Source organism: Lemur catta, chromosome 16 (genome assembly GCF_020740605.2).
Source record: "Lemur catta isolate mLemCat1 chromosome 16, mLemCat1.pri, whole genome shotgun sequence".
In the NCBI taxonomy this organism is placed as follows: domain Eukaryota; kingdom Metazoa; phylum Chordata; class Mammalia; order Primates; family Lemuridae; genus Lemur; species Lemur catta.
Window position 1 is genome coordinate 8,378,879 of NC_059143.1, and position 255,265 is coordinate 8,634,143.

Sequence of the window (255,265 nt, forward strand, 5' to 3'; positions counted from 1 at the left end):
AAGGTGCGAGAGCGCAGCTTCACCCACAGCAAGGACGGCGGACAGGCCACGCGGAAGACGGCCAATCCCACGGCCACCTCTGGGTGCGCGAGGGCTGTGCTTCACCTGCACGGGGCGGGCCTGCTCCCTTTCCTGCTGATCCCGTCCTCTAAGCCACACTGGGCCGCAGTCAGCTCTTCCCAGGGGCAAACACGCTTCTCCAGGGTGCAAGAAATTCAGGGCAGGTTCCCAGGGAGATTTGAATTGAACTGCTTTTCTCTGTCAGTCAAGATTCTCCTCTGAAATCGTTCATCCTCAGTGGTTTGCTGTCTCGCTGTTCATGCAGCTCCCATGTGCTGCTGGCCCAATTAGATTTCAAGCTCCTTGTCTCCCCCAGAGCCCTGGAGTGAGCCTGAGGACACAGTAGGTGATCAATAAATGCTCACTGAAATGAACTAACGTTTGGGCCCATCCAGTTTGATGTGAGAAAGAAACAATGCGAAAGGCACTTGGATATCCTGTTTGCTTTTAATTGCTTCTTTGTTCCTGGGTTTTGATATTTGTCTGCTCGTGCGTCCCTCAGGAGGACTTTACCCACAGCCCGTGCCTGGGCGGGTCGCAGAATCCCTGATTGTACCTCCACCACGCGGCTCACTGAACAGACGCTTTGTCAGACAAGCCACATCCGTGTCATCTTTAACAGGAGGCCTCGGCACCTCTCAGGGCAGCCCCAGCTTCTGGCCAGACAGGGGTGCTCAGCCCGCGACGTCCTCCTCTGCAAACGGGGGCAACCGTGCTTCCTCCGCCCAGGCCCCTTGTGAGGGTTACATGGAATGACAAGCAGAGCAAGGAGCCCGGCACCTCACACACTGGAATCCTCCGTCCCCCTGTGGCCAGAGTGTTCTAGAAGTCTGTTCTCCATCAACCCATTGCTTAGTGGCCCTACCATGACACACCTGTGCCCACAGACTGTCTGTGCAGACTGTGGTTACACATGTGCTAGCCCAGCAGCACTGAGGGAACAGCTGGCTCCCCTACATACTCCTTGGGGTCCCTTTGTTCATTGCAACCGCTTGCTCCATATGGCTCACACTGCACATGCTTCCACACAAGACACAGTGCCACCTCTTCCAGGAAGCCTTCCCTGACCACCTACCTTCCTCTAGGGCTATCTAGGCATCCTTCCTCTATTCCCAGAGCATCCTTGACTTACCTTTGTCACAGCACTCGCCAGCCCCTATCTATGCTGGGCCAATTTTGCTCCTCACAGGACATTTGGCAACATCTGGAGATATGTTTGGTCATCAACTGTGAGGGAGGTGCCACTGACACCCAGTAGGTGAAGACCAGGGATGCTGCTAACACCCTGCAATGCTCAGGACAGTCTCCACGACAAAGAGTTATCCTGCCCAAATTCTCAGTATTGCAGGTTGAGAAACTCTGCCCTGCAGGAATCATTGTCTTTTGTGTCAGTCTCCTCCATTAGACTATAAATACATTTTTTAGGGCTGGAGCTAAATCTTATTCTTCATTATTTGTTTCCCTTGAGCCTAGGATATCGCCTCAGGTATAGGAAGTACCTGGTCAGTGAGTCCTGGCTCCTCCCCTGCTGTCTCCTCTTATTTATGAATCAAGGCCACTCTATTTTGAGAGGATTACTGTCTCTTCATCACATGGGCACACGTGCACATGTACACGCACGCACGCGCACACACACACACACGCGCGCGCACACACATAGTATATCTATCACATGTGACCCATATGACCAGAAATGTAAATAAAACTTGCCTGGCTTGTCAACTGGTATCGAACTTCCATTTGCCCAGAATTACACGGCTGGCATTACCCATTCAGGCAAACAGACCCTACAAGCAAGACCATTTCATCTCTTCAAAGTCTGAACGTCAACAGCTCTAGCCTGTCACTGAACAAGACACAGAAATTATAGGACTGGTGCAACTCTAAGAAAGCATTGAATCTACCTTTTGCTGGCCAGCTGCATTTTATTAAATCATTTCAGCAAATTCAAATTTAGCTTCTAAAAAGTTGCTTCTAGAAAGAGATTCATTCTGTTACTCTGCACATTTTCCTCTGGGCTAACCCTGGTCCTCTAGGCATCAGTCGTCCCTGTGTCTTCCTGTTTGTCCCCAGTGGAGCTGAGTCACCAGTGAGGGCTCTCAGAGTCCATTTGTCCTGATCCGTCATAGTACATGTCGTGCTTAATAGCACTAAAGGAAGGTGAAATAAAAAGACGCGTTGATTAAAAGTTGAGAGAGTAATTAAATACCAAACCATCATTCTGCATATTAAGTTTATATCAGAAAGTAAGGTCATGAATTTAAGAGAAATTAGAGTCTACATCATATCCTCACACCAAAGTAGTAGAGCTTTATTAAACATCAAATCTCCTTTTAAGAAGTTTTAAATTATTGTGACATTTTAGGATAATAAATTGATAGATGGCTGGGGGAAAAAAGAAGCAGAGAAACTAAGTTCTGTCAAGTAAACTGTACAGTTCCAATCTCAGATTTAGGCCTCTTGGATAGGAAGATTAACATATGCATAATGTGCATGTAACTTATGTGTTTGATAAATTATAACTTGGAATCTCATTTAAAAACTCCCCAAACTACTTATTAATTATTATAATTTTAGTTTTTTTCTGGACTGTGTTAGTTAAAAAAAAAAAAAAATCTCTCCATGGAGATGGTGAGGAAGAGTGAAAAAGAGCAAAGCCCCTAGAGTTAGAGGGGTTCCAAATCCAGTTTCAAATCCTTGGTTAAGAGTTGGGCTTTGTCTGCACATGTCTGGGCCCCTGGGGCAAGTTCACCAGCTTCCATCCCACAGCAGATTCTGAGGGGGCTCAGTATCAGCTCCAGTCCCTCTCACTACAGTCAGGGAACTCCCCTGCCTGTGCAAAACACTGTTGGGAAGTGCACGCATCTGCACCTGTGGGATGGGCTTGCCCACCACCATCCAACAGTAAACTCTGAGGGGGTTCAGTCTTGACTCCAGCTCCTCTTGCTGCAGTTGTGGAATTATCCCACCTATGCAGGGATCTGCCAGGACATGTGCACCTGTCTGGGCCAGCAAGACAGGCTTCTGGACTTGGGTCCCTGGTCAGCTTTCCCACACAGTCTGAGTACCATCATTGGGTCTTAGGACCATTTGACTTGGGGCACAGAACTAACCTTGGAGCCCTCATGGTAAACCTGGGCTTAGGGCTCCCTCTTGTGCTGAAATGGCTGCAGTAGTCATAGGCTCTGGTAACAGTAAGTCTGCTTAGATTCCTGAACAAACCCACTGAAGGATGGGCACAAACAAAGCCAGACTGGGAAGACTGGAATGAATACCTAACTATTCAATGCACAGACATTTATGTACATTCACAGCATCAAGAACAATCAGGGAATTATAACATCACCTAACAGATAAAACAAGGCACCAGTGATGGAACCAAAAGAGGTGAAGATGTGTGATCTATCAGAAAAGGAATTAAAAATTCCTGCATTAACAAAATTCATTGAACTTTAAGGAAACACAGAAAAACATTTCATATATTTATCAGAGAAATTTAACAGAAAAATTAAAATAATTAAAAAAACCTGAAATTCTGGAGCTGAAAAATACAATCAACAAAATTAAAAAATGCAATGGAGATCATCAATAGCAGAAGTGATCAAGCCAAGAAAGAATTAGTAAGCTCAAAGACAGGCTATTTGAAAATACAGTCAGGAGAGAATAAAGAAAAAGGAATGAAAAGGAACAACAAAAGCTTAAGGATCTATGGAATTGCATCAAAAAAAGCAAATATTTGGGTCTTTGGAGTTCAAGAGGGAACAGAGAAAGATAAAAGGGTAGGAGGCTTATTCAAAGAAATAATAACAGAAAACTTTCCAAACTTGAAGAAAGATATAAGTATCTGCATAGGGGAAAGTCAAAGGTCACCAATCAAATTCAACCCAAATAAGACTACCCCAACACATATTATAGTCAAATTATGAAAGGTCAGAAAAAGAGGATTCTGAAAGCAGCAAGAGAAAAGAAGCAAATAACATATAAAGGAATTCCATTATGCTTGGAAATAGACTTCTCAGCAGACACTTTTCAGGCCAAGAGGGAGTGAGATAATATTTTTGGAGTGCTGAAGGGGAATAAAAGAAAATCTGACAATCAGGAATACTGTACCCGGCAAAGCTATCCTTTAGAGTTGAAGGAGAGATAAAGACTTTCTCAAACAAACAAAAACCAAGGGAACTTGTCTCCACCAGACATGTCTTACAAGAAATGCTATAGAGAGTTCTTCAAGCTTAAATAAAAGGATGAGAACACATTTAAAGGTATAAAACTCACTGGTAAAAGTAAATATGCAGACAAATTCAGAATATTCTTATAACGATAGTGTATAAACCACTTATATGTTTAGTACAAAGACTAAAAAACAAAACTATTAAAAATATTAATAACCATAGTAACTTCTTAAGAGATAGGCAATATAAAAAGACATAAATTGTGACATCAAAAATTCAAAATGTAGAGGGATAACGGAATTAAAGTGCACAGTTTTTTGTTTGTTTCTTTTATTTGAGATCAAAGTTAAGGTGCTATCAGTTTAAAATAACCTGTTATAACTATGGGATGTTTATTGTAGGCCTTATAGTAACCACAAAGCAAAAACCTATAACAGATACACAAAAAAATATTAAAGTTCGTGCAAAAGTAATTACGGTTTTGGACCATGAATTTTAAATCATTATAATTAGGCTCAAACACATCTTTATTAATCAAAATCAGAACCATTACAATCAACACATTGTTGCCAATGAGAAATAAGTTTTTTTATTCCTGTAGCATAAAAATCCATGCTTTGGAATTCCACGAACTCTTGGAAAGCATTTTCTGCATCCTGCTGGTTGTAAAAGCATTTTCCCTCCAAAAAGTTGTTGAGATGCTTGAAGAAGAGGTATTCAGTTGGCAACAGGTCAGGTGAATATGGTGGATGAGGCAAAACTTCATAGCCCAATTTGTTCAACTTTGGAAGCATTGGTTGTGTGATGTGCAGTGGAGCATTGCCATGGAGAAGAATTGGGCCCTTTCTGTTGACCAATGCCAACTGCAGGCATTGCAGTTTTCAGTGCATCTCATCAATTTGCTGAGCAGACTTCTCAGCTGTAACGGTTTTTTTTTTTTTTTTTGAGACAGAGTCTCACTTTGTTGCCCAGGCTAGAGTGAGTGCCGTGGTGTCAGCCTAGCTCACAGCAACCTCAAACTCCTGGGCTCAAAGGATCCTACTGCCTCAGTCTCCCGAGTAGCTGGGACTACAGGCATGCGCCACCATGCCCGGCTAATTTTTTTCTATATATATTTTTAGTTGGCCAGATAATTTCTTTCTATTTTTAGTAGAGACGGGGTCTCCCTCAGGCTGGTCTTGAACTTCTGACCTTGAGCGATCCACCCGCCTCGGCCTCCCAGAGGGCTAGGATTACAGGTGTGAGCCACCGCACCCAGCCAGCTGTAATGGTTTTATTGGGATTCAGAAAGCTGTAGTGGATCAGACCAGCAGCAGACCACCAAACAGTGACTATGACCTTTTTCTGATGCAAGTTTGGCCTTGGGAAGTGCTTTCGAGCTTCTTCTCAGTCCAGCCACTGAGCTGATTGTCACAGGTTGTCATGTAAAATCCACTTTTTGTTGCACGTCACAATCTGATTGAGAAATTGTTTGTTGTTTTTGTGTACAATAAGAGTATATGATGCTTCAAAACGATGATTTTTTTGATTTTCTGTCAGCTCATGGGGCACCCACTTATTGAGCTTTTTCACCTTTCCAATTTGCTTCAAATGCCAAATGACCATAGAATGGTTGACCTTGAGTTCTTTGGCAACTTCTCCTGTAGTTGTAAAAGGATCAGCTTTGATGATTGCTCTCACTCGGTCGTTGTCAACTTCCCATGGCCGGCCACTGCACTCCTCATCTTCAAGGTTCTCATCTCCTTTGCAAAACTTCTTGAACCACCACTGCACAGTACCTGTGTTAGCAATTCCTGGGCCAAATGTGTTGTTGATGTTGTGAGTTGTCTCCGCTGCTTTACGACCCATTTTGAATTCAAATAAGAAAATTGCTCAAATTTGCTTTTTGCCTAACATCATTTCCATAGACTAACATAAATATAAAATAAACAGCAAGTAATAAGTCATTAGCAAAAAAGCGTAAAGCAAGAAATGCACATTAAAATGATATATAACATAATCACATTTAAGAATGTATTCCAATATCAAATGGGAAATTTCAACAATGCTAAAACCACAATCACTTTTGCACCAACCTGTAAAAAATAAGCATCAAAACAAAAAAAAATACTATAGAAAAAAAATCACTTAACCACAAAAGACAGTAAGAGTGAAAGAAAGAACCTACAAGACAGCTAGGAAACAAGTAACAAAGTGGCAGTAATCAGCCCTTACCTATCAGTAATTACCTTGAATGTAAATGGATTAGATTTTCCAATTAAAAGACATAGAGTGATTGAATGGATTTACAACAACAACAAAAGACCCAACTAGGCCGCGTGCGGTGGCTCACTCCTGTAATCCTAGCACTCTGGGAGGCCGAGGTGGGTGGATCACTCGAGGTCAGGAGTTTGAGACCAGCCTGAACAAGAGTGAGACCCCGTCTCTACTAAAAATAGAAAGAAATTATCTGGCCAACTAAAAATATATATAGAAAAAATTAGCCGGGCATGGTGGCACATGCCTGTAGTCCCAGCTACTTGGGAGGCTGAGGCAGAAGGATTGCTTGAGCCCGGGAGTTTGAGGTTGCTATGAACTAGGCTGACGCCACGGCACTCACTCTAGCCCAGGCAACAGAGCGAGACTCTGTCTCAAAAAAAAAAAAAAAAAAAAAAAAGACCCAACCAAATGCTGCCTAGAGAAATGTACCTCACAAGTAAGGACACACATGTGAAGTGAAGGGATGGAAAAAGATATTTCATGCAAATGGGAACCAAAAGAGAGCAGGAGTAGCTGTACTTATATCAGGTAAAATAGACTTTAAACCAAAACCTGTAAAACGAAAGGGTAATGGGGATGGTAGGATAGAGAGAGTTCTAGTTGAGTAGGAGAAATAAGTTCTGGTGTTTACTGCACAATAGGGTGACCAGAGTTAACAATAATGTAGTGTATATTTCAAAATAGTTACAAGATTCTGAATGTCCTCATCACAAAGCTATGATATATGCTACCCTGATTTGATCATTACACAATGCATACATGTATCAAAACATCATACTGTGCCCATGAACATGTACAATTATGTGTCATTTAAAAAGAGTTGGGCTTTGTCAAGTCTTATCTCTGCCAAGCTATGTGACCTTAGGCCAATTATTTATCCTCTTAGATCTAAACCTCAGTTTTTTCATCTGTGAGGTGGAATAATAATAATTGCCTTGCAGTTTCAGTGAGATAAAGCCTGGAAAATGCTTAGCATGGGTCCTGGCACATAGTAAAGTAACTGGTCAGTATTAATGGTGATGTTACTATCCTACTAGCTTTGTGACTTCAGGCAAATTTTCAGGCTTGTTGAACCTCAGTTTGTTCTGAGGATTATAAATACACTGTGTACCACACTGGCCCAGAGTTGGAACTCCATAAGTAATGGTCATCGTCATCATCATCATCATGGACATCATTGTCTTGGTGGTTACTTGACTTTTCAGTGATTGCAACTTAGCTAGAGGAAAGGGAGTTGAGATGCCTCTATGGGCTGGGCCCGGTGGCTCACGCCTGCAGTGATCTTAGCACTCTGGGAGGCGAGGAGGGCGGATCGTTTGAGCTCACGAGTTCAAAACCAGCCTGAGCAAGACTGAGACCCTGTCTCTAGTAAAAAAATAAAAAGAAATTAGCTGGACAACTAAAAATATATAGAAAAAATTAGCTGGGTATGGTGGCGCATGCCTGTAGTCCCAGCTACTTGGGAGGCTGAGGCAGGAGGATTGCTCGAGCCCAGGAGTTTGAGGTTGCTGTGAGCTAGGCTGATGCCACGGCACTCTAGCCAGGGTGACAGAGCAGGACTCTGCCTCAAAAAAAAAAAAAAAAAAAAAATGCCTCTATGCTTAAAAACACCTACATAAATACATAGGCAAGGACTAGAAGAAAATAGAGAAGAATAGAAACGGATTTGAATAGATATGCAGTGGATGAAGTTTTAAATTTTTCTTTGATTTCTATTAATGTTATAACTTTGTGTCATAATAATGTTTTAAATATTTTATTATATAAACAGTATAATGAATCCCCATATACCTATCAGTTACCTTCAACAATTAACAATGGTTTTATAATCATAAAGGAAAATTCAAGTTAGCACTGTTGCCAATTATAGTAGTGTTCATGAATGAATGGGGCAATGAAATTGACCTGGACTAAAGAGTTATGGAATAAGAAACAGAGAATAAAAGGATCTGGCTCAACTGGAAACTTCCAGCTGGCTCAGAGCAGCAGGAAGCAAACCCTGGTGTGTTCATGCCACATGGATCCGTGCATCCATTCAACAAGCATTTACGAAGCCCTTGCCACGTAGCAGGCTGGGTGTGAGGTCCTAGGAATGCAAAACTGGGAAGGCCACTGGGCGAAACATGGCGAAATGAAGACCAAGTCCGTGTCCTTAAAGAAATTTTACTCGAAATCTAAGCACATTATTTTAGTACAAAGTTATAAATGCTGTAATAGAAACAAGTCCAAATTGTGACAGAACAGCCATAAGGAGGAAGAGGCTGTGCTGCGCCTGGGGACAGGACAAGATTCAGAGGAGGTGTGAACTGGGGTTAGGCGGCCAAGCACAAGCTGGGGGCAGAGGCTGGCGGGGAGAGTGGCCTGCAGGAGCAGAGACATTGGAGAGAGTGTTGTGCACAGCTGAAGGGCAAGAACCGCAGGGAGCCTGGAGGGTAGGACACTGACTAGTTTCATGCTTTTAGAGGTCCCTGCCGGTCTAATGACTATGCATTTAAGCATTTTCAAGATTTAATGATTTAATACTGTAGTGGATTTTAAATATCTCCTTAAAAATATTTAAAAAGTAATAGAAAGAATTCATGATTCAGTACTGAAAATGCTTTCGAATTTTTGCAGTTAGGTATTATGTCCAATTAAGTAAACTCTATTTCCACGTTAACATATTTTTTTGTAGCACGCTGGCGTCGTTCTCACACACACCACACTGGCCCCTACATCAGGGCCACATTCCGCTGCTTGGAGCACTCATCTTTGAAAGTCAGAGAAAGGGACCCTGTGCACTGCCTGCCAGCCCCACTATGTTCCTGAGAGTGCAACCTGCATGGAGGGCTGGGAGTTGATGGGATCTCGACCACCTGGTTTGGAGGCTGAAGGTACAGGGGTGGTTTGTTACTCTATGAAGTGGTAAATTCAATAGTAGAGAGCTGGGAGCCAACCAAGGGGTGAAGATAGAGAAATTTTTTGAATTTGATTGAATCTAAACCAGAAATTACTGCAAATTCACTGAATTTAACTATACTTTTAAGGATGTTTTTGTGTTAAGTTTTTAGTTCTCAAGCAGCTATGAAAGCTTGAGGTAGATTTAAGTTTAGTTGTAAGTAAACAAGACACTTGTTTTTTGCATAGTTTAGTTTGACTGAAAATCACCCATGCTACATCTACAGAGCTTTCTGAAACTCAAAAACAAAATTAATGAAAACATTATGGGAAAGGAAGCAAAACACACTTTTTTGAGAGGGAATAAAAATCAACCTTTGCCATGGTTCGTGGCTCTATAAAAATTTGTATGTTTGGATTCAATTTGTTTTGCAATTCAGTAAATTGGAGCAGTTTGTGTTGGTGTTGGCGTTGGTTTAGTTCACATCCCTGTAAATACGTTTGCCCTTCAGGAAGGAAATATGCGCCAACCAGAGGAAGTCTACAAGGTCCCCTCATGCCCTCCAAAATCTTTTCTCTCAGTTCATAAGCATGTGAAATACCCAGGCATAGAGTTGAACTTTCTTCCAGAGGCTTCTGTTTCTGTGCGGATGGACTTTCAGTCAGAGAAGAGCCCAAACTTCGCTCTCACCATGAGGCATTCTGATGAATTTCCATTTCAGGCAGAGGTGGAATTTCCATTCCAAGGCACTAGATGAGATCCTGATGATGTGTTCACATTGGTGAATTTTTGAACATAAAATGTTTGCAAGTAAGGCATTTTAGCTACAATCCACTAGGACTTTCTCTCTGCACATTTCCCCTTGGTTAAGGTGGCATCAGAATGGCCAAGCATTTCTGGAATCTAGCTGAGGGGAATTTGGATAAGAAATGCAACTTGTTTGGGGTTAGTGGAATGTATTTATGTGATTTTCTGTCACTTCCATAAATAATTAAGCTATCTCTAGCCATTCTGGTGTTAGAATAGATTCCAGGGTAATTATTACTGTTCACCATGTATTTCAACTGGTGTCATGAAATCAAGGTGTAAAGTCAGAGGTCATGCTGAGATACAAATGAGTCTTACGGAAAAAAAAACAAAAACAAATGAGTCTTACGGCTCTCAGTCACAAAAGCTAATTTGTGGGAAACTCTTCCAGTTGTGAGACGTTGCAGTGCAGTGTTTGCAAAGTGGCTGCAAGAACTACTCCCACACCGCACATTCATCCTTTTGCAATGTCTTTGCTGTACCACCCACCAAGAGGGGGAGTCCATTTTCACTACATCTGGAATCTGGGCTAGACTTGGGGTTTGGGTTGGCCAATAGAATGTTGTGAAAGTAATAGATTCAATTTTCTCCCGTTAAGTAATTTGCCTAGGGCTTAAAAGGACAGACAGCTTTTACTTTTTACCCTATTTCTGCCATGTGAAGAAGCCCAGGCTAGCTCCCTCAAGGATGAGAGTCCACAAGAAAAAAGATGCCCAGCTGACAGCCAGTACTAGCTACCAGACATGTGACTGAGCCCATCTTAGCCCATCCAGCCCAGTTGAGTCACCAAGTGGCTGCAGCTTCATAAGTAATCTCAGATGAAACCAGCAGAACCACCTAGCTGAGCCCAGTCCAACTTGCTGATCCACAGAATCATGAGAAAATAAAATAGTTTAAAGCACTAAATGCAGGGTATTTTTTTTTTTGCCTGGGTGAGTGCTGTGGAGTCAGCCTAGCTCACTGCAACCTCAAACTCCTGGGTTCAAGCGATCCTCCTGCCTCAGCCTCCCAAGTAGCTGGGATTACAGGTGCCCACCACCATGCCTGGCTAATTTTTTTTATTTTTAATAGAGACAGGGTCTTGCTCTTGCTCAGGTTGGTCTCAACTCCTGAGCTCAAGCTGTCCTCCCACCTCAGCCTCACAGAGTGCTAGGATTACAGGCATGAGCCACTGTGCCCAGCCTGGGGTAGTTTGTTATGCAGCAATAGATAACTAATACATACAGACATGTAAAGTTGTAAGCAGTGGATTAAGTTCTTAACCATGCTTAGTCAAATAGAAGTTCTCTTCTGTCAGGAATGTACTCAATAATGCAATGTATTAAATTATAAATGGAAGATACATTTTCTTTTGTTATCTTCCTTCCTTCCTTATCTCTTTTTTTCCCATAGGAAAGACATATTTGATAAAACTCTAATAAGTATTTTAAAATGCCATGTGGAAAGATGTTTTGGAAAGTTTCAGTATAATAAGTAATGAATTATACACTCCTGATTTGAATGTATATAAAGAGTACCTTCTTTTGTCACCTTTAACTTTATTTGCTAAAGAACATGATGAAAATTCAGGTTAAAAATTAATGGAATAGCAAACCCCAATTGAGCATCATTCTATGATGTAGATGGTCTGTACTTTACAAAAATGTCAAGATTATTACAGTTTAAAAATGACTAAGGAATTGTTCTAGATAAAAGGAGCCTAAAGACAAATTACAACTAAATTCAATGTGTGATCCTTGATTGAATCTTGGACAAGAAAAAATATATTGTTGTATTTTACTACGAGGACATCAGTGAGATAATTCTGATATTGGGGTAATGTCTGCCCATTAGTGATACAATCGCATCAATGTTAATTTTGTATGTTGAAAATTTTCTCATGGTTATATAAGAGAATGTCATTTTTTTCAAAAAGAAATGCACATTGAAATATTTGGGGGCAAAGTGGTATTAGATCTGACTCTCAAACACAAAAGTATATATTTATTATACATCATATATCTATATAACAGAATAATAAAGCAAATGAGGTAAAATGTTATCATTTGGAGCTTCTGAATTAAGGATATATGGGACTCTACCATTCTGCAGTTCTTTTCTTTCTTTCTTTTTTTTTTTTTTTTTGAGACAGAGTCTCACTCTGTTTTCCGAGCTACAGTGCCATGACATCACCCTAGCTCACAGCAACCTCAAACTCCTGGGCTTAAGTGATCCTACTGCCTCAGCCTCCCGAGTAACTGGGGCTACAGGCATGCACCATCGTGCCTGGCTAATTTTATGTATATATATATGTTTTTAGCTGTCCATATAATTTCTTTCTATTTTTAGTAGAGATGGGGTCTCGCTCTTGCTCAGGCTGGTCTCGAACTCCTGAGCTCAAACAATCCTCCCGCCTCGGCCTCCCAGAGTGCTAGGATTATAGGCGTGAGCCACTGAGCCCGGCCTGCAGTTCTTTTCTAAGTCTAAAATTATTTCAAACTAAAATGTTCAAATTTTTTTTTTAAAGTAATGGTATACGAAACAAAAGTGATAAGATGAACAATTAAATAAGTTGAAATGATTCAGTCAATGAGAAGCAAGTTGTCAGACTCACGAAGGGGTGGGGAGGCAAGAGGATAGGAAATCGAAGTTTTAAATTGGAATGGGCATTTTTTAATACTTAAAATGAATACAAGAGCTGGGGCATTTACCCAAGGTGTGTTTGAGCAGTGGGAATGGGAGAGTGTAGCTGAAGGAAGCAGGTGGAGAAAACCAAGCCTCTCAACCCTTGGCAAGGAAACACCCCATTTGCCTTTACTGACAGGCTTGAATCAAACACCCCAGGAGAGGAGACTTTTTGTGCTGGCAGAACTCTGAGGACCATCCATCCACCCCCTCCATTTTACAGCTCAGGGGCCTGGGCCTTAGAGGAACTAAGTGAATCGCTCAAGGTCAGACGGGCCATTGGAGGTAAAGCCAGGCCAGGTCTCAGGACTCCTCATCCTGTGCATTTTGCACCTGAGCACACCTGGTCTTCAAGCTCTCAGAGCCGCTACCTGTCCCCGTGGGGGAGGAGGGAGGCTTGGAAGGCAACGTGTGGGGTCGGGGAGAGGACGGTGAGGCAGACCCTGTTTCCAAGTGCAGCAGCACCCTGGTGCCGGGCCACCCTGCCATGCGCTGGCACCACTCACTGTCTTGCGGCAGCTGGGGTGCAATTCAAGTCAAACACACGTGTGAAAAAGGACTTTTATCAATTTGTTTCTTCTGTTTTATTTTATCATGCTCTTTAAGCAATATAGCATTTTAGCGTTAAAATGTAGGATCTTTTTAAAAAAAAAATAACATAAGAGGTGGGGGAGGAAAGATAAAACTTAGAGAAAAGATTTCAAAGTGACTCAGCAGAGCCCAGGAGAAAAGGAGGAGGAGGAGGAGGTTTCCTTGTTAGCTTCAAAATGTCAGCCACACCTTTTCCTCTGTAATTAGGAAGGATTGATTTGCTTGGTGGGGGAACTGCTTTGTTGAGAAGAAAAGTTCACTGGTAAAATCTCGGGAAGGCCGGCAAGTTCAGCAGCAGCCCCACGACTGGCCACAAGGGAGGGCTGCCAGTCGGACACCGCGGGGATTCTGTTCCCTGAGACGACTGGTACTGTTTTATCACTGAGGTCCAGACGAATTCCCACACGTACTCGTAGGAAACCAGGGGGTGGCAGATGCCTCTTTTGCGAACAGCTGCTCATGGGCAGCGCCTCATTCACCACCTCCCTCTGAGCCGGTCTGTCCCCAGAGGAACCGCATTGACTCGGCGAAAAGACTGCAGGAGAGGAGGAAATGGGGGTGTTAAGGTTGACAGGTGGGGGAATGTATTTCACATATAAATGGGAAACGTTTCCTCTGTAAAGTGGAATATCTTGGACATCACATTTCACTTTCTTTTATCCCCATTTTTCTTTTTACTGACCATGATTCTTTTTGATAAGCTAACAAGTGCTCACATTTTCTACTCTCATCTTTGAGAATTATTTTCCTATAAATTGATTTCCTAATTCAAAAAGTTTACTCCTTTTCAAACGCCGTGGGAGAGAGGCAGCCTCACTGTTAAGGCTGGCCCTGCATTCCTCGGGCCTCGATTTTCTCTCTGCGAACTGGAAAATTGTTGCAAGTGTTCCAGGCACTTTTAGCACCGAGTGTGGCACGTGGAGTGTGCTCAGTAATTGAAAGCTGCTGTCATTTTCATTGTCTACCTCTCCCTTCCCATATAAAAATGCAGAGGTGACTTAGCACCTCTTTTTTATCTAATTAAATGAAATTAGGGCAGGAGCAATGGAAATCAGGAAGTACATACATTAGGAAAATCAGACAGCCACCAGCAAAGGAATTGAATCTGCTTTGCCTTCTCTTACTTTCCCCTTTCTGATCAGTTTGTGGGCATTTATTACACTAAATATCCAAGCTAGCGTTACCACTATGTGTAAGACACTATGGCATTTGCTGTGGGGCGAGGTGGGGGGGCACCAAGATCTAGACGCTGCCCTGAAGCAGCAGCAGCCAGGAGGAAGAGTGGGAGATGGGGACGGTAGGTGGAAAATTGAGGGTGCAATTTGAATTTAGGAGGGCTGAAAACACTTTTTGCAGTGTAAAGATTTTTATTAACTAATTGCAAGGCTTAGCATAATCCCAGGAATGACATTTTGCAGGTTTGACACATTCAGCAAGCAGTTTTATCAGCTAGCTAGATTAGCCCTAATGACACAATAAAACTCTTATGTTTACTGAAAGTCTGTAAAACATTGAGGCCTGGGCATTTTTCCAAAGAGTAGAATAGACAGTGAAAGGAAATGGAAAAGAAAATAGTTGGAGGAAGAGAGAAATAGAGTCAGAGACAGAGAGTCAGAAACAGAGATGGAGAGACAGAGAGAACAGAGATACAAAGAAGGAAAGAAGGGAAGGGAGGGGAGCCCACCGGAAGGCAGGGGAGGGGAGGGGAGGGAAGGGGAGGGGAGGGGAGGGGAGGGAAGGGGAGGGGAGGGGAGGGGAGGGGAGGGAAGGGGAGGAGAGGGGAGGGGAGGGGAGGGGAGGGAAGGGAAGGGGAGGGGAGGGGAGGGGAGGGGAGGGGAGGGGAGGGGAGGGGAGGGAAGGGAAGGGAAGGGAAAAGGAAAGAAAGGAAATAGAAAAAGAACATAGAGTTTGTTGACTGAGGGTCAGAGCTGGGAGGGAGTCGGGAAGCTAAACATCTTTGAAAGCCCTTGAAGGAGTATGGCAACATTCAGAATGAAGTTGACACAGCATCATATTTTTTTTGAAAAGTATTCAGGAAAGATTTTGCTTTTAGCAACTTAACAAGCATCGTTTGAAATGGGCTAACCACAGTCAAGTCTTCACACACAAAGTCCTGCCAAAGTGTTTCACAACTGTCTGTTTGGAGCCAACTAAATTATTTTTAACCAGTAGACGCTAAAGACTCTCTGAAGTAAGTCACCAAACAGAAGTCTGTGTTTTTCCACTGTTGATTCTAATCTCATAATTCGGAACAGTTGAAATGTCTAAACATCAGCAAAGAACATACAATGAAGCTTCATAAAAATCCAGCCTGCTAAGCTGGAGGGAATCTCGGCTCTCTGGTTTACAGCCTCTGAACGCACAGATGGTGGAAGTGACACCCCAGGCTGCTGAGTGCACCCCAGATAAGCACAGCCTGGCAAAGCCAGCGCTGAACTGAACCAACACGTCCGACACCTGATTCAGCCACGTTTCACTCCCCTCCATGGCTCTTTCCTGAAAACACCTTTAAGTACCTCCTTCTCAGGGGTATTTTATTTTAAGCAGAATCAAATATTCAAAATAAAAGGGATGAGGCTTCAAATGGTCGACTTGCAGGCTTTAGTCAGCAGGTAGAAATTTTCTGGCCGTCAATGTGGCCCCGCTGTGCCTCTGAGATCATCCCAGGAAGGAAGATGGCTGCCTGCTCTCCCTACAAGTAGCACTGACTTTGGGGAAGGACAAGGAGCACTGGGGTGGCATGCAGAATACTGGGTGTCGTGCAAAGCCTCCTAGCCTCCCTTCTCCTCCCAGGAATAGGAAGGAGGCCCATGAGGAAGTGCGTCATCACAACATTGGGTACGGGATGAACTCCATCTGCAGGGAGGACTCCGTCTGAGGCCAGCTCTTCCAGATCTTCCAGCAAGTTCCTGGGCAACTTGCCTCTCCCTCAGCCTCTCTGAGCCTCTGGTTCCTCATTATAAAACAGCGAGTCCATCTGTATCAGTAGGTCGGCGGGATGACAGATGTGGTCACCCATTGTAAATCATAATTCACCATACGGGCTTACGTTATTATTAATTGGTGCACTTTTTCAAAAATTGATCACTCCTCTATCTCTTGCCACTTAGCAAGTCAGCAGACTCCTAGATAGAACTATTCAGTGTGACCAAGTCAGCATAAAGTAAGAGTTAAGACAAAGGACTTTGGCATTTGACAAATCTGGGTTTTAATACTCACCCTACAACTCTCTTCCCTGTAGTACATCGGGCACGTTACTGACTCCCTCTGAGCCCTGGTTTCCTCGGGTGTGAAATGGAGACGGCAAAACCACCTCAGATGTCTCAGGTCAGCGGGAGGACGGAGTGAGTTAGAGCACGCACCGTGTTCCGTTCAAGTCTGGACATACTTAACTGCCCTAAAATTGTTTAGTAAATGAAATTTAAATTTTTCTTCTTCATGGAGCTAACAGACAGAATCTGGTCCTGAAGGCTGAAACTGAGGCAGAGGCCAAGCAGACATGACAGGAGATGCTTGCAAGCCATGGGCTGAGCTAATTCCAAGTCATTTAACAGAACGCTGTTGCTGTATGCGTTGTGAACATTGCAAGACTGGAGACCCAGCCCTCCAAGTCCAGGGCCCAATCTAGACTTCCCCATTCAATCTCACTGCTCAACACCGAGCAGGGTTTTGTGGGCCCCATACAGCATAATTGGGGAATTCATAAAATAAAATTAGGAATATATATTAAGTTGGTTTCATATCATTTATTTGGATATATTCTTTAGCTTAGATATTTATTATTGGATTATTTTAATTTAAATGGAAAGACATACTTATGTTTTTAGATTGATTATGTTGTAGATTTTAAGATGAAGTGTTATTCAATGATTTACTATAAATTAGTGTGACCCTTATAGGGGAAAATGGGTATGCAGATATGGACTGTTCAATCTTTGCTTGTAATCTGAATATTTTGCACCAGGGGACAAATGGAATTTTTAAGAAATGTTAATAGATTAGCACATTGTAATTTTCTGGGGCGTGTGTGTGTGTGTGTGTGTGTTTGCATACACATGCTTTTGCGTCATACAGAAAAGATGCTGGTATTTTGCGGCAGGAGCCTAGGAGCAATGATTAACAGTACTGTGTGACAGCTGGAATGAAATGTGAATGTGCAACTGCAGCTCGGATATGCTCATCAGAAAGCTGCTCGGCCTCCAGAGTGAAGACAAAGTCCTTTGGCAGGCCCTGCGGCAGATGGTCCTCCTGTCCCCCGTCTCTGCTCTTGCGCTCTCCACTGGCTTCAGCCCCTTCTCCAGAGAGCTCCCTTCCTCAGCCCCAGCCACACCTCCACCTCCCCCTCCGCCTGGGGGACTCTAGGAACCCTGGACACAGGTCTCCCCTTAGGCGCAGATGTTTGGGTTTTCAGTGGGATTTCTCTGATTTTGTGATCTTTTTAGAGCCCCAAGAAGCCAAGTAGACCGGGCGCGGTGGCTCACATCTGTAATCCTAGCACTCTGGGAGGCTGAGGCAGGTGGATTGCTGGAGGTCAGGAGTTTGAGACCAGCCTGAGCAAGAGAGAGACCAGCCTGAGCAAGAGCGAGACCCTGTCTTTACTAAAAATAGAAAGAAATTAGCTGGACAACTAAAAATATATATAGAAAAAATTAGCTGGGCATGGTGGCACATGCCTGTAGTCCCAGCTACTCGGGAAGCTGAGGCAGTAGGATTGCTTGAGCCCAGGAGTCTGAGGTTGCTGTGAGCGAGGCTGACGCCATGGCACTCACTCTAGCCCAGGCAACAGAGTGAGACTCTGTCTCAAAAAAAAAAAAAGAAACCAAATAAAGGCAATATGTAGTTTAGAAGTTACACACATGATCATTTTGGGTTTGGATGAAAAGTTGTAATGTTTTGAATAGTTTACCTGATTATTTTTGGTATTTGATTTTTATTTTACATCATTGCTTGGAAAGGTAGTTTTAATATTCTTCATTCACTTTTTTTTTTTAAACCAGTTAAGGGCTTGCGGTAGGAAACAGAGGTCAGAAATCAAAAGCCAGTATTCTTAAAATTTATGAAGTGGAAATTCAGAAGAAAAGGCATAAATATGTAGTGGCAGATGGCGTGAGGCTAGCAATTAGAATGATGGTGAAGAGGCAAAGCAGAACTGAACAAAGAAGTCCTGTGTCTCCCACCCAAGTGCTAACCAGGCCCCACCCTGCTTAGCCTCCAAGACAAGGAACATTATGTAGGTGATAGGTGCACTTATGGCCCTGACTCAGATATCACAAAAGCAATTCTTGTAACAAAAAAATATTTGTACCCCATGAGACTCTGAAATAAAAAAGGAAGTTCTGTGCATACTTAAGCATTCTTCAGCTGGGCAGATTTCAGTGGCGAATAGGCTGTAAATGAAGCTGGCTACACCTTTGCACAATGGTTTGATCTCTGCTGTTGGATTCCGGGTGAGATCAGTGGTTGCTTGAGATCTGTGTGGCCTAAGCTGTTCCCCATCTTTGACCTCTGGTGCCCTAAGAACCCCTGAGATGCAAACACTTTTTGTGAATTAGTGGGAGGCTACTTGAGGTAAAAGGAATGAAAGCGAAGGGCAGAGCCGGGTACAGGAGACATGACAGGTTACCTGTGTCACTACAGATAGGCAGCAAGGACAGCAGTCTTTTCTTTCATGGCTCCTATGTTTTGGGTCACACTTTTTGTGTGATTTCCATCTCTTTGTGGAGACTATAAAAATTTTTCCCACGTGTTTTCTTCTAATATATTAGTACATTTGAGTTTCAGTTTTCATCTTTTAAACCTTTACATTTTCTGCCCAACTGAAATCTGATTATTTTTTATTAAGTGTGAGATAAGAATTTAACTTAGTATTTTGATTTTTCCAAATAGCTATCTTTTTATCCCAACACAATTTATTAGGTAGAAAACATTTTCCTCCTGACTCAAAATGACCTGGGCTTTTTAAATTTCTTAGTGTTCCCCCCCTGGGAAAAGTCCATGCAAACAAAATTTCTAGACCACCTTGCCTCCTATGTCTGGTTGATGTTTTTAGTTGGGGTGGGGTGGGAGATGTTTGCCTTAACTATTCTAGAATGTTCTGGCGTAGATTTCAGGATGCTATGCCAAAGGAAAGGAGAGTAGAGCATGGTAAGTTGATGGCCTCTTGTTTTGGATTCACCACGTGTCTGATTGTTTTATATTCTGCATTGTTGTTCCAATGCTGAAGGGAAACGTAGCTGTGTTAGATATATTGATAGTACTTTATTAAAGTGTGTGTGAGTTTACATATTTTTATATATATGTGTAATTTTTGCTTATGGGCTAACTTTAGAATTTGATTTCCATATAAAATGTGATTCTACAATGCTATGGTAGTATTCTACAGTACTATTTGTATCCCTCCAAAATGCATATGCTGAAATTCTAACCCCCGAAGTGATGGTATTAGGAAGTAATGGGGTTTTTTGGGAAGTGATGAGGTTATGAGGGTGGAGTCCTTATGAATGGCATTAGTGCCCTTGTAAAAGAGGCTCAGGGAAGCTCATCTGCCCCTTCTTCCACCTGAGGTCACCTAGACAGCACCATCAGTGAGGACCAGGCCCTCACCAGACGCCCAGTCTGCCAGCACCTTACACTTCCCAGCCTCCAGAGCTGCAAGAAATAAATGTCTGTTGTTTATAAGTTACCCAGTCTAAAGTATTTTGTTATAACAGCCCAAATGGACAAAGACATACAGTATAATAGAAGTAACAGGTACGTTTGACACAGTTTGGCAGGACTGGGGAGGCTCCTGTTGGAAATGGAAGTTAGGCTGATGTGGAGACGCAGCCAGGTGGGAGCGGAGACAGCACCCTCCTGGCAACAGTATCTGGGCAGAAATTGACAGGAGAGAACACAGCAATTCATCCTCAGTGAGCTGCCAAATCAGCATATGTACGTCTCAAAAGCATTATGTTAAGTGAAAGGAGATAGACACAAAAGATTATATATAACTATATAATTTCATTGATCCTACAAAAGGCAAGGCTGAAATGATAGAAAGCAGATTAGTGGTTGCTATTGCCCAGGGTGTGGAGGAAGAAGATTGATTGTAAAGGGGCTCAAAGGGACATTTTGGGTGATAAAAATATTTTCTATCATGATTGTAATGATGACTACATGATTGTATACATTTGTCAAAACTCATCGACCAAAAAAAAAACCTCATTGGCAATTGGTGACTTTTTATTTTATGAAATTTATGCCTGATTCATATATATTATATATAATATATATTAATATTGTATATTTACATATATGTATCAACTTGGGACTCTATGCCTTATACCCTTACATCCCCAGGAGATATAATTCACTTTTTTTTTTTTTTTGAGACAGAGTCTCACTCTGGTGCCCGAGCTAGAGTGCCGTGGCGTCAGCCTAGCTCACAGCAACCTCAAACGCCTGGGCTCAAGTGATCCTCCTGCCTCAGCCTCCCAAGTAGCTGGGACTACAGGCATGCGCCACCATGCCCGGCTAATTTTTCTATATATATTTTAGCTGTCCATATAATTTCTTTCTATTTTTAGTAGAGACAGGGTCTCGCTCTTGCTCAGGCTAGTCTCGAACTCCTGAGCTCAAACAATCTGCCCGCCTCAGCCTCCCAGAGTGCTAGGATTACAGGCGTGAGCCACCGCGCCCGGCCCATTAATTCACTTTTGCCTATGTTGCATGTTCTTTAGTACAACTGCTTTTTCTGCAGTGACCACAGTTGCACAATAGGTCCCCTCTGGAGTTCGGGATTTTTCATCTTCCTGAGAAACTTTGCAATCATCACAGCCAGCCCTTCTGGGGAATAGATAAGATTATCTGGCTCTTTCTGTGGTGCCTCTGTTTAGGAAGAGTTAACATATGAATAGCTTCAAAGTTTAGAAAATAGCTTGAAAATACTCTCTCTTCCTTCCCACCCATGAAGCTTACTCATGGGTCAAGCTCCAACTCCATTCCTACCTGTCTCGAAAGGCTTCTCTGGACATCCCATCTCACTGTGTTCTGTCCTTGCATTCCGGACTTTGATATAAGGTGATGGAGATTTACTCCATCAGAATTGCCTTTTAAAAAAGCAATGTGTATGTTTGAAAAGAATACTTTGAGAATCTTGGATTGACAGTGAGACTCAGAATGAATGAATAAGTAATGAAAGACAGCCACCAAATTGCTTTCTAAGGAAGCTCAGAGTTCTGCTGAGCAACAGTGATAAGTTTGGGAGTGCAGGTTTTGGGGGAGGGGGGCAGCTGCTGGTACAATGCAGAATTTCCACCCATAATAGAAGGGAAAGGCATTTGAAGGTCCTCCGAGAAGAAATCTCAGAGTGAGGGGAAAAGCCAGAGAGCTGATAGGGGTAGCGGAAAGATGAGAGAACACAGCCAGCCAGTTCCGTAGGTGAGCAAGTGACTGGAGAATGACGACGTCTGGGTAGGACTTTCGAGTTGTCCACCAGGAGTGTGTGATACGGTCCCCCTTGTATAGCTCCGCTACCTGATGCTCACTAAAGCTGACATTGCCCACTGCTGCTTTTGCCAGGACTCAAAGGTGTCTGGGCTTGCTTGAGAGACAGAGACAGCGTATAGACGGACATTTGGAAGATGAGGGAGGGGTCCTCTAGGCTACCCTTGAGTGATGCTCTGGCACCTCCCCAGTCATAGAAGGCTACATATATTAAGTCTAAGCTCTGTCTCAGCCTCAAAGGTACTTAAACACAAGGGACACAGTTAAAGATCCAGGTCCTAACTGTAGCACAGTGTGAATAGATGAAGGGAAGAGTTTCCTTCTTTGCACCTTAGTAGGTTCTCACTAACTCCAGACTGCTAAGTGGTGACTCTAACAACATTCCAGGTTTCCCTTCCACACGGAAGTGCACGAGTGGGAATGTATAGCCTCTTCTGCTGCTAGACTTCTATTCAGAAGTTGCTATTTGATTTGGTCGGCAGTTTGAAAAATAATCAGAAGTCTAAAACTTAACTTAGATCAGATTTGGAGTCTGCAGACATTACCAGGATCCCAGTAAAAGCTGGTAGCACCTTGTAATGAAACATGTATTAGGATTGTGGTTTTGCAAATGACAAATCAGTTTAGAATCCTGTTTCTTCTGGTGGATGGAGCAGCGCAGCTGGGCTTCACACCCATCACAGGCTGACATTTCCTTGAACCTCCTAGCTCCAGCCTTTCACTGTGTAGCAAGCATGTGACACAAATGTAGCAGAACGGAATGCTCCTGCAAGGGCACAAGCCACGCTAACAAGGCCAGTGCAGCAGCCCGTGAGCCCAACATAAATAAAGCATCAGCAGATTCAGGAAAACAGAACGCGTAATTGAACTGGGATGAGGACAAGAGTCAGGTTTTGTAAGATCATCCCAAAGTGGATGCAGCTAATGGCTTTATCATTTCTTCTCAAATACAGGCTGAATGGTTGAGTAGGCAGCCTTGGGAAGCCGGTAGCAAGGAGGGAACGACCACAGGCACTCAGAACTGCCAAGCAGTGATCGCAGGTGGGCTTGCTGGGGAAATAACGTTTTAAGAAGCTTTGGGAAATAAATAGAGAGAGAAGTAAAGGAAAGAAGAAATGGAGTGGAGGAATATTCTGTTTCACAGAGAAATCCTAAAGCCCTGGAAAAGCTGTTTTGCACGATGGCATTAGACTGTAAGTCCCTGCAGGGGACTGTGGTTTGTGCAAATGTGTAACACCTGCTTGGTACGATGCTTCACACATAGAAGGTACTCGGGGAAGGTGTGTTAAATTGTTTTTATCTTTCACTTTATTAATTCTCTGTTCCTTCTTTCCTCCAAATCCTCGATTCCCATGTAATATGGCCTTGGTTTAATGAAATCCTAACACCTGATTAAAAGTCGATGGGCAAGCAGAAAAGACAGAACCATGTAAAACAAAATCAGTATAAACAGAAAATTTGAGACTCTCACTTCTAGACAAGATGGGGTCTAAAAGATAGGACAAGGCTGGGCACCGGGGCTCATACTTGTAACCCCAGCACTTTGGGAGGCTGAGGTGGGAGGATAGCTTGAGGCCAGGAGCTCAAGAGCAGCCTGGTCAACATAGTGAAACCCCATATGTACAAAAAATAAAATAAAATTAGCCAGGTACATTGGTGTGCACCAGTAGTCCTAGCTACTTGAGAGGCTGAGGCAGGAGGATTACTTGAGCCTGGGAGTTGGAGGTTACAGTGAGCTATGATCGTGCCACTGCACTCCAGCCTGGGTGACAGAGCAAGACCCTGTCTCAAAAAATAAAAAATAAAAAATTAAAATTAAAAAAATAAAAACAGGACAAAATATATGAAACAATGGTTTTCAGATATTTCAGACATTGGACATCAGACAATGCAGGACAGTGACCCCTGAGATTGAAGACACAAACAAGGAGAGCCCTAAAATGGCCCAGCTTACTGCCTGGGCAGGAGGGGACCAGGAACAGTTGGGCAGTCTCCCTGGTTCAGGTGGTGGTCCTGGGAGGATGGGGAGGCCAAAGTGGCTGGAGTTTGCAGGGCAGAGAACCCGAGCGGTGAGAGCTACATAGAGAGAGAGCTCCAGAGATCTGTAAAGGGGCCTCCAGTCTGCAGCAGAGCATCATCATATGCATGTGATGAGACTACCCAAGGCCGGGAAAAGAACCACCCAAAAGGATTCCAGAGAACAATCGCTTCAACCCACACAGGCCCAGCAGTCGTCTGTGATCCAGAGTGGAAAATCTCATCATTCACACTACATCAGGCAGAGTACTTATATGGTATTTCCTCAGCAGTGGGAAAACTTTAAAATGAAGTCGACTTTGACCCAGCCAACAAAGCTTAAAAGCAAGCTGCAAAAGGATCAAACTCTTTTCAAGTAACTATTATAAATGGCATTCCAGAAGGAAGCTCAAAAACATTCACAGGAACACAAAATATCCAGCACCTAACAAGGTAAAATTCATAGAACATTAATTTGTAATAGCCAAAACCTGGAAAGAAGCCAAATGTCCATCATTTGGTGGAAGTGTAAACAAATTGTAGTATAGCCACACAATGGAATACTACACAGCAAGAAAAAGGAACAAACTACTGATGCATGCAACATAAATGAATCTCAAAACAATTATGTTGAATGAGAGAAGCCAGACCAAAAACAAGTGGCAATTGTTGTGAATTACCAAAACATGTAATTCCTAATAAAAGGAAGAGTCCATCAGAGGAAGTTTTCTTTTGGAACAACATACTGTCCTTGAAACCGACAAATTCCTGGTCATTATCTTGTTACTAGATTAAAACATATGGATATGTTTTCACTACATATATGCCTTTGAGTTTCTCCTTTATCTAAAACCAAAAAAGTACATACTTCATTATCCCATTTATACAAAATTCTTGAATATCTAAACTAATTGATAGTAACAGAAAGCAGAACGTTGGTTACTTGGTGGTGGTGGGGGGGGTGCTGTGGCCAGAGGGGATTACTAAGGCCATGAGGAAACTTTGGGGGATTTGGGGTATGTTCGTTATTTAACTGTGGTGATAGTTTCATATCACATACACATAACATGTCAAATCTTATCAAATTGTATAGTTTACACACAGTTTATTTTATGTCGATTATACCTCAATAAAGCTTTTGTAAAAAGTAAATTCATCTCCTAAGTTGTATAATTGGGAAAAAATAATATTTACTTTTTTATGGGACCTCAAGTTTTCAAACAAATGCTGCTTTTATTTTCTGATTTTAACACAAACCCTGTTGATTCAAGAGGTTGGGGGTGCTGTTTCTATATTCAGAGAATGATACTGATCTCACGGGGTGAGTGGTTTATTTACGTTCACACGGCCCAGTGGTGGTAGAATCAAAGTTACAGTTCAGGTTTTCTGACTCCTGGAACAGTCACAATAGCTGCTCTGTTTCGTTACAAGTCTCGTGGGAAACATGGTAATCGGCCTGTCGGAGATTCTGTTTTCACCAGCCCAAATTCAGCCAATAAATCCCCAAGATCATCGTACTTTAACGGGTTACTAGATTTGGAATAAAACCAAAGTTACAAGTGACAGTTTGAGGGAAGTTTCAATCACAGAACGCAAAGTGCCTTGCACTCTGGCCACGCAGGAGTTACCAGCGAGTTTATTGATCATGTTGGATAATCACTGTCAATCCCTAGGGCTCCCTGAATGAGCACCTGTGTAATGAAGCACATGCGATTCCCAATAAATGGAGGAGTCGTGCAAGGCTGTTTCTTTGTGAATAACACACTCTCCTTAGAAACTCGCAAATTTCTAGTCATTATCTTATTACTAGTAATAGATCAAAACATATGGATATGTTTTCTCCCCGTATATATCTTTGAGTTTTTCCTTTATCTGAAATATGTCTAGCAACCAGTGAAGCACATGGATTGCTCCCACGGTTCCAAGCTCTACACGGTAAGGTTTGAGCACATGATAAAACAAAATTCCATTTCCTGCTTGTACACCTCACTGGCCAGGTACCTTACACAAGACTTTCACCTGAGTGCACATCTTCACCTTCTACCTAAGGGCAGACTATTTGCTACCTAGGGATGAAGCAAATCCAAGTTTTTCTAAGAAATGAAGAAATGTGTATAGATTATCTCTCAAATTGTTGCTTTTATTTTCAGTTTCCTACCCTATACTGTTATTCTCAAATTTTCTGAGCTAGACAAAATGTTTGTTCTTTCTACGTGCTCTCAGCTGGGATTCTGTCTGCAATAACGTTTTCTCTGGACTGGACCACTCACCCCTCTCTGCTCACTGCACCTGTTTCTGGCCTCAGCCCCAACTCACCCAGGTGCTCTCCTCACCTGGACTTTCCCGAAAGATCAGATCCCATTTCCTGAGTTCTTCCTTCTCCGTTTCAAATCTTTTACAAATGTCCCCTGATCATTTAACGAGCCTCAGTTAGCTCTCTGTCCTCTACCTTCTCACGTTATTTGATATGCAGGTTTCCTATGTGCTAATCAATTTCTACCTTGAACTATCATTTAAGCACATGTCTGTTTCCTTCACTTGACAATTGTCACCTTGAAGGCAGTATTAGACCGTATTCAAGCTTGTGGATCATATAAAACCTCCCATCTGGGCAATTCAACAATACGGGCACTTACAGAGAGGTGCTCACAGCCGTGTGCTCACACTTCAGATTAAGAAGCAGCACATGATCATGACCTTGGAAGTCACAGGTGTGCCCCTCACCAATCCCATCCCCTCCCTCTTCACTTAGCTGTAACCGTTATCCTATGTTGTTGGTTGATAATTCCCATGCTTTTCTACATATGTTCACTATATACGTTCACATCCCTACGTGTTGTATCATTAAGTTCTGCCTGCTTTTAAACTCCATGTGAAACTGGAATCACACTGCATATATTGTGTTGACTTGTTTTCTTGTTGTTGTTGTTCCAAATCAGTCCTTGAGACTTATGCACATTCTGCTTGTGGCACACTCGGGCCAGGGGACGAGCACAGGTCTCGTTGAACTGTAAGTCACAGTTGCTACCAGGACACTTCGGACGAGCAGGCAGGTAGAGGAATCACCTGATTGCTGAGAGGAGCTACTCAATGGGGCAGGAACAATACTGTGGAACTCAGGGACCCACATGGGCACCTGCCACCCCCTCCTGCCATTGGAACGGTGGGCAGATGCATGAGGCAACCCTGGACTGAGGAGGGGTGACTGCCAAGGGTGCCGTACTGTCAGGAGTGATGTTTGGGCCACACCACCAGGTAAGCCAGCAGGTAACCTGAGGGGACAGTTGAGTGGGAGAGGAATGCAGAATGGATGGTAAAAGGAGAACTGCAGCGCTGGGGGCTACATGGTGGCCTTAAATTTCCCCCAAGGAGAAGAGACCCCCCAGCGGCCATGAGGCAGCTGCCTCTGAACCCGTGTGGCCAGGTGTCTTTGCAGTGTGAGGAGTAAGCCAAGGAGCCTGCGGAAGATGCCCTCCGAGCTATAACCGTCCAGCACCCTGCTGATGGCTCTGAACCCTGTTGCTGTGATCACCCCAGACCACACTTCCTGGGACTCCTCTTGCCAATGACCAAGCTTTGCAGGGATACTATGGCAGGTACACTTTTGGGAGAAGGGGGCCACCTCAAATGCTGGCTCTGGCTTGGGGACTCCTCAGTGAGATTCTCAGACTTTCATTAGAACTGCCCTGCAGTTTTCCACTCAGATCCCTCCCTTCCCTCCATCCTTGAGTTGCAGTCAGACCCATGCCTTGGTCTGCCGGCTCCCAGCCGCTCCCGGCCTCTCCCAGCTGCCGTCCCTTTTCTCTTCCAGGTGTTTCCCCTGATAATGTTCCTGCACAGCCAACCCCATCTCGGCATCTGATTCCTGAAGGACTCAGACAAATACAAGTCCCTTTTTACATGACTGGTGGACATTTTCTGTCTTCTCATTTTCATCTGTTTCATCATTAGTCTTTTCAAAGAGTCAACTTTTGGCTTTGTTAATCCTCTCAGTGATATATTTGTTTCTATTTTATAATTTCTGCTCTTTTTAGTTCCTTTCTTCTTCTGGGCTTTATTTTGCTGTTCTCTTTCTATCTTCCTGACATGGATGCCTAGTTCATTAAATTTCATGCTTCCTTCGTAATGTATCTGTTTGAAGCTATAAATTTCCCTTTCAGCGTTGCCTTCACTGTATTCCACGAATATTAATGTGCATGACTCCCTTTTGTGTAGTTCAAAATATTTTCTTATTTTTGTTATGGTTTTTTCTTTGACCTGGGTTGTTTAAAAGCAGAGGGACACTTTTGTTATCCTTTTATAATTGCTTCTTAACATAATTACATTGTAGTCGTAGGAAATGCTTTGGGTGGTTTCAATCCTTTCCAAATATGGGGCTTGCTTTATGGCTCGGAATATGGCCAATGTTTGTAAATGTCCTATGTACTTGAAAATAATTTATCTTCCACAACTGTCGATTCAGTGTTACATATGTACACATGTGGTCAGGTTATTAATTGTGCCATGTTCAAGTCTTCTACATTATTATCAATTTTTTTTCTGCTTGTCATCTCCTGAGAGAGGTATGCATTCTTAGTTATGTCAACTTTAAAAAACATATTTACAGTTATGGTATAAAAGTTGTAAAATATACATAAAAGTTTAAAATTGTTATATCTTCCTAGTTAACTGAAACTTTCATCAATAAGAAGCCCCTCCAAGTTCATCCATGTTGTCACAAACGACAGAATTTCCTTCGCTTTTAAGGCTGAGTGGTTTTCCACTGTGCATATTCACCACATTTTCTTTATTTATTCATCCGTTAGTGGGCGAGGCTGATACCATCACCTGGCTGTTGTGAGCAGTGCTGCCATGAACCTGGGAGTGCAGACATCTCTTCAACACACTGGTTTCAAACCTTTTGAACAACTACCCAGAAATGGATTGCTGGATCATAGTTATTCTAGTTTTATTGTTTTGAAGAACCTCCAATAAGCCAGATACAGAAAGACAAATCCTACATGTTCTCATTTATATATGGAATCTAAATCAATTGAACTTACAGAAGCAGAGAATAGAATGGTGGCTACCAGAGCCTGGGAGGGAGGGATGGGAAATGTTGGTCAAAGGGTACAGAGTCCCAGTTAGACATGAGGAATGGAGGGGTTTTCTTCAGCTTGGGTTGTTCTATTGTGCAGTATGGTCAATATGGTTAATACTAATAATGTGGTGTACATTTCAAAATCGGTAAGACAATAAATTTCAAATGTTCTCACCACAAAAAATAAATATCTGAAGTGATGGATATGTTAATTAGACTGATTTAATCATTGTGTTTTGAGTACATTGTGTCCATACATCATGACGTCACTTTGTACTACATAAACATGTACAATTATAATTTGTCAATTCACAATAAAATAAAATTTTTAAAAGAAAACATTTTAAAAAAGAAGCCCCTTACCCTTTTTAGGCTTTTTCTTTTTCTTTTCTTTTCTTTCCTTTTTTTTTTGCCATAAGACCTATTTTTTCTACTATTAACAGGTCCCAAGATTTCTTCTGGGTAGCGTTTTCTGCATATGTCTTTCTTCATCTTTTTACTTTCAACCTTTCTGGATCCTTCTGTTTCCTGAATGTTTTAGATACCTTTAAAAAATAAACAGCTTATAATTCTTTTATTTTAATAATTTTTCTCTAAAATCGTTGTCCTTCCGCTGGAACTTTTAGCACATTAATATGAATTGTAATTGATGTTTTATTTGGATTTTATTTCTACCACATTATTTGTGCTTTCTATTTCTCCATCCCATTTTCTTTTTGTTGTTGTTTATTTTTCTCTCATTTCTTGCCTTCTTCGCATTGATTGAATATTTTTTCCATTCTGTTTCTCTTTCAACTATTGTGGAAGTTATACATGTTATTTCTTTTGTATTTTTTTCATTTATTTTAAAAAATATTAAGAACCAACTAAATGCCAGGCACTGTCATAGGTACTTGGAATAAGATTGATGTGCAAGGTAGAAAATATTCCTATTCTTGTGAATGTCATATTTTAGAGTGTGTGTGTGTGAAAGAGAAAAAACTAATAAACAATAGATGCAATAAATAAGTAAATTAAATTGCATGCTAGAAAGTGATAAGTGCTAGGAAAAAGAAAAAACACATCAGAGCAATGAGGTTGGGAGAGCAGGACAGCAGGGGTAGGGATTTAATATCTTAGTATTAACTAGGGGTGGCTTTGCAGAGACGGTCACATGGGAGCAGCTATTAAGGGCAGTGGGAGTTCAGCCTTGCAGATGTCTGGGAACGGAGCATTTAGAGCAGCAGAAACTTCCAGTTTTTGTTTTTATTTTGCTTTGTTTTGTTTGTTGTTGCTTGTTTTCCAAAGGGGAAGGGTAGACGAGGAGTTAAGTTTAGGACTTGATAAGTTTGAATTGTCTAATGGAATCCAAATGGAGATATCAAGTAAGTAGTTCGAAACATGAGTCTAGACCGAAGATAGAAATTTTGGAGCCTGTGGCATATAGGTAGCATATAGTGGTCACCCCAGAAATTTTAACAGAGTACTCAACCAAGTCTAAATTAATATTTCTACGGTTTTCCTATGTACAAGAAATTTGAAACACTATAACTTTATTCTTTTTGTAGTGAATTTTTGTTGTTCCTTGCTTTTGTTTAATCCTACAGGGTTTACTGGTATTATTTTATATAGTCAGTGCTTGCATAGATTTCTCCTACCTCAGCATTCATTCTTGCATCTGAGATCTACATTTTTGAGTCACTTTTCTTTTCATGAAATACATCTTTCACAATTTCCTTAACAAAGGTTAGTGGCTGGAAAAACTCTTGTTTTTATTAATTTAAACATGATTTTATTTTGCATTCATTTCTGATACATATTTTTTGCTAAGAAAATAGTTCTAGGTTGACATCTATTATCTCTAAGGACATTAAAAATACTATTTCACTATCCTGGGCCTCCCACTGTTCCCAGTGAGAAATCTAAGACTAAATGTCATTCAATTGTAGTTAATTTGTGTTTTCTCACTAGCTTTTTAAAAATCTCTCTGTCTTTGTCTCATTACGATATAACTACATGTGGATTTATTTTGCTTTCAAATGTGCTTGGAAATTCTAGTGTTTAGTTAATCCGTGAACTGAAGTCTTTTTCAGTTCTGAAAAATCCACAGCTTTTGCCTTTTCTAATATTGCCTTTGGTCCATTCATATATTAGACCTTTTCCCTCTAGCCTCGACATCCCTTACCCTCTCTGCTCTATTTTCCCACAGCTGATCTTAGGTGCTGAGCTCTGGATAATTTCTTCAGAACTAACATTCATTTTGCTAATTCTCTTTAGGTGTCTATAAACTGCTACTGGAAACCTTTCAACTGTTTTAATGTCAGTCATTACACCTATCTTGTCTATAAATTTTATTTTTACTTTTAAACTTCCTTTTTATTTTTTATTATTTTAAGCTTCTCCTTTTATTTCTTTAAAACATATTAAATGTTCTTATTTTATATTCTGTACCTGATATTCCAGTACCTGCAATCCCTCTGGGTCTTATTCTGCCGTCTTTATTTTTGCTGGCTCTTGATGATGGTGACTTGATTCCTTGTGCATTTTGTGATTTTTAATGTTCAGTTCATATTTCTTGGAACTTTATATGAGGGAATTCTTTGAGGCCCCAGTTGAAAGTAAATGCCTGCAGAGATAACACTAGTCTGGTTTTGCCAGTCATCTCAGAACACCACCAACCCTGGACTACTACAAACTAAATTATGGTTTGGAAAAGTGCTGGACCACCAAAATTGAGTGAATTCAAGGTACAAATCTGCATGAGATCACCTGATAGTGATAAATTTTCAAGGAATATTTATTCTCCTTTCCATCCCAAGGATTTAAGCTAGGCAATTAGCCCTTGCAGTCCCCTGGGCTAGGGGATCAGTGTCCTTACTCCACCCTGACACCAAGTAGGTAACTGTTTGAGATTCAAGCTTAATTAATATAAAGAGCCTCCTATAAGATTTTACTCTTGAAGCAGCCATGAAAACCAAGACCAAAGCACTGAGTTTGGCAAATGCACTCAGGGTTATACTTCCCTCCTATTTACTTTCTATTTCAGGTTCTACTTTCACTTAGCTTTTGGCCTCTATGTATAATTTAATTTCTTTTTCTTGGAGACAGAGTCTGGTGGCCGGGCTAGAGTGCCATGGCGTTAGCCTAACTCACAGCAACCTCAAACTCCCAGGCTCAAACAATCCTTCTGCCTCAGCCTCCCAAGTAGCTGGGACTATAGGCATGCACCACCATGCCTGGCTAATTTTTCTATATATTTTTAGTTGTCCAGCTAATTTCTTTCTATTTTTTAGTAGAGACGAGGTCTCGCTCTTGCTCAGGCTGGTCTCGAACTCCTGACCTCGAGCAATCCTCCCACCTCAGCCTCCCAGAGTGCTAGGATTACAGGCCTGAGCCACCACACCAGGCCTTAATTTCTTATTGGTTATCAATACATTATAATTTTTTGTAGTCCAGCATATTTAGTTTACATAAATGGAAGAATTTGACAAGGTATCTTGCACCCAGACTGCTAGAATCATGAGTCCTTTACTGTCTTTTAATTTTAATCTTAACCATTGTCATATTATGTTGACATAGACACATTTACATTTACAATGATTGAAAAGGTGTTACTTTTGGAAAATGTGCTTCCTTTCCTTGTCCACATAGCTAAGTTTTTAAAAAGCATATGTAGGAAGAAAAAAAAAACCCAAAATCAAAGAACCAAGGTCATCCATGAGGCACAAAGAGGGCAAGTGGGAGATGAGCTGAATTCACTCTCTAGCCAGAGACAGTGAGCTTCTCCCATGGCCACACATCTCTGTGGCCAGGACAGGTGTCTTTAAAGGGGCTTGGGTAGCACAGATTGCCCCAGATAATCACGGCTGAATTCGGGACTCCAAATGTCGATCCCATGCCAGAAATTACACACATTAAGATGTATTTTTTGACCCATGAGATTCTGTTAAAAACCAACTGCCTTGAAACTCATTTTTCCAGGTGTTAATATCAGAAACTCTGTAGCTGACCCTGGATTATTGGATTTGTATTTCTGCCTGCAAATTCAAACAACTTTGAATGTTTCATTCTCTAGTTCAAAGCTTGATCTTTTTCTTTGATCATTTTGTCAAATGCAAAAAGTAGCGAGTTAATGTTAAATGTTAGCCAACTCTCTGTGGCTTACATTTAAAAATTTACTGTGGTGGTAGCTTGCCTCTAATATGTTAAGTGAACGTAATTAGATTGTGAATGAATAGCATTAACACATGTTCATATTCAATACTGGTAGAGTATGAAGATGTGATTTCTCTGTCAAGTCTTTTTCAGCACATTATGAAATCTTTATTGATTTGATTTCTCTATGCAATTTGTGGCTCTAAGTAATTTCAGCCTTTTGGTCTCTTTCAGTTTAATTTTCAAAGTCTTCTGGGAATCTTTTTTTCTCTTGCCTTCTATTACCTTGGAATTATGCGGAATAATTTTCCATTTAGATGAATGAAGCAACTAGGAAAGGCAGTAATTGATGTCGCAAATCTCTTCAAAGCCTGATTCAGACTCGGAGAAAGTTTTGAAAGAAAAATTGGATAAGTCTTTCTTTCTTGGCATTTTATTACTTTTCCTAAATGTTATTAATGGCAGTTACTCAACCGTATTTATTAAGTTCTCAAGAAAATCCACTCAAATTATTTTGGTCTTGCAGCGGTAGATCAACATCTTCTATTCTTTTAATAAACCCCGGTGATCACATTTTAATAAGTTTAGTGAGTGTTCTAAGATAATTAAATCCACTTTTATCTGTGTTTTTTTCAGATTTGACTATTTAAATACATGCATGATTTTATAAAGTCTTTCAGTTACAAAAAAGAATAATGGATATATGTTACTTACTGATATATGGTTATGTGACTTCTTCTTAATTAACAATTTGGATTTTCACTTACAATTTTTGATTCTACTTGTGAAAACCTGCAATAAAATAAGATTTAAACCCGAATCTGCGCTGACTTCCCAGGGCTCCTATGAGCTACTGTGAGCAGCTAGTACCCCCATTATGTCACTAGGGGGCGCTGTCGGTCCTTCACTGCCGGGTAAACCAGCGCGCGCCTCTGCGGCGCCCGGCAGCTCCTTCCTGACGAGGAGCGAGCGGTTCATTATCTTTTCTCGCTTGGCACAATTATGAAAGCGCCGTAATCATTCAAAGAGGCGGCAAGGAAGCTCTGAAAAAGCAGCTGATAAACTCAATCAGATACCTTGAAAACTTCTAAAGAACGTTCAGCTGGCTTGAGCTCATCACCAAATCTCAACAACTTCTCTAATATAGAAAGTGAAATTATAAAAACCCCACACAAGAAACGCATTTCATTAAAGTTGAAAGGGATAGAGGGTTAAGAGTTACGTGATGAATGGCCACAAACTGCTTATTAAAGAACAAACGGCCGTGAAAATATTGTCAATCAATCAGGCCTATTTTTTTTTTTAATTTTTTTTTTCTTCTTCAGTCCGATCCAAAGAACCCGGTTACCCGCAGCCCCCACCCGCCGGAGGGTACAAAGCAAGTCACTGCAACACAGAGATGAATTTGTGTTAGCTCGAGAAAACCGTTCTGTCACTGCAGAACCACAGCCTCATTTGAAGTCTCCTCCCTGTTCTAGAAGCTCTGAGAGCCCAGAAGTCTCTCCGGTCGGGGCAAGGCCTCCCTGTCCGGGGGTCTGTCTTCCTCCGGGGCCCAGTCGGTTGGGGGCCCAGGAGCAGACTCTCCGAGGGGGTCCAAAGCCGCTTCCCAGGGTGTGGGTCTGCTGCGGGGACCTGGGTCAGAGGCTGAGGAAGCCGTCCCATGCCCGGGCTTATCCGGAGGTGTCCTCAACGCCACACAAAGGTTAGAAGGCTGGCACTTGGAAACACTGAACCAATGGATTCCTCCATGCAACTCCCGGGAGCCCTGTGGTGGCCATCTTGCCACTTTGGAAGGGAAGAAGTTAGACAGAGGAAGTGGGAAGAAAACGCCCATCTGGAGAGGAAAAGGAAGGAGACAGTCAGAGCTGCTGGCTTGTGCAGGGGATAGGATGGAGCATGCGAGAAACAGTAGAGAAAGGGTGTGTTACGGGCGAACTGTGTCCCCCCAAATGCATACACTGACGTCCTAATCTCCAGCTCCTCAGAACGTGACTGTGTCTGGAAGGGTTTTTAAAGAGGCAATTAAGGTCATCATGGTGGGCTCGAGTCCAATCTGACCGGTGTCCTTGCAAGAAGAGGAAATTGGATGCAGACACACGGAGGGGAGAGGCTGTGAGGACACAGGGAGAACGTGGCCTCACCGGGAACTGATCCTGGCAACACCTTGCCCTCAGTCTCCAGCCTCCAGGACCGGGAGGAAACCGGTTCCTGTCGTTAAGCCTGTGCTGCTTTGCGGTGGCAGCTGCCGCAGACTGGACGGGCCTGGCCCGGCTCTCGGGGCGGCGTGTTGGCGGGCTGGCTGCGACCAGGGCGGAGGAGCACCGGGGGAACAGTCCTCGATCCGACCGGGGCAGCCGGTTTGTGTGCAGTCAGTAGCGCAGTAGGGCAGGGAAGCACACACATTCAGCTCCCCAGGTCTCCCTCAGCTCCTGGGAGGCCTGGAAGGCTCCTAGCCCTGGTGTAGGTTGCTGGAGGCCGTGAAAGGCAGCTCAGTGAGGACGAGCTGGAGTGGGCAGTAGCTGCTGTGCGGGAAAAGCCTGGGATCCACAGGCCCAGACGGCAGAGTGACGGCCCGGCTGGGGAGCACGTGGAGGCACAGCCAGACTGTCCCTTGGGGAGCAGGTGGGGCCAGGCCAGCGAGGAGAGGCACAGGCTGCCGGCCTGGGAGGGTGGTCCGTTGGCAGCAGGTGGCAGCAGTGCTGAGGGGCCATCCCGGGCCTCAGAGCAGCACAGGGGCCCCGGCTGCAGAGCTGAGGGGTCCCTGCGCCACTTCCACGAGGGCACAGTAAGCTCTCCTGGCCCAGCGCCCTCTGGGGGAGAGAAGGGGGACAGATGTGGTGTGGAATGCTGACAAGGGGGCGTTTTCCCATCAAAGACAATCCTTCAGCAAATGCTACTTTCCCTCTACCCAAGGGTTGGGAAACCGAGTTTGCAACTTTCCTACACAAGTAGCTTTTGGGCAGCACATGCACCCCTGGAATCCCGTGTTGCCGACTGCCATTTCTCCTGCTGCACGTGCCAGGAAGTCCCAGGTACTGTGTGGGCACCATGCCCTGGAACGTCACTGCTGGGGCATGATGTGTCCCCCTTGTCCTCCTCCTCCTCCTCCTTTTTTTTTTTTTTGCCTTTTTCTCTTTTGTTTCTGTGTTATCAAATGCTAGTTCTCCTCATCTGTTGATAAGCCCACAGGCTGTGTTTACTCTGACTGTAAGGGGAGGAGTCGGGGGGAGGAGGACAAAGTTGGGATCTTTATGCAGATGTTGAGGTCTGATCCAAGGTGGACTTTTCCATGGAAGGGCCCTTGATCAGGACTAAGGACAATGGTGTTAAAGTTTAGGATTGTTGGACACAGCAAGGCAATGACATTGAGGCAAGGTTGAAAGAGTCTTGGGAGTGTATAGCTTCAAGGCTTTCTATTGAAAAGCTGATGGTTGTTTCAGGAAGATTCTGGGGAAACAAAGTTATTTGCAGCTTTCTGGGCAAGAGTTTCCTGGAATAGTAAACTGTTATTAATGAAGACAGTGCATTAGTAAAGTCACGTTAATGTAGACGGTGAGCTGTGTGGTGTAGATGGTTCTGGTTCTCAGTCTGGGATGGAGAAAGTTCTGGTTCAGATGCAGGTGAGGCGTGCGGCTGGGAGGAGCCAGCCTGCCTGGGCTCTCAGGGCTCTGTCACTTACTGTAAGTGGGATTTGGGGATGGTTGCCTAACCTAAATTCCTGGAAGATTTCAAGTTCTTGCTATTCATCTTATCAGAATCTATTCTCAGCCCTCAACTTCCACATTCATGGAGGACTCAGATATGCAGACATTCAGATAGGAGAAGCCAGGGCGGGAGCGGGTGAGGGGGTGATTCTTGGCTTAGATTTCTAGAAGAAGCTCTAGGAAGCAACAGGCCATGGGCTGAACTTCAAAGAAGGTGCTGAGAGTGACAGATGGAGTGGGGGACCCGGGAGGGGTGTCTTCCAACTCCGGGCTCCTTCCCAATGTGGTTAACTTGATAGCAAGCACAGCAGGCATGGCCTGAACAACCTGGCTCACCTCCCAGCGGGTCTTGGCATCACAGCTGGCAACCGTGTGACCTTGGGCAAGCAAGTCACTGTACGTCCAGCCTCAGGGCCCTCCCCTGTGCAGCCTGTGTGCTCCACGGGGGTGTCCCGGAGATCAGGTGCAAAATCACATGGTCAATTCTTAAGAGCCCTGCTGTTGAAGGCACCCTGAGGGGCTTTCCCGTTCACTCCCCCATCTCTCCCGGACCCCCCACCACCCCGTCTCATTCCTCTGCCAGCTCCTTCCCTCCCACCCCTCCCCCATCCCTGCCTGTGCCTCTGTTTACCCCTTCTGTGTATCTGTGGTCCCTTTTCAAGGTAAAACCCTGTTCTAGGCCTACATCTGTCTAGTTTCAGCTGCCTCAACTAGAGAGGTTCACCAGGTAGTACAAAAACTCTGAAGGGCGAAGGCCGTGGAAGCAGAGTCCTAGACTCAGACCCTGGTCTGTGCACTTGCAGCTGCGTAGACTGAGACAATTGCTTATGCTGCACCACCTGTTTCCCGTGTTAAACAAGAGACTGTGCCGGCTGTGGGGAGACGTGCTCTCAGGTCAGCCGGCCGGGGCGGGTGAAGGCTCCTTTCCTCACCTCCCGAGGTCTCCTGGGACAGTGGGAGCTACCCGGGGATGGCTTGGGGGTCTCTCGGACCCAGCGGGCCAGGCCGTCTGTGTTCACAGCCTGACTCCCCTCAGGGACAGGTCTGGGTGAGGTGGGAGAGGAGCTCCACTTGGTACACAACTTGAAGGGGCACCAAAAAACTTTGTAATCAAGATAGATAATATTTTAATGCAATAGTTAAAAATCATATTGACAAACTACAGCTCACAGGCTGGCCTCCTGTTTTTGTAAATAATCTTTTATTTCAGAGCTGAGGGTGGGGTGAGGCAGACGAGGCAAGGTTGTGCCAGTGCAAGATTGAATCCTGTCTTCTTTTTTATTTATTTATTTATTTTTGAGACAGAGTCTCGCTCTGTTGCCCGGGCTAGAGTGCCGTGGCGTCAGCCTAGCTCACAGCAACCTCAAACTCCTGGGTTTAAGCAATCCTCCTGCCTCAGCCTCCTGAGTAGCTGGGACTACAGGCATGTGCCACTATACCCGGCTAATTTTTTCTATATATTTTTAGTTGTCCAGCCAATTTCTTTCTATTTTTAGTAGAGACGGAGTCTTGCTGTTGCTCAGGCTGGTCTCGAACTCCTGAGCTCAAACGATCCACCCGCCTCGGCCTCCCAGAGTGCTAGGATTACAGGCGTGAGCCACCGTGCCCGGCCTGAATCCTATCTTAATTTAAAGTTTTGATACTTTGTTGTTCATGAATTTTGGGGTTAATTTTGACTTTTTAAAATATTGTATTACAGGATTATTTATCCTGATGACTAAGGTTTTTGGGGAGTCCCTACCACTCCATGAACAAACTACACACATGCTACACGTAGCACAGGATTACACGCAGTGCAGGATTTAAAAATGCATAAGACAGTTCTCCAACTTTATAATCCAGTTCAGAGCTATGTCAGGCTGATTTCAGCTGCAAATAGCAGATTATATGACTAAGAATTTACTTAGGAAATAGAGCTTTATTCTCTCACTGACTGGGACCACTGAGGCAGGTGCCACCAGAGTTGTCTCATCCGGTCTGCAGCGCCAGGCTGTGGGGCAGCATCTCTGTGCTGTCCTGGGCTGGCCCCTCCGGGTTGCAACACAGCAGCCAAGTCTCCAAACATAGCCTCGCCTGACAACATCCAAAGGCAGGAGGAAGGGGTGTGTGTGTGTGTGTGTGTGTGTGTGTGTGTGTGTGTGTGTGTGCTGTGATTGTGTATGCCATGCATGCGTGTGGTGTGTGTAGTATGTACATGTGTTCATGGTGTGTTGTGCATGTTTTATGTTGTATGCATTGTGTGTATGTGTGGTGTGTATATGTGTCATGTGTGTTGTACATGTGCATCGTGTGTAGTGTGGTGGTGTGTGAGCTGTGTGTCGTGTATATGAGCTGTGTTTTGCATGTGGTACATGTATATTTGTGTGGTGTGTGTACATGTGTGACATGTGTGTTGTGTGTGGTGTTGTGTGTGTGCTTTCTGTGTGTGGTGTTGTGTGTTTGTGTATGGTGTATGTGTTACGTGCATGTGTGTGTCACATATGTTGTGTGTGTGTTGTATGTGCTTTGAGTATGATGTGATGTATATGTTGTGCATTTTGTGTGTGGTGTGTGCATGTGGGTGTACGCGCGTGTGTTGGGAGGCCGGGGCAGGCTGCCTTCTCTGAGTCTCCGTATCGGGGAACACTGTGTCCCCACAGAGCTGCCCCTCCCGTGCAGGGGCCACCGTGCTGGCGGGGCTGGGTGGGGCCGCCTTCCAGGCTCGGCCCAGGCCAAGGGAGGCTTCTGCTCCGCGGGGGCTTCCGCTCGGGGCAGGCAGCCGGCAGTTCCTCCCACGGCAGGACAAGGCCCCCCGGGTGGATGTTCCCAAAGGGTGTCCGTGGCTGCATTTTAAGGACGGCAGGAGGCTGGGAGAAGACCCCTCCTTCAGTGTCCTCGGCGTGACTCGGGGACGCAGCCGCCCCTTCCCAGACCCGGCCCGGCCGCGGGAAACTCCCAGGCCCGCCCCGCCTCCTTCCACCGGGACGCAGGGTCCGGCCGGGCCGAGACCAGGTTCGGAGCTCAGAAAACGTCCGTCTGTCCCGCGATCGGCCTTGCTCTTAACTCGCTGCCCTTGGTCAAGGCAGCAGCGGTGACCCACGAACGCGGCACCGGGGCGAGCTCTGCGCGCAGAGGGCAGAAGGGACGGGGACCCCCAGCAGGAGGGGCTGTGGCTGAGGTGGCCTGAGAGAGGGAGGGTGAGACTTGCAGACAGGGAGGAGGGGACACTGGGGAGCAAGGAGGTGCCCAGAGAGCCGCAGGTCGCCCGGAGCCCTGGGGAGCAGTGGTGGGGGCCGGGGTGTGCTCGCTGTGCTACTGGATGACTCTCGATTGGGCTGTAGAAAATAAGAGAAACAAGCAAAGATGATGGATTAAATATAGAAACAAGCGGCTCAGGAGCCACTGGCTGGACAGAGTAAGCGGCACACACTAGCTGAGCAGAACCGGGAGCCCCGTGTCGGGTGGGTAGGTGCTAGGTATCCACGAGGCTGAAGTGGGCGCCTATTCGGGAGACCCATTCTGCCTCCGCCCCTTGGGAAAGCAGCGAGGCGGTGAGGGGACTCAGGAATGTGGCTGTCCCCAGGGCTCCATGGCCTACCTCATCCCTTCTTCCTTGCTTTGGGTGTGTGTTCCAAACATCTTAGTTTGTCCTGTGAGCCTCTCTGTTCTTGGTCTCTGTGATGGCTGCCCTGGTAATGAACCTGGAGGCTCCCATTGCGTCCAAGGACTGTCCCACAGGAGAGGGGCTTTGGCTTTCCTCAGCAGTGGTCAGTGATGCAGGACTTGCCTTGTTTGGGCTGAGCCTGGATAAACAGGCCAAACGCAACACCAGGGGAAAGGCCAAAGAGTGCAGCGAGCAAATTAAAAAAAAAAAAAAAAAAGGCAACAAATGATAAACAGGTATTTAAAAGAAGAAAGAAAATCCTAATCCAGGCCGGGTGTGGTGGCTCACGCCTGTAATCCTAGCACTCTGGGAGGCCGAGGCAGGAGGATCGCTCTAGGTCAGGAGTTCGAGACCAGCCTGAGCAAGAGCGAAACTCAGTCTCTACTAAAAATAGAAACAAATCATCTGGACAACTAAAAATATATATATAGAAAAAACATTAGCGGGGCATGGTGGCGCATGCCTGTAGTCCCAGCTACTCGGGAGACTGAGGCAGAAGGATTGCTTAAGCCCAGGAGTTTGAGGTTGCTGTGAGCTAGGCTGATGCCACGGCACTCTAGCCCAGGCAACAGAGTGAGACTCTGTCTCAAAAAAAAAAAAAAAAAAAAAAAAAAAAACCAGTCTGGGTTCCAAAAGATCTGTCAATTTAAAACAATGCCATATTCCAAAATGCAGCCTAGATTTATCTTTTCCCCAATACTTTCAGTACCAAGGAAATATAAGGCTGACGCGTGCTCATTTCCCCCCAAAGCATAGCTACATCCTCCCTTCCCACCCTCAAGGGGCTCATCCCAGAGGTTGAGTCATGTTCCCTTCAGCAGAACTGCAGGCTTGAAGGCCAGCCAGACTGGGCTTGCGAGACAAGGTCCCCGATCCCCCAGCCTGTCTCAGTGCAGCAGCCAGAAAGGGGTCTGCGCTACTCAGAGCAAATCCCCGGGCTTGCCCAGCTCCCAGGTGGGCCAGAGAGCCGCCTGGGTGTGGCCCCAGCCACTTAGGTCCTGTGCCTTGGTTTCTTCACCCTTGGAGAGGGGAGGATAGCAGCGAAGACATGTGTGAAGGCTGAATGGCTTAATGCATGTCCAGTGCCTTTAAGAGCGCCTTTCCCACCTGGGCACGGAGTAAGCACTTAATAAACGTCAGCTGTCATGGCACGAGGCCAAGGGAGGTCTACTCTTTGTCCACAGGGGAGAGGGTAGGAGAGACATCTAGAAGAAAGTAAATAGCAGGCAGACTCCCAATTCCTCTCTCAGGGAAGCTCTGAAAGCAAAAAAAGAATATTGCTCTGCCCCCCCACCCCCCCCAGCCACCATCAAGGCACCACTACGCCCAGGGGAGCAGTTCCAGAAAAGCACATACAGGAAAGCATTTCCAGTGCTAATTTCTGGATTGGTGTCACTGTGGGGGCTGCTCCAGACAAGAATCCAGGGCAGCTGGGCCCCGGAGTCCCCGGCAGGGGGGTGCTGAGTGCCTGCCGTGGCCTGGTGCCGGGCAAGGAGACCCCACAAGGGTTTGGAGGAGAAGGTGCCTGAGCCAGGCAGGTGGAGGGAGGCTCAGGTGCATGGGAGTACTGGGGGGTGGCAGAAGAGGCCAGGACACCCCCATCCTCACCCCCAGCTCAACCAGCCGAGGGACACACCCCAGGGACAGCACCTGAGGAGCAGCGCCCACCAAGGCCCTGCCGGGTCAGGGACTCCCCCACCAACACCTCAGAACTATGTCTCCTGAACCCAGGGGAGCTCAACTTTGCCTTAGCCCACGGACACCCCAGTGCCACCAAACCAGAAGAAAGTTCCAGAAAGGACAAGTTAGCACAGAAAGATAGGATACTCTTGATCCATTACAGTTAAAGTATCTTAATTTTGTCCATTTGATAAATATGTGACCATGTGAAGTTATTACTGGGGCCTTGCAACAGACCCTGAGTGAGTGAAAAGCCTGAAGATTCCTTAGTTTCTAGCTAGGTCCTCCCCTGAAGGAACTAAAATCTAAAAGGAAACTGGGGGAAAGATGAATTTTCCTCCCAATGACATCTCTGCTCAAATCTGTTTATTAAACCCAAGATATATACGGTCTCTGTTTAGAGGAAGGGTTAACTACTTTCTTTGAAAGACAAAGTAGACACAGTAGTAAAGAGCCGCAAGTTAATGAGTTAAAGCTTGCTTATAAAACCTCCTCATCAGAATTTAGATTAGAGGCAGGTTAAAAAAATACAATTTATCCTTAAACATTCCCTTAGAAATGATGTCTGCACAACGTGAACATTAATCTCTGAAACCTTGGACTTTAAATTCTTAATCTAGTTGTTGCCTATTTTCTTAGACTTTCTGACCTTTCATAGCTGAGCAGTTTATTGATATGGGTTTTTTACTTTATGATGTCGTTTTTTACATTTTTCGCTACTCTGGGGTAGCACACAGAGACTCTCTCATAATGGCTTCAGAGCACAATCTTTGGCACAATAAAGTCACTGCAGGTTAATTAAGAGATTTAGAAAATTGTTCCACATACAACTCTGTGCCCTGAGAGGAAAGGTTATAATTAAGATAGATTCAGTGTCATTAGGATCATTTAAAATGCCAACTCTTCAAAAAAATGAAGATAATAAAGCCAGCAGGGAGAAAACGTACTCTGCACTCGACGGGTTTATGGGATGAGCTGACCTTGCGAGGAACAAGGAAAAAGGAACTTTTTTCCTCCCACTGATGTCTTCACACTCACACCACCTACTCTGCAGTCCCCAGGCCCGAAACATGTTTTCCTGGTGACTTTCCAAGATTAGAACAGTCTCACTGCAGACGTGAGAACGTCCAGACACTGTGGCTCACAACGTGTCACTGGACAGAAAGCTCCCGGGCTGAGGCCTGGCCCGGGTGGCAGCACCAGGTCTGGGTGTGTTGGCGAGGGTGGGGCAGAGACGAACAGGGGACGGGGGCTTCCTGCGTGAGGCTGTGGCCCCCTGTGGCAGTGGTCCCACGATGATGGTCTTGAGGGCTGCCCTTGTGGGCTCTTCAGACCCAAATTCGGCTGGGGACATCAGACATGGCCCCTCCCTGGAGGGGCAAAGCACCCTTCGGGTGACTTCTCAGGACTGGCCCTCAGGTCCCGCCTTCACGCCACGGAGCCCCTTTCTGTAGGTCCTCTCTCTGGAGGGTGATCTTGTGCCGAGGTGTCTGATGTCGGCTCCAGCTTGGCTCAAGCTCTTCTGCCCTCCCCTCCAGCAGTGGAAGTGCACCCCTGCACCGTCTTCTCTGCTCTTGGGGACAGCTCTCCCCATCTCTTGCCTTCAGACTTCCCCAGGTGAGAAGCAGGCAGCGGTCCCTGGAGGCACTTGATCCAGGGCTCACCTCGGCTGCCAGGAGGCCTTTCTTGTGGCTTTGCTCCTTCCTCGTGGCCCAGGGCACAGAGACTTCTCCACGAACATCCCAGCAGTGGCCCCTGCCCTGTGGCAGTGGGAGCTGGGACTGTGGTCTATTCTCTTACACTGACTACTGTTTTCAAAGAAATCCCCTTTTATTGCCATTTTTTCCCTGTTATTCTCATCTCTTTCAGAGTAAAAGTGGATAAAAAGTGGACAGGCAAAGCTGCGGATTAGCGTGGGGCTGCCCTCAGCAAGTGCTGCCCAGAGGGCCTTGCACCGTCTTCTAGAACATGGGGCCATGGTGACCCACTGTTCCCAGCTTTAGGGCCTCACTTGAAATTCTTAGACAGCAAAGGAAGTGCTTTACTTATAAAATTCATGCTTGATGGCGATCTGAGGGCAATTCTTCACAGTGCAGAGTCACAGAATGCAAATTCCTTTCGTTCTGTTATCGTGGCCTGCACCAGGGCCGGGGAAGTACAGTGAGCTCCGGTTTCAGCCATCAGGACCATGTAGGGTGCTGAGCCCCTACCGTGGGAAAGGCTCTTCCTGACGCCTGACCCTCTGCGTACATTCAGTTCTCACAACCTGGAGTGACAGACGGTACCTTCCAGGTGAGGAAACAGATGCAGAGACACACGTGACTGCCCAAGGTCAGCCAGCTTCTGAGTGGCAGAGCTGGGGTCAGAGCTCAGAGCCACTAGGCCCCAAACCCTATTCTATCACACTGGCTCTGCCGTAATGAATTATTATAAAAATAGCACTTACGCTAGTGCTTGAGGCTGCTATCACCTCTGTCTCCTGCTTCTTCCTCCAAATCCCTGAAATAGTCGACTCAACACCATCAGCGTGTTCTTGATGGCCTAGGTGAGCCTGATGTTAAGTGTGGCTCCTAAGCCTGGGGATGGCATTCAGGGTCGCTAGGGGACCTCACTGGGGACACAGCCTAAATCTGCAAGGCTGTCAGAGAACAGGGGAGGCCGTGCAAACAGAAGGGACAAGAGCACAGTGGAGTCTGTAAGTGACAGGAGGGAAGCCGGGGGGCTGAGGGTAGTGTTGAGTTAAGGAGTAGGTGGGCTTTGAGGCACCAGTGGAAGCACAGATGGCGGGGCAGGGAGTGAGGGCAGGGTCTCCCGGTCCGGCTCCCTGGAGAGCAGGGCACAGCCAGGGCCTGGGAAGGGCCTGCAGTACTCCCCTGGGGCTGCCATGACAAAGCACCAGCCTGGGGAGCTTCCACCACAGACGCTGCCTGCCTCACAGTTCTAGAGGCTGGAAGTCCAAGGTCAAGGGGCCAGCAGGGCCGTGTTCCCGCTGGAGCCCACAGGGGGATCCTGCCATGCCTCTTCCAGTTCCCAGTGGCTGACGCAGTCTTTGGCATCCCTTGGCTTGCAGCTGCGTCTCCCCAAATCTCCACCTCTGTCCTCACATGGCCGGCTTCCCTCTCCCCTCCTGTGTCTGTCTTTCCTCCTCCTACAGGGACACAAGTCATCTTGAATCGGGACCCACATACTCCAGTGAGGCCTCATCTTACCTTAACTGATTACATCAGCAACAACCCTTTTCCCAAATAAGGTCGCATTCTGAGGTGCTGGGGTTAGGACCTCGTATCTTTTGCGGGGGACATACAGACCTGAACCCTCTGCTGGTCCTCATGGTTTAGTGTTCAAGCCTGTCCTCGGCTCCCCTTCCAGTCTTCACAGCAAGCTCTGTGGGCTTCTTCCCAGCCCGGAGTTACCTTGTGGTCCCAAGTTCTTGCTTCCTCTTCCCTGTGCACCCCACCCCCTCCACTGGGTGGGCTCCTGCATTTCAAGCCGGATCCCACCTCCTGCGCTGCGCACCCCCAGCCCTTGCTCAGGAATAACGAGCCCCCAGCGCATTTTCCTGAGAGCCCGGTGCGCGTGGTGTGCAACGCTGCCGGCCGGCTGTGTCCCATTAAAACTCCACCAGTCACCTTTAGCTTTGGGGGTCCTTAAACGGTGAGGTGGTTAGGATTGGTGGCCATGCTCCCAGCCAGCTGCCCGAACGGTTCCCCTCGGGATGAAGTGAAATGCTGCATTTGACACCTGGTGGCCAAAGTCCTCTGGAAGGAGGCTCTGTAGCTCCGCCCCGGGGAGCGAACGGGCCAGGTGTCAGCAGGCGAGGACTGGCTGGCAGCGCACCTGGGAGGACATGGTGTGCAAGTCAAGGGCTCTGGCTGCTTGGGGACAGCAGCAGGGTTGTGAGGAAGGGGAGGTGGACGGGAAGACGGAGAGGAAGGGAATTCCAGCTGTGAAATCAGAAAGGAAACGGCGCTCTTCTGGCTCCTGCTGTTCTGCTGGGACCCTCAGAAGGACCGTGCGCCGAGTGTGGTAAGTTACTCTCAGAGGATAGCGCTTCGTGGCGAGGAGCGGTCAGTGACCGCCCAGGTCAGACGAAATGCTGGCAGCGCTGCCTGACTCCCGCGAGCCGGCTCGCCGGTCTCCCCGCTGTGCGGGTCGGCGGCGCCATCTAGTGGGCGCGGGGCGAACTGTCGTGTCTGGAACCGTGAAAATCCGGGTTCGCACCCAAAACTGTCACTACTGCATTCGTGTGTGTTGGAGGTGGTTTATTCCAGATTAGGACAAAACTTTAACGAGAAGAAACTTTCTGCGTGGTTATAAAGTTCTTTTTTTTTGAGACAGAGTCTCACTTTGTTGCCCAGGCTAGAGTGCCGTGGTGTCAGCCTGGCTCACAGCAACCTCAAACTCCTGGGCTCAAGCGATCCTCCTGCCTCAGCCTCCCGAGTAGCTGGGACTACAGGCATGCGCCACCATGCCCGGCTAATTTTTTGTGTATATTTTTAGCTGTCCAGATCATTTCTTTCTATTTTTAGTAGAGACGGGGTCTCGCTCTTGCTCAGGCTGGTCTCGAACTCCTGACCTCGAGCGATCCTCCCGCCTTGGCCTCCCAGAGTGCTAGGATTACAGGTGTGAGCCACCGCGCCCGGCCTATAACGTTTTTCATTTAATCCTACTGGGAGGGGTGAAGGGAGGAAACCATGGTCTTCGGCCCTAACAACATTTTGACCCTTCAGCAAACGGAATGATGCGCCTCCCAGACCCTGGGCTCACGGTGGGCTCAGCACAGCGCAACCCCGCCATTGCGGGACACAGGGGGAAGTTCGTAACAATTCGTGCACGCTGCCATGCCTTAGAGACTCTGCTTTCCACAGAATGCATTCTAAGAAATTATAGGGAGAGAACTTTGAGCTTGTGCAATTTTCCAGAACACCCAAAGTCTCTGTTCTTGATGTTATTTTGAGGTAATAGTAAATATTATCCCTCCTGTCTCAGTGGCAGGCTTATTTCTGTCCCTCCCACCTCTCCTTGCTTGTAGGTGCTCCCCCAGGGAGCTGTCACCAGCCCTACTTCTGGAGTCCCCCGACTTTAACTGCCGCTTATGTGTTGCTGACTCACATGTCTGCATCCGCTCCCCGACCTCTCGCCTTCCAAATCCACCTGTCCAAATGCCCACCGTCATCTCTACCTTGATGACCTGCAGGCACCTAAAACTCAACATGTCCAAACTCAGTTCAGTCTCTTCTCCTTAAATCCGTTCCTCTTCTTATTTTCTCTTCCTTGGCTAATGGCATAATTAGGTGCCCCAGCTGGGAATCCTGGTTCTGTTCATCCTTGACTCTTCTCTCCTGCATCCGTGCATGAGGCGCAGCACTGGGACTATGCCGAGTTCAAAGACTCGCACAGATAATCCAGAATTCCAATCCATGTATTTGCTGAAAAAAATCAAAGTTATTTCAAAATAGACATTAATAAACATGTACATGATTAACAAACCTAGATCATGTAAACTTCAGTAATTGTTATCTTTAGTATTCATACATACTTGATTATATTAAAATTTTAAGTTAGTTCCTCTTAATATTTTCTTTGTAAGAATGCGTAAGTATGCATGATGATTTGTTCAGGATTATAGACAGAAATTAAATGAATGAATTGTTGCCAAATAATTTCAAATAATTGTGATTTAACTACTATTCAAATGTACTGGTTCATTTAATTCAATCAAATTCTGACTACAACTCTAAGCTAAACACTATTATTATTCCTGTTTTACAGATGAGGAAACGGAGGCACAGTTATATTAAGAAACTTGCTTAAAACTGCATTTGATGGTCAGATAAAAATATATAATTATTCCCTTCTAGGAGCCTATAGTTGTAGAGGGGAGTGAGACGTGCAAAGAACAAAAACCGATGTGGACGTGCTGCAGTGGGGTGTGGACAAGGTTCCATGAGAACAGAGCTGTACCTTGCGCGTATCTGAGATGACATTCCTAAGGGGAGCCACTTTGTTGAAATGCATAAGATGAGCATTAGTTTGAGTCTCCACCTAGTCCAACCCCAGAGTATGTGCAGGGGGTGCTACCACATTTAGTTCAAGCCTCATCATCGGGTGGGTCATTCTGGGTAGGCTCATTATGTTGCAGGAACAATCCCCAAATCTCATTCACATCACATGATCAAGGTTTGTTTTTACTCCTACGACTTGTCAACATGGGTGAACTGGGGTTCAGCTCGCTGCCATCTCCCAGGGTCCCTGGCTGATGGAGATCCGAGCTTGACACACGGTCACAATCTCTGCAGCAGATGAGGGGCTATGTATGGTGACTCACACACAGCCTCTTAAAATTCCACCCAGAAGTGGCACAAGTGACGTCTGCCATGTCTCATTGGCTGAGACAGTTGCATGGCCACAGCAGACACCAAAGCACATGAGGAATTATAATCCTACCATAGTATCTGAAGAAGGAGAGGCAGAAGATATGTGAACTGCCCTAATGACAGCCATGAGGTTGGGAACTGAAAGAATGTTCCCAAAGATGGGGGATACAGGACTGGGACCTGACTCAGGCCTGGAACCTAAGCAGTCTCGGCAGCAGTGGGGGAGGCCATGCAAGGCTGGGCCCGCATTCCACAGTGGCAGGACAAGGCGCAGTGATGCCGGGAATGGAGGTAATAGTAACTAGACTTTCATAACTCTTGCTATGTGTCCATCACTGCCCTCAGTGCTGTACATACATCAGCTCACTTGACCCTTAACCCTATGGCCCTAATAATTGGAGAGCCGCAGGCACCTTCAGAAGATCCCACTTAGATGGTCTGTAGTATCTATCTATTCTCTTCCTTTGCCTCTAACTGTTTATCAGGATATTGTGCAACATCTGAACTGCCAGGCAAAATTGATAGACTGAGTAATCACATTTTTTTTTTTGTAACAGGGTGTGTTAGTTTGGTGGGAACTAGAGGATATGACTCTCCCTCCAATTTCCATTTGTAATTTGGCTTTGAGAGAGTAGAGCTGGCCAGCATCTTGTCTCCAGAAACATTTGTGTCCATGGATTTGCACAGTGACTAAAGAGCCACCTGGCAGAACAATTTGAGCTTATCCATCACTGGGGTTCAAACATAAGTAACATTTGTCTAATGGGATTTGGGTGGGCTTTGACCAAAGCCAGATTGTAGAAGGGACAGTGGAGTCCCAAGACAGAACTCATAATCATCAACTGAGCATGTGGTGGTTATAGAGAACTATTCAGGATCCTGGGTGCAGTGACTCAAACCCAACTACCCTGTGCGTGTGTGTCTACCCTGATGGATAGGGGTTTTGTGTGGTGTCTTAGTCCATTATCTGCTGCTATAACAGAAGACCACAGACTGGTGACTTGTAAAGAAAAGAGATTTATTGGGCTTATGGCTCTGGAGGCTGGAAAGTCCAAGGGACTGCATCTGGCAGGGGGTGCTTGCTGCATCACGACACGGCAGAAGGCATCACATGGGGCAAGATCATGGGAGAGAGGGAGAAAAAGTCCCAACATAACTAACCCACTCCCATGATGATGGCTGTAATCCATTCATGAGGGCAGAGCCCTCATGCCACAATGGCAATAAAATTTCAACATGACTTTTGGAGAAGACGTTTAAACCATAGCATGTGAGAACTGAAAATGCTATAACTTTTTGGGGAAACAGTGAGAGTTTCAGAGCTCCAGCTGTGGGGCAGCATCTTCATGGAACTAGTAGTAAGTTCCATGTAGTAGTAGTAAGTTCCATGTAGTAGTAAGAGGACTCTATCACCATTACCATCAGGACTAATACCTGCAGAGCTTTGCACAGTCCTCAATTCTTCAAGTATACGAACCACCACAACCATATCAAGTAGGTACTAATATCATAGTCATTTTATAGACGAAAACCCTAAAGGCACAGAAAGGTCAAATGACTTGCAAATGTCAACCCAGTCAGTCTGGTTCCAGACATTGAAAAACTGTGAATAAAAAAAAAAATCTAATGGAATTAAATTCAAAAGGGGGAGTCCCTTAGATGTGAGTTGAGATTGCCCCTTTTTCTTCATCGAGTGGCACTTGTCACATCAAGACTCAGACTTAAGACTGGGATTGGCTGTGGCAGAGGGAATTGCTGAAGGAAAAACAGAAGCAGAGCTTTTATGGCCATATGAATTGGTCTAATGGGTTTAGATCTGGAGAAGAACCAAATGAATGGCAGGTTTTCCATTTCCTGAGTTCTAGGCTGGTAGGACTAAGGGAGAAAGGCCCAAGAAAATCCTTCATGATCTTACTCTATGTGGGAACAGACTCCACTTGGAGAGAATGTCCTTCAAGAAACACATGACAGAGCTCTGCAGTCTTCCTCCCAAAAATCTATTACCACCATCTAACCATGAGAAAAACACAAGAAAAATAACAAGGCATGGGCATCCTATAAAACCCGACCAGTACTCCTCAAAACTGTCAAGTCATCAAAACCAAGGAAAGTCTGAGAAACTGTCACAGCCAATAGGAGATAGGACAAGTAAATGTAATGTGTGTCTTAGATGGGAACACAAAAAAGATAGTAAGTAAAAACTGAGAAAATGAGAATAAACTACAGACTTTTGTTATTGCTAATGTATCCATATTGGTTAATTAATTGTAAGAAATGTGCCCTTCTAAAGTAATATGTTAATAATAGTGGAAACACAGTGAGGTGCATGTGGGAACTCTGTATCATCTTTTTATTTTTTCTGTAAGTCTAAAAATAAAGTTCAGTTTTAAAAAATTGTTTGTCCAAAGAAACAATAACAAGGTTAATGAGATTTATAACCAATATAGAAGGAAAATATTTGACAATAATGCCACAGAAGGTGAGGAGTAAATGTGATAATGTTGTTGTGAGATTCTCATGTTGTTTGGGAAATGGTAAAGTAGAAGAAAAGATAATCACAGACCAATGTTTTTCATGAATATACAAGGTTGCAAGGCTGAATTGACATATGAAAATCAATTGATATAATTTACGCCATTAACAAAATAAAAGGGAAAACCTATAAGACAATCACAATAAAGAAAATTATTTAATAAAATAAACTTTTTAATGATAGAAATTCAAGGCAAATATAAAGGAACCTCCTAAATTAGCTAAAGAATAACTCCAAAACTTCCAGTTAGTATCATTATTTATAATTAAATTTTCAACATGTACACTGATTTTCAAAATAAGAAAAGGATGTTCCTTATTAGCACTTCTATTCAACATTTTATTGGGAATCATAGCCAATGTAATAAGCCAAGAAAAATAAATAAGAAAAATAAAGACTAGAAAAGAAGTAAATCTATCTTTATTTGCAAGTGACATGACTTCTGTACAAAGAGAATACTAGCAACAAATAATTAGAAAACAAGATTTAAAAAGCAATACGATTTTAAAAAATTAAATATAAAGTAATAAATCTAACAACATTCTTGACCTTTACACTGAAAACAACAAATATTCTAAGAAAAAATATAAAATACCTAAATACATGGAGTGATATACCATATTGATGGATCAGAGGATTCAATTTTGATAAGACATTGGTTCTCCCAAGTTGATCTATAGATTCAATGTAGTCCAATCATAATCTCAACTGCATTTTGTGGAAGTTGGCAGACTTTTCTAAAATTTGTGCAGAAATGCAAAGGACCTAGAATAACCAAGAAAGAAAAACAAAGAGCACATACGCTAGTAGACTTCAGGGATTATTATAAAGTTCATTAATCAATTTGAAGTATTAGGGAAAATTGACAAACAGAGCAGAATAGGTTCATAAACAGATCCACCCATACTCAGCCACTCGATTTACATCAGAGGCAGCACTTCAATTCAGTGGGTCAAAGATGGTCTTTTCCATAAATGTCCTAGCAGTTGGATATCTCTGCCTATATTTGTATCTGTATCTGCATCTATACATGTGTCTGTCTTTATAATGAATCTTGACCCCTTACATCATTTACAAATATGTCCTAGATCCTAGAGTTAAATGTGAAAGGTAGGCCAGGCGTGGTGGCTCACACCTGTAATCCTAGCACTCTGGGAGGCCGAGGCGGGAGGATAGCTCAAGGTCAGAAGTTCGAGACTAGCCTGAGCAAGAGTGAGACCCCATCTCTACTAAAAATAGAAAGAAATTAGCTGGACAACTAAAAATATATAGAAAAAATTAGCCGGGCATGGTGGTTCATGCCTGTAGTCCCAGCTACTGGGGAGGCTGAGGCAGGAGGATTGCTTAAGCCCAGGAGTTTGAGGTTGCTGTGAGCTAGGCTAACGCCATGGCACTCTACCCAGGCAACAGAGTTAGACTCTGTCTCAAAAAAAAAAATGTGAAAGGTAAAGCAATATAATTTCTGGAATAAAATCTAGGAGCACATTTAGGACCCTGAGGTAAGCAAAGATTCCATAAATTTCAGGACCCCAAAAGCATTAACCATACTCCTGGCTTGGCTATATGTATATACAATCAGAGGTCTCATATCCAGAAAAAAATAAAGAACTTCCATAAATCAATAAGTAAAAGCCAAAACAAAAGAGGATATCCAAAATCAATACATGCACAAATAGGTATCAACCATGATTATTCATCAAGGAAGTGAAATTAATATCAAAACGTTTTGCACACTCACAGGAAAGGCTAAAATTAAAATATCTAACAATACCAAATATTGGTAAAGATGTAGAGGAACTGGAAATCCCTTACCTGGTCTAGTATAAATTAGAAAACTATTTGCCAGTATTTCCTACAATTACATGCACACTTTCTTTATGACCCAGCAATTCCACTCCTAGGTATATATCCATGAAAAATGAGTGCATATGTCCACAGAAAGATATGTATAAGAGTATTCATAGTAACTCTATTCATAATAGCCCTAAACTATAAATAACCCACATGTACGTCAACAGCAGAATGGGCAAATAAATTATGGATATTCATACAATAGAAAACTACTCAGCCATTAAAAAAAAATGAACTACTTTTGTACTCAACATGAATCACAGACATTAATTATGTTGAGTGAAAGAAACCAGAAACAAAAAAGTACTTAATATATGATTTTATTTCTATGAATTCAAGAACAAGCAAGATTAACAAATAGTGCCAGATGTCAGAATAGCAGTCACATGTAGGGGGGAGGGCTGACTGGGAAAGGGTACTGAGAACTTCTGGGGTAATGGAAATGTGTATTTTAATTGGGTTATAATTACGTGGGTATATAAATATGTAAAAATGCATGAAGCTATACACTTAGAATCAACACCCTTTACTTGTTTTAGTGTATACAGTTTATGCTTCAGTAAAACATATGTGTGCCCTTAACAAAATTGGCAGAGTTATCCTCCCTCATCCCCTCCTGTACCCAAAAAACACACAGACCAGAGATTTGCAGAGAGAAATTCCACTATTCTTCAAAGAACAGAATCATCTATGTCATTTAAATAATTTGAAGAATAGAAAAGGACAGCTTCCAGGGGTGCTATGATAGCCCAATAAAAGAAAACCAAAAACCAATCTCACATATGAATACTAAAGCAAAAGGAGCTAAATGAAAAATTACAGAAAATAATCCAGAATGTCATGACCAAGTGGTAGTTATGCCAGATATGCTAAAAGTAATTATTTATTAGAAAAGACATTAATATATTTCACTATAAGAGTAGATAAAGTGAGGAAAAGTGTGTGCTGTCTCTCTAGGTCAGCATGCCCCGTAGAAAGACAGTGTGAGCCATATGTGTAATTTTTTTTTTTTTTTTTGGAGACAGAATGTCACTCTGTTGCCTGGCTAGAGTGAGAGCCGTGGCGTCAGCCTAGCTCACAGCAACCTCAAACTCCTGGGCTTAAGCGAACCTACTGCCTCAGCCTCCCGAGTAGCTGGGACTACAGGCATGTGCCACCATGCCTGGCTAATTTTTTCTCTATATATTTTTAGTTGGGCAGATAATTTCTTTCTATTTTTTTAGTAGAGACGGGGTCTCACTCTTGCTCAGGTTGGTCTCGAACTCCTGACCTCGAGCGATCCACCTGCCTCGGCCTCCCAGAGTGCTAGGATTACAGGCGTGAGCCACCACGCCCGGCCTATATGTGCAATTTTTAACTTTCTAGTAGCCACATTTTAAAAAAGTAAAAGGAAACAGATAAAACAAATTTTAGTAATATATTTATTTAACCCAATATATCCAAAATATTATCATTGTATTAGGTAACCAGTATAAAAATTATTGAGATAGTGTACAATTTTTTTGTAGTAAGTTTTTACAATTTGGTGCATATTTTGCTGTCCTAGCACACCTCAATTCACACACTAAATTTTCCTGGGGAAAGCTTGATCTGTGTTTAGATTTAATGAAATTTACAATGGAAAAAGTAGATTTATATATCCAAGGTCCAAATATACTTTAGGTTTTCAATAATTGTATTATCAGTTTTTAAATTTAGTTTAATTAAAATTTTAATTTAAGTTCCTCAGTCATACTAGTCACATTTCAAGTGTTCACTAGCCAGCCACAGGAGGTAGTGGTTACTTTTCTGAACAGCACAGTTCTAGATGATGAAAAGGAATTTGATAAAATTCAGCATACATCCTTGATTTAAAAATCTCTGTCCACCTCCCTGGGCTTCCAAAGCAGGGAAGGTGCTGGAAACAACCAACGTTAATAGAGGAAGACTTCACTGCATACTCTTTTTTTCCTTTTGGATTTTTACTAGGTATGTTATAACACGTGAAGACAAAATAAACCAATCACTTTTTAATTTTTTCATACAAAATCCTAAAACACTTTTTTATCAATTTAAAAGTCTTAATGAAGAATAAAATACATTTTCATTTTTCATAATTATTTTGAGTTAATACTATCAGATTTTTAAAATTATATTTAAGGTTTTGTTTATTTCAAGATATTAATTAAGGGGACACAAACAAGTGTTTTTGTTACCTGGATACCTTGAATAATGAGTAAGTCAGAGCTTTTGGCGTGTTCATCACCAGGTAGTGTTCGTTGTACCCAATAGGTAAGTTTTTATCCCACGACCCCCTTCCTACCCCCACACTTTCTTGGTTTTTCACGTCTTTTATGTTGCTTTGTGCCTGTGTGTACCCACTGTTTAGCTCCCAGTTATTAGTGAGGGCATGTGGTGTTTGGTTTTCCATTCCCGAGATCCTTCACTTAGGCTGATTATCTCCAGGCTGCCTAGTCAGTGGCCATGGCGGTCAGAGATGCAGGTGTTTGCTCCATGCAGGACTAGGTGTAATGGCGGTGTGCAAGGGGTGGGGGTGTCTTGTGGCTAGTGGGTCCGTGATGGAGAGCTGGACTGTAGGCGTGGCACTGTGCGGTACCATGGAGGCGTGGTGGCCCACTGGCTGGTGTGCAGGGCCAGGGGGCTTGTTTTGCTGGTCAGCACTCAGGGCTGGGGGGCATGGCCTGCCAGCCTGCATACAAAATCAGGAAGCAGGGCCTGCCACATGGCATGTGGGTCTTCAGGGGCATGGACCTTCCTGTGGCGTCCAGGGCTGGGGGCTTGGGCCTTGGCATGGCCGTGCATAGCCCGAGGAGCTAGCTCCACTGGTCAGGGTGTGGGGCCATGGGGTCTGGGCTGCTGGATGGCAGGGGCTGTCTCCCCATTCAGGTTTCCCTAAGGCTGCTACCGTGGGACCCCTCGAGCTCCATTTGACCTCCCTGGGCAGGGCGGGATGGGGGGCACCCAGCTCCCAGTCATGGGCGTATGAGTGCCTCTGCTCTCCCTGCTCCCTCCCGGCCTAGGACACTGTGGGGACAGCTGCAGCAAAGCCGCTCCCTGTGTAGACCAGGAGCTCAGAGTGGCATCAGCTGTGGCAACCCAGGACCAGGACCAGGTTCCCTGCTGAGCCTCCTCTCTGGCGCAATTTCACGACCATCTCCAAGCAGTTCCCTGATCAGCACAGAGGCCTGCGGGGGTGGTGGTGGTGAGGTGCCCTCACAGCTCCAGTGGCAGTGTCCTTGCAGGGAGCATGGGGCCTGGGGCTCTCTCCTTTACCCCTTCCCCAGGTGTGGGGGTCTCCCAGGTACCTTCCAATCTCCGTAAGTGGAACTCCCCGTCCCCCTCTCTTTCACTTTGAGCGTCTCCCATCAGTTCTCTGCTGATCTACAATGCTCCGTCCACGAGGGTCCACCTGCAGGTGAGCATCTGCCTGCAGTTTTCAGTCCTCTCCCAGAGAGCAGCCTGTGCGGGCTGCTTTGAGTCTGCCATCTTGGCCCTTTCCCTGTTTAAGGATTTTTTAACTGGGCTACAAAAACTAAATTTACTTCTGTGGGTCATTAAACTTGACTATTGAATCAACTGAATTTTACTTACAATTTTTCAATAAATGAAACACTTGCCATAAAAATAACTACCTTTCTCAAGATTATTAAAAGAAACAAACTTTATATTAAATTCAGACATGTCAGTTTTCAGCTTAAAGATTTTTGGTTTCTGTTTTAGCAGAAACAGCAAGATTTGCATCACTGTTCAACCTTTTATTCCACAAACTTTTACGGGAGTTCAAGGTTACCCTGATAGTGGGCATTGTTCCAAGTGTTGCAGATGGAAATTGATGCAATCTCGGTTTTGATCTCCTGTCTTCATGTTACAGAAAACTGCTCTCTAGAAATGTATATGTGTTGGCAAAATTTGAAAAGGTAAAATAAAAATAAAATTCAAGATTAATTAAGTAAAGCCTAACCTTAGCTATTTTATATCTTTACTTGGGAGGATTTTTGGGGTGAGTGGAAGGAATTCCTATAATAAATTAATTTAAGCTTCGTATAGAATGAACTTATTCCAGTAAGTGCAAATGACCACAGGGTTTCTTTCTGGGGTGATAGAAATGCTCTAACATTAGATTGAGGCAATGGTTGCACATAACTTGTTAGAATTACTAAAAGTCACTGAATTATACTCTTAAAATAAATTAATGTAATTTTATATAAATTATATCTCAATAAAACTATTAAATATAAAAATAAATTTACTCCATCTATAGATTCATGTAGCTATGGCTATAGACATAGATACAGATATAGACATAGTAACATAGAGATAGCATAGATACACAGGTAATAATGAAAATAACTTCTTATCTACAATATATTAGGTATTTACATATATTTTACATAATGATGACAACCTTTCTATATAGGCATTATTTGTCCTACCTTACAAACAAGAGTACTGCAGCTCAGAGATGCTGGGTGTAACAGACTGTGAGTGGCAGGGGTTGAGGTTTGAGCTTGGGCAATGCAAGGCCTGTACTTAACTGGGTTCATTTTATTGTGTCTATTATGAGAATACCCCAAATAATCTAGCCTGTGAAACCAGAGTACCGGAGCTTCCTAGTGTTCTATCCTGGGATGCATGCTGTAAAACTACGGCTGGTTTCTGAAGAGGGGAGAAACAGGGAAGACTTAGACAGTGGTCAGTGGCTCGGTGTGACTCAGCAGACAAACATCCAGTCTAGAAACAGTCCCAAGATCTGTGTATTGGCGCCCTGCAGTCCTAGACTCCCCCTCCCTCATTTGCCTGAGTCTCTTCCTGATTTGGATCCTACTCTAGCTTACGTGCCACACCCAACATGTGCATTCCAACCCCATCTTCAAACGGAACCCTCCACCCACCACTGCCTATTACTCACCCCAGAGTTTGCAGTTTTGATAGACTTGTAGCAAGGTCAGGACCCTGGGTGTTACCAGAGCAAGTTCTCCAAAACTGTCACCTACATGTGATCATTGCTTTTTACAACCATCAGAAGAACATGGAGGAAGCAGTGTGAAAGTGAGAACTGGAGACTTTTGGAGAAGGTGGTCCGAGGAGTGCACAGTCCCATACAGCCGTGTTAGCGCCTCCCTCCCCCATCGGCCCACGCCTCCTGGACTCAGAACCACATTGACTAAGCCCCTGGTGGTAGTCTTGATAAAGCCTGTCTTGTTATCTTGAAAGAGAAAGACTTTGGTTTGTTTGCTAGGGCTTTATCGAAAGATAAGGCAAGCCCACTTTGCAGAGGTTGCACCGTTGCTAACATTGCTAGGCTCAGACAGGCAGATGGCTTGCCCTGCTCCTCCTTCAGCTAGAAATCCTTGGATCATGCATGTTTACAGATTTGATGACATGTCCACTGCAGACATTCCTCTTACCCTTTCTCTCCATCACTTGCTTTCAGAACTGAGCTAGCTGCACAGTAACACTCACAGGAGGTGGGGGAAGTATCTCAGGTTCGGGCACAGAACCGGCTCTGCCCAGCAAAGTCACAATCCAGGTCCAGTTCTTTGCCCCCTCGGGCCGCTTGGGAGGCTCCTGGGAGATGACCAGGTTCCTGCCCTCAAGTCGCCTACATCTGTCTACCCTTCACCTTACCTCATCCTGTTACGTGTCTTCATGACTTGTTCCCTTGCAAGGTACTGACTTAGTAGTCATATTAGCTGATTTAATTAAATCCTAGGAAGTGATGGAGATGGAGTCCTTCAGTGGCTTCTTTTCTGGCACAAGACCAAATGCCCAAACTCCCCAGGAAGGACAACAGTTAAAGCAGTGGTCTATCTTGCTTACAGTTTAATCATCTCTTTTTATTTCCTCATCTAACATTAACTAGTACTTTGATTAAAAGTCACTCTTGGACCTTAATTAATAAAACTGCTTATATTTCCCAAGTATGTTTATATTTCATTTCAGATCACCAAGTAACCAAGTCAGTATTTCATGTGACACTTTCTAACTCTCTAACCAAGTGCCTGACGTTTTATCCAAAACTTAGCCTTGGGAATGGGGGATAGAAACAAGGTGTTCATGAGTGTGTTGATTCCTTCTGCTTGACACACAGTCACTAAAAAGTCAGTGATACATAACTCTGATTTTCTACTAGTCTGTCCTGGAAACCATAATAACTACATTCCAGTGGATCACTCAGATTGCATGCTCGTTGTAGTTAATGTTATAGGGGAAAATAGCAGACAATATTAAATAGTTAGTACATATTCAGTATTTATTAAATAGTTAAATATTCAAATTCATTCATCCTGATTATCTGTTGGGTTGGTTATTCTCCACTTGCTCCCTAGCTCCATCCCCTGCCCTTCCCTGCCCTGCTCCAGGCCTCAGGAGGCTGGTGCCTATGAGTGCCTCGCTCGGTCCCTGTCTGGCTTGTGTCCCTCAGATTCAGCCTTCAGAGGCAGCAGCAAGAGAGAGAAGGTGGAGAGGAGAGAGCAGTCAGGGCATTGCTTCCTGGCTCCTTCCCTGCTTTGGCACCTTGTCCCTGGCATTAGCTCTGTTTTCCCATGACTACACCACATTTAAAAAGATGGCTGCATGCGGTGGCTCACACCTACAATCCTAGCACTCTGGGAGACCAAGGTGGGAGGATCGCTTGAGCTCAGGAGTTCAAGACTAGCCTGAGCAAGAGTGAGACACCATCTCTACAAAAAATAGAAAAATTAGCTGGGCATGGTGGTGCACGCCTGTAGTCCCAGCTACTTGGGAGGCTGAGACAGGAGGGTAACTTGAGCCCAGGAGTTTGAGGTTGCAGTGAGCTATGATGACGCCACTGCTCTCCAGCCTGGGTTGACAGAGCAAGACCCTATTTCAAAAAAAAAGGAAAACAAAACAAAACAAAAAACCCCCAATGAGTATGGTTTCACCAGATGGATGGAATTAGTAGTTGGGGCTTTCCAGGCAAAGAAAAATAGGCTAGAAAGGAAAAATATATTTGGAAAAACCAAAGTCCAGTTTGGCTGGAAGGTATTGCATGCACAGAGGGACACTAGGAAATAAGACTGAAGGCAGGTCAGGCCTCACTCTGGAGGCTGGGCCAGACTGGGAGTGTGAACTTACCTGGGAGGCTGGGAGAGTGTTCAGTGAGATGCACCTGGAGGTAGTTTACAGGAGAGTTGGGAAAAGAGACACCACACACAAGATGTCAAAGAAGTAATTGCTGATCTCCTACCTGGGGCAGAAATACTGAAGAGCAGGGTGTCGAGAGAGAGATGGAAGGGGGTGGAGGAAGATCCTTGGGCAAGTCGTATATTTAGGGATGGGACAATGTAATAGAGCTGCGGCAGAGACCGCAGTTTGCCTACCTTGCAATTATTCATCTTGAAATTATTGCTTAGTTAAGAAACTTTTACTTGGGGTGACAATGTCCCTCACCTAAAAGACATTTCCCAGCATCACTCACTGCCAGGTGTGGCCAAATTCTAGCTGATGAGATACAAAGAAAAATGCATGGGACTTGGGAGAAAGCTGTCTTAACAGGAGCTGAATCTGGGAGCTGTGCCTTTTCTGTTCTGCTTGGTTATTGTTTTAGCCGGGAATGCTGACACGTTGGTTGAAGCTCCAAGTACACGGCCACAAGGTGATCTTCAAGGAAGAAGCCTCAAAGTGAAATGTTGGAGCAGAGACTAGCTACCTCTAGAAGTCTTCTGTGAGAAAATAAACACTTGTGTGTTTAAGCCGTGATTATTTTGGGTTTTCTGTTATATGCACTTGAATTTTATATGAACTGATAGAAGACTGAGCCGAGTCACTGGCAGACAAGAAAGAGAGGCCAGAAGGTAGAAAGAGAGGCCAGAAGGTGAGCTTGTCTCTGGCAAAAGGGTCAAGGCAATCAGAGCATGAGGTTAAAAGACAAACAATAAGGAGGAAGAATTTTTTTGAAATTAAAAGAAAATCGAACAGACCAATTATGAGTAGTGAGATTGAATCAGCAGTTTTAAAAAAAATCTCTGACCAAAAAAAAAAAAAAGCCCAGGACCAGAGGAACTCACAGCTGAATCCTACCAGACACACAAGGAAGTGCTGGTACCAGTGCCACCAAAACTATTCAAAAAAATTAAGGTGGAAGGATTTCTCTCTAACCCATTCTACAAAGCCAGTATCACCCTGATACCAAAGCCGGGCAAGGACACAACAAAGAAAACTACAGACCAATAATCCCAATGAATATAAAAATCCTCAGCAAAACACTAGCAAACCAAATCCAGGAGCACATCAAAAAAGAAAATATTTTTGACACGTGTCAGTGAATATCTGTCACATTGATGCCCTCAAATACTCCATCCTTTTAAAACCATTTGTTTTTTTTTAAGATCAATAGAAATCAATCAGTCCCCACCCATCTGCCCTATCCGCCACGGGCAATCTGTGCCTGGACCATCTCCAGAGCTTCTGGAAGGTTCTGTCACAGTCAGTTGGTGACTTCCTGTTCAGAATCTCATTCCTGAGGACTTCTCAGTCGTCCCAGGTGCCAGAGAGCTCCCTGTTGCCACCTCCCTCTGTCTTCTCGCCTGGCTGATTCCACAGAGCTTCTCTAACACAGGCTGGGCTGAAGAGAAGGCAACTTCAGCAGAGTGATATTTTACAATGTAACCGAACACATCCCTGTTGTACAATTTCTCCACCTTCAACTGCAAATACACCTCATTCCAGACCAGTTCCCTCATTTTGCTTGGACCCCTCCCTCCCTGCACAGACCTTGCCCTTTCTCTCTCAACTCTCCGGTCCCACCCGGGCATTTCACAATCTTGGCTTCCCAGCCTTTTGATTAGGGGAAGATTTAAAGTTTGCTTTGTTACTTTTAAAGACATTCTCTGGGGTGGGCGCAGTGGCTCACACCTGTAATCCTTACACTCTGGGAGGCTGAGGCGGGTGGATTGTTTGAGCTCAGGAGTTCAAGACAAGCCTGAGCAAGAGTGAGACCCTGTCTCTACTAAAAATAGAAAAATTAGCCAGGTGTGGTGGCATGCCTGTAGTCCCAGCCACTCAGGAGGCTGAGGCAAGAGGATCGCTTGAGCCCAGGAATTTGAGGTTGCTGTGAGCTATAATGATGCCACCGCACTTTAGCCTGGGTGACAGAGCGAGACTTTTCCTCAAAAAGATTAAAAAAATAGAAAATAAAAACATTTTAGTGAGCAGAGAAATTTAGTTTTCTTTGTTGAAGCCCTCGCCCATCGGGACTACCTCAAGGAGAACTCAGCACAACCAAAGGGCTCGTCTGGTGTTTTGCAAAACACCATCTACTGTGTGATCTAGAATCCCCGATCTCCATCCTAGCAACCTAAACAACTAGATAAAACTTAGAAATTGAGGTTTTCTTTTAACTTGCACCAGATCACACACTTGGCCAAATTCATTCCCCCTCGAAGAGGAAGGGGTCAGGAGAACACTACTGTTGTCATGTGGCCACAGCAGGGTTCCAGGACTCATGATCCTGCTTCTCTTCCTGATACACAGGATAAAGTGTTAATATAGCTCATATAATGAATGCTCGCGTGTTAATAAATAATGAGTATCCCAATGAAAAGTAGCCAAGCAACTAATCCATAAAAGAAGAAATATACATGGGCAAAAAAATATTATTTAACATTTTCCGACATTATGTAATTTAAAAATGCAAATATAATGACCATATATACTTTTTATTATAATGTTGGCAAAGACAAAAAAGATTGATAATATTCAGTGCTGGTGAGGATGGAGAGAAATGGCTATTCCTGTGTACTGTTGGCAGTGCAGGTCCTTATTTTTCCTGTCCCCATCTGCTCCCCAGGCCTTCTGCTCCTTGCTCCATCAGAGGCTCCACGTGCCTCAAAAGTGGCCTTGTTTCTTGGCACCGGAGATCATCTTTACTTTCCCCTGTGGTAAAGGCCAGCCTCTGGCATGCCCTGGCTCCCAGGCCAAACTCCACCAGACCTACGGGGGCTCTGGGTCCTCCTACCGCCACTGGATTCAGATCACACACACTGGGTGTGGATCTAGCTGCCCTAGCAGTTGCTCTCTCCCTGCAAGGACAGGGGATTTAGCACCCATGGGATATACTGTTGCCAGTGAGAGACAACACCTGGTCATTTCTCTCTCATTCCTTCCAAAAGGCTATTCTAAAACACAGTGATTCCGTATGACCTGCACAGAGACGTCCCCATTGCAAAGCAACTGAGTTTTTGATGCAGCCATGACCAGCTGGGTAAAACATCTCCTTAATTTGCTTCCCTTCCTTCCTATTTCCTTTCCCCCCACTTTCTCGCATCCCTGTGAGAGCACTCCACTCCCACAATAGAGTAGTCACATTTAAGCTTTGTCTCAGACTGTTTCCTAAGAAACCTAGAAATGTGGTAAAGCAGTAAAACTTTTTAGGAGGACAGTTTGGCAAGACACATCAAATTGTAAAAAATGTATGTACTTTGTATATTGTGGTAAAATATACAAAACATAAAACTTACCGTTTTAACTATTTTAAGTGTACAGTTCGGTGGCATTAAGTACATTCACACTGCGGTACAACCATCACCACCATCTCCGGAACCTTTTCATCATCTTAAACTGAAACTCTACCCATTAAACAATAACTCCCCTTCCTCCCCCGGCCCCTGGGAACCACCATTCCACTTTCTGTCTCTGTGAATTTGACTATTCTAGGGACCTCATATAAGTGAAATCATATAGTATTTGTCCTTCTGTGTCTGGCTTGCTTTATTTGGCATATTGTCTTCAAAGTCCTTCCATGTTGTAGCATGTGTCAGAATTTTCTTCCTTTTTAAGGCTGCACAATACTCCATTGTACATATATAGCACCTTTTGTTTACCTATTTATCCATCAGTGGACACTGGGATTAATTTCATCCTTTGGCTATTGTGAATCAGAGTCTGATCGAGGTTAAAAGACAATAATGCTGCTATGAACATGGCTGTGAAAATACCTGTTTGGCTTTGTGTTTTCAATTCTTTGGGGTTTATAGCTAGAATTGGAAATGCTAAATCACATATAATTCTATGTTTAATTTTTGAGTAACCTCCATGCTATAGTGACTGTCCCATAAAAAATGTATGTACCTTCTGACACAGGAATCTCACTTCTAGAAAGTGATCCTGAGAAAATGAAAGACATATCTGCAGTGCTTCTGCCTAGTTAACATTTTCATATTCAATCTTCATTGACATTTGTATTTCCCTGTTGATATATATACATATGTCTATATATACACATGCAAAAAGATCAATATATTTTAAATGAAAGATATGTAGTAAGAGTCTTGAGTGACATTCCAAATATAATTGGTAGGACATTAACATCTCAGGAAGACATTTTCAAAGTCAACCTGAGTATCAGCAACAGAGATACTCATCTTACATGTTGTTGGGGCTAAAAGAGTCATCTGAGCAATACTGGTCACAAAGCAGCCATATTCTTGATTTATCTTCAGAGCATGGTATTTTAAGCATTTTATATCTTACCAGATGTGTAATAAAGAATTTGACTGACTTTTGTCCCCAGTTCCTGGAAGGTAACCTCTAAACTCTTGGAATTTCCAGAGTGATTAGACTTTCTTTGTTATTCATGATAGACCCATGGGAGTGCACCCTCTAGTTAATGCTAACAAGGTGACTTGTGGTGGACCTTTTGACACTTTACACTGATAAGGTGACTTAGGATAGGGGCTAGTCAGGGCAGGCAGTGCAGCCATGTGAGGGAGGGTTGGGGGTTTGAGCCACGTGATGTCAGTCTGACCTCTGGGGAAGGGAGGACGACTGGAGATTGAGTCACACGGGCAATGGTTCAAATGAAGTGCCAATAAAATTGTGGACCCTGAAGCTCATCAACTTCCCTGGTGAAGAATGCTCTGTCCATGTTGTCACACATCGGTATGCTCGATATGCTCGATATGCTGGGGTGGGAGGGAGAAGTAACACATCCCTGAGGATGAAGGAAGCTTTGCATCTGGAACCTCCCAGACTTCACCCTATGCATCTCTCTCTTTGGCTGGTGTTTATTTTTTTTTCTCTTCTTCTTCTTCTTCTTTTTTTCTAGAGACGGGGGTCTCACTCTTGCTCAGTTTGGTCTCAAACTCTTGAGCTCAAGTGATCCTCCTGCCTCCGCCTCCCAGAGTGCTAGGATTACAGGTGTGAGCCACCGCACCTGTCCCCACTTTAACTGCCTTTGGTTTGTATCTATTTGTTATAATAAAACTGCAGTTGTAAATATAGAGCTCTCCTGAGTTCTGTGAGTCATTCTAGTGAATTAGCAAACCTGAGGGAGCCCATAAGGCCCCCTAAATTTGTAACCAGCTGGTCAGAAGTGAGGGCAGCCTTGGGAATCCTCAAACTTGTGGCTGATATCGGAAGTGAGACTAGCCTTGTGGAGGACTGTGCTCTGACCTGTGAAGTCTGGCCTAATTTCAAGTACCATAGTAGTTTGTCATTTACTGTAGTCATTTTTACTGTCTTTTGGTTATGTTTGGGTAAGCAATAGGGGTTTGGTATTGATATGTAATGAGAAATATTAAAATAATGAGAAATTTGTTCCTGGTTAGCATTTTAATGAAAACATTAAATTTCAGGTCTAGATTACCACAAAGTAACTTGTATTTGGAGAAGTGTGGAAATATATATGTTTAAGGATTTTCATCACAGAATATTTTAAGTTCCAAATTTTGGAAACAACCTACATGTCTGTTCCTGGGGGTGCAGATAGGAAAATGAAAATGACTTTTGAAGAAATGCAAACAGCAAGTACATCCTAGCCCATCTCTAGAGGATGCTGAACATAAATAAAGGCATATTTCCAAGAGCAAAGGACTGTTGAAGAAATGTGGTTTTTTTTTTTTTTTTTTCCCATTCTAGAAAAGGAATCAGTCAACCCCTGAGAGTGGAGGAGACTGAAGAAATGTGATTTAGAAAGGCTTGGTTCCCCTGATAAGGGAGGAGGGACAATTTTCCTTCTCTGTCCACTTCTCCATCCATCTTCTTCTCCCAGAATGGGAGAGCCAATTCCACAGGTCAAGGTGCCGATCAGGACCCATTTGCTAGTTGGCAGGGCCACTGGGCATTAAGGTCCCATACTCATGTTGGGCTCTCTGCCCTACTCCCCAGTTGAGCTGCTAGAACTCTCAGGGAAGGGCCAGACAGCTCTTCGTTCTCTTACTCTCTCTTCGTTTTTCTTTGGTTTTTCTCTTACACTAATTCTCCTCCATGAGCTCTCTGCTCACTCTGTCAGTAAGCTACACTGAGCCTGGGTGTGCTCAAGAAATAGTGTCTCTCTCTCTCTCTCTCTCCCTCCCCTCCTCCTCAGTGTAAGCATGCTCATTATCGTGGTAGGCAGAGTCTAAGAATAATCCTCAGGGCCCCTTGCCCTTGTGGGTGGAAATAGAACATGACGGAACACCCTCCTGTGACTATGCTACACTACAGGGCCAGAGAGAGATTATGTGGGTGGCCGGATCTAATCACACGAACCCTTCACAGGCAGGTTGCTCAGGCTGGTCCGAGAACGGGAGTCAAAGGGATCTGAAGCATAAGAACAGGACACTGTTGCTGGCTTGAAAACGGAACAGGTCACTTCTGAGAAGGACCAGAGAGTGGCTTCTAGGAGCTAAGACTGACCCCAAGCCAACATTCAGCCTGGAAGTGGGAAATTCCACCCCAAAGCAACATGGATATATTCTGCCAATGAGCTGAATGAGCTTGAAAGCAGATTTTCCCCCAGTTTCAAAACAAGAGCCCAGCCTGGTCGACACCTCAGTTTTAGCCTTTGAGACCCTAAGCAGGAAATCCAAAGGAGCCCATCCAGATTTCTAACCTAGAGAACTGTGAGTTAGTAAGTTTTAGGCTGCTAGATTGGAGATAATTTGGTACACAGCAATAGAATACTAACACAATGACCTTACTATGTAAAGAGCACATGCTATTGGGATTCCACTGAGCCTCAGTTTTCTCATCTGTGAAACAGAGACACTAACACCAGATGGGTTTGTCATGTGGCTTAAATGAGATAATGAATGTGGAAGAACTTTTGCAGATTGCAAAGTGCTAAAGAAAATTGTGAAGTGTTTTCTGTTAGCCTTACTGAGCATGCACATGAACTGGGCCCAGCTGGTCTGGTGTCATCATTTCCTTCCCATTAGGAGTGAGGCAGTGTGAAGATTGTTTTTGCAGGGAGGACAAGGAGGAGGACACTGGCCAGGTTAGAAGTCTTCACAGTCTGTGGCCAAGACTGCACTGTACGTATTACATTTGCAGCAGACAAGACGAACCCGGCCAAGTTCTTCTTTCTTTTCTGTTTGCAAAGGCAAACTGCTCTAGGTATTTGAGAACATAGTTCACCTAAAGAGGGTAACAGGATCTTTGGAAGTATACTGCTCTCAAACATAGGCAGAGATTGTCTTGCTTCTTGCGTTTTAATTGTCTGGGTCAGAGGTGATCTTTCACAGCCAGCCATCCAATTCCTTGGGTTCTGTTGGGATTCCTGTCAAAATATCCCCTTTTTGCCATCGCCAGGGCTTCTTGTGTCTCAGTCCAACCCTTCTTGGATTTCACGGCTGTGTCAGTAACTCCTTCTCCTGGCCCTTGGGTGTCAGACATAGTTCTACCGAACTCATGACTCTGGCGATTTTTCTGTCACATTTCCCGCGAAGTCCATCCACAGACAGGTTTCAACCAGTTATACCCATAATGGAAAAAGCAGTAGCATCGTTAGGATTAGATTCTTGGGACAAGCAACAACTGGCTCTCATGCTTCTTCAAGGAGAATTTTATTTCCAAAAAAGGATCAAGATTCTCTGAAAAAGAATTAATTATATTCTTGCCTATAACCTAATTTAGAAAACAATAGGATAACAGTAGTAACTTGTGAAAATTTTTTATACTTGCTTCCAAAACGTGAAGGATCTCTTCAGGATTTTTCCATTCAATTGAAAAAAAAGATAGATAGTAGCAGCAGAAGGGAATATATTTGAGCCCAATTATCTATATCTATGTCTATATATCTATTTATATTTATATAATATCTGTATCTGCCTTTATTTATACAAATGTTTCTATTATTAGATCAATGTTTGAAGTGGAAATATAGTCTTTGATTGAACTTATTATTTGGGAAGGTTTTGGTTTTTTGTTTCATTTTGTTCCTCACTTAATTTAAATATGCACGTTATTTAATAGACTGTGCCAGATAACACGATAGGGGCCACATTGGGATTTCATTTAATGTCACCTAATGTTTTGATGCGCGCGGATATTTCTGAACACACAATTGCATTCATTCAATTATTTACTAATTATCTTATTTTCTCTTCTTTTATGATGTATTCTATTATTCCTTTAGTGTAGGTATTAGTTTGTAACCTTGTTTTCTCCTAAATAAGGATGCAAATGCCTCAAAGGCAGAAACTATGTAATAATTCTCTCTGCATCTACTGTAATTCTTGGCACACTCAATGGGTTTTTATTCAATGCAACTTATAACAATAACCAAATAACCTAGAAGAACCAAACTGGCAAAAATCTGGTAATTTGTTTATTTGGGAGAATGTATCAGAGTGACTTTGGCTGCAAGTAACAGAAAATACAACTAAAATTTGTTTAGACCATTTTTTACAATGCATCTCATATAATGAGAAGTCTGGAAGTAGCTGGCTCCAGGCTGGTTAATTCAGCAGCTCAGCAATATCACCAAGGACAGACAGATTCTTGGCCATTCTCAGTGTGTCAGCTACTACCCTTGTGGTCACAGGGCAGCTACACAAGTCTGAGCATCATATTCTCATACAATATTGTACAAAGGCTGGAACAGTGGGCACCCCTTCCTTCTGTGTCTTTCTAAGACTAAGGAAAACCAGACCAAATCATCTTATTAATGAGGATAAATTAACCCTAGAATAAAGGCTGCTCTGGAACTGCCTTTAAAATATTTGAAAGCAAATTTTGATAGGGTCAAACTGATCTTAAGTAAGTTAACTACATGCCACAACCAAACCAAAACACTATTTATAGAAATATGACAAAATCCAGCACAAAACAAGGTAAAAAGTACAATAAATACATGAAAAAATTACCACGTGTGCAAAGAAAAAGAAAACTATGACCCGTAACAAACAGTAAAATCCACCAATAAAGACAGATCTAGAAATGACAAAGAAGACAAGGATATATAGAAATGCTTCCTATGCTCAAAAATAGAGGGGAAAAATGAATGTGATGAAAAAAATGGAAAACATAAAATGATCCAAATGGGATTTCCAGAGTTGAAAAATACATTATCTGAAGCAAAAAATACACTGAATGGGATTACTGGCAGATCAGACGCTGTAGAAGAAAAGCTCAGCACACTTGTATACAAAGCAGTAGAAACTATAGAAAAGTAAGGAAAGAGAGAAAAAAGACTCAAATTCATGAACAGAGTATCAGTGACCTGTGGGATATTATCAACCTATGTAACATACATGTAATTTCAGTCCTAGAAGAAGAGTAAATACAGGGAGAACATAAAAATATTCAATGAAACAATGGCCAAATTTTTCCCAATTTGATTAAAACTATGCACAAACAAATCTGAGAATCTCAATGAACCCCAAGCAGAATAAATTAAAGAAAACCACACCAAGGTATATCAGAATTGAAGTGTGAAAAACAGTGATAAAGACAAACTTGTAAAAGCAGGCAGAAAAACAAGATATATTACACACAGAGAAACAAAGATAAGAAATATAGCAGACTCCTCATCAGAAAGTATTCATATCAGAAGACAATAGAGCAATGTCCTTAAAGTACTCAAATAAATCAACTGTCAAACTAGAATTCTATTCCTGAAGAAGAAAACATCTTTCAACAATGAAGGTGAGAGGCCGGGCGTGGTGGCTCATGCCTGTAATCCTAGCACTCTGGGAGGCCGAGGCGGGTGGATCCTTTGAGCTCATGAGTTCGAGACCAGCCTGAGCAACAGCAAGACCCCGTCACTACTAAAAATAGAAAGAAATGATCTGGACAGCTAAAAATATATAGAAAAAATTAGCTGGGCATGGTGGCGCATGCCTGTAGTCCCAGCTACTCGGGAGGCTGAGGCAGGAGGATTGCTTGAGCCCAGGAGTCTGAGGTTGCCGTGAGCTAGGCTGATGTCACGGCACTGTAGCTTGGGCAACAGAGTGAAACTCTGTCTCAAAAAAATAAAAATAAAAAAAACAACAACAATGAAGGTGAAACAAAGTCTCTAGACAAATACAAGCTGAGAAATTCATCACCAGCAGATCTGCAATACAAGATGCATTAAAAGAAAGTCTCCAAGCAAAATAAAAATGAAACAAGATGGTAATTTAGATTTTCACAACAGAATATATAACACCAGGTATGGCAAATTTTTGAATAAAAATAAAGTTAAAATAAAAGATATTTTTCTTAGTTTTAAAATTTATTTAAAAGGTCTCTGCAGTTTAAAGCAAAAATAATGACCACTGTGCTCACTTCAGCAGCACATATACTAAAATTGGAATGATACAGAGAAGATTAGCACGGTCCCTGTGCAAGGATACATGAAAATTTAAAATAAATAAATAAATAAATAAAATAATAACCACTTATTGAGGTTTATAATACACGTAGGAATAAAATGTGAGCAAATACAGCACCAAGAATTAAGTTTTGTACTGTAAAACTTAGAGCAATAACTAGAAAATAATAACAAGTGAAAAGAAGTAGCACTAATTTTTTTTTCTTGTTTTTTTTTTTTTTTTTTTTTTGAGACAGAGTCTCACTCTGTCACCCAGGCTAGAGTACCGTGGCGTCAGCCTAGCTCACAGCAACCTCAAACTCCTGGGCTCAAGCGATCCTCCTGCCTCAGCCTCCCAAGTAGCTGGGACTACAGGCATGCGCCACCATGCCCAGCTAATTTTTTTTTCTACATATATTTTTAGCTGTCCAAATCATTTCCTTCTATTTTTAGTAGAGACGGGAGTCTCACTTTTGCTCAGGCTGGTCTCAAACTCCTGACCTCGAACGATCCTCCTGCCTTGGCCTACCAGAGTGCTAGGGTTACAGGCGTGAGCCACCTCGCCCGGCCAAGAAGTAGCACTAATAAGCCGTAATTAGAGATAAAATGAAATAATAAAAATGCCCAATTTATCCAAGATATGTCACAAAAAGAGGAAAAGATTGGCCGGATGTGGTGGCTCACGCCTGTAATCCTAGCACTCTGGGATGCCAAGACGGGAGGATTGCTCGAGGTCAGGAGTTCGAGACCAGCCTGAACAAGAGTGAAACCCTGTCTCTACTAAAAATAGAAACAAATCAGCTGGACAATTAAAAATATATAGAAAAAATTAGCTGGGCATGGTGGCGCATGCCTGTAGTCCCAGCTACTCGGGAGGCTGAGGCAGAAGGATTGCTTGAGCCCAGGAGTTTGAGGTTGCTGTGAACTAGGCTGACACCACAGCACTCACTGGGCAGCAAAGTGAGATGCTGTCTCAAAAAAAAAAAAAAATAAAAAAAGAGGAAAAAGATGAACAAAGAACAGATTGGGCAAATAGAAAACAAACAGGAAGGTGGTAGATTTGAATCTATGCATATTGATAATCACAGTATTTGTAAATTACATAGACACTCTCCAATTAAAAGGCAGATATTGTTCAATTAGATAATAAAGTTAGACCCAACTGTATACTATCTATAAGAAACATACTTTAAATATGAAGATATGGCTAGGTAAAAAGTAAAAGGACAAAATGAGCTATACCATGCAAGCATGAATCAAATACAACACAGGAACATTTATATTAATATTAGACTAAGTAGGTTTCAGAAAAAGAAATTTGAACAGGGATAAAAAAGAGCATTTTATTACAATATGAGTGTCAAATTATTAAAAGGACATAACAACCATACATGTCTATACTCCTAGTAACAGAGTTTCAACACACATGAAGCAGAAACCAAGAACTGAAAGGACAACTTGACAAATCCCTGAATATTTTTGGCTACTTCAACACTCTCTTTTCAATAATTAATGGAACAAATTGATAATAAATCAGGTAAGAAGACATGACTACCACTATTAACATTTTGACCTCGTTGGCAATTATTAAATATTCTGCCCAACAACAGCGTATGCATCCCCTTTGAATGCACACATAGTACTCATTAAAATAGACCATACTCTGGACCATAAAACACATCTCAATAAATTTAAAAGAATTTAAATCACACAAAATATATTCTCTGAACACAATTAAATTGAACTAAAAATCAACCACAGAAAGATATCTGAAAAATACCCAAATATTTGGAAATCAAACAACATGCAAAATCAAAACATATCAAAATATGTGGGGTATGACTAAAGCAGTGCTTAGATGGAAATTTACAGTGAAAAATTATGTCAGAAAAGAAGACAGTTCTTGAATCAATCACCTAAGCTTCCACCTAACGAAACTAGGAGAAAAAGAGCAAATTGAACCCAAAATAAGCAGAAGGATGAAAATAATAAAGAGCAGAAATCAGTGAAAGAGAAAGCAGTAAAATAATAGAGAAAATCAATGAGACCAAAAGCTGGTTCTTGAAAAGATCATTGTACTTGAAAGAGCCCTATGCAGACTGATCAAGAAAAAAGTGAGGGAAAATAAATTATTAGTATCATGGATAAGAGAAGTGATATTCTTAGAAAACCTATACATAACGAGGAAATTAATGTGAATAATTTTATGACAAAAATTCACAACTTAAATGAAATGGACAGATTTCCATAAAGACACAAAGTATTTGAGAAGAAATAGTTAACTTCAATTGCTCTCTATCCATAAAGAAATTTAATTCATAGCTTAAATCCTCCACAAAGAAAACTCATGCTCCTATGACTTTGCTGGTAAATTATACCAAACATTTATGTGAGAAACAAACCCATCTTTTTTTACACAAAGTCTTCTAGATAATAGAGGAAGAGGAAACACTTACCCACTCCCACAAGCCCGTTTAGTAAAAATAAGGCCCTAATCCATTAGTGAGGGCTGCCCTCCTGACTTAATCACCTCCCCCCCCAAAGGCCCTACCTCTTAATACCACCGCAGTGGAGATTAAGCTTCAATATGAATTTCGGAAGGACCAACATCATCGAAACCATAGCAGTGACTTCCTTCTAAAGAATACAACATGGGAAGGGGACCAAGCACGGGGGCTCACGCCTGTAATCCTAGCACTCTGGGAGGTCAAGGTGGGAAGATTACTTGAGCTCAGGAGTTTGAAACCAGCCTTAGCAAGAGCGAGACCCTGCCTCTACTATAAATAGAAAGAAATTAGCCAAACAACTAGAAATAGAAAAAATTAGCCAGGCATGGTGGCGCATGCCTGTAGTCCCAGCGACTCGGGAGGCTGAGGCAGAAGGTTCGCTTGAGCCCAGGAGTTTGAGGTTGCTGTGAGCTAGGCTGACACCACGGCACTCTAGCCCAGGGAAGAGAGTGAGACTCTGTCTCAAAAAAAAAACAACATGGAAAGGGGCAAAAAGGAGTCACTTTGCAGTGGAGAAAGTGGAGAAACCTGACAGACACTGCTTCAGTCAGGTGGTCAAGGCCAACAGTAAGTCACAAATATGTAGATCATTTATATATATATATATATAGGTAGATAGATAGATACGCTATGATGTGATGACAATGACACTTTACCTCTGTGGTCTTTCTCCTAAAACCCATAACCCCAGTGTGACCATGAAAAAAAAAAAATCAGACAAATTACAGCCGAAAGACATCCTGCAAAACTCCTGACCAGTACTCCTCAAACTGTCAAGGTCACCAAAAACAAGGGAAGTCTGAGAAACTTTCACAGCCAAGCAGAGCCTAGATATAATGTGGTATCTTGGATGGAATCCTAGAACAGAAGAAAGGACATTAGGTAAAAACTAGGGAAATCTGAATAAAGTATGGACTTTAGTTAGTAACAACATATTGATATTAGCTAATTAATTACAATAATTATACCATACGGAGGAAACCGGGGAAAGGATGGGGGAGTGTGTGGGAACTCTGTATTATCTACTTACTTTTTCTGTAAATCTAAAAGTGTTTTAAAGTTATTTTAATTAGAAAGTCACTATAAAGAAAATGAAAAGACAAGCTTGTACTAGCAGAAAATAATGGAAAACCATATCTGACAAGGAGTTTATATCCAGAATATACAAAGAGCTTTCACAGCTTAATATTAAAAAGACAAACAACTGGGCCAGGCGTGGTGGCTCACGCCTGTAATCCTAGCCCTCTGGGAGGCCGAGGCGGGTGGATCGCTCGAGGTCAGGAGTTCGAGACCAGCCTGAGCAAGAGTGAGACCCCCGTCTCTACCAAAAATAGAAAGAAATGATTTGGACAGCTAAAAATCTATATAGAAAAAATTAGCCGGACATGGTGGCACATGCCTGTAGTCCCAGCTACTCGGGAGGCTGAGGCAGTAGGATCGCTTAAGCCCAGGAGTTTGAGGTTGCTGTGAGCTAGGCTGACGCCATGGCACTCACTGTAGCCTGGGCAACAGAGTGAGACTCTGTCTCAAAAAAAAAAAAAAAAAAAAAAGACAAACAACTGACTTAAAAAGAAAATAGGCAAAAGATTTGAACAGATATTTCACCAAATAAGATACACAAATGGCAAATAAGCACAGGAAAAGATGCTCAATATCATATCATATCCCTTGTTATGCAAATTAAACTACACTGAGACACAACTGCTAGAATCATTGATATTAAAAATACGGGTAATACCAAAGGTAAGTGAGGGTGTGGAGCTACTAGAAATCTTGGAATTTTATTGCTGATGGGAATGCCACTCTGGAAAGCACTTTTGCAGCTTCTTAAAGAGTTTTATATATATTAATATTTACCATAGGACTCATAAATCCTGCTCCTAGGAATGATAACACATGTTCACACAAAGATTTGCATTTGAATGTTGATAAAACATTTATGGATAAAAGCCAAAAAACTGCAAGCCATCCAAATTGCTGAATTAATCGTGGTATATCCATATAGTGGAAAGCTACCTCCTCATGTATGGAAAAGAACAGGCTACTGGTTCATACGTCAACATGGATAAATCTCAAAAGCATTACGTTAAGTGAAAGAAAATAAACAGAAAAGACTATGTGTTGTACAATTCCATTTATGTGAAACTTTTTTTTTTTTTTTGAGACAGAGTCTCACTCTGTTGCCCAGGCTAGAGTGCCGTGGCATTAGCCTAGCTCACAGCAACCTCAAACTCCTGGGCTCAAGCAATTCCACTGCCTCAGCCTCCCGAGTAGCCGGGACTACAGGCATGTGCCACCATGCCTGGCTAATTTTTTCTGTATATTTTTAGCTGTCCAGATCATTTCTTTCTATTTTTTTTTTTTAGTAGAGACGGGGTCTCGCTCTTGCTCAGGCTGGTCTTGAACTCCTGACCTCGAGTGGTCCTCTTGCCTCAGCCTCCCAGAGTGCTAGGATTACAGCCATGAGCCACCGTGCCAGGCCTATATGAAACTTTTAAAGGCCTCACCTATAGTGACATAAAGCAGGTTAGTGGTTTCCATAATCGGTGGGGGACTGACCACGAAAAGTCAATAGGAACTTTCTGGGGGTGAGGAAAATGTTTTTTAATCATAAATGTGCAGGTGGTTACGACTGTTTACATTCTTACAAAACTGTACACTTAAAATTTCTGGGTTTTCTTATATGTAAAATATACTTCAATAATGCTGATTAGGAAAAAGAGCCTGTATCAAGGCCAGTCCCTGGCAAACAGAACAGAATCACCCCGACCTGCTTCAGCTTATCTGGGTTCCCTCCCTGGGGTGGGAAGGAGCCTCACTTTCCCTCCACACAGCACAGCTTTCGCCTGGATAAAATGGGCGTTTGTCAGCACGAAGGAAGGTGGGGTTACAACCAGCAAGTGTCTTCTGCCCAAGGTCATCTATACGCAGGCTTTGGAGGACACACATGTCCTTATTAAAGTGATATAATCATCTCGTAATTAAAATCCAACGATTCATGAATAGCAATTGCCTATCGAACCATTCCTGATAACCAAACTGTGCAGAATGTTAATGAAAAATAGTTATTCAATTAAAAGTCACACATCAAGCAAAGCCTCCAGTTCAATGAGTGGGCATCTTCGGGAAGACTAGATTAAGCTCCCCCGGAAAAAGTTGTGCGGTTGTGACCAGCACATGTGGTATGTGACCTCCTTTAAACTCTTTCCCTTTGCTCCGTATGGGTTATTTTATTTTCAAGCCTTGGCTGCTTAGCTTGTCTCCTGGCTTTGAAGGGAGGTCATTTTTGGCCTAACTCTCAGAGAGGAAAGACATATGCTGATTTGCTCTTGAAATGTTTATTTTCCCCCCTTACATATGTTTTGCTTCCTTCTCTAATGTCTGCGCTGAAATTTAAGAAGTTTGCCTCATACCAGTGGTTCTCATGACGATGGGCCTAGGCTGGTCCCAGCTTCTCTCTAGCGTGTTATGCGTGAGTTACGGAGCTGTGCACAGCTTCGCTGCTACTGGGTACTTGTTAAAGAATTCAGGCATAAATTAACTGAGATCTGGTATAGGTTCACTTGTAACATCTGATATTTAAGAAAGATAACCTAATAGAAAAATAGTCAGTCCACGCTTTCAGATTCTTTATGTCCCAAATACCTTAGGAATGTAGATAATCAATAAACAAACAAACCTGGCCTCATTATCTCAGTCCCTTCCCTTCCTAAAAGCCTTCCCTGAGTTAACAGAGATGTAAAGCTGCGCCCGGGGCTCTAAAGAAGGTTCACATGAGAATTGGTTTGAATAGCTCTGTGTCTTGGAAATCTGTAACTAAAAGTATTGTCCACTGTGTTGATAACTCACAAATAATTTCATTCTTGAATTTATCTACACTTCAGTGTTTGTCTCTGCAGATAAATGTCCATGTTTTCTTTTATGATAAAATGAAAACTATGTAGCCCTTAGTTGTCAGAAAGCTAAAAGCTAAATCTACTGTGGGATTATAATGATGAGTATAACCTAGATACTTAGAAACAGCTGAAATATTTGCTTCTGTAAATGATCTCCATCACAGCCCCCAGCAAATGCCCAGCTATATGCCTCAAGATAACATAACTCTAGTCACTTCTTTCTTAGGCCTTTTTTTTTTTAATTTCAGAGTATTACTAGGGTACAAACGCTTTGGTTACATAAATTGCCTTTGCACCGCCCAAGTCAGAGTTACAAGCATGTCCATCCTCCAGACCTTAAGGCCTTTCTTGCCCCTAGTGAAGTTCTCACATTCCACCTGGAACTGGTGATACTTTGTCTCAGGAGAGCCTTGGAGAATGCCTGCAACAGAAGGAAAAGAACCTCCCATCCTTATACCGGTTCGAGTTTCCTGGACAGGGGGGCCTCAGGAGAACCCCCAGCTGCTCTAATAATAAGCTTCTCTGTGTGCAGCAAACTCCATGTGCACAACCACCTTGTGGACAGCGATCCTGGTTTTGCTTTGAATGGCTCGATCTTGCCCATCCCTGTCTCTCTTGCTCTCAGGTTCTTCTATATACTCAGCCAGAATTCCTAGACCTGAGTAAGAACTCAGTGTCCTTCTGCGTCTTCCAGTCATGTCCTAGCATCGTCTGCAAGAGTTTCTCTTTCTCTGTGGACCTTATTAGCACTGTCTCCCCAATATTTCTGTTTCTCCTCCACTTACAGGCACATCCTGGGATTCTGCTCTCATGCTGTCCTGAGGTTGGGCATGACCAGGTGACTTGCCCCAGCCTGTGCAATATAAATGGAAACTTTGAGAAGCAGCGTGTGACCTCCTTCTTTTCCTGCTTCAGTTATAATGCAAAGGTACAATGGAAACATAATTTCCTGCCTCATCTTGGGTCCCTGAATTACAAGAGTGAACAAAGCCCACTACTAAGCCACAATGATCAAGAATTGTTTGTTACTGCAATATAACCTAGCATATCCTGATGCTAGATCCTCTCCTGTGTTTGTCTTTAATTTTTCTGTTTTACAATATTGTATAAAATTTTCACAACCTGTATTTCACTGGATATTTCAGAGCTTGGTTTGCATTCTTTTTAAAATTTTACACCTTATTATCCATCGTTATTCTTATAGATTTCAACATCCATGTTGATGACTTTCAGCATCTTAGACTTACAGTTCCTGCCCTCCTTTCTTTCAGAACTTTTTTCTTTGTATTAGCAAAATCACTAAATCAAACCTTTCTTCCAATTTCCAAACACCACAGCCCTCTGCCTGGATCCACCTTGATTAAGCTACTTAGGTATTTCGTGCCTACTTCCTCCAGCGTTTCTTATCCTATAGGCCTGCTGTAGGCACTCAGAGAGATAATGCACAAACACCCTTAGAGCAGTCTCTGGATGTTACAAATGCTCAGGAGTTGTTAGCTCTAATAATTATTGTCATTATTATGTGTTGCAGCAACTACTCTCTACCATACTCAATAGATTTACTCTCTATTCTTGTTATTTTGGATATTTTGTTCTAATTCTAACTTAGTTCTAATATCTGATTCTCAATCTATTAGCTTCCTTTGACTATGGAGGACCTCTGTGTTTAGCTCCATGCATCCCAGCTGAGCTCCCGCTGCATCATCTCATTTCTTAGCCTGGATTTGGTAAATGAGGAAGTCCAGGAACACCAGCAGAAGATGCAGCCAGCTGAGCCTGTCCACTTGCACACCCACAGAATCATCTTGAGGAAAATAAATGATAGTTTCTCTAAACCATTAAGGTTGGGGTTGATTTGTGACATAGCAAAAACCAACAGATATGCTTTTTAGCCACAAACTTGAGCAAGTTAACTAACCTTTTCGAACCTCTATTGCTTTATCTATAAAAAGTGAATAATATTTTTCTTGCATGTAAGGATTAAGCAGATGGCATAGTAAATGCTCAGTAAAAGGCACATCACTTATCTTCTCTGTAACTTTCTGGTGTACTCATCACAACCATTCTTTCCTCCTTTGTCCTTTCTCCTTCTTCAAAAGTCCTCATTCCAACTCTCACCTTCACTGGGTCAAACCTGGACCCCTTTTTGTGGCAGGTTTCTACCCTCTCCCAGGAGCCATTCTCACTTCCGTTCCTCTTGACCTTTCCCCACGAAGTCTCCCTCGGTGAGCTCCTTCGCATCAGTGGCTTTAGGATCATGAGAAGACTGAACCCTCCGGCTTTAGCCGCAATCTCCATCTGTCTTGAATTTCCAGCTGTTTTTCTAACACGGCCATTTGACTATCTGGTGACATCTAAACAACAACGATCAAACTGTGCTCATTGTTTCCTCTCCAGCCGGCTCACAGACCCGCCTAACCTATTTTTCTCATTCTCAGAAAGAAAACTTTAAATCCCCAATTTCCTTGATCATCTGTGTCCAATTAGTCACTAAGTCACGTGTCTTCTTTGGAAATCTCATTTTATTCTCTCTGCTCCATTCTCACTGCCACTCTCCCTTCCACGTCCTCCTCACCTCCACCCACATGCCCACCTTCCATTTCTCTCAATTCCACTCCTTCTATTTCCTCCTAGCAGAAAGAGTTCCCTAAAAAAAGATTATTGTCTTGTTTTTTAGCTTAAGAATATATTGTAATTTCACATCATCTCTGCTTCAAGCTCAGATTCCCCCTCCCCAGTTTCTTCCTCCACCATGTGGCATAGTCGCAGCAATCAAACCTATTCCCCACTTCTCACTCATTTTTCCATTCAAAGGATCCTTTCTTAGCCCAGTATCTCCATAAACAGATCCTCAAGCAAAAATTACAATGCTGATGCTTTATTTGAAATGTGCAGATTCATGGCGACATGGAAGAAAATGAGGAGTGAAGGAGGAGAGATGGGGAGTGGCCCTGAGAGACATGTAGCCAAAAAGCTGCCTCAAGATAAGCTGGGAAGGACTCCAACATGGGGCTTGGCAGGGGTGCCACACGCTGCACTTCTCCAGGCGGCTGCAAGGAGGCTGGGCCTTGCAGTGGTGCATGGTAGACAGAAACAGGAGCAGCTCCTCAGTCTAGCTCCCTCTGTCTTCTATTTCTCATTGGTCAAAAATTCATCCCACAGGGTGTAAACTGCCCCCCACTTCTGGGTTTCCTCATCTGCCCCATTCAGTTGCTGCCTGGGGAACCAGATGGTACCTGGTGTGGTGTGGTGTTTCATCCAAGCCCAGAGTGGAGGGAGGAGAAACTCCAGCAGCTGTTAGGAACAGACTGGATGGGGGGGCCAGCAGCCCCACGGCTGGGGCCTCTTTCATTCGTGTCCCATACAGTCTGCCTATGGCTCTAGCGCATCCAAACATGTCCCATGTTGTCTCTATTTCCTTGCTGTGGCTATTTCCCACAACTTTATATTGTGTTCTGCCATTCTAAATTGCACTTACCCTGCACTGACTGTTGGAGTCTCACTCCCGTCCTGAAGCTCTTCCTGGCCACCTGTAGAAGACATTCACTATTTTCGTTGTTGGCCAACATCACCTCCTCCTCCCAGCACTCTGTTCTCTCTCTGGGGAGAGTTCCCCATGTGTAAAACCTTGCTTTCCTCTTTCTTACTCCCAGCTCCTGAGATGGAAGAGAAGGGGTCAAGGCTACTATGCCCACCTTGGTCACACAGTGGAAAAAGTTCAGCCAATCGGTTACTGGTTCCCCAGGCTTTGAACCTTGAGCTAATGAAACAAAGATGCCTCGAACATTTGAAGGCCAGACAGATCCCGGTGCTGTAGTCTGCTTCAGCCGCACTGTTTTTGGTGGGTGACCTTGGCCGTGGACTCTGTTGCCTAGCATCCGTAACTCAGTTCCTATCTTTTCTCCAAGGCCCATCCTCCAGGTTGCTGTGGACTTTGTGAACCCCATTCTCCCTGCTGCGCTATTTCTCTGATTAACTTGCCTTTGTTTACAGTGGCCAGAGTCAGCTTTCGTTGCTTGTGACTCAGAACTATTTATATTTTGTAGGTTACATTACTTTCTGCCACTTCGGGACTTTTACAGCATTTGGAAATGGTGTATGCAACAGGTTCGGCATAGTGCCTGAAACATAGCAAATGCACAAAAGCACACACTACATTATTGTCACGGTCAACAAATTTTGTCAAGTTTCAGACACTGTGGGGAGTGTTAAGATAAAATAAAATGACAAGGAGCATGAGTTCCTTGTTTAATAGGAAAAACATGTTAATAAAATCAACAACATTTGCAGCACAGCTTGTGTTACAAAGTACCTTGGCGGAACAAAAGAGCAGCAGTTCTTGAGTTCCGGAACAGTCACAGAAGGCTGCCTAGGGGAGAAGACGTTTGACTTGGGTCCTGAAGGAAGACCAGAAATTTAAAGTGGGGAAAGGAAGGGATGGCACCACAGATAGAGGGAAACGCAGCTGAGCTCTGAAAGGATGGGCTTTCTCAGTGGGAAAGCGAACAGTTCAGAACAAGGATTATGATTGCTCGGCAATTCTAAAGCCCACTAAAGACTGTGGGCAGGAGTAGAAGTGAGACTGGTCATTGAGCTTCTTCAGCCACGTTCAGCTGCCATGATGCAGTCCTGGGACAGGTGGAGTTAGAAATTTAAGCAGAATTAGTGAGATAATGGGTGTAAAGTATAATTTTAAGATTCAATACATACATGGTAGCTATGATTGTTATCACTGTCATTAGAGGTAGTGATTACAACTTCTACTAAGAGATGTTGTCATTCAAATTTTACAAAGGAGGGAAACTGAGGCTCAGAGAGGTAACTGACCTGTTTAAGGTCAAATAGGTAATAATTTTTAGAGATACAATTTTATTTTTTTTTTTATTTTTTATTTTTGAGACAGAGTCTCACTCTGTTGCCCAGGCTAGAGTGCCATGGCGTCAGCCTAGCTCACAGCAACCTCAAACTCCTGGGCTCAAGCAATCCTCCTGCCTCAGCCTCCCGAGTAGCTGGGACTAAAGGCATGCGCCACCATGCCCAGCTAATTTTTTCTATATATATTTTTAGTTGTCCATATAATTTCTTTCTATTTTAGTAGAGGCAGGGTCTCGCTCTTTCTTAGGCTGGTCTCGAACTCCTGAGCTCAAAGGATCCACCCGCCTCAGCCTCCCAGAATGCTAGGATTACAGGCGTGAGCCACTGCACCCAGACTAGAGATACAATTTTAATCTCAGTCTTCTGACTTTCTAATATCCAATGTTGCTTCTCAAGATTAAATGAGATCCCGTAAAAAATTTTTTGGTAAAAGAATGCTATCTCTTTAGGCAAAAAATCCTATCTCTTAGTAATGACTTCTTCCTAAATTTGACTATTGTCTTTGCCACTAGGCCATTGCCAGGTTTCCAAGTTATTTGACTCTAAATTGGCTTCTTGAGGAAAGGTCTGGAGAGGTGTTATAAAATGACAAAAGTCCAGCATGATGACTGATAAGCATCTTCTCCAAAAAACACAGCAGATAAAAAATAGCACAATGACAAGTATCTTTATAAAGGTATATTTCTGATTTTTCAGACAATTGGTGTCTAGCTATACATTTCTTATTTGCTGCTTTTATTGCAAACTTTGATTCCAAAGTCAAACTTTCCTGTTGAAAGGATTTATTGTTTCAGATACCCAGCAGGCAGGGATGTCCTGCAGAGTGCAGGGGACAAATGCTGTTTACATGTCCGTATGAACAGCTGTCTTCTAGACCCCTCCACTTTGGCTTCCTCTTCCTCTATAAAAGGAAAACATACCCACCAAGTTCCCTAATGACCAAGTCCTTGCCAAAAATTTTCCTAGCTTGAATCTCCCCTCTGAGTCTCCTGTGTTTCTTTCTATGTCAATAAGAAGGCAGATGATCATGTCCAACGGCCTTTTGTAAGCATGTGCTGACAAATCTGCCCACCTTCCTTAGAGTCCCGCATTACCGTTTTATAGCAGCTGTGCCTCACTGCTTCCTGAGCCACAGTGATGATGATGATACAGTAGAAGAAAGGAATGATTGAATGTTCACTTGACACCAGGACCTAGGCTAACAATTTTATGTTCATCATGTCATTTGAGTGTCAGAATAAATAAGATCTTTTGATATAGGACTTATTTTTATCCCCAGTTTATAGATGAATAAACTGAGGACAAGAAAGTTAAATAATTTTCCAAAGATCACCCAGTCAAATAAAAATGTGGAAGCTGGTATTTTGTCCCAGGCAGTCTGATTCCTGCATTTTTTTTTTTTTTTTTGGCAGAGTCCCGCTCTGTCACCCTGGCTAGAGTGCTGTGGCGTCAGCCTAGCTCACAGCAACCTCAAACTCCTGGGCTCAAGCAATCCTTCTGCCTCAGCCTCCCAAATAGCTGGGACTACAGGCATGCGCCACCATGCCTGGCTAATTTTTTCTACATATTTTTAGTTGTCCAGCTAATTTCTTTTTATTTTTTAGTAGAGACAGGGTCTCGCTCTTGCTCAGGCTGGCTTCGAACTCCTGAGCTCAAACAATCTGCCCGCCTTGGCCTCCCAGAGTGCTAGGATTACAGGCGTGAGCCCCCATGCTTGGCCTTGATTCCTGCATGTTTCAACCACTGTTTTTTTCTTGTGTGAAATCCTTGTTAAATTCTATTTAAATGTATTTTTTACACTATTCTCTGGAAACTCAGATATGTAAATGTGAAATACTATAAGCCCCTTAAGAAACAATTAAGCCTCAGAAAGCAGATGCTGTTTAGCCTGGTGGCATGAGCCTGTAGTGCCTGCTACCCGGGAGACTGAGGTGGGAGGATCACTTGAGCCCAGGAGTTCTGGGCTGTCGTGCCCTATGCCCACTGGGCTTCCCTACTAAGTTTGGCAGCAATATGGTGACCTCCCAGGAGCGGGGGACAACTGGATTGCCTAAGGAGCAGTGAACTGGCCGAGGTAGGAAACAGAGCAGGTCAAAACTCCCGTGCGGATCAGTAGTGGAACTGCCCATGAGTAGCCACTTCACTCCCGCCTGGGCAACACAGAGAGACCTCAACTCTTAAATAAACGGGAAAAATCACAGAAAAAAGAAAGCAGATGCCAACCGACATTCTCTATGATCATTAATGGAAGGTAGGTAAATTAATATAAAAAAGGTGCATCAGGACCCAATTTCAAATGACAAAAACCCAACTCAAAATGGTTAAAGAAAGAAGAAAGTTTAGTGGCATGTGGATATAAGGAAGGGTTGAAAAATGAACACGGTGCGAAAGTTCAGACAAGCCCCACCTTAAATAGAGGTCTCATGTAAAGACTGTGATGGGCCAGGCCACAAAGGGTGGTGGCAGGAGCGGGAGTAGAGCGCGTAAGGTCATGCTGTGCGAAGTGGCTATTCTCTAGGTTACCACAGACATTCTCGGAATTCCTATATGATGGGGAAGCTAAGAAATTTCTGTAAGAAATGTCCTCTAAGAATCATTGTCAGAAGTAACAACCTAACTGAATGGTGAGAAATGTCCCCAGTCGGTCAGGCAGTCTGGGCCAGGCGCAGCACGTGAGGCCCCTGACATGAGGCAGAGCCTCACTCACGAGCTGTGTGCTCTTGCCGGCAAGTAGCAGCAATGGGACTTTGAAGACGAAAAATCGCCCTGACATTCAAGTAGATATAAGACAGAATGTCTGAGGCAAAGAAAAGCCAGGGATATTCAGAAAAGAACAATTTTTTGAGAAATATCTGAATGAGAATATGATATGTAAATCAAACTTATCTCAAAGTGAAGAAATTCAGCATGAGTTAGAAAGAGGCATTCTACTTAGGCCTGGAACACACTCAGGGTGAGATTTGGCTTCGAAGGGGTATTTCTTTTCTTTCTTTTGAAACTGACTCTTGTGGAGTAGCTATTATATTTTGTTGTTTAATTAAGCCTAATATATTTCTATTTTTAATTTCAAAATAGATAATCTGCTGGAAAGCCATGATAATTTAGTTTTGTTAACCATACAGAAAAGAGCCTGGTTATTTGGGCTGTCAGCTATATTAGGGTTGCCTTTATAAAGGACTATAAAATGCAGTGGCTTGAACTGGATACTCTTTTATTTCTTTCAGCCACAATTCAGTCCGGGCAGCAAGGTAGTGCTTTTTTTCATAAAGTTACTCACTTCCCTTCCATCTCGTTGCTTCACCGTCCTCCAGGAGTGATCCACACCTGTGGGGTTGAAGCTGTGTGGCAGAACAACATCTGAATTTAAGATGGTGAAAAGGGAACAGATCCAGTGTTTAGGGCACGGAGGTCATCTTGAGCTGGAGCGTCCTGAAGTTGCAACTTCTCCTCTGCTCACCTTCTATCGGCCAGAACCTAGCGAGAACCTGTGATGGACTGAATGTTTGTCTCCCCAAAATTCATATGGTGAAGCCCTAAACCCCAGGGTGGCTGTATGTGGAGATGGGGCCTCTAAGGAAGTGAATAAGGTTAAAAGATGTCTTGAGATCAGGGCCCTGAACCAATACAATTAGTGTCCTCATAAGAAGAGACACTTATAAAAGCTTGCGGTTCTCTCCACCACGTGAGGACACAGCGAGAAGGCTGCCAGGCGGGCTGGGAAGAGAGTCCTCACCGGAGTCTGAATCCTACCAGACCTTAATTTGGGACTTCTAGCCTCTGGAACTGTAAGAAAACAGGATTGTGCTGTTTGAGCCACCCCGTCTGAGTTTCTCTGCTACAGCAGCCCGAGCAGCCTGATACAGATTTACACCTAGCTGCAAGGGAGGTGGCAGTGCAGTGCCCACTGGGTGACCGAGTGCTCAGAGGACAGGAGCCTGGATTTGGGAGGCGATAGCAGTCTGTCACCTAGGGATGTAAACAGGGTCCTGTCTATCACCTTATAGCTGCTTCACCAAACTGTTCACAGAGTTGATAGCATTTCTTGCATGACAGCCAAGGCTTACAAACCTCACGGTCCCTCACAGCAGCAACCTTGTTCCTCCCCAGCCTCAGGTTCTCCACTACTGTCCTCTGAGACCATCTATTCCTCTTTCTTTTATACCCAATAATTCAGGTGATTTCTCCAAATTCTTACTTCTTCTGCCCTTTCTTTATCACTGACATAAATGGAATCTTCAGTCTCTACTTAGATTTGGACATAGCTACTCATTACTTTTGCCCTAACATTACTTCCACTCCATTTCTGGGACACAGTCTTTTCCCAACACGATTTGTGTTCTAACGCTGCTGTAACAAACTACCACACACGCAGGGGCTTAAAACAACACAGATGTATTATCCTGTAGTTCTGGAGGTCAGACGTCCAAAACAGGGTTTTACTGGGCCAAAATCAAGGTGTCCTTCGAAATGGTTCTTTCTGGAGGCTCCAGGGGAGAATGCTTCCTTGCCCTTGCAGGAGCTGGGGGCTGCACACGCTCCTTGGCTAGCGCTTCTGTCCCCGTCTTCACAGCCAGCGACGGCAGGGTGGGTCCTTCCCATACCCGTCACTGAGTCTGGCTCTCCCGCTCCCCTCTGGCACTTGCAAGGCCTTCCACTGATTATGCTGGTTCAGCCGGATAATTAAGAATAGTCTCCTCATCTCAAGAACCTCATTTAGTCACATCTGCAAAGTCCTTCTGTCATATAATACACTTTCCCAGGTTCCCTCCATTGGGATGCGTACATTTTGGGGGGAACCATTATTTTGCCTACCACCGCTAACTTGCCTTCTTTGCATGTCCCTCACCCCATGAAGGTTTAGTCTCCCAACTGCCTTATTTCTAGCCATGAGACCTTAAGGAGTTTCCCTGCTTAGCCTCTCCAGCATTGCCCCACATCAGACTCTGAACCTTAGCGGATTTTAACAGCTGACTTCTCGCCCTTTCCTTGTAACCATGCCCCCAGCTCTGTGCTCCAGGCCTGGTGCCTGAATGCTGGTTGTGCTCCTGTGCCCGAGTCCCTGCCTGGTATCTCAGTTCCTTGTTTGCTTGCACCAACCCTGCAGAGAAACACAGTCCTGCCCATGTTCTGTGTAATGGCTGGATCCTTGCTATGGGGGTTTCAGGATACAAGGAAAAGCACGTGCCAGGCTGGGCTTCCTCTCGCTGCCTGTGACCACACTCCTCTGAAGCTGGCTCTGCCAGCCTGCTCAGCCTCCAAGGACCAGACCTGGCTTGGCTACGTGCGGGAGCAGGTCAGTCGAGCTGTGTTTCTGAAACTTCTAATGCTGTGCATTAGAATTACCTGAGCAGCTTTTAAAAAAAACTGGATGGCCAAGCTGTACACTATACCAATTGCATCACAATCTCTGAGGGTGGAAAACAGTGTCAGTATTTTTAAAAATTCCTCCCTTGATTTCAATTTGCAGGCAAGATGGAGGCCAAGCTAGCACCTGCTGCTCACAGTGTGCTCTGCCCAGCGGCAGTGGCAGCATGGCTGGGAGCTCCTTAGGCCTGCAGAAGCTCAGGCCTCCAGCCCAGATCTACTGAATTAGAATCTGTGTGTCAACAAGATCCCCCAGGTGGTTTTGAAAAGGTCTAATCTAGCCCGTCCCACTCTGTCTGAGCCCTGGTTTTGAAAATGGTCATAATCAAGCTTGTTTTTTTAATGAAGGAAAAACATAATGGTATTAGAGAAAGTATTGAAATAATTTGTCAATCATTTGACACGTGCTAGGCAGAGTGCTGGTGACTTACACACATTGGCTCGTTTTGAAAGCTCACAACAAACCTTCTTAGCAAAACCCTCCTAAACTGCCCAGTCAATGCCTGGTCCTCCCAGTTTCTATCTTACCAACCAGTTGTTTCCTTTATAGCACTTATTGAATTTGTGATTATTTCCCTTTTTTCTGTCTTAACTACCAGGCTCAATGTTCCACACCAGTGGTGCCCAGCATATGTCTTTCTCATTTAATGGTACATCGTTAGCACCTGGCACTTAGTGTCAACTCAGAAAATGTTGAATGAATGAAGTAGGCAATACTATGATCTCTATTTAACAGAAGAGGGAACGTGCCCAAGTGCATAATAAATGTAATGCGCTTCAATCATCCTGAAACCATCCCCCTAATAACACAGAAGAATTGTCTTTCATGAAACCGGTCCCTGGTCCCAAAAAGGTTGGGGACTGTTGTTCTAGTTCCTCATTTGCAACCATAATGCTCATATTATTTAGAATTTTGCTTTTCTCACTTATCATGTTAGTATTTTTTTCAAATTGTAAAAGTTTCATGCTTTAAAAATAGCTACATAATAGCCTTTTGTGTTGATTTATAAATTACTTAACCTCTTAACTATTGCTTGGCATTTTCAATTGTTCATTATTTATAGGTGACTTTGAAGCAAGCATCTTTTTGTGCCTCATTCAGTTGAAGTTTTACTTTCACACAAAACATGAACATTCTAGTTATACTCATTTTCACTTTGAACAAGCCAGCCCTGCACTTTCATGGTACTCTAGGTATTTCAGATATTTTCCAAGCATGCAAAAGAATGGAAACATTTGTACCACAGGGTTTTATGAGACATGAAGAATTGTGACATTTTTTTCTGCTCCATTTTATCCAAGTTTGTTTGTTCTATCAGCTTCTGAAATTCTTTTGCTGAAATCTTCCTGCTTAATGTTAAGCATTGATAAATTGTGCCAATTTGCAACTTTTGACACTTCTTATTCACTCCCCAGCTGGGCTGGGGGCTTGCTTCCCTTGAAATCACAAGCCTGAGGTCCCTGCCTGCAGTTCAAAGATAAGGTCTCACTGACCTCCAGCCTGAATTTTTAGGAACCCAGGATATGGGGAGACTGAGGACCTCTTGTGATTTGATCTCATCCTCCATGATTTCAGTGTGGTGTGGCAGAGGACACCAGACTAGAAGTCAGACCTAAGGTCTAGCTCTGGACCAGACATTTGGTGACCTTGGAAACACACTTTCTCATCTCTCACACAAGGGAACTATCTGCCAGTCCTACAGAACTGTGGCGATCACATGAGATAATCTGTATGTATGCACTTTAAGATACCCTAAGAGATACACATCTAGTGCATAAATGTGTGTACGGTTATTTCAGTGCAGAAATAGTCTGTATTTTAATACCTATATACTTAATAATTACTTAAGTACTTAATTTACTTAAGAATTTATTTAATTAAATTATTATAGATACTCAGTACTTAAATATGTTAATTGTTAAGAACATCTGTGTTTTAAATTTTGTACCGTAGGGAGTACCATCGCACTGAACTATGGTGCATCTTTTATGAAGGGCCAAACTCTACCGTTTTGTTTCATACTTCCATGATTAAAAAAAAAAAAATCCCTAAGTACTCTAATTAAATTTTACTCATTAAATGTGTAAGGGAGTGTTCTCAGAAAAACTGGAGTCGGTAGAGTTGTCAAATTGATTCACACAACTGAGATAAAATGAGAAAGTGGGACGATAAGAGACTTTTAAATTTTTGTTTATATTGGGAAAGTGTGAGATCCGCAAAGTGTTATGAATATTTTTGATAGAAAAAGCAGAGGAAATTAAAAATTCTTCAAAGGGGACCAGATATAGTTAAAAAAAAAAAAGGTATTTGAAATTTTGTGTTAAGACTAAGCTTCCAAAAGAATGAATCCTCTTTCTCCAGCGGTAATGATATCTAATAATCATCATTAAGTCCGAGCGACCCTTCTTGCCTTCCTTAGGCAAAGTGGGGAACAAGTTACAACTCATTTTCAGAAAAAAAAAAAAAAAAAAAAATCCTCACAAAATCCTGGGCCGACAGCCGCGGGGGTGACAGTCGGGCGGGCCCTGGGTGGGTCCCGAGGGGCCGGCTCGCAGCCAGGTCTGGGCGGCGCGCGTCGGTCGGGGCCCCGGGCCCGCAGGGACTGCAGAGTCACCGCAGGGCGGCAGGGTCAACAGGGCAAATACTTTCTCGGAATCCACCCTCCCCGGCCCACTTGTGCAGCTTTTCTCTTCCTTCCCAGCCCACCTCTCTGTCCAGCCCCAACTCGGACCCGGGCGCTGTGGCGGGTCACCCCGCCGCCCCGAGTTGGTGGCCGTGAGTGCCGGGTCCCGGGCAGCGTGCAGGGCCGGCCGAGAGCCCGAGCGCCGCCCCGCGAGCGGCGGGTCCCCGCGGGCCAACCCCGGCGCCCTCCCTGGGGGAGGGGACTCCGCGGCCGGGCGGGGGGCGGGGAGGGGCTGGGCGCGGCCGAGGTTGGCGGGGGTGTGTCCGAGGGGCCGGCGGGCGGGAGGCGACGCCAGGCCGGGGCAGCGGCGGAGTCCTGCCCTGCGGAGCGTGCGGAGTGGGCTCGCGGCTTTGCCCCCGGAGCCCACGGAGCGGCGGCAGCGAGATGCGCTGCGGCGGCGCGGGGCGCGCGCTCCTGGTCTCGCTGCTCTGGGTCGCCGCGCAGGGCCAGCAGAGAGGTGAGCCTGGCCCGGCCCCATCCCCGGCGGGCTGGCGGGCAGGGGCGGCTGCGGGACAAAGGCCGGCGCTTCGGGGCTGCTGGAGTCCGAGCGCGCATCCCTGCTCACCGCGGCCTGGGGGCGTGGGACACGTGGGTCTCAGCGCGAGCCCGGGGAGGGTCGGGTGGGGACGCCACCCTTGGGGGACGCTGCCAGCTCTCTTGAGCCTTTGGCTTTAACCTCCTCGGGCTCCGAGGGTTGCCCGCTCTCTGACTGTTGCCGGACGTAGCGACCCAGGAGCGCAGTCGCAGCGAGCGGTGCCGGGGGTGGCTGGAGTGGGGCATCGCGCGTGCGAGCAGGCGAGAGGCCGACCCCGCCGCGCTCCCCAGCTCTCAGCTCCCCGGCTGCGGCAGGGGCAGGCAGAGGGGACCGGGCTGCTGGCTGGGCGGGGGGAATGAATGGGAAAGTTCTCCAGAGTCGCCCTCATTGTCCTGCGGTGCAAGTCCGATCGTCGCGGCCGGGAAAGGGTGGACTCCTGGGGGCCACTCGCGGCCCGGGTGGGCCAGTGGGCGACACCACGGCGAGGAGTGCGCCCCTCGCCAGCTGTCCTGGGCAGGGGGACCCGCAGGCGGCGTCGGGGGCACAGATGCGCCTTCGGAACCGCGCTCTTTGTGCAGTCCCCGAAGGCCCGTGCCCCGCACAGGCTGAGACCGTGGGGACTCACTCCGGGCTGAGGGAGCCGGCGGGGAAGGGCGCACTCGGCCGCTCGCTGCAAAGACTGAGAGCAGAAACTCCAAGCGAACTTTGAAGTTTCGGTCCCTGCCGAGGGAGGAGGAGAGACCTCCTTCCCCTCTGGCCGGGCAGCCCCAGTCCCCACGCCACCCACAGAGTTAAGTCTTCCCAGCGTGGCTTCTTGTTGGCTGGGCGGTCACAAATATTTGTTGAAAACATCTTAATGTATGCAACACATGACAATGGGCATCTTTCCACAAATACAAACCTCGTTTGAAAAAAAAAGAAAGAAAGAAAAGTACAGGTCAAAGGTAGTCGGCGGAATGCGAAAGGCCCTCGTGGGAAAGCTGTGTGCTGGGGCACTGTGCTAGTCGCGAGCTGTGCGGGAACGCGACCGTCTCATTCATTCGGGCATTCATGATGAAAGCGCTGGGCCGAGGCTGGAAACGCGGCTTGAATAGCTGGGCGTCCGCTCGGCGCGGAGCGGGGCGGGAGGGAGGCGTTTGCATAGTTACCCGGGAAAGAAAGGGGCCAGCCCTGGGACGGGAGCCGGGACTGAGCCTGAACGCGCGTCTGTCAGGTCGCTGAAAGTGAACAAGTCCCGGTTTCCCACGGGGCGGAGAAAGATCAGCTGGCCTCGGCCCATTGTTCCAAGAAATTGAAAGTCTGAGGAGATGCCCTGCATGTTTTCCGTGCCCCTCGGGGCTCCGCACTTGGCCGGGGCGGTTATGAATGGTGTTTGGAGAAAGTGGGGCCACATGGGGCTTTCCTGCTTGGAGACGCTGCGGAAAACCTCCCGTGGCCGGAGCCTTTGCGTCCTTCGCCTCGCGTTCCGTGCTTGCCAGTCCGCACCCCACCGCCGCCACCCCTCCTGATGAGCGTCCTTGAGGGAGTTTTGATGTTTTTAGGAAATAATTTTGCGCCCCATGTATATAGCACGAATGATTAGCAAAATAGTGTAATTTGGTCATAGGAAATTAATCCTGACCTGCAAATCATCTGCTAAGTTAGCTGTCTGTTGCTTATATTTTTGCAACCGATCGTTATCTAATAACATTGAGATTATCAGACGTTCCCTTTCATTTCCACAGCCTCTCTGGGTTACCTTACAACCCACAGGATATGACCCAGTGGTTCACTTTTCTATGAAATGTAACCTGTTTAAAGTGAGCTGTTCCCAAGTATTGCATAAGAGGGGCTGTGTTTCTAAAAATAACGATGTGTTAAATTCACAGCTGGCAATTACTTAGAATTATAGTTGCTTTAACTCTTTTGTTTTAAACTATTCTTAAATATAGATATTATTATTATATCTACTATTATTATACATAGCCACTAAATAAAGTAGCTATTAAATGCTGGGAACATTGCAAAGCAATGAACAAGCAGATATGCATAAAGCTGTATCTGTGCTCGGCGTTCTACAAGTGAGGAATGATAAAAAATATTGATTGTAGCAGTTGGAATCAAGCATATGTGGAATAGAAATATCACCGCCCACCTCCTATATATCCTAGACTTTAGCCCATTCCTTTTTTCCCTTCCTGTTTTCCAGATATTAAATATAAAGCCTGCATCTGTAGTTAATCTAGCATGATCGAGAATTCAAATGCAAGAATATGAAATAAACACATATATTGTTCTTCAGTGTCTTGGGCCACTCTTAGAATTACACTGCTTTATAAACCAGGATCATAAAATGTTTATGTGACCACTTATTTCAGGGTAATGATCCTTGAAACATGCTACCATTTTATAATAATTCATTCATAAAGTCCAATGGATATTCATTTTCATTTACAGTCTCGCTCTGTTGCCCGGGCTAGAGTGCCGTGGTGTCAGCCCAGCTTACAGCAACCTTGAACTCCTGGGCTCAAACAATCCTTCTGCCTCAGCCTTCCAAGTAGCTGGGACTACAGGCATGTGCCACCATGCCTGGCTAATTTTTTTTTTATATATATATTTTTAGCTGTCCAGATAATTTCTTTCTATTTTTTAGTAGAGACGGGATCTCACTCTTGCTCAGGCTGGTCTCCAACTCCTGACCTCAAGTGATCCTCCTGCCTAGGCCTCCCAGAGTGCTAGGATTACAGGCATGAGCCACTGTGCCCAGCCTTATAGTAAATTTTATGGGGAAATCACACAAGCTTTATCTTCAAGCTTCAGGTGTTTGATTATCTGGCTTTACTACTATGGCAAGTTACTCAGCCTCTCTGTGCTTTAGTTTCACTGTCTGTGAAATGGAAATAATAACTGTGCCTATCTGGAAAGGATGTTAATGATTAAATGAAATAATGGAAGAAAAGCTGTTAGAATAGTGCCTAGTACAGGATCAGCCCTCAATAAGCATTATCTACGATGATCATTAGTACTGTTTTACACAGAACTATGTGTGTCTGTGGGGCCTTTTTCAAGCTATATTTTCTGGGATGTATAATTGTTTAGAAAGTGGAAGTCTAGACTTGGAATCAAATAGTCTTGGGCTCAAATGCTAGACCTGTCACTTTGATTAGCCATGACAATGGTTAAGTTTCTTAACCTCTCGGAATGTGAATCTTTCTGTCTGTAAGATGGGTAGGACTGATAGGATAAAATAATACGTGAAAAAGCGTGAGCACAGTGTGGGGCGGGTCGCAGGCATGGGGTGCATAATTGTCGTTACTGTTATGCTTGCTTGTCACTCTGACACCCCACCTCCTTCACTGCCCAGATTCCTGTGGTCATTAAGACCTGTTGATTTTACCTGCTGAAAATCTGTGCAACCTCTCTCCCATTTTTTTTTACCCCCACTGCTAAGTAGGCTCAGGAATTGTTTGTTTTTCTGATGAAATGTTGTGATAGTTAACTCACATGCCTCTCATCTCACCTCTTCTCCCTCCTCAGCAATGCCATCACTGTGATTTTTTTAGAAACACCATTCTGATAACCACTCCCACCCTTGTTTAAAATTCTCCCCATTTCTCACCACTTCCTTATCTAATTACTCTATATTCCTCAGCATGACTTACTTTCCTTCTTGGAGTCTAAGCACGTGGTTTTCTTGCATGGAGTGCCCTTTCCATACCCTGTGGGCGTAAACTGTGTCCCAAAGCCATCACTTTATAAGATGCACACACAAAATGACAATGTGCTGCTGCATCACACTGGGGGTAAACTGAGGAAGCTGGGTCCCCAGCTGGCCTGCGGTCTCCGAGCTGAGGGGCCCTGTCTCGGGCACACCTGCACCTGTTCATAGCTGACCGGTGTTTCCTGGCACACAGGCTGTTAAGTGCTGGACAAGTCTCTTCTTGGGCTTCTAAAGCCCTGGAAAACCTTCCTGGTCCTCTGGATGCTGAAGTATTTTGTTAGGTGCCCTTCCCTACAGCAGTCCCCAACCTTTTTGGCACCAGGGACAAGTTTCATGGAAGACAAATTTTCCATAGACTGGGGGTGGGGGCTGGGGTGGCATGGGTAGGGTGAGGGTGGTACAGAGCTCAAGGGGTGATGCACGGCCTGTTTCCTAACAGGCCACACATGGGGACTGGGGACCACAGCTTCCCTGGACTCCCAGGGCTCTCCCTCCTTAGTGCTACTGTCTTGCTTGTCTTGGTGTCGATAATTGGCTTGCTCATCTGTCTCACTCACTAGCTCAGGCTTCTTAAGGGTGGGACAGCTTTACGCATATCTGCTTGTTCATTGCTTTGCAATGTTCCCAGCATTTAATAGCTACTTTATTTAGTGGCTATGTATAATAATAGTAGATATAATAATAATATCTATATTTAAGAATCAAGTAAGTTTTAAAAACATTTCATATAGGTAATCCATGTCCTTCATACAAACTTCAAAAGGCACTAAAGGGTATGTAGTTAGCAAATTTAAGACTTGATTCTGTCACCCTCTTTTAAGGTAACCATTGCTTTTAGTTTCTTGAGTGTCCTTCCATGGGTGTTTCTTCATGTAACTTTTAAAAGCAAGCTACTTCATGAAACCTACTTCTTTCCCTAATAGTGTGGGAGAGGTCCCAGTCATTTTCTGACAAAACAGGGATGCGTGGTTACAGGGGGCAGTCTCCCCCTCTCCATAGCCCCATCCACACGTCTTCAGTGGACCTTGTGCAAGACATTAACAAACACATCGCTTAAAGGACATATATACTTGGAAGCTTTTTACCTCTCAACTTGTCCCTTCCAAGTGGGTCTTTGACAGGAAGGTCTTATTAGAGCAGTGTTTCTGAGATCTTTTGGGATTTAAAAACTCGATTGTCAGTTGATTTCATGGCATGATACTACTTCTAAAAGTATTGTTTACCATAGTATTAAAAAGCTATCTTTTAAGCCATAAGGAATTTTTTAAAATATACTTTAAAACTTTATGATTTATGATATAGAGAAGTTGAGTTTGAGAATAATTCTATTAGAAGTTAAGGATAAGTTAGTAAGTTTACCAAGAGGTATGATTTGTTACTGGAACACTGTGGCAGACACAGAAAAACTTAATTAAAAAAAAATTCCTAATGAATAATGTTAAGCCTATCCCTCGAATACAAAAATTAACTGACAGCAACTAGGTAGAACTCTGGAACTTAGACCTTAGCTGAAGTTTTTAGTTACATTCCTCAGAAATGTTTGGATGAATAAGATAAACTATAGCCTCCTAAGAATGATGTATGTAGTTTATTTGCATGTTTGCAAATAATTATTTTACTTGTTTTATTTCTAAATTATGCATCCATGGACAATTGAATAAATCAATGCATTGCAAAATTAATGAGGAGGAAAAAAAATCCTTCATAGAAATAATTTAGTTCAGGTCATGAACTTTGGTTCTGTTGGAACATGTCTGTCAGGGAGCTATTTCAGCATAAAACACCACTCCATAGCTGAATTCATTGCATTTTCATGTCCTTTATACTGAGGGTCACAGTCACTGCCCAGATTAACCATTTAATGATAAAATAGCGCAGAATCCGTCCATTTGTGTCTTTGTTTTCTCAAGGCTGGCTCAGGAGAGCTTTCTTTGGGTTAACTTGCTCCCAGCCTTGCTTGGGGGCAGCAGGCAGACAATGGAGGCAGTGAGATTCCAAATCAGCTTGGTGGATAACATTCTTGCCTAGGTAAGCGTTTATCTCAAAGTGTTAATTCAGAAATGGTGGCAGAGAAATACCACCATGAAATCACGAGCATGATTTCAGTGTGTGTGCACAATTTTTTTTTTTAGATCAACCATTTGAAGTTTAAATTTCTTCATTCCAGAAGTTATCTTTGAAGTCTGATCTGCTGGCCCAGCAGGCAGTATAACTTAAATTCTTGTGCCAGAGAACCTCCTATATTGCTGGTGGGAATGTCAAATTTAGATCAATGAATATTTATGGAAAGTGCCAACTTTTCTCATTCCCAAAAAGTATTTCCTGCGTTTTGTTTCATTGCTCCATGATTTCCTGCCAGAATCTCAGGAAATTCTCTATAACAATAACTGTGTCAAAGAAGATGCTTTAGTTTAGCACATAATTTTTGGTTAAAAGAGAACATTTAGAAAGAAAAAACCTTCATAACACAGTGCTGATTATGATACACCATACATTGAGATGTCTTCCAGCCTTTTAGTGATGACAGAATTTTACCCACAGAAAGTGGTTATCTTGTTATCTCAGTCCCAGGACAAAGAATTCTTGCCCTCCCCAGATGGCCCCCTTCCCGTTTCCCCCCATTCATGGCATTCTTTTGGTTACCTTGGCTTCCTCTTCCTTTTCTTTCCTTTTTTGTATCTCCTTATCCAATTTGTCTCTCTGAATTTTTGTTTACTTCTTTAAAAATTTCTTGATTTTTTTTTTTTGTTTTTCTTTCTATTACCACTGCAAATGATCACCAGCTGTCTAAACCAGCTCTAAATGGTAACCAGCCACTCTTAACAGGGTCCCTGATGACAGCTAATGTCCTTTCACTTAATCTAGGCACACACTGCAGTTAGACAAATTCTGCCAAGACCCTGCCTTTGTGCTGTGCCCCTCTGCGCCACCCCATCGGGTTCCAGCTCTTGCCCACCCACCTGCTGCAGCCCTCCAGGGTCCCTCCATGTTCAGTCTCACCTAAGCAGCCCTTATGCGCACACTTTTCAGCGTCTGCACTTCCGGCTTCCATTGCAGTGGTCGCCTGTCTCACTGCAGTGCCGTGCTGACTTGCAGCTGCATAATTTTGTTGTGTAACACCCTTACCTGGGATGCACCCCATTTCCTACCTAAAACCTAACCCGACCACTCACGCACAGGCTGCGACACAGTGCCTGAGGACATCACTGTCATTATGGCCTGTATCAGCCGTCTTCTTTCCAAGTTTGGCTTGTGTTTTGTGATAAATCAGGATTCCCAACTAGAGTTGCCATCTGGTCCTCTTTAGGGTGGCTGGCTCGGAATGCCATCAGCCAGTGTTCAAAAAAAAAAAAAAAAGGACATTCTCTTTCAAAGATCAAAACCTTAGCTCCTGACATTTCTTTGAATATACAGAAAACTTAAGGGCAAGGGTTCTAGAGCTAGACCTGGGCCGTGGCAGTGGGAGGATCGTCACACCCACAGATTCTCCAGAGGTGGACTTAGCAACCATGAAGCCCGTCTCCTGGCCCTGGGCTCTAAACCCAGCCCTGCGTCCTGGCCCTGCTCTAGGTACAAGGTCCTTCAGCCTCCTGGATTTCGTACCACTCAAGGGCATTGCTGTTCAGTTGGTCTGTGTAGGATCTAAACTCTGTCTCAAAATACCTTATTCCTGTTTATATCCAGAGGCACAAGGACCTTTCCAATTGGGTTTGTGGGTTACATAGTTGTTTCCAGAACTGCCTGTGCCCCGTGGCTTTCTGTCCGTCCCTGCTGCTGTGTCCTAGAGAGAGTGCTGCGGTGGGCGCCACTGTTTTCCTGCCCCTCAAAATCCCCAGTCTGTCCTTTCAGCCCTTTTACTCTGAATCTCCAGCTCCGGTATTTCTATCTTTCGTTTTGTACAAAATCAAGTTTCCCAACTCTTTATAATTCTACCCCTGGTTTCACAGGCATACTTTTGTTCATTCTAGAAGTTTGGAGTGAGCAGAATTGGAGATATTCATCCACCCGTGAATGCTGTTGGAAGCTCCCTATGCATTTCTGTAACGGAGTTAGCATTTTAAAGAGTTAGCACCTTCTTGGAGAAGGGAATCGTAGTGGACCGTTGCCATTTCTACTCAGTTTTGTTCACTGCTTTCATGTGCTTGCACATTCATTTGTTCACTCAGTCGCGCATGCACCAAAGATGCTCGCTCGGGCCTCCACCCTGCCAGGCCCGATTAGGGCTGTGCAGAGGGAGTGTGTCTGGAGAACCGATTCTCAGCTGCCTTCCTCACTGTGAATCCAGGGCACTTCTTGGCATTCTCGGTGGATTTGTTTTTGAAGTCCAGGGAACTGAAAAGTACATATGTCAAGAGGAATTTTCTCCGTAAGAAATGGCGGTGAAGGAAGGAGTGGAGGGATTAAAGTCACAACAGTGGACGTTACCATGTATATTTTGCTTGTGTATATTTGCATAAGTTCACAGTGAAATGAGTGGGCCAAGCAGTGGGTCTGGGAAGGTGGGGAGAAGGTGCAGAGACGTTCAGCACTGGCTGGCTGTGCTCCTGGAGGTGCCGGATCATCCTCTATGCCAGACACCACCGTGAGTTGATGGCTGTTTCCTTAGGCTTCCATTCTCCCCTGGGGGACTGAGAGCTCACCTGCTTTGCTAGCTCTTCTGTGTATGCCAGGGAAGAGCAGGTTCAAACAGTTACTCTCTGGGCTGCATGTTAGATGTTAACAATGTCAATGCCCAGGTCCTACCCCCAGGGATTATAATTTATTTGTTCTGGTGTGGGGTCCAGTCATTTGCATTTTAAAAATGCTTCCTAGGTGATTCCACTGTGCAGCCAGGGCTGAGAACCACTGGGTTAACATCATAGTCTATGCTGGTGAATGCAGTTACACAGCAATGCAAAGGGTGGGACAGGAAGGCAGGACCTGAGGTCACCCCTCACTTGTCCACAGGGTGCAGGTCAAGCTCTGATCCTATTGTGGTGCCACGGCCCACAGCCTAGTGCTTTGTGCACACAAGATGCTGAGTACTTAGACTCTGCTTGACCCCCTTCACTTCCTGTTTCATGCTATTCCCACTGCTGTGTGAAGTAGGATGGTAACACACACCTGAGAGTTGTGTGCAGTCCCTGTGTGTGGATCAGAGAGGTTGCCCAGGGAAAGCCAGTTCCTTCTCTGTGTCCTCAGAGCCCCTCGTGTGTGTTTTTCACTTGGCAAGAGCTCAGTAGATGCTTAATTATCGTGCTTGTGTTTACATGAGCACAGTTCAGTCTTGCTTTTCTGGTCACTCCCCAAGGCCCTTCTTTCTTTTGAAAATACTCCTGATCAATTAAATATGACCCTCATGTTTTGGGATAAGATCTGGCATTACAGGATTGGGTGGTTGATTGAATGAATTGTACATTCTTTAACTAACTCATCCAAAATGCATTAAGTACCTTCTACATTCAGGCATCATTCTGTGCTGGGTCCCTCCTTTCCCAAGCCTTTAAATGAATGAGCCACAGGAAGCTTTTCTCTGGGACTATCTGGGCCACCACCTCCGCTCCGGATCCAATCTGCTGGTCTTCCCTTGCGCCTGCTGGGGCCTGGTGGTGCCAAGATCTGGCTGTCCTCACCCACCCGCTGCTCCCGGCCTTCTGTGCTCCTGTCTTCCATTGATTCATTATGCACTTGCTTTCCTGGCCTCCTTCAGATGTTTTTGTCAATATTTATCTTATTGTTTCCCTTTTAGCTCTGCCTGACAAAATAAGAGCCATCTGTCCACATCCCCAACACCACACACACACACACACACACACACACACACACACACCTGTGTTGACCTTGCGGACCAGGTCCCTACTTGGCTTCCCTACTGAAGGCCCTTGGAGAGGTATTTTACTTACTGACCCCAGACTGGGCAGAGCCAGAATCTGGACCTGGGCCCATCTGCTGGGGTGGGGCAGGTTTTGCTGGAAGGGCCAGCCCAGCTGCAAGTGCTGGGGAGAAGCCGAATGTGGCCCATAAGACAGTTTTTGAAGAGCTCAGAAAGCCGATGGCACCCAAAGTTCCCCATGCATTAAAGGACGTGACTGAAGTCCGTCACATGTCCCATCCCTGCAGAGTCGCTGTAGTGGCATCTCAGTCTCCACTGAGCGGGACTGGCTGGGCCCTCTGTGGTCTGACCCGTCAGACCTCCCCGCAGCCTCTTCTCCCCCTGTTCCCGTGTTGTGGCCGTTCTGTAATATCTGTGGTTCCTATAATGTGACATGGTGACCTTTCTTTCACCTGTGGTGCTCTCACTTATTCCATCCACCCCGTCATCCTCTCATTGTTTCCATAGCAGGTTATCTGTGCATCTGACCAGCACGTCTTTCTGTTAACGTACCCATCTCTCCTTGAGGACAGAGGTGTTTGCTCACATTTCTAGTAACCCAGCACAGTGCCTGGCATACAGTGTGGATTCTGTAAATATTTGTTGGATGCATGGATGTCCCAGTACAGACAAGCGACAGGGGTTAGAGGGGAGCCCAGTGGACATTACTTAGAGACCAGACAGACAGGAGTTGGGATTAAGGAAGTTGCTGGTGAGGAAGCAGAGTGGTGCCATCCTGGAAAAGGGGGGGCCGGCTCAGGAAGGATCAGGGGGCTTCAGTGGGTCCCCCAGACAGGATTTGGATACAAGGAGCAAGGAAGAATCCAGGTAACCAGACTAGGGCAGAGGGTGGACAAACATTTTGGGGACCAAGGCCTCAGCCCACATTCTAACCGAGAACAGGTGATCAGGATCAACCCAGCAGCGGAAGCAGGGAGTCCAGAGCGTCTCTGTGCTCACAGGTGCGCAGGGAGGAGCCGCAGAACCTGGCAGCCAGGGGTCCTCGATGACCTGAAGAGGTTGTTAATCTGTTTTTTTCCCAATCTGCCAATTCAATACAAAGAAAAAATGAATTATGTTCTTATAATTAGATTAATATTTAATCTAATGATGATGAAGATTCCATTCAGCCTTAAAACTCAGATTATATTCAACAAAAACCTATTTCTAGATTTGGAGTCACTGATTTCTAGGCGTCTCAAGCCAGCAATTCATTAACATATAGTCAACAAGTACAATAATTAAGTCTCTAGCATGTGGCACTCACTGGTGACAGGGCACCTTGTATACCCACCCCAGGGCTTGTGGCCAAGGAAGCATGAGAAAGTGCCCAAGAATCCTACGAAGTGTGTCTGTCAGCTCAGATTTGGGAGAAATTTCTGTTTCTGAATGTCTCAAACGCCAGTGTAACTCCATTTACTGCTGTAGAATAGCATCTTCATCAACAGAAAGAGAATTCTGATTAAACACTACATTTCTACTACACGGAGTCTCCTTTTAGTTTAGAGAGTGTGACTTCAGAATGCTTTGTGTGCAACTTCAGAGTTGTTGGCATCTCTTGACTAGTCTGTTGGCATTTGCTGAGTAGTTATATTTTCATATAAAGTAGAGGTTTTTTAAGGGAACTCTACCTGCCTGGCTTTAAATGACTGTGTTTAAGTGAGGGAACAGCTGTTCTCCTCCAGGCATTCTGGGCTAAGAATCCTCCTCTTCTCAGGAACTGAACAAAGGCATACAGAATTTATGTCACAGATGGAGTTTTGTTTGATAAAAATCACTTATTACTGAATGAAAGAATAGCCTATTCTCTTTAGAAATATGAGCATAACATCTCCTGTGTCCTTAGTGGTTTCTAACTTTGTTGGTTTAGTTTTAATTATTATAATTGACTGAGTTAAAATGGGCCTCATTTTATGTGATCAAACTTTCCCTGAAAATTTGTGCATAGGATGTTTTTCCACAAGTGAAATAAATTCACATTCACTAGTAAAATAATTCCAAGATAATATTTGAGGGAACCAGTTAATACAGAAAATAAGTGACACTTTAGTTACTGTTGTCAACTAAGTCAGTTTAATTATATAAAATGCTTAGGGTGTTTTTGGTGGATAATGGAACCCTTTGAAGAGGTTAGAGCACATGGGATTGGTTACTCTTCTGCAGTCTGACCACTAGATGATCAAAAAGAATAGCTTGAATCAAACACCAACTTACATTGTGTACTGTGTAAGTTATTAACATTATTAACATACCTTTCCTAGCAAGCAGGTTCATAACAAGTCACAGGCCATATCTTTTAAATTGGTAGAGTCACGGCTTTCTGTCTGTTTGCATATTCAGACTTCTCTCTGGGGACCTGGCAGCCTTCCTAAACCTGGGTACAGGACCAAGCCTCAGGTTCCGTCACACTCCTTCATGTTGCAGGCTTCAGGCTGCATAATTTTATACCCTGTACTTAGAAGGGTGAGGAGAATCTCCATATTTTAACAGTTTTTTTGTAGTATAGTTTACATACCATAAACTTGTCCAATTGTAAGTATATAGTTGAGTGGGTTTTCGGTAAATTTCTAGTGTTGTACAATCATCGCCACAATCTGGTGTGCAACGTTTCCAGAACTCTAAACCGTGTCCTCATACTCATTTGTACTCAGCCCCTTCTCATACCCTTAACCCAGTCCCCAGCAATAATCTCCTCTTTGTACCTTGAGACTTTTTTGTCTTCTCTGGAAAGTTCATATGCATGTAGTCTTTCGTGTCTAGCTTCTTTCCTTAATATTTTCTGGGTTCATCCCTGTTGCAGCATCGTCAATAGTTTGCTCCACTGTATTGCTGAATGGTATTCCATTGTGTGGATATACCACATTTTGTCCAGTCATCAGCTGACGGGTGTTTGGGTTATTTCTAGTGTGAAGCTATCAGGAATAATACTATAAGCATTCACATACAAGTCTTTGTGTGGACAGAGATTTTCTTTCTTTTTTTGTTTTGAGACAGAGTGTTGCTTTGTTGTCCTGGCTAGAGTGAGTGCCGTGGCATCAGCCTAGCTCACAGCAACCTCAGACTCCTGGGGTTAAGCGATCCTCCTGCCTCAGCCTCCCGAGTAGCTGGGACTACAGGCATGCGCCACCATGCCCGGCTAATTTTTTCCGTATATATTTTAGTTGGCCAGATAATTTCTTTCTATTTTTTAGTAGAGGTGGGGTCTCGCTCTTGCTCAGGCTGGTCTTGAACTCCTGACCTTGAGCAATCCACCCGCCTCGGCCTCCCAGAGTGCTAGGATTACAGGCGTGAGCCACCATGCCCGGCCGAGATTTTATTTCTTTTGAGTGAAATTCCTAGGAATGGAACAGGTTTGTATGGTAAGTTTATGTTTAATATTTTTTAAGAAACTCTCAAACTGTTTTCCAAAGTGTCTGTGCCGTTTCACATTTCTGCCAGCAGTGTGTGTGTGTTCCTGATTCTCCACGTCCTTACCAACACTGTGCATTACCTTTCTGATACAGACTTTGTAGTGGGTTTGAAGTGATAGCTCATGGTATCAGTTGGCATTTTCCTAATGATTAATGACATGGAGCATCTTTTCAAGTGCTTCTTAGCTGTGCATATACCTTTGGTGAAATGTATATTTAAATATTTTGCCTAATTCTTAACTGGGTTGTATGTATTCTTAGTATAGAGTTATAAGAGTTTTTCATATTTTCTGGATACAAGTCCTTTATCAGAAATATGGTTTGAAAATATTTTCTCCTAGTCTGTGGGTTGTCTTCCCATCTTGTTAGTGGTGTGTTTTGAAGTGCCATGGTTTTTTATTTTGATGAAGTCCTATTTATCAATTGTTTTCCTTTATGTTCTTTTGGTGTCATATCTGAGAATTCTTTGCCTAACTCAAGATTATAGAGATTTTCTTCTAGAAGTTTTATAGTTTAGCTTTCACATTTAGGTCTGTGACCATTTTGAGTTAACTTGTGTGCATGGTAAGGAGGCAGGGTCTAAGTTTATTTTTTCCATGTGGATATCCAGTTTTTGTTTCAACATTTGTTGAAAAGACAAAATTGCTTTGGCATCTTTGCCAAAAATCAATTGGCCATAAATGTAAGTGTCTGGACTCTATTTTGTTCTATTGATCCATATGTCTGTCCTTATGCTAATATTACACTGTCTGAATTCCTTTGACTATATAAATTTTGAATTAGGCAGCGTAAGTCATTCAACTTTGTTAATTTTTTTTCTAAATTGCTTTGACTGTTCTAGGTCATTTGCATTTCATTAGTATCAATTTGTCAATTTCTACAAAAAAGCCAGCTGAGATTTTGATAGCAATTGGATTGACTCTATAGATCAGTTTGAAGAGAATGACTGTCTAACAATATTGAATCTTCCTATCTATGAATAAAAAATGTCTCTACATTCATTTAGATCTTCTTTAATGTCTCTCAAAAAATTTGTAGGTTTATAGCATATTGGTCTTGAGTTTCTTTTGTTAAGTTTTTTATTAAAATATTTTTTTCTTTTTGGATAAAAGAGCCTGGGCTGGATGGAGATCTGATGTAGCCCTTCTGTGGCTGTGGTGTTTCCAGGATCTCCTTGTTACATTGTGAGCTGGTCCAGCTGTCTACTGCTTGCACCTACTGGGGCCAAAACTCAGGCTAGCCCAGCCGAGAGCTTTCCCTGTCCATTTTCTGTGAGTTACTGCTTTTGCTGATAGCATCCCTGGGCATGTGCTTCCACTCCCTGCTCCCAGTCAAGCTGCTATCCCCAGCTGTGGAGCTGCTGGTTTTCACGGCTAGCCCTGCCCTGGGCTGGGGTGAGGATGGAGCAGCCCCATCTGCAAAGCTGCTCTTCCAACAGTCTTATCCAAAACTCCGGCAGCTTTTCATGAAGACAAGCTTCCCTGTGTGTTTGTCTCCAGCTGATTTTCAGAGTCCTGAAATGGAGACATTTTTGAAAATTTTGTTTTTGACGGGGTGAGGATTTGTCAACCCCTTTTCTCTGCCATAGACAGAAGTGTCTCTAAATATTTTAGTTGATACAGGTACCTTGACTACTGTGAATTTCTCCAGTGAGAATCCATTTCTATTATTCATCATGACATTAACAATTTCACTAACTGCCCTTGCTGATAGTCTCTGTGCTAATTAGCAGCGTGCTGCTGTCCTGGAGACAGAGATGTCAGGGGCCTCTGGAATATGGGCCGTCTTCCTGGGAATCCCAGCTGACTACCCTGGAAGACGCATTGCTGGTTTTAATACTAGCTGTATGTGGGTGGTTTAACCTGAGTCTGAAGTATCTTCAAGCCAATTTCAGATATTATACTAGCTACCATTTACGGTTAAGTGGATTTTCATCTTGAGTCAAACCTCAGCTCAAGTGAAGGAGAATTCTGTGGGAATTGCAGTCCCTGAGGGGGAACAGATGCCAAGTTCAAAGAAGTGCTGCATTGACTGCTTGGGACCATAGCCCCAGAAGCTGAAAGAAGGGCTGGCATTTTCCTCCTGTAAACAAATGAAGCTCCTAAACTGGCCAAGCTTCTTCAGGGCTAGAGCCTGGGGTTGGGAAAAACAGCAGGGGGAGGTTGGTGCTCCCAGGAAGGGGAGAGCTGAGGGAGAAGGGGTGAGTATGGGCAGTGCAACCTAGAACTTAAAAGGGAAAATCTCACTGTTCTGTGTGTGTGCCATAGTGGGGTGTGTAGTAAAGACAGGCCATCCGGTTTTTACTGGTTTGTTTTGAAATAAAATGCATTAAAGATGTATATAAATGTGATTTATGAGAGTAATCTCTACATGTGGTCCAGCCTGGGTTTTGATTCCCTCATTGCTAAAGTATGGAAATAAAGTAAATTCTCCCTCCCTTATCATCATAATAAAAATATAATATAGGGAAGAATTTAGAAAATCAAAGGAAAAGGATTTTTAATAGCTGATTTTAATAAGAGCAGAGAAAGAGAGTGAGAGAGGAAGAGAGGGTGGGCTTCAGAGACACTGCCCCGGTGAGGAGCACCTTGACCTCCACAGTGGGGGTCGGCCCCAGCCCGTGTGCATGGCCCTGCTTTTGCACTGAGAGGTTCTCTTGAAAATTCTTCTTTCTGCTTCTGTCACTTAGACCTACCCCCTCTCCTGGAGGCTCACACTCAAGGTCTCCAGGCAGCCAGGCAACAGCTTATCAATTTCTGCAAAAAAGCCAGCCAGGAGACTTTGACAGAATTGGCAGTACTCTACAGCTCAGTTTGGGAGAATTGCTGTCTAATAATATTGAGTCTTCCTATCTGTGAATAAGGAACATCTCTTCATTCATTTAGATCCTTTTAAATAAATTTCTCTCTGAAAATTGTTGTAGTTTTCAAGTGTATTGGTCTCAAATTTATTTTGTTCCTTTTTTCCTAAATATTTTATTCTTCTTTGCCTTTGTGGATGGGGCCTGACCTGCTCTGTTTTGTGTTAATAGAGTTCCCTGCTTGATGTGCAGTTGACCTTGTTCATATGTTGTGTCTTTCATTGTAAAGCCCTTGAAGGTTTTTTTCCGCTTAGCAGTAAGCCAAAACCTTTGTTTTAACTGGAGCACTGCATTCCCTCTAAAAATAGTTGCCAAAGGTCTCCAAGACTTGAATGCTGAATGGGGATTCTGCAGTTCTGGTTAAATAGTGACAGAAAGCTGCCGGAGGAAGCAAGATCTTACTAATCAGTCCAATGATCTTGTGCCAAGCTTGGCTGAGTGGGCTAAACCCAGAGTGTTCAAGCTGGAAAAAAGCCCAAGGAATCATCTAATCTCTTGAACTCAAAGCAGCATTCCCTGGGAGCTTGTTAGACATGAAGCATCTCAGCCCCATCTCAGACCCACTGAATCCGTATCTGCCTTGGAACCAGATGCCCGGGGGATTTGTGCATGCTAAAGTGTGAGAGGCCCTGCAGTCATTCTCAACTCTCTCTACCTCGTGCCTTGTTTGATCATAGTTATCACACTTGTGGATGCTGAGGGCCATCTTCCTGCCTTTAATAACATGGTGTCATTAATCCACCTTAGATCACATTAACATTTTTAATAGCACTGTTCTCATAGTGTGGATACCTGTCACAAAGAACTGTAACGTCTTTTCCGTCTCTGCCAAGACTATGCTGTGCTTGCAGGTAGATTTGGGGAAAAAAGTGGAAGATGCTGCATTATTAAACTTACTCTGGCTTTATTTTGGCCACTGTTGTGATTCCACTAATGCCAAGACCCAGCGTATTTGCTTCTTCCATGTTTAATGGCTTTTTATATCATTATCTAAGTCAGGATTTAAAATATTGAATAAGGGCATGTTGGGCACACAGGGTAGAAAACCCATGTCTCTGCCCCTCAATTCTATATACTGTATGTTGCTTTTCTCTTTTTTGGAGATAGCTCTTTGGGAAGGTGTGCTCCTTTCTGTTTTCCTCTTGGGGGAGGGACTGGGCCTCTGAGCTGCACGAGCCGTGTGCTGCTGTCCATAGGAAATCAGTTCCCATGGAGACCATTAGAAGAGCCGGCTGAGGAGACTGACAAGTTGCTCGAGGAAAACTTGGAGTCTGTAGTACCATGTATGGTGTATGCATGTAGTGTTATATGTGCAGTATGGAGACCAAAAGAGACAGGGCTTTAGAAAGAGAGAAAGGTCATTTTTGACAACAGCTGCTGTGAGGTCACATAAGCTGAAGGTGAGCTGCCTGTTGGGTTTGGCAAGATGGAAGTTGATGGGGACCTTGAACAGGACATTTTTAGTGATTGAAAGAAATGGTTTCCTATTGGGAGTTGACTAAAGAGAGACTGTGAGGCCAAGAACTGGAGACAGTGAGTGCAATTCTTATATCCATCCTTCATCTGGTAGCAGCTTTTTGCAAAAGACAAAAACTACCAAATAAAATGTGTATGTCTATGTGAAGAGGTGGCCGGATTTCAGGGGCTAAAATGGTACCTGAACTGAGAAAGTACAGTGTTATCAATCCCAGTGAGAATGACACCAAGATAATTTAACTCTATGTATCTTTTACTGGAGTGTTTGCTCTGGTTGTTAAATTGTCTACTATTGGTCCATAAGGTGAAAGATCCCTCAAATGATTTCTTTGTTTGTAAGATGTCCCTCTAGATATGTACTGGAGTAAAAGTAGCACTAATCTGGTGGATCCAGTCCCCAAGGGCATCGTGCTGGTGTTCAGCTGGAGGTGGTGATGCATTTGAGATCTCAGATGCCAAATTACCTGACCAGAGGTGCTGGGGCATGAATGTTTGTAAGGACAACCCCCTACTGAAGCTACCCACTAGGCACATGCAGGACCAGTGACATCATTTGGGGAGCCAGTGCAAAATGAAAATGTGGGGCCCCCTGTTTAAATTATTAAACATTTCATGACAGTTTCAAGAGAGCACAAAACCACACCCATAAAGCGGTCCTTAGCACATGCCTGGGAAAACGTGACAGGGTTGCTAAAGTTCTAAAGTACAGGCAAGTAGATGCTGTACAGTAGAGTGCAGAAGTGGCAGAAGAAAGGAGAAGAAATAAGTAAGCCCTTTAAGAGTTTATAGAAAAGTTCATGGCATTTAGAAGTGTTTAGCCTGGTTAGAAAATGTTTTTTAAGTTTTTAAATAAATGATATAAATGTTGCAAGCATTACAGATGATATAAGCAAAATGTAATATAACTGCATTTTAATCCAGCAGGGTTGTCAGTATTTAATTTAAAGGCTACTCTTGCTTTTTGACTTTTCCTTTAAGCCACTCCTGTTCCTAAGGATTTGGAAGGAGAGAGGAGCAATGACTTTTTCAGGACAATAGGAAGGATATGAAGTTTTAATGTACGTGTATGTTGTGCTTTTGTGTTTTGCGTATATGCAATAATGACTTTGATCAGGTGGAATAGTTAAATTGTTGCCCTTGGCAACAAAAGAGAAAAACCACTTCATGATGAATGGATTATAATTTTTTTCTTTGCATCTAAACTTGTGTATGGACTCAAAAACCACAGTGTCACTGAATACGAGTATGAAACGAACCATCAGCCATCGTGGGAGGAGTCCCCAGGTGCTGATAAATGCAGTTGTTTTATCACAGATGATGTTTGTGCCTAACTTGTTCATGCCACGTTTATCTTATAGTAAAAACCTCTGTTTGTCAAGGGCACATTGCTATGGAAATGGATTGTCAGCAAAACCCTGCCAAGTTCTTCTGCTTACTGTCCCCTCTTATTTTGTGAGATTAAGCTTCTCTTCATCTTCCCATGTGGGAAAGAAAAAAAAAGTCAACTATGCTAAATGGCAGACTCAATTGGATTTGACTTTTCCCTCACTGTTTGTGTAAGGTCTTTTTCTTTTTTTCTTTCCTTCCTTCCTTCCCTCCCTCCCTCCCTTCTTTCTTTCTCTCTCTCTCTCTCTCTCTCTCTCTTTCTTTCTTTCTCTCTCTCTCTCTCTCTTTCTTTCTTTCTTTTCTTCTTTTTCTTTCTTTCTCCCTCCCTTCCTTCCCTCCCTCCCTTCCTTCCCTCCCTCCTTCCTTCCTTCCTCTTTCTCCCCCTTCCTCCTTCTTTTTATGTCTCCCCCCCACCCCCCGCCCCATTTTCTTGGTACTGTGCTGGAAAGAGCACTGGTGCTTGCCCAGTGGAATCTCTAGAATATCTTAAAGCTTTCCTTTTACTAACTGCCATCAATGATTAAATTGGTTTACTCCAAAAACGAGGTATTTGCTTTCGAGGGAGGGGGAAGTGGTAGGGGAGCCAATCTCTCCTTAGTGTCTCTGTCTCTCGCTGAAAGGGACCCATGCCTGTAGGTGACTCAGGTCACCTTCATTTAAGAAAACGTTCCCAAGTGTTAGATATTTCTTTCTTTGAGTAATAAAATAACTAACTGGTAATTTTGAATAATTCTCGTTGGATGTGAAAGCCCTGTTTTACATTAAGCAAGCAAGACTTTTATGTATTTCACATATTTAAGTCTTAGCTTTGATGTTTTAGTATTTACACATTCCAAGAATACTGGTCTTTGATATACCAAACAAGTTCATTTAGTAGTGAGTAAAATACTTTTTTTTTTTTTGAGACAGAGTCTCGCTTTGTTGCCCGGGCTAGAGTGAGTGCCGTGGCGTCAGCCTAGCTCACAGCAACCTCAAACTCCTGGGCTTAAGCGATCCTCCTGCCTCAGCCTCCCGAGTAGCTGGGACTACAGGCATGTGCCACCATGCCCGGCTAATTTTTGCTATATATATTTTAGCTGGCCAGATAATTTCTTTCTATTTTTTTTTAGTAGAGACGGGGTCTCGCTCTTGCTCAGGCTGGTCTTGAACTCCTGACCTTGAGCCATCCACCCGCCTCGGCCTCCCAGACTGCTAGGATTACAGGCATGAGCCACCGCGCCCGGCCTAGTAGTGAGTAAAATACTTTTAATTTATAACAAATAGCTTGAAACAGATTTTCTTTAAGTAGGGTACTCCTGTTAGGACAGACTATCTGGTGGCAGGTTTCTCATGGGAAGGGAACAGAGGAATAACTTCTTGTAAAAAGCCACTGTCAGTTGTCAATCCATCAGAAGTGAAGACATGCAGTATCAGGAGCGCATGTTGTGGGAAAACAGTTTCGTTTATGCTTAATTTATAAACATACCTCCTTTATAATTCACCAGTGTATTTGTATTGTTTTCTGGAAAAAGGAATTTGAGTAAAGATGAATTCTGCCACAGCTTTTAAATAGCCTCCTGAACCTGAAGAGGATGTGCTGTGAGTAATTTCAATGGACAAGCTGCCATCTCCACCCCTCACCCCTTAACTAGGTGCCCGTAGTCCTCGGCATGCACAGAGAGTGTGCCCCTGAAAATGTGCTGCAACATCAAATGCACATTTTAGGAGGGTGATTGTGTTCCCTGGAGGGAGGGGCTCAGGATATTACAACAATTTTAAGCAGTTTCCTCACGGTATCTCGTCTTCTCTCCCAGATGGGCTGGGTGCATTGAGGACCTGGGTCTGGCACTCAGTGCCCCTGAGCTGGAGGCAGCTGCTGCCGCAGGGCCTCCTGGTCAGCTCGCTGGGGACTTCCCCTGAGCCTTGGCTTGGCCTCTCACTCACCTTCACAGTTCTCCTGGGGCAGAAGGCCGGGGGCCTCCTGGCTGCCTTTGTCCAGAGGTGCAGAGGTACCTGGAGGAGGAGGTGGGGAAGGGAGACTAGCACCGTCACCTCTGCCACCTGCTTGACTTCTTCCCCTCCCATTGCCTCCTGTTCATAGCACTTCAGCCGAAGCACCTTCCCTACCAGGGGTCTTGACCTTTTTGATATCAATGGACCCCTTTGGGAAAGCTGGTGGTCCTATTCTCAGAGTGTCTGTAAATGCATAAAAAATACGTTTACAGCATCCTACGTGCATGGTGCGCGATGACTGGGAGAGCCCTGCACGGCGCTGAGGTCTGCCCCTCCTCCGTGGCACTCTCAGGGTGCACGTCCCTCTGGGCTGAGTGTGTTTCTTCTCTTTCCAGGTAGGTGCTTTTCATACTCAGTGGATCCTAAATGCAAACCCACTACTTCATCTAAAACTTGATTAGAGAATCCAAGATTCAAATATATGAACTATAACCACGAATACTTGAGAAAATTTATATTAGTGATATCCACTGATAATACAAAAATAATAACAGCAGCTATTTATTGAGGCCATAGTACATTGTATGAAGCCCTTTACCCACATTATGTCATTTATTGCTCACAAAAATACCTAGGTACTGTGCTTCTCGTTGCTCAGATGAGGCCATTGCGAGGTAAAGTCCCCCAGCCAAGGCCACACTAGCAGACCTGAGATTCCAACCCAGGGCTGGCTGACCCCAAAGCCTGTGCTCTGACTCCCTACCAGTGTCTGCTTTCATAGGCGCTGTGATTCTAGTAGAGTTTGGATTCCAACAGAGTTGATGTAAAACACATTATTAGAACTAACATTTCCATTTTAAGCCTGGACACAGACAGGTCAGACACTGAATATGCCATAGGAGATAGAACTTACTGTTTTGAAATAATTCCCCATGCTGTAGGCTTACACGCTTCCTGGGGAGCAGTTGAGAGGAAGGAAGAGCTGGGGCCATAGGTCTGGCTGGAAGCAAAACCTCCTCACCGCACCCCGTGGGTTTCATTCTGAGAAACGTCATCTGCTTCTCTTCCAGCGCCTCTTAAGGTGGGCCTTCTGAAGAGTGACTGTCCTGCCTGTGCTCCACACCCATTCATCCAATTCTATGCTGAAAGTTAGTGATAAACTCGGATTCTTAACAGTTAGAAGTTTGACTATGAAGTGATAGACTTGAAGCCTTAATAAAATTGAATTTTACCTGAGCTCCTTCAACCAGGACTTGTTACTTCTACCAAATCTCTCGCTCATGACATTTTTGTCATCTTTCTCAAGAGAATACAGGACATTATAAGGACTTTTTTTTTTAATTAAATGAAACGGTCAAGTTCAATGTGAAGCTCAAAGAAGCAAAGAATAATAATTTTGCTTTGTGTTTCTATTTGGTTCTTTTATCCAAGAAGATCAAAGAATGACCAAATTACCTTTCATTACTGTTCTGCACATTGAATGGAGAAAAGGTTTTCTTTTTCGTTTTTTTTTTTTTTTTTTTTTGAGACAGAGTCTCACTCTGTTGCCCGGACTAGAGTGCCGTGGCGTCAGCCTAGCTCACAGCAACCTCAAACTCCTGGGCTCAAGCGATCCTCCTACCTCAGCCTCCTGAGTAGCTGGGACTACAGGCATGCGCCACCATGCCCGGCTAATTTTTTCTATGTATTTTTAGTTGGCTAAATAATTTCTTTCTATTTTTAGTAGAGACGGGGTCTCACTCTTGCTCAGGCTGGTCTCGAACTCCTGAGCTCAAACAATCTGCCCACCTCGGCCTCCCAGAGTGCTAGGATTACAGGGGTGAGCCACCGTGCCCGGCCGAGAAAAGGTTTTCTTACTTCAATTTTCAAACAGTGCAGAGAGACGATGGTGGGCAAATTTACCTGGTAGTCTATAAAAGTAAAATTCTAGAATCACAGTGTCTCAGAAAAAAGGACCCATAGAGGTACTCACTTAATAGTTGAGGAAATAGAGGCTAAGAAGGTGACTTGCCAAAGACGGAGTTATTACTAGTTAGTTGATGGTGGCTTCAGGGTGGAGGTCCCTATCTCAGACTCTGGGTTCTGTGCACTTGTGAGCAACCCATGAGCAAGAGAAAGCTCCTTCCTTCATCTGTTCATTCTTTCATTCAGGCATTTTTGGGCACTCACATGGGCCAGATGCTGATCTAGGGCCCTTTTTGGTTTTGTCTTTTGGACGATAGTAGCTGAGAAGAATCAGGGAGGGCCCGGGCAGTGAGTTAGTGATCCCTGCGGGAATGCTAAGTGCAGTGCTGAGGCATTCTGACTTGAGGTAGGACAAAGGAAGGACATTGACATTAGCCTGGGATTCGGGAAAGATCTGGGCTTGAAGGATGAGTAGAGCGTGAATGGATATGTGAAAAGTGCAAAGGGAAAGGAAATTGAAATTGACCTAAAGAGCACTCGGAGGACCCATTCGAGGATTTTAGACCTGCCCTGCCCGAGCGCATGCCCTTACATTTCTGCCGGGACCACGCCTGACTGGTTGTCTTGCTGAAGAATCTCTCCTCGAACCTATTTTAAAATATTGCTGCATTTTTAATATTATACTTATTAATATCTGTGAGAGATGTCTCTCTTTCCCTCTTGATTGTAAGAGCACTGGGGTCAGCAAGAGCTCGGTCATTCATCTGAGAGGTTCTCATTACAGTTTCTTGGGCTTAATCAAACATTCTCACCTGCTTTTTCTGACTCATATGTGTAAGTCATGGATATGCTACTGAATAGGAATTCACGCATCCTCCTAAGATTCATGTCATTAGAATACCTTAATATTAACCTGGAATACTATGTTATTAGACTACCTTGATATTATTATCCTGGAACATTATTAAATGCTTCCAGGATTTTTCACTAAGTAATGCTCAGAGTAGTTGTTGGAGGTGCTGTTTTTATTGTTCTGTCAGGCAACTAGCCTGTTTCAGAGACAGGACTGAGAAACAGGTATCTTCTTTGTAATAGCAAACTTCTCTAATCAATTTATAGATGTTTAGTTGGATGAATAGGTAAGAGCAGGGAAGTAAGAGTTGAGTAAATGGAGAACAAAATGGATTTGAATGTTTTTAAAACTCACTAATTTCTCAATTCAGAGACTTAAATTCGTATTTTCCAAATTTCTCCATGGATTGAACAGGCAGCTTTGATTGTTTTTTGAAATAAAAACTCCTGATACTAGAAGCCACCTTGATTATTCAACCATAAAATATTCATATTCTTTTATTTCACTCCAGGAAAAATGATCTAAAATTATTACTCCAGATCATCTAGCAAGAGTGGCAAATCATTTTCTTTTCAGAATATCACACTGATTTCAAGCATAGATTAGGCAAACATAACATTTGTTAGAACTCAAAAACTTTTTTGTTTTTTGAAATGGAAAAAAAAAAACCCTCACACTTTTCTTACACACAAATGAGTTAAGACTGTGAACTATTGCCTCTGAATCATTTGAAAAATATTGAAGAAGTTGTAATAAGCCTCAGGCTTAGCTAAAATTTTAGATATTTCATTTTTAAGATGTGGAAAATATATTCTGCTAGGAAAAAACCCAGGAACCTCTAAAAATGAATTATTAAACTACCTGGAAGTGTCTAAGATGAACACTGTGGTAATTACATGCAGTAGCATTGTCTGTCAGCTTGGCGGTGATTTTTCACCTAATATTAATAAGGGAACTTTCCAGGAGATTAACACGGTCATGAAATGCATTTAAGAAGGCCAAGTGTACTCAGGATGTGAGGAAAGGGGCTTAAAAACAAAAACTCCTGGTGAATGAGAAGGAATTTATTTCATGCTCGATGGAGTTCGGAGTTGTAAAAGCTGCTGGTTAAATCCACGGATAGAGGAATGATTCCCTTGTGTGTCCTGAGTGGGGAGAAAAGGTACAAATTAGTATTATGGTAACAGTAACTAAACTAAAAGTCTCTCGACAAAACTGCAGTCTAATTTATAACGGGTGTGACTAAGTAACGGGAAAACTATGTAGCACACGTATGTGTTGTTACAGCGCCCGTTCTGCCTTTGATTTTTATGTGTAAAATCCAGCTTTTCTTCTTGGCTGGGTCTTGATCCTAATGCCTTTTCTCACTGTTTGATTTCCTATCCCTCCTCCTGCTTGATTGATGCTCATGTAGTTTCCTTTTATTGAAATATTTCAGTCGTCTTTGAAACGCTTCAGCAACCTGGGGAACTTTTTAAAAAATTCTTTTTAAAACATGCTTGCTCTAGTACGTATTCCCAGCTTTCTTTCATCTTCTGACAGTTGCAGTCCTGCACAGCAAGGAATAGTAATTGCTCTGTAACTGTGAAGAGTGCATACATGTAATACGTAAGACATACATTTTAGGGAAGAATTTTCCCCCAAATACTAGCTTATGTGAGAAGGAAGATTTAGTGTTAGTGAAAGACAACCTGGATATTTTTACAAAATTAAATATTTAAAGTTGTTTTTTTTTTTTTTTTTGGCATGGCCATGCTAACAAAGCAATTTATCTTTCTTTTTAGTGAAAGTATACTTAGAAGACCAACAAGATAAGGAAAAATGGAAGTTCTTTAAAACCTATCTAGTACAAGGAACTACCTGATGCTGGTTACTACGATTGAGATATTATTCACCAAAAAGATGTTAAGTTTGTGTTCATGAGGCTTGAGCTGCGTTTTCTCAGTGGCTCAGGGCAGAGACTCCAGCATAGAGGGGGTGGATGTGGTGCCCCCATGACCCCCGGCTCCCTCCCCTCCCTAATCTTCCCCCAATAACAGCCTCCCCCCCAGCTCCCTGGACTGGGAGGGAGCTCTGGGCAGGGAGTGGGGAGTTCTCTTGATGTCCAGGAACTAACTGGGGGTGGGGGGGCTTAAAAAGAAAGTGGGAAGTGGGAACATTTGTTAAGTTAACTGGTAAAGATATTTGTTGTTGATAGAGCATCGCATTGTTAAATCAGCCCTTGTAACCTTGGTTCCTTTTCCTTGCTTGACTCGCTTGACTCATGTGTGTGAAGGGAATGGATAGAGCTGATTATACTGCAAATTTAAATGCATATATGTGATTTTGAACCAGAAAATGTCATTTTAATGCTGTTTGAATAAAGCGCATGGCTTAAAAGCATACAGTATTTTAAATTATTTGCTCATAAGACAAATTTGAACCAGAATGCTAGAATATTATGGTCATAAAGGATGGAGAAAATTATTATTTGTCTCAGTATCAAAGAGAATAAAGATCGGCTCCTGCTTCAGGTAAGCACCTTGCCTAAGAGTTTACATGTCACTTTAGGAGCTACAATGTTACATAAAATGTAAGTGTCTAAATACTGGTTGATTAAAAATAACAATTTGAGGAGCTACATGATTGAATGTAGTGATTCATCTCATTCCACATGATGCATTCTTTACTCCTTTTAAATTAAGAAGTCCCTTTAAAGGAATATTATAAAAATAACCACCTTTAAGTTAAAAATGAAAATAAATATATTAAATATAGTATATAAGTCTGTTATGTTTCAAAATTAAGAATAATACTCTAGAATACAAGTATTAAATAACTATTTTAGTGAGAGGCTAAGGGCCTATTGACTTGAATAGGGCCCTTCTATTAGGATAAAACTACTAATAGGTAGTTCTCTTATGTGAGAAGTGTTTGAAAGACTACCTAATAAATTTTTTTAATAGGCGCATGGTAAGTTTTTATTGTAGCAAATCTTACAAAAGTAACCATTTTTGTTTTATAATTTAAATTATTAAAACAATTATGATAGAAAATGTCATTGAACATATTAGGCACTACCTAAAAAATAAAAATCAAAAACATGAATTCCTTCTATAATAGTGAAATTATACTGTGCCATTTCAAGTTTCACTGGAAAATAAACATTTCAGAAGTGGTATTGCTACGTGTTCTTTACAAACAAAAGATTTTTATTCTGTGATCCTTGAAGATCAGCTTGTAGTAAGTTAGAGAAACCCCACTACGGTAAGACCCTCCCAACACTCTGTCAGTTCACAACGTCCATTCACGTAGGATGTCTCTTCAACATCACATGCACCATCATTTCTAGATCTTCATAGAATCTTCACTGCCATTGTCCTCTTTTACCAAGATAAAGTTAAATCTCTAAAGAACCTCATGGAGATACTTTTCTCACAGTCATCCAGAAATTGTTTTTTGAATAGTTTGGATCTGGTACTGATCCCAAATGCTTAAAGATAAAATCAGGTGAGACAAAGGGATTCCACAAAGGCAAAGATTAATCCCGACCGAACGGAAGAGAAATTTGAAAACTGGATCTTTGTGTTCTAAAGTTTTATTCACCAAAGAAAACAGGCAGTAACGAAAGAGAGGAGAGAGGAAAAAGACCCTAGGTAGTTAGGGAGAAGACCTTGTAAATACTGCCAAAGGCAGCAGGCACGAAATGAGGACAGGATAGACACCCTTCCTTCAAGCGAAAGGTGTTTGAATTTCATTGGTAAATGTGTGCATTGGATCATTTGAAACTTGTCTTAAGCCTGTTTTCCCCAACATTTTACTGTAAAAATTTTCAATCAGAAAAGTGCAGTGAATGCCTCAACTCCCACCTACATTCTACAATTAACACTCAACTTTCTCTTTCAACCCTCTACCGATGTATCCATCTCTGTCCCTCCACTGAGCCTGCTTATTTTTTGACTCATTTCAAAATGACTTGAAGACATAAGTACACTTCACTCCTAAATATTTCCACATGTACATTAATATTTGTTTGACTTTTTTTTGAGGTAAAATGTACATATACTAAAATATACATATCTACCCAAATCTTAGGCATACTCATTCTGTGATTTTTCACAACTGCATCTGCCTGTGAAACCCAAACCTTTATGAAGATATAGAACATATCACCCCAGAAAGGCCCCTTGTGTCCCCTCGTCATCAGTCCCCGTCGCCTGCAGCCAGTGTTCTGGGTTTTTCTCATAGATGAGTTTTGCTTGTCCTAGAATTTCCTGTAAATGAAGCCATGCTCCGTGTCTTGCTTTTGTGCAAGGCTTCTCTCACGTAGCGCATCTCCTTTGGATTCACCTGCCATGCGGGGTGGGGCAGTCTCATTCTGCTGCTTTCGGGTGGCTCTGCTGATTTGCTGAATTTTGTCCTTCAGGCCTGTTTCCTGCCATTCTCAATCTCGCCAGCAATGCCCACATCAGCACCAACGCCACCTGCGGCGAGAAGGGGCCTGAGATGTTCTGCAAACTCGTGGAGCATGTGCCGGGTCGGCCCGTTCGGAACCCGCAGTGCAGGATCTGTGACGGCAGCAGCGTGAACCCCAGAGGCAAGTGTCGCTCCCTCCACTCTGAGCGCCCGTGGGAATGCGCACCTTCTGCAGGGATGACCAAGACTTCTACTAGGACGCCATGTGCTCACCTTCACTACTCTTCGTTTCCGCTAGCATTATGGTTTAGAAGTTAAAAAACTTAAAGCAAGAACTGAGAGGAATGCATGTTTTTATTCTCTTTTAACAGAACGGCACCCAATATCAAATGCGATCGATGGCACCAATAACTGGTGGCAAAGTCCCAGCATTCAAAACGGGAGAGAGTTCCACTGGGTCACAATCACTCTGGACTTAAGACAGGTGGGTGAGGCCAGAATGGTTGAAGAGTGTTTGTGGGTTGCTGAACTGTAGAGTTTGGGGAAAGTCTGGCTTGTTTCTTAACATGTCTACCTTTTGGTCTCGCTGTTTTCCACCCGGTGGATCAAGAGGTATACAGAAGTAGTCCATGCTGCCATTCTTGTCACGTTTATCATTCCCAGGTGTCTTGGAGATGGGTGAAGTTGCTTCTGTGTGGTTGTTCTTCTTTGAAGCTGTGTCAACAGGGCACACTCATCCATTCAGGACACTACAGAAGGCTGTGTGCTGGACGCCCACACATGCCGTTCCTACTTTTTGAGCTTAGTCTTGCTATTATCATTGTGCAAAGTTATCATGTAAGGCTAGGAAACAAAAGGGGACAATGTTAAACTTCTTGACTATGTCTCAGCTCTGCCCAATGCTGTCTGTCTGGGCCATGTGTAAGCTGGAGTTGCCCAGTACTAATGTGTGCAGGGCCTTCAGCGTGAGTTGGGAAAGGCGAGGTGTAAGTGGCTCCAACCACACCTGCATCCTCTTACCTTGCTCCACGGTCACATAGGGGAATGGAGAGAAATATGACACGAGCCCTGGTTGCCCCATTTTTTCTGCATAAGGGAAAGGGAAGGAAGGGGTCGGGTCTGAGTGAGAGGGGTGGAAAGGGGATGGCGGGTATTTTGGAACTGTTATCAAAATTTCTGATCTGAGTTCTCCAGAAAGGCCATTGCATGACTTTATTTCCATTCAGTTTCATTTGTGTTAGAACTCATAAATCTCATGTAAAATATTTAGATCAGTTGAAAGAGACAAGTAGTTGAAATGTGAATTGTAGGATGGAAATAGGAATTTTGGAGATTTAATGACAAATATTCAGAATTCTTTGAATAAGTGATAGTATTTTAAATGTGCAGGATTTTAAGTAGAAGATAAGGCAGTTCTGTGTGTATTCATGTACAAAGAACATTGGATCTGTAATGATTACAGAGAGTAAGGTGGCACAAGGTGAAACTCAGGGGACATGTTCCAAGCTTAGGTTCACAGTATTATGGAAGTAAAATAACACTTTGACAGCTTTCAGAGGTAAGACTTGAATTCATATGACACTCTTTAATACTTTCAAATTTCCCTAAAGAAAAAGAGGAAAGAGTGTTTTTTGTTTTTGTTTTTGCCCTGACGTTTGTTTTTATCTGAGTGGTAAGAAAGGTTCTGTGGGTGATTTTTGTTTTCCCGTCACCTTTCCAATTTATTTTCCTTTTTCTAAGGGAAAAGGTATAACCATGTTCATTATTAGGACTGTGATGTCATATGAGTTTGGCCAAATTAAGAACTGAACTGCACATTTTATTATAGATTTCAAGCCCATGTTAGGCTCTCCTTTGTCTTGAAATTTGTCGCGCTTGCCTTCATCCTGCGGGGACACCTTCTGCTCCAGGTTGGTTGGAGTCAGCTTGAGGAATTCCAGAAGGGAACATCGGTTTTAGATCTTTAAGGCATATTGTAAAAACAAGCATGGACACATAGTTACTGACCTTTTTGAGTAATTTCTAGTGTTTTGAGGTAGGCCTCTTAAATAAGATAACTTAAAATAATGAGTACCCTGAAATTTCTTTACCTTTTACACAGTATTAAATTTCTGCTATGCTCTCAGACTTTTTTAAAAGAGTACATTAATTACACCCGTAATGGAGCAAACCTTTCTCAGATTTATTTCTTTACTAAGCCTTTTTTATTCTGAACACTGTTGAATATGTAGAGAGCGTATGTAGTAAACACAGATACACCCGCCCCTGACATTCAGGGATTTTCGAGCATTGGGCCGTGTTTGTTTCAAGTGGATTGCAGTCATCACAACATTTTACCCACACTTCAGTTTGTGTCTTCAAAAAATAAAGACATCTGTTCTGAATAGACACCACACCATTAGTCCCCTTGATAGAATTAACAGTAATTTCCTATCAGTTTTACCACCCATATCCAATTTTTCCAATTTTTCCTTCAGTGTCTTTTATAGTTTTTTTTTTTTTTTACAAACCAGGATCCAATAAGGATTACTCATTGCATTTGATTGTCGTGCTTCTTGAATCTCTTCTAATCGGAATTGCTCTCTCCTTTTTTTTGTTTTTTTAAAGATGAAGTTTGGCTCTGTCACCCAGGCTGGAGTGCAGTGGCTATTCCTAGCACACTGCAGCCTCGAACTCCTGGGCTCAAGCGATCCTCCTGCCTCACCCTCCAGAGTGGCTGGGATGACAGGTGTCTGTCACCATGCCTGGCTCCACTTTTTTCCTTTGAATGATGTTGAATTTCCGAATAGACGAGGCCAGTTGTCTTGTAGATTGTCCCACATTCTGGATTTGTCAGATTGTTTCATGGTGGTTTTATTCAACATGTGCCTTCTATTTCCTATAAACTAAATTCAGCTCTAGAGACCTGATTAAACTCCAGTCAGAGATTTTTGGCAAGAGCACATCTTCGGCGACCCCAGCTACTCCGTGTGGCCTCGCACCAGCAGGCACCCCAGGGCTGGTTGTCCCACTGGCAGTGGTGCTAAATTTGAGTTCTGTCTGGGTGTTGACAGCCAGATCTCTCCCTCGTTTTCCTCCGCCCCCCCCCCCCCCCACAGCTCCCTCTTGTCTCTTAGGTCTCGCTGGCACTCAGATCTAGAGCTTGGCTACACCTGCTGATGACTTTTCTCTATTGCCAGAATCGGCTTGTTTCCCTCTCAAGCCAGTGATTGGCCAGCTGCTGGTTAATTTCTAGGTCGTACAGTCCATGAGGGCAGGGACCACAGCCGTCCTCTTCTCCTCTTCTCTCTCTTCCTCTCCTTTCCCTGGTGGTGTCTATCGAGGGCTGTCTGGTTCACTACTGCACCCAGATGCGGGCGCGGTTCGGGCGCTCTGCAGTGGGTCAATACCTTGTTAACTCCCTCCTCCTCTTTCCTTATTCACATGCTGACAAAGATGACAATGAACAACAACAACCTTTTGACTGCCGCATTTCAGTCCTATAATAATAAAAAATCTCTAAAATATAGATTTCTGTAGTAAGATCATAGGTAGACCTTAATATTACCAGGAGCTGTAAAACTTAATGTCGTAAATGTGTTCATGTAACTTAATAAATATGTCAGCTCCTGAGGTTTTATGATCAAATTACCTATGTTCTGTGTTGGCAAATGCTAAGAACATTGATCTTGATTCTCTAATTGATGGCAGCTGTTGAAATTACAGCACTTTTAGCTTCTATGTATAATGTTTGGTTATCTGGAAGATAAATTAAGGAAAAGATGAAGAGTAGTGTTATCAGGAAGTCTATAAATGTATGATTTGCAATAAGGTTTAACTACGGTTTTTGTTTTAGTAACATATTACAAGAGGAATGACTAGATTTATTTCTTTGTTTCTTTAAAATAAGGCCTGCTATTCATTTCTTTTATTGATTCAGGATATGTTAGAAGCTACACCGTTAGACATTTAGCAAATCTTACTTTTAAAAAATCCAAGGGAATTGAATGTGTGTGGTATTTTTGTTTTAAGAAAAGTAAAGGTTACACTTCAACTTTAACAAATGTAAAACTGACATATGTGTAGTGGTCTCCGTTAATAAAATACTGCTCACTGTCAAGTGATTTAGGAGCTCATACTTTAGCACTACCGCTGAACCAAGTCAGTGATCTTTTCTGGTGACTTAAAATTTAAGATAAATCACTCTGAGAGACTGAGCACACACATTTCATGGATCTTGAATTTTATGATTGCCAAAATTTTTGTAGTCCCTACTAATTATATCATAAGTTATTCCCTATGGTAGCATTTCACAGTGGAAGAACACAAGTTTCCAGTTTGAGAAACACTATGTTAAAAGTTAATACACTGGTCAGATGGAAAGTTGTTGAACATCATTAATCAATAGGGAAATGTAAGTCAAAACTACAGTAACATACCTGTCACACTCATTAGGAAGGTGATAATAAAAGAAATGGAAAATAACAAGTGTTGATGAGGATGTGGAGAAATTGGGACCCTTGTGCACTGTTGGTGGGAACGCAAAATGGTGCAGTGCTGTGGAAACAGTGTGATGATTCCTCCAAATGTTAAGCATAGAATTACCGTATGTTCCAGATATTCCACTACTAGGTATATACACAAAAGAAATGAAAGTAGTAGCTGAAACAGGTACTTGTACACCAGTGTTCATAGCAGCATTATTCACAGTAACCAAAAGGTGGAAACAACCCAGATGTCCATCAACAGGTGAATGGATAAACAAAATGTGGTATATATTAATACACACAATAGAATATTACTCAACCTTAAAAAGGAATGAAATTTTGACGCATGTTCGTACCCTGAAAACATTATGCTAAGTGAAATAAGCCAGACACAAAAGAAGAAATACTGTATGATTCCACTTACATGTAGAGATGGAAAGTAGAGCGGTGGTCTCCAGGGGCCGGGGGGAGAGAGAATGGGGAGTTATTGTTTAATGGGTACAGAGTTTTAATTTGGGAAGATGGAATAGTTCTAGAGCTGGATGGTGGTGATGATTGCACAATAATGGGAATATACTTGATGCCACTGAATTGTATACTTAAACATGGCTAAAGTGGTAATTTGTATGTTGCATATATTTTACGACAATTACAAAAATTAATATGCTGGGAAATGCACACTGTATCTATCAGCCAGGGTCCAATCAGGGGAATGGAAACCACACCAGTCATTTGAAGGGACATGTTTAGGATGAGGATTGGTTCAATAGGAGAACTGGAAGAGGGAGCAGAAGGTGACTCAGGGACAGGAATGGCTGAGGAGGAGCCCAGGGAGGAGGGTGGAGTTATTCACACCTGGAACCTTGTAGGAGAGTTCCTGTTAGAGGGGGTTGGAGCAGCTCCTGGGGAGTCTTGGAAAGCTGGAGACTGTAGTCAGCTGCTGCAGCCAGGGCAGTGCTGGCAGGAGCTGCACGTAAACAGAGGAGCAGTCCCGCCCCCTCCTCCAGCCCTCCAGCCTCCCGCTGTTGCCGCTGTTGTCCTGGTGTCCCTCGCATCCCTGGTGTGGCTACCACAGAGCAACAGTCTGCAGAGTCCTGGCCCAGCCCCAGGACCTGGAGTACCAAAAGGTGAGCTGACGGTTGCTTAGCAACCAGCACAAATACTGTCATCCCATCTCAGTAGGTGGTCACTTGCACCAGTACACTGACAGAAACACAGAGCCCAGCAGCCTTTGACATGGGGTGGGGGGCAGGATTTTGTTCTGATGGTGGTCGGCTACATCTTGAATATGCTTATATTAAGTTTTTTAGGTTAACTTTGGAATGAAAATGCAAATTTTAGAATTCACCATCACAGACTGGGCGTCCTTGGCTCTCAGCTGACAGACTGCCTGAGGGTGCTGCCTTGGTACTGGGACCCCGAGGACAGCGGTGGAGGAGACGCAGCAGCAGTTCTATTTATGTGTGGGTGGATTTGTTTACTGTTACCTTTTGCTTGTGTGGTGTGGTGGAGATGCACAGAGTGTGGCAGGGTGATACACTTCAGTATATTTACAAAGTAGAGTGTGAAGACATTAAGACTGAAGGGTATGGAGCACCTAGCAAATCTCACATGAGTTTTTCTTCCCTCTATCACATTTATAATCCACAAATTACTTTACATTCACGAAGATCTAAACAAGACCTTAATATCATGTAATCTAATTAGAGGTAGCTGACAGGATTGACTAAGATGTGCAATTATGCAGATTTTGAGAAAATACATTCATATCAATAATTCTGTTTTTCTCCGATTAGGAAAGTAAGATGGGTCGTCATAGAAAAATCAGAAGGTGCAGACAAGTGCAAAGAGGCAGAAGAACTTAAAATCTCTTCATTCGGAAACAGCCACTAATGATATCTTGGCATTATTTACATTTAGTCATTTGCAGACAACTGCATGTACTTAATAATGCTACAGCAGTGCTGTCGTTGATTACACACTTGCTGGGCAGACACTGTGCCGTGCACTTGATCTGAATTATGTCATTGAATCCTCACAGTCTCCCTGTGAGTTTGCTCCTTCTACTACCCCGTGTGGCAGATGACCACACTGAGACTTGGGGAGCTGAAGTTGCTTGCTCAAGGCCAGGACCCACGGAGACCCAGGAGCGTGTGCTCTGTCTCCATCAGTGCCTCAGAGATTATGTGATATGTAAGTTTGTGTCCTGATGTTTTATTTACTTTATAGCATGAACATTTCCTCATATAACTCAAACTCATTAATTTCTAAAGCCGCGTGAACTGTCTTCTGTATGGCTTGCCCATTATTTGCCTGACAATTCCCAGACCTGACATTTTGGTTGTTTTCTGTTTTGGGTAATAACCTGAGCTTTCAGTGAAAAAAGGTTGATCTCATATGTATGCCAATGAAGTAATACAGTGAATACAAATCATTTTTGAGGTTCACATTACAAATTTGTGGTTAGTTTTGTTTTGAGTATCCCTCTAAAAAGAAACGTTTATTGCCTTGTATACATGTAGCAGTTCATAGGCATAGGTTATAGACTATTCTGCATTGTTTTCCTCATCCGTATTATTTCACCTGCCCTCCCCAACAATCCTGGAGTACAGACTGTAGGCACAGAGCCAGCAGTTCACTGGCTTGCCCAGAGTCGTATAGCTCCATGTGCTAAGGCCAGGATTGGAAACCAGGACTTCTAGTTCCTTCTACACTCTGCTGCACTGTCTCATTGTCCGTGGTCTCCAGTTACTTTCCTTTATGATATGATTTTATGGGGAGACTGGCCAGAGCTCTTCCAGTGTCCTCCTGATTTGGGGGTGTTGGGATTCGAGCCCTTCCCTCGTGTTCTGCTTGCCTGCATGGCTGCACAGGGGGGTCCTCTCCCCTGTGCATCGGGCAAAGAACTGACACTTCCTTAGTGCTTTAGCACTGACGGATAGAATTGGGTGCTACCTAACATGCATTTTTGGCCAACAAACAGGAAAACGAATCAATGTTTTATATTTTCCTTTAAAGATATTTAAAGCGGGGCAAAAACTTCACCGGGAGGGAGGGTCAGATTTGTGAGTAAAAAATGTGTAATGTTCCTTTAGAAGATAGGATCTGTTTTGTAAAAAATGAAAGTTTCCTATGGCATTGAAAATAAAGCTGCCTTTTGGAGCAGTGCTTTATTTTATGTGTAGGTTTAATTAGGAAGTAGCACTTTGTTGTGGGAACATAACCACAGAAGAGCCTTTGTTTTATGCAAACCTTTAGACAAGAGCTGCTTGTTTGCTGGGTTTTGTAAAACCTCATTAATTCGGATGTCAGTTGTTTTTTTCCCCAAAATTTCTGAAAAACTGACCAGAACTGGGTGAAGTTTATTATTGTATCATCCAAACATAAAGTGTTTGCTAAGCACATTGACAAGGTCAATAAGAAAACAAGCAAATTTCACATTCTTGAGACAAAATCTTTAAGGATACTTAGAACAAGAGTTGCACGTAAATTAGAGCTTCTCATTACAACTGAATCTTGGCTGTTCATTAAAAGAGGTTAGGCAGAGACCCCTCCCAGAAAGACTCTGATAGAAATTACTTTCACTGTATAATTAATATGTACTCAAAATGATTCCATTTCAGTTTTCTATTACTTCATTAAAAGTAATAGAAAATTACTGGCCTGAACCAATTTCAAATATTAAGTTTTTCTTGAATTTATTTGGCAAAATGAATAGATTGGGAGAAATCTAGCTCTTCATTGTGATTTGGAAATAAGCCACCCTAAATTCCTGCCCTTTAGACATTTTTATCTTTTTTGTAATGTTCTCTGTGAAGCTGCTAGTCTCAGAAATACATCTTTGTTTTATTTTCATATTTTTATTATCTCATTTTATTTTTTCATACACAGCTTCTCTTCTGGTTATCTATTGCTGTGTAAGAAATCGCTGCCAAACTTTATGGCTTAAAACAGCAACATTCATGTTATACTTTTCCTGGTTTCTGTGGGGTCAGGATTTCAGGAAACGTGTGTCATTCATTGAGTGGGTGTGTCTAAGGCTGCAGACCTTGGGCACTGGAGGTGGGACAGCTCAGGGGAGGGGTCCCTGGGGCAGGTAGAGGCTGGCCAGGCTTCTGCATTCGTGTGGTCTTGGGGCTTCTGTGTGTGGTCTCTCTGAACGGGCCCATGTGCTTCCTCACAACATGGCCGCCTTAGGGCAGCTTGTCTGGGGCAGTTCAGGGCTCCAGCGCCAGGGTCCCAGAGGAAGAGGCAGAAGTTGCATCCCCTCTTAGACCTGGCCTCCAGAGTCACACAGAGCCAATTTCCCTGTGCACTGTGGGTCACCCAGTCACTAAGGCTGGTGGAGATTCAAGCTGGGAAAGGTAGACCAACCCCACCTGTCAATGGGAGAAGGGGTGAAGAATTTGAGGCCTGTTTTAAAACTCCTGCTGCTTCATACTTCTGAACGTGTCTTGCTTCAATCTTGGTAGCTTTGCATATCTTTCTTTGAGGGGCCACACCCTTTTCTTTAGATGAGATGAAAAGCTATAGGATTCACACCAGGAAGCTCATATTGTGCTTTAGAGCCATTCAATGTTACCACCGAGTGAGCTGAATAAGTGAAAGTAATCGAGGCCAGGCTTCAGGAGCCAGAGGGAGCTTTGTTTTTTAACTTTTGAGCTTTCTCATTTTTGTGTTATTGGTGGTGAGTTGCCAAGCAGTCCAGGATAACTATTTTGCCATTTGGCAGAGTTTAGTCCTCTTTCGGTTTTAGTGTCTCACCCAACAGGGCTTCTCGCATTGGGGCTGGGGAGGATTTGGGGAAATCAATGAGGACAGTTTTGCCGGATTCTGTCACAATATGCTTTTCATATCCCCAACTGTTTTGGCATAAAAAGAAAGCTTTTTGTATATTTATGGAAAAAAAAGGCAAATCCTTTCTGAAATTATTATTTCTTCCTTTTGTATGGAAGCTGAAAAAAAAGATAAGTTTTAATTTCTGAAGAAATGTTTCTTTGAAAACTACAGAGCAGTTTGGAATCCATTATAGCTTTTTTTTCTTTTTATGTGTTGGCTTAGCTTCTACTTGGATTGTAATATTTCCATCTTTAAAAAGAAAGCTGTCATGAATTTTTAAAAAACAGTGGCTTGTGAATACCTCAGCTAGACCTCAGAATATCTCTTTTGCTTTTTATGTCTTCAATGGACCTTTTCTCTATACAGAACTTCCTTTATTCAGATGTAGAAGCAATATATGATAATAGCAGAAATTTTAAAAAATATACAAAAGTCTAAGAAAACCATTTTTAAAAAAATTACCTGCATTTCTAACAACCAGAAATGGCTTTTTGCTCCATTCTGTCATATCAGAGAACACTATATATTTAACAAATCATGGGATTTCTGCCTGTTGGGTGCTGGGGTCTCAGGATTCATTGATGAACAAGACAGTGATCAGGTTAGGCCCTGAGCACATGACACACGGTTAGTCCCTTAGCTACTTTGGTTATTAGCTGTGTCACTTACACTGTTAGTTTAAGACAGACCTTGGCCCTCAAGGGGCTGCTGACCTAGTAGGGAAATAGCAAGTAGGCCGATGGCCTCTGCACGGGGGTGTGGGTTATGCAGGGCTGGGGGTGAGTGGGGAACACAGGCAGGGCTGCTGAGAGGTTCAGGGAAACACCCCAAAGAAAGAAGGGAGGAGGGAATGAGGAGGGATGCAGCAGGCGAAAGCAACATGGGGAAGACCCGTAGATGAGAAAGCCCACCATGTTTGTGGAGCTAAAACAGTACATTCAGTGCTATAATAAATGCTTTCTTTCGTTTTTCCTATTTATTGAGATATAATTTACATAGAGTGAAATACACAGATCTTGAGTATATAGTTGGGTTAGTGTTGACAAATACAGGCACATGCATAAGCCACTCCCTCATCAAGGCATAGAACATTTCCATCACCCCAGATGGTTGCCCTCTGCCCTTCCCAGCCACCTCCCAATAGCTCTCCCTCCTGCTGGCCAGAGGAACCACCGTTCCGAATTTTTTTTTGCTTTAGATGAGTTTTGCCTGTTATATAACTTCCTATAAATGGAATCATACTTTCTGGTGTCTGGCTTCTTTCTCTGAGCATTGTATCTGTGAGATTTATGTCTTGTTCCTTGTATTAATGGTTTGTTCCTTTTATTCCTGAGTAGTATTTCTCTTTATGAATGTACTGAAATTTGTTTATCCATCATCTTGCTGGGTTGCTTCCAGTTTTTGTCTACTATAAAAAAGCTGCTGTGAACATTCTTGTAAAAGTCTTTTTCTGGGTGTATGTTTTTATTTCTCTAGGGTGGAACTGGCCCAAGGATATGTGTATATTTAACTTTATGAAACATTGACAAACCACAGTCCAGAAAGTGCCTCCAGGCAGAAAGCAGTGCAATCCTGGGCTCTTCTCCTGGGAATCACTGTCCTTTCTGCTTGCTGTCCAGCGTTTGAAAACCATTTTCTATATGCTTTGTCCAGTTTTCTAGTTATTCACTGTAGGAGGGCCAGGCAATAGCAGTTTCTTTTTCATGGCCAGACGCTAAATTTCTGTAGTAATTTTTAATGGTAGAATACTATTTCATGATCTGGCTACATAATAATTTATTTAACCTGCTCCCATGGTTGGACATTTAAAATGTTTCCAGTTTTTGGCTATTATAAATCATGCTGCAACAAATACTTGAACATTTTTGTGGCTGTGATGCTGATTATTTTTTTAGTGTGGACTACAAGAAATAGGATTAATGGGTTAAAAAGCTTAAAAGTTTTCTAACGTGATCTTTATTGTCTTATTTTTTTCCAAAACATTTTCAATCTATATGTTCACTAACAGTAATTCAAAGTGTGTAGTGCAAGTCCTCGGCAGCACAGAGATTAGAATTCTTTTCATTTCTTTTTTTCCTATTCACTAATTGAATAGCAGAGATTTATTGATTTATAATTAGCCATTGATACATTATTTCACTGTATTGGACATGCATCTGGGAGCACTGGGCCGAATTCAGATGGTTAAGCAATGCTTGTTCTTGTTTATTACCTTCACGTGTGTAAATTGTGTTCCTACTGAGGCAGTCAGATCTCTTCATAGCATGGTGGTGACATTTTTTAGATATTGAATGTCAGTATCAGAGACTGGACAGAAGTTTCAAGTCATATTCTAATAAAAGAGAACTCTAAATATCATCATTTTGAGAAGTATCAGAAGAGTAACCATGAACTTGGGGAAAGTGATTAAGAATCTGCTACCTTACATCTGCATTGTACATTTTATAAAGTGCTTTACTATTCATTATTTCATCTTACTCTTACAACATGAAAAGTCTGAAGAACGTACCGCTTCTCATTCATATCATTTGTTGTGAATAATGCAGAACATCCTCTGGATTTATCATTTTCAGCCTGAATTATGGAAAACATTAAATTTTGTTTTATAATTCTCTAGATTACAAGAAATACAAAAACTCTTAATCACCTATCACTACCTTCTCGAGGAGGGGAAAGAGTGCTTATCGAAGTCTGACTCTGTAGGCATCACTTTCGGTGAGACGATGCAGCTGCCAAAGTAGTGATACAGGTGGGAACTCGTTAGTGACCAGGGGGCTGCCTGTGTGTGCCAGCGCATTTCGGCAGACCTGTGGTACCTTTGAAATTTGCACACAGATGCTTAGAAAGCACTGACTCGCTCTGGCCTCTCCTTTGTCCTTGATAACATACAGCAGTGAAGCCTGGGAAAACTGTGAGATCAAATTAAAACCTGCAAATGATTAGCTGGGATGGCATAGCTGTACCGACCAAGATATCCTGAGAAATTTAGTGAAGCCTTAAAACCACCTATTAGTTTCTGTTTAGCCAACTGGGGTGGTTTAAGCTTTCTTAGCAGTTGATAATTATGAGAGTATATGTAAATTGTTTTCTTTGTTTTTGTGTTTTTTTTCAGTTAATAGACTTTATTTTATAGAGAAATTTTTAGGTTTATAGAAAAATTGAGTGGAAAGTACAGAGAGCACTTTATTATACAAGGGGGCATGTATCCCCTTGTGTAATAATTTTTGGGTCAAATTTGGGCTGTTCTTAATCACCTTTTTGAAAGTATATCATAAAGTGACTGATCTAGCACAGTTTTAACTGTTTCCAAGACCTTATTCTCCACAGTATGTAGACATGGATCATGAGAATTGTCAGTCGTATAACTAAAAAATTTCTGTTTTCCCTACTATTTAGCAGCATGTAATCAGAGGATATTTACCTTTGTTATTCATATGGTAGAAGCCAAAAAAATCAGTTAAATAACCACCTGGCAAGTCTCCATGAAGACGGCCAGGGCTTAGGGTCATTTCCAAGTTGACACCAGTCGTGTATACTGGGCCAGGCAAGAACTGGGGCTGCACCGACGTCAGCTGCTTGTTCAGGAAATGGCACCAGGAAATGGTGTCTATCTGCACTGTGAGTCTTCAGCCAGCTTATCTCTGGGGCTTCCTTTCCTGTAAAACCCGAACATTCTGGGCTTTGAGTTTGTATTTTGTGAAGTATCATGACACCTTGCCAGAGCTCAGTAAGAATGGGACAGAAATAGGGTCATGGGAAAGATAAGATTTCCAGCATCCCCTCGGAGCTGCTTGCTCGACCTCCAGTGATTTAATTGGCTTCTACAGAGTTGGCCCCTGCCTGGAAATACCACATTCCCACCCACTTTCAAGTTAGATATCTCAGTCTTCCACAAAGTCGAGTCATCATACCATTCACTTTTCTCACCCTACTTTCACATCTTTCTTTTGTGGGGGAGGGCATTGCTGTTGGAAAATATACATAACATAAAATGTATCATCTTAACCATTTTGACATCGTCGTGCGACCATCACCACTGTCCATCCTCAGAACATTTTCATCTTCCCAAAATGAAACTTTGTACCCATTAAACACCAAGTCCATGTTCCTCTCTCTCCCCAGCCCCTGGCAACCTCCATTCTACTTCCGAAGGAGTTGATGACTTTACGTAGCGTACATGGGTGGGATCAGACTCTACTTGTCCTTCCATGTCTGGCTTATTTCACTGAGCATAATGTCTTCAAGGTTTATCTATATCGTAGCATGTATCAAAATTTCCTTCCTTTTTAAGGCTGAATGGTATTCCATTGTATGTATATACCATATTTTGTTTAGACATTCATCCATCCATGGGCACAAGGGTTGTTTCCACCTTTTAACTATCGTGAATAATGCTGCTATGAATGTGGGTGTACAAATATGTTTGAGTCCCTGCTTTTGCTTCTTTTGGGTACATACCCGGAAGTAGAAGTGCTGGAACATATAGTAATTCTCCACAGGATCCACCACACTGTTTTCCATAGTGGCTGCACCATTTTACATTTTTTAAAATGAACAAAAGCCTTCCTACGTGTTATGTATATATGTATGTATCCTACATATTTGGATATAATTTTTAAAAATAAGCTTTAAATGTGATGATTGGTTAGTTTAGTGCCTGGCAAATGATAGATGCTCAATGAAGTTAGATGTATCTAAAGAAAAAGAATCTTCAAATAGGATACAGAGCAAGGATCCATAGAAAGAGGGAAATCTTGCTCACACACAAAAATGATGCTTTCTGATCTCTCTGGTGCTAAAACTGTAAACGAGGGAAAGAAAACATATAATTATTATTTCTGGGTGTCGTAAATGTATAACTAATAGGTTAATGTTTAATGGAGTCAGTTAAGTGCAGATTTGCACAGCTTCTCCAGGCGGTATTGCTGGTGATTTGCGAGGCTTAATGATTAAGGGCCCCCCTGACTTTCATTGTGTGGTGACAGTGTGTTTTCTCATTATTGGGATGAGAAGAAGGGACCTAAAGCTACAAGCTCTTCACCATTGCTACACACAGCTCAGGGTGAGGACTAGGAATGAAGTAAAAAGAAGTTGGGCTTTCAAATGTTTTCAGCCAGAAATTCTCTGGGACTGAGGAACGACAGACGTGTGGGCTTTGGGACCACGAGGGAGGGACCTCCCCAGCCTCCTGCAGTGGAGCGAGGGATCTGCCCAACGTCCGGGAGCCCTGCTTGGCCTCTTAGTGTTTTCCTTCTCACTCACATTTTGACCTTTTAGAAAATTCTTGAAGACTCACTTGCTTGCTTTTATCTCTGCTCCGGTCTGTTGGTCTTCACAAAGTCAACACCACCATCTCTCATGATTTCCAGGTACCAACATCCAATTCCATGACCTTTTCAGCCTTGGTGACCCTGTAGCTCCCTGAATTCAGGTCCTGTGATGGTCTAAGGCAGTGGTCCCCAACCTTTTTGGCACCAGGGACTAGTTTCATGGAAGACAATTTTTCCACGGACAGGGTTGGGGGGGTGTCGGGGGAGGCTGAGCAGTGAGGTGAGCGATGGGGAGCAGCTGTAAATACAGATGAAGTTTTGCTCACCTGCCATTCGCCTCCTGCTGTGTGCTCATGTGCCCAGTTCCTAAGTTTCATGGAAAACAATTTTTCCACAGACGGGGCAGGGTTCGGGGGAGGTGGAGCTCAGGTGGTGATTAGGGGTCCTGGTTCCTAACAGGCCACTGACGGGTACTAGGCCACAGCCCAGGGATTGGAGACCGCAGGTCTAAGGGTTTTAATGCGGTGCACAAAGCCCTGTGTGATGGCCCATGCCCCCGTCCTGCCTGCCTCTGTTCTCCAGCCAGGCCTCCTGTGTCCCTGTGCTGCCCCGTGCTCTGGCCCCTCAGGGCTTCCCTCGCTGTCACGCTGCACCTTTGCTCGTGTTACCTGAACACCTCCTGTCAGTCTTCCCCTCTCTCCACAGGTGTCTCTAGAGAACCTTCCCCGACCTCCCCCTTCCCCAGACCAGACTGGCCTCCCCACACACCGGCAGTCCCGCAGCCTCTGCCCTTCCCCCTGGTGACTTGGTCAGCCTGTCCTTCCCACCAGGGCATCGAGCCCACAGAGACCTTCCACCCACTGCTATATGTGTGACACCTGCCACAGTCCCTGTGACAAAGCAGATGTGCAGTCGATGCTGACTACATAAAGCTTAAATGAAAACTTGTTAGGAGGCGTCCCTGTCCCTGGTCGCATGTGTCCGTGTGGGGTGCTCCTCTGCCCAGCCCTTCTCCTGTCCTCAGGAGGAGTCATTGTCCTTCCTGGGAGACCCTGACCCTGCTCCCTGGGGCACGTGTGTGCCCTTCTCAGACCCTTGGGTTCCGGACCCACAGGGCAGAGCTACGCAGGCTGCGACTCGAAGGATGTGTGTGGCACAGGCCTCCACGGCACCTGTCTGTCTAAGCCGCATGATGTTGCTGACTTCTTTCTTCAGTCTCTGCAACAGATTTCTGAGCCTACTTCCACAGTCGGGAGGGGAAGAAAGGGATGTTACGTGTTGCCACCCCCGTTCCAATGTGAATAAATGGAACTGCATTTTGGAGAAAAGCCTCGTGCAATTTCAAAAGCTAAAATAGGTGAAAACTCGGTATCTCTGCCCGAGACTGTGGTCAGGAGTTGGGTGACAGAAAAGGCACTTTTTGGATTTCTCAGGTCCAAGAATGGCCCATAACTGCATTTCACAAGGGTGGTTGTCTCATTCTCGAATGCTAGGCTGTCACAGGGAGCTTACAAAGTGGGGGGGAGATGGGAAGAGCCCACCACGGGCATTTGGTTTCATGCCTGGCTGTGCTTTTAGGTAGTTCCAACTATTTTCCACAAACTTAGCAAAATCATTCCAGAATACTCAGTGAACTTGAGCAATGGGAGCACTTATACCGGAGAAATACATTGAGACTAGGGATGGAAACCAACCTCTTACTTTTCAGTTTTGACTTCTTAGATAAAGTGCTTGAACATTTTTCCTTTGAAATAATACCATCAGTCAGCCTCAAATGGAAATAGTGACATATGGACGATGGGACAGCTTGCTGGTGGCCTTTCTGGTTGATGGAAGACAGACCTACTGACGGGTGCTTTAGGTATTGCTTTCCTATCTCCATACCACTGACCACAGGCTCCTATTCACGTTTTAAACAGGCTCATGTCACTGTGTCCTGCACTTGCCAGTCACCATCTTTCTTTTGGCTTTTCCTAAATGTCTACTCTAAGTATCTCAGCATGATTCAAAAGTGAGCATTCCTTGATTTTCTGAGACATGAGTCTTAAGAATTTTAAAGAAATAAATCTGCTTGATCTAAATTTATCACTGTTGGCAGCCATTCCTGCCTCCCCCAATCTAAACGAAAACCAAAAAGGAAAGAGAGAAAGGAGGAAAAAAAAGATAAAAGTCACTGGACTTCAACATGTTTATTTTGCACATCTAATGACAGCACCAAATTTAAAGAGAAGCAAATCTAGTTTTATTCCAAAATTCTCTTCTCATTCATGAAGCTATTTCTTTTTGTCTGTTGATTGTGTATGCTGGTTCTAAATGAGGGAATAACAGTAAGTAAAACAGCCAGTTGAAATATGACATTTCAAGGTCATTGCCCATGAGAAATTTACCTAAAATGTATATGGCGGTTTCCTTCCTTCCCTGGGAACCTTCTCAGCTCCATGATGTCTCCTCTTCTTCCTCGTTTTTATTGCTTCCTGACTCCCTTATCAATGGACTGAGTGCTTTAGTGATTGATACTTTGTAAAACTGGAAGTGAATCATATCTGCATTAGTAATTAGCCTTCTGTTAAACAACAGCTTCTTTACTCTAGAGTAATAAATATTAATTCAGATGGTCATTTTGCCTTTCATTCTCTAATAATTTCATGAGAAATAAAGCTTACAAAGCATAAAGTCACCACTTTCACAAGGATAACAGAGCAGTATTATTTATCAAATACACGTATCCATTAATCTAAATCTCCTTTGTCTATGAAAAGTTCATTTCCTTCGCTTACTGCTCAGTCACTGCTGTGGAGGCAGGTAAGTCCCTCTGTGGAGAATTTCCAGAAGGGAGTCATGCTTGGTGTCGGGCCCCCAGGTTTGGTGACAGCACAGTCGTGCAGGGATCAGCGGTAGTTTCTGTGGAGAGGCGCCGTTTCACTTCTCCCTGCTCATGGGAAATTGACCTCTGGCACTGGAAAGTTAGGTTATCTGTGTTTTTCAGACATCTGTGCCTGAGATGGATTTAATATATTTAAGTTGAGATTGAGGCCCACATGAAAATTCCTGTCTGGATTCCTCTGTAGAAAGTGGTGTTTGATGTGTGCCTACTTTATTTATGTGACACTGTTTATGTGCATTCCAGTGATCATTAACAAAGGCCACTTGGTGGAGAACCGTGATGAAAGTGGATTTAAAAATGGCTGCATCAGCTGCAGGTTTGGCCAGACGGCGGGGACTCTGGGTCTGGAGAAAGCCCTGCCTCATCAGTTTGTGTTCAGCCAACCTTATATGGGAAGAAAAGGCAGTTCAGTCAACCATGCAAAGAAAGGGCAATAGAAATAGCGTGGATTTTATCTGGACAAGGGTTTAACGTTCTACATGCTAACAGAGAATGCCTCACTTTTTCTAGATTATGTGTAAGGCCTATTTGTCAGTACACTATTGTAGGTGAATGAGGGCCTGTATTAGTCTCCTAGAGCCACCACAACACCGACTTGGTGGCTTAAACAAGAGATACTGATTTCCTCACAGTGCTGGAAGCTGCAGTCTGATATCAAGGTGTCGGCGGGTTGGTTTCTCCTGTGGCTTCTCTCCTCAGCCTGCAGATGGCTGCCTCCTCCCTGCATCCTCACGTGTCTTCCCTCTGTGCCTATCTGTGTCCTAATCTCTTCTTACAAGAACGCCAGTCATATGGGATTAGGGCCACCCTAATGGCCACATTTAACCTAATCACCTCGTTAAAGACCCTCTCTCCAAATACAGTCACGTTCTGAGGTACTGAAGGTTGGAACTTCAACACACATATTTTGGGGGACATAGTTCAGCCCGTAACAGGGCTAAGTGAAGACAAGTTGGATTTAGATCCTTCAGAGCTTCCTTTTCCATTTTATCAGACTTACAGTTCTCAGTCCCCTTCTTAGTTTGTTTCCTGGTCCGCCGTTTGGTGACCTTGAGGATTATTGAGAGATTGTGAGAACAGTGACCAACTTCTTAATGGAAGGCTTTGATCAAGATAAAAGTTAGCCGCTTCCAAGGCCGGGTGCAGTGGCTCACGCCTATAATCCTAGCACTCTGGGAAACCTAAGGCAGGAGGATCGCTTAAGCTCAGGAGTTCCAGACCAGCCTGAGCAAGAGCAAACCTGTCTCTACAAAAAATAGAAAAATTAGTCGGGTGTGGTGGTGGGCTCCTGTAGTCTCAGCTACTCAGGAGGCTGAGGCAGGAGGATGGCTTGAGTTCGAGGTTGCAGTGACCTATGATGATTCAACTGCACTCTAGCCTGGGGAACAGAGTGAGACCCTGTCTCCAAGAAAAAAAAAAAGTTAGCCAGCTCCTTCCTTGAGGGCTTGGCCTGAAGTTTTTCCACTATGATTGTTCTTCCATTTGGTATCATTTTCTTGCATATGACTAAGCTGTTAGTATAAAAACTGACAAGGGTTTAATAAAGTCCTGGAGCATAGTGTTGAAGTAAATGCTACTGGTTGATGTAAGAGGTTGGAAAAACTGGGTTAGTACTCAGCAGTTACCTCAGCCTGGGATTTCTTTCTCTCTTCTCCTTGCTGTCTGTGTAAGTTGTGTCGCGTCCCTCGTAAGAGCACAGACTGCCTGGGTGCGAGCCCTGGGGTGCATACTTTGGTTCCTGTGAGATTCTGGGAAGATTACTTAACCTCTCTGTGCTGCAGTTTCCTCATCTGTAATGTAGGGGAAGTAACAGCCCTTACTTCGTAGAAGAATGTAACTGTGGGGATTCAGAGGTGATAATTCTCATAAAGCACTTGGCTTTGTCACCAGCCATGGTTAGTGCCCCCTCTGTAAGCATTAGCAGTCGTTGATTTTTGTTTCCTGTCCGCTCTCCATCACCTCCCCCCACTCATCCTGGGCCTTCGGGACAGAAACTGCATAATTAACTAGAAAAACTGCTGCTGTGCTTTTATAGGCATGAACCTGGTTTCTAAGTGAATGTGGGAATTTTTTTTTTTTTTTTTGATATTACAGAAAGAAAGTCCAGCAAGCTTAGGTGTGTGTGGACGTTTGGGGGCAGGCAGTATATGTAAAGACTCTGGAGTGAGACCATCTGGTTTCTTATTGGGACCTGCAACTCAGTGGTTTGTTTCTTGACCTCTCTTTATATCAGTTTACAAATATGTAAAATGGGCACAACAATAATAATGGGGTCGTTTGGGATTAGATGGGATAATATGTATAAAGCTCTTAACATCAATGTGGTAAACCTGTTAGTTCTTTCCATTTTCAAATGTGAAACTGGAAAACAGGAGATAAATACATTCCGTTTCAGATGTCTGTGTAAATTACCTTGCCTTCGTTCCTTCCCAAATGGGCTGCCCGATCACCCTGGCTCACTTGGCACCACTGTTTTGTAAAGTCCAGATTAATATGTGCAGTGGTGGTGAATGAGCACAACAATGCTCACAGAGTTCTACTTTTATGACAATATTTACAAAACAATTGGACAGTGATGAGTATATATAGGATGTTCTCCCTCGTGCCATCATCAAAATTGCTTCTAATGTGCTTTAGAAGCAGTGGTCGCCTTCTGGAGGAAAATGGCACACGCACGTGGATGGCCGAAACATTGCACACACACACATATCGCTTGCAGACTAAACTCAGGTGGAGAATGTTCCTGGTAGATGAACAGAGTTACTATAATGAGAGAGATTGTCCTTCCCTACCGGTTCCCTAGAATCAGTAGGTAAATGTAAACTTATTTGGTTTGTGGTGGGTTTTAAGGAACTTTTGTGTTTCTGGAATTGGTGTGGGCTGAGATGGGGAGAAGCTAAAAAAGCAAATAAACAAAAACAAACAAAAAAAACCCAGAGGCAATAAGACACAGAGTAAGTGAACAACTCCTTTCCCAACACAGACACATATATATATGTGTGTGTGTGTGTGTGTGTGTATGTATGTTCACCCCTGAGCAACTCTAGGGTTAGGGGTTCCCACCCCCCATGCAGTCAGGAATCCTCGAATAACTTTTGACTCCCCCAAAACTTAACTAACAGCCTACTGCTGACCAGAAGCCTTACTGATAACAGTGGATCAACACATATTTTGTATGTTCTATGTATTATACTGTATCCTTACAACAAAGTAAGCTAGAGAAGAGAAAATGTTATTAAATCATAAGGAAAACATATTTGCTGTTCATTAAGTGGAAGTGGATCATCGTAAAGGTCTTCATCCTTGTTGTCTTCACGCTGAGTAGGCCAAGGAGGAGGAAGAGGAAGGTTGGCTTTGCCGTCTCAGCGGTGGCAGAGGCAGAATAAAATGTGCTTATTAGTGGACCTGTGTAATTCAAACCCAAGTTGTTTGAAGGTCAACTGTACACACACATATTTGTATATACATTTACACAAATATATTGCACATATGTTTTTAAAATAAAAAGTATTGGACTTTGGTTTAAAAAAATCATCTATATCAATCTGAGTTAGAAGAAAGCTGGAGTGAATAGCAGTTGATGTGGAAAAAGGCATTTTTGTTGTTTGCAACCCCAACATGAGTAAGTAATGTAAGTTTACTCTCAGAAGAGTGAATTCTTGCTGAGGCTGAATTACTAAAACAGGGACTTGATAGGTTCACTGTGTTCTTTGCAATCCAGAAAACATTTGGAGTTTTGTATTCAGTTCCTGGAAACCACATTTTAAAATAAGGTTGTGTCCAGAACATCATGACAAGGCAATGAGCTCTTGTTAAATGAATGTTTTCAGGAAACCAGAATATTGAAGCTAAAAATGAAAAGACTTTGGATTCTGGAGGTGATATGTGATAGTTATATTCAAATATTTGAAGGACAGTTACTTGAAAGTGGAATTCAACCTCTATTCTGTAGCGTCAGAGTGTAGAATTTATGGGGGACCTTGAATCAGTGTAAAAGCAGATCCTCTAGAGGGGGAGTTGTTGTAAAACAAAAGGATTGTCTTAGGAGCTGATGAATTTCCTGTCCCTGGAAGTACTTCAAGAAGGGCCAGGTTGTTAGATTATTTCTTCTTAGAGCTGGATTTTGGGCTAAATATTTATTTACAAGGGTCCTTTCCAAATCCAGAATTTCTCTGACTAGTTTCTTCATACTGATAATTGTGTCTACATTCCTTTTTCCTCGGTTTGCTTCTTCCCTATTCTGAATTTTAATTTTTAAATCAATAGACACTTTTTGGAACAGTTTTAGGTTTACAGAAAAATGTTGAGGAAGTAGAGAGTTCTCATATACCTCCTCACTCTCTCCCTCCCCTCCAGTTTCTCCTATTAATATCTTGCATTACAGTGATACATTTGTTACAATTGATGAGCCAATATGGTACATTATAATTAACTATGTCCATATTTAAATTAGGGTTCATTGTTGGTATTATATATTCTATGCATTTTGACAAATGTATAGGGACATGTTTCCACCTTTACAGTATCCTACGGGATAGTTTCACTGCCCTGAAAGTCCTCTGTGCCCCACCTGTTCATCCGTCCTTCCCTCTAAACCCCTGGCAGCCACTGATCTTTTTACTGTCTCCATAGTTTTGCTTTTTCAGAATGTCATACAGTTGGAATCATACAGTATGTAGTCTTTTCAGATTAGCTTCTTTCACTTAGTAATATTTATTTAAGTTTCTTTTTTTCTTTTTGGGAGACAAAGCCGCTCTCTGTTGCCCTGGATAGAGTGCTGTGGCATCACAGCCTAGCTGACAGCAACCTCAAACTCCTGGGCTCAAGCGATCCTCCTGCCTCAGCCTCCTGAGGAGCTGGAACTACAGGTGCTGGCCACCACACCTGGCTAATTTTTTCTGTTTTTAGTAGAGGTGGGGTCTCACTCTTGCTCGGCTGGTCTCGAACTCCTGAGCTCAAGCAGTCCTCCCGCCTTGGCCTCCCAGAGTGTTAGGATTACAGGCGTGAGCCACCGAGCCTGGCCTCATTTAAGTTTCCTCCATGTCTTTCTGTGGCTTGAGAATTCATTTCTTTTTATCCCTTAATATTCCATTGGCTGGATACACTATAGTATGCATCTCCATTTACCTATTGAAGGACTTCTTGGTTGCTTCCAAGTTTTGTCGATTACAGAGCAGGTTTTTGTGTGGATATAAGTTTTTAATTCATTTTGGTAAAATACCAAGGAGCTCGATTGCTGGATCATTTGGTGAGTATGTTTAATTTTGTAAGAAACTGCCAAACTGTCTTCCAAACTGGCAGTATGATTTTGCATTTGTACCTGCTATGAGTAAGAGTTCCTGTTGCTCTACATCCTCACTGGCATTTGGTGTTGTCAGTGTTTTGGATTTTAGCCATTCGAATAGACATGTAGTGGGTGGACTGACTTTTTTCTCGTATTCAGATGTATTGTTAATATCTCCAAATCACCATGAGAAATACATTTAATGCTACTATTAATGTAACGTAATACTATTATTCAGAATTCAGATAAAGACAGACATTGGAAACAAGAGAACAAGCTCTTACATTAATACTGATATTGATAACAATAACAACAGTAATAATACTACAAATTTATTTGTGAGTATTTTTCGAGTTTATTTTGAAAACAGATGCCACCAAGAGAACATTCACAAGACATAGTTCTGATTAATGTGTATAAGCAATTATACTCAAAAGCTATAAGAGACTTTGGTAATCATCGTATAACAGTTCTCTCAAGATGCACTTTGGTTTTTGAGCAGTTGCTATGATTCTATTTTTAAGTTTTTAAACTGTATATATTTAAGGTGTACAACTTGATTTGATGTATGTAGTCACTGTGAAATAATCAGCACAATCAAAATAATTAACATATTCATCACTTCACAAAATTACCTTTTTTTGTCTGTGTATGGTGAAAACGCTTAAGATCTACCCACAGCAAATTTCCAGCATTCAGTACAGAATTGTTACCTGTGGTCACCATGCTATTCGTTAGCTCTCCAGAACTTACTCATCTTGCATAACTGAAACTTTGTACACTTTGACCAACGTCTCCTCATTTCCTCCAGCCGCCAGCCCTTGGGAACCACCATTCTCCTCTCTGATTCTATCAGCTGGACTGTGTTAGATTCCACACATAAAAGAGATCACGCAGTATTTGTCTAATGCTGATTCTGGGTTGAGATTTTTCGGTGTCTTCATTTCAGGTCTTTCAAGTTGCATACGTCATCATTAAAGCCGCCAACTCCCCTCGACCCGGAAACTGGATTTTGGAGCGTTCTCTGGACGGCACCACGTTCAGCCCCTGGCAGTATTACGCAGTCAGCGACACGGAGTGTTTGACTCGTTACAACGTAACTCCACGACGGGGGCCGCCCACTTACAGGGCCGATGATGAAGTGATCTGCACCTCGTACTATTCCAGACTGGTGCCGCTGGAGCACGGCGAGGTACTGCGCCCACCGCAGCGCGAGCTGTGTGTCCCTCAGGGCCCCCGCCCCAGATGTCACCATAGCCATTGTGAGAGCCAACGTTAAGCTCTCAAAATCTAACTCTCCCAATACAAAGATCTCTAATATAACTATCTAGCTCTATTTAAAGTAGCCTTGAATGGTGTCCATTGTGATTAACTTTATAACCGATATAGTTTACCTCTCTGATTTCTTCTCTTCAAGGAGGTTCCTCCGTCTTCACTCTGCTGTGACTTAGTAACTCCATCAGTTCCTCCTTCACAGCCTCTCCCATAGCACCAGGGCAAGAGCGTTTCTTGAAGTATTAAAGAGGCAGCTAAAGTGCCTCTGAAAGGTGTAGTTCCCAACTTTCTCTGTGAAGTTCTCCTTCCCCTGGTGGGTGCTGGGCACCTGGAGAAGGCTCTGGAAGTATGACAGCGCAACGCTGAGCACGCCCAGGTGCACACACTGCACCGAAGCCAGGGCGTAATGGAAACAATCCCTTCTTCAGCAGCACCTGGCTTGATGAGCTAGACCCACAGACGCTCTCAAGTGCTCTTCGTCTCTGCAGCAAGCCTTGCATTGTTTCAAGAGCAGAGATTAAGACAGCAGATGTCATTAAGGCTTTTTGACAGTTTTTCCTGGTTCTCCCAGCCTGTTCATGGTGTTTAGAATTTGCTTCAGAGAAGTCAGTAGCCTATGATAGGTGTTGACATATCCTCACCACACTGGGAGACGTGGTTAAACGATTTCCGGCAATCTTTGAGACACTGGCATGGATAACTTCAGTAAACTGAAGATATGTTGAGATCATGGTAATTCGGGAGTAGTTAAATGTTGGACAGATTTTTACAAGAAACTAGTAGCTTTGTTTTAATTTTTAGATAGTATCTTTGTAAAGATTATGTCCTGACGTTAGTTAGACAACTAGGGCCATATTTTTGCATGCTTAATATTGACATGTGTTTATTTCGATGTCTTCATCCTCAGATTCATACATCACTGATCAATGGCAGACCAAGTGCTGATGACCTTTCTCCCAAGTTGTTGGAGTTCACTTCTGCACGATACATCCGCCTCCGCTTACAACGCATTAGGACGCTCAATGCGGATCTCATGACCCTGAGCCGCCGGGACCCCAAAGACCTGGATCCTATTGTTACCAGACGCGTGAGTACAGGCCAGCCCTTCTGCCACTGTGGAAAGTTCATCTTGGTTAAGGGAAATTCTCTTTTCTTCTTTCCTTTTTGGTTGTTCTCCCCCAACCCAGGTTGGCCTTTTTTTCTTCACAGCTGTTATACTCTTATTTTATCGAAGATTGTTAGATACCGTTTGTTACAAATGCTACCTGTAAACTAGGTGATGGCACTGACATCATGTCCTCAGGTTCCTCGCCCCGCCCCGTCCCCAGAGTGCCATCATGTACTGAATGTCACGGTCTTTGTTCTTCACATTCTACTCTGGGTCCATGTCTGATCTTTGGCAAATGGGGGTTTTCTTTTATCTCAAATTTTAAAGTTTAAGACATAACTTACATTCAGGAAAACATACAGATTTTAAGTATATAGTATCCAAGGCTTCTGTGGACAAATATTTTCATATCCCCCAATAACCCAGGAGTGGAATTACTAGGTTATAAGGTATATTTAACTTTTTAACAAACTGCTAAACTTTTATCCAAAGTAGTTGTATCCTTTTGCAATCTGACCGGCAATGTGTGAGACTTCTGGCTGTACCACATGCTCTCAAATATCCAGTGTCATCGGTTGTTTTCATGCCAACTGTCCTAATGTATGTGTATTGGCATCTTGTGATGTTAATTTGTATTTCTCTGATGACCAATGTTGAGCATGCGCTTATTGGTATCTGATGAAGTTTTTTGACCATTTTTAAAATGGACTGTCTTCTTGTTACTGACTTATAAAAGATCTTTATATATTTTGTGTACAAGTCCTTTGTCAGATGTATATATATTGCAAAAATCTCTCTTTGTGAAGTTTACGTATTCGCTTTCCTATAACTTTTGATGAGCAGAGATTTTAATTTTGATGAAGTCCAGTTTATCATTTTTTCTTTTATAATTCATTCTTTCCATGTCCTCTCAAAAAATATTTGCTTATCTCAAGTTGACAAAGATGCTATCCTTTGCTTTCTTCTAGTAGCTTTATTGTTTTAGCATTCATACTATTAATTTATATCAAATTAATTTTTGTATTTGGTGTGAGGTAGGAGTCAAGGTTCTTTTTTTCCCATATGCATATATTATACAATTGTTCCAGCACCATTTGTTGGGAATACTTTACTTTCTCCTATTAAATTGTTTTGGTGCTCTTATTGAAAACTATTTGACCTTATTATTGTGGGTGTATTTCTGGACTCTCTCCTGTTCCATTGATCATTTGTCTATCATTTGACTAATGACAAACTTCCTTGGTTATTGTAGCTTTATAGTAAGTCTTGAGATCAAATACTATAATGGTGCAAATTAATTCTTCTTCAAGATTGTTTGGCTATTCTAGTTTCCTTGTATTTCCTTACAAATTTTAGAATCAGTTTGTTATTTTCTATAAAAAAAAATAAAGCCTACTAAGATTTTCATTGGGAATCCATTGATTCTTTAGATCAATTTGGGAAGAATTTTGGAAGACATTTTAACAATATTGAGTCTTCCAGTCCACGAACCTGCTATAACCCTTCATTTGTCTAGGTCTTTGTTAATTCCTCTTGGCAGTGTTTTATTGTTTATTTGTAAAGGTCTTACCTGATAATGCAAGAAAAAGAAAATCAAAGGCATACAGAGTGCACAATAAGTCTAAACTATCATTTGTAGATGACATGATTGTGGACATAGAAATCTACAAAACTACTAGAAATAATAGTGAATTTAGCAATGTTGCAATATGCAAGATCAATAAACAAAAATGGGTCCCGTTTTTATATACTAGCAATGAACAATGGAAAAAAAATCTAAAAAGAAATTTATCAGCACTAACATGCAAATACATAAAGAAGTGGTGAGAGCAGATTTTAAGAGGAAATCACTTTCTTCTATCAATGTGATGTTTTATATTTATTGATTTTTGTGTGTTAGACTAACTTTGCATCTGGGATAAATCTTACTTGTTCATGATTTATTATCCTGTTCATATAGTGCTATATTCAATTTCCCAGTATTTTTTAGGGTTTTGAAGATTACCATGTTGTTTTAAGATGCAACCAAGTTAGGAGATTCTTTTAGACCCTTTTGAGTTCTGTTGATGAGCTAATTGAGAATTATTTTCTTTAATTGAGCACAAGGATCATTTGTGCATGAAATAACATTTTTAAATGTATATAGAATTATATTTCAGATTACTAGTAACAACTCTTAAACCACCTGAGATATTTGTTGATGTGCCAATACTTTTGTCACTGAAATAGAGGTTTTAATTTTTGTTTATAACTTTCTTTTTCCTTAGTATTACTATTCAATAAAAGACATTTCTGTTGGAGGAATGTGTATTTGCTATGGCCATGCTAGTAGCTGCCCATGGGATGAAACTACAAAGGTGAGTTCTAGTATTTTACATTTTACTAAAACTTCAAAATAGATGCTGTAGCTGTAATACTTGCATTACTCTTTTTTATGCAAGGCAAATGTTGAAAGGTATAAAATCATGCTGCACACACAAAAAAGAGTATCAGATAATTTAACTGGTTTTATTTTTTAACAATTTCATTTGCTTTGTTTGGGCTATATATTTTTAATTCAGTCCTTATTATGATTTTTGTGCTAAAATATCCAAACATAAGATTTACCATTTTTAAGTGTATAATTTAGTGGCCTTATGAATTTTGAAGCTGTTGTGTCTATAAAAGAGTCAAGTAAAAAATATGTGCAGTTATAAATTATGTTTATATTTTTTTAAAAAAAGAGTTTTCCTCTTCCCATTTTCTCCTTTTCCATTTTTTGGTACTAAATCAAGATAAAATAAAGTTTATTTTGTTTAGCATAATATTAACTGAATAATATGACATTGTCTCGTTTAAAACACTTGCATGAAGTTACTTCTTATTTTCTTCCAATCTTTGTAATTCTTTACCGTGTGAATAGAACTATTTTACTAATGATGCTGAACAATGTATAGATGAACATCAAGAGAATTATTAACAGGCACTTCCAAACCCTTAAAATCCATGTATGCTTTTTAGAACGTTTTTTGTTAGTTAAATCGTATTGTAATGTTGCTTTGTCCCTCCTTCCTTCTAGGTTGTGTGTGTATATTTTTCTCTAAAAATTAAATGCCACTTTGCTTTGATATAGTCATATAGTCTCCACTGTGAAGTCTTACCACATATTTGACTGATAGATTCTTTTTTAAATAAAGTTAAGAAAAATAAGCAGGTAAAGTTTTCCAATCGAATTTTGTGTTCCTTACTGTTTAGAAGCTGCAATGTCAATGTGAACACAACACCTGTGGAGAGAGTTGCAACAGGTGCTGCCCCGGGCACCATCAGCAGCCCTGGAGGCCGGGAACCGTTTCGTCTGGAAACACTTGTGAAGGTCAGGACTCTTAGAGTGTGGAGAATGCAGTCCTTTTTCCTCTTAATATGTCTAAGTTTTTGGTGTCTTAACAACTTTTGTAGTTAACAGATAACCTGTTTTCTCAGAAATTTACATTGTTTCCAAATCTGTGAATTACCTTAATAGAATTTAAGGCACTATTGCGGCCTAAATATATCTTTATGGATTTGCTGTTTTATCTAAAGTCCCCCTTCTCCTGTATTCATTTATTCTTTATTAATTTGGATGTAATTTGTAAATAGGCAATATGGTTACAAGATCCTAAGATCTAACAATATAGAGAAATATATAGTAAAAACATTATTTCCACTTCATCTCCATCCTTCCCATTTTTTATTATTTTCTAGTATGTTATTCCTAAAATTGTTATGTAAATAAAACATACATTAACATTCCTACTCTCAAGACAGTTCTCACACAGCAGATGATGTACCATGCATGCCATTCTACACATTGCTTTTTATATTTAACGATGTATCTTGAAATTCTTTCCATTAACAATTTGAAATGCTGTTTTTAACAACAGTTGAACATAATTCCATATGTGGATGTAACATAATTTATTTAAACAACTATCTATCGATGGGTATTTTGGTTGTTACAGTTGGTTGTCAACACAAACAATGGTGCAATGATTAACTCTGTACATGTCATTCACAAGTGTCCACGTACTTGTGTGAAATAAAATCCCAGAAGATGGTTTGCTAGGTCAAGAGTAACTACATTTATTATTTTAATAGTTCTTCCCAAATGTCCTCCATAATACTGCCTATATCCTATTATAATTACGTACTCTAGAATTTTAATTTAATTTATAGTCATAAAAACTGACTTAGGTAAGAGTTTTCTGTATATAGGATATACTATGTAAATTAACCGAGATGTTGAAATATTCTCCTAGAATGTAATTGTCACAATAAAGCCAAGGACTGTTACTATGATGAAAGTGTTGCACATCAGAAGAGGAGTTTGAACACTGCTGGGCAGTTCAGCGGAGGAGGGGTTTGCATCGATTGCCAGCAGAACACCATGGGAATCAACTGTGAAACCTGTGTGGATGGATACTACAGACCACACAAAGTAAGAGTATTTCTTGGCCATAGCTGAGTTTTGTTGTCTTCCCAAGGTGGAAAAGAGACTTGGCCACATCTCAACCTCTGTATTGGAGACCCATTTCCTTTTGTAATGTTTCATTTGTATCCTTGCTATGCTAGTAGTGTTCTTCAGACATCTATTTCCTGCTCTATGTGTTCTGTCTTCTTACTCAAAGTAGGATGTTCACTCGTTGTTATTCAACTTGAATTTGAGGGCCCATAAGCTTTGTTATCTTGAGTAATAATACTAACTGTAGACATGAAAATTCGGCCGATAACTAAAGCAGCTCTCTATTGCCTGTAGGAGGCATTCAGCCAATCTTTAATGGACATGGCAGGTAGTTGTTTCACGGGTACTCATGGTGGTCTCATTATAATGTGGCTCTGAGAGACAGCAGAATTTTGGGGGGTAACAGTAATGGGGAAAGATGACACTTTGCTAATGATGCTAACTGCTGTCACCATCAAAAAGATGTTTGGGGCTTCCTTGCTTGAGATCACTTTATCTTCCTGAGACCTATACCCCCTCGGCACCCAAAATCATTGTAATAATCCCATCTGCAATAAAAAGTTGATAACTTGCCACTGGTGTCATTGCTAATATTGCTGTTATTTCCAGTCCGATAATCCAGGACAACCTCTGCCTTTCAGGTGTCTCCTTATGAGGACGAGCCTTGCCGTCCTTGTGACTGTGACCCTGTGGGGTCCCTCAGTTCTGTCTGTATTAAGGATGACGTCCATGCTGACCTACACAATGGTAAGTACTTGATTCCTTTTTGTGCTTGTAATTGATTTTTTGTGTGAGTGGAAGATTTGTACCCAGTGGAACTATTATATTACCGTTAGGTAGCAATTTGGTGATGTGATTCTTTATTGGATTCTTCTGTTCACCAAATATTTATCAAGTCCCTACTAGGTGTCAGGCAGTTTTCTAGGACCTGGGAATATATACTTGAACAGGATGGCCAAGGTCCCTGCTCACAGGCAGACACTAAACACACAAGTGCATGGGTAATATAACGCCAGGTAGGGGTAGTGCCGTGGGTATCAAGCAAAATTAGAATTCGTGATTGGAGGGAGATGGGGTAAGAAGGGGACAATGTTGGGGTGATGAAATGGCATTTAAGGAGATAATTGAGCATTGGTGAAAGAAGAAATAAGGCTCAGTGTAAAGCCATATGTGGAACACAGTAAATGGCATTTGCTCTATTTAGCTCTTAGAAGACACTCAGACAGCTTTTGCATACAGCGTCTCACAAAGCAAGCAAATCCTCTAGTTAACTTGGCAAGTGTCAGTGTTCTTTCCCTTTCACAAACTGACAAATGGACTTGCAAATACCAGAGTCTCCTAAATAGGTTGCATCTGTTCAAACACTTCTGTGGCCCCATCAAATTCTCAGCCCAGGCAGTTAAAATGGATATTGACCAGCAGGGATGGGTGTGCACCTGTGGGGCCCACCAGGCACGTGCAGGGTAAATTACACAACTGAATCAATTCTTGCACATGACTGGGGATGGGATGGTGATGTTGATGACGAAGATGGTGGTGATGGTGACATTCGCCCTTGATTGGGTTCATTTAAAAAATATATCAGTTAAGCTTTCCAACACTAATAGGTAGAAATGGTTTAACCCACTTTACAGGCAAGGAAACTGTAGCTGAGGGCAGTTAGGAAACTTGGCCAAGGTTACACAGCTAGAAAGTTTCAGAGCTGGCATTAAAAGCAAAGATGGCACATGCTGCCCTCTGCCATTGGCCTCTGTGCTGCTTTTACAAAACTGTTTTATAATTTACTACCATACGGTTCTGCCATTGAAAGTATACAATTCAATGTTTTGGGTATATTTATGGGTGAAACCATTACCACAATCTAATGGCAGAACATTTTCATCACCCCATAAAGAAACAGCTTGCCAGTTACTTGCCACTCAACATTTCCCTCCAAACCCCTCCACCCCAGCCCTTGGCAACCACTTACCTACTTTCTTTCTATAAGTTTACCCATTCTAGACATTTCATATAAATGAAACCATATGACATTTTATGTTGGTTTTTTTGTGACTGGCTTCTTTCATTTAGTATAATGTTTTCAAGGGTCACCTATGTGTAGTGTGTGTCAGTATTTCATTCCTTTTTATTGCCAAATGGTATTTCATAATATGGACATATCATCTTTAATATATCCATTCATCGGTTGATGAACATTTGGGTTTTTTTCTATATTTTAGCTATTATGAATAATGTAGCTATGAACATTCACGTACAAGTTTTTTGTGGACATATGTTTTCATTTTTCTTGGGTATTTACTGAGGAGTGGAATTGCTGGATTATATAGTAGCTCTATGCTTAATATTTGGAAGAATTGCCAAATGGTTTTCCAAAGTCACTGTACCGTTTTATGTTCCCACCTTCTTCATCTCTGTTTTCTCTCTTTAAACTAGGAGTTGGCAAACTATGGCCCAAGGGCCAAATCTGGCACACAGCCTATTCTTGTGAATAAAGCTTTAGTGGAACAGAGCTATAGCCATTTGCTTGTGTATTCCCGTGGCTGTGTTTGAGCAATAATAGCTGAGTTGAGTAGTCGCAACAGAGACTCTATGGCCAAAAAGCCTAAAATATGCACTCTCTGGCCCTTACCAGAAAGCATTTGCTGACCCTGCTTTAAACCTCTCTTACCTTTGCGTTGGATCATTGCCATTGTTCTCTCTCCAGGGAAATGGCCCGGTCAGTGTCCATGTAAGGAAGGTTATGCAGGAGAAAAATGTGATCGTTGCCAACTCGGCCATAAGAATTACCCAAGCTGCGTCCGCTGTGACTGCAGTCCAGCTGGCAGTGTGAATGACGATCCGTGCACGGAGCCCTGTCTTTGTAAGGTAAGCAAGCGTGGAGGTCAAAGACACCTCTGAGTTTCCTTCGAGGTTCTCTGAAAACGAAACATGTTCTTTTGGCTCTGACAGTCAGTTCTTGAGCAAAGCAGTAAAGTTTAAGAGAACTTCCCCTTGCCCCGCCTCCTGGGAAGCATGACATGTCACACCGAGTTGGCTGCGTGTCCTTGGATGGGCACTTGGTTTTCATCTTTTGAACCTCTGGCAATGGCCATGTATTCCGGAGGCATTTCTGTGACATCTTAGATGACACCAAACACTGCATACCTTTTCTTGGGCCTTGGCTTAACTCTTCTGTGACATTCTTTTCCAGCTTTGTGTTTGGAGGAGAACCAGGTATTTTGGATTTCTCTTCAAAAGGAATTGAACAGTCATAAGAACTACATTAATATGGTACCAGTGAGGGGTTTCGTTTGGCCATATGATATTAATAAATAAGTTCCCAACAATTCATACGATTTCCCTTTGTTCCTTATAAGCCAAATCTTAGGCACATGTTATATACAACTGACAATAACCTCGAGTATTTATGAATAGGACACACAAATGGCCCTCTTCAGATTTTAAAGTATTTGAAAGATCAGCAAAAATGGAAGATTTAAAACAAAACCAAATAAAAAATCCATTTAAATGTAATGACTAAGCTCTAAGATCTCCAGACTTGTTTTTAACTACAAAATCAAATATTTATTTCAAAATATCTATTCTGGAAACATAACTTTGGACTCTTAGTTATTTACCTGTTTCTGTTGTGGATCACTGAACACCCGTCTTGGTTAATGTCGTTTTAGTCGATCTAGACACGTTGGTTTCAAACGCTGACCTTTACCCCAACCTGCAGGACAACGTCGAGGGGAAAGACTGTGATCGCTGCAAGCCGGGATTCTACAACCTGAAGGAAAGGAACCCGCAGGGCTGCTCCGAGTGCTTCTGCTTCGGCGTTTCCGATGTCTGCGACAGCCTCTCTTGGCCCATTAGTCAGGTGGGAGGTGGCCAGGATTTAATGTCCAGCTCTGTCAGGGCTGTGTTAGGAAGCAATGGAGATGACTTCCCCGTGACACCTCTGTCATCACTGTGGAACGACACTGGCATGGGTCAAAGGCAGCCCACTGCTTGAAGTACCCCTGAAGTTCCTTTCTAGGCCACGTGTTTATTGCCACATACATGCCCCTGTGGAAACAGCAGGATGAGACGGCACCGCAGAGCACACGGTGCTCACATTTCTGCCTTGGGGAAGGCATCGAGTGGGGAGGTCCGCTCTCAGCCCACCTGCCCCCGCTGGCCTCAGGCCGGGGAGACACCAGGACGCGGGGGTTTGAGAATGTTCCAGCTCAGAGAGGCCTGTGGGTAGGAGGCACTCCTGGGGCAAGGGTGGGAACAACAGCAGGTGGCACAGGGCTTGTGAGCGCAGGCAAGTTGTTTTTGGAACATGGAGCTCTGGGGGCGATGGGGTTGAGGGGAAGCCAGATGGTACCTAGGGGTAGAAACAGAGTGTGGTGGCTGGAGGGAAGGAGGAGCTGCTGGGAACGAGGCTGACCCACTGGTGACCACTGTGTCCCCATGCCACGGGGAGCACTGTCATCTCTATGTAGATGACAAATTGGGAGTACAGGATCTGGAGGTTATGTTTATACATTTTTTAGCCTTTAGGGCAACAATGAAAGGGAAGTGAGTTAGCAAGAGATGTTTTACTCAATGTATTTATTATTAATAACATCTTGGTTTTTTTTTTTTTTTTTTTTGAGACAAAGTCTCACTCTGTTGCCCGGACTAGAGTGCCGTGGCGTCAGCCTAACTCACAGCAACCTCAAACTCCTGGGCTTAAGCAATCCTTCTGCCTCAGCCTCCCCAGTAGCTGGGACTACAGGCATGTGCCACTATGCCCAGCTAATTTTTCTATATATATTTTTAGCTGTCCATATAATTTCTTTCTATTTTTAGTAGAGATGGGGTCTCACTCTTGCTCAGGCTGGTCTCGAACTCCTGAGCTCAAACAATCTACCCACCTCGGCCTCCCAGAGTGCTGGGATTACAGGCGTGAGCCACCGCGCCAGGCCAAGTTCTTGATTTTTTAAAATCTAAAATCTATGTCTATGGTCTTTATGGGTTTGCTCATTTACTTGCTCATCATTGATCTGGATTTGGGGTACATGAGACTTGTTCTCAGGTTTTCCTGGTCCCTTGACCAGTGGAAGGGTCAGGGGTCGTGAGGTTCAGCAGCCACATTGTGTGAACGCAGCCCTAGTGGAGCTTCCTGGGTCTGTCTCATCATTGTGAAAATGTTAGTACTGGGTGCGGTGAAATCTAAGGTGACATCTATTTCCTCTTCTAAAATTCTTGTGTTTTGTTTTTTTTAAGGTGAACAACATGTCCGGGTGGCTGGTCACTGACTTGATCAGTCCTGGGAAGATCCCGTCTCAGCAGGATGCACTGGGCCGGCGTCCGCAGGTTGGCATCAACGACACGGCTGTCACACAGCGGCTGGCTGCTCAGCACTACTGGGCGGCCCCCGCCACCTACCTGGGGAATAAGGTGCGTGCCGGGGGTAACAGGTTGGTCTGGGTGGTCACTGGAGTGTCGGCACAGCCTCTCACGGCCTGGACGTCTGGTACACGGGAGCTTTCCGGGCCTCGTCTGGCTTTTCGTTACATCACTCAAACACGAATTGTCATCCTTCCTGGCCCAGTTCCTAGCCCTTCTGTTTGGCGAAGTCTTCCCCTTCCCCAACCGACTTTCTGCTTTCCTCTGGGCGCCTGGGGCGCCTGGGCCTTTAGACGCGGTGTTCAGCCCAGTCCCGTGTTTAGCTCACCAGGGACCGGGGAGCGCCCCGGCCGAGGAGAAACCAGGGGGGTCTCCGCCCCCGGGACTGCCGTGCGGCCCCCAGCCAGCAGTGGCGGGACAGGGTGTCACACATAGGAATAGGTAGAATAATTTCTGTTTAATTTTAAGAATATATAAAATGGGGATTCTGCAACGTGGGAATTGGCTTGTACGATTGAACCTTCCCTTCAGCGACGTGTTTTCATCCCCTCCCCAGTGACGCCCCGTCTCTCCAATTCTGATTGAACTAAAGATACATTCGGGGGAATCTATCTCAGTGTAGCTCTCCGCTCCCCTTCCCGGGAGTTCGGTTTGTTTTAAAGCAATGGTCAGCTTTCACAGTAGTATAGCCTTGTAGCTTGGTAAGTTCTTACTTAATTTGATGGTTAGGTTTTAATTTTATAGCTTGTTTTATATTATATACATATATATATCTGTTTTGTTTTGTTTGTTTTGTTTTTTGAGACAGAGTCTTGCTTTGTTGCCCAGGCTAGAGTGTGTGCCGTGGCGTCAGCCTAGCTCACAGCAACCTCAAACTCCTGGGCTCAACCAATCCTCCTGCCTCAGCCTCCCAAGTAGCTGGGACTACAGGCATGTGCCACCAGGCCCGGCTAATTTTTTCTATATATATTTTAGTTGGCCAGCTAATTTCTTTCTATTTTTAGTAGAGACTGGGGTCTCGCTCTTGCTCAGGCTGGTCTCGAACTCCTGACCTCGAGCGATCTTTCTACCTTGGCCTCCCAGAGTGTTAGGATTACAGACATGAGCCACTGCGCCTGGCCTATATTATATATTTTTAAGGGTTTTTGAAAATGATTATTTTTTTCCATCAAATGATAAGCCTAGAGCATGTGTTCTATTTATAGCATGATCTTATCAACAAAGCTCAATGATTTTTTTTTTTCCTCTTGAGATCACGTCTCCAGTTTTATGGAGCAAAACTGGGTTCTGAACATTATATTGTTGTCACATATCCATCAGAAAGAAAATCTCTCTTTTGCATTAAAGGATATCTGATCAGGAAGAAATACCTGTGGTCCCTTTTCTTTAACTAGCAGATCAAACATGTTCCTTATTGTTCTACAAGTAGGACAATGAAATCAAAGCGTGGATATTGTAGTCAGGGGTCAAACTCCCCACCTCTAAATTATTTAAGTGAAATAAATACCTATTGTATGATGAACAGAAGTTTATAGTAATTTACCTGGAGGTCTCTAAGAGGAATACATTTTTCTTCTGTGCATTCAAACAATATCCTGCATTTCTGTAATATGGATTAAACAAAATATTCACACAACGTGCTTTCCTTTCGCTGCCTTTGATGCTAGTCACCTCAGCCCTCGTGGCCGCTAGGACAGCGTGCAGCCTGGCTGTGTCCAGATGGACCCCGGTGGCCGCTTCCTCTTACTTAGGGGCTGGGGTTCTTGTCCCCTTCGGCGCTCATTCTCACTTAAACGTTTCAGCTGACTGCATTTGGTGGATTGCTGAAATACACAGTGTCTTACGATCTTCCAGTGGAGACAGTGGACAGCGACCTCATGTCACACGCGGATGTCATACTTAAGGTCATTACTTTTGCATTGCTTTGCTACAGAGCTAAAGGCTTAGAGGGGTGAGAGTTTATGACTGAAAGTGGCTGCTGAGGCCCTCCCAGCGAGGAGGTGGTGGCCGGGTGGCCATGCAGCAGCGCTTGGCCTCGCACGGATACCACTGAGATGGTGAGTGTGAGAAGTGTCTTTGGGCGTTTCTAGAGTTGCCTCAGAGCAGCACCTACCACTCTTCCCTTTATCCCCAGTGTGTGCCCGTCTTTTCTCATCTACAAAGGAGACGGGTTTTTGCTCTGACCTTGAAACTACCCTTTTAAGTCCCTTTTTTCTCTTCTGCCACTTTGCCTCCCAAACGAACCAATAAGGCAGTGCTTGGTGATGTGGGGACAACAGATGTGTTCCCATGTTGTCCTTGACCGCCGTCCTGTCCCTGAATCCTCACTCCCCACAAAGACACCCAGCTCAGCCTCAAGATTCCCAAAGTGGAAATGTCCGTGGGTCTGGGGCACGTCTGGGCAGAGACGGCTCCAGGTTTTGCCTCTGGTGCCCTTTTACCTGGAGCGATCCCCTCCTCCAGCCCCAGCAACTGGAGACCGCAGAAGGCAAATCACTTTTGTTAACAGCAACCTTGTGAAAAGCTGGAGGTATATTTACATACTTTTTCTACTTCTGTAATTTAGTTAAAGATTAGGGGTGTCAGATGAGTTGCTTTGATAAAAGCTGGGGCAAATGCAAGACTGTGTTTCTTTTCCAAGATCCCAGCAAAGTACACAGTCTTTTGGTTTATTACCCGAGTCCGTCTAAGAGCAACACAATGAAGCACCTTTGCTGTGAAGTATCTGGGCCAAGAGCTTTATACACACCATTACACGTTTGCCACATGACGCTAAGCACAGCTGAAAAACCTGTTGCTGAATACAATACTGGATTTTATTTTTCATCAATAAATTGAGTTACCAATATATTGTCTCCTGTTTTTAAATCTTAGGGAAATGGACTCACTCTAATCACACAGGCTGAGGGCCTGTCATTGCAACCCTACGAAGAGTACTTCAATGTGGTTAGACTTGTGCCTGAGAACTTCAGAGATTTTTATAACAAAAGGGAGATCGATCGTGACCAGCTGATGACTGTCCTTGCCAACGTGACACATCTTTTAATCAGAGCCAACTATAATTCCGCAAAAACGGCTCTCCACAGGTATGTATTGAAAAGGGAGGAAAGACTTATGGTGAAGGTATTTCACTCTAGTCTTTATTATTACACACTTTAAGCTTATTTGTTATTTTAAGGACACAGCTAAAGGAACTGGCTGTCCTAAAAAGATATTAATTTTATAAATATATTAATAATTTTATTGAAGATATAAGAATAGTTGTCCATGACAGGTGTATCTAGTAGGTGACACACTTGACATTAGGATCAGAAGTTTTCAAGGAGGGGTTCCCAGAAAAGCCTGATGAGTGAGCAGCTGTCTGGACCGTGTTGCATCTCCTTCTCGCTCTCTTGGTGTTAATGGTCTTAGGTTTTAGAGAGTCTGTTTAAGCAGATGTGTCCATCCATGGACATCTTATTACTTGGAGAAGGATAGTTTCTGGCAGTGCCTTGACAGGCTGCAGGGTTGGATGCAGCTAACGCAAACACGGTATGTAAGGATAATCTCTGTATTAGTGATGAGATAATCAAATGGATCAGTTTTTTGTTTTTTTTTTTTTTTTGAGACAGAGTCTCACTCTGTTGCCCAGGCTACAGTGCCATGGCATCAGCCTAGCTCACAGCAACCTCAAACTCCTGGGCTCAACCAATCCTTCTGCCTCAGCCTTCCGAGTAGCTGGGACTTCAGGCATGCGCCACCATGCCCGACTAACTTTTTCTATATATTTTTAGTTGTCTGGTTAATTTCTTTCTATTCTTTAGTAGAGATGGGGGTTCTCGCTCTTGCTCAGGCTGGTGTCAAACTCCTGACCTCGAGCCATCCTCCCACCTCGGCCTCCCAGAGTCCTAGGATTACAGGCGTGAGCCACCACGCCTGGCCAAATGGATCAATTTTTAGGAAGGGCTTTCCAAATAGGAAACATCAGACCCTTCCCATGGTAATCTATGGGCAATAGAACATCTTTGCACCAAAAGTTGAAGGCATTTCTAGGGAATAATGATGGCTCCCAGGAAATGTATTGTTACGAAAATCTTTAGTTACTTGAAAAAATCAATTACATCATCATTCTGTTTGAGCTAAATCTTCTGGGAACCTACCTTCGCTGAGGTGTAGGATGTCATTTGTGAGGGTGTAAGTCACTTAGGGACCCCTGTCTGTTTACAGGTTGGAGTCTGTCTCTCTGGACGTGGCTAGCCCCAATGCTATAGACCTGGCAGTTGCTGCGGACGTGGAACACTGTGAATGTCCCCAGGGCTACACAGGGACCTCCTGCGAGGTGACGCTTTTCCTCTCTTCCTGTCTTCTTCCTTTCTTCCTTTCCTAAGGGGAAAACAGTGCACTGGAGGTGATGTAATCATAAACATTTGGATTTTAAATTTAGAAACTCAATGTTTATGTTTGGCTCAGACTTTTTTGGGCTATAGGAATATTAGAAGTCACTTTGTTAAGAGAAATCTGACTCCTCGGCCAGGGGTAGGCTGTGGCACGTGGAAATCCCCTGAATTAGTGCTGCCCTCTTGCCGCAGTCGACAGGAAACTTGCAGGACCCTTGCCACAGTCTGCATTTCTAAGGAGGATTGAACTTAATTGCATCTGAACATTCACAAATCACCTGCAGAAGGTCAAAGCCAGGTGCAGTTGGAGACCCTTTATGGCCCTCGCCATTTTACTGTGGTGGGCCCCACCTTACAGGTGAAGTATATAAAATTGCACTTGCAATCGTCAATAACAGTAATCTGTTGGTAAAGAAATTTTGAAATATATTTTGAAACTATTTGGACATAAGTATTAATAACAGCTCTTTTTTACTGGGAACTTTCTATGTATTTGGCACTATTTTAAGCTCTTCGCGTATGTTACCTCTTTTAATCCTGACAACAACCATATTTCGTAGGTATTCCAGATGCTTTCTAGTCTATAGATTAGGAAATGGAGGCACAGTGAAATCAAACAGCTTGACCAAGGCCATACAGCTGGGAAGTGGTCATACTGCGGTTTGACCTCTGTCTGAGCTGTTAGCCACCATATAAAACTGCCTCCCACATGTTTATCACCTACTCTGATGACGTACATTCCTCATTGGCTATGATTTCTTGGCAATCATTTTTACAAAGTGAGAAAATTTCACTATAATTTGTTTTTATGAATCTTTATCAATCATAAATTTTGCAGTTAATAAATGTGGCCTTAATATTTCATAATGTAGATATTTAAGTAAATATTTCTATTTCTATTTAAAATATTTTGCAATTTATCTGTTTTTGTATTTTGGAACCCATGAATTTTTTTTTAGGTCTCAAACATTTATTTTGAGTCCCAGCAAATGTCTGTAGGTCCTAAGCCCTGTATGCATAGGGCTTAATGGATAAATCACCCTAAGGCCACCTCAGCTGGTGCGAGGTGGGAATATGGGAGCAGCCATGCAGAGGCAGGGGGATCCCAGAAGCAGAAGCCACTGCCCGCTTGACCAAGAGGCAGTGAGCGATGGGCAGTGGCTGCTGAGTACGTCACATCAGCCGGGCTTTGGAGGAAAATGGGCCTGGGTGGCATGGGATGGCAGATCCAGCAACACAAGAAGCTTAATATACGTTTTCAAGCGTTTCTGTTAAGCATAAGAATTCATTCTTTAATCAAACTCTTCTTTGGAGGCTGACTTAGAGAATCAGGCAGCTACCAGTAGAGAATGGAAATCTCTGCAGCACCATAAGCCACCACACAGACCTCCGGGCTGATGCCTACTCGATGCCCACCTGCAGACCAGCCCCCGCTCCCCAAGGCAAACACGGCTGGGTGGAGGTGTTAGGGGACTTTCACAATATCTGTGTGAATGAATGCCTTTGTGCATTATTTGTATAATTAAAATACTCTTTAAGAATTCTTTTAAAACACAAATCTAAGCCTCCTCCTCCCATGCGCCCACGAGAGTGTGCTGGCTTCCAAGGGAATCATTCCCAAGTCTGCACTTAAAGGCGTTCAGTGTTTGCTGGAGCCCTTGGCAGCTTACGGTGGATGTGGCCTTGGGGGTGTGCGCACTTGACCTTGAATCATTCCACAGACACACTGGGCACACTGTCTACCTGCTCTGTGTTCCACATTCCATATCCACAAAGTAGAGATACTATTTCTCAGGGTTGTCACGAGAGTTAAATGAATTTCTGTGTATGGGGTGGTTCCCCGCTCCTCATGGGCAAGGTGTGGTGTCCTTGAATGAATGCCCACGTTGCCTGTCCAGGCTGGGCCCTTGGAAAGCACATCTGTAATGTTTGCTCAGTTAAACGGATGCAGTTTGACACAGACCTGTACTTGATGGCAACTGTCAATGAATTATAAGCAAATGGCGGAAAAAATTAAGTTGTGAGAAAAGAAATCCTCTTGATTGAAACATTGGTTAGATGGCTAAATGTTCCACAATTTCTAGTACCACTGGTAGAAAATGTTATCCACTGATTAAATACAAATGATTGGATCATTTCAATGGAAGTGGCACTATTTTTAACATTATATTATGTAATATACCATAAAACGATGATACCATAAGACTCATTGCATAACCATTACATTTTTTTGCACGATTCTACCTTTAAAAAGAAGTAAGGAACTGAATTATGGTGATGGTTACACAGCTCAGTAAGTTTACTAAAAACCATTGAATTGTACACTTAAAATGGGTGAATTTTATAGCATGTAAATGATACCTCAATAAAGATGTTTGAGAAAAAAGAAATGCATTTCTCTTCTCATGGACAATTGAGCAGTTTATTTTTCCAGTGTATTGGAGGGGAGAATATTTGCCTCTTTTTTTTTTTTTTTTTTGCAGTCCTGCCTCTCCGGCTATTATCGTGTGGATGGGATACTCTTTGGAGGAATTTGTCAACCTTGTGAATGCCACGGCCACGCAGCTGAGTGTGATGTTCACGGGGTTTGCACTGTGAGTCTACCGCTCAAACCTCGCGTCCTCTCCTTCCCATTCCAGAGCCATTTGCTGTGCAGAAGTGATTTTTTAAAATGTTTCCTCCACAGGGTAGCCCTGACCTCATAGACCCCAAAGGAAATTTGCAGATTTAAGTTCATGTTATGAAATGTTTCCTGGTATTTTTTTCCCTTTCTTTTTTGCAAAAAGTTACGTTAGTAATAGTGGAAAAGGTATATCTAATGTCATTACAGTTTTTTCAGTTAAAACAATGAAATGTAATTATTATTATTTTCATTTGCTAAGATTGTAAAGCAATATAAAGGCAGAAAAATGTCCATTTATTAAATACAAAGGATAGGGTCTTTGCAATGAAAGTGCTAGTATTTTTAATGTAAAACACCATAAGAATATTAATAAACATCTAATAATCACACCCACTTGTACATTAGACAATGCCTTACAGTTAGTTCAGGTAAACTTTTCAAACAATACCTCTTTCATGCAATATGTGTTGAAATAGGTCGTAACAAATATGTGGCTAATCTTGAGAATAAACTTTGGGGCAGGCATAGAGCAAGAGACTTGTTTTTTAACTTCCATCAGGAATTCTTTGAGGCCCTATGTCTTGAAGCCAGGCCACACTCCAGGTTCCAGTGGGTTCACTCCTATAGATGGGGTGAATGCATATGCTAATCAGTTGTACCCTCCTCACCAGGTGGGGGAGTGCTCAATGCTCTTTGCAAAAGAGATGGATTGAGTCACAGAGCTAGGGAAAGACTCAGCATGATGGCCCAGATTGCTTATTGTCTCTAGAGCCTAATTTTTCTATATTCTGTAAGTAAAGCTTTCACGTTGTCCTTTGTTCATTTCTCTGTTCCATAAGTCAAGCATCTGTAGGAATTGCCGGAGTGGTGGTTTGCAGGCAGACTCAGTGTGCTCAGGTGCACAACTTCCAATAGCTTGATGGGGTGGTTACTTTTCTCGTCTCTCCCTTTGCTGTTTGGGCTCGCAAGGCCAACCTTTCACAGGCCCCTGCCAGCGTTCATGGTGGGGGGTGGTCAGCATGCCATGGCTGTGCCACCTGTTGCTCGTGTTGCAGCTAGGCTGAAAGCCTGGATTTCTCATGATTCTGTTAATATATATTTACAAAAATATATACTCGTATTAAAGTGAAAATGCTAAATAGCAAGTGGCCTTAAAGCTTTAATTACAATAAATAATAGTAATTTTTATAGTTTTAAATGTTCTTTGGAAATGATTTTAGATTTACAGAGGAGTTACAAAAGTACAGAGAGTTCCTGGGTGACCTTGGCTCGACCTTGGCCCAGGTGCTGCCTCCTCCCTCCTCTCCCAGCACACCCTCTATCCACGTGGGGCGGCACAACTGTCCTTTCCTAAGAGACGTTTTAAACGAGGGAAGAAGGTTTTTGTATCTTTTCACGTGTTTACCATTTCCAGTGCTCTTCATTCCATGGTGTAAATGTACGACTTCGTCGGGGACCCCTTTCCGCAGCCTGAATCACTGTGTTTAGCGTTTCTCTAGGGCAAGTCTGCTGGCTGACAAATTCTCTCATCTTTTGTGCACCTGAAAAACGCTTTGCTTTGCCTTCAATTTTGAAATCTGTTTTTGCAGATTCCTCTTTTAGTACTTTCAAGTTGTTCCGTTGCTTTGGACTGTGTTGATTCTACCTGTGCAATTCTGTGTGCTGTTCTGTCTTGTTTCTCTGCCTACCTTTAAGATCTCTCTGTCCCCGGTTTTGAACAATTTGACTACGTGCCTTGGTGTGGGTTTCTTTATGCGCATCCTTTTGGGGTTGATTGAGCTTCTGGAATTTGTGAGTTTGTTGTTATCAAATCATGAACATTTTTGACCAAATATCTTTTCTGCTCCCCTGATCTGATTTCATGTGATATTGATCCATGGATGACTGATGCTGGTTTCTTTTCAGTGGCTTTTCTCCTCAGGTTTGAGTTTCTATTGCTGTCTTCAAATTCCTGGTCTTTTCTCCTGCAAAGTCTAATCTGATGTTATGCCCACCCAGTCAAAGTTTCATTTTGGATATGATATTTTTTTTAGCTCTACAAGTTCCATTTGGTTCTATTTTATATCTTGCATTTCTCTCTTCACCGTGTTTATTTTTCCTTTAAATCTTTGAATATGTTTATGATAGCGTTTTAAATGCCTGCTAATTCCTTCATCTGTGTGATTTCTGGTATGTTTCTCATGACTGATTTTTCTCTTGATTATGGATCACATTTTTTTTTTTTGCTGCTTCTCATGTCTAGTAGTTTTCATCTCCCATTTTAAAAAATACTATATTTGGAAATAATTTTAAATGTATCTAAAAGTTATGGGAATAAGAATAGTGTTTAGAATACCTGCCATTTACCTAGATGCCCCTGTTGCTAACATTTTCTCCCACTGGCGTTAGTAGTCTCATTGTCCGTCTACCTAATTATGATATCTTTTCTAAACCACTTGAGAATGAGTTGCATACACTATGGCCATTTATCCCTAAACACTTTAGTGTGTATATTTCTTCTATAACCATAGCTGAGTTATCAACTTAAGTAAATTTAACGTCCATACTCTCCTTTTTCTGTCTACCACCCATTTTTCAGTTTTGTCAGTTGACCCAATCGTGTCCTGTGGCATTTTCCCTCCAGTACTGGCCCCATCTGGGCACAGGTATTGCATTTTATTGCCAAGTCTCTTCGGGCTCCTTTAACTCAAGTATTCCCACTGACGTTCTTTTTCTTTCATGAAACTGACATCTTGAATAATATAATCCTTTTTTTAAAAAAAATAGAATGTCCCTTATTCTGGGTTCTTGTGTTGTTTTCTCATGGGTAGAATCAGGTTGAGCATTTCAGGCTGGAATTCTTCCTGAGTGAGGCGTTTCTCTCAAGGCACCACCTGTGGGAGTGCCAGTGTCCACCTGCCCTCACTGGCGGTAGTAATTCTGATTATACAGGCAAGGTGTTGGTCAGTTTTCCCACTCTATAACGCTTCTTTCTTTTTGCAATTAATAAGCAGTCTGAGGAAGACACTTTAAGACCATGCTGGCATCCTATTCTTCATCAGAATTTCCCCTTAGATTTAACAGTCTGATGATTGTTGTCCAACCACTACTCACTATCACTGTGTTTGCAAAAGAATGACCCTTCACCTCCAGCACCTGCTCACGCGTATCAGGGCATGCAGGGCCCTGCTGTTGCAGCAGCCCTCCCTTCTCCACATGTATGTATTATTTACCTTATTTTCTCTCATACTCATGGAATCCAAAGATGCCTAGATGTGCCCAGTGGGAACATATTGAGTACTTTTTGATTGCATGATGGAGATTATTGAATGAATATTGTTGCATTGCCGAGTTTCTGGATTTTGTTGCTTTCCTTTAAAGGATGTGGAAGTTTACTTTGGCAGGCAGTTAAATTATTGCAGGTCAGCTTGATTGCTTCAAGGGTTGTTTGTAACCTTTGTTAGGGTGGGTCTAGTGTAGCCTCTACTCTACAGTGGGGTTAGCCCTACTGTTAAGGGGTTTCCTAGGGTCTCTACAGAGTGCCGAGTATTTCTCTACAAAGTGCGGAATGTTTCTCTGCAAAGTGCTGAGTATTTCTCAGGATTTCCCCACACTGACTGGTGAGAATTCTAATGTCCCTTAGCTCTGTGTAAGTTCAGAATTTTTCAGCTTACAGCTCACCTGTATTTCTTTGTCTGGCCTCCTGGAGTTTCACTATATACTTGAGAAGCTTAGCATTCAGTAGCTATATTCAAACGAGTCCCTGTGCAGATTTCTGGTGCTCTTACTCTGTGAAGCTCCAGTACTCTGCCCCAAATCCACCTGGTCCAGCCTCACCCAGACTCTGAGCTCTGTGTCCTCCACACAGCAAAACCACCATGCTGACTTGGGATCCTCCCCCCACCTCCTGGCAAGAGCCTCTGGGAAGAAAGACATGCGATCTGATCGTGGGACTCACCTCAATCACTTCCCTTCCCCCAGGCACCGCAGCCCTGTACTAGCTGCTGTCCGGTCTCTGAAAGCAGCTGTTTGATATATTTTGCTCCAGTTTTCTAGCTGTTTTCTACAGGTGGGCAAGGCTAGTACTTGTTACTCCAACACAGTCAAAGTGAAAGTTCTTAGGTTTCTCATTTATACAAATTACATTTTAAAAAATTAGTTGATCTGAAAATATAACTTAGAGTTTGGTGACTGGTTTTAGCATTTTGTCTCTTTTTTTTCCACTTGGACTTCAAATTGTTTGTAGAGGAACCTTAACTGATCCTCCTTTTCACGCATGTGCCTTAGGCGTGCACGCACAACACCACCGGGGACCACTGTGAGCGGTGCTTGCCCAGCTTCTATGGGGAGCCTTCCCGAGGGACTCCCGGGGACTGCCAGCCTTGCGCCTGCCCTCTCGCCACGGCCTCCAACAAGTAAGCCTTGCAGCTCCACCAGTGGCTCCTGCAGCGTGGCCGGGATCGCCGCCAAGATGCGACTAACATCTCCAGAGCCAGACTCTGTGTGTGTGTAATTGGCGTGTGAATTTTGCCCAGTGGTGATTGATTTGGATTAGAGACAGAGAGGTGGATTATCTTCTGTAAAAAAAAAAAAGTTTGGCGTATTAAAGTATGCAAGAAAATCTGTGTGGTAGCAGGACATAGCACACTGTCTAGCCCTCTTGGTCTAATGTTGGTCATCAGTTCTTCCGCAGCTGTACATTGTGCACCTACCACTGGGCTGGAAGGCAGAGGGGACACAGAGAGGAATAAAACATTGTCCCTGGGCTTAGGAAGTTTTTGATCTAATGACCAAAATATGTAAATACGAGGCTACATGGGAATGGTCTGAGTTCACTCATTGATTGAACAAATGTATATTGAGTGTCTACCTGTGTATAGGGTGTCACAGCAGGTATGCTGAGCGTCACACTGTTCACACCTGGCTGCTGGCCCCAGGGGACTCATAAGTGGCCATGACTTTAGTGGAGAGCCATCCCCTGGATGGTGGGGCAGAGGGAGGGCAGTGTCCAACATACCTGGGAGGGTGCAGGACTGACCCTGAGGAAGCCCTTCTCTCAGACTTGGAGGAGGAGGAGGAGGAGGTGGGGGGGGAGGAATTCCATTGCGGCACAGATGGGCTTTCCAGCCAGGAGAAGCTGGGTGCACCAAGGCCGCAGCAGGAACGGGCATGTTCTGTTGGAGGAACTGCAGCTGGCGCTGGAGCAGAAGGCCTGGGGGGAGTGGAGGGAGGCCTACTGGGCAAGGCCTTGAATGTCATGCTAGGGTGTGGGTGTCCTGGTTTCTCTCTCACTGGTTTAACCATCAGAACTCTTTCTCCACTCACTCCCAAAGAAGTCCCCACAGGGATTTTTTTATTTGCAACTCCAGGGCATAAAAAGGATGCAATCCTGGTGACTTGCGATTCAATCAGGGGGTACCGTCAGTCAGTCAGCCCAGGCAGGCCTCCCCAAGACACAGGAATAGGGTTTGAAGGGACCTCAGTCAGCAGTGGGGGTCCCTGGGAGCCGCGGGATCCTCCTGACCGTGCTGTGTGTAGAGAGCTCACTCTTGCTCGCGTGGGAAGGGCTCCGGGGCGGGAGCCAGTGCCGGGGAACTGGAGGAGGGGAAGCCGCTTCTCAGGGGCGTCCGAGCAGGCCTCCTGGGGAAGTGGCAGCTGACTGGGACATTGGGCTGAGCTGGGTTAACCCAGGCAGGACAGGGAGAGGCAAGGGCATTTCGGGTGGAGGGACAGAGGAGCAGGGAGCAGTGAGTGCCCAGTGACCAGGAACGTGGGTGAAAGACAGATGGGTCTGGGGGCGGGGGTAGGTGGGATGGCCCGAAGCCTTAGGCTCCCCGCTAAGGAGTGAGGACTCATTGAAAGTTCGTAAGCACAGGAGTGGTAGAAATTTAGCATTTAAAATATTTAGAAATTCTGCACCATCCATTGGAAAATGGCATTGATTTCTGTTTTGTCAGTTTCAGCCCCACCTGCCACCTGGATGAAGGAGACGAAGTGGTCTGTGACCAGTGTGCTGCGGGGCACTCGGGGGCTTGGTGCGAGAGGTACTCTGTGTTGCCCCACTGGTTTCAGAAAGCTGCATTAGCATTTTTGAAAAATTAAATAAAAAAATTTAAAAAATTAAATTAAATCCCATGTGCTTATATTTAAATGTATAGTTAAGTGTGGTTTTGGAGTTTTGAGGCGTAATTATTATTTCATAGAATCATAGAGGAAAACTGATATATCGGTTAAAAAATGAATGTTAGAACTTGCTGGGAATTTTTAAAGAATGGTATCTCTCCTGGAGCTAATCTGAGTTCTCATCAATAACGATGGGGAGCAGCGAGGAGTCAGAATTTGTGGTTCACACGTTGGAGGATTCCATTGCTCTGGGCAACTCGCAGGTGGCAGGTGGTTGATTTAATAGCTGCCTTCCTGGAAGACAGCTGGAAGCCACTGTTGTCCTTCCCCATGTGGCCGTCAGACCCAGCTCTGGCCAAGCCCATGGGAGAGCTGTGTGGCTACTGAGTGTCAGCGGTGGGTGAAGTTGGTCCTAGACATGGTGCATGTGTGTCCACAGGATTTATGCCTCGTTTGGACGCTCTCCCTGTTTGCCAGGATGGGTGAAGGGGGTCTGTGGATGCTTGAGCGTGGAGTTGGGTCCCTTTCACAGTAAATCTTAGGGAGAAGAATCGGTCTGATTTATTAGCCCTTCAGGGAGTCCCTGGACAGTGGGGTAAGGTCTTGAGTAATTGCGTTTGTTTGATCTCGCTTTCAATCTCTGATACAGATGCGCAGACGGTTACTATGGAAACCCCACAGTGCCCGGGGAGTCCTGTGTTCCTTGTGACTGCAGCGGCAACGTGGACCCCTTGGAGGCTGGTCACTGCGACTCGGTCACCGGGGAGTGCCTGAAGTGCGTGGGGAACACAGACGGGGCCCACTGCGAAAGGTGTGCTGACGGGTTCTACGGGGACGCCGTGACTGCCAAAAACTGCCGCGGTGAGTGCGGGGGCTCTTACTTGTCACCATAGGAAGTCTCCATCCGTCTACTCACATGTGTCAAACAGGACTCAGCTTGTGGCTGATATAGGTGGCTTTGTCTTGAGGGGTTGCTTGTGATAATGCAGGGTCCCGAACTGATCCAGTATGGACCCAAGACCCAGTTCCTCTCTAGCTACCCCAGGGGAGCTTGGTCAGTGGCTCTCCGTGAAGGTCAGTGGCCTGGGAAGTGTGCACCTGCCACTCGAGGAGGAAGGGTACAAAGTGCCAGCTCTGCCCGGGACTGAAATGGGGGAAGAGCGATGCTCAAAGCCCATCGTGTTTGGGTGGGAGATGCTGAGGGGCTGCAGGAGGCTGATGGCATTCCAAGAAGAAGGGTGGGACGCGGTGAGACTCGAACCCTGGAAACTGCATAAGCATGGCGTTAGCGCGCCTTTGCAGCCTGTGCCTCAACTGCCCCACCCCTCCTCACATGGCTGAGTTCCGCCTGGAAATTACGCACCCTGTCAAACCACTCACAGAGAAAAGTAGATTTTCATATACCTGAGATGACCTAACCGTAGGGATGACTCGGCCGTCAGACATTTTTGGCACAGTCTTGAAGAAAGCGTGAAAGTGGCAATTATAAATTATTTTGGTGATTTCGTACAAATGCCCAAGTCCTACTATGGTATTACAACATGGAGACACAAGAGGGCGCTAGCGACACAGAAATAGTATTTTCACAGGCCACGTTAGAGACAGAACATGTTTTACAGCCCTGGGCCAATCAGGCTCATCTTCCGCAGAGTAGCTGCCTTGGTTGGGCATCCTACCAAGATACTTATGATAACGGGTATTTGTGTAATCCTGCAAAGTGTACAGAATGTTTTCACAATCCTCATGTCATTTCTTTTTACCTTTTCTACAAGCTTGATGATTCATTCCTTTGTTCATGCACTATTAAGTGTCTGGTATTTTCCAGGTACTGTGCTAAGTACCATGATAGGTAGCTGGAAAATTATGGTCCAAATCTACTGGGAAGCTACACAGAATGGTGGTATAGGGGAGAAAGTGCACCTGTGGATGCCAGGCTTTGGAGTCTAACTAACACGGGTTTGATTCCAGGACCAACTGTGCTGTGTGATATTGGGCAAATTTATTAACTTCTCTGAGCCACTATTTCCTTATACATGAAATGGATGTAACTATATGTGTATACTAAGCCCTTTGTGAGAAGTCAGTGGGATAAGAAATTTTAAGTTCTAGACATTATATGGTTACTATTATAATTACTAGTAATAAAATGGTAATTTTAATTATTTTTCTATACCAATGCTGTCCAATAGAAATATAATGTAAACCACACATGTAGTTTAAAATGTTCTAGTAGCCACATTTTAAAAAGTAAAAAGAAATAGGTGAAATATATTTTAGTAATATATTTCATTTAATCCGATACATTTTAAAAATCATTTTCTCATGCAATCAATTTATTTATTTATTTATTTATTTATTTTTTGAGTCAGAGTCTCGCTCTGTTGCCCAGGCTAGAGTGCCATGGCATCAGCCTAGCTCACAGCAACCTCAAACTCCTGGGCTCAAGTGATCCTCCTGCCTCAGTCTCCCAAGTAGCTGGGAATACAGGCATGCGCCACCATGCCCAGCTAATTTTTCTGTATATATTTTTAGCTGTCCATATAATTTCCTTCTATTTTTAGTAGAGGCGGGGTCTCGCTCTTGCTCAGGCTGGCAATTTTTTAAAGTATTACATATTTACTTTCTTTTTTAATACCAATTCTTCAAAATTCAGTGTATATTTTATAGCCCGGCTCAATGAGGGTGCTAAATTTTCATCAGAAATACTTGATCTATATTTAGATCAAGTAAAATTTGCAGTTGGAAAGGTGGTTCAAACATACTGAAAAGTTTTCTATCGTGTACCAGAAAATCATTTTCTTTAATATTGGCGTCCATGTTGACAAAGCTGCTTCATGACTTAATAAAATGCAACCAGAGGTCCAGCTCCTCTGTTGCGTCAGACGCCTCTCAAGCATTTGGTGGACAGGTGTGGTTAGTGGCCACCACGTAGCAGCAAAGGTCAAGGGCAAGGGATGACCTCGCCAGGGTGTGTGTGAAGGCCGTGGAAGCATGCGGAAGGGCAAGTCACCTGTGCCAATAATCTGAGACTTGAAGGGTGCGAAGGAGATGCCCAGGAAGACTGGCTGGTGCAGGGAAGCTGTGGCCCAGGCAAGTGATGGGCCCTGCCTGAGGCAGAGGCTGGAAAGAGTGTGGCCGGGGTGGAAAAGACAGAGGCTGGAGGGACAGCAGTCCTGGGGTGACAGGTGGAGGGCAGCCACCTGGGAAGGGTCTCGGGTACAGTGCTGAGATGACAAAGATATACCGTCCGCCCCATCCTGGGACTCACCGGCAGCTCCCGCAGACTCTGGGCAGCCCAGGGTGTGACCAGAGCTGCGCGTCTGCTATTCCCTCTGCCGCCATCGCTGCGGGCGATCTCTGCGGGGTGTTGGGATGGGAGTCGGGACCAGAGAGGCATCCTGCTGGTGGATGGAGTTAATGAGGCCTAGAAATGAGGAGATCAAAAATAAGGTAGGAAATAGGTCTTAGTGGGAAGCCGGGAGCAGGGTTAGAACAGGGAGGATTCGGGTCCGGGTCTGGGCTGGTTACGGAGCTGACGCTGTCGGGCTCTCTCTAGTTTCTGACATTCACACTTTTTATTCCTTTCTCATCTCCTCTTTCACCTCCCCTAGCTTTGATGAGACAGACTCCTATGAACTGTTTCTGGATATCTCACTAGAAATCCTTCCATTTCTATAATAGGGGAGCCTCCATGGACTTCCCGTGGGTCCCCACGCTCTTAGATAAGACCATATTTTATTAGGTGAAGCCAAGGGAGAATGCTAGTGTTTTGTATTATTGACCTTAAAAAAAAGCAAATTCATATAGTTTAACCCAACATCTGTTTACTCACCTGTATCCCCAACTATCCTGAAGCTTGGTAAGAGAACGAACCGATCAGTCGGTTTCGCCTGCCTTGCCCTGGAGTAGCAGCCAGAGTCGGGGTGTGGCGAGGCTCAGGCAGGTCGAGTGCCGCTGAGGGAGGTGAGGACCGCGGGGCTTGAACAGTAAAGGAAGCTTATATGCAGTGAGTCACATGGGTATAATATTTATATTGTGTGGTAGTTACCAGAATTAAGATATATGTAAAGTACTTGGCTAGTCAGTAATTGTCAACTATTCTAAATTAGTATTATTTGTAACATGAATAACATTTTAATTAATAATTACTATAATAATGATTCCTATAGAGAGAGCACTACTAAGAGCTGTGTGACCTATGAAAAGTTATGCAATCTTTCCAAGTTTTAGATTTCACACTGAAAATACAGAAAAGTATAGTCCCTCCCTCCCAAGTTTGTTATGCAGGTTCCAAAAAAATACTGTGATGGGGACACAGACCGACAGGCATATCGTACAATAAATATGATTTTTTATTATCCTTAATATTTTGTGATGCTCATACCCACATTGAACTTTAAATATTCCCCAGAGGAAGAGGAGGCGTTAAATGCGACACAGAGTGGGAGACAGGGTAAGAGACACACGAGGAGCAGGAAGGAAACTAGAAGAGTGGGTGTCCCCAAAGCCTCAGTAAGAGGGAGCTTCCACAGGGAGAGAGAGGCCAGCGGGTCTCATTCTACAGAAAGGTTCAACAAGATGGGGGCTGAAATCTGCTCCCTGAGTTTGGCACCTAGGAAGTCCCTGGAGACTTTAAGAAGGGCGGTTTTAGCAGACAAGGAGCAAGGAAGACACGGTGCAAAAGCAGGGTTGGATGGACGTGCCAGGAGGCAGGGAAGGGAGGTGGCAGGGAGTGCTGGGGAGATGGAACCTCAGCAGGAGAGGACAGGGGTGCGGTGTCTTGTGTTTAATGGGGAACAGTTGGGAAGAGACGTGTGCCCAGGAGTCAGCAGTAGGGATGGCAGAGCAAGTCCCTAAAGAGCTCCAGCGAGCGCAACCTCCTCGGGACCGTAGCATCAACTTGCTTGTACCGGGCAAGGCTGGCCGCAGTCCGTGAATGAGGCAGGATTCCAGGGCCTTCTGAGCGCCAGCCCTCGTTTCCAGCGTCTGCCACTGCTGCTGCAGTATGTTCCTCACGGATTGTGCTTGGGCTGGCCATTCTTTGTGAACAAAGTTTTTTCTTTTCCTTTCTTGCATTGTTATATCTTGACAGACATTGTACATTTTCTCCAGACATGCATAAACAGTGGCTGGGATATTTTGTCAGTGAATATGAAATATTTTAACTGAAGTACATGTTGACGGTTGCCCTATGAGTATTGATTTAACATTTTTTGGACCCTTTAAATTGCATTGCTTTGAGAAGATAGGGAACTTCATAGCTTTAAATGTTAATGTATTAACTGTACATAAATCTGAAATGTCTGGCCTGAAACTAAAAATGACTCATGGCTTAGAACAGGGAAATATTTTTTATTAAATTATGAAACATATTAACAATATTAATATGTACTTATCTAGATTATGTTGTAACTGAGCTTTCAGATATTAAATATATACATGATTGGAATGAGAGTGAATGGCTTAGTTGATTTTGAAATCTCCATTGCATGTTTTTCATGGATATTTGTAGGTCACTTAAAAACTTGTAAGGAATTTGTGAAATTGGTCAAGTTCGATTACTAATTATTATCTTAATAGCATCAGTTTTGTTTTCTGTGATGGTTCCTTCTACCACCCCTGTTTTGGTTTACTTTTAAGAAAAAAGTGAAATTTTTGAAGTTATTGCAAGTGATATTTATTTTTAGCTTTGTGATTCGAAACATTGAATGTTTACATTTTTTCTTGTGGGGATTAAAGATCTTATGATCACCATACCCAGAAGTGAACGTTAATGTGTCTTTTGTGTGCGTGTGTCAGCCTGCGGATGCCATGAGAAAGGCTCCCTTTCTGCCGTGTGCCACCTCGAGACTGGACTCTGTGACTGCAAACCACACGTCACCGGACAGCAGTGTGACCAGTGCTTGGTAAGGTGCCTGCTGGTCGTTGCATGCCATTAAAGTCTTTGTCGGTGATGTTAATAATCGACACCTTAGCTGCGGTGCAGAGGAGATTGAGCGCATGCCTGTTGGGAAGAGCTCACTCCCTAAGCGTGGCTGTGGGTGCTGTGCATCCCCATCTGAGAGCAGGTACTCGCTGGGCAAAGGGGTGGGATCGTGTCATAAATACTTTATGATTCTATGAAAGATCCTGGGTGTGCTTTGGAAAACATTCCAGTATGTGTAGCTGCTTATTAAAACATCCGTTGCCTGCTGTGGTTCTCCCCCCTGCTGAAACAGCACGGCTACTATGGGCTGGACTCGGGGTGTGGCTGCCTGCCCTGCAACTGCAGCATGGCCGGCTCCATGTCGGATGACTGCACGGATGAAGGCCAATGCCACTGCGTCCCAGGTGTAGCAGGAGAAAGGTGTGACAGGTGTGCCCACGGCTTCTATGCATACCAGGATGGTGGCTGTACACGTAAGCTCTTGAGTTCCTTGTTTGGGACTTTATAATCATCCCTAGACTTTCCTTTGAGCCCTCCTTTGACTTCTGACTAATTTCTGTTAAGTTCCTTTACTTTTTCTCTTCTTTATGTGAGGATTTCATACCGTTTTCCTGTTACCTGACCCCTATCGGGGCACAAGCATAAGTTTTGGTCATGGCTCTGCCGCCTACTGCCTGTGTGAGCTCAGATTAATTACTTAGCTTCACGGAGCCTTAGTTTCCTCGCCTGTAAAATGGAGAAGCTAATTATAACCTACATCAAGAAACCATTGTAAGGGGTTGTGTGTAAATCCCTAACACGGCATCTGGCACACAGTAAGTGCTCAATAAATATTAGCTCTGCCTGTTCTTGGGAATCACAGGTGCCTTTCAGGAACTCAAAGAACGGTTCAGACTGTTAATAAAAGGGAACTAACAACATCAGCTCTTAGCCCGTTAATTACATCGATCAACCTGGTCTGTAACAAAGCATTGTCTTTATTCCAGCCTGTGACTGCCCAGACACCCAGAACACGTGTGACCCGGAATCTGGAGAGTGCGTGTGCCCTCCTCACACTCGGGGTGTGAAGTGTGAGGAATGTGAGGATGACCACTGGGGCCACCACCCAGAGAAGGGATGCCAGGTGTGCGCTGCCGTCCACGCGTTTGCGGAACTGAGCGTTGCTCTGCCGTAGCGTGTCGCATGACTTTTCTTCTACCTATTCACTCCGTTTTAACCTGTTGAATAGCCTTGTGGTTTATACTTAAAACTCAGTGCAGATTGTAGAAATCACAGTGGAGGAAGCAACATCCTTAAAACACCTTATTCTAGGTTTTCTTAAAAAAACGAATTGGGAAATTGGTTAGAAAATCCAAGAAAAAAATTTAGTGCCCTTTAAATAAATTGTGCAATGTAGACTATCTTCCAAGTGAAAGTCCTAAATCACTTTATTGGGGGATTATTTCCAATCTTGGAGGGCTCCAGTTTTATAGATAACTTTCTTCAGTTAAATGTGGACATGGTTTGTGTTTTGAAAACAGTGGGAAAATTACTGGACTCCTAAAATAATTTTGCTAGATTGTTTTGACCCGTTATCTTTGATTTCAGTTCACAGTTTTGGGCCAATGCACATGTGTCACTAAGATGCACAAATGTCCAGCAGTGCAGTCCCTGCCTCTTGTTGGCAGGTGGCAGGGTGATTCTGTGTAGCAACAGTAAGACATCGGTTCATTTGCATAACTTCCCCACATTTAGTGTTTTCCTGTAATCCAAATATGTGTGCTGATGAAAACATAAAAGCCCCCTTTTTATTTAGTTAGTATTTGTTCTTGCAGCCCTGCAATTGCAGTTCAGGGGGGTCAACCAGTCATCAGTGCGATGTGCTCACCGGCCATTGCCAGTGCAAGTCGGAATTTGCTGGACAGCGCTGCGATGAGTGCTCTCTGGGCTACAGAGACTTCCCAGACTGTGTTCCCTGTGACTGCGACCTGAGGGGGACATCAGGGGACAGCTGTGACCTGGACCAGGGTCTCTGCAGCTGTGCGGAGGAAACCGGGACCTGCTCTTGCAAGGTGTGTGCTGTGGATCCTCCTCTTTCTGCCTCTCTCCAGCTTGTCTTTATCGCTCTTGGACTTTTGACTGTTTAAATGAGCAGCTAAGTTTTAGCCACTTTTCCTAATGAGTTCACACTCCCTTCTACGCCTGAGTGTAAAGTCTGGTATGCTTTTCTAGAATCTCACATTACTCTTAAAATGGAATTGTTACTGTTAATTACAAGTGTCAGATGATGGACCCACTTTGTAGAACTCTGAGTCTTCGATCATGTGTTCCAGTGGGCCGAGTGGCTGATCCGCCTTGAATGTGCAGTGAGCTAGACAACCCCGGGGTGCAGGGAGAGTTGTGATGTTGTAGCTGTGAGGTTGTTATACTCTGGTGTGTGCTGGCCATACTGATGGAACATAAAAATTCATGTTTATTGTTTTCCCAGGAGGCAAGATTTCCATGTCATTTTAAATTTCGTACTTTCCATCAGTTTTCCCCATGTGCCTTGTTATCGGGAGGTCATTGCCAGCCTCTCTGGTCCTTTCCCTGTGGGTGGTGAGAGGGAGACCTGCTGGATTGGTGATGGCTTGACGAGGAAGGGGAAACTGGTGTAGGCATTATGGCCTGGGAATAATGATGGCATCACCAGTCTCCCTGTTTTTGGCTGACCACATCTTACCACAGCAATGCTCGTAACAGACAAGCAGAACAGCAGGGACCTGCCTTAGCAGTCACCTGGTCAGTGGTTCTCCAAACTCTCAGATCGTCAGAATCACCTGGGGACTCAAGGCAGATTCCAGGCCTATCTCAGGAGATTCTTATCAGGGAATCTGTGCCTTCTGAAAGCTTCCATGACGATTCAGATAATCGTCGGTGTTCCGGAGTCGTTGATTGAGTCTTTGAGAGAACCGATGCTCAGAGAGCGTAGGGACCCATTCCAAGGAGAGAGTGACATTTGTGGACCTAAAATTATCTTTAGAATTATTTTCATGTTTCATATCTGTTTGTTCAGAAATTGCATCTTCTTTTTCCTGGAAAAAAAAAGTCCCTTATTTGTTCCCCTTTAGGAAAATGTCATTGGCCTGCAGTGCAGCGAGTGTCGGGAGGGCACCTTCGCTCTCCACGCGGACGACCCCCTGGGATGCAGCCCCTGCTTCTGCTTTGGGCTGTCCCACCTCTGCTCAGAGCTGGAGGGTTATGTGAGGAGCCCAGTAAGTCACACTCAGTCAGAATGTTCTGTTTCTAACCCTCTCCCCTCGGGATTTGGGTAGGGAGAGAAGACACGGTCATTACGTTAAATGTTGCCCTCATGGCATCAGAAATTCTAGGCAGCTAATCTGGGTTGGTATTGTGCATGAATCAGAGCTCCCCTCCTGCTGGCCAAGGGAATGAACGGAGCTTGAACTAAAGGCTTTCAGTGCTTTTCCTTAGCTAATCTGTCAAAAGCTTTAGTTGGAGAGAAGATAAAACTGCAACATCTCAACCGTCTCCTGCATATCATTGAACATTAAAGCACCTTCTTACTCTTAATCTTTGAATAGTTAAAAAATAATAATAAAGCACTTTCAGTTCATTTTAATCCAGATGTTTAGTTTAAAGGAAAAGTCTGTCCTATTCCTGTTTTAATAATGGAGCTGTTTGATCTGTGAGACAATGGTGGAATCCAAGGAATCAAATAGGAGTGGTTAGTGCATGTTTTGAAGTGCATTTTCCTCCCTTTGATGACTAGGTATTGCTGGGCTCAGATCAGCCTCTTCTGCGAGTGGTTTCTCAGAGTGACCTGAGGGGCACGACCCAGGGGGTTTACTACCAGGCCCCTGATGTCCTGCTGGACGCCGTGACAGTCCGGCGGCACATCCACACAGAGCCGTTCTACTGGCGGCTGCCGGAGCAGTTCCAGGGAGACCAGGTGAGGTGCACACCCAGCCCAGGGCCAGTGCCGCTCCCTGGGGGATACGGATGTAGTTTAAAATCACCACAGTCTGTGCTGGCCTGTCACTAAAAGAAGCAGTTATTAATTTCCTCTGTTAAGTGGGGATGAAGAAGTTTAACACTCATAAGAATCCCAACAAATATGTGGTTATTTAAAATTTTTCATTCATTTTGAAAGTCTTAAAGTTCAAATCATATTAATTTTCTCCTTCCTAAAGCAGTCATTGAACAAACGTATACAGTCAGGTATTGCTTAATGACACTGAGCAATGTGTCATTAGGTGATCTCGTTGTGTAAATATCACATACCCAGATGATATAGTCTATTATACACCTAAGCCATGTGGCATAGCTCCGTGGCTGCAAACCTGTACAACCTGCTGCTGTACTGAACATGTAGGAGCTTGGAACATAATGATAAGTTGTTGTGTATCTAAACACATCAAAACATAGAAAAGGTACATTAGAAATACCGTATGATAATCTTATGGGACCATGGTTGTATATGTGGTTTGTCACTGACCAAAATGTCATTATGCAGCATGTGACTGTACTGTATTTACTGATATAAGCTCAGTGCAAGTCTAGATGCTATGGCCTGAGAGGCCCTTCTCTAGAAATCATCCCCCATTTTGGGGGGAAAAATCCTACAAAAGAGTCATGAAAGGCATCAGTTGCATTTTTGTTTATATAAACATTGGAGTCTATGTGTAAATTTACCCTGATCTTTAACATTTGCAAATATATATTGAGTCCTCCAATAGATATAGGTAATTTTTAATATAAAGAAGCTTGAAAATAATTTGAATCGCTACCACATTGATTTGTTACTTTGGAGCTCACTTGTGTTGGTATCATCAAGAGCTGTATAACTCAGGCCAATTTCATAGTCTGTAATTAAACATAATCAGAAGGAAGCAAATTCCAGACAACATATTTCACTCATGTGATGTATTTTTAAGATCTAAGATTTCTCTCCTACGACGGCAGGCTTGCAATAAAATGTTTTTAAGCCAAGGCTGTGTCAGAGAAGTAAACAACGCCTTACTATTTGATAGCTCCTGGCATACGGTGGCAAACTAAAGTACAGCGTGGCCTTCTATTCCTCGGATGGCATCGGCACCTCCAACTTTGAGCCTCAAGTTCTCATCAAAGGGGGTCGGGCCAGAAAGCAAGTCATATACATGGATGCCCCAGCGCCGGAGAACGGAGTGAGGCAGGAACGAGAAGTAGGAATGAAAGAGGTGATGATGTGATCTTTGCATACAAATCCCCTAACGGTGTGAACTTTGCTCTGGATGCAGTGAAAGCTGGAAGCCACTTAAGAGCATGAGCAAGACCCTGGGATCAAAATTCCAGTGGGTTTAGCAAGATTGCTAAAAGCTATTCAAATTTCATATTCTCAAGAAATGTATATTAGGCTTATGTTAATTTAGTGGGAATTGTATCTTAAATCCTTTATCCTAGCTTTAATCTGTGTACAGTGGTGCAGAAGTCCTTGGCACTTGCTCAAATTTGGGAAGTGTCTGTTCATTCTTCCAGAAGATATTTATTGGGCATTTTCTCTTCGTGGCTGGCACTGCCTTAGGTGATGCATATCTATTGATAAACGAGGCTGGCACTGTGCCCGCCCCCGTGGAGGTTACGGGAGGTATTCGTCAGTTAAATTTAGTGGCATGCATGAAACAGGGCTCCTTTCTGGAGAAATTTATAAGAAACACATTCTTTGTAAGCTCCTGTGCCAGGTGGAATCTGTACTTTGAACTTAATTGAATGTGTTTCTCATCCACAGAATTTTTGGAAATATTTTAACTCTGTTTCTGAAAAACCTGTCACACGCTCGGATTTTATGTCTGTCCTTAGCAATATTGAGTACATCCTCATCAAGGCATCATATGGTCAAGGATTACAGCAAAGCAGGTACTTGGAAGCTTCTAGGTGTTTGAATATTTCCCTTATTTGAAATAAAACTGGAAGGATTTGATTAGCTTCACTCCCATTACCTATCATCTTTATTACTACATGTAGTTCCATTCCTTACCAAAACTTGTTAAATACTAATATCATTATGCAATGTGCAAATTATGACTTAAATCATGCACCTACCATACTAACTTGGATGTAAAATATAAGTACCTATATGGTGGAATCCTAGGTGAAGATGAAAAAAAATGTTATTCTATTTTCTGCCCTTGAAAACTGCAATGCCCATTTCTTTGTAATGATGTAGAAAGAATGTTGCTACCTATTCATTTACTACTCCAGCCCCTAAAGAAAGGCGTTAATAGCCCAGGCAACAGAGCAAGACCGTGTCTCAAAAAATAAATCAATAAATAAATTTTAGAAAGGAAGCCATTTTAAGTCTTGGCTAAATCAGTCCTTCAAGAGATCTTTCAGATGCACTTCTGTAACATTATTTTTAAGTTCTAAAATGCCTGAAATGTGTAATGACAGTACTAATGTGCTTTAACATATTTCATTTATAATCATGAGTAGCAACTACTCCAAACAAGGACGAAAGCTCTGGTTTAATATATATGCAAATGTTATGCCATTTGCTATGTCTCCAGAAAGTCTTTCAAATGTTAGTGTTTCCTCTCTTCCTAACGTAATGTTTGCACAGAATCTCAAATATTTCGATGGAGGTTGGCAGAAAGGCTGAAGAGCTGCATCCAGAGGGAGAGATCGCGTCCCTTCTAGAGCACTGTCTCTGTCCTCCGGGCACGGCGGGATTCTCATGTCAGGTACAGAGATTTTGGTCAAAATCTATTTCCTGGCTTTGAGCTGAAATGTGCTTGAAAGTCTAAGTGATGAACAGAATTCATGTGTCTCTATTATATCATTTTTTCTCTTTTTGAATTAAAAAACTAATTTTGGTAAAAGATACATAGCATAAAATTTACCATCTTAACCACTCTTAAGAGTACAGGTCAGTAGCATCATATTAAGTATATTTTACAGCCAGTCTCCAGAATGCATCTTGCACAACTGAGGCTCTGTACCCCTTCAACTCCCCATGCCCCTCCCCCAGCCCCTGGCCACTGCTGCTCTACTTTCTGTCTCTGTGAATCTGGCCACTCTAGGTACCTCAATATAAGTGAAATCATACAGTAGTTTCTTTTTGTGACTGGCTTATTTTATTTAGCATAATGTCGTGAAGGTTCCCCCATGTTGTAGCATGTGCAAGAATTTCCTTCCTTTTTAAGGCTGAGTAATATTCCTTTGCATGGATATACTACATTTTGTTCATGCATTCCTCCTTCACTGGGCACCTTTTGACTGTGATGAACAATGCTGCTATGAACACGCGTGCACAAATCTCTTCAACTCCCTGCTCTCAATTCTTTGGATATGTACCCAGAAGTAGAGTTGAGGGCCCTTCATACTGTTTTCCACAACAGCGGCGCCATCTTACTTTCCCACCAGCAGGACACAGGCTTCCAGTTTCTCCACATTCTCATCAGCACTTGTGATTTTCTGTCCTTCAAAGAGTGTGAAGTAGTGTTGATTTGCATTGCCCTAATGATAGTGATGTTGAACTTCTTTTCATATTTACCAGCTGGCCATTTGTACGTCTCCTTTGGAGAAGTGTCTGTTCCAGTCCTTTGCCCACTTGTTAATCAGATTGTTTTTTTCTTCCCTTTGCAACCCCTCAGGACTGTGCCCCTGGGTACCACAGAGGGAAGCTCCCAGAAGGTGGGGGCAGGGGACCGCGCCCTCTGCTTGCTCCTTGTGTGCCCTGCAGTTGCAACAACCATAGTGACGCTTGTGACCCCGAAACTGGAAAGTGTCTGGTATGCTGGTTTGTGGGGGTGCTCACCTGAGGTTTAGAACTGGAGCAGGTGCTTAGCGTTTAAATGTCTGGTCCATGGTTATACCAGTTCCTTAGTTCAGCAAGAGGTTAAATTGATTTAAATATAAAACAGAAATATATTTCCTTGAGGAAGGCATAGCTAGGTGCTCTGACATTGTTGGTGGAAATTCTGTTATAAATTTTACTTCCTTGATGAATTTGTTTGTGGGCGTCCATTTGGGAATTACAGTCATGGGCCACATAACCACATTTTGGTCAATGATGACTGTATACAACGGTAGTCCTATAAGATTATAGTACTGTAGTTTTACTGTGCCTTTTCTATGTTTAGATATATTTGGAAACATAAATACTTACCCATTGTGTTACAGGTGTCCACAGTATTCAGTACAGTAACGTGCTACACAGGTGTGTAGTCTAGGAGCAATAGGCCAGACCATATGGCCTAGGTGTGTACTAGGCTGGACCATGTAGGTTTGTGTAAGGACACGGTTTGATGTCCTCACAACTACAAAATTGCCTGATGACGCATTTCCCAGACAGTATACCCGCTGTTAAGTGATGCGCGACTGCAGTCAGGTGTGCCTGGTCTTTCCTTGCAGTGCTTGTGCCTCTAGTCAAAATGGATGAGAACTTTAGGTGAAATTTTGGAGGCTCATCTGGAGGTTTTAAAATAAGTTAATGCCAATGTTGAAAATTTGTTTCTCTGTGTCAAGTATCGCCCTCCCCTTGCACATTTTCCTGGGAGATGATAACACAATGAATTATTCACGTCTTAGTGTACGTTTGGCTCTCGGCCACCTTCCCCCAAGACTGATCTTGGGGACATGAGGAGAGCTCTGACCACTGAAAAGGATCAAGTGACCCTGACAAAAGCCTTGTAGCCCTGACTAAGGACAAACTCCTGTGTCCATGATTTAGTTTAAGCCAATGAGGCCGTACTGATGACAGAATCTGATACTCGCCTTCTACTCCTGAATGCTCGTTCTTTGTAATAACCCAGGTGGAAACATTGGTTACTTGTGTAAGTTGTGCCAAGACTAACTCGCCTCAGGTAAAATAATTCATTGACAGGAAATGAGCTGCCCACCAAGACACATCTGAGGCCTGAGAGATGCAGGGTGTGGCCTAATCACAAGGAAACACGGCCCCAGAACAGAAGAATTAGGACCAGGGGCTCCCAACCTGCCTTCTGCCACGCCAGGTCATCTTCCCTTCTTCCAATCAGAGGGCTCTGCTGTATGTGGAATTTTAAGGCAATTTCTGCTGGGAAAATGGCTAAACTACAGCAGTGCACAGGTGAATTTAGGAAAAGAAGTACTGCACAGTTTTCCTCCATAAAAAGATGCGCGTTAACCTTTGCTAACTGCGTTATATCTGGGGAGTTAAAGAATGATTCCAGCCACACAAGGTGAAATAGACTTAATGAAGATGCAAATAGCTGCAACACGATTAAAAAAATTTATTCACTAGAATCAGCTCATGCCCGAGGCAAAAGCAAAGGCCCAGTGGAGAAAACGAGAAGATCTCATTTAAGGATTTAAGGAGAATTGATTTCAGGCAAATAAAGTGAGATGTAATTACCTGGGTAGGTCTGTTGGCCAGTCATGGGGACAGAGGTCACATAACGTTGATAATTCTTTCATGCTTCATCTTTCCCTGGTGCAGCTAACTATTTTAACAAGATTAGGTATTTCTAGGACATTAAATCATCACCACGACTTTCCTGGCCCCAATCCACCAGAACAAAATTATAAGAGCTGCAGCTCATCTATTGATTTCCACCCTAGAAATTACAGCCTGCTTAACCTGGCCCATGAAAGATGGCCTTCGACCATGGCAAAAGCCTCCCCAGGGTACACAGTGCCTGCCAGCTGTCAGGCAACCCCTGCTCAGGGGGAATGGTTTTCCAGATGTTATCTAGATGTTACCTAAAACCCATCAGGGACCTCACCTAGGCCTGCTAATTGAATGTTGTGATACACCACAGTGGCTGCACACACTTCCAGAAGGCTGGGCAAAGATTCTAAATTTAGACTGCTCTGCTGCAATCTCATGGTGTTCAGCATTTGATTCAGGCTTTTTGCCCTTTTTACAGATCTGTATTCTGTGTTTGTCCCTAGTGACATTCATGGTGAGCACTTATTGCCAATTCCTTTCACCAAAACCCATTCTAAACAGAAAATAGTGCCTGGGCTCACAGTACGGAGTTTCAGGGTTTCAATGATCCTTCTATTCTTGTCAGAGTTCCTTGAGATCTTAAATCTGGACAGTAACATCCATGTCAGGTGGTTATTTCATGTAGATTTACATACCTCCAGCAACGGGGAGCTCGCTCTCAAAGCAGCTCAGCTCACCTTTGGGCAGGTCTGGTTCTTCCTGGACCTGGTGCCCTGGGTCATACACCTTGTAGTGCAGTTTCAGTCTTTGGAGCCATTGAGATAAACCACAAGTTCAGATTTATTTATGGAAGGTGCCAGTATCTTAATAAATACCTTTCCAAGTGTGTCATGTCTTCCTTGCTCTTGGACCTCGGGAGCTGCCTTCCCCCCTCAGTCTTCACCGTTTGTGGCTGAGTGCAACAGTTTACCTGCCTGTCACAGAATCTCCTACATACTCCCTCCGTACTTGTTATACAGTTGGGCATCAAGACCTTTCTGGGTTTGGTTTTGTCGTCTGGTACGTGGGATGTTCCTCCCTTCTTCAGGTCATAGACGTGATTGGTGGGAAGTCTGACTTGGAAGGGAGTGCTGGGGGGGAGACCTGAGGACCAGGGACATGGCCCGGAGTCCCTCTGCCTGGGTCCCTGCTCCCCACCGCCTGGGACATGTGACTTCTGGGACATATGACTGAACCTTTTTACACCACTGAAAAACTGCCAAAATTGCTCTGTGCATGTCCCACGGCAGCGAAATCAGCCCACACTTCAGTTCTCATTCACAGTCCTTATTTTCCTGGTGCTTGTCCCCAGCTCCCTGGGAGGCCCACAGTGCTCCGTGAGTCGGGGCATTTTGACGCTGGCACTGGTGTCAGCAATGGGAAGCCAGACAGTCTGCCTCAGGGCTCCGTTGTCATCCAATACTGTTCCTTGCCAGCTTTAGGCCATGCCATTAAAACAAGTACTGCACATGTTCAGTTTTTGAGAGAGAGGTTGAAAATTTTACTTCTAAAGAGAGTCCAGCTTTAGGGGTCTAGTGGATTCCAGTAAAATCTATTTTCATGAGGTAGACTAGGAATACAGTTCAAAAATGATAAATACTGGAGTTTTTTGTAATTTAAAAGAGACTTTGAAATAACATTTTTCAACATATAAAATGATTTCTTTCTATATCATCTCTCCCTGCCAAGGATAAAACTCTGAGTCAGTTTGAGAGTTTGCCCAGGGGCTCCGCAGTGTCACCAGCCTTTCTGTCCCAGCTGCGCCAGGCACAGAATCCTGTGTGCAGCGGCTGAGTCAATAGTGATGAGCTGAGCAAATGCATCTCTTAAATTGGAGTCAGATGGCAAGAACCTCTTGTGGGTTTTTTTAGCTTAGAAAATGTGTACTCTTTTAACAGGAAGACCACGGGGCCAAATGATGGCATAAAATTTAACTGGAACTTCTGAGCATGGTGGCATATGCCTGTAATCTCAGCTCCTCAGGAGGCTGAGGCACGAGAATCACCTGAGTCCAGGAGTTCCACACCAGCCGGGGAAATAGAGTGAGACCCCGTCTCTTAAAAAAAAATTTAACTGAAACATATTTGACTATTGTAATGATCTAAATGGCTCTAAAATCAAGAGTTTTCTTCCTTCATTGTCTATTTCCTAAATCACTTGTCTGTTCAATTCAACTCCCTACATGTGATCGTTGAACTCTATGTGCAAAATTGGTTCTTCCAATCATTTTTTGGGTCACTATATATTTTAGATCCATTTGTTTTTATTTCAAAGTATTATGGTGATGGGTTACATGGCCCATCACCCAGACAGTGTTCATTATACCTGTTAGGTAGGTTTCCACCCATCCCCTCCTCCCACCTCCCTCCTGCTTGATTTCCTTTGAGATTTACGTCCCTCTGTGCACATGTGTGCTCATCATTTATTAATAGTTCCAGTTTAATAGTGAGTACACGTGGTGTTTGTTTTTCCGTTCTTTAGATACTAATGGTCTCCAGTTCCATCCAAATTGTTGCAAAAGGCCTTAAGTCATCCCTCTTCATGGCTGAGTAGTACTCCATGGTATATATGTACCACATCTTGTCAATCTACTCATGAACTGATAGGCATTTGGGTTGATTCCACATCTTTGCAATTGTGAATTGTGCTGCAACAAACAAACATTCGCGTGCAGGTGTCTTTTTGATAAAATGACTTCTTTTCTTTTGGGTAAATACTCAGTAGCAGGATTGCTGGATCAAATGGTAGATCGACTTTTAGTTCTCTGAGGAATCTCCATACTGTTTTCCATAGAGGTTGTACTAATTTGCAGCCCCAAAAGTGTACAAGCATTTCTTTCTCTCTGCATTCATGCCAGCATCTATTGATTTTGGACTTTTTAATAAAAGCCATTCTGACTGGGGTAAGGTGATATCTCATTGTGGTTTTGATTTGCATTTCTCTTATGATTAGTGACACTGAGCATTTTTTTAATATGTTTATTGGCCATTTATCTATCTTCTTTTGAGAAGCTTCTGTTCATGTCTTTTGCCTACTTTTTAATGGGGTTTGATTTTTTTCTTGCTGATTTGCTTGAGTTCTTTGTAGATTCTGGTTATTAGTCCTTTATCGGATGTATAGCTTGTGAACATTTTCTCCCATTTTGTAGGTTATCTATTTGCTCTTTTAATTATTTTCTTGGCTGTGTAGAGGCTTTTTTAATTTAATAGATCCATTTTTTTTTTTTTTTGAGACAGAGTCTCACTCTGTTGCCCAGACTAGAGTGAGTGCTGTGGCGTCAGCCTAGCTCACAGCAACCTCAAACTCCTGGGCTTAAGCGATCCTTCTGCCTCAGCCTCCCCAGTAGCAGGGACTACAGGCATGCACCACCATGCCTGGCTAATTTTTTCTATGTATATTTTTTAGTTGGCCAGATAATTTCTTTCTATTTTTAGTAGAGACGGGGTCTCGCTCTTGCTCAGGCTGGTTTCGAACTCCTGACCTTGAGCAATCCACCCACCCGCCTCGGCCTCCCAGAGGGCTAGGATTACAGGCGTGAGCCACCGTGCCCGACCTAGATCCATGTTTTAAGATTCTGAAAGCTGTCTTCTTTTAGGGATCCTGTGTCTTATTTTCCTCCAGCCTGGGTGACAGAGCAAGACCCTGTCTCCAAAAAAAAAAAAAAAAGAAAGAAAGAAAGTACTAATAATTTCTAGGCTGTATTGGATGAATGCAGTCTTATGATGAATGAAGGTCATGGAGCTAGAAATGTTTCTAGGATTTAAAAAATGTGAAGAAAAATGCTCCTCCTTCCTTAAGAATTAAAAAAAAAAGCTAGCTGATATGAAGCATGGGTGGTAGTGCTCAGGTTTTATCAAGTAAGAATGGTTTGTAAAAATTTTCCATTGTTTCTCTCTTCTTTTGGAATGTGGGGTCACAGAACTGCAGCGATAACACGGCAGGTGACCACTGTGATGTATGTGCTCCTGGCTACTACGGGAAGGTGACTGGCTTGGCCAGCGACTGTTCTCTATGCACCTGTCCTCACAAACACCCTGCCAGGTGAGCCCATGCAGGTGCAGCCTGGCATGCCGGGCTGCTGGGGCTGCTTCAGTCTGTATTGGTGAATATTCTCCATGGGTTAAGAGAGGCTAATTGTAAGAAAAAGAATTCATTTTCATAGGAAGATCATCTTTTCAAAAGCAAAGTCTCTGTGTTGGGATTGGGTGTTAGAGTGGAAACAATTAAAGAAAGGACTTTTACATTTTGTTTTTTTAAGACTAATTTTAGCCCCTAGCATATGTATTCAGTCTGCATAGAAATGAATTGTTATTAATTTTATGAATAATGATACAAAAGAATCCAATTGCTATTTAAGGGAATGGGGTTAGGATTTATATATGCTAGGACCCGATTAAGTGCTGAAATGCTACATAGTAATACAGTTGTGACAAGTTTCTATCTTGCACTCATGACACTTGTAATTATCTAAATGCAAAAGGAACCAGAGATTTTAAGTGGGAATTAGAATATCAAAGGATCCTCTTTGGTTCAAATGAAAATTATAATTCACAAATAGCATTTTATTATTGCTTAGAATCTTTGGCAAGGCATTGAACGTGTAAAGATCAAATGTCAGTTTTTGGTATACTAAAATGAAGTTTTATTTTTAATATTTGTTTGAATCTTCTATTTTTTATTGCCTCCAGGTTAGTGATGCATGATGGTGAGTACTGAATGGGAGGCAGGCACTGGCTACACTTGCCTTGTAAACTATCGGGCAGCCTGAAATTTATTGTTACTATTACTTATTTTTTGTATTAAATCTCTATGAAAATTTTGACTCAATTCCATTTCTATAATCTATGTTGTAGAAATACCTGCATATGTGTGTAAAGATGGGTGCATTTTAGCATAGCTTGTACTCATGAGAAATTGGGGGGAAATGGAAATATCTACTTACACAGGATTGATTATACACATTTTGGTATATTCCTAGAGTGAAATATTATACAGACACTGAGAAAACAATAAGGTATATGTGTAGGCATAGAGTTGAAGGAATGGCCAGTTGAAGTATGTATTGAATATGTAGTGAGATGCCATTTTGGAAAAAATTCCTATCTGTGTGTATATCCACACCCATAGGGCTAAGTGTGCCCAGGGAAACATTTGGAAGGATATTTCACCCTTCTACTTTGCACATTTCTGTACCGTTTGAATGTTTTATTTCTTTAATGACAAAATTTTGTAACTGACCCCAAGGTCCACATGAATAAATTAAAGATTGGGTTATTAAGAAGAGATTGTGAGGCTGTGAGCATTCTATGTGTGTTCTGAATCTGAGACGCCCAAAAACACATGCTTTAATTTCCACATATTTTTTGTTTCCACTGAAGTCTGCCCCTTTACAATTTTTTTTTTTCCTTGATACAGAGTCTCACTCTGTTGCCCAGGCTAGAGTGGCATGGCGTCAGCCTAGCTCACAGCAACCTCAGACTCCTGGGCTCAAGTAATCCTACTGCCTCAGCCTCCCAAGTAGCTGAGACTACAGGCATGCACCACCATGCCCAGCTAATTTTTTCTATATATTTTTAGTTGTCCTGCTAATTTCTTTCTATCTTTAGTAGAGACAGGATTTCGCTCTTGCTCAGGCTGGTCTCAGACTCCTGAGCTCAAATGATCTGCCCGCCTCGACCTCCCAGAGTGTGCTAGGATTACAGGCGTGAGCCACCACTCCTGGCCCTGCCCCTTTACTATTTTAATATTTAAGGAGGAAAAAAGTCAGAAGTGGTGTGGGGCTGATAACTCATGCAGGAAACTTCATCTTACTAGCCAAAAAGGAACCACACTTGGGTTTTTGTTCTTTGGGTTTTATTTTCCCAGTAGTTTGCAGGAACCAGCTCAGGCTCTAGATGGAGCATTGGTCATTTATTTGGTAAAATGTGGCAGCAGAGGCTTTTGAGAAAGAAAGGAAACCAAAAGCTGAAACCCATGAATGCGGACATCAGTATCCCAGTAGATTATTAAACTTTTAGTGGCTCTATCATTTAGCTTCTGATAGCCTCCCACCTGACTTTGTCCCTACCTTTAGGTCCATTTATTTTCAAATTCTGCCCTTACTCCTTGCTTTCGTTTCCCCTGGCTGGTCCTGCTTGCCTTTCATTATCCTGATAAAGTTCTTTTCATCAGCATTTGTTCAGCCCCTTCTCCCTGCTGTTTTTCATGCTCACTCAAGGTGGTTTCAACTCTCTAATCACCTACTAAGGCAGGACAAGACCCCTTCTACAGGGGAACTCTCTTGTTGGGTGACTAATTAGTGTGATCGGTATTCTTCCACTTAGCACCCACATGGTTGGCATTGGACAGGGCCTCACGATATCTTCTGGTGTCAGATATGCCCAACACTGACGTTGATTACATGTTTATTTTCCTTCTTTTTGCCCAATGGATTGTAAGCTCTAAAAAGCTTCTCTAATCATCCAGTATAATCACATAACTGAGAATAGTAGGGTGTATCCTAGGAGTAATCAATAAGTACCTTAAAGATTTAAAAAGCTTCTCTAATCATCCAGTGTAATCATATAACTTTGAGAACAGTATGGTGTATCCTAAGAGTAATCAATAAGCACCTTAAAGATTTGAAGTTTTATATCCGAAAATTCAATAAGAAATTCTTTTCTTCCAGTTTTAGTCCCACTTGTGTCTTGGAAGGCGACGGTGATTTCCGCTGTGATGCCTGTCTTCCGGGCTATGAAGGACAATATTGCGAAAGGTACACTGTTGAACAGTCGCATGGAAATTGCTGGGTACATCTGCTTTTATAAAGCATTAGACAAATTTCTACAGCGATGTGAGAGTCATTATCAATTCGGATGTTCAGGATTCCTACGGGACCTCATTACTATTCCGAAATCAGTCCTCCTGGGGCAAATGGACCTGTGTGCTTCACATTTCATGTGGCGGAAATGATCACTGTCCTGGGGCAGAAGCTGGCTCATGGGTTTGCTCACTGGTGTTGACGGTACCGTCTGCACCTCCATCCTTTCTTTTTTGTAGGTGCTCCTCGGGCTATCATGGGAACCCTCCAATGCCAGGTGGCAGTTGCCAGAAGTGTGACTGCAGCCTGCACGGCTCTGTGCACAGCGAGTGCGACCGCGAGTCTGGGCAGTGCGCCTGCAGGCCCGGGGCCTCGGGGCTCCGGTGCGAGGAGTGTGAAGCGAGGCACACGCTCGTGGAAAGCAGCTGTGTCTGTGCGTATTTCTCCCCTGGGCGCGTAGAGGAAAGGAGTGGGGGCGGTGCCCTGTCGCGTCAGCAGGACACAGAACGTCCTATTTCATTTTATATTTTATTTTTACTTTACCATTTTCTAAGCATAGATTGCTGTCGCCTCTGCTAAACTGAACCTCTGGTCGTGGCTTTTCAAGCCGAGGCAGGAGGTTCTAAGATGCCGCCATTTATTTCTCAGGCACTCAAAGCAGCAGTGATTTCAACTTCTTGCTTAACTGCATCAGTATGATATTTCCCCTAAGGGGGCCAGGAGTGCATCAGCACAGAGAGAACGCACCTTTGTGGGGTGTTCATTTGTGTTACCCCAATTGCACGATAGCTTCAGCTCTTGGCTCTCATGGATTTTTGTTCATTTTTTCTAGTTCTGATTTGTATTTCCAGCAAGTGCACGAGGTAGTCATTTTGGGACGTCTTCTCAGTGGTTCATGGGGAAGGTAGGAAGGAGTGTTAGGATCATAGCACTGGAGAGCTGTTTTGCTTTTGTTTTTGTGTTTACTATAAGCACAAACACCCCCCTTATTTTCTCCAGTGTCCTTCATTTGTACTTGCTGAAGATGCATCTGCAAACTGCCTGAGGTGACGGAGCAGGCCTTGCAAGGGAACACTGGGATTCACTGCAGTGGGTCCCAGCTGAAGAGGAGCGAGGCACCGTGAGGGTTGGAACCGTATAAGGAACCTCGGGCCAGCCCTAGGCAGCGCTCCCGGGCTCAGTTCTTTCTTTCTGTGTGACCCAGGGAAGTCACTTCTCTGATCTGAGTCTCCGCGTCATCAGTAGAGAACAAGGGCTCAGCATTCCTGCCGTCCCCCCTGCCCCCGTGGCACAGTTGGAGCGAGAGTGAGCTCAGAGGAGTGCGGGGGCTCGGAGTGTGCTCTGCCCATACCTGCGATTATCAAAAATGGCTTATGCAGCCCGTGGGGAAAAGGGCAGATCACATTGTCATAACTCTCCTTTTCTTTTTCTTTTAGCGTGTGATGATGAGTGTGTAGGTGTGCTGCTGAACGACTTGGATGACATTGGCGATGCCATCCTTTCTATGAACCTCACCGGCACTGTCGCTCTCCCCTATGGAATTTTGTCAAACCTGGAAAATACAACTGAATATCTCCGGGTAGGTCTGGGAATTCAGAGACGGATAGAAACATGTATTAATATCTTTGAGAGACAATCAGTGGGATGGAAGGGGTCGTTTTGTCTGTCCCCCCAGGGTGGGAGCCTCACTGCCAGTGTCCCCCACTGGGAGGTCTCCAGGGTTCCCTGGACCATGACCAGTGACAGGGGCCTCATTGTCTCACACACCAGCTTGCCTCGCTGTGGGGCAGCTCTGGTTGTTTAAGAGTTAGTTACTCCTGAGAGACCTCCTTATAAAATCTACCCACTGTGGTCCTGGTTCTGCCTTTTGGAATAAGACAAAGTCTACTTGCTCCTTTTTAAGACAGACCTTTGGGTATTTGAAAACAGCTGGCCTATTACAAAGACAGAAAATAAATCTGGACAGTATCTTCCTTAAAGTTGCTTTATGCTGAAGACGAACCATTTTCCATTAAGTATATTAGTCAAACTGGAGTTGCAAGGCACAAAAGTCTCTCCTCCCTGGAAGACTCTATATTAAAATCTCTGGGGCCAAATCATCATTTTATGTTTCTTCAATAGAGTCTGGGTCAAAAAATGGTGGGAAGTTAAGAAATGGGCTTAGTAGATAGCATCCTACTCTGGCATTTTTAATTCTAATTGGAAAAACATGGGGTTCCTAAATTGTGCTTTATAACTACACGTTCGAATTTGACATAACCTATTCAGTGTGTCAGGCAGTAATAAAACAGATAGTCATTCCTAAATGCCTTTTTTTGTATAAAAGCTTTCCTTAGATTGAATATGTCTTTACGCATGCACACGTGTGTGTGTGTGTGTGTGTATATGTGTGTATGTGTGTATGTGTGTGGTGTGTATGTATGTATGTGTGTGGTGTATGTGTATATATGGTGTGTGTGTGTGTGTGTGTGTGTGTGTGTGTGTGTATGTTGGGATGCAGCTGGTTCAGTGATCCATTCTTGTTTGCAGTGATCTTTTTTCTATAATGGCAGTAAAGAAAGGTTGGGAAACTCTAAGAAATGTTCTTATGTTATTTTGCCTCAAGTGGCAAAATATGTTTTTCAAAGATGAGAGATTTTACATCCATTAAGAAAAAGAAAGAAATATTTAAATATCTTTTCCAATCACTGTGTACATAATCAATAAATGCTATTTTCTGCCAGTTTGTGCCCCAGGGATATAACTATTTTATATTTATCAAGTGAGATAAATACTTGATTTAAATTTTAACTAATTTTGAATGATTTGCTCTAATATAAACCACTTGTCTATTTCTTTAAATTCCTTTCTATGTTTATGTGTTCAGCAGAGGGGAGGTGTGTGAGCTCTTAGCTGCTCACTGCTCTCCTTAGTTACCAACGCAGCAACCTTGAGCAAGTTCTTACCCTCAACCCTAAATAGTGATATCATCACTTCACAGGGTTGTGTTAAGGTCTAACTAAAGTCAGATATGTAAAGAAATTAGAAAAGTGTCGGTATAAATTAAGCACTTAATTATTAGTCGTTATAAAGGCTTTTTTATTGAATTCTTTTGTACTTTAGCCCAATAAACATTTTTAAGGTGTTGGCAATTCTAGTTGAAATTCATGTGACTCTGATATTAAAATAAAGCCAGACTTTTATCCAAGAATTGCAGCAGTATCAGATTCTGCTTACCAGACCAGATTTTAAATTTATATCATATAGGAAATATAATGCAAAAGAAGGCAGTACCGACAGATGTGGCTACAGTCAAAACTTAAGTCTCATCCGTTTTTTTTTTAATGACAGTTTTAAGGAGAGAAGAATTTCTTTCTGTGATCAAAAAAGGAAATACCAAGTGCTTCCTAGTTAAGAACCAGAACATTTTACTTTGAGGCACTGTAATTTATTTCCTTCATTCTTCTTAGGAATCTTTATTGAAACAAAATATAGAAAAGGAACTGGCAAAAATTAAACTTGAAGATGTTGCAGAACAGACGGACAACCTGCAAAAGAAGGTAAATTCTTTCCCTAAAGAACCAGCTTTCCAGCCTCGGGGCTGTCGGGAAGGTTCTGATTAGATCCCGCAGCCTCTTCCTCCCAGGAGCTATGCTCCAGGTGTTTTATCATCAAATTGGTTTTAACCCTGCCAGTTGCGGTGGCTTCATGGGAGAAGGCTCCTGACTTAATTTCTGTTGTCACTTCTGCTGAGGAAAGAGTTGGGCAGTCACTCTACTTTCTGGCTTCCATTTTCTCCTCTGAACCATAGGGTGGGGACGGGACAGGGTTAAAGGTTTGCTGGGATTTCTTCTCCTAAATTCAGTGCATCCCGAGCACGCGGTGCACACAGAGGCAGCACTGCACACCAGTAACGCTCTCTGAGGACCCCGGGCTGGGCGAGCAGACCACAGACCCTGTGCTGTGGTGTCTGGGCAACGTTCAGGCTTCAGGGTGGTTCTGATTTTAGGACTTCGAGTGGTAGGTGAGCTCGTTTTGATGTCATCAGGGAATTGTTTATTCTGTTTTGCCTATGCCAGATGAATGGCTTTTAGTGACCCAAAAAGAATCTCCTTGTTTGCAGATGATGAGGGAAACCTATTGTCAAATTTACTATTTTTTCACTTATGAATTGTGTGCGTGCACATATATATGCAAGTGTGTGTCTATAAAAAATGCAATAGTGTATCTGTACATAGGTGTATCCAGTCTGTCTCTCAACACACACACACATGCACAATCATGCCTCCTAAAAAGTATTGGCTTGGCTCCTGTTAATTTAGAATTAATGGTGCTTTGGAAAGTGACTAAGGGTTTAAGTGTGGGCTGTAAGTGCCTCATCAAGCAAACGTTTGGTAGGAAGTGATAAGCTCATTAAAGTAAATTCTATTTGTTAAAGAAGATTCTCCTTGGTCTTGACTAGAAAACACTTTTAGACCCAATCTCAGTTACTTTACATTCTTGGAAATTACAAATAACCTTTCTTTTTACAAATTATAAAATTCCTAATAAAAATAACAGCAGAGGGCAGCTAAGTCTCAGCTTCCAGGCTGTTGGCTTTACAGACATCTCCTTTAGTTCTCAGTACGGCCCGAGGAGGGAAGTGTCATTATTACCCCAATGTCATAGATAACGCTTGGTGATATCTAGGTCCACGGCCTGGCAGAATCAGGTCTAAAGCCCCGTCTGCCTGACTTTGTGTTCTTAATACCTAGAGACTGAAGTCCCATAGGCCATGCAAATTAGTAAGTTTACTTTCCAAATTCTGTATATTTGGGTCCTAAAGTGAATAGAGGGTCTTCCCAGCATAGACTCTGGAAAAATTACACTGCTTTCAAAAATATACCATCTTTTCTCATGCTGAGTGGGTTGTAAATTATTTCATTAACCACTTGGTCAATAACTTCTAGTCCCAAAATATGAACCTTGCTTTATGTGACAGTGCACGTCTTTACTCCATGTTCTGGAATATATTTTGTTGCTTAGAAGAGGCAACGAACGACTGGAATAGCAAAGCTTGCGTGTTATTTAAAGTCAAACTAACCTGAGACCTTACTTGCTGCCAGCTCACTAGAGTGCTGACAAGTAGCCAGAAGGCGAATAGGGCGACTGAGAGAATCCTCAGCGACAGCGAAGACCTGGCTGCGTTCGTCGAGAGGCTGCAGATGAGCATCGGAGGTACCGTGGGCAGCGTCTGGTTTGGGACTCTGCTGATCTAGCAAGGAAAGTCACGTTGGCTTTATTAAATGTGTGAATAGCTGTGGGTCTAATCTGGCTTTTAGCATGCTATTTTCAGTTTTCAGGCTACTAGAAACATATTCTTGCTTTTCTTTTTGGATTCTAGTGTAAGGGCTTAAAAAGTATAGAATCCTATGCAAATCAGACTTTATAGGACAAAAGGTAAGAAAATTATTAGAAAAAAGTCATGTTTAATAAAAAGTTGCATCAGGCATTGGTGGTTTCTTCATGCAGTAATTATTTATTGAGAACTTCTACATGTAAATGTCTGTGTCGGGTACAAGGAAATGCTAAGGTAAACACAATGGACCCTGCCCTTGGGAGCGTATGGGTACTTGACAAGACTTATATTGAATAAACCAGTAGGCCCAAGTTCATGAACGTTTTCGTTAGGGGATGTCCAGAGTCGCCGGGACACACGGGGTGGCCTGGCCTGGCCCGGCACTGAGGTCCAACCCAGCTTAGGTGAACAGAACAGTGCTTACCAAAGAAGGTTCTAAGTTTTTCATTCAGTACTGTCCACTTTTGAGAGATTTATTAAACGATTGATGATTTTCTCCATAGAAATTATTGAAAAGGCAACAACTTTAAATCAGACCTTGGATGAAGATTTCCAGCTACCTAATTCGACTCTTCAGAATATGCAACAGAACATTACATCTTTGCTCGAAATCATACGGCAAAGGCATTTCACGCAGTTGCACCAAAATGTCACCCTTGAACTCAAGTAAGTTCCTAACTACCATTCACAACACAACCGAGTAGGGACAGAAACTTGGATGCCGTCTCCAAAGGAGAAGGAGGCATAACGGAAAGAAAGTGTCAACTGGGGGTGAGCTGTCGTGAGAGAGGAGAAGGGGCCCTGTTGTCAAGGAAATGAGATCTGTCTTAGAGTTAGTGCTGCAGCTCCGGCTGTGAGCCGAGGCCTGTGTCTGTGCTCCTGTAAGACACCTCCACGCAGATCTTCCCAGGCCCTGCCTGTCCGCAGGCAGCAGCCCCCAGCCCGGCTCTGCTCCTTAACCTTCCTCAGCTCCCTGCACACCTGAGCTGGGTAGTGAGGGGGCTTGTTAAGGATGGAGATGCCCATGTTAGCCCTGGTGATCCCAGGGAGTCACTTTGTGGGGCCGTTCTCTCCCACCATAACACCCTTCCTCTGTCAGTTCATTCGTTCATTCAACAAAATGGGTTGGGCCCCAGGTTGGGGTGGCAGGCAGTGTGTAGGAGCTGGGGATGCAAAGGGGAATGATAGAGCCTTTTTGCTCTCTAGGAGCTCCTGGTGCAATGGAGAACATTCACTTTCTGAATATGCATTCAGGAAGCAGGGCCAGCCCCTCCCCCACCTGTCCCTGCCATGCCCCTGGCCCTCCACCGCCAGCTAAGGCCCCCGAGACCTCTTTCTCTGTCACTGCAGCTCTTATGGTTCTATTTGGAATAAAGTTATTAATAAGATTGCTGATCTCTCTCTTTAATTTGTAAGTAAAATTATTACTTAAAGAGACCCTTTATAAACAAAAAACTAAGAGTTTAAAATGTCTTCTCTGTCCTCCACTTTTTGATAATTCCTATATTTATACTGTTTCAAATTACAAGGATTATTTGAAGAATTATCTGCTTTTTCATTATAATTCTTGGAAACATTGGTGGTTTATGTTGAAGTATGGCAGTGCTATAGGTGAGAAGATTTAGCACACAAACCGCTTGCTTTTCGTGCTTGTCTCATGGGTCCCCAAGATGACACTGAATTCACAGTTTCCCTAGGGCTCCCAGGATTCAGCATATAATTGTACTTACAGCTAAGGTTTAGTAAAGATGCACGTTGAGATCAGGCGAAAGAACACAGCAGGAGTCTGGAAGAATCCGAGAAGGCTTCTCCCGTGAGGGGCTCCAGAGCGCTGTCTTTCCCCAGCAGTGAAATTCAGCAACACGTGTGTGATGCTTCTTCCCAGGGAAGCCCAGCAGAGATTCACCTTTCCAGGTTTTACGGGGGCTGGTCTTGTAGGCACCCTCTGCCTAGCACATGGCCAAAGTCCAGACCCCTAGAAAGAAGGCAGGTGTTCGGCATAAGCCACATGGCTTGCGCATAATGCTTCAAGGGGTAAGCCACCCTTATCAGTTAGGGACAGGTGGGAACACTGCCAGCCTCACCAACAGGACTTTCTGCAGGGACAGCCAACCGGGCCTGCCGCGGTAACTCTTTAGCACACACTGCGGACTATCTTTTGCAGCTGTGTTTTCCAATAGCTCTGATGTCCCCAGAGCTATTAAAAGGTATTTCATTAAAGAAATGTGTTCAATGACCAGGTTAGTTTGGGGAACACGGTGTCTACTAAGGAAAGACAAGTTCTCTACTGCAGGTCTTCTCAGAGCTTTTAGGACACTGACATGCATCAGAATTTCTCCTTCACCATGAGCCTTTGCTTGTGGAATCTGCTTAACAATTCATGGGACACCAGTGTTGTGGAGAAACACAGTTTGAGAAATACTGTTATACTCTATTAATTGAATAAATTTTGCAGGAAGAATCCAACAAAAAGTTCTGAGGGTTTTGTTTGTTAATCCTGTTCAAGCCATTGAGGACTGTGTCATTTCATCTGATTATAGTTGAGATAGTAAAGTCACTTCATAGATGAAAATTTGACCTCTGTTTTAAGCTTTCTCAGAGAGATATCTTATTTAATGATAAGGAATGATAGATTCATGGTGAGACATTAGAGATATATTGGGTTTATTTGTGTTTTTCATGTATCTGTTTTAGTTCATATTACCTGTTTCATAACACATCTTTATAATAATTAGAAGTCATAAGTATGTTTAAATAACCCCTAATTTTATTCTAATAATGTCAGAGTTAAAATATACCCTTGAAAAACGTTTCCAGGTGTGTCTTAACCCAGTGATCTGATATCTGTGAAAGGTCAGTTGTTTTATAAGGCATTTTCCATGGAATTTTTCGAAGTTCTCCTGACAAATTGAAGCAGAGAGTTAATGGGCTATATTCAACCACTGCAAGGATTTGTAGTGTGAAATTTTATTATTCCATGCAGCTATAAATTCAAACTTGATTTAAATAAGCAATTAGATAACACATTTATAAAGAAATAGGAAAAAAATCTTTCGATTTCCTAAAGCTTGCATTTATCAATGGTACAAATTATATCTTTTTAGCAATTTGAACTTGAAAGTCTTTATAAAATCTATTTCTTAACTTTTAGCAATTTGAACTTGAAAGTCTTTATAAAATCTATTTCTTAACTAGATGTAGAAAACCCTTCATATCATATAAATCAACTGACAAATTCACAGCAAATCACTGAGTAGCCTCCTTTCAATTTCTTCCCATATTATAATGAAAAATTGCAGTTCCCATCATTAACACAGAATGTAGCCCAATTTTCTGAATCCGGATTCGCTGAGATGATTTCCTTCAATTCCATTGCTAGAATGTGTTAGGAAGTTTGTGAATACAGATAATTTGTTAAGGATAAAGTATAAATCTGCCATACCTGTAGCTATCTTAGAAAAATTGTTTCCAGTCTTAAACAGTTACGTTGTATCACGATTTTAAGAAGAAACTAGGCATGAATATATAAAAATTCCTCTACTGTCACGTCAGAGATATGAGTTTTGCTGTTCATTTGCTTACTAAGGGAAGCATTCACGTTTATCAGGGCTGCTGAAGATTTATTGTCACAAATTCAGAAGAATTACCAGAAGCCACAGGAAGAGTTGGAGGTGTTAAAGGAAGTCGCAAGCCGCCTCCTTGCAGAGCACACCAGTGACCTGCGGGCGGCGGCAGCGCTCGTGAAGGACACCGAGGCAAAGAGCCAGGAAAGTGACCGGCTGCTCCTCATGGTCAGCGCCAACCTGAGAGAATTCCACGTGAGTCTGACTTGCTCTCTCCTTCTCACTTAGAGCTGGGAACCAGGTTCTCCAGTGGAAACAACATCATTGTTAGCTTCTTAAAAAGTGAGCCCCGAGCACTAACTTTAGCACGTAGCCTTGGACACCAAGTTCAGAAGTCGACTTGCTCTCGTGAAACATCCTTAAAAGGCGATTTCTGCTGCAGGACAAAAAGCTGCGCGTTCAAGAAGATCAAAACTTGACCTCAGAGCTAATCACCCAAGGAAGAGGATTGCTAGATGCTGCCACTGCACGTGTAAATGCTGCACAAAATGCTCTTGCAGTAAGTTACAACTCAGCGTAGCCACGATACGGTTTCCAAAGAATCTTCACACATCTCATCTGCATGTACACATATCCGTTATTAAATAGATACACAAATATTTACAATATTAATTTCTCCATGTAGCAGTTAGAGCATCACCAGGATGAGCTACTTTTATGGACTGCCAAAATCAGGCGTCATGTGGATGATCTGGTCATGCACATGTCCGAAAGGAGAGCACCGGTCCTGGTCTACAGAGCAGAGGACCACGCAGCCGAGCTCCAAAGACTAGCAGGTGTTCTGGACAGGTAAGCCCACACCCTTGCAGGAATTTGAGAGGTTGCATCCATTGATCAGAGAAAATAAGGAGGGCTGTTTGATCACAGTGATGAGTCACTCTTCTTCCTTTGTGCAGAAATGAGTGTTCCTGTGTTATTTACATGGCAAGGCAGATTTCCTCATGTCTGCTAACATCGCCGTAAGTGTACGATGGAAAATGCAAACTGGACAGGAATTAAAATAAATAGCATGCTATAATACCAAGCCATCAAGGCTTTGTAAAACACCTACTGAGTGCTCAGGGCTTTGTTATGTTGCATGTGAGACAGAACGAGTTTATGAACTTCTTTACAGATGTTGTCTTTTTGGAGCATATGATTCGGGTGAAGGATGCCCACACTCTACCTATAGAAGTGTTGGGAGTCTCTTTTCCAACTCCTGAAAGATACCACCCCCAATTACTTTCTACTGCCTGAAGGTCTACCATTGTAATACAATTATTTTAACTTATATTTTTTGGGTATTTGTTAAATATGTACTCAGCTTGTTAAAAGTGCCTTTGGGCAAGAAGCACAACTTTAGGCCAGTAGTTCCAAACTCATCTGCACTTTGGAATAACCTGGGGAACTTCAGAAAATACCGACGGCTTTATCCCTGTTCCTGTCCCCACAAAGATTGTGACGTACTTGGTCTGGGATGTGGCCTGTTAAAGATCCCCAGGTGATTCTAATGTACCGCAAATATGGGAAACAGTGTTTTAGGTCTTATCAGTGATTTACACAGAAGTGCCAGTTAATTGGTACATTTATTTCCTTAGAATTTGCTATAAATTATGAGTGGAAAAAATCTGAACACGTTGGGAATGTGTGTTTTGTGCATGAGTGTGTTCTGTGGAAGGGCAAAGATAAGGATCTCCCCATCTGAGAAAGGCTGACATAAAAGGTTAGCTCACACAACAAAAGTGATTAAAAATGATATAGGATAGAATAATGTGTAAATTATCGGCTAAACTGAGTCCTGTTGCCTCCATGTGCTATAGGAATCAGTAGTAGAAAATGGCATTAGGTACTCAGCTTCTCTCTTTTCATCATCGTTCATTGTTTCTTAAAAGAGAGATATTCCCACTCCATACTAAGCTAGAACAAAATCTTTATTGCTTAGTATAAGAGTAGTAAAAGCAATTTGGTATGATACACAAAGTCAAATAACATTATTATCCTTGATTTATAAATCCCCACATTCTGCCAATCAAGTAGTAACGAGCAATAACTGCTAATATCTGGTCTGGGAATCGCCCGACTTCAATAACCTTGGAAAGAAAATGAAGTGAGTTATTCAGGAAGCAAACAGTGTCAATTGCCAGGTTTCATTTTCAAGACAGGGAGAGCTGGATGAAACTGTGCGATCACTAGTTGCCAAGTTCCTAAGTGATTTGACCACTCACTGTTAGAATGAAGTTCAGCCGATTGAAGTATTATCTGATCCTCCTCCTCCAAAATCTCTTGGTATATGCTGTTTGAGGGATAAGATTCAGCATCCTCATGTACGTTTAGGAAAGCTTTTTGGAAATTACCAAGTGTGTTGCAGGGGAGATTATAACTAATGAAAGCATGCAGTGGCACCCTGGACACATGCAGGGGGTTTGAACAGAGATCCGGGATGTTGAGGGCAACTAGTGGAAAGTGATCAATGGTTGTCTAAGGGAAAAACAGCAATAATTGCTTTTGTATTGATTGAATAGCAATTCTGAGTGTTATCATGACAATATGGCTACTGTTTCTCAAAGATTTTTTGAAGTTAGAGGGAAACACATATGTTGTTATTTTTCATTAATGATATTTTTCTAAGGGGGAAGAAACTAGGAGGCTTTCCAGAATAGTAGGTGCTTATAATTTTCACAAGTGGATCTGCAAGTTTGATTTAGTTTATCCTAACAGTTCTAAACATGCTGATTTAATAGTGGCCTTGAAAATGTCAGACATGTGTCCCTGAATGCGACCAGTGCAGCCCACGCCTATTCCAACATCCAGAGCCTGATTGAAGAATCAGAGAAACTGGCAAAAGACGCTCACGGGATTGTGACTAAGGTAAGCCTGATAAGGAATGCCTGTGGGCTTCTTTTTCTGGGCACCATGGGAGATTGTTCCATACGGTATTTCAGCAAAGACTCAGCAGCTCAGATTTATGTTTATTAACATCCTTCTCCGATGGTGTATGTTTATGGCTTCTGTCATTGTGTGATATGTGCTTTAATTTCTTAAGGTCATAAATACTTCTTTATACATACTAGGAACTAGTGTTGTACTTTTACAATAAAAGTGATCATGTTACTTGATATCTACTTGAGACGTCGTTTTTCTTTACTTGTGCTGAAAATCTTTATTGAATGGCTGGTTTTCTTCTTTATACACTTAAAAAAGTCTTGGTGTTCTTTCACCTGGGCCATTTTAAATTGTTCTTACCTTTTCCCTAGCTGACTTCTTGTCGGGAACTTGGCCAGAGGCTATTCTGATGGAGTTGCTCCCTCTGTCCGCAGCAGGACCCCACTCTGCCCTCCAGCCCCATGTTCAAGTCGTTCTGTTTTCCAGTTCTCAGAACCCCTCGCGTCCAATGGCAAAGCGGCTCTTCAGCGCAGTTCCAAATTGCTAAGGGAAGGCAACAACCTCAGCAGAAAGCATCAAGGTCAGTTTGTGGCTTGGACCACGCTGATGAGCAGAGTGAATGTGAGCACATCTCTGAGCGTCCTCTAAGAACATCCTCCTTTCCTGGAGTGACCCGAAGCGTCACATTTCTCTGTCACATTAACGTTTCAATTTCCTACCATATAAACTTCATATAGTTTCAGATTTTATTCTGGTGAAACCTCTTCTTTTATTGTGCAGTCACCTCTATCAGTAAGCCTTCCTAATGACCAAATTCTCCACTCATGGGCTTGGCTCGGCGCTTTCACTGTTCTTCCTAGTGTTGGTTGGGTTCTGTCTGATTTCATATGCGTGCCATTTCTTTCTCATTATTTCACAGTTTTTGGAAGGGATATAATATGCTTCCAATCGCTTTTGCCTTTCTCACAAGACTAATATGTTAGACTCATAGTAGATTCTCATTTAATAACTATTGAATTAAATCATAATTGATATATCAATTTTTCAAAAACTCCCTATGCAGTTTAGTTTGTCCCAAGAGTTTCAAGAAGCAATAACTTGGTGTGTGTAAGAGCTGTCTATCCAGTAAGCATAACACGAAATGGCAGCAGCTTCTGTTGTGTAAGAGAAACTACACAGGCATACGATTTTTCATAACAATTAGTGTGCTTTTCACCTTAATATGTGCTAATGTATCAAAGACACCATGATCCTTCTATAGGAGTAAACAGTGGGCCATACACAAAGCTCATACCTTTTTCAGGCTACTTCCAAGTCTAGTACTGGATCCTTCCACAGCTGTCTGAACCAAGAGCTTAGCTATATACATATTTTGTTTGTTTGTTTCTCTGTGAGTGACACAATTAAGAATGTATGTTGTCATCTCACAGTATAGAAAATGCATAATGCTTGATCATAAAACATTAAACACAAACTCTAGCATCGATGTTGATGGGCTTTCAAAACTGGAGACTGTGGTTTCAGTTTATACAACTACAGGTACTTCATAGTCATGAAATTGTGAACTTTTTGGCAATTAAAATTTCATATTTTTACCATGTGTTCAAAGTCCAAATGTGATTGTGTATTATAAACAGAAATTTTAAAAGGGAAAGCTTTGATCAAACTTGAGAAGGAGGTTGAGTTGAGTCCCAGTTGGGTGGCTGGAAGGGAACAGAAAGGGACAGAGGATTGGCCAGGGATACAAGGGGAAGATACTGAAGGAGCCTCCCAGGTAGGAGCCCACCTTTGGAGTTTCACAGCCCAGGAGGGAAAGGTGGCCAAGATTCAGGTGTGACTAGGAAGCCAGTGAGTCTGATTAACGTTGAGTGACTTAAACACAGTTCTTCATTTTCAAACTCAAAATTGGACATGAAACTTAAGAAGAAATATTAGTAAGAAAGAGCAGCAAGCAAAGTAGAAAAAAATGATCAAGCAAGCTAAAAACACACTCTTAATTTCCATAATGGATGGTGCAAAGTCTTGCTAGAAAAACTTTTAATATTGGGATTCTCTGTGGGATGCTATCGATTCTGTAGATGGTTCAGGAGTAATAAAGAAAGCTGTTGCCTAGGCAACTTTTCCGTAGGCTAACCTAAAAGGGAACATTTCCACCCCCTCCTCTTTAAATAGGTATTGCATTGGAACTGAGTAGATTGAGAACTACGGCAAACAGATTTCAAGAGAGTGCTGATAAAATTACCAGGCAGACCAATGAATCACTCTTGATACTTAGAGCAATTCCTGAAGGTAAGTAGAAAGGAGTTTCTTGATTTAATTAATGTCTTGTCTCATAAGAGCATCATACGGGAGCATGAGGAAGTCCTGCCTCAAATCCAATCAAGAGTCCCAGCTGGAAAATGAGACCAAGACTGATCAAGTTTTTATCTGCAAAGGAATATGATTGGGAAGTGAAGATCACTGGTGCTTTTTTAAAAATAACCTGAGAACAATTATTTTGAAATATTGGAATTATACTCTCAAAAAGAGACATATAACCATCTTAATTGCTTACTTTTGAAATGAGCTTGACACATTGCTTAGATAAAAGAAGGGCATGCAAAGGGATTGGTAGGTAAGGAAGCTACATTGGTCTTTACCTGCCTTTGGGGAAAATGCCAGGTTCATTATAAATGCAGTAGATGGAAGAATTCCGACTTGGTCACCTTCCTTCATGAGGCACTAAAGCACTCTAAAATAGGCCCCCAATCACTTTAATATTGATGGTTTGAAAAGGCAGTGTTCATTAAAATTTTAGATTGAATAATTTTTTAAGTGTAATACAAATGAATTGTGCTGTAGTGCATTATTTATATCACCTCAAACTTCTCCTTTGTTCTTCATAAGCACTTTTTGAAAGTCTTACAAGGTGCTGAGGCCCCCTCCAAGGTCCTGCCTGCAGATTTCTACTGCAAGCCTGACAGTTTCCAGGGGCAGGTGGGCGTGGCTGCCCCAGGCTTGCTTCTTACCTTCAACCAATGGAGCATTTTCTCATCTGGAAGCTACCTTTTCCTTTCCTTTTTTTTTTTTTTTTAATAACTTTTTAAATAACTTTGCATTTGGAGGTAAATTCAAACTTACAGAAAAGTTGCAAAGAGTAAAAAAGTCTCTTGTGTACCCTTTATCCAGCTTCCTCTACTGTTAATGTTTTGCAATGTTTTGCCCCATTTGTGATTAAACACTTTAAAAATTAGTAATAGTGCCTTTAAAAAAAATCCTTACCCAGATTTTCTAGTATAACCGAATTCCAGTTTACCTCAAGTGGCTATTTAGTCTTTGTTCTGCTGTTATTTCTAGCAGCCGGTGAAATACCTATTTGTCCAGCCTAAGACACTTTCTTCTCAACTGCAGACTTTAAGCTTCAAATCTTTCTTATCCAGATATGAAATGATGCGGAAATGTTTAATGATGGTGAGAAGGGAGTGATAAAAAGAACCCAAATAAAGAACTTTAGCTTATTAACATATAAGATACGGAGCACAGGGTGACTAGCCATACTTTTATGATCTCATTATGTATTGAAATCATATTACCAGGAATTGTTTTAAAAAATTATTTAATTTGTCCCTAAAAGGGTATTGACGCAAAATGAGTTACTGAAGCAAAAATCCCCATCAATGGAGGTTTATTCAGCCAAAGTTGAGGACACGCCTGGGAAAAACACAAAAACACAAACCACAGACAGACCTGTGGCTATTTTTCCAGAGTGAAATTTGGAATTTTCAGTATTTAAAGGGGAGTAGAGCATTAAACAAAAGGCAGGGTGGGGCTGTCGTGAGACAAAATGGTTACATTCTTGTGAGACCCAGGAAAATGTACATTCTACATAAGATAGGAGAATGTTAGAAGAGAAGAAGGGAGTGAAGGAAGCATCAATTAGATAGATGTCCCTGGGTAGGTGGAAGAATGTCTGATCCTGTCTTGTCTCTGGTCTGCTGCCTCTGCGGTTAAACTTGCAATTCACTATTAGCGTGGAATCAAACAGACTTCAGTTTTATGAGCTGTAGGTAGCCTGTGACCCTAAGGTTACAATTTGCATGACCTTCCTCATGGGAGTCCAGCAAGGCATTTCCTTAATGCATGATCTGTTCACAGGTGCCTGAGGTCTTTACCTTTCCTTTTGCATAAGGAGTTGGGAGGTTTTTATTTTCTTTTTACAAGGCAGTAGTAAAGCATATTACATACAGCCTTAATATTTCCTTTAAAAAGAAGCAGTGCTGTAGGCTGTTGACCACCGCCGAAAAGGAAAAAAGGAAAAAAAAACCAAGAAGCCTCAGTTTGTGTTCAATAGTCAGTAAAAGTACTGTAACATGTTTGTGTAAAATTACATTTGTTACAGCTTTATTTTTTCTCTGTGTGTAATCTGCAGAGTGCATGCTTGCATATACATTTATTTTAGGTGTGGGAGACAAAGGAGCCAGAACTAAGGAGCTGGCCGCGTCTGCAAATCAGAGTGCAGCGAGCACGCTGAGGGCCGTCGTGGGACTGAGCCAGAAGCTGCTGAACACGTCGACCGGCCTGGCCAGGGTCAACGCCACGTTGCGGGAGACAAACGAGCTCCTGCGCGACTCCACTGTGACCAGTACGTCAGTGTCCTTCCGTGCAGTCTTGCGAGTCTGCGTCACGCAGATCTGGAGCTTGCCAAACACGCAGTGTGCCTTGCTCATGACATTTCTGAAAAAGAAAAATGTGCCAAGGTCTGGATTAGCAAGTATAAAGAAAGAGAAGGGCCTTGGCTAATGCATGCTATCAGTGCAGTGCATTTTTTATGTATTTACCAAAATTTCACAGACTTGATTATTAGGATATTCTGTTTTATCCAGTGCATTAGTAATGAACAGTTAATTATCTTGTTTTTCCCCCTCTCCAACTTTCTTTCTGCTCTTCGCCTCCTGTATTTGTTAGCTCTGTTAGCTGGAAGAAAAGTGAAAGATGTGGAAACGCAAGCCAACCTTTTATTTGATCGATTGAAGCCTTTGAAGGTGTTAGAAGAGAACCTGAGCAGAAACCTGTCGGAAATTAAACTGCTGATCAGCCAGGCCCGGAAACAAGCAGCTTCCGTGAGTTGGGGTCCTGCGGCTCGCGGTATCACCCAGTGCTCCCCTAGCCCCAGCTTGCGGCCGTGCCGGGTCTCAGAATTCCTGTAGACGTGGCTCTCAGTCACACTGGGCCTCCTAGGACTTTGACAGAACCAGACCCCAGCAATCCCAGGTTCCTCATAGCCTTGTCTCGGTATATTTAAAGCCAATAATTAGCCTCATTTTCTTTGAGTTCTGCTTTTATTCAACATGTTTCAAAATGTTGTTAGCACAGAGATCTCCATGTCTTTATGGAGATTTATCATCCTAGCCTAGATTTATACTGTTAGCCTAGATGGTGCAGCACCCATTAAGTCTCAGAGTTACCACCCCTCTAAGTTTCATCAGCTGCTATGGTGTTGTTTCTTCACTTTACGGACTTAGTTTTAAGGATCCAAGTACTTTTCAGAATGTTTGTGCAATGTGCTCCTTGTCCTCAAGGAGTCTGAGAAAACAGTCTGTCTACACCCAAATGCTGCACAAATCCAGGTCACTGGATGCATAAAACACTGGGCATCTGAAGAAGTTCAAACTCAAGGAAAGGTTTTACCGTGGCACCCGGCGCTGCCTGTGCTCTAAAGGAGAGGTGTTTCGGGGCTCTGTTCCCTACCCCCCTACCCCCCGCCAAGTGTCCTCACTGTTGGAAAGGGAACGGAGGTTTCCACGAGCCCTGGCTTCCCTCTGCTTCAGTTACAGCGGCTAAATAAATGGCAGCGCAAGGCACGGCTCTGAGTCTGTGGCTAATACAAACTGAGAGGCTTTAAGGTTAACGTGAGATATATACGCAAATAATTACTCATCAAAGAAATATGTAGCAAGTGCAATAATTGTTCTATAGATACTTGCTGAGTGAATAAATATATTACCTCTTCATTTATTTGTCAGATGATCATCAAATATATCCTCTTTGTTCAGGTGGAAAGATTCCAAGATTGATAAGATCCTTGTCTTTAAAGAATTAAATCTCGTGAGCAAGACAGTCTCCTATATAAAATGCCCTGCTGAAAACTAAGACTGATTTTCCCATACGTAAACACTTACCAAATAAAATCGCTCTCGTCACCATCTCATTTCTCACTGCATGGAACACAAAGCATTGCGTGTTACCAAGAGAAGAAGCCTGTATCACTGTGGAAAGTCATCACGGAATAGCACCTTGAGCTGCTGCTGTGTCACTAAATAATTGGGACACTTTCCTTTTCCTTCCGCAGATTAAAGTTGCCGTGTCTGCAGACAGAGATTGCATCCGGGCCTACCAGCCTCAGATTTCTTCTACTAACTATAACACTTTAACACTAAACGTTAAGACACGGGAACCCGACAACCTTCTTTTCTACCTGGGTAGCAGCACCAGCGTAAGTTGTGGACCTGTGAAAGCAACAATGAGTCTTCTATGAACTTATAGATTTTCTGAATTGATACTTATTTGGTTAAAAAAAATAGGGCCTTAGTGAAATCCCTAATTCTCCTACAGGGACTAACATTTGCCAAAATGGTAGCATTAGGATTAAAAATAAACAAACTACAAATCTGAATGCCTGTGAGAAGGAAAGTGACATTTCTGAACAGTGCTCGCCGCTGCCATCTTAACTGCAAGCCGTGGGGATAGGACTTTGTGTGAGGCCCCCGTGACCCTTGAGGTGACTGAGTATCACCGTTGCCAGGTTCTTCCTGCCAACAAGATCCCAGCAGTTCCCAGAAGGCGAGTTCCCCATGGAAGACCATGGATACCCAGGCTGTGCCAGTGGGATGGGCCAGAACCTTGGGTGTGTGGGGCAGAAAGCGTTAACAAGCACGTGTAGTGTCTGAAGTGTGTTCTTAGGAGATAAGATACGAAGCACATGCAGGTCCGTGATGTAGGATTTCGCGGCTCCTATCTTGCTGCGTATTTCATAGCTGTTTCTTGCGTTCCGAGACTGGGCAGACACACAAGCACGATGCCTTCCCCATGCTCTCTGCAGACTGTGGGTGACCCCCAGTGGTGAACCCTATGGGAGGCCTTGAGCTGGGCCATGCCAGGCCCAGGCACAGAGCCACTAATTGTCCCCAGTGCCCAGCTCCAAGGAGGGGAGCATTTAACACAAAAAAAAATAGTTTTATGGTTTTTGCTTTTTTTTTTTTAAGAATAAACACTATAAGAACTTGATCTTTAAAGTGTTGTGGTGGTTGTGCAGACAGTCCAGTGTGTAAACTCATCCCACTCATGCCCCACACCCCAGTCTGATTTCCTTGCAGTGGAGATGCGGCGAGGGAGGGTGGCCTTCCTCTGGGACCTGGGCTCCGGGTCAGCGCGGTTGGAGTTTCCAGACTTCCCCATCGATGACAACAGATGGCACAGTATCCACGTAACCAGGTACGAGAGAAACTCCTCTCTCTTTTTAAAACCTTTTTTTATGAGTAATTCCATGCTTGTAACATCATATAGTAGGCTTTGAAACTTCTGGAAAGTCAGATTAAAATTAAAGAACACTTGGTTTAGATCAACTATAGAAATAAGGGCTTGTTGCAAATGGCAGAATTTCTTTTTTTTCAGGCTGAATGGTATTCCATTTTGTATATAAACCACATTTTCTTTATCTATTCACCTGTTGATGGTTAATCATTCCATCTGTGTTCAAATATCATAACATCATTTTGTACCCCACAAATATATACAACTATAATTTGTCAATACATAATAAAAAATTAATTAAAAATATTTTTAGAAAAGAAATAAAGGTTTGCTTTTTTTCTTATTACAGAAAAAATAAACTTTGTTACCAAAAGCAATAATCAAAAGAAGAAAAAAATGAAAAATTTAGGTTACCTTTAGAATGTCTAAGACGTCTAAAAGTTTATATTACCTTTAGAAAGTCCAAATGTAAGGAAGCTGACCTTGTGAAATGTTTATTCCCCAGTAAAGAGGAGTCAAATGTAGCACGGTAGCAATTCTGTGTGGCTGGCAGTAGTATGCAAGTAGAAGAGGGCAGAAGATAGGAGACAAGTGGGGGATGCATTTTCTTAAAATTCAGACATGTAGCAAAATTCTTCCTTTTAAAGTCTCTCACCAGAGGTAACCACTTTTCAGCATCTTTAAGTATACTTTCCTTTTCACTTTCCTGTAATAGTATGGGGTGTTGTTGGGATTTTTTTTCTTCATTATTTACAAAGTGTGGTGATATTGAAGGGAGTAAACAATCTTCAAATACAGTTCAACTCACATGAGCTGTTTTAAGCAGTGAGGTAACATGATGAGATGTCTTGTTTCAGAAGAACCACTCTGCAGGATTTGGGGGAGTCATTGGGGGTGTGGTGGATAAGCCTGGAAGCAGGGAGACCAGTAGGGGGCGCTGTTGCAGGGCCCCGGGGAGAGCAGATGGCGGCTGTGGATGGAACACAAGGGAAATATGTGCACTGACATGAAATTATGGAAGTTCCTTTTACAATTCTTTGTGACCCTTAGATTTGGAAATATTGGTTCATTGAGCGTAAAGGAAATGAGCTCAAATCAAAAGCCACTGACAAAAACAAGTAAATCCCCTGGAACAGCCAATGTTCTGGATATAAACAATTCAACACTCATGTTCGTTGGAGGACTTGGAGGGCAAATCAAGGTAACATTCTGAAAGTTCCTCTGAACAGGACTGGCTGACTTTACCTATCTATAAAATCAGTATGTTTGAATTGCTGAATAGATCCCAGGCAGATGGAGATTTTTCTGCTTCTGTTGTTTTGCTTCATGGCAGCTCAACCTGCAGAGCAGGGCTAGGTGCAGGGTAAATGCTTGATCAGTAGCGTACATGGAGAAGCCAATGGCTCATTTTGCTCTTTGTGTTTCTTTTCCAGTGATAAAACAGGAAATTCAATATTCCATATTAATTTCTGTAAAGTTCCTTTAACTCTAGTGGTTGATTAACACTAATTAGTGTTTAGCAAAAGAGCCCATCGTATTTATTTTATTATATGTTATCCTCTCACCTGTATTAAACACAGTTGAGTTCCTTGGACCTGATTTAATGTTCTCATTGCCTGGGTCTCTGTTTCCTCACATGCAAAGGAGGCTTTTCTCCGGTCACCCTAGTCATGGCGATAATCTTTAAGATCCTGTCTAGTACTCACTCATTCTAGAATTCCACTTCATAGCTGGAAGGAAATCCAGTGATTACAAACTGGCCATTTTTCTGAATGTTGTTCTTTCAAAATTTGGATCTGTTAGATTTGAGCTCCTGGGAAGGAGTTTTGTGCGCTTAGAGAATTTTTTTCACTTTGCCAACTGTATGTGGGTTATGTCTGTTTGTTCCCTTACGTTAGAAATCTCCTGCTGTGAAGGTCACTCATTTTAAAGGCTGCATGGGAGAGGCCTTCTTAAATGGAAAATCGATTGGCCTGTGGAACTACCTTGAAAGGGAGGGCAAATGTCACGGCTGCTTCGGAAGGTGAGATGTCCCCACAATTTAATGTGTGGCGTGTCATTCTGTTAACATCTGAGGACTGCCAGAAGAACTCTATCCATCCAGGGTGGATAGAGTTTGTGATATTGGTCCTCTCATTGCAAAGGATATGAAACAGATTGTTTACTGATAGAAGCACAGGTATCATTTTTAACCCTGTAAAAAGAAGTATTCCCTTTGCTGGGTCTCCTATGCTTTGTGTGTGTACTGTTTGCTTTGATCATGGATCATAAACTCTAAAAGCTTCAGACGTTTTCTCAAACAACCTTCTGTCTGAAACAGCAACGATTAAATCTTAGGAAAATCACTGTACAGTGTTATTTTGAAAATGCCTCTGAGAATGAGATTTGTGTGTGTGTGTGTGTGTGTGTGTGTGTGTATACAGTCAATTTTTATAGATAAGTACTTTCCTATTCCTAACCAAATTCTATCATTCTAGAAATAAAATACATTTGGAAATGGAGAGCAACTAACATCTTTTTGCATATGTTGATATAATAGAAAGCATTCAATTACTTAATTTCACCAAGCTCAACACCTGCCCTATTGTTTTAAAATGAAATAACTACAACCCATTAAGTACATAGACCTTCTTTCTTCTAGCATTGTAATAATTAGGACAATAAATTATCTCTTGCCATGAGAGCAATGTAACATCTGATATAATTTCTGTCATCTAATGGTCTGCTCTGTTCAGATAGCTATCTGTAATTAACAGCAAGCTCCACAAGATCAGTTAAAAGCAACTCGAGTTACATTTTTTTTTTTTTTTTTTGAGACAGAGTCTCACTCTGTTGCCCGGGCTAGAGTGCCGTGGCATCAGCCCAGTTCACAGCAACCTCAAACCCCTGGGCTCAAGCAATCCTCCTGCCTCAGCCTCCCGAGTAGCTGGGACTGTAGAGACAGGGTCTCCTTCTTGCTCAGGCTGGTCTCGAACTCCTGAGCTCAAACAATCTGCCCGCTTTGGCCTCCCCGAGTGCTAAGATCACAGGCGTGAGCCACTGCGCCCAGCCAATTCGAGTTACATTCAGAAATTCGTGGTGAGGTTTCATTTTGTCGCTATCAGGGCTGCCTGCTCACAGACTTTTGTAGCTTGGGATTCTGTAGTTTCAGCTTTCCGTTTGCTACCTGCCCCTCCCCTAGCTTGCTTAAAAAAAACAGTCATGGCCAGAAGCTTGGCTGTCACAGGCTTGGGACTGAAAAGACCACTGGGTTTGGACATCTGAGTCTCTCAGGCTCCTGGCCAGGTCTCTCCGTGACTTTGGGTGATAAGTCTCTTCCCCGAAAAGGTTTAGTTTCTTTTTCCAGAAAAGGAAAACAATAATCATTCTTGTCTTACCCACTTCCATGTTTTACTCTTAAAAATAGTAGTTTTGAAACATAATTTTGATGTGTTCAGATGAATTACTCTGTGAATGAATAGTGAGTCAGGTCAGCCTTTTCCCCGTTTGTGGGAGAGAAGACCAGGGAACACATTTTTCTGAAAATTGTCCTGGCCGTACCGTGTAACTCTGGTGTAAGCCTACATCCATTGCAAAATGTGGTACAGGTCTTTAAACTCGTCCTGCAGATTTTTGAGGATATCAGTGACTTTTTTGTTGTAATGATCCTCTGGCACACGGGCACATATTTGTCTTTCATGTAACTCTAGTTTACCTGATGTAGTGGTTAAAACCAGCAGAGGGTGATAAATGCCAATATAAAAATTATTCTGGAGGCACTGGAATTAAGAAAGGACAGTTACATGAAAGGAAGTTAGAACGAACAAACAAATCTAGTTGGTAAGTAGAAGAAGTATTTAAGCAGTTATCCTCCTGTGAAAAAAATCACTTGTTAATGGAATGAACACTGCCTACATTAACTTTCTTTTCCTTACAAAGCAGCTGGGCTTAGTCTCATGGCAAGCATAGTTTTAAATATTATGATTTACTTGTTATCAGATTATGGAGATATTATAATAGCTCTACCACGAATGTTGTGAGGGAGAAATCTGTAAATGTGTTGTTTGTTATTTTTGCCCTCTTGAAAACGGATTGCTTTTCATCTCTTCTGCTTTGCAGCTCCCAGAATGAAGACGCCTCCTTCCACTTCGACGGGAGTGGCTACTCTGTCGTGGAGAAGACACTTCGGGCCACTGTGACTCAGATAATAATGCTCTTCAGCACCTTTTCGCCAAATGGGCTTCTACTCTACCTGGCTTCAAACGGCACAGTAAGGGTCTTTATGGGGCACTGAGCCTACTGTATGCACACATTTTGATTGCTATGAGGTTATTTTTGCTTAATGAGGATTTTCTAATTAACGTATGTATGCCATGTAATTTTTATGAACATATATTAATACTAATATATAGATATGTATGTCATACAGTTTCCCCACTTTACATCATTTATTTATTATGTACAATATATTAATACAAATTTATTGTAGAACCTTTGGGAATTATAGAAGAGCACCATAGAAACTAGCCTTCCTTCCAGTCATTATAGACATCAGTTAAACATTTGTTATTAAATTTTGAGCTCTAATCATATATTTTGTTCTGTGTTCACTGCAACCACAGTGACCTTATTTGAACTCCATCTACAGGAATTTTATGTTCCCATTTTCCTCTCATGGGCTGATGATTTCTATCTCTCAGTCTTCTAGTTTTATTTTTTAAGAGTGGCCCATTTTTCAGTCTGTATGAGAAACATACAAAGAGATTCCACTTTTCTCTTACTGAATTGTAGATTTTGATAACAATGAATAGCTTCATTTTTATTTGTGTAGTATTCTAGAAAGCCTTCCTGGACATTTTTAGTTTCGTAGCATAGACCTCTGGCTATGGGGCCAGATCCAGTTTTCTGAGTTTGATTTTAGGAGGTTTCCGCCTTCTCTGACTTGAAGGGAAAGGAAAACTTGGGGTAAAGATGTAGCCATGGGAACTGTGTTCTCTTCTTCACAGAAAGACTTTTTATCCATTGAGCTGGTCCATGGCAGAGTGAAAGTTATGGTTGACCTGGGTTCGGGGGCCCTTGCTCTGATTACAGACAGACGTTACAATAACGGAACCTGGTACAAAATCGCCTTCCAGCGAAACCGGAAACAAGGTAGGTGTGCAGGGGGACTCACCTGCTGCTGGTTACCCTCATAGGATTAGAAATCTTCTAAAGGCAGCAATCTTTATTCTACTTTATTTTCCTAGGGATTAATGAATGATACTCTAATGGAAAGTCATTGTCCTTAGAATATTAAACAAAAAAATTCACGTTTTGCTAGAGGAATAGTATATTTCTATATGTCTGTGGTCTCCAAGTGCATTGCTTGACACGAACTGCTGAATTGAAATCAAGAATCAAATCCACTCTGTTTTCTTGCACACACACATCCTGCTATCATGTATTGATGTGTCTTCTGGATTTATTGACTTTTGTAGAGAGGATTTTCACTTGTCCTTTAATAGCCAAGAACATTAGCTGGTCAAATTTGCAGAATTTAAAAGAACATGTCTTTGTAAATGAACTTTGTTGGCAGAAGTGTGCATTTTACTTTAATATAGTAAGTGATTTCCATTTTCTTACCTCTTCCTTTCAACCTCCTTTTAGGCCTCCTAGCAGTTATTGACGCACATAACACCAGTTATAAAGAAACCAAGCAGGGCGAGACTCCGGGAGTGTCTTCCGACCTCAATCGTCTGGATAAGGACCCGATTTATGTGGGTGGATTACCTAGGTCAAGAGTTGTAAGGTATGATATTAAACTGCAGCATTTCCATGTCCCTAATTTCCAATTATATCAGTTTTCTAGGGCTGCCATAACAAAATACCACAAACTGGGTGGCTTAAACAGCAGAAATTTATTCTCTCGTAGTTCTAGAGGCTGCAAGTCAGAAGTTGAGGTGTTGTCAGGGTTGCTTCCTTTCCAGGGCTGTGGGTGAGACGGGGTTCCATGCTACTAGCTCCTGGTAGCTGCAGGTGCTCCTCAGCTTGTGGATGATGTTCTCCCTGTGGCTTCACATCTGTGCTGGTGTCACTGTGTGTCCAAATATTCCCTTTTGATAAGGACCCCGGTCATATTGGAATAGGATCTACCCTAAGGGCCTCATCTTAACTTGATTACCTTTGCAAAGACACTTTTTCCAAATAAGGTCACATTCACAGGTGGAGGGTTAGGGGTCAAAACTACAACATCTTTTGAGGGGACACAGTTCAACCCATAACATCTGCTTTTATTCAGAGTACTCTATGCCATATTAATTGGGAAGTAAAGCAAACCTTCTGCAGAAACATCAATAATTTTATATTTATTGCCTTTAGAACATCTAAAAATTGTTACTGTGCAATGTTTGGAGACCCCCACTTGTTGCCATACTCCACCCCACTTTGTCTGGACATTTTAGAGTAGTAGAATCTCTCTCTCTCTTTTTTTTTTTTAAGACAAGGTCTCACTCTGTTGCCTGGGCTAGATGCAGTGGCATCATCATAGCTCACAGCAACCTCAAACTCCTGGGCCCAAGCGATCCTCCCGCCTCAGCCTCCCAAGTAGCTGGAATGACAGGTGCGTGCCACGAGGCCAGCTAGTTTTTTTTTGTTTTTTTGTTTTTTTTTCTGTAGAGACAGAGTCTCACTGTTGTCCAGACTGGTCTTGAACTCCTGGGCCCAAGTGATCCTCCCCATTTCAGCCTCCCAAAATACTGGGATTACCGCCGTGAGCCACTGTGCCCAGTGTAGAAAAGTAGAATCTCTTCATGGGGAAAAACAGTCATGCTTTCTTAAGACGTATCCGGATTCCCCCTTTGTGTGGTTAGAGTGAATAACGTGTGTGAAAGTTGAAAGACCAGCCTCAGGAGCCTGATGAAAGATGGCAGAGGAGAGAGACAAAGGAATCATTTTGTAACACTGATTCAAGTTTAGCTTTGTGACTTTAATGATTTACATAAACTTTTTTGTCATTCATGTAAGTCCAGCTGTGAGGGCAAGACAGCTTCCATGGCATAGGGTCATCAAATGTTCAAACTGGGTCACCCAGCCCAGTGGTTTTCAAATGTATATTTGTAGCAGTGCCCTGTCTTCAGCCCAGGTTCTTTACAGAAGGGTAACACATGGCACAGAGGTGCAGCCATGTGGTGGCTACAGGTGAGCAGCCACTGGGATCCACTTCCCCACTCTCTCCCTTCTCTTTGCCAGGAATCTCTGAAAGTGCCAAGGTGCATAGTTGCAACCAGTCCCAGCCTCCTGGTCTTAGACATGAATACATTTAAACCTCAGGGGAAGGCTGGATGTGGTGACTCACACCTGTAATTCTAGCACTCTGGGAGGCCGAGGTGGGAGGATCGCTTGAGCTCACGAATTTGAGACCAGCCTGAGCAAGAGTGAGACCTCATCTCTACTAAAAATAGGAAAACTAGCCAGTCATGGTGTTACACACCTGTAGTTCCAGCTACTTGGGAGGCTGAGGCAGGAGGATCACTTGAACCCAGGAGTTTGAGGTTGCAATGAGCTATGATGATGCCACTGCATTCTAGCCAGGGTGACAGAGGGAGACTCTGTCTCAAACAAACAAACAAACAAACAAACAAACGAAAACAAAAATGAAACCTCAGGGGAGCTGGTCACTTGCTAAGTCTTACCTCCCTGCTGAGACAGAGCCAGGACTGGAAGGCTGTCTCTGAATCCCATCCCAGGTATTGCTCCCTTGTCCCAGCATGGTGGGACAGGCTGTGTCATAGCGCATCTGTACTTTGTCCAAATGGCACACAGTGTAGACACTGGAGCAAAGGACAGAAGCCCAAATCACAGATTTTCATGGTAGAAGGGACTTGGGTACCATCACGGCTGCCTCCTCATTTACATTGGAAGAAACTGACATCCAGAAAGGTTGAAATTGGTCCCAAATCATGCAGTTGCTTCATAGTCCACAGCTGATTAGTCAACATGGACCAAAACAATGAGCATGATTGTGACAGGAAACCAAGCTACTGCAGGGTTCTCCTGTGACTAGCTGATGCATAAGGGTACAGTTTGGAGATGGTCAGTAATCTCTGTATTTGGAAATGAGAGCCTGACCACGTTACAGCCTGACCTCAGCCAGGGATGTGGAAACACCTGGCAAGAAAAATGTGGTATTGACACGGAGCCTAAGAAATAGGGTTTGGGATAATCCCAGACTTCACCGGATGCAATTATTTCCTTTAAGGCAGAGTTCATGAATATGCAATATGAACAACAGCCAGTGACTTCTCTGGCCATTGGATCCTAGCACTGCCTACACTCGTCCCCATGGGAGGCAAATGTTCCACTCTACATGGAGACTGGATTATAATCTTGGGACATAATTTCCTCATGACAAGGCACTGCCTTCCTTATAACTGGACTATTGTTTTAATGACTGTATTTAAATTGTCATAACTGTGATTCTCCCTTAAAATAGTAAACAGTTTTATATGTAGGTGGCTGTCGATGTAGCCACACTCACTAGGTCAGATGGCTTCCTCTAGTCCTCAGGAGAGTGTTTGTTTGACCTGAAGTTCTCACCATCAATATCGTTCTTAGAGGGAGGCCCAGATGTTTCTGGAGGGTGACACATGGAAACAGGTTTTCCATAAGTGTAGGTCCGTTTTTATTCCTTCTTTCAAAAATGGAATTATAAAATCCAGATTGTGCTGTGGTTGTTCTCACGTCCTTCCCCGCAGGAAAGGTATCACCAGCAAAAGCTACGTGGGCTGTATCAAGAACCTGGAGATATCCAGATCGACCTTTGATCTACTCAGAAACTCCTACGGAGTGAGAAAAGGCTGTACGCTGGAGGTAGGAGACATTTTTGTTGATATTGAAATGAGTTTCTATAAATATCCATTGATTTTTCAACATAGTAATGTAACAAAATCTAAACCAGTGGGGTGGATAGAAAAGAGATAATGGGGGAAAGCCATGGTGTCCCCCGCTGTTGGGGACTCCGCCTGCAGCCGGGAACTCACGGTCCGTTTTTGTCCCCTCCTCGGCCAGCCCATCCGAAGCGTCAGCCTCTTGAGAGGTGGCTACGTGGAATTGCCACCCAAGTCTTTGTCCCCAGAATCGGAATTGCTGGCCACATTTGCCACCCAGAACAGCAGTGGCATCATCCTGGCTGCCCTCGGCAAGGATGCGGAGAAGCAAGGTCGTGGGCAGCCCCACGCGGTGAGTAGCCAAGCAGCGAGCTCCGGAAATGACTTTGGGAAACGCTGAATGGAAAATCACTGACTAATAAATATTGAGTGTGTTCCCAATTGTTTATGAATATGCATTTTTAATAAGTAAAGGTTATTATTGCTGAATGTCTTTCCCTTATGAATCAGGGATTCTTGTGTTGCATAATCCATCTTTCTTGTCTAGTGACTGAGAAAAAAGATATTTACTATCTACCCCTTTTTTAAAAAACAAAAAAACTCATTCATATAGCATGTACTGAGTTTTCTTCCACATGTTCCAGTCATCACTCCTCATTCTACACTTGATCTTAGCCAAAAGGCCAAGAAGCAATTGTTACTCTTCACTCTAAGGCTAAAATAGCAGTCCTTAACTTTTGTTTGTGTCTTTAGTCTACAGCTCCATGAAGCAGGATTTTCTCTGTTATGGGGTTGAAAGAGCAGCGAGAGAAACGGTAGCCTGTGCCTAGCACAGCGAACAGCAGTAGGAGAAGAGGGAAAGGACGGTTTCCATATTTATGTGGCCGTATTTATACATCAAGAGCATAGGTGACATTTACTGTAGCCTCTGCTCAAAGTTGTGTATGTCACATAATCTGGAGAGACTTCACTCAATGCTAATGTGTTGTCCCATGAGGTAGAGCCGTGTAACTACGGTTTACAGAGCACCCTTCTTCACTGTGGGAGACACTTCACGGACATTGCTGGGTGATTATCACAACCACCGCTACAAGGCAGATGCTGCTTCCTACATTGTGCCGAGGAAGAAATGGGATCAGAGAGCCTGGTTAACCTGCCCGAGGTCACACAGCTGTTATGTGACACCCGTCTATAGATCCCAAGCATGTCATGAGCCACTTGGTGAAGGACTAACAATGACTGAGATGGGTTTCAGACTCCACTGGTCTTTTTTTTTTTTTTTAATCTTTGTAGTTAAACTGAAATTTATGTAACATAAAATTAACCATTTTAAAGTGAACAATTTAGTAGCATTTAGTGTGTTCAAGTGTTGGGAGGCCACCACCTCTATCTAGTGCCAGAATAGAAGCCTGTGCCAATGAAATAGTCACTCCCCACCCCCACCCCTGGCAACCACCATCTGCTTTCTGTCTCTAAGGAGGGATTTACCTATTCTGGCTGTTTCATATAAATAGAATCATACAAGATGTGATCTCTTGTGCCTTTCATGTGGCATGTTTTTGAGGTTCATCCACATTGTAGCGTGTATCACTTCTTCATTCATTTTTATGGCCGAATGATATTCCACTGTAGGTACAGCTTGTTTATCAGTTACTTCATTGATGTACGTAGGGTATTTCTGTATTTTGGCTGTTATAAGTAATGCTGTCACGACCATATGTGTATAAGTATTTCTTTGAGTTCCTGTTTTCAGTTCTTCTGAAGAACTGCCAAACTGTTTTTCTCCACTAAATAGGGTTTCTTGCAAATCAAAGCTTGTTTACTGAAGCCGCAAAAAAGGAATTGTTAGGTGTTAGTCTGAGACTGTCAGTTCTTGGTGCACTCATGGCTGAACAATGAGCAGACATGCCAAAGTTAGGCAAGCATGGAAATGAAGTTTATTGAGGAGAGAATGATAGGATTATAGGGCAAGAGCAAGATATGGGTTTACAGAGCATGGTACATATGCCTGCCATGGATGACGACCGGACCCATTGTCACAGCAGGGCAGGCAAAAGGAAGGGCAAAGAGAGAGCTTGGCTATGGTCAGATTCATAGGGCATTCCCTCCTTCCCTGGGTGTGGAGAATCAGGGTTGGGCAGGACCAAGATGGGGGGCAACAGTACCCACTTTCGTCCCTAGGAGACCCGGTATCCCTCACTATCTACCTAACAGAATGACATCACCCAATACCAGCAAGGGTATCGTGTGTGCAGCACCCACATTCCCATTCTGCTGCGGGCATTATAAATCGTCATACCTCTTTCCAATGTGGCAAATGATTTTAAGAGCTTTAAACATTTTCAAACCCTTCAACCCTTTAATTCCATTTTTAGAAATGTTAGAAACAACTTCACAGGCAACAAAAATTAAATATTCATATTGATAGTAATAAACAGAAACTACTTAAAATTTCATTGATAAAAAGACAAATTTTAATATATCTACTTATTGGTACATAATGTCGCAACAAATAAGAAGTGTGAAGGCAATGTAGAAATGGAAACCTTTGGTGCATGTAGTGATAATAGCATGATGCAGAATGTGAATCATGAAGAAACTAGAAAGTAATTTAAAATAGTTGTGTTAGATGGTGAGAGTCTTAAGGAATTGCTTGCTGATGTTAACATTCCCACATTATCTTTTTAAGATGGAAATTTTTTAAATCCTGTAATAATGTGTTTTTTCTGGGAAATTCTCTATGCAACCCCCACCCCAGCCCTTCTTTTCCATTCTGCTGATTGAAGGCCACATCGAGGTGCACGTCAATCTTGGGGACGGGACAAGCCTGCGGAAAGCCCTCCTGCATGCTCCCATGGGCACCTACAGCGACGGCCAGCCGCATTCCATCTCCGTGGTTAGGAAGCAGAGGTACTGTCTGCAGGGCAAGGCACTGTGTAATGAGGGTGTGGAGCCCTCACCAACCCTGTCATGGTACCCTGTGCAGTTCAATGACTGAGATCATTAGCGTTCCAAGTAATTCTAGAGGCTGTATCTTGCTAGAATACCTCCTAGGGAATCAATTTCATCTGTTTTGTCATAAGATGTTTGTGCTATTTTTATAATTGAACAACCTTAACCCTGCCCTTTTCTGGAGCCCAATATAAATTGTCTTTAAATTGGATTAATTCTGTTGCAGAGTATTAGATTAATGGTGTTAATAGTATTATATCAATAGTAGATAGTATTATACCAACATTGCTGTATATTTCCCTCCAGAACTCTAGATCAAATGTTTTAAAAGCATTTTCATTATAGGTAAAGAGGTAAAAGAAAACTTACTCTCCCCAAAGTAATCAAATTCAATGATATTTAATAACCTTCCATTCATTTCTGAAGAATTTTCAATTGTAAGCTTTAATTTTCAAGATTCACCTTTTTTGATCACACACAATGTCATATTAAAATTTATATTCAGGGAACTTTTATTATTCAGTAAGAACTTGCTGGAATTATGCATTAAAATTGAGTTATTCTATTATATTTAATGCTTTTCGTTTATACTCTCCTTTGATCTTTTAGAATTATCACTGTCCAGTTGGATGAGACCAATCCTGTAGAAATGAAGTTGGGTCCATTAGCAGAGAGCAGGACAATAAACGTGTCCAACCTGTACGTCGGGGGAGTTCCAGAGGGCGAGGGGTCGTCAATGCTGAAAATGAGAAGATCGTTCCACGGCTGTATCAGAAACTTGATCTTCAACCTGGAGTAAGTGTCACTGTGCTCTCTGTATGTTTTTGCACTTCCTGAACGTCAGTGGTGAGCGCTAGCACTAATCTGCATCTAATTGTGCTGTTTGAGATTGCCTAAACTCTTACAAGTTCCTGAAGAACCCCACTGATCTATCATGGAAGTCCCCCCAAATGGACTTTATTGGGCTAGAATGATTGACAGATGTGGTAATCATACTTTTAAAACAATCACTGAACATTAGCTCCACATGATTGTCCATAAATAGCTGGGGTTGAACATAGTTTTGACGTGAGGTGCATTTAGAAGAACAGAGATGTTGTGATGCAAATTTCTTTCTTTCTTTTTTTTTTTTGAGACAGTCTCACTCTGTTGCCCAGGCTACGGTGCCATGGCATCAGCCTAGCTCACTGCAACCTCAAACTCCTGGGCTCAGGCAATCCTCCTGCCTCAGCCTCCCGAGTAGCTGGGGCTACAGGCATGCACCACCATGCCCGGCTAATTTTTTCTATATATTTTTTGTTGTCCAGCTAATTTCTTTCTATTTTTTTAGTAGAGACAGGGTCTTACTCTTGCTCAGGCTGGTCTCGAACTCCCAAGCTCAAATGATCCACCCGCCTCGGCCTCCCAGAGTGCTAGGATTACAGGCGTGAGCCACTGTGCCCAGCCGATGCAAATTCCTTGATGTCTTGAGTTCATTGCTCTGAAGGAGCCTTTTATAATTGGGCTACTAGCAGCTTTAGATTATTAATGGTTCCCCGGAAAACAATTACTGTGTGATTAAGAACTGGAGGCCTCTGTTCCCTGTGTGGGCTCATGAGGAGGAGAAGGATTAACATGTGCCCACTGGCGATTCATTCCTCCTCGCTCACCCTCTGCCTGGGGTCAGCGTGCTGAGGGGACCCAAGCTGTGCTCTGCCCTGTGGGACCAGCGTCTGCCTGGGAGAAACCAGATGTGAGCTGAGCGTCTAGAGATTGAGGGTCCCTCCTGGGTGGGCCACTGACTTGCCTCGTGACTCAAGCAAGGACTTGGATCTGTCACAATCCAGTGTCTTTCTCTATGAAATTACCTCTTAGGCATCCCTGAAGTGTGTAAGAATAAAACGCAGCATTGGATTTCAACACAATTATGATATCAGAGCCTTGGTTTAGTTATTTGTACAGACTTATAATATATGTAGTCACCCAGTTGCCTGTCCGTTCATTCATGCTCCTGGACGGGAGCCGTGAGGCTGTGGGCCCGGCAGGGCAGCAGCATTTGTGTGCGGTTCCCAGCCACGTCCCAGCAAAGTGCCAAAGGGACCCGTGCAGGCACAGGACGTGTGACAAGGGTAGCCCACGACCTCCTGGCCAGGGGAAGCCTGTGAACAGGAAATTAGTGTTCGGTTGAGGCCGCCGTGCAGGGAGGTGGAAGCGGGAGAGCAAACGTGTCCCCGAAGCAGACAGGCAAGGCTGCAGGAGGGTGGGCCGTGGAGCCCACCCCCGAGGGGTGCTCGGAAGGGCCTGGGGTGCCACCTCAAGCAGAAGCGTCATACAAGAAAATATTCTAGATAGTATGTCAGTCACGGTGAAGGGTGTCACTTCGGTTACTCTAAGAGAAGCATATTCATGGTTTATGGATTTTCATTGTACAGTCACTGCATGACACAGGTTCATGTGTTGGTGTGTGAAACCTTAATTTGGAAAACGCTCTCTTGTTTGTGTCTAGACTTCTGGATTTCACCAGTGCAGTTGGCTACGAACAAGTGGACTTGGACACCTGCTTGCTGTCAGAAAGGCCTAAGCTGGCTCTTCTCGGAGAGGACGGGGAGCTCCCGCCGCAGCCCCGCGCGTTACCTGTAAGCGTGGCTTTCTCTGGCGCTGTCGGTCGGGTCCAGTCCAAAAAGGAGAGAAGGGGCCAGAGGGAGTGAAAGTGGGGCCTCCTCACAACGGTGCCGGGCAGCTGGGACTGGGGCTGTGAGAAACCAGAGCAGGGACAGGTGGAGAAGGGCTCTCCAGGCAAACTGGTAGGTGGCACGGCCGGGCGTTTGCGGATCGCAGGACCCAGCGCTCAGGCACCCTCGCTGGACTGACACCCAGCAAGCTTTTCAGCAGAGGTATCACCGTTGCTTAAAAATTTTTTAAAAGACTTAATTTGCTTAGGAAAAGCCAGTTTGGGGCAAACGTTTTTAGTGGCAGTCATTGTTATTTTTCATTTTCTGCCCCTTCTGATTTCTCTGTTTCCTTGGCCGAAAGCGTGCTCTCTAATCGTCTAGAGGATGGCACGATCGTCCAAAAGCAGTACCTTCTAAGCAGGGCCAGTCTTTGAGTTCACAGCGGTTTTTGTGGTGGCATCTGGCTTGGGCACTGTCAGGGCAGCCTGCAGATACCGTGGCACCTTCCCTGGGCTCCCCACCTTCTGCCACAGGGTCTAGGGGCCCTTCCCTCCTGGCTCCTCTTGTCTGCACCTTGCTCCTGTCAATGTGGACTTAGACATGTCAAACTCTGAGTCCCTGCAAGACCTGTCACCTGTGGGCTTGTCCAGTTTCCCGGGGCCTGCACTGCAGCTGATCCTTGGCCACTGCGTCCTGAGGACTGTTCCCAGAGCCTCGGGTCACAGCAGGGGCCGCGGGGAGACAGCAAGGCCTTTGCCCCTTAGGCCTGTTGAAAATTCGTGGGAGGGACTCCAGTGCCTCTGAATTTAAGTGAACTTGAGAGGGATTAAGGTGAGAGATAGAAGCTCTAATTGCCTTCTCAGAGAGATAAAGGCCTGCGGGTACCTCATTTAAGCCAAAGATGAAATGAGTGCAGATACGCATCCGTGCTTGTTGCTGTTCTGAGATGGCTGCTCCTGAGATGTGTGTTCGTGGGGCTCTGGCTGCGGGCGGCTGAGTGTCCCTGTGCATCTTTCAGGAGCAGTGTGCGGTGGACCCGGCTCCGGAGTATGTGCCTGGCGGTCACCAGTTTGGCCTCACACAGAGCAGCCACTTCGTGTTGCCTTTCAACCAGTCGGCTGTCAGAAGGAAGTAGGTGTTGTTCTGAAGTCCTGTCGGGGTGCATCTCGTTGCTGGATGAGTCAAGCTGAAGCTGGGGTATCTTCAGCAACAGGGTCCTTTCCAAAAGCAGCTTTGTATTTGATGGTGGGGGCTCTACGTGCAACCAGCTGGCAGCGTGAGAAGGCACAGAGATAGGAACACAGTGTTGGTGCAGATCACATGCTTTAATCGTGCTTAAGCAGGGATGCTGGAGCTTCTGCCTTTCTCCTTACGGCTGTTGCCACCTCTGTGTGTGTGTGTGTGTGTGTGTGTGTGTGTGTGTGTGTGTGTGTAGGGAAGGGTGTGGGCATCTGTCACATCAGTCTTCCTTCTGGAATCCCATGAACCCCAGATCGAGTGTCATCCGGGCTTCCAACCCCAGACTTTAAGCATTCGTTGATCAGATGCTGTTTTCTACTCAGACTCTTGCATTGTGGCCCCCCAGGTCCTTGCTGCCGCACATCCCTCTGGCCGCCATACCTGCCTGTCCCTGAGGACTCTCCTGCTGGGAATTCAGCTCTCCCCACCCATCTCCAGGCCCGCAGTCCAAGGCTCCCAGACTCCACGTTGCTTCTCTGTCCCCCAGGCCTGCAGCTCTCCTCAGCGCCTGCCTGTAGCCCGCTGCACACTCCGCACCGGGCTCGCTGTCATTCTGCAGCTCCTGCCACTGCCCTCCGTGACTTTAGCAGCCATCTAGCACCTAACCTTTCAGTCCTCCGGCTCCTATCTGTGGTCTCTTCCTGCTTCCTCTTCAGCCAGCCTCTCCCATGGGCACACCTGTGACTTCTTCACAAGGGTCCATCCCACTCCCTGGTCTCTACTTTAAAAGCATCCTACTAGCTGACCTCTTCCTCCTCGTCTCTGCCCCTTCCCAGTCTGGCAGTGCTGCCGCTGCGTGGAGGCCCTAGGCTGCAATTCCCCCGCCCCCAGATGGGGTCCAGGCCAGTATCACAGGTGTGCGGCTGCAAACTCCCCTTCCCCTCTCGGCTCTCCCATGCTGCAAGCCCAGGTGAAACCCAGCATTTTGCCTTCTCTGTGCCAGAACCCAAGCTGGAGACCAAAGCTCGGGAGATGCACGTCTCCCTCCTAAATGGTTTGACTTTAACACCATGGCCACCAATCTCCGACAGAACCTGCAAACCCCATGGAGAGGCAATGCATTTCTCCAGTGTGTTCATGGCTTTTATTTTCTATAGCTCCTTACTCACATAGCTTCTCTTACCTCAAAGCTCTGTGCACCCCCATGACCTCTCTTCACACCTCAGCTAGTGACTTGTCTCACTGAGAGGACAGAACTCCTCCGTCTGTCCACTACCAAAAAGAGCAGCCGCTGCCTCTGCTCCCAGCCCTCTATCTCCTCTGCTGCAGGATGGAGGGTCCTCATTCCCAGCAAAGGCCCCCATCGCTTGCCCTCTGGGCCGCATCACCCCTGTCCTCCCTATGACATCAGCACCACTCCTCCCTCCTTAATGCATGACTCTCACCGTCACAGACAGCCCCGTAGCCTGTCATCATTAGTCACTGTAAGAGCAGCAAACCCTTGTGCCAGAGATTCGCTCAATATTTTATTCAGATAACCAAATTTACTCCTCATAGTTGTCCTTTGAGGAAGGTATTATTATCATCTTCATTTTACAGATAAAAAAATTGAGGTATAAGTAGGTTAAGTTACCTGCCCAAAGTCACATGGCCAGTAAATGGTAGGGCTGGGATTCAAGCCCAGGCCTTGTGGCTCCAGAGTCTGTGCCCACAGGGTAGTCTCCCCGTATCCCTGGGGGACACACCCAAGACCCCCAGTGGATGCCTGAAACTGATAGTAGTGAACCCTATATGCACTTTTCCCCCTATACATGCATACGTACGATACAGTTTAATTTATAAATTATGAAAAGACTAATAATAGTAACTAATAATAAAATAGAACAATTATAACAATATGCCAGCATCACTCCTGTTGTGCTTTGGGGCAATTATTAAGTAAAATAAGGGTGATTTGAACATAAGCACCGCAAGCCCCTACTGTCAATCTGAGAACCGAGGCAAAACTACCCAGTGACTGTTGGGCAGGTGGTGTAGACATACGGATCCACTGGACACAGGGATGATTCATGTCCCAGACAGGACACAGCAGGATGAGGAAAGATTTCATCACACTACTCAGAATGGCATGCAATCTAAAACTTATTTCTGGAACTTCCCATTCAATATTTTCAGACCTCGGTTGACTGGATAACTGAAAGCTGTAAAAGTAAAACCTGGAAGCAGAACCGCGGATGCGGGGCGCTGCTGTAACCGCTGAGCTCTGCTCCCTGTCTAGGGTTCCTACCTTCCCAAACAGAAATGCCCCAGGAGACGCTGCAATCCGCCTCCACACACGTGCACAGTGGCCCTGCTCTGTTCCACTGCCAGACCTCTGGAGGGTGGCCTTAAGTGGCTGTCTGCCTTTTCCTCAGGGTCACTACCTTCTCTAACCACCCAGTCAGCCTCCCACTCACCCCAGCTGCCCTGCTGAATCACTCATGCAGCCACAGCCCACGGTGCCGACTCTGGGCTCTCGGCAGCCCCTGACTTCCCCCGGCACAGCCCGGGCTCTCCTGCGTCCCCCGGCCCCCGCGCTCTCTACCCACTCTCCCTCAGTCTCCTTTGCTGGCTCCTCTCCCAGCAGAGAGTGCCAGGGCCCCTTCACGTGTCCTGCTGCGGTGGCCTTCTAAGTTTTAGTGGCTTTAAAATACCTTGTAGATACAACGCCACTCACCTGCCCAGCCCTGGCCTCTGCTTAGAACCAGACACCGGGGGGGATGGGCAAAGGCCCCTCAGCCTCAGCCCACCAAGAGGCAATTCCTGCCTCCCCCGACCTGCGGCTCCATTCCCTCCCTGCTTGCCCAAGGCCCAGACCTAGAGATTATATTTTATTGTTTTTTTTTCCCCCCCGCACTCTCTAAATCCAGTCCATCAGCAAATCCTCTTGCTTCTTCCTCTAGAACATTCCCTGAATCAGTTCATCTCATCCATGTCCCCACCACCATCTGATCTAAGCCACCTCCTGCCTAGGGACTGTCGAGTGGGTGGACCACTTCGCCTGACTTGTTCCTCACACCAGAGAGGAGCTTTTAAAGTTGTAAATCAAGTCACACCCACTCCCCCTTTTAAAACCCTCCTGTGACTTCCAACTGTGCTTAAGGTAAAATCCAAATACACCAAAGCCCCTCCTCTACCAGGGTGAAGCCCCCCCGTCCCCGGCCCGGTCCCTGTGTGCTCCTGGGACCCTGGTCCCCCTGAGGGAGGCCCGACTGATGCAGCCTCCCTCCACCCTGTGGGGTTCCAGCCCCGCGTGGCCACAGGTGGGGATTCCTGGCCGTCAACATAAGCAGGTTATTTTAACATACTCTGTATTGCCCTAAAAAAAAATGAAGGCTTTTCCTGCTCAGCTTTGGAGGGGCTCGCCACTTTCTGTCATTCGGATCTCAGCTGAAATAGCACCTTTTCAGAGTTGCCTCCCCAGCTACTTCATGGAGCCTCTATGGGACCCTCCCATAACTCTGATGCATCTCTGGCATTGGTTTCCTAAGAGAAGGGATCTTCCTCTTGGGTCATTGCTTTACCCCCATCCTAGAAAAGTTCCGGGCAGACAGGGACACGCTAACCAATGATTAAATGAATAGATGATTAAATAAATGAAGGAATGAATGATGCTGTCTCCTGAGATGTTCCATGTAAATGCTGAAACAGCGGCCGGGTTCTCCGTTTGAGGTTGTTTTGAAAACGAGAAGCGAGAGCTTCCCGTGGCGCTGAGCTCGCCTTTCCCTCCAGGCTGTCGCTGCAGCTGAGCCTGCGCACGCTGGCCTCCAGCGGCCTGGTCTACTACACGGCCCACCAGAACCAGGCGGACTACGCCGCGCTCCAGCTGCACGGTGGCCGCCTCCACTTCATGTTCGACCTCGGCAAGGGCCGGACCAAGGTCTCGCACCCGGCGCTGCTCAGCGATGGCAGGTGGCACACGGTAGGTCTCGGGAGGGACATGATGCCCTGTGATCTCTAGCTTGCCTGAGTCTGGTGACCCCCAGAGAACGCACGCTCCTCGAAGGCAGGGATCTTTTCTGCTTCTGAAATATCCCCGGAATAGACACTCAGCAAACGTTGGCTGAATGAACAAAAGACACCAGAAATGTCTGGACTTGGCAAGGAGCAAGTAAAGCCCACCCGTGGCATGCAAGGACCGAGCCTTACATAGTGGCACTTGCGTCTTACAACCGGACTCTGAGATACCTTCTGCCCTGCAGTGGGTTCTGCCTGCAGCTTGCTCCTGTCTGCTCCAGGCCCAGGCACGTGTCACCAGCAGGGGGAAAATCTGAGCCACCCTTTAGGATTTCCTTCAGGTTATTACAGCTGTCGTAAACAGATGTTGCAAACACACATCTGTCAAAGTTTTCTGAGATTCCTTAAAAATTATGGATGTTCTCCTCTTGCTGTAGGTCAAGACAGAGTATTTTAAAAGAAAAGGCTTCATGACGGTTGATGGCCAAGAATCCCCCGTGGTGACCGCGGTGGGAGACGGAACCACGCTGGATGTGGAAGGGAGGCTGTACCTGGGCGGCCTTCCCTCTGAGTACCGGGCCAGGAACATTGGAAATGTAAGCGGTGTTTTCTCTCTGGGGCTCGTTTTACCTTTGTTTCGGTTGTGTTTATTTTGTAGAAGAGCGCAGTTCTTCCCATCTTTAGGTTTCGATTATCTTGCTTGAGCCTGGGGCTCGGCGGCAAAATGCAGACCTTCAGGAGCATGCCCACAGATCGTGTGCTGGGGCTTCCCCTAGAGCACACAGCCTTTCCTGCCTGTTAGTCAGTGAGCATTTCCCTTCCTGCAGCCACTCGGCCCCAGCACGATTCAGAAAAGTCCAGCGTTAGTAAACTCAGCATTCTTGTCTTGCATGATATTTCATTAAAATAATAGAAAACACTTTCAGTGCATTGTTATCTAAGATACTCAAATGGTGGCTCTAAGTCAGATGTTCATTGGAAGTATTGTAGAAATTAAATTTTAAAAACCAAAAGGTAACATTTTAATGCATTGTGCTGAGACAAATTTGATGACATAGAGGAAAAATGTGTCCCAGCCTTTCTCTTTGTAATCACCATCATCTACTGTCACATGCCATTTGGTGCAGATCACCCACAGCATCCCTGCCTGCATTGGGGACGTGATAGTGAACGGCAAACAGCTGGACAAGGACAGCCCGGAGTCTGCCTTTGCAGTGAGCAGGTGCTATGCGGTGGCCCAGGAAGGAACTTTCTTTGACGGAAGTGGATATGCAGCTCTGGGTGTGTATCGTCGACAGTCACGAGGGAATCCCTGGGCTCAGCCTGTGCTCTAGGACAGTGTGGATCCAAGGGGTATGTGATAAGGCAGCACCCCCTGGACAAGGCTGCAGGATAGCAACTTTTAGTTCAATGTTTCATTTATTCCTAATTTCTTGACTTTTAAAGTAAAAGCTGTCTGTGCTGTCCAGATGGCCTTCTGAAATCTCTCTCCCGCCGGGAGTGGAGTGACTCCTGACAGGGACCAAACACAGGGTGCTGGTTTCATCTGTGCTTTCCTCAAATTTATGGAAGGCATGTTGCTGTCCAAGTGAATAAAAGCTTTTGAATTAAAAATCAGCAGCATAGAATGTCTTGACCAGCCAGTGCCAGGGAGGCTCCGACAGACGCTTGGGTGGGGTCGGGGAGAGAGGGGACTGTCTCTCCTGGCACTCTGGGCTTCCTGTCGCCTGCCCCGGGCTCAGGCTGCAGCCCTGCTGGCCAGGCCTTGCTGGGGCCTCGGCTCCTCTTGGACACCCCCTCCCAGCTGCCAGGCTCTGGTAACACCACCTTCTCCTATTTTCCTTTAGCCCTAGGCTTGGTTCATTCCCCATTTTTAAAAAACCCAGTGTGGCCTCTGATACATTCTGTAAATGACCATTTGCCCGGTACCTAGATACTAGGAAAATAAAGTCGACTGTTCTTGGATGGTGATAAAGGGATGACAGAAATCAAATCCTAGCAGCACACGGGAAGGACTACCGCGGGTTGGCCACGTCTACAGGGCAGGGGCCAAGCACCTCCAGGCTGCAGATGAAGGACGTACTGCCTCTGCTCTGCCTGACCCCGGCCGATCACCTGCGTCTTCTTTAAAAGCACCACTTCATCCTACAGATGTGGGAGCTGAGGCTCAGAGGGCCAGAGTGACTTGCTTGTGGAGTTGGCACTGGATCTGGGGGAAGAGCTAGAGCCAGGCCCCCTGCACCCCAGCCAGCCCAGCCCGCGCCTTTCTGAGCCTGGGCCCTGGAGGGCCCAGCCCTGACTCAGGCTGTCCTTGTGTCTTTCAGTCAAAGAAGGCTACAAAGTCCGGTCAGATGTAAACATCACACTTGAGTTTCGTACCTCCTCAGAGAACGGCATCCTCCTGGGCATCAGCAGTGCCAAAGTGGACGCCATTGGGCTAGAGATTGTAAATGGCAAGGTAGGTGCTTCCTGTCGCTGGGCCCCTCCCCCAGTGTCAGAGACAGAGCAGTTGAGAAACAGGAGAAATACTCAGATGCAAATTTCCAATCACCCACCTTAATGGAGTCAAGAAAGCTTCCATTAATATTTAAAAAACAGATAAACCTAAAAAGCTTTTGAAAAATAGCTTCTTTTATGTATTTGAAATTAAACTTACAGCAAAATTGCAACTACAACACATGAATTTTTTTTCCCTGAACTATCTGAGAGTAAGCTGCCAACCTGATGTCCTTTCTCTTCTAATACTTTTTTAACTTTTTGTTTGGAAACAATTATAGATTCCTAGGAAGTTACAATGAAGTTACATGGGGTACGAGGCGGGCCCCGTGCACCCTTCCCCCAAGGTCCACAGTAACACAGTGCATAGCTGGGGGGCAGCATCAAATCCACGCCATGAGCATCTCACAATCCCGTAGCTTGTTCAGTTGCACCATTTATACAGACGCACGTGCATAACTACACACTTGTGTGTGTAGCTTTACACAATTTTATCACATGCAGTCGTGATACAAATGTGTGACCATCACCACAGGCCCCCCAGGCACCCCTTCCTGGCCACACGCACCCCCTGCATCCCTAACCCCTGGCACCCACTCATCTGGTCTCCCTCTCACTGTTGTTGCACCCGTGTCCTGTACATGCATTCGAGCAGCAGGCAGCCTCTCGAGATTGGCTTTTGACACTCAGCCTAGTTTCTGAGAGATTCCTCCAGGGGTTGTGTGTACCAGCAGTCCATTCCTTTTTATTGTGGAGTGTTACTCTTTGGAATGGAGGTGCCACACTCTAATTTTTTTATGCAAAATATATAATCTTTTTCTGTAACTACTCTGCTGTTTCTTCTCAGCCTTTCATGTCCCTCTCACGCTGGGAACAACATGAACCCAACAGTTTCCATTACTTTAGTCCATTCTGCTTGAACACCACCTCCTTCAGGGTCTCTCCCAGGTCTCATTCTCCCTCCTCGCCCCTTTGCGGCCACCAGGGCGCAGGCAGGGAGCAGATGGCCCTTTCCTTCTCAGAGCTCATTCCCCACCCCCCCCCACCCGTCTCCAGGGACAGCCTCTTGCAGGAAGTGGTCTGGGGTCTCAGCTGCTTGGGGACGGCTCCTGGAGAGTTTGGCTGATGTCCCTCGTGGATCAGGCTTGCCATCCTGGTTGTCATGGGCAGAACTTGGGAGTATCTGCAATGCCACATGTGGGCCATGCGGAATTGGGGTTGGTGGACGCTTGGGTCCTCTCTCTACCTCACTGCATTTTGCCACCATTTCTACTGCACTGTGGCCAACTCTTGTCGTAGGAGGAAGACACTTGCATTTTCCAGAGCTACGCCTCCTGGAAGGCCAGGAACAAGTCTCTCTGGTCTAGATTCCCCCAGATTGATCCGGCTATTTTTGTATTCTTCTACTTACTCCCCACTGGGCTTTGACCCCTGGATATCCTAGATCGGGGTGGGAAGGCTCTAAGAAGTTCCCACTAGCCCATTGCCTTCCGCCTCTCCTCCTGTTACTTCATGTCGAAACACAACTGCCTCTACAACCTGCTGCCTCTCTAGACGGGAACTTGTAGCCAACTTTTTCCCTCATTTGTACCTTAAAAGAATTTTGAAAAATTTTGCATCTATTTGCACATTTTTATGTGACATCTAAACAAATGTTATCAGAAGTGTAATAGCTGCAAAAAAAATATGATTTTCTGGTATATTATATATTTTACTTCTATTATTGCCCTTTTATTTATTGTTCTTTTTCAACTTTTTTTAGTGGCTGCCCAAGGGTTTATAATGTATATCTTTAATTTGTCGCAGACCTCCTTGAAATAATACCAAGTAGCTCCACGTAGAGCATAAGAACCTTCCAACAGTGCACTTGAAATTCTTCCCGTCTCAGCCTGCTCAGGGTGCCAGAACAAAGTAGCACAGACTGGGTGGCTCAAACCACAGAAATTGATTTTCTTACAATTCTGGAGACCAGCTCCAAGGTCAAGGTGTCATCCAGGTGGTTTCTTCTGAGGCCTCTCTCCTGGGTTTGCAGATGGCCACATTCTCCCTGTGTCCCCATCTCTGTGTCCTAATCTCTCCTCTTTGTAGGACACAGTCAGGTTGGATTTGGGCCACCCTAGTGACCTCACTTTAATCACCTCTTTGAAGGCCCTATCTCTAAGTACCGTCACATTCTGAGTTTTTTGTCACCACTCTCTGCCACAGAGCATCTGCAGCTTGGGGAGAAGGGAGTGAGTAAATATTAATATCCCCTCAGAGATGTTCCCAATTAGTATGAACTGACAGCTTCAGTACGCCCAGTAACTGCTGAAATGTCCTGAAATGCCTTGACAATGAATCACTAATTTAAGGGTGCCAGCTGGCTGGGCTTGTCCTCATGGAGGTGGCCATTTGCACTTTCTGAAATTTGGGGAATGGGTGAACATCTGACTCATTTAAGAGGCTATTTATTTTTCCTTTGGGGATGGGCCTGCTTGTAGCTCTGGCTTGGGCAAGGCAAAGGCATTATTTGTAACCAAAATGTTTGCACCCCCATAATATTCTGAAATAAAAAAAAATAATAAGTAAAAGGGTCAAAATTTAAAGAAAAAAAGAGGTGATTTTCCAAAACTATAGTTTGTTTTTCATAGTTAGCTCTCTTTTTTAAAAGAATGTTGTGATTTTATCCACTCCAAGAGCACTTACTATACAAATGCACTGTGTTCCTTAAATATGGAAAAACTCATCAAGATATGTTGGCTTTGTTTAGCTCTTGTTTCATGTCAACAATGGTGCTGGGAGGATAACAGCCACATACGAGCCCAGGGCTGCCAGCGTGCTCTGTGATGGGAGATGGCACACGCTGCACGCTAACAAAAGCAAACACCGCCTCACTCTGATTGTCGATGGAAATGCAGTTGGTGCTGAAAGCCCACACACCCAGTCCACCTCGGCGGACACCAACAACCCCATTTATGTTGGCGGCTATCCCGGTAAGTACGGACATCTGCCCTGCTCTTCCACGTCTAAGGGGCACTGCCCCTGGGGGACGTCTTAGTTCAGATGCATGTAGAATAGGGATTGCGAAAGATACATGGTTTGGGTGGCAAACGCTTTGTCATTTACAAAAGCTATTTCAAATACCTGGGAATTCTTGGGAAACTTAATCTACACCTACAAGCTCATCATTAGGTAAGACCTCGAGAAGGTGGGGTCTGACATCAAGTAGGCTGGATGACTTCACTGAGGTGAACCGTCTTAGATGACTCCTTTGGGAATCAGTGACTTTTAGGACTGGGTAACCATTTTACGGAACAAGCGTGTGGCTCATCCGCTCATGGCCATTTTAGGTTAGAATTATCATTTCAGATGTTCCAAGGAATTGTTACGAGTAAACATGTGTTGTATGCCTTAAAATTATCACATATTAAAAGTTTTTTTTTGTTTTTTTTTTGAGACAGAGTCTCACTCTGTTGCTCGGTCTAGAGTGAGTGCCGTGGCATCAGCCTAGCTCATAGCAACCTCAAACTCCTGGGCTTAAGCGATCCTCCTGCCTCAGCCTCCCGAGTAGCTGGGACTACAGGCATGCACCACCAGGCCCGGCTAATTTTTTTCTGTATATATTTTAGTTGGCCAGATAATTTATTTCTATTTTTTTAGTAGAGACGGGGTCTCGCTCTTGCTCAGGCTGGTCTCCAACTCCTGACCTTTGAGCGATCCACCCGCCTCGGCCTCCCAGAGGGCTAGGATTACAGGCGTGAGCCACCGCACCCGGCCACACATATTAAAAGTTTTCGATGACTTTTGCTATTCACCAAAGCCACACGTGTGAGAAATATTCTTCTAATTTTGATGGAGAACCCACCTGAGATTATTTGTGTTCTTACTGTACTACCGATGTCATGTCAACAAAATTAAGCAAGATTTGTCTTCCTTCCTGCACAGCCGACGTCAAGCAAAACTGCCTGAGCAGCCGCGCCTCGTTCCGGGGCTGCCTGCGCAAGCTTGCATTCGCCAAGGGCGCCCAGGTGCAGCACTACGACCTCAGCAGGGCCTTCGAGCGACAAGGAGTTTTCCCTCATTCCTGTCCCGGGACTGAGTCCTGAACTTCAGGCGCAATCCTCAGTTGGAACTATTGCCAATATCTTGAGGAGACTTGCATTTGTGAATTAAAATCTCTTCGGTTCAGATTTCATTTCCGACTCAGGTTAAGTGTTTCTAGAGAGATATGTTGTGTTTGTTAAACTAAAACCACATGTACAACAAATACCTCCATTAAATAGTCTGAAACGTAAATTGAATTCATTGGCTCTCTTTTTTAAAGTTTTTTTAAAAACGAATCTTTGCAAACATTGAATGTTCTATTGATTACTTGACAGTTTTTTGGTTTTCAATTTGAGCTTTTAAAAAAATAAAGTATCACGACAGATTACAATAGATTAGAGCAGAGAATGAAGGCTTTCATTTCTTTATGAAAACTTTAAGAAACTCCAATTTCTACAGCACACAAGTAATGTCACTGGTTACATTCCAGAAGAGGCGCCAACTGTGTGCGCTGTGAGGCTCGGTGAGTTGTAGGAGGCGCAAGGCACAGTGGAAGGAGACGGAGCCTCAGCTGGACCCATCCTTGTTCTGTCAGGACCCGACCTAACAGCACATTTTGCAGGACACACAAAAAAGATGCCATCACTAGTTAGCTTTTCCTTTATTGTCAATTTTATTTTCGCCCCTTGAAATCAAACAGTTTCCCTTTTTTTCTTTTTATAATTGGAGATTGGTAGTGGAATTAGTTCCTGAGAGCTGGTGCTGTAACATTTAGAGGTATTTTTGTTTGTTTGTTCGTTTTTGAGACAGAGTCTCACTCTGTCACCCTTGCTAGAGGGCAGTGGCATCATCATGGCTCACAGCAACCTCAAACTCCTGGGTTCAAGCGATCCTCCTGACTCAGCCTCTGGAGTAGCTGAGACTACAGGCATGCACCACCACGCCAGTCTAATTTTTCTATTTGTAGTAGAGATGGGGTCTCTTGCTCAGGCCGGTCTCGAATTCCTGACTGCAAGTGATCCTCGTGCCTTGGCCTCCCAGAGTGCTAGGATTACAGGTGTGAGCCACACTGTTCCCCGTCTGAAATAGTTTACCTTAATCAGCTACATTTTCTGGGAGAATGTGTGTAATTTGAAAAGGAGGAAAATGTAAAAACCACATAGATATATTCTTTTAATGTAAACCCAGATTTCTGAAGTCACATTTGGTCCCCTCTGCAAGCATTTTAGTTCTGCTCTGTGGCCATGGCTGGGGTCACAGTGGCTGTTGTCCCATATGCATCAGAAAAATGCTTCCATTTTTCAAATGCTTACTTGACAAGAGGGCTTAGCCACGGCCCGCTTTCCCAACACCCATGTCTGTGAGAGATTTTGACGTGACAAACAAGGAAGGCAACTATGCTCTGCGTCCCTGTCCCTCCTCCATACCTTGCTTATGTTTCTGAACTCTCGTGATGATCTGCACATCTTGTCAGATGTATTTGAAATGTGTAATTCCTTCCCAACTAAATATCTGCATGAAGATATTCCCCAGAGAAAGAGCCTCCCGTTGTGGAAGTGCAGCTTGTTCTGTAGCTCCGTGCACTATGCAGAATGTAAACCCCTGCAGACTACAGGTGCTCACCTGAGCGGCTGGGTTCGGAAGGTGCACTTGCAATACACATGGACAAGGGACTTCTTGCTGTGCCTCGGGTGGCCTTTCTGTCCATGTTCATGTGGAAACCAGCTGCTGCGGGAGATAAGGGCTCTGACATCTCAGATCTTGGTCCGCCATGTTGGGTGAGAGAGTGACTGAAACCAACACAGAGCCCCCAGACTGTAGGGCTGCCTTGGACTTCCAGCTCCCCAGCCCCACACGCAGAGCTTTCATGGTCACAGGGGTTCACGAGGCCTCTCCTAAGGGATCCCCTTAAGGGAACACCCACTTCTCCTCCAGAGTAGAGCAGCCTGAGTTTAGATTTCTCCCCGTGATGGCGAAGGGCACAGGCTCCAGGTCAGGCACCAGCTCTGACTCTGGTTGTGAGGCCTCAAGCTGGTGCCTAACCCTGGCAGCGAGGCTGGATTCAGGCCCTGAGACAGTGTGCCGGATCAAACACAGGCCTCCATTAGATCTGGATTTCAGACAAACCCGGTGAGCATGTTGTCATTATAAGTATCCCTAAATATTGCATGGTATCCTGTGTTTTTTATTAATATTTGCTAATCTGGCAATTTTAGAGGCCCCAGGGGCATAAAAAAATTATGATACCCCTTCCCTCGTGTCAAATGATTCAAAATTAAAATAAATCTACATCTTAAAGAACATGCAACAAAGTCCATTGAAGGTCATATTTTTCCTATGATGCTTTTACTGAAATATCAGATTTTTTTCTAAAACCTATTTTTGGTGCCCCAAGTCCTTGTTTAGTCTGCCTGTTAGTCTAGCACTATTCTCTTTAATTGTTGCAAAATAGAAATAACATAAAATTTACCATTTTTAAGTGTATAGTTCCATTAAATACATTCATAATGCTGTGCAACCATCATGACATCCAGCTCCAGAACTCTTTACATTTCGTAAAACTGAAACTCTGTAACCATTAAACACTAACTCCCCATTCTCTCTTCCCCCAGCCCCTGGCAACCGCAGTTCTACTCTCTGTCACTATGAATCTGACCACTCCAGAAATAAGTGGACTCGTCCTTTTGTGACTGGTTTACTTTCCTTTTGTGACTGGTTTGCTTCACTTAATGTGATGTCTTCAAGTTTCATCCATGTCGTAGCATGTGTCAGAATTCCCTTCCTTTTTAAGGCCGAATGATATTCCATTGCATGTATAGGCCACATTTTGTTTATCCATTCATACCTTGATGGGCACATGGGTTGCTTCTATTTTGTGGTTATTAAAATACCATTGTGATGTCTATTTAAGTCCTTTGCCCATTTTCTAATTGGGTTGTTTTTATTGTTATTGAGTTGCAGGAGTTCCTTCTATATTTTGGATGTTAGCCCCTTATCAGATATATATTTGCAAATATTTTCTCCTATTCCATACATTGCCTTTTCTCTCTTTTGATTACTTCCTTTGCTGTGTTGCATGTGGTAAATTTTTAACTGGCTCTTTGTCCATCTTTCCAGTTTTTCTTCCATTTTCTGTGAAGTTGTAATTTGGGCTGATATTCTCATTGTATCTTGATATTACAAGGAGGCTGGTGGTTCTAAAACTCATACTGGATGAGGAAGGGGTGATGGTGGGTTGGCAATCACAAATTTCAAAGTGAAAAGCAACAGAACGATGAAAGAATGCCAGACTCTGCTATGACCTCCCTCACACTACCAGTTTTAAACCCCTTGAATCAAGTATTTTCACCAAAAAAATACTTTAGAGGGTCCAATACAATTTTATAATATTATATGGCAAAGCCCTGAAAACAAAGGATGCCATGGTGAATATCTAATATAGAGCTTGGTGACTACAGTTAATAATACCATATTGTAGACTTGCAATTTGCAGACAGTAGATCTTAAATGTCCTCATCACACACACACAAAAATAACTATGTGAAAAGATAGATATGTTAATTAACTTGATTGTGGTAATCATTTCACAATGTATAGATATATCAAAACCTCATGCTGTACATCTTAAATATACACAATTTTAATTTCTCAATTATACCTCAATAAAGTTGGAAAAAAATATATTCAGAGAGAAAAACAGACTGCACAGCTACTGAGTCACAGGTCTTTACCCTGTTGCTCTAATGAGTATTTAAAATTTAAGAGGAGCTCTTTCAAGGTTCTGAGAAAAGTTCTAAACTCTTTTCCTGAGAAAAATGCATAAAGCCCCTAATTTTGCCTATAATTATAGAGGTTTCACAAATTCCCTGAAGTTCATGCAAGTGTCAGTGAACTCGTGGTTAAGAATCTTTAATGCATTTGGAATAGTGGTTACATGAAGGTTCACTTTATAATTATTTATTCAACAGTGCATATATGTGACAATAACCTTTTCTGTATATGTTATACTTCATAATAAAAAATATAGAAAAGGCACTACAAAAAATTAAAACAAAGGCTGCTATTTTTTTGACCTGGAGTTTAAAATCTGATTTATATATTATTGATTTTCCTATATTGTCTGCCTATGCTGCCATCTCTAAACTAGTGCATTGTAATGAGAATGATACACACTTGATTGAATATAGAGCATCCATATATCAACACAGGTTTATGAATTAAGCACTAATTTAGTGCCTGAACCAGATAATGGGATAAATAAATAAAATGATGTATTAGAATTGCTGGCACCAGGAGGCATCTGTATTTTTACCTTAGAACATATATCAAGGGCTAAACTGTAGTGCTGTGAGATAGGTTTGGGAAGGCTTAAAGAGGCCGCTGTAACTAGGCTTTGCAGAATGTGCAGCAGCATTTATGGGAGGCAGCCCAGTTTGCAAGGTGTTTTCCCTAGCATGGCCGTGCTTGGCCTGGGGGTGTGGGAGCAAGACACGTGGGTCCAGACTGCCCAGCTCCAAGCAGGGACAGTGTTGGGAGTAAAGGGTTGAGGGGGGAAAGGACAGAGTGGACAGAGCCTGACCGGAGAGCCCAGCAAAGAAGGAAGTAGAACAAAGACTAGACACGATGCCTGGATGCATCCGGATTTTCCATCAAGGGAGTGTTGGGCTGCCGTGGTGCATGTGACATCACAAACTGGCTGGAGAGTGCAGCCTCAGTCAGCTGGGTGAGCAAGACTAATTAAGGGGTGGCTGGTGACCAGGGCAGTGGTGGGGACCAAAGGACTGTACAGGAATGGGAGAGGCTGCGGGCATATGTTACTTTAGGTGGTAAAAGATTGTGCGGTTCAGTGGAGAACTTGGGGCAATGAGAGTAGTGGTTCCAAGAGCAGGAGAGCTACGCTGGGGGAAATTGTGAGGTACGTTTTGAATGTGTCGGGTTTGAGAGGATGGCGAGAGCATCTGAAGGGAGATGTCCTGGCTGGTTGGCCCGAGAGGAATGGAGGTCAGATGAGCAGAAGAGTTGGCCAACGGCCACAGGACTTGGGTGCTGGTCTCCACGGCATGGCAAGATCACCACTGAGTCCTGGTTGAGGAAACATCGAGATGGACCTTAGGACCACAGCCAAGGCGTTATAACTCGCTAGGAAACTCTCACTGCATAGCAATGTGTGTGCCATTTTCTAGGCATTGCTAGGTTTGGGTGGAGGTGCTTCCACAAGATAGCGGTTCAGCATCTCAGTCAACATTTTACTTCTGTTGTATTCTGCAAATGGTTTCAGTTACTGTATGTTTTATTTTCTAAAGGTAATAAGTTTTTGAAAAGACCAGAGAAGTAGTGATGCAGAGAGAAGGAAGTCCCCACTAGATTTCTTATAACGACAGTAATACTTTGTGCCTGCAATGCTCCTTTCTTTACTGCCAGTGGAAACTCTTTAATGGCTGGTTATATATTTTAAAATGTCACATGACATCCTGTGTGTTTTCAGCCATGACAAACTCCCTTCTCACACTGTTACCTGCTTTTCTCACTTGCTTGGAATTGTCACTGGAGACAATTCTTCAGTCCCTACCTGAGTGATGCTCTGCCCTGCACCCGACCCAGGACCCTTCTCACAACCACAAACTTTGTTATTTACATATCAGCCTCAGAATCACTTGTTCCTGGTGGGACGGGCACAGTCCAGCACAGTTCCTCATGCCCAAAGGAAGCGAACGGGAAGCATCAGGTCATCTTCTTAGCTCAGACTACAAAGAAAGGCAAAGTGAAGGTGGGTACATCTCCTAGTACCCTGTGATAACCATTTTCTCTTTTCTTCTTGAAGTTGTATTGTATTGAAGGTGTCTTTCTCTGTCAGATTAATGTTTCTTATAATTTTCAAAATTTCAGAAATATCACACAAATGTCAAGTGCGTGTGGCTCCCATCTCTGTTTTACTGGGTGTAGTCACGTCTTCACCTGCCAACGCCTTTGCTGGTCCTCCCGGATAGCCCTGTGCAGCCCTGACAGCTCTGGTTGGGGACCTGCTATGGCTCTTAAAGGCTCTTAGCTCCGCTCCATTTCCCTCAGACTGGACGTGCTCCTCAAAGACCCTCTAGCTCCTTGAGGGTCTGTGTTCTGTAGGAGGTTTCTTGGGCACTTCTCCCAGAGCTTATATAAAGAGGACCTGGGAGAGGATATTAGTAAATAATTGTTGTTTGAATATTAGTCTTTTTTTATTTTCAAAAAATACTTCGGCAGTGTAGTTCCTCCTATAAATTTCAGAAGTCCTCTGCAAATGTAATTCCTCTGAGCCACCTAATAAGCATAAAACAAATGGCAGAATAAGTCTCTTTTGCAAGATATTCCCAAAAGAAGTTCTATAGGCTTAACAGTTTTCGTAATACACAGTGAAATTTTCAACTTAATATATTCTGAAATGTCAAAACTGTGGGGATTTTTTCACAGGGTGACAAAGGCATAGCTCACGTTCCTTTCAAACTCTCTCAGGGTCTGCCAAGGGGACCTATAGCAGCTGTCTTGAAGCAAAGGCTTGGATGAGAACATAATGGAAAATCATTTTTTTCCTCTCTGAGGAACAATTTTGAAATGATATTGTCTTCTCTCTGTATATGTGATGCATAATGTTTAATTATAAAGTATTAAAACATGAGCTCCAGTGTGAATACGGAAGAGCTGTGGTCTCTGTTCACATAGCTATGAAAGAGTAAAGTTTATGGCAATTTATTTTAGCCAAAGCATTATATGCATCAAGCATTGAATCAATAATTTAATTTTTAGCATGTTTTCAAAACCCAAAGATGATTGTCTGATGTGAATACAAAATAGTAAAAGCTTTGATAAAAATGGAACAACGCTAAGTTGTGTCCCTGTTAGGTGTTCAGAGAGAACATTCGGGAGAGGACATCAGTCAACAGGTGGGAGATTGTGAAGAGCAGACACACTCACACCAGAGGCTGCATTGGAGGCTTTGCCATCTAGACTAGATAGGTGAGCAGGATTTGGGTACAGATACGAAGCTAGTGAGCATGATTAATGCTGTGTGGTTTAAATGTAATTCTGCACCCTTGAGGTCTGAGTAAATTGAACATGGGATTTACGAAGGGTGAGTGAAAAAGACAAGAGAAAAAGTAGAAAAGTGATCTGGCAGGCTAAACTCAAGTTTTGCTGGAAAAAAACATTCAAACTTGGATGAAGACTCTGGGGAAAGTTTTGGATCTGGCTAGGGTCAAAAGTGAACTACAGAAAGCATTTCTTAGTAAGCTAATGTAAAAAGGAACAGTTTTTCCTCCTTTTATTAGGTGTTATGCTGGAATTGAGTGAATCAGGGAGGTGGGAGGGACACGGGAAAGAATCCTAAGCTGACAAAGTGACTAGGCAAATCCATGAATTCCTGCTGATTGTTATATAGCAATTCCCAAAGTTAAGTGGAAAGGTATACATTTATGTGTGTATTTAAATTCATATAACCACAGAAGGTGGGATAGAACTTACAGTTTGAACATCACATACTTGATTTCTGACTAAAACAAAAAACATTTGCATTCTTCAGAGACTTACAACAGATCTAGAGTCTGCAACGTGCGACATTCACAATGTCCAAGATACAATTCAAAATCTCTCGGCATACAAACAACCAGGAAAATGGAACCAATTCTCAAGGTAAAAAGACAATCATCAAATGCCAATCTCAAGAGGGAGTTCCCAAAGACTTTGAAGGAGCTATTTTATCTATGCTTTATAAGGTTGGGAAAAAAGCACTTGAATGGAATGATTATATATATATTTTTTCAGACAGAGTCTCACTCTGTCACGGGAGCTAGAGTGCCATGGTGCCAGCCTAGCTCATGGCAATCCCAAACTCCTAGCCTCAAGTGATCCTCCTGCCTCAGCTTCCCAAGTAGCTGGGACTACAGGCATGTGCCATGACACCTGGCTAATTTTTCTATTTTTAGTAGAGACAGGGGTCTCACTCTTGCTCAGGCTGGTCTCAAACTCCTGAGCTAAAGCGATCCTCCCACCTCAGACTCCCAGAGTGCTAGGATTACAGGTGTAATCCTACAGGTGTGAGCCACTGTGCCAGGCCCTACAGAAATTTTCAACAGAAAAATGAAAAATATAAAAAGGAACCAAGTGAAAAATATTGAACTGAAAAACATAATAGCTAAAGTGAAAAAAAAAATCCCTGATAACTTCAACATCAGAATGAAGGTGGTAAAATAAAGGATCAGTAAACTTTAAGGTAAAAGAGTAAAATGTATCCAATCTACCAAATAGAGAGATGAAGAATAGAAAAAATAAGCCCAGAGTATCAGGTACCTCGGTGTTTCCATATAAAGATCTACCATAGTGTAAATGGAGTCCCAGAGGGAGAGGAGAAAGATTGAAACACAAAAAATATTTTCAGCAAAAATGGCCCCAAACTCCCCAAATATAGCAAAAGACATAAATTTACAGACTCAAGACATGGAGCAAACTCCAAACAGAATAAACACAAAGAAAACAATGCCTAGACACATATAATCAAACTTCTGAATCCAAAGATAACTAAAATTCTTGAAAGCACCTATAGAAAAGCAAGCACACATTACACAGAGGGAAATAATGATTCAACAGCCGTAAATTTCTCAACAGAAACCATGAAGGCCAGAAGATAGCAGAACCACATGTTTAAAGTATTACAAGAAAAGAGCTTATCAACCCAGAATTCTACAGCCCATGAAAATATCTTTTAGAAATAAAGGTGAAATAAGAAAATTCTCCAATGAAAGAAAATGAAGGGAATTCATTTCCAGCCATCCTGCTCTTATGCCCAGACACAGAAAGAAATCTTATAACTAAACAATAACATGAACAACCCAAATAAAAATGAGCCAAATATGTGAACAGATGTTTCACAAAAGAAGAAATATGAATGGCTAATAAACATAAGAAAGATGCTCAACACCATTAGTCATTAGGGAAATGCAAATTAAAACCACAAGGAAATCCAATTACATACTTACTAGGATGGCTAAAAGTGTTGGCCAGGATGTTGAGCATCTGGAAGGCTTGTACATTGCTGATGGAAATGTAAAATGGTACAACCACATTGGAAAAAAGTTTGGCAATTTCTTATAAACATACACATACACCTTCCATATGTCCCAAAGAAACTATTCTTGGCTATTTATTAAAGAGAAATAAAAATATATGTCTACACAAATATTTATGGATACATGTAGGAGCTCTGTTTGTGGTAGCCAAATACTGGAAACACCAACTATCCATCAACAGAAGAATAAATAAACTATAGTATACTCATAGAATGGAATACTACACAGCAATAGCAAAGAATAAACTACTGATACACACAATGACATGGATGAATGTCAGGAATATTATGCTGAAATTTAAAAAGCCTTATACAAAAATACATACTATATAATATTTGTATAAAATTCTAGAAAATGCCTGGGTCAGGGTGAAAGAAGGAATAGGTTACAAAACAGCAGGAGAAAACTTTTTGGCATGATGGAACTGCTTACTATCTTGATTGTGGTGGTGGCTTCATGCATGTGATATATACAAAATGAACCATTTTAAATAGTGATATAAAAGACTTGAGAAACCAATGAAGGGGGAGGGCAGGAGGGTGGGTGTGTGATAAAAACTTACCTATTGGGTGCAATGAACACCATTCTGGTGATAGGCCCACCAAAAGCCCTGATATAAGCATTATACAAGATATCCATGTAATAAAAACACCTGTACACTTAATAAAAAAATAAAAAAAAAGAAATGCAATTGATTTTTACGTGTTGATTTTGTACCCTGCAACTTTGCTAGAAATTATTCATTGGTTGTAACAATTATTTGTGAAATCTTTAGGATTTCTGCATATAAAATCATATTACCTGTTAAGAGATTATTTTACCTCTTCCTTTCCAACTTGGATGTCATTTCTTTCTTTTTCTTGCTTAATGACTCTGTCTGTGACTTCCAGTGCGCTGTTAAAAATAGAAGTGATGAAAATGGGCATCCTTGCTTTGTTCCTAATCTTAGAGGAAAGGCTTTCAGTATTTCACCATTGAGTATGATGTTAGCTGTGGGCTTTTCATATATGGCTTTTATCATGTTGAAGTAATTTCTTTCTATTCCTAGTTTGTTGACTGTTTTTATCATAAAGAATTTTGTCAAATGCTTCTTATGCACCAATTGATATAATCATGTAGGTTTGTCCTTCATCTTGTTAATGCGATTTATTTTACATTGATTTTCATATGTTAAACCATCCTTGTATCCTAAGTATAAATCCCACCTGGTCATGGTAGATGATCTTTTTAATGTACTGCTGAATTCAGTTTGCTAGTATTTTGTATAGAATTTTTGTATCAGTGCTCATAAGGAATATTGGTCTATATATCCTTTTCTTGTACTATCTTTGTCTGGTTTTGGTATCAGGGTAATGCTGGCTTCATAGAATGAGTTTAGGAGTGTTCACTCCTCTTCAATTCTGTGGAGGAGTTTGAGGAGATTGGTGTTAATTCACCTTCAAATGTTTGGTGGAATTCTTCAATGAAGTCGTCTGGACCTAGGTTTCTCTTTGTTGGGAGGTTTTTGATTACTGATTCAATCTTCTTACTGCATATAGGTCTGTTTGGAATTTTTATTTCTTTATGATTTAGTCTTAGGAGGTTGTATACTTCTAGGAATTTATCCATTTCTTCTTAGTTATCCAACTTATCAGTGTGTAATTATTTATAGCATTCTCTTATAATCCTTTTGGTTTCTGTGACATCAGTTGTAATGTCCCCTCTTTCATTTCTAATTTTAGCTATTTAAGTCTTCCCTTTTTCTTAGTCTAGCTAAGGGTTTCTCAATTTTGTTGTTCTTTTAAAAAAACCAACTCTTGGTTTTATTGATATTTTTCTATTATTTTTCTATTCTCAATTTTATTTATCTCTGTTCTAATCTTTATTATTTCCTTCCTTCTGCTAACTTTGGATTTAGTTTGTTCTTTTTTAGTTCCTTTGGAGATAATATTAGGTTGCTGATTTGAGATCTTTCCTTTTTTTAGCGTAAGTGTTTACTGCTATAAATTTCCTTCTTAGTACTACTTTTGTTGCATACCATACGTTTTGGTATGTTGTGTTTTATTTTCATTTGTCTCCAGAGCTTTTCTAAATTCCCTTGGGATTTCTTCTTTGACTCATTGGTTGTTTCAAAGTGTGTTAATTTCCATGTATTTGTGGGTTTTCCTGTTTTCCTTCTGCTATTGATTTCTAGTTTCACTGCACTGTTGTTGGAGAAGATACTTTGAATGATTTCAATCTTTTCAAATTTATTAACACTTGTTTTGTGGCCTAAAATATGATCTATCTTGGAGAATGTTCTGTGTGCCCTTGAGAAGAATGTATATTCTGATGTTGTTGGGTGAAGTGTTAGATATGTCAGTTAGGTCCAATTGGTCTATAGTGTTGTTCATGTCCTCTGCTTCCTTATTAATCTTTTGTCTGGTTGTTCTATTCATTATTCAAAGTTGGGTATTGAAATCTCCTACTATTACTGTGTTGCTGTCTATTTCTCCCTTCAGTTCTACTGATGCTTGCTTCATATATTTGGGAATTCTAATCTTAGCTGCATATATGCTTATAAATGTTATATCTTTCTGGTAAAATGACCCTTTTATCATTATATAATGCCCTTCATTGTCTCTTCTAACAGTTTTTGTTTTGACGTTTATTTTGTCTGATATAAGTATGGCCATGACTACTCCTTTTAGGCTCCTGTTTTCATTGAATATCTTTTTCACTCTTTCACTTTTAGTTTATGTGTGCCCTTGCATCCTAAGTGAGTCTCTTGTGGACAGCATATAGTTGGATCATGTTTGCTTTTTTATAATCTATTCAGCTAATCTATGTCTTTTAAATGGTCTGTTTAATCCATTTACATTTAAAATAATTACAATCAGGAAGGATTTACTACTGCAACTTTTTAAATTGTTTTTTGTATGTTATGTAGCTTGTTTTGTCCCTCTTTTCTTCCTTTGATGCCTTCTTTAGTGTTTTGCTGATTTTTTCATAGCGACACATTTTGATTCCCTTCTCATTTCCCTTTGTGTGTGTGTGTGTGTATATATATATATATATATATATATATATTTTTTTTTTTTTTTTTTTTTTTTGAGACAGAGTCTCACTCTGTTGCCCAGGCTAGAGTGCCGTGGCGTCAGCCTAGCTCACAGCAACCTCAAACACCTTGGCTCAAGTGATCCTTCTTCTTCAGCCTCCCGAGTTGCTGGGACTATAGGCATGTGCCCAGCTAATTTTTTTCTACATTAATTTTTACCTGATCCAGATCATTTCTTTCTACTTTTAGTAGAGACGGGGTCTTCCTCTTGCTCAGGCTAGTCTCAAACTCCTGACCTCGAGCAATTCTCCTGCCTCGGCCTCCCAGAGTGCTAGGATTACAGGCATGAGCCACTGCACCCAGCTGAGTTTTATGTTTTGTATGGTTTTGTATTGCTGTTTATTGTCATTTTGTTTCAGTGTGAAGGACTCCTTTCAGCATTTTCTGTAGGGCAGGTCTAGTGCTGATAAACTCCCTTAGCTTTTGTTTATCTGGAAAAGTCTTAATTTTTCTTTTGTTTTTGAAGGACAGTTTTGCCAGATATAGTATACTTGGTCAACATTTTTTCTCTTTTGGTACTTTGCATATTTCATCCCACTCTCTTCTAGTCTGCAGGGTTTCTGCTGATAAATCTGCTCATAATCTAACAGGAGCTTCCTTGTGCCTGATGAGTCACTTTTCCCTTGATGCTTTCAAGAATCTCTCTGTGACTTGTAACAGTTTGATTATGATGTAGGTCTCCTGGTGTAGATCACTTTAGATGTGTTCTAGTTGGAGTTCCTTGAGCTTTTTGAATTTGTATGTCCATTTGTTTCCTCATATTTGGGAAGTTTTCATCAATTATTTCTTAAATTTCTTTGCCCCTTTCTTTATCCTCCTTCTGGAACTTTCATAATGCATATGTTGTTCTGCTTGATGGTGTTCCATAAGTCTTCTAGGCTCTCTTCATTTTTTTTTTCCTACTATATTCTTTTGTGCCTCTGCCTTGATAATTTCAAAAGTCCTGTCTTTAAGTTCACTGATTCTTTCTTCTGCCTACTTAAGTCTTCTGTTAAGGCCCTCTAGTGAATTTTTCAATTCAGTTATTGTGTTCTTTAGTTGCAGAATTTCTCTTTGATCCTTTTTATAGTTTTTATTTCAGTTGCTATTCTCATTTTGTTCATGTAGTTTTCCTGATTTCATTTAGATATATATCTGGTAATTTTGATTTTTTTTCTTGTTAATTCTTGTATTACCATTTCTTTAGGGTGACTTTCTATAGATTTAATTTGTTCCTTTAAATGTATCACATTTCCCAGTTTCTTTGTATACCTTATTATTTTGTTGTTGTTGTTTTGTTGGGATATCAGCATTTTAAGAACCAGCCACCTTTCTGAGAATTTGCACCAGGTTTTTTACAGGGAGGACTTCTTTACTCAGCCCAGCTAGAGATTCTGGTGACCTCAGAAGGCTTTCCTAGGAGTACACCCTCTTAATACCTTTTGTGATCACAAGGTAATGAAGCTAGAAATTAACAACAAAGAAAACTTGAGCATTCACAAATATGTAGAAATTAAACAATGAGTCTTAGAAGAAATCATGTGGGAAATTAGAAAAGATCTTGAAACAAATGAAGGTGAAAACACAACATACCAAAACTTAGGGGATGCTAAGAAAGAAATTACAGCTGTAAATGCATACATTAAAAAAGAAGAAAGATCTCACATCAACATTGTAACTTTATACCTTAAGGAACTAGAAAAAGAATAATCTATTCCCAAACATAGCAGGAGGAAGGAAATAAAGATTAGAATAGATATAAATAAAATAGAGAAAACCAATCTAACCAAAAGCTGGTTCTTGGAAAAGGTCAACAAACTTAACAAATCTTTAGCTAAATTGGCTTTAAAAAAAGGGAAAACTCAAAATAGCTAAAAGCAATAATCAATTACTACTGATGTTATAGAAATGAAAAGGATTATGATAGAGTACTATAAACAATTGTATACCAACATATTGGATAAGTAGGTGAAATTGACAAATTCCTAGAAACACCACAAACTGCAATGATTGAATCATGAGAAATAGAAAATCTGAATAGAACTATAACTGCTAAGGAGATTGAATAGGTAATAAAAAATCTCCTAATAAAGAAAAGCTGAGAACAAAATGCCTTCAATGGTGAATTCTTCCAAATATTTAAGGAAGATTACTAATTCTTCTTAAACTCTTGCAAAAAATAGAAGGAAACATTTCCTAACTCTATGAGGACAGCATTAATCTAATACCAAAGCCAGACAAAGACACTACAAAAAAAAAAAAAAAAAAGAGGCTGGGCGCGGTGGCTCACGACTGTAATCCTAGCACTCTGGGAGGCCGAGGCGGGTGGATCGCTTGAGGTCAGGAGTTTGAGACCAGCCTGAGCAAGAGTGAGACCCCGTCTCTACTAAAAATAGAAAGAAATTATCTGGCCAACTAAAAATATATATACAAAAAATTAGCCGGGCATGGTGGCGCATGCCTGTAGTCCCAGCTACTGGGGAGGCTGAGGCAGTAGGATCGCTTAAGCCCAGGAGTTTGAGGTTGCTGTGAGCTAGGCTGATGCCATGGCACTCACTCTAGCCTGGGCAACAGAGTGAGACTCTGTCTCAAAAAAAAAAATAAATAAATAAATAAGAAAAGAAAACTATAGATCAGTATTTCCTGTGAATATTGACACAAAATTTTTCAGCAAAGTACTAACAAGCTGAATTTAACAACATGTCAAAAGGATTATACAACATGACCAGGAAGGATTTATTCCTGGAATTCGAGGAAGGTTTAACATAAAAATCAATCAATGTGATGTACCACATTAACAGAGTGAAGGGGAAAAAAAAAAGAAAACACCTGATTGTCTCAGTTAATGCAGAAAAATCACTTGACAAAATTCAATACCTGTAATTGGTAATTTTATGTGTCAGCTTGACTGGGCCATGAGGTGTCCAGATATTGGTTAAATATTATTCTGGGTATTTCTGTGTGGGTGTTTTTGGGTATGACTAACATTTATATCAGTGGACTAAGTAAAGCAGATTGCCCTCCTTAATGTGGTATGGCCTTGTCCAGTCTTCAAAGGCCTGAATAGAACAAAAAGGCTCACCCTCCAAAGTAAGTAAGAGAAAATTCCTCCTGCCTGACTGCCCTCACCCTCACGCTGAGACATGGCTCTCCCCAGACTTTGGACTCAAACTGAAACACTGGCTCTTACTGGGTCTCAAGTCTGCTGGGACTTTGGACTGGAACTACTCTATCAGCTCTCCTGGTTCTCGGATCTTCAAACTTGAACCAGAACTACACATTCCCCTCAAGATTGCTTTTCCTTACTTTTCATAGAGATAGAAAGTAGAATAGTAGTTGCCAGGGTCTAGGGGTTGGAGAAATGGGGGAGATGAAAAAGTTCTGGTGATGGTTGCATAACAATGTGAATATACTCAATGCTATAGAACTGTACACGTAAAAGTGGTTAAAATGGTAAATTTTGTTAAATATATTTAACCACCAATTATAAAAAAAATTAAAAGATGACAGCAACGTGTTTAATCTTGGCATAGCCCACCCACACGGATTAAATCCCACAAACTGGCTGATGTTTTAACTAAAAAGTTAATGTTCACAGATTGGATTTTAGAAACATGTAGGCAGAAACAAAGCCACATTGCCAACATATACTCATAGCAGAAATGTTAGAAGCAGTTTATGTATGATAGCAGAAATGCTGTGAAGTTTAACATGCATCCCTACAGATCTGAGGATAGATTATTTTCAAAACAAAAAGCCGTGTTTGTGGTCACTTCAGGGACAGTGTCTTGTATTTCTTTACAGATGACTTTTGCTCTCAAACGTCCTCCCCCAACTACCTATAAGTGCCATCCTTATCAACTCGTACTGGGCCTGCAAATGAAAATTTATTTAAAATTTTGATTTAATCATTTGGGGGCCAGGGCCGGAGAAGGACCCTGGGCAGCAGGAACAGACTGTGTGAGGGCTCCGCTGTAGGGGAGGGGAATAAGCACAGCATGTCCTGGGGAGTGTGACAGTTGTCTCTGGCGACCTTTCTATGTCCCCACCCCCCTTTCCCCAGCTGACTTCAGCTGAGTTTCCATCTGTGCCACTCCCCTGAATCCGCCTGTGTGAAGGTTGCCTCCGCCTGCCCTGCACTGCCACCATAGCACCTGCGGCCCTTCCTGTGCGCTTCCTCTTGGCCTGCCAGGACGTTGACAACCCTGGGGACGGGGACGACCTTCTCTTGGCCATGAGGGAAAATTGCGAGTGCCCTGCCTGTGCCCTGGGCGGAAGCTTGCCTGAAAACCTCAGTCGCCTGGTACCTGGTCTGCCTCTCAGACCCTGGGCATCCAGCCCCCCACCCAGCCTGGGTCTCTGGACACGACTCCCGACTTCCGGTCATTTTTATGGAGGAGACGTGGGTAACAGTTATGCGGGAGAAAACAGTGGCAGAAGCTCAGAGGACCCGGCGGGGGCGGGGCCAGCCTGGTGGTGGGCGTGGCTGGGACGGGAGGGCGGAGTCGACCTGCAACAAGGGGCGGGGCCTGGGAGCGGCCTGTGGCTCCCGGCGGTTGGCCGGACGGTTGACCCGGTGGTTGGGCTGGCGGTTGACCGGGTGGTCTCGGACTTGGCCGGGTCACTGCCAGGCGGGAGAGGTGGGAGGGAGACGCTGGGGACATCGTGGGGGTCGCCGGGAGGTGCCCGGATTGATGGCTGAGGAGCCCTCGGTGTCTGTGGTGAGACCACTGCCACCCTCTCGTGCTCGCTCTCACAGGGAAGCAGGTGGAGCGGGCCGTGGGCCAGTCCGGAGGGAAGGGACGGTGCTGGTGGCCGGCACAGCAGGGACGGCGGGCGGGGACCCTGTGTGAGCTCACTGCCCGGCGTGCACAGACGCCAACACTGTGGCACCTGGTTTTCGAGAAGAGCTTTTATTGCAAGTGGATCAGCAGGGAGGCGGGAGCGCAGCTCGGGCGTCTCCCTGTGCGGGCCTGGCCGCAGCGCTTCCGCTAGACGAGGTCTGGGGTGCAGGAACCCGGCGGTCCGGTACGTCCCTGGGCGTGGCAGTGACCTCTTTGTGCCGCTTCTTGGTTGCACGTGCAGATGTGGGTGTGGGGTTGGTATGAAACACGGGGAAAGTCGGGCTGGAGCGTCAGCCACCCCCTTCTGCTCAGACTCCAGTCGACCATGTTGGTTCTAACTGACTTCAGCCAGTTTTGTTATCTTGTAAGGGGAGGGAGTTTTAGCATTCCTGCAAATCGTTTCTTTTCCTATCTGCCATCCTGAAAACTCAAGAATTTCCGTTAGTCCCTGGTTTCTTTAACTCCTTGGGGCCTGGTGTCAAAGCCCAGGCCGGTCTTCCCTTCTGAGACGCGGGAATGCGGGAGGGGCGGCCGCGGGCGGTGCAGGGAGGCCCGGGTTTGTGCCCTTCAGACTAAGGCAGTTCAGACTGTTGGGAACTGGAACCCTCTGGGCGAGGCCGCAGCCGTTTAATGGGGAGTTGGGGATCTCTCTTCCGGATTTGAGGATGTCAGGCTGATTTTATATTCTCTTGCTTCAGAGAGCATGGCCAGACCCAATGGACGGAAGCTACTAGGAGGCCGATTTGGACTTGACTGATTGTAAGGATTCGAGCTGCCAGAACAGTGGTAAAGTCCCCATTTCCCGGGCTGGGCAGCCATTTGCCAGGGAGGCTGGGCCTTTTTATGGCTTTAGAAATGAGAAGTCTCTTGGCTTACGGTTTTGCGTTGGTCATTGAATTCTCTAAGCCTGAATTTCCTCATTTCTAAAATGTCGATAAGAATATTTTCACTGCCACCTGATAACTTGTGGTGGAGCTTGAATTCGCTAGTAGCATATGAAAGAGCTTTGCATAGTAATAACGCTAAGAAGAGCTAACAATTATTGACCATTTCACTCCTAGCCCAGGACTATTAAGGGGCTTTCCATATGCAATCTCATTTAATCCTTGCATCAACTCTTTGCAGTGGGTATTGTTATTATTATCCTCACTGTACAAATGGAAAGACTTTGGCACGGAAAAATTAAGTAATTTAAGTAAGATACTACAGTAGGTAGTTACTGAAGCAAGATTTGAACTTATGAAGGCTGACTCCAGAGCCCATTTGCTCAATACAGTTGTCTGCCCTTATCCAAGGTTTTGCCTTCTGAGGTTTCAATTGCCCACTATCAACCATGATCCAAAAATATTAAATGGAAAATTCCATAAATAGGCAATTCATAAGTTTTAAATTGTGCACCGTTCTGAGTTGTGTGGTAAAATCTCTTGACATCCCTCTAGAGTCCTCCCGGTAGTGTTCAGTACTGTCCATGGTTTCCGGCATCCACTGGGGGTCTTGGAATGAATCCCCTGCAGACAAGTGGGGACTACAGTACTGCATTATAGAACCCAAATCCAACGTTTCTGTTGTTGTTCTCAATATATTATAGAACCAACTCCTAATTTGGGCAAGATGCTAAATTATATTTCTTCTAACCCAACAGTGAGATTTGCTGATTCTAATAATCAACTCTACCAGTGGGCCTTTCATTATGACGGCTAATTTCTCTGAAACTTAAATCTTTCTAATCTATAAGGGAATCCTATCGACATGTAAATATTCCTTGAGGTGGTCAAAGATTAAGAGAAAGTCACAAACACATAGATGAAAACTTAGCCTAAATAAAAAGAACATGGAGGAGAGTTGTGGGAGGATATAATTTTATTTGCTTCTCAAATTATCTATGGTGAAAGACAAGTTTTTGTTTTATTAAAATTTCTTATCCATTGTGGGCTGATATTTTTGTAGAAGACTATAAAATGATTTACTAGAAAAATGAAATGAAAAAGCAGACATAATACAAAGCTAGTTTTTTTATTAAAGACAGCACAATGAAACTACGTTTTAATAACTATCATTAGAATAAATATAACATAAAGAATTTTAAAATCAATACACATTCTTTTTTTATTTATAATTGATTTTAATGAGGAACTGGAAGAAAACTTAATGGTGAATATAATAATAACATTTCTTGATGCATGCATTCAATTTTCTTCTTTTCAACCTGTGTTTCCCTCAGGTCTCTTTGTGCACCTTCTAAAGCCAGAGTCTTTTCTCTCAGAACATCTCTCGTGTGATGCAACTCAGTTTGGAGGGTACTGAATTTACTTTCAGCTTCAGGAAGTTGCTGGAAAAGGTTATTGGCATGGGAATGCATATATTCCTGTGTAGCAGACCACTCGTCTTTTGTTACCTGCAAAACAAGTCCTACGTCTCTTTTTGAGGCCTGCCTCTCATCACGATCACATACAGCAGCAGCCAGTCTTAGACGGTATGACTCAATTTCTCTTTCCAGTCTTTCCTTGTTTTGTTTTTCTTTTTCTAGTTCAGATTTTAGCATTATGTTCTCATGTGTTAGAACATCGATCTTGCCAACATACAGGGATATTGTTTTCCTGAATCTTTCCTCATCGAGTTTTATAGTTCTTTGAAGGTCCTCATTCTCTTGTTTTACAATTTCAGTATCCTTCAAAAATTTCTTTTCTTTTTCCTGGCACTCCATTTTTATTGTTTCCATTTCCTGTCTTAGCCTGGCCACTTCATCATGCAACATGTGATTTTTATGCAACAAATCTCTCTCTTTTTCATGACCATGAGAAATCTAAGTAAAACAAAGGAAACTTTTAGCTAGCACTCAATAAAATGACATATCATGATTTCCCTTGAAATTAAAGAATAACCTGCACCTTTATACAATGAAAGTGTCGCAATAAGCTGTTATCTAACTGGAACAAGAAGTTAAATCCAAACCTCGGACCTTATAGAGCATAAATTCCAAAAAGTTCAAAAATGTATATGAAGACAATGAATCCATGAAAGCAAAAGAGAAATCATTAAAGAGTTTTTACAAATCTCGGAATTAGAAAAGGCTTTTTCTGAATTACAACAAGCCCAAATGCATAAAAGATTAATAACTTTGACTACATTAGAAAGTTGGGTTTACGCTCTGGCAACTAACCTATACACCACCCCCATAGTAAGAGCCTGAGCTCTGTATATATTGGGACAGGCAAAATTTCCCAAAGTTCTTTGAGGTTTTTTTTTTTTTCCTGAGAATATTCTACAAATATTTTACTTTTCTAACATTTTTATACTCTTTTATAACAACTACATCAATCGATAAATGATAAATCTAGGCATTGTACTTAGTTAGCACTTCTACATGTATCAGTGAACTCAGTTACATGTCACAATTCTGAAAAGAAGAAGTTAAAAATATTAGCCAGCTACAGGATTTTCTCCAGTCTTCTGAATCTACTCTACCGGGCTCCTCCACCAAATCACACTCGCTCCTGTGGTGTAAATATATGTGAATACAAAAGAAGCCTTATATTTCAAAACACTAATGATAAATAAGACAAAATGTACACAGGTCTTCTTAGCAAATTGTGAGATTATTTACTATTTCAATAACTTTTGTTTCCTCTTCACAATGTTTAAAACAGTAATAAATGTGAAATAGGGGAAAATACACTGAACTATTTTACTAGGAACAAAATACTTAATATATCATCCTTAGATATATATTATAGCATATCATTCTTTTCAAAAGCTGTGTGTACTGAAATAAGATACTACTTGGATGCCAAGATTTATAATAAACAACTTTAGCTATAAAAGTCATAGTTTATTTTCAAGATAACATTTTTGGTTTGTTTTAGACCTAAATAATAAACATTAAGGCAAAGGGATATTATAAGTAATACTGATGAAATAAAATAAATGTAAACATTTTACCAACGATTAATTTACCTCCTTCAAATTATTTCTTTTTTTTTAAATTGAATAAAATAGTTTATTTCCTTATTTGAGAACTCTGTAGAGATTAGTTTTATAACATTAGTAAAATATACTGTGACATTTTGATTTTTGGCCTCAAAGATCATTTCGGCCATTTGGGTCAGCATTGATAGGAATGTGCTGTTTTTATTTTATTTTATTTATTTTTTTTATTTCGGGATATTATGAGGGTATGAATACACATTCATTGAAAGTATGTCTATAGGTGATTAATAGAGAGAATCCGTATTATACTCATAACATTTTGTCATTCCACAAATGTGCTCACTTCTTGTTAATTTATCTAATATAGTTTGGGTTTATGACACTACTTGCAGGGGATAATGTGTACCTAAATGAGTTCTATGTTTTGTTTTGAAAACTCAAATTAGATAAACTTGTCTAAAATTTTGATTACAATGTAAGAGGAAATTTTAAAGTAGTTTCAGTAATTTCAAGATATTCATTTTTAACTTTGATCCAAAATGAAACAAGTGATTCTGTATTTTCAAAATTCATTTTCAATCCCTCAAATGGTAGTTCCATAATTT

The 255,265-nt window shown here is 43.1% G+C and overlaps 1 protein-coding gene and 1 non-coding gene across 2 annotated transcripts; both read left to right on the plus strand.

The window, feature by feature from the left end:
- The first annotated feature begins 70,415 nt into the window (after positions 1-70,415).
- On the plus strand, positions 70,416-70,522 carry LOC123621961. Its single transcript, XR_006729341.1, has one exon. It is a non-coding gene; the product is annotated as a U6 spliceosomal RNA (small nuclear RNA).
- Positions 70,523-116,135: 45,613 nt separating this feature from the next.
- On the plus strand, positions 116,136-233,994 carry LAMA1 (laminin subunit alpha 1). Its single transcript, XM_045527610.1, has 64 exons — positions 116,136-116,195; positions 116,628-116,634; positions 118,088-118,258; positions 118,449-118,561; positions 141,770-142,012; positions 143,003-143,182; positions 145,471-145,560; positions 146,438-146,555; positions 147,478-147,656; positions 148,322-148,427; positions 150,385-150,545; positions 151,399-151,539; positions 152,916-153,089; positions 154,841-154,942; positions 155,913-156,124; positions 157,245-157,356; positions 159,898-160,008; positions 164,304-164,431; positions 165,974-166,060; positions 166,789-167,000; positions 171,939-172,045; positions 172,358-172,538; positions 173,052-173,188; positions 173,880-174,116; positions 175,155-175,298; positions 175,817-175,996; positions 177,078-177,263; positions 177,812-177,939; positions 178,643-178,763; positions 179,676-179,813; positions 185,412-185,533; positions 188,160-188,246; positions 188,531-188,724; positions 189,728-189,870; positions 191,741-191,830; positions 193,376-193,487; positions 194,112-194,274; positions 197,216-197,426; positions 197,614-197,730; positions 197,857-198,020; positions 199,952-200,096; positions 200,580-200,673; positions 202,266-202,382; positions 204,532-204,714; positions 205,038-205,192; positions 206,422-206,565; positions 207,430-207,563; positions 208,653-208,803; positions 209,501-209,625; positions 211,701-211,851; positions 212,588-212,732; positions 213,228-213,369; positions 216,314-216,428; positions 216,627-216,797; positions 219,204-219,355; positions 220,007-220,192; positions 221,883-222,012; positions 223,067-223,179; positions 226,999-227,188; positions 227,661-227,819; positions 228,351-228,504; positions 229,548-229,681; positions 232,469-232,691; positions 233,644-233,994. The coding sequence occupies exons 1-64, from the start codon at positions 116,136-116,138 to the stop codon at positions 233,802-233,804; spliced, it is 9,243 nt and encodes a 3,080-aa protein (XP_045383566.1). The 3' UTR covers positions 233,805-233,994.
- Positions 233,995-255,265: the final 21,271 nt, after the last annotated feature.

Coding starts and splice junctions, on each gene's coding strand:
- LAMA1 (XM_045527610.1), top strand. CDS start 116,136: ATGGAGAAAATTATTATTTGTCTCAGTATCAAAGAGAATAAAGATCGG. Junction 150,546..151,398: donor CGGAGCCCTGTCTTTGTAAG/GTAAGCAAGCGT, acceptor CCCAACCTGCAG/GACAACGTCGAGGGGAAAGA. Junction 228,505..229,547: donor AAGTGGATATGCAGCTCTGG/GTGTGTATCGTC, acceptor TGTGTCTTTCAG/TCAAAGAAGGCTACAAAGTC.